At 48.5% G+C, this 286,442-nt stretch overlaps 3 protein-coding genes and 1 pseudogene across 10 annotated transcripts; all 4 read left to right on the top strand.

The window, feature by feature from the left end:
* The first annotated feature begins 52,274 nt into the window (after positions 1-52,274).
* On the top strand, positions 52,275-254,067 carry PCSK6 (proprotein convertase subtilisin/kexin type 6). Of its 8 annotated transcripts, XR_008621210.3 has the most exons (23): positions 52,322-52,653; positions 99,677-99,781; positions 111,295-111,405; positions 111,933-112,076; positions 113,333-113,409; positions 115,417-115,505; positions 145,505-145,677; positions 150,662-150,874; positions 154,528-154,628; positions 159,665-159,768; positions 161,882-161,999; positions 173,982-174,170; positions 178,187-178,323; positions 214,214-214,393; positions 214,557-214,595; positions 219,745-219,847; positions 221,178-221,374; positions 223,612-223,699; positions 227,817-227,920; positions 232,723-232,852; positions 246,204-246,316; positions 248,176-251,903; positions 252,849-254,067. XR_008621210.3 is itself a non-coding variant. In XM_034939521.4 (22 exons), exons 1-22 carry the CDS (start codon positions 52,360-52,362, stop codon positions 248,271-248,273), a joined length of 2,907 nt encoding a protein of 968 aa, XP_034795412.3. In that variant the 5' UTR covers positions 52,322-52,359; the 3' UTR covers positions 248,274-254,067. The 8 variants fall into 8 exon arrangements, 7 of the variants coding, with proteins under 7 accessions (XP_057155913.2, XP_057155914.2, XP_034795411.3 ...); XM_034939521.4 differs by having other exon boundaries at positions 248,176-254,067; XM_034939522.3 differs by having other exon boundaries at positions 52,345-52,653; positions 159,668-159,768; positions 248,176-254,067.
* On the top strand, positions 241,740-246,194 carry LOC117976127 (uncharacterized; annotated as a pseudogene).
* A 4,403-nt stretch (positions 254,068-258,470) lies between the features above and the next one.
* On the top strand, positions 258,471-272,683 carry SNRPA1 (small nuclear ribonucleoprotein polypeptide A'). Its single transcript, XM_003828436.5, has 9 exons — positions 258,471-258,660; positions 260,970-261,117; positions 262,094-262,172; positions 266,443-266,489; positions 267,135-267,237; positions 267,852-267,931; positions 268,344-268,419; positions 269,085-269,178; positions 272,411-272,683. The coding sequence occupies exons 1-9, from the start codon at positions 258,579-258,581 to the stop codon at positions 272,467-272,469; spliced, it is 768 nt and encodes a 255-aa protein (XP_003828484.1). The 5' UTR covers positions 258,471-258,578; the 3' UTR covers positions 272,470-272,683.
* A 3,978-nt stretch (positions 272,684-276,661) lies between these two features.
* On the top strand, positions 276,662-283,170 carry SELENOS (selenoprotein S). The gene is made up of 7 exons (XM_014341605.5): positions 276,662-276,849; positions 277,516-277,650; positions 278,845-278,951; positions 279,525-279,614; positions 279,711-279,786; positions 281,346-281,438; positions 282,557-283,170. The coding sequence occupies exons 1-6, from the start codon at positions 276,774-276,776 to the stop codon at positions 281,423-281,425; spliced, it is 564 nt and encodes a 187-aa protein (XP_014197091.3). The 5' UTR covers positions 276,662-276,773; the 3' UTR covers positions 281,426-281,438; positions 282,557-283,170.
* Positions 283,171-286,442: the final 3,272 nt, after the last annotated feature.

Here is a 286,442-nt window from a genome sequence, read left to right as displayed (position 1 = left end):
TGTCCTCCTAGTTGGAGAGCCATGACCCTGGGCACGCTGCACTGTTATCCTCTGGGGGCCCCTGGTGAACAGCACTCATAGCATCTGGCTGGAGGTGGACTTGCTGATGGGCTGTCCCCAGCACCCCCACATCATTGCCTGCAATCTACCTTGGGAACCCCGGGTGGACACCCACTTTTTAAATAGGCCAGGCATGGTGGCTCATGTCTAATCCCAGCATTTGGGGAGGCCAAGGCAGGAGGATCACTTGAGGACAGTATAAGACCAGCCTGGGCAACATAGTGAGACCCTCATCTCTACAAAACAAAAACAAAAGAACCCAGGTACTTGGAAACCAAAGTATGGTGATTCTCCCAGGCTCCCTGCCTCACACCAAGTGCTTAGGTCAAGAAGCAAACCCACCTTGTTTGGTCCAGGTTGTTTGGAAATTCCAACCTGGGTAAATGATGGAGTGCAAAGGAGGATGGAAAGACAAGGAGGCTTCAGGTTCCTCTGTTCCTACTAAAGTGTGGATCCTAAGCAGAGGCTTCTCGGTTCATAAGCTCTCCGCGGCTATTCCACCTTTGAACAGTGCAGAGGGTGGGATGCTAGAGGGAGCTTTAGGAAGCGGGAGGCAGGGACAGGGATGATAAAGCGTCCGTACGAGACACCACCCTGGCTTCAGGAATCAGTGGCCAGGGCCCGTTGCTTCTCCAGATACTGCAAGGCAGCCCCTGGACCTGACTGTTATTATTTCATGGCCAGGGGCATGTTGAACACACTGTATTTTGTGTTGAAGTCTCTTTGAATCATCACCCGGTGATTTGCATTCCTAAAACTCAAGATGTGGGCATTTATATGAATATTTTAATACTGTTCTTAGAGGTAGCGTTCGAGGCTACCCCTTAATTAATTTGATTTTTGGAATCTGGAGAGAAAAAGTTTTGCCAGGAATGCATTATTGGCCTACCAGGGGCCCCCTTCCACCTCTGCAGACACAGACACACGCACCCGAACCCCCTCCACAAAGGCTGCTTGCTGTTCAACAAACACAGGTGCAAAAGTCACTCCAGCTGGAAGCAGGGTTGCAGCAGCGTCCTCTCGGCCAGAGCTCACTCTGTCCTTCTCAACACTTCCATGGACTTGTCCCAGCGCCCGGAGGGCAGCAGGGCACAGGCTGACCTGGCACAGTATGCTTGAATCCCCGCCGCGGTCCTGTTTCCATTTGAGAAGTTTATTCACGTTGTTTAAGTTTTATTTTTATTACATGAATAGTACCAGCTTATTGGAGAAACATTAGAGAATAGGCGAAAACAAATGAACAGCAACTCCAATTCCTCTGTCCAGATATTCAGAAATTTTCCTGTGTGTGGGCATAAGCATGCACGTACATGTGCACACACTTCCAGTTACAATAGCTGTGTAACAAACTATCCCCAAAACAGAGTGGCATAAAACAACCATCTATTATCCTATGAGAGGAACTTGGATGTGTGCAATGGGGATGGTTCTTCTCTGCCCAGTAACGTCTGGGGTCTCAGCAGAGACACTAGGAGGGTCAGTATCATCTGAAGCCTCGTTCAGGCCAGTGCTGGGTGTTGGTGGCCAGTTGGTGCTGTTGGCCTCTTCAAGCGGCCAGGGCTTCCTCACAACATGGTGGCTGGGTTCCGAGGGCAAGTGTCCCAAGAGATAGAGAGAGCCAGGCAAAAGCAGCTTTTCTGACCTAACTTCAGGAGTAATGGGCGTCTCCTTTACCACCTCATTTTAGCTGAAAGTTGCAGAGACCTGCCAGGCTCAAGGGGAGGGAAGAGACACTCCGCCTTCGGACAGAGAGTGGCAGAGTTCTGGAAATGCATTCAGGACCAGAAATACTGCTATGGCCATTTTTGGAAAACACAATCTGCCACGTTAAAATTTCATAATATTTTCATGCTACACTTACAGCTTCCCTTTTATTGAGGTATAACATTCCCACAATGCAGGGCTCAAATCTTAAGTATACAGCTCAATGATTTGATAAGTCTATAATCCTTTGTATCCCCCCACCCATCAAGACAGAGAACATTTCTGGCATCTGGAGGGTTCCCTATGCCCCTTGCTAGTCAATACCCACCCTTTTCCCCACCCTTGCACACTCTCTGACTTTTATCACTAAAGATGTGTTTTCTAGCCTGTGTTTTTCCCAAATGCATTATTAATGGTTAACCATGCCCGTACTCACTTTGAATAGCTGTATGGTTCACACACGTATGGAAATATCATCGTTTATTTAACCAATAACTTGTGGTTGGAACTCTAAGGGTTTTACAACATCCATGAGGGAAAATCAAATGATTGTAGACCGTGGCTCTGCCCAAGGGCCCTATTGCCACAGCCCACCTCGTGAGAACTGTTGGCTGCCTTCACCCCCAACCTGGGGTTTTCTGGGGACAGTAATGGGGACAGCTGCTGGCCAGACAGCACTGGTCACAAGGGAAGATGGGCCCTCCACAAGGCATATATATGGCTTGATCCTCCTGGGGTTGGCCTGAATGACTTGGAAAGGAGATTTATTTATCTGCCACCATTTTAACCATCTGTCCAGTAAGAAGACCATGTCCCAGAGGTTGAACATACGTGGTGGCATGGTGGCCTGCCTTTCATACTGCTCTCCTGTATCTCTGCTTTCTCTGAGTGGATAGCATTTCTCATCTGTCTGTGTCCCTTCAGAATGCCTGGGCTGAAATGTGCTTTGCAATTAAGTGGCACGGGCTTGCTTTATAGACTTTCCTTGTCTGTTAGTTCTAAGTCTTTCCTATAAGGGTGTCATCATATTTGCCCACAACCAAACAAGAAGATGAAAGGGAGGAAAGGGTAGAGGCATGAGGAAGAGAGGGGGAAGGAGAGGGGAAGGACTGGCTGGAGGAAGAGAGGAGCCACTGTTCTAATTTTGCTAGGGGGGAAGTCAGGGTTTGTGGGGTCATATATCATCATGTTGAGTTTACAAATAAAGACACCAGAGGCCACTGGTGCTCAAACACAGGATGCAGACGCTCTGTCTGCAAGGCATTTTTTTCCTAAGGAAAATTAAATTCCAAAAATATTTGCACTGACTTGAAAAAAAAAAAAGCTTCTCCTCACGTCTCCCAGTTTCAGCTGCATTCCTCATTTGTATGTTGAGTATGAATCCCTTTTTAAAAAGTTTAAATAAGAACAGAAGCTATCCAAGATTGGAGAACACATTGTGTAAATGGAAAGAACACGCTAAATGGGAAGCAAGAAAAAGTGGAGAGAAAGCCCCTTCCTTCCCCATTAAATGGCATGGAAAGGCAGCCCTCAGAAGCTCCCTCCTGATCATCCAGCCATCGGATGGCAAGGGAGAGGGCCGTGTAAGGAGTGCTGTGTTTGGGGCACAGGTGGGGCCAGCATGAGAGGGGAGCCCGGGCAGTAACTCCAGGATGGGATGAGAGTGCCGTCCCCAGAGGCAGAAGGCAAAGCCTGCAGAGCTTCACTGTGGCCCCTGCAGATTTGTCAGAACAGCATCCGCAGGCAGCACATTTTAGGAACACAAGTGATCGACTGACCCCGGCGGCCTTCCTCAGCTGGGAATAACAGCAGAAGGGAATGTCTTAGGATCCAGAGATGGGACCAGCTAGCTTGCCAAGTGCTTCTCGGCGCCCGCCATGGAGCCATCGTCCCTCCCGGGTGCCTGCAAACCTTAGGGCAGTGCTGGGTGGTCACTGCGCTCCTCTCCTCTGCCAAACCCTGAAGAGCTGCCTCCCGGGAGGGACACCTCGCCGTGAGCACACCCTCTGCTGCATCCTTGGCTCCGCACAGGAAAGATCAGCTCGCGAGGCCCCCTGGGCCTTATGCCCCGTTACGGCTCTAGGAGGGTTCCCTGTGGGCAGCAGCAGATGGGGCGGGGACAGGCCTCCAAGACTAAGAGCCCCGGGTGTGGCCGCGAGTCACCATTTCTGCTCTGTTAGGTGAGGAACTTGGAGAAACTGATTCACGTCAGGGAGATGAGAAATGACAGGCATTCCACTCCCGTTAGCTCGTAGAACTGTTCGCCACTGCCCTGCGAGGAAGACCCAGACAATGAAGCTGGGGCCCGGAGGCCGAATCACTGGCCCCAGGACAGCGCTGAGCTGGGGACCACCCACCACCCGACTGGGGTTCTTTCTCTGCCACCTTCCCCGGGTCTGTCCCCACGCTGCTCCCACAGCTCTGGGCTGGCCTTGGGCCCACCTAGCAGGAGGCTGTTCCGTGGGACCTTCCAGTGCCAGGGGAGGCTGTGGACTCCAGGCCACCCCTTCTCCAGGGTCACCGTGAGGCCCCTCCGCTGACTTCCACCCACCATGTCTGCTCTAGGGTCCACCTAGGACACCTTCTTGTGAAAAGAGAGCATGGCGGTGGCGACACATCCCACAGAGTGAGCAAGCCGCTTGGGGTTCCGGCCGTGTCCCCTCCTGCCTCCTCCTCTCTCTCTGCTGACGAGCCTTCCCCTCTCTGCCCTGGGAAAGCAGAGGCCATGGGAGAAGTCCCCACACCCCCAGTGCTGCCTGTGGGCCCCGAGGCTCTGCCCTTCCCTCCGTGTCTGGGTTGCGCCGTCCATCCCCGCCCCCCACCCCACCAGACCAGCGGCTCCTCCTGGCCCCAGATCCTGCTTCTGGAGGACACCCCTCCACAGGCCCAGCAACTCCTGACCTTCCCCTGGGCCAGGGCCATCGGCTAGAAACACATGGTTATTTCTCTCTTTTCATGTCTTAAAAGACAAACATCAAACAAGAAATCCTCCCTTGAGTCACTCCCTACCAACCCCCCCAGTTACTGCCCTATCTCTCTCTTTCCCTTTCCGGAAAATTCCATGATAGGCTGTCTATCCTGCTGTCTCCAAGTCCTCTTCTTCCTTTCTCTGTAAAAAGCGGCCTGGCTTTCACCCCCACACCTCCCAGCGGCTCTGGCAAGGCCAGCACTCGCCCCCAGGCTGCCCCACCCAGCACCGGTCTGGTCCTCATCCTTGTCTCTGCCTGCCTTGGGCTCCACTGGCTGCTGGTCTCTCCCTCCTCCTCTCCCCGTTGACCACCGGGGACTCCATGGGAGCCACTTCCCATATAATCAACACTCCCCCTACCCATGTGCCGAGAATTCTCCTGGCCTGAAAGACCATCTGTGCAAACAACCCCACACGTGTTTCCCACTGGCCTGTCCTGCACACCTGGGCCTTTCGGGTCTCCGGCCCCTGCTCCACCTTGTCTCGCCCGCCCCGGAGAATGGCAGTTCCGTCGCACGCACCATGCATTTGAGTCTTCTTGACTCCCCTCCTTCCACACCATTACTTTAGGACACGGAAGTGCGCCCTCCATGGGGCCACTATTGCCCCCATGATTGCCACCACCCTGGGCCCTGTGGTCACCATCTCCCGCCTGGAACATTGCAAGCGCCTGGCCTCACCTCCCTGCATGCACACGTGCCCCTGCAGTCTTGCCTCAACACGCGGAAAGGGTGGCTCTTTCACGTAAAAGCCACACGCCCCTTTGCTGTTTGAAGGCCCTACCCTCCGCCAACTCCCTGTCCCATACGAGACAAAGCCAAAGTGTTGAGGCTGTGGCAAGGCTGCGAGATCCGGCCCTGTCACCCCAGTGCCCCCGCCTTCGGCTCCTCTGCTCCCAGCTTCGGCTCTTCCTCCCCTCACCCCGAGTCCAGGGCCCGGTTCTTCCCTCGGGGTCCCCCTTCCTGGGTTTCTTCAATGTTTACTCGGATTTCTCCATCTTGCAGATGTCTTCTCTGGCCCAACTATGTAAATTGCAACCCCTCAGCCCACCCCGGGCACTTCCTATACTCTTTACCTGCTTTGTTTCCCTTCTTATCTGTGTGTGTGCGTCCCTCTGTTCAAATGTAACAGAATGTCCTCTCCATGGAAACGGGGGGCTGTGGCTGTCTTGTCTACTGCTACCTCCCCGGGGCCCTGATCAGAGCGGACACAAAGCCGGCTCAGTGAGGAAGTAAACGACCTATACAGTCAGTCCCGCTCCAGCATCTCCAGCCTCTCGCCCTGCCCGTCACTCAGCATCAGAGCTGATCTATAGTAGACGACTCCCGGATCTCATGCATGGAAGAACACAGTGTAACCTGGGTGAATCCATTGAAAAGCAAAGCGCAGGGTGGGCAGAGCTGCTGGGGTCACACACGAAAAGCAAGTCCAGGAGGCAGGTCAGTTACAGCCAAAGAGGAGAGAAGTGAGAAAGATGACGCCTGGCCCCGTGCGCACTTTCGAAGGGAGCAGCTTCCAAGACGGCGTCAGAGAGGGCCTGGGGAAAAGCCACGAGGCCTTCAGGGTTTTGTGAGATGACCCTATTCATGATCGGATGCCAAAGTCAGAAACTTAAAGGACACAGCAGAGCCCAGGGGGGTACGCGCTCAGACCCCAGCCCTCCTAACACTGGCTGCGTGACCTGGTAATGCACAGAAGCTCTCTGTGCTTCAGCTTTGTCACCTGTGAAATGGAGACGGAAATGGGATCTGTCTCGGTGAGTGCTGTGAGCATTAGATGAGTGTAGATACACATCCATGGTGCCTGGCACACAGGAAGTGGTGTTAAGTATTTGCTATTAATTTTGCAAGCGCATATACAATTATGCCAAAAAAACTAATTAATAATAGCTTCCTTTCCTCTTTCATTCTAAAAATTGGCTCAGGGTTGCATATCAAGTAATTTGTTTAAATACAATTTTTCACAATATATTGATATATAATATATAAATTTTCACAAATGTGCTTCATTTTTTACGTAGGTTCCAGTCAAACCCTGTGTTTTGTGTTTTTTTTCACTATTGACTGTGAAATTTGCTCTCCATTTAAGCAGACTCATGTTAGGGGACTTTACCCAGGTCCAGCTGTCCTTTGCCTGGCCAGGTAGGTGGGAACTGATGGAGGAAATTAGTTTTCAGAAGAGGACAGAGCCGAGAATGAGGGGATGAAGAGGCCCAGTGTAGGGAAGGCCCTCCCAGGAGTGCTAAAGGTAGACTCAGTGGGGAGTCCTTGCTTCCTTCCTTCTTTCCTTCCTTCCACCAACATTTGGACGAACAGAAAATACAGGTAGTCCACAGGGATCCCATCAGGATCCACCATGGGCTTGAAATCGGGTCAGACTCCGTGGAGGTACCGGAAGAGCCTCGGGCTTCAGTGAGAGCATGGGCTGCACCCCTGCCCGTCTTGACCCTGGAGACACCTTGGGGAGAGGGAGCATGAAACCACAGAGCCCCGGGGAAGCCTGAGGCCACTGGGACCCGTGAGGGGTGTGGGTGGGAGCAGCCCCAGGGCCAGGGCAGGGAGCAGTGGTGGGGAGAGCTTGGAAGTCCTGCTCCGGTGTCCACCCCACTTTATTCCATTCCTCTGGGATAGCAGCAATCCCAGCCTAGCATCCTTGTGTTGGTGAGGGTCCAGTCCCAGGCTTGCATGGGTAGAGGCTGGGTACATTCCTATCAGCCTTCCTCGGGCACCCCTCCTGGCTGCCCCCTCTGCTCCCCAGGGCTGGTAGGCTGCAACCTGAAAAACCCACCTCTTCTCAGGGCCACCTACAACTGTGAGTTAGGGAAAGTGCTGGCAACAGAAGCAACCTCATGGTCTCAGGGCTCATCTCCCATCTCATAACCCCCTTCATGGGGGCCACAGACACCCCGGGCCTGAGCTTCAGCACCTTCCCCATTACCTGTCCCCAGGAGGACATGCACCTAAGATCAAGGCAAATGCAGGCCCCGGGGCACTTCTCTCTCCCAGGGAGAAAACACACTGAGCCACAGTCACCCATCGGAGTCTAAACTAAGTGTCATAAGTATTGTCAGCTAAGGGGCAGTATTAATAATGGAAAGCAGACAGAGGAACCGTAACAGAGCCAAACGGAAGCAAGAAGGGTGGGAAATATTAAATGCGGAAACACAGATAATGATAAACGAGGCCTGCACACTGAGGCTTGCGGCAGGAGCGTCCCAGGCTGGGGGCCTGTGTCACGGGTAAGAGGGGAAGTCAGGTGCAGAGGACGCCCGGGACGCCAGGCCCCCATTAGAAGCAACGGCCCAGATGTGCACAGAGACAGGAAACTACTATGAGGTTCTGGTGCTGAGTGAACATAGAAACCCATTGAGGCCAAGAGTGAAATAGTCCTTATGTAGGTCAAGAGTACCAAACAGTACTGAGTGGCAAGGAATAAGTGGATAAGCAAAACGTGGTCTATGCAGGCAAGGGAAGATGATTCCGCCTCGAAAAGGAAGGAGATTCTCACAGGTGCTACAACAGGGACAGACCTTGAGGACCTTATGCTGAGTGAAATAAGCCAGGCTCAAAAGGACAAATACTCTGTGATTCCATGTATGTGAGGTGCCTGGAGTTGTCAAAATTATTGGGACAGAAAGTAGAATGGTGGGGGCCGGGCACGGTGGCTCACCCCTGTAATCCCAGCACTTCGGGAGGCCAAGGCCAGGGGATCACCTGAGGTCAGGAGTTCGAGACCAGCCTGACCAACATGGTGAAACCCCGTCTCTACTAAAAAGAATACAAAAATTAGCTGGGCATGGGGGTGGGTGCCTGTAATCCCAGCTACTTGGGAGGCTGAGGCAGGAGAATTGCTTGAAGCTAGGAGGTGGAGGTTGCAGTGAGCTGAGACCGCGCCATTGCACTCCAGCCTGGGCAACAAGAGCGAAACTCCGTCTCAAAAAAAAAAAGGAAAGAAAGAAAGAGAAAGGAAGGAAGGAAGGAAGGAAAAGGAAGGAAGGAAGGAAGGTGGCTTTCAGGGGTTGAGCAGAGGTGGGATGAGGAGTTAGTGTTTAATGGCAACAAAGTTTCAGACTGAGAAGATGAAAAAGCTCTGAAGGCGGATAGCAGTGACGGTTGTACAACAGTGTGAATATACTTAATGCTACTGAACTGTACGTATGAAAATATTTAAAATGGTAAATTTTATGTTACATATATTTTACCACAATAAAAATAAAATTAAAAAGGTTCAATCTAGTAAAGAAATAATTTTAGAAACCAAAATAGAATAGTGTGTCTTATACTGGGACACAAGCAAATAAAAGGACACACATTAAAATACTAGAACACTGAGGGGGGAACGAGCACAAAAGAAAATTAAACTGGCGAAGGGGCCACGGACCGCAGCATGTGACAGGCAGTGCCCTCTGCCCACAGCCAGAATGCGTGATCAGGAGTGAGCAGCAGGCAGTGGGGTGACAGATGATCTCAGGGTAGCTTCCCAAGGCTGCAGGAGAGTCACCTTCCCACAGCCTAGCCGGTGCCCCAGCACACCCAACAGCCCTTCCAAACCCCCGGCTCCCAAGAATGCCCTGACAGCTGTCTGGGCTTCCCCTTCCCCTGTGTGGCCTCGTGGAGTAGAGTCCAAATCCCAGCTGCCCTGGACACGCGTCCCAGCCTGGCTGGCCCGTGGCCCACCGACACTGGGCTCATGCACACGGTAGGTGCTCTGAGAGGTTCTGTTGAGTGAGAATAAGTGACGGGAATTGAGAATGGGGAGACCTCTCCTAGCCAGGAGAAATGACACAATGCCCCTTTAGGGAAGCCCAGTGGATGATCCTTCAGATCCCCGGGGGGATAAACCTCACTTCCAATCTCAGGAGCATAGAAGTGGCCCTTTCTCTATTTTCAGTAACTGAACTCAGTTTTAATTTTAAGTGTCAATACCATCAGGTAACAAGGATTTAATCTCCACCTGGGCAGGGGCTCAAGCTTGCAGGCCAACCAGACCCTCTCTAAGCCGCCTTCTTCTCTGACCAATTCTCTGTGGCACGAGGCTCAGCCGGGGACACGGTGGCCCTGCAGTAACTGTGAGTATGCCTAGTCACCTGGCCAAGCACGAGGACCACTGCCGCAGGGAGCAGAGTGGGCCCTGCTGTGGCCTTCAGGACAGGCAAGGTGGAAAAGCCGTTTGTATACTGTGGCTAAACCCTGAGTGTGCAATACCCCTTCCAGGCTTGTAATCCACATTCCAGCCCACGGTGATTGACAGCTGGCACACAGCAGCACTCCGGGCGCCACTCACCCTCCATGAGTGTGCTGCTGGTTTAATTGATGTGTGCAATTTTGGGGACCACTGACTGAGTCCATCAGAATGCCAAGGAGGAAGGGGGTGGGAGGGACAGCAGGGCAGGGTGTGCCTTGCATGGGCAAAGAGGTCAGAAGTGAGCATTACATCAAGCAGGCCCGCTTTGAAGAGCACTGTCAGGGCAGGAGACAGTCCTCAAGCAGCAGCACAGGGCAGACCCTGACTGTGCGCACCAGGCTTCCCGCCTGCAAAGCGCTTCTGGTTAATCATCAGAAAGGGAATATTGTAAAAGGGTATCAAGTGGCTCACAGACAACTCCCTGCTGAATCACTGTTGGGAAGGGTCAGGAACCTGGAGGTGCCAAGTGGCCACAGCTATAGCCCCAAGACATGTGGCTAGGACACTGCTGGTGCTGAGCATGCACTAGCCATTGCTCTTCGCACCCAGGACACTGGGGCACTGCTCTGCCACCTGGGAATGGGGGGATGGACCCTGAAGTCTCCGTGCCTCCTGGGCATGTGGCTGCACAGCCCTGCTCCCCCGACCGGTGTCAGGGAGTGCACGTTCTCGGCCTTTTAGGCTTCTGTAGAGGGAAGCAGGGTTTTGCCTCCCACCAAGACGGTTCACTTCTCAAATGTTAAAAGGCTGTCCTGATGCTGCATAACCACAAAATAAAAAGCATCCACAAGGCCAGGCGTAGTGGCTCACGCCTGTAATCCCAGCACTTTGGGAGGCCGAGGCGGGTGGATCACTTGAGGTCAGGAGTTCGTGACCAGCCTCGCCAACATAGTGAAACCCCATCTCCACTAAACATACAAAAATTAACCAGGCGTGGTGGCTAATGCCTGTAATCCCAGCTACTTGGGAGGCTGAAGTGGGAGACTCACTTGAACCTGGGAGGCAGGGGTTGCAGTGAGCCGAGATCACGCCACTGCACTCCAGCCTGGGTGGCAGAGCAAGACTCCATTTCAAAAAAAGCATCCACAAGAATGACCAAGTGACTGCTCAATGGCCATGGATGTTTCTGGACCCTGAGGGCCCCTGTTTTGCTGAGATGGAAATCATTGCTGACTCCTTTAATGTTGTTTAATTTTTTAAAAACCTCTTCAAGCATTCCTCTAGATTTCTAGTATTCAGAACTATGCTGTGAACACAGAAAGATTAAGGGCTGTTCTTCTAATGCCTTAGCCTGTGCCAATTGGTCTCAGAGTAGAGAAAAATATATTTATGCTGTGAAACCTAAATACCCAAACTAAATTCATTTTAGCAAAGATTAATACACAGAGCCCCAATTCTTGTACAGATTCCTCAGAGCAGCACGTGCTGTTCGGCGCTTCTTCCTTTATAATAAATGGTCAGGTGTGCAAACAACTGTTTGAAGAGCCATTAGGAGTCAGTCAGCTGTGGTGTGGGCAGAGTGGGCAGTGGTATGCCAGGAAGTGCCCAGGGTTGCAGGTCTAGGGCATTGTGGAGACAGCAGCAGCATTCCTTGGTCCTGAGCTGGGATTCCGCATCCAGCTGGGCCCAAGCGTGATCTGTGTGTGTAGTTCCATGAGGCCTGGGTGGAGGGTGTTGGGAGTGATCGAATGTTTGGAAGGAAGTACAGGGGAGTGAGGCCTGATTCACCCAGGCTATGGGGCTGGGTGAAAATGGCCAGGCTCTTCAAGGTTTGGCACATAGAGGAGAAAACTGTCATGAACAAGACTCACAGCCCCTGAAAACAGGCAGCTTGTCTTCTCTGCGAGACGGCCTGGCTGGTGTCCCTGCAAGCCCAAGTGTGAGCTGGGGGATTTGCAGGCAGGCTGGTGACACTTTCCATCAGTGGGAACCCCTCTACTTTCGAGCACCTGCCCCCGACTTCATGCAGGGAGTGCACGAGGAGTCTGCCTGGGACTGTGGATGGGCCTGAAGGACAGCCCAGCCTGGGACTGTGGGACGCAGCTGTCCAGCGAGGTGCTGGATGGCCGGCCAGCAGCCACCACCCAGGCGCAGCTGCAGGGCTGGGTTTCCTGCAAACCGTGATTCTGGAGCAGGGTAGGTGACCCCGAACTGCCTGTTTACAGTTTTCATGCACCCTGGGGACACCGTGAGCCTCCCCAGCCCTGTGACCTTGATCTGCTGTAATCTAGAAATACCGGCAGCTGCCCGTCCCCTGAAGCCTCCCCACAGCTTTGAGCAATGATGAATATTGGTTAATCTCTCCTGTAAACAGTTGTTTTCCCAGCAACTGCCCAGCTCGTGTTAAATATTAACAAAGAGCCGCCTCCACAGCCGCTCACAGGGTGTCTGCTTTAAATATTTAAGAAATTGCTGTTCCTGTCCCTGAGTGACTCTTTGGCTCAAACTGTTCTGTAAGTGTTCCTGCCTCCCTGGTGACTACGTCGTGTGAAATGTCCGACATCCCTGCTTGCTTGCTTTTTCTTCACCCATTGCTCTCTTTGTCTCTGTCCTTCCCTGTCTCTATCACTGTCTCTCTGTCTCTCTCTCTCTGAGTGAATAGCACTAAAAAATGTAAACGCTGAGGGATGCACTCAGTCCTGGGTGCTCAGCCAGGCTGCCTGGAGATGCCCCAGGCAGGCTCCTGCTCCATCTAGATGCTGCAGAAAGCAAGTGGCCTTTAAGTGTTGCTGCCTCACACGCTCATGGTTAGGTGTGAATAGCTGGGGCACCCCACCCCTCGCCCCCATCTGGGGGTGTGTCTGCACACGTGTACTCGGGTGCCCAGAGGGTTGTGGAAATGCCGTGACTGTGTGTAAATCCTTTACATCTAAGTCCTTCTCACTGTTGGCACTTCCCATTCCCTTCAGGGTTTGTGGAAGACACGCCTGTTTTCTTCCCTGGGCTAACTGTGAAGCTCAGAAGAGGAAGAAGGGCCCCGATGGCAGATGAACCGCACAGGGCTGTGTGGCCTCAGCCCCGCAGCTGGGGAGCTCAGTGGCCTCCTGGAGGAGAAGCTGACTTTGGAGGACCTGGAACACCATGGCTGCTGGGAGTTGGGGCTGTGTGGGAGGCTTCTGTCTCTGTGTGGCATTTGGTCATAACCACTGGACTTTGGAACATCCTGCTTAAAACCACAGCTTTGGCTGGGCACGGTGGCTCATGCCTGTAATCCCAGCACTTTGTGAGGCTGAGGTGGGCGGATTGCTTGTGCTCAGGAGTTCAAGGCCAGCCTGGGCAACATGGCAAAACCCTGTCTCTACTAAAAATACAAAAATTAGCTGGGCATGGTGGCTCACACCACTTGGGTGGCTGAGGCAGGAGAATCACTCGAACCCAGGAGTTGGAGTCTGCAGTGAGCCAAGATCACGCAACTGCACTCCAGCCTGGGCGACAGACTGAGACCCTGTCTCAAAGAAACAAAACAAAACAAAACAACAGCAAAAACCCCCACAACTTTACCTAGACTCATCTGTGAAAACTTCAGTGAATCCGGCCTCAAACTGTCGCTATGGGGGAGCCACTGGCAGCTGAGTTTGTTTAGATTCCTCCTTCCTGGGTGAGACCTGGGGTTGGAAACACCATTGAAATTCCCTCTAGTAATAGGCTCTGTCGTCCAGAGGAAGGGGCAAGACTCCCCCACCCCCACTTCTCACCCCTTGCCCGGGGTCTCTTCTCCCTTCCTCACCAGGAGCCTAAGGAAGGCCTCAGGTAGAAATAGAGAAGCATCTTCCTCCCTCTGGGGCCAGAGATTTCCAGCCGAGTTTTGTGAGACTCCAAGACTGCTGTGCATATCCTCAGAGCTACTGCGATCACCTCAAAACAAAGCCCGTTTAAAGTCATTTTCATTTATTTCAAGAGCTACTGTGAACCTCTCAGGATAAAATGAAAATGAACTTCAATTCACTTTAATTTTTAAAAGATATGTTCTTTTAATATCCTTTTTAAAATAAAAACAGGGAAAAAGAGGTAGTGGTTTCAAGTTTGCAATTCCCATCCGGCCCAGGTGAGGCCACAGGGCCACCTCCTGTGAGAAGAACATGGCCTCAGGAGGGCAGGTGGCACGGTGCATGAACCTGCGGCGAGTCTCGGGCTCCGCCTGGGGTCGGGGGAGGGGCTCTCTGCATCTCAGTCTCCCCAGTTCTAAACGGAGAAAGTAGTAGTACCTGCCTTAGGGTGTTGGTAGAGAACTGACTTAGATCTTGCCGGTAAAACTCAGGGCCTGCAGGCGTGACCTTACAGCAGGTGGGCTACAGGCACAGTCCTGGCTACAAGCCGGGCAGCTGTCTTGTCCCAGGAGACCAGGAAAGCCTCCAAGACACCATGGGCCTATCGGTAGGGGACAAGTGGGCTTCCCTGCCGGGTGGCCTGGTGACAGGGTCATTAGCAGTGGAAAATTTTGAGAAAATGATTCTGCGAGCTGGAGGGCAATTGGATGGGTGAGGATGGAGGAGAAAGCCAAAATCCGCAACTCAGATCACTGTCAGGGCGAGGCTGGGAGTGGGGGAGCGGGGGATCCCTCCCCAGAGGAGCACAGGCTGCAAGCTGGTGGCCTGGAGGCCTGGGGGAGAGGAGCGCAGCCAGGGCAGGACTGTTGCTGGAAGTCTGTGGAGGAAGCTGCCTTGTCAGCCAGCCTCCCCACCCCAGGCACACAGCAATTACAACCTCACGCCAAAAAACAGAAACAAAAACAAGGCTCTTTTGAAAAGAAATTGAACAAACTACCAGACTGGGCCCCATCCTTAGACCTCATTTAATTTTTTTTTTTTTTTGAGACGGAGTCTCACTCTGTCACCCAGGCTGCAGTGCAGTGGCGTGATCTTGGCTCACTGCAACCTCGGCCTCCTGGGTTCAAGCGATTCTCCTGCCTTAGCCTCCCGAGTAGCTGGGATTACAGGCATGTGCCAGCATGACTGGCTAATTTTAGTATTTTTAGTAGAAACGGGGTTTCGCCATGTTGGCCAGGCTGGTCTCAGACCCCTGACCTCAGGTGATCCTTCTGCGTCGGCCTCATAAAGTGCTAGGATTACAGGCATGAGCCACCACATCCAGCCTCGTTTAACTTTAATTACCTTTAAGGGCCTTGTCTCCAAATACAGTTGCATTGGGGGGCAGGGCTTTGACATAAAAATCTGGAAGGACGCAAACATTCATTCCATAGCACTCAGAGAGCAGCAGCTACAGGAGGTCACTGACCCCCTATAGAACCGGAGAATGAAATGGAAAGTGAAGCTATGAGAGCTCATGAGCACGATTGCCCCTCATCCAGAAACCAGGAGTCACCCTCTGGCCGCTGCTACGGAGCCTAAACATCAACAGCTCCGCCACTATTGAGACACCCACCACCAATCTGCAGATTGCAGTCACTCTCAGCTGCCAGCTGCTCCCGGAGCTGGAGAAGGGGACATACTTTCTCCCATGATCCAGGCTTCCAGCCTCCAGTGCCTCTCATTGGCCGGAAACTTGCATCAAGAGAAGCTGGGAATATAGTTCATAGGCTTCCAGCCCTGGCAGTTACAAATGGGAGTATGGAGTGACAAGTTAGAAGCTATGTCCACAGATAAATAAACAGCACAGATTGCAAGACAGAGAAGCGCAATCAAGAGGCAGTTATTCTTCGTCCATGAGAAAAATGAAAGGTAAATCAAACATGGGGGGGATATCAAAAAGTTGTCTGTGAAAGCCACAGTCTAATCATGAAAAAACTAAAAATATGTTATGGTTTTCTGTTTTGAGACGGAGTCTCGCTCTGTCACCCAGGCTGGAGTGCAGTGGCATGATCTTGGCTCACTGCAACCTCCACCTCCCAGGTTCAAGCAATTCTCCTGCCTCAGCCTCCTGAGTAGCTGGAACTACAGGCACCTGCCACCACGCCCGGCTAATTTTTTGTGTTTTTAGTAGAGATGGGGTTTCACCTTGTTAGCCGGGATAGTCTCCATCTCCTGACCTCATGATCCGCCCGCCTCGGCCTCCCAAAGTGCTGGGATTACAGGCGTGAGCCCCCGCGCCCGGCCACGTTATGGTTTTGAGCAAGAAGAAAGTTTATGACAGACAGAATGCATTCAGCCTTGACGCTGAAGTCATTCTCTCCTGTGGCCCCGGGAAAGCCACCAACCACAGAGAAGGAAGCCACTTGGCTGCTATGAATGGTACTTACAAACTTGTAAAAATGCGAATGCCATTGACTTGTTCTCAACACAGATAAAACTTAACAAAGAACAGAAAACTTAATTATGCTCATCAAACAGAATATGATGCCATCCTTGGCGCTGCAAAAGAAAAACCCACGGGATGGAGGAAGAGAAGGGGAAGAGGGGAGGGGAGACAGAGGACGGGACGGGGCTTCAGGGGCCTCCACGGTGTGCTGAAGATTCAGCAGTCTCAGCTGGATGGAAAAGCAGTAAATGCTCACGTCTATATTGACAGGTGCGAATCTAACGAATGTGAAAACTAACAATCGTGACTGAGAGGAGGTGGGGGAGGGTAAATGAGGGAAATTCTCATTTTTTAATAGTGCAGAATCAGTAGATACTGTTGAAGGATGACAAATGAAGAGGTGACGGAATAAGCATATTGACTAAAGTTATGACGGTGGATAGATTGATTTTTTTTCTTTTGAGACGGAATCTCGCTCTCTGTTGCACACAGTGGAGCTCTTAGAGGTGTTAACAGAGTCTAATCACATCCCTTTGACCTGCGAAGCTCTGAGGAGGGAGGGTTCCAACAGCCACCTGTGACCAGTGTCCCTGTCTCAGCACCCTGCAGGGCAGGTGACCTTATGGCCAATGAGACACAGGGAACATTGGCTGTTCCCTCCCTGATGAGCAGGGAGGAGCAGTTTGAGGCCATGATGCACAGAACGAGGTGGCTGTGTTGTGACTGTCAGGGAGGGAGGAGCCACCAGCAGCTGATGGGACAGAGGAAAAGGATAAAGGAGAGGCTCTGGTGACAGTACTGGGCACCGTGCATGGCGGGGGACTGCCTGCCTCCCAAGTTCTTGTTGTGTTGACAGAGATGACAAAAATGTCATCATTGTTTCAGCCGCAGCTCACTGGGTGCTTGGCAGCCCACTCCCCCAGCGGGCCCAGGAGCCTGGCGGTACTGTGGCTCCTCCTAGTGCAGGCGCTCGGCTCAGTCTTCCTCATGGAAGGGCTCCAGCAGGCCCCGGTCTCACAGGGTGGCCCAGCTGGCTGTCAGGCTTGCTCCTGGGGACACCTCAGGCAAGACAGGAGAGGTGCTCTGTGCCCTCAAGGTTTCATTCATGCACTGGTTCTGTCGGCGAATGTGTTGACACGTGCCACACCATGCTGTGTGGTGTGGACCCCATTACCTGTCATCTTCCTAACTTGACTGCAAACTTCATGTGGGGAGGACAGTGGCCTGTGTGACCCAGATCCTCAGTGGCCAGCCCTGGGAACGGCTCATGATCTAGGGGAGGAAACAGACTCTCATCAGATCCAAGCCCAGCTCCTAGGGGTGGTGATGGTGCTATCTAAGCAGGACCCTCTCACACACCCCACCCCACGCAGCTGCGTGGCTGAGCCCTGTGGCTGGTGGCACTTCACACACATCATTTGATGGCTGCCACTGGTATTTAGTGTCCCCTCGTCCTGCCTGGCCCCTCCAACAGGGTCTCCCTTCTTCCAGGGCCCTGACATCTCATGGAGACACTGCCTCCCACATCTCTCCATGTGAGCAGTTTCCCCAGTCCTGCCTTGCCCCTCTCTCTGCTCTGCTGCAGTGCCTTCTCCTAATACCGCGGGAGTGCTGAAAGAGGTCTCTGGGGAAGCGGCGCCTTGTCACCTGCAGGCCCAGCAGCCTCAACTCAAACACACTGGCACAAAGTTGCACTTCATTTACTCCACTTGATTTCTGGGATTCCAATTCCAGTCCGGGAAGACGTGTAAACAAGGACGTTCAGATGGTGGTTGCCCTGGAGGGTGGGCGTGGGGGCAGGTATTGATGGCAGCGGGGCACGGGGATGCCTCCTGGGAGCTGCTGATGTCTTCTGTCTTGGTCTGGGTGCGATTTACAGGGGTGGGCTCGGTTTGTCAAAATTCGTCGAACTGTACTCATATGATGCGTGAACTTTTTTTGCTGTATGTAATATGTCAATAGATGGAAAGGTTTCTGTGTGTGTGTGTGCTTTTTAAATTTTTGATTTAAAAATAAGGAACACTCAGAGTAGCATTTCACGTTAGTGAACAAAGGTAGCACAAGGCAGTGCTTCCCTGCAAGTTGAGTCCTTGCCCCTTTTCACAGGGGGCCCTGCCTCTGTCTGTGCCCTGGCTGGGGTTCCCACTCCGTGGTGGTAGCTAGAGGGAACCTGTGGGCACCCGTCTGTCTTTGCCGTCGTCCTTGCTTTTCTTCCCCTGGCTGCCTGCTGGGATTGTCGCTGGATCTGAAATTGGCCTGTTTACTGCTCTGGAGTTTCCGTGTTGATCATTCCGTGGGGTGGTTGCTGCAGGCCTGGGGCCGTTGGGCGTGGGTTTCACCAAATGCAGTAATGTTTATATCCTTCCATGCCTTTACAACATTTATATGAAGGGAATTAAAACCAAAGTATCTGCCACGATAAACGGCCATACCCTTGGTTCCTACCAGACCTTCCTGTAGAACTGGAGCCTGGCTCAGTTGCAAGAAGGATAAACTTAATATTAATGATAATAATACTTTGCACTTGGTCTAGTAAAAACATTTTGAATATAGCAGAGGCAAGGATGTGAATGTTTGCTTGGCGCTATTTATCAGGAAGTGCTTCTGCTTGTTTATTATCTTAGGGCTTTGTATACAGAAACTATTTTTTCCTCTCTTACCACCGAGGGCCATATTTCTCGTTGGTTGCTACATCCAAAGTTTAACAGGAAGTTGCTGTTCATATTTAAATGGTATGCTTTTAAAACATATCTGTAAATAGCTGAAGACGGAATGGCTGAAGGTGTGGAGTTGATATTCTCACTCACATTTTTGCACTTCAAATTACCTCTCAGTCGTTGTGAAACAGGAAATTTGAAAGCACCATGTTCAGAAGGTTGTGACACTTTAATGCTTATCTGTCCTTGAATCTGTGGAGGTTTAGAGATACTCAGAAAATAAGGAAGTTGTTTTGTTTAATTGCAGGGTGGATCTGAAGAATTACTTTGGTTATATCTGAACATATTTTACGAAAGCAGAAGAAATAACTTGGGAGAAGAAAAGTCAGTATCTATATTCTCTCCTAGTTGACATGGGAAAAAAAAAAGACCTTTTCTATGTAGCATGGTAGCTGTCTTCCCTGCAATAATTATTACAGAGTTCTCTTGCAGATCCCTCATTTCCTCCGGGGGCCACCTCCTCGGTGTGTAATGCATCACCTGTGGGGACTCTCTGGCATAATAAAACAGCAGCACTGGGATGATGGGATGGAGCTGCTCTCAGGCAGCAACAGGTCCCTTGGATGCGTATTGCAGCAATCTGTCTCCAGCACCAGGCCTTGGATAATGTATTATTTGCAGGATAGAATCACCCAAGGAGCAATATACTCAGGCTCTAACTCAGTTTAATTCCATGATGCAGCTTCGGGTTGCTTATTGGGTCCACACTGCAATAATTCAGCATGTGTAATCCTTTGGAGTCACGGATCTTGCTACAGCAAATTTGGCCTTAGATCCATCCCAGGTGACTATATTACTGCCATAAAGGAGTGGACATAGAGTCTGAGCATCACAGACCCATGGCACTGGCTGACTCAAGAACTTGGAAAGCCTGTTGACTCCTACTTAGATGTCTCTCTAGGTTAAGAAAAAAACAACTATGGGTTGATTCTGCAGGAGCTTAAGGGCTTGTAAAACTAGGGGTAAAAAGAGTTCTGGTTTAAGATGGTGGATTTTACACATGGATTTTTCTTTTTCCTTCCAAATCCCACTAAAGAAGTACACAATGAAATAACCTCCCAAAACAGGAAGGAGAGGTGAAGAAGGGGTTACATGCAAGCAAGGCACAGGCACAGGGAGGTGGAACGCAGAGGGTGCGGGTTACAGATGTGGCAGAGCCAAGGACAGGGTGCCAGGTCAGAGACACGAGCAGCGGGGGCACAGCAGTGGCCAATTCTCCCCACAGAGCTCGGAGAGGCTGCAGGCTAGAGCTGGCAGTAAGGGAAGGGATCACACAGAAAGTTCTAATAAAAGGTTGTCAACAAAACACTTGTGCCAGGCAATCCCTTCCCTAAACCCCTCCCTACTTCACAGAGAGACTGACAATCAGATCTTCACCCCCAGGCAAACAAAGCAACAAGCTAGAAGGCTCTCTCTAAAGACACACACCACGGAAATCCAAGGTTCTAGTGGAGGGGTTGGTGCACTCCTATTCTAATATCAAAGGATGCTCCCAAGACCATTAAAATCCTACAGAGTCTACTGGAGTGCAAGCGCCAACACCACACATGAGCTCCCATTCAAATGTTTTATTAGCTCAACGGTGAGGCCCGTGGAAGACACACAGCATGCCAGCTACCGTGAGTGTGATCCTTCATCCTCACATATGAACAAAGGACAAAGGACCACCAGGCACACGGGAAAAGTGAGCCATCCGATAGAAAAAGACCAAGAATATTAAACAGAATAGCTGACCCCATAGGAAAGAAAGGTAATCAAGGGAACATTTATACAAACAGATACAAATAGGAGAGAAAACATAAGAGACCCAAAGGATTACTCCAAGAGGGGGCAACACCCAACTAACAGTTTCAGAGACAGAAAATGGAGAGAAAGCTATTATCAAAGACAAAACAGAGATTTTTATAAAGAAATCTACCTTCTGGCTTAACATGGCAAAGACAACGCCCAATTTACTGCTCCCTCTAAAAACTTCAGCAAAATGACAATGAGAGGATAAACCTGTAATGACAATGCGAATGGGAGGACAGTCTGAAACCATCCACCTGGAAGCTGGGAGGCAGACGGATGAGTGGTGACTGTTAACGGGCCAGGAAAGCTGGAGCCCTCACTGGCTCTGAGGAAAATCCAAAAACGGAAGAGCCCTAAAAGTTGGAAGCGTTAGTTAACTGAAACTGAAGGGGTTGAGTGAGGCTCAAAAGAGGAAGATTGACTGAAAATCTGAACAAGAAATAGGTAGACCTCCCGGGATCTGCTACAATAAACCCATTAAAATACAAAGATACAAACAGGTTTAAAATAAGAGTTGAGAAAAGGCGTAAAATAGATTTAAAAATATATACTATTTGAGCACTCATTCAAAGAAAGCAGCAGGTGCTAACAGGTATGAAATTTCAGAGCAAATGATATTAGCAGAGGTAAATTGGGAAATTTCATAAAGATAAAAGAGGCAATTTACCAAGAACATATAAAACAAACCTAAACATTTATGCACATCATAGCAGAGTTTCAAAATACATGAAACAAGAGTGAATAGAACTATAAGGAGAAATGAGCAAGTCCAAACTGTAGTTAGAGATTTCAACATTTTATTCTCAATAATCTGTAGAACAAATAAATAGAAAAATCAGTGAAGATACAGAAGACTTACAAAATACTTTCAACCAACATGATCTAATTGATATTTATAGAACATCCTACCTAACAACATAAGAATATGTTCTTTTGCAGTGCATATGGAGCATTTACTAAGATAGACTATATTCTCAGCAGAAAAAAAAACCGTCTATAAATGTATAAGGATTTAAATCAAATAAAGTATGTTATCTGGAATAGTTTGTGGAGAATTGGTGTTAGTCCTTTTTTTCTTTTTCTTTTTCTTTTTTTTTTTTTTTTTTTTTTTTTGAGACAGAGTTTTGCTCTGTCACCAAGCCTGGAGTGCAATGGCACAATCTCAGCTCACTGCAACCTCTGCCTTCTGGGTTCAAGCGATTCTTCTGCCTCAGCCGCCTGAGTACTGGGACTACAGGTGTGTACCACCACGCCCAGCTAATTTTGGTATTTTTAGTAGAGACAGGGTTTCCCATGTTGGCCAGGCTGGTCTCGAACTCCTGACCTCAGGTGATCCACCCACCTTGGCATCCCAAAGTGCTGGGATTACAGGCTTGGCTAGTACTTTATTAAATGTTTGGTAGAATTCAGCAGTGATGCTATTAGGTCCTGGACTTTTCTTTGTTGAGAGACTTTTTATTACTGCTTTAATCTCCTCTCTCACTATCAGTCTGTTCAGATTTTCTATTTCTTTGTGATTCAGTCTTGGTAGGTTGTATATGTCTAGGAATTTATCCATTTATAAATTTCTTCTAGCTTATGTGACTTTTTGGCATATAATTATTCATAATAGTCACATGATCTTTTGTATTTCTGTGGTGTCAGTTATGATGTCTCTTCTTTTATTTCTGATTTTATTCATTTGAGTTTTTCTCTTTTTCTCTTGATTAGTCTGGCTAAAGATTTGTCAATTGTTTATCTTTTTTTAGAAAAAACAACTATTTCGTTGATCTTTGGTTTTGGTTTTCTAGTCTGTATTTTATGTACTTCTGCTCTAATCTCTATTATTTCTTTCTTCTAATCTTGGGCTTAGTTTGCTCTTTTTCTATTTGCTTGAAGGGTAACATTAAGTTTTTAATTTGCAAACATTTTTTCTTTTTTGGTGTAGGCATTTATTGCTAAAAACTTTCCTCTTAGAACTGCATATGCTGCATCGCATACGTTTTGGTATATTGTGTTTCCATTTTCATTTGCTTAAGATATTTCTAAATTTCCCTTTTAAGTTCTTCATTGACCCATTAGTTGTTCAGGACCATGTTGTCCAATTTTCATGTACCTGTGAAATTTCCAAAATCTATTTTGTTATTGATTTCTAGTCCAAAAAATTGAAAGAATACTTACAAATTCTTTTTATGGGGCCAGCATTACTTTGATACCAAACCAGAGAAGGACATCACAAGAAAGGAAAATTACAGGCCAATATCCTCAGTGAACATAGTTGCAAAAATCCTCAACAAAGTTGCAGCAAACAGAATTAAATAACACATTAAAAGGTTCATTTACCACAATCAAGTAGAATTTATTTCTGGAATGCAAGGATGGTTCAACATATGCAAATCAATAAATGTTATACACCATATTAACAAAATAAGGGATAAAAATCATATGATCATCTCACTAGATGCAGAAAAAGCATTCAAAAAAACTCAGTGTAATTTCATGATAAAAACTCTTAATAAATTAGGTATACACCTTTATGAGCTATTACCTCATACCTGTTAGAATGGCTATTATCAAAAAGACAAAAAAGGCTGGGCATGATGGCTCATACCTGCAATCCCAGCACTTTGGGAGGTCAAGGCAGGTGGATCACAAGGTCAGGAGATTGAGACCATCCCGGCTAACACAGTGAAACCCCACCTCCACTAAAAATACAAAAAATTAGCCGGACACGGTGGCACATGCCTGTAGTCCCAGCTACATGGGAGGCTGAGGCAGGAGAATCACTTGAATCCAGGAGGCAGAGGTTACAGTGAGCCAAGATCACGCCACTGCACTCCAGCCTAGGTGACAGAGCAAGACTCCATCTCAAAAAAAAAGACAAAAAAGTGTTGGCAGGGACATGGAGAAAAGGGAACCCTTGTACATGTTGGTGGGAATGTAAGTTATACAGTAATTATGTAAAACAGTTCAGAGGTGCCTCAAAAAACTAAAAATAGAATTAACATATGATTTAGCAATCCTATGTCTGGGTATTTACCTGAAAGATTTGAAACCAGTATGTTGAAGACATGTTTGCACTCCTATGCTCATTGCAGCACTATTCACAATAGCCAAGTTATGGAATGAACTTAAGTGTCCATCAAGAGGTGAATGGATTTTTTTAAATGTGGTAGAAACACACAATGGAATGCTATTCAACCTTTAAAAAGGAAGAAATTCTGTCATTTGAGATAACAGGGATAGAATCAGAAAACATTATGCTAAGTAAGCCAAACACAGAAAGACAAATGTCACATGTGCTTACTTATATGTGGAATTTAAAACAATTGAACTATAGAAGGTAGTAGGATGGTGGTTATCAGAGCCTGGGGTATGGGGGCAATAGGAAGATAATAGTCAAAGGGTACAAAGCCTCAGTTAGACAGGAAAAATACATTTGATTTGTGTGTATACAAACAATTGTACAGCATAGGAAACATAGCCCATAATTAAGTCCTGTACATTTTAATATCACAAAGAAAGTACATTTCTAATGTTTTTATCACAAAAACATCAAATATTTGAGTTGATGGATATGTTAACTATCTTAATTTAATCTTTTCACATTGTATTAAAAGATAATAACACCAATTTTTCTCCCATAAATATGTACAACTATAATCTATCAATTAAAAATTGAAATTAAAAAAGTGTTCTCTGACCACAGTGGAAGTAAATTAAAGGTTAGTATTGCAAAAGTATCTGGAATATCCCCCCAAATATTTGGAATTTAACTAATATATTTAAAAATAATTCATGGATCAGAAAGAAATCAAAAGAGAACTAAATCAAAAGAGAACTAAATCAAAATGAAAATTCAGCCTACCAAAATGCGTGGGATGCAGCTAAAGCAGTATGCAGAGGAAAATATATAGTCCTACAGGCTCATATTAGAAAAAAAGAAAGGTTTTATATGTGCAACTTCAGTTGCTAACATAAGAAAAAATAAGAGCAAATTAAACTATTAAAGCAGAAGAAAGGAAACAATAAAGGTAAGAGTATAAATAAATAAAATAGAAAACAGAAATACAATATAAAAATCAAGGAAACCAACTTTACTATTTGATAAAAATCATTAAAATTGATAAGCTTCTTGACAGGAAAATCAGAATAAAGAGAGAAGATACAAACTATCAACCAGAATGAGATGTGACATCATTACAGACTCTACAGATATGAAAAGGAAGATAAGAAAATATTATAGATAACATTATGCCAATAAATTCAACAACTTAGACAGATTTCTTGAATGACACAAGCTATCAAAGCTCATCCAAAAAGAAATCAAGAGCCATAAAAAGGAATAAAGTTTGGATACATGCCGCAACGTGGATAAACCTTGAAAACTTTATGCTAAGTAAGCCAGACACAAAAGGACAAATATTGTATGGTCCCAATTATATGAGGTACCTAGAATAGACAAATGTATACAGAGGAACAGAGGTCACTAGGGGCTGGGAGGAGGGAGATATTGTTTAATGAATACAGAATTTCTGTTTGGAATAATTTTTTTAAGTTCTGGCAATAGTGGTAATGGTTACAGAACATTGTGAATATACTTAATGTCACTGAATTATACACTTAAATGGTAATTTTATGTTAAGAATATCTTATCACAATAAAAAAATCTGAATAGGCCTATATCTATTAAAAAATAAAATTTGCAAGTAAAAACCTTTCCCGAAAGAAAACTCCAGCTCCACATGACTTTCCTAGTGAATTCTACCATACATTTTAGGGAATAAATAATACCAGCTCTACACAAACTCTTTCAGGAAATCAAAGAGGACAGAATACCAACTCATTCTATGGAGCCAGCATTACCCTGTTACCAAAATCAGAAAAAGACAAGAAAATTAAACCGCAAGCAAATATCTGTCATGAGCATAGATGCAAAATTTCTTAATGAAACTTAACAAGCTGAGTCTAACAAGAAATAGAGTGAAAATACTTCATTACCAAGTAGGGTTTAACCCAGAAATGCAAGATTGGTTTAACATTTGAAAATCAATTGATGTGGCCAGGGACAGTGGCTCAAGCTTGTAATGCCAGCACTTTGGGAGGCTGAGGTGGTAGGATCACTTGAGCCTAGGAGTTTGAGACCAGCCTTGGCAACATAGCGACACCTCGTCTCTACCAAAAATTAAAAAAAAAAAAAAATTGACTGGGTGTGGAGGCTTGTGCCTGTAGTCCCAGCTACTCAGGAGGCTGAGGTGAAATGATTGCTTGAACCTGGGAGGTCAAGGCTGCAGTGAGCCATGATCACAGCGCTGCACTCCAGTCTGGGAGACAGAGTGAGACCCTGTCTCAAAAAAAAAAAAAAAAAGAAAGAAAAAGAAAAAGAATTAATCATATTAGCAAACTACAAAAGAAAAATCACTTGACCATCTCCATAGACATAGGAAAAATATTTAACAAAATCCAATTTTAATTCCTGATAAAAACTCTCAGCAAACTAGAACATCATACTTCATAGCGAAAACAGACTGTTCGAAACAATAAGAAGATAGCACTGCACACCTAGAAGAGTGGTGCAGATCCAGGGCACTGACATCACCAAACACTGCCAAGGATGCAGAGCAAGAGGACCTCGCTCACTGCTGGTGGAAATGCAAAACGGTACAGCCATTTGGGAAGGTAATTTGGCAGTTTCTTACAAACTAACCACATTCTTACCATATAATTCAGCAATTTCACTTCTTGGTAGGTACTCAAATGAGATGAAAATACTTATGCTGATTCAAAAACCTGTGCACACGTTCATAGCGGCTTTATTCATAATTCCCAAGTTAGAAGCAACCAAGACGTCCCTCAGTAGGTGAATGGACAAATAAACTGTGGTACATTATACAATGGAATATTATTCAGCACTAAAAAAAATGAGTTACCAAGCTATGAGAACCTCTTTTTTTTTTTGACAGCGTCTCACTCTGTCACCCCACTGGAGGGCAGTGGTGCAATCATGGCATTTTGCAGCCTTGAATTCCTAAGCTCAAGCAGTCCTCCCACCTCGGCCTCCTGAGTAGTTGCAACTACAGACACGGGCCACCATGCCCAGCTAATCTTATTTATTTATTTATTTATTTATTTATTTATTTAGAAATGGAGTCTTGCTATGTTGCCTGGCCTGGTCTCAAACTCCTGGTCTCATGTGACTCTCCTGCCTCAACCTCCTGAGTAGCTGGGATGACAGATGCAAGCTACCACACCTGACCGAAGGAAACTTGGATGCATGTTACCAAGTGAAAGAAGACGATCTGGAAAAGCTGCACACTGTATGATTCTAAATATATGACATTCTGGAAAAAGCAAAACTATGGAGACCGTCAAAAAGATCAGTGGTTGCCAGCAGTTCGGGGAGAGAGGGACGAATATGAGAAAAGAGGATTTTTAGGATGGTGAAGCTACTCTGTATGATTTTATAATGATAGATACACATCATCATACACATGTCTAAGCCCACAGAATGTACAGGGGTGAATCCTAATGTAAACTATGGACTTTCGGTGATAATGATGTCTCAATGCAGGTTCACGGATTGTGACAAATGTACCACTCTGGTGGGGGCTGTTGATAATGGAGGAGACTGTGTGTGGTGTGGGGGCAGGTATATGGGTAGTCTCTATATTTTCTGCTCAATTTTGTCTGTGAACCAAAAACTTCCTAAAAAATAAGTCTATTTTTTTAAAAAAGGAAAAGCAGCCACCATGTTTCAGTACATTGTGTTGTATCAAATAAAGTCGCCACTCCCTCACAAGATTTCTTTTATGATTATGACTTTGTACCTCTAATAAAAATGATCTTTTGAATGAAAAAAAAACTTGAATGCTTTTCTTCTAAGATTAGAAGCACACTAGGATGTCTGCTTCTGTGCTTCTATTCAGCCTTGTCCTGAAAGTTCTAGACCATTAAATAAAGCAAGAAAAAGATAGATGGGAAAAAGGAAGAAAAGTTGTATCCAAATGGAAATAAAGAAGAAAAACTGTCTTCATTTGCAGACATGATCATCTATGTAGAAAATCCTGAGAGAATCTACAAAATAAACTACTAGAACTAAGAAGTAAGTACAACAAGTTTGTAAGATATAAGATTAGCACACAGCAGAAACTCAAATGCGTTTCTATACATTAGCAATTAATAATTAAAAATTGAAATTTTTAAAAATAATACCATTTACAATAGCATGAAAAATACAAAATGCTTAGGGGAAAATCTAACCAAAGGTGCATAAGACCTTTCCACTAGAAACAACAAAACATTGCAGAAAGAAATTAAAGAAGATCTAAATCAATGGAGAGACATGCCATGTTCATGAATCAGAAGACTCAATATTATTACGATGATACTTCTCCCCAAGCTGATGTATACATTTAGCATCAAAATAATCAAAATCCCAGCAGACTGTTTTGTAGAAATTGATAAGCTATTTCTGAAATTTATATGGAAGTGCAAAGGACCTAGTATAGCCAAACATATTTTGGAAGAAAAGAACAAATGTGAGGACTTTCCCTGCCCAATTTTAAAACTTACTATACAGCTCCAGTAATTAAGCAATTTGGTTCCTGGCGTGAAGACAAACAAGCAGATTAATGGCAGAGAGTAGAGTCCAGACATAAATTCATGCCTATAAGGGCAACTGATTTTTGACAAAGGTGCCAAGGTTATTCAAAGGGAAAAATTCAACAAACTTCATAGAAACAGTGGATATACACACGTGAAAAAATAATGAACCTTGATTGTTGGTTCATATTGGATCATAGATCTAAATATAAAACCACAAATCTTCTAGATGAAGAAAACAGAGAAAATTTTTGTAAGCTTGAGTCAGGCAAAGATTTCTCAGCTGTGGCATTGAAAGCAAAATTCAGACAAGAAAAAACCTGATAGTTTGCACTGCGTTAATGTTAAACTTTTAAACTTTTCTGGTTTTTTCTTTTTTTGAAGAAAAGTTCTTAACTTTTCTTCAAAAGATGTTGTTGAAAGAATATACAAGGCACAGACTTGGAGAAAGTATTTGCAAATTCATATCTGATAAAGGCTTGGATACAGAATATATAAAGCAGTTTCAAAATGTGATAATAATCAACCCACCCATTTTATTTATTTATTTATTTATTTATTTATTTATTTATTTATTTAAGACTGGGTCTTGCTTTGTCACTCAGGCTGTGATGCAGTAGTGCAATCTCAGCTCATTGCAGCCTCAATCTCTCAGGCTCAAGGGATCCTCCCACCTCAGCCCCTGGAATAGCTGGGACCACAGGCATGCACCATGACACCTGGCTAATTTTTTATTTTTAGTAGAGATGGGGTCTCACTCTGTTGCTCAGGCTGGGTCTCCAACTCCTGGGCCCAAACGATCCTCCCATCTTGACCTTCCAATGTGCTGGGATTACAGGCCTGAGCCACTGTGCCCAGCCCACCCATATATACATATATATATACATATACATATATATATATATGTGTGTGTGTGTGTATATATATATGTGTATATGTATATATATATATATATATATATATATATTTTTTTTTTTTTTTTTAATGGGCAAAGGCTTTAAACAGACCACCAAAGAAAATATTCAGGCCAGGCGCTATGGCTCACGCCTGTAATCCCAACACTTTCGGAAGCAGAGGTGGGCAGATCACTTGAGCCCAGGAGTTTGAGCCAGCCTGGCCAACATGGCAAAACCCCATCTCTACTACTAAAAATATAAAAATTAGCCAGGTGTTGTGGTGCGTGCCTGTAGTCTCAGCTACTCAGGGGGACTGAGGCATGAGAATTGCTTGAGTCCAGGAGGCAGAGGTTACAGAAAAAAAAAAAAGAAAAAGAAAAAGAAAGAAAGAAAACATACAGATAGAAAATAAGCACATAAAAATATGTTCAATATCATTTGTCATTAGGGAAATGCAAGCTAAAATCCCTATTAGATACCACTACACACTTTTTAGAATGATTAAAATTAAATAGTCTGATGACTCAAAATGTCAGTGAGGATAAGAGCAACTGGAAATCTGAAAAGCTTCTGGCGGGAGTGTAAATGATGCAACCACTTTGGGGAACTGTTGGCAGTGTGGGAGGTATCTTCTGACTTGACTCCCAGTGACCCCAGCGCCTGGTATTCATGGCTTTGTGTAACCCCTCTCCTTGAGTAACTTTCTCCTAACCAATGTAATACAACAACATTGAAGGGATGGCACTTCCATGTCTAGGTTACAAAAGATTGTGACTTCTGTCTTGTTAACAGACTCTCTCCTAGCTTTCACGAAGCAAGTCACCGTATTGGAGAGGCCTACATGGGAAGGAACTGAGGGATGTCTCCAGCCAACAGACAGAAAGAACTGGGGCTCTCAGCCCAGCAATCCTCAAGGAACTCAATCCTGCCAACAACCACATGAGTGACTTTGAAAGTAGATCTCTGCTCAGTTGAGTCTTCAGATCAAACCTCAGGGCTGCCTAATGCCTTAACGGTACTAAGCTAAACTATGCCTGGACTCCTGAACCACAGAAATTCTGAGATAATGCATGTGTGTTATTTTAAGCTGGGGAGTTTTGGGGATAATTCCTTATGTAGCATTAGATAATTAATATAGGCAATTTCTTAAAAAGTCAAACACACACCTATCATATGCTATAACCGTTGTACTCTTGGTATTTACCCAAGAGAAATGAAAACATATGTCCACACAAGCTCTTGTGAACAAATGTTCATGACAGCTTTATGTGTAATAGTCTAAAACTGGAAACAACTCAAATGCCAATCAACAAGTGAATGGATTAAACAAATCGTGGTATAGTCAATATACAATGAAATATCATGTAGGAATAAAAAGGAATGAAATGTTGATATGTAGAGCATGGATAATTTCAAACTTATTAGGCAGAGTGAAAGAAGTCAAATAACAAAGAGTACATAGTGTATGATTCCATTTATATAAAGTCTAGAAAATGCAAACTAATCTGCAATGAAAGAAAGAAAATCAGTGGTTATTTGAGGATAGGATGATGGGGGATGGGGTGGGGAAGAAGATGTGAGAGGGATTATGAACACATAAGAAAACTTTGGGGGATGATGAATATGCTTACACTGATTATAGGGATGTTTTATGGGAATATATAAATATACATATATATAATATGTCAAAACTTAGCAAAGTTTTGTGGGGAGTTAAATGTGGGGAGTAACATATTAGTATACATCAGTGAGGCTGAAAAGGGGAGTGTTGTTGTAGAAAGGGACATTTAGGAAACAAAAATGATTTTGGAATTTTAAAATCCAAAAGCAGAAAAGAAAAATTTAGTAGAAACATAGAAACTTGAGGAAATTTCCAAGTAATAAAAATGATTACAACAAAGAAATGGAAAATATAAGCTAAAAAGCAAGAAAATTAGACTAAACAGGAAATACATCTTAAATAATAGGGCTTTCAAACATAGAGAAAAAAAATGGAAGGGAGCAACTCACCAAAGAAACAATTCAAGAAAAAGTTCCTGGATCCCAAGGACATCAATTTCTAGGCTGAGAGGTTCACCAAGTGCTCAGCACAATGAATGAAAACAAAGCCACACAAAGCACATTCACACGAAGTTTCAAAACATTGGGAACAAAGAGAAGATACTAATGCTCTTTGAAAGAAAGAACAAGTCGCATACAAAGGTCTAGAATTAGTTCTGCGTTAGGCATCTCTACAGCAATGGTGAACACTAAATAATAGAGCAAGGCCTTCAACATTCTCATTGAAAATGATTTCCAAATTAGAATTCTATATCCTCAGCCAAAGTAGTAACGTGCTCTTGGGCTAGAATAAAGACTACTGGGCGTTTTCAGAATGCAATGTCTCAACTTTTAAAAATTGTTCCTGCTTTTTTTTTTCTCAGGAAGGAGACTTTTTTCTGTTGAGGAATTTGGAGATGGATTTGTGATAGGTACATAGTGAAACCAAACAAATGGGATAAAGGCTGACTCCAGTGAAAACAAAAACCGTATCAGAAAATAAAGGAAATTAGAATGCATATAGCTACAGCCTCAAATCGTATTTCCATGGGCCTAATAAAATAAATGCTAAATATGATTTGCCCTATAATTGTGCCATTCTATTAGAGGAATGGGATGGAAAAGAAATATATTTAAGGGTGTGGGAGTAGAGTAGAAAGCTAAACCCTTATTGTCCATTGCCTGAAGTAAATAAACTATATTTAAAACTAAAAATATTAATAAACAGGAATTTAAACCTGCTATTTAGAAATTCGGAGGCAAATACAACAAAACTAAAAGCATTGAAAGTCATGGCTTCCAGGGAGTGGGAGGAGAACTGCTAATATCACTTGCAGATTTATAGAACTGTTTAATTTTTTAAATTATATAAATGTACACTTTATTAAAATTAAAAGAATAGAGACATGGTAGAACAAAGTTTTCCAGAAATGAAGAAAGATAATTATCTCTAGACTAAAAGACGCTCCAAGTTCCAAGTAGAATAAAGAACAAAAGACTTATGCCCCGACACAGACTCAAGATATTTTAGAACGTTGAACATAAAGAGAAATTCCTAAAAGCTTCCAGGAAACAAGAAAAGTCATTTTCAAAAGACCAAAAATAATACTGACCTCAGACATCTTGTCAGGAACATTGAATACTAAGAAGAAAAAAAATTCTGGGAAATATGATTTAAAACCCAGAATTCCATACCTAGAAAATTGTTAAGCACATGAGCAAGAGTTTTACTTTTACAAGTACTCAGAGAATTTGCCTCCAAAGCACCCTTTCCTTTCTGTTACTGCAAAATATAGTCCAGCAAAAAGCTTCAAGAAACAGTATGATTAAGAGGTTTGGTAATTCTGAGGATCTGACAAAAACAAAAGTAGTGCAACTTAAAATCCCAAGAAAAACAAAAAGCTATTTAGGAGATTTATGTCTGTGTCTAAATATAAAGGAAATACAGATGTGACATGAATTTAATAATTAACCTTTCATGTCACTTATGGTTAATGATACTGGACCTAGAGAAAAATAAATAAAATCCTAACGTACTGATTGACTTTGAAGGAACAATATTTACAAAGTCATAATTATGTACACAGTGTTTATTTTTTTAATATATTTTTAGAATCAACTGGTGGACAAAGCATGAAAACCTTATGTTTATAAGACAGTATATAAAATGATCAACTCTGACAGTATAAAAGTTAAGGTATGGCTAAGAGAAACTGATCTATTATCTGAAAACAATAGAACAAGAAATGATAGACAAGAGATTGCAAGTTAGAAAGGCAAACAACAGAAAACTAAAAATAACAATGTAACTGTGAAAATTTAGGGGAGGGTGTAGTGTAAGTCAGCTAAAGCCTTGTGTTTCATGGCAAGGAGTCAATAGAGCCTGAGTTGAATATCAACATAGAGATGTGAGGATGCCATGTAGAATGATGATGCTAGCCACTAGGAAAACAAAACGCAGAAATGCTGAAAGGTGGTGGTCTCTGGGACTATTGGTAGGACAAGGGAATGGAGTGGATGATTTTTGCTTTAAATAATATGCCCTTCTCGACCATGCATACTCTGAGAAACATTTTTAATGCTTTAAATGAATAAACTAAAATGTTGAATTGTGAATACATTTATGTTCTGAAAACCAGATATGAAAACATGCTGATAGTGAAAAGCAATTTTTTAGGCAATCAAGACAGGAGGATATTCAGCATCTGTCATGCATTTGTCATCAGGTTCCAGAATGGTGGCTTGCCAGAGGGTGGGAACAGTCCCTTCCTCATTAGTACTTCCAGCCCCAAAATTCAGCCCCAAAATTAAAGATAAGCTTACAGTGGATATGAAGTATTAGTTTGATGGCAGTGTGTGTGTGTGTCTGTGTGTGTCGTATTAGTTTGATGGCAGTGTGCGTGTGTGTGTGTGAAGTATTAGTTTGATGGCAGTGTGTGTGTCTGTGTGTGTAGTATTAGTTTGATGGCAGTGTGCGTGTGTGTGTGTGAAGTATTAGTTTGATGGCTGTGTACGTGTGTGTGTGTGCAGGAAAATTACAAGAAAAATAAAGCATCTGAATTTTGAATCAAAATTGCCAAGTTGTTTTTGTAAAATGTGATTCAGAAGACCTAAAAAATATCAGGTATACGAGATGTTCCATTATTACGACCTTTAGCGATAGAGCCAGCTGGCAGGTGTGAGCCTCCATTCTGATGGAATTCTGCAGAAGCCTCTGGTCAAGAGAGGCCCTGGTGAGCTGTGCTGGGCTTATGAGAGAGTCGTGTGATGGGGCCCAGTTTCATTCAAGGACTTAGTATCCTTTTTGTTTCTCTTTTACATAACCAGTTCGCTACCGCTGGGTGCCAACAGACAGACCCTCTGTTGAGTTGTCCACCTGCTTTCCACCTGGCAGGTGCCAATAGCCTCTTGTTCTCCCAGTTCTCCCGGCCCTACCCTTGCGGGAGAAGGATACTATTTTGTATTACTTCTTATGAACATTGTGAGCAAAATGTTCCACGGACCACCCAAGCAGTGCAGACCACAGGCCGTGTCCCAGGGACCTGGAAGCAGCAAGGACGCAGGTGCAAACACCCAGGGTGAGCCTACCCCACGCCTTCACACCCAGGGTGAGCCTACCCCACGCCTTCACACCCAGGGTGAGCCTACCCCACGCCTTCACACCCCGGGTGAGCCTACCCCACGCCTTCACACCCGGGTGAGCCTACGCCATCCTTCACAACCAGGGTGAGCCTACCCCATCCTTCACATCCAGGGTGAGCCTACCCCATGCCTTCACACCCAGGGTGAGCCTACCCCATCCTTCACATCCAGGGTGAGCCTACCCCATCCTTCACACCCAGGGTGAGCCTACCCAACGCCTTCACACCCAGGGTGAACCTACCCCATCCTTCACACCCCGGGTGAGCCTAACCCGCGCCTTCACACCCAGGGTGAGCCTACCCCATCCTTCACATCCAGGGTGAGCCTACCCCATCCTTCACACCCAGGGTGAGCCTACCCCATCCTTCACATCCAGGGTGAGCCTACCCCACGCCTTCACACCCCGGGTGTGCCTACCCCATGCCTTCACACGCCGGGTGAGCCTACCCCATCCTCCACACCGGCTACCCTGGCAGCCATGTTGCAAGAACGATGAGGGCAGCCTGGGGAACCCCCCAAATTTCAGCATCAGTGAGTGCTCTGACCTCATTGATGACAAGATCCCACAGGTCACTTACACGTGTCACATAGAAAACGTTCTCCTGTGACCAAAAATGCAAGCCATCTGACAAACAGTTTCAGGCTATTTTCAGTATCATTATCTTCTCCGCCAACACTGACAAATTTACCATGGTTGTGGTTTTCTTCGTTTTAATGACTGTTTGGTTGTGTTTTCCTTTGGGGATGGGGGCTGGTGGCGCTGCTGGCATCCGTGGCAAGGCCCTGAGGGAAGTGGATTTCTGCGGTGGTCACTGTGCCTTGCTGCCTTGTTTAAAATGAGACTTCATGGGACACACACAGCAAAGATGAAAGAGCAGAACCGTGGCATGTGAGGGACGATTAGGGCCAGGCTGGGCCATTAAGGCCTGGTCTAAAAGGTGCCCAGACACCTGTTGACATGACGTGTCCTAACTGCTCCCCAGACACTAGGATTAATCCACTGTGTCAGTTTGCTTCGTGTCCCTAATGTCTGTCAGCAGGAGCCTCTTCGTGCCTGATGGAGCTGGGGGAAGGGAGTATGTCAAGGTGGATGCTCTGGGCTGGAAAAGCTCTCCAGTGATGGGCTGTAACGAAAGTTTGTGACATTTCGATAGCTCTTTGCCTTTTAATGTGCGCATCTGGGGACAGCCCGTTACCTGCTTTTCTGCCCTGATCCATCATTTTTCTCTGGACCAAATCACAAAATAATACAGAACAGAAAGAACTCTGGGTTCGAGATGGCAAGTGCAGCCTGCTCTCTGTTAACCTGACAAAGTGTTGATGAGTCAGAACTTCTGGGTAGCACACAACACTGCTGTGTATGGCTGACAAAAATGTCCAGCTTGTAAACAATTAGGAAACAGTTCAATAAAATATTCATGGGTAACATTTAACCCATGACTCAGGCAGACTCCTTACAATCTTGACATTGATAGTCTGAACATTGTCATTCTTCTATATATCTTCAGAATGGCTGGTAAATATTGAACTACAGTTAATAGGTTGTTGGATAAGCCAGCTTTGCAGGCCCTTAACCTCATGCTTTCTCCCTTTACCTCCATGACCTGATGTTTGAACCTAGAAGACAGGGTTGTCGACATCTTCTCCACCGTGCCGGAGCCCTCAGTGCAAAGAGAGGTGGGTGTCCCCGCGGCCTCCTGCCTGGGGTCTGAGCTGCCGCACGATCCATTTGTCACCTCTGAAGTGTATCTCACCGTGGGCACTGGGAGCAGCAAATGGTTGTTCTGTTCTTACCTGCTCGATCCACACAAAGCTGGGAAGGTTCATGGGTGCCTAATCTCACAGGACAGACATGACGACACTGTGAATTCACATTGGGTCTCATCAGGGATTTCACTGTTCTTCCAGAGAGAGCAAGTGTCTTACTGACCACCAGAAAACATTTTTCGGGGAGGGGGAAAATAACTAGAAAGTGGAGGAAAGGTAAAATAGAAAATTCAAGGACAAATAAGATGTTAAAGAAAATGATGAAGTAGAGTGAATGAGAATTGTTTGGAGGGGGTGCCTCTGGCTTGGATGGCTGTCCATTTTGCTGAGGTGTCTGGGGTTGACCATGGGAGGAGGGAAGAAAGCTGGGCGGGGAAGACCAGGCATACCTAACTAATGGTGTGGGTGATGTGATATTCCTGCTGGCCCTCATCGGTCCTGGGGCGTGGCTCCTTCTCGCCTTTGCTCTTCCTGTCTTGGAGCGGATTGAGGCTGGGACGAGGAGAGAGATGGGCCAGCAGAAGGGCTCTTCCCCCGTTCCCCCAAACCCTTCCTGAAATACCAGCTGGCAAAACTTCTCGAATGTGCAGTTTCGGAACTATCACAGCTTCCATGAATATCAGATGTTCCATTTAGTTCTTGATCTCTCTCCCCTCTGTCTCTTTTGTCACTTTTATTTATTTTGTTGTTTTAATCTTCCTGGAGGCCTAATGGGCTGTATTTGAGATCAGTAGGATACTTTTAATGGTTTAAGTTGCCATGATTCCAGGCCCCAAGAGAAAATGTTCTGTATTTTTTCAACCAAAACCTGTGCCTGCCACTTCTTTTTAAAATATTAAGGATGCATTTCCCTAGCCAGTCCCAGCTTGAGCATTTGACCCTCCTGCCCACCCAGAGTTGCCAGATTTAGCAAATAATAATACAGGACAGACACTCAGGTAAATCTGAATTTCAGATAAATAAAAAATAATTTTATGAGTGCAAGTGTATCCCAACTTTTGGTGAGGTATGCTTAAACCAAAAGTGTTTTCATTGTTTATCTGAAATTCAAATTTAACTGGGCATCTAGTATTTATTTGGCAATCATACCAGCTGATTCCTCAACCATTCTTTGGAAACATTTAATCCGAAGTTCTTACACAGCAGACACATTTAATCATACTTACTGCCTAGCGAGTAGCCGTACTTTTTTTTTTTTTTTTTTTTTTTTTGAGACGGAGTCTTGCTCTGTCACCCAGGCTGGAGTGCAGTGGCACGATCTCAGCTCACTGAGAACTGGGTGAGTCTCACTGGGAACTCCGCCTCCCAGGTTCACGCCATTCTCCTGCCTCAGCCTCCCGAGTAGCTGGGACTACAGGCGCCCACCACCACGCCCGGCTAATTTTTTTGTATTTTTAGTAGAGACGGGGTTTCACTGTGTTAGCCAGGATGGTCTCGATCTCCTGACCTCATGATCTGCCCGTCTCGGCCTCCCAAAGTGCTGTGATTACAGGCATGAGCCACCGTGCCCGGCCCGTATTCTTTGTTCATGATGTCTCTACCTGGATGCATGCAGGATGTCTCTGACAGTGAGCTCCAAAGGAAGTCCCTCTGAGTGGCTTAGAGAGCTGTACTCACAGTAAGGGCTGATGGCACAGATCGCTTTAGGAAGGTGGTGAGTGGGAGGTGGTGGTGGGGGAAACAAGACTTACCGGTTTACCAGAGGCAGGGATCAGGGTGGGATCGGGAGGGAATAGGATTTGGCGCTATTTTCACTGAATTCTGGAATTGTGGTCTGGCTCTGGGAATCACCTGGGAGGTCAGCCCCTGGAGGGGAAAGGCAGCCCCTCCTCAACGTCTGCGACAGGTGCCCTCCTACGCTTCCCAACCCCTCCCAGTGTGGGCAGTTCCCCAGCTCACAGGCAGCACACGCAGGTGGAAACAGCTCTACCTGTCGGCTCACCCTCTGGCGAAATTCTACTTTCAGACCAGGAAAGCAGCTGAGAGGGGTGGAGTGTGCCTCGCTGAAGTCACAGTGCTCGGGCCAGGCCTTCCCATGGCTCACCTTTCTCCACTGGACCCCGCTTGTTCTTTTCGGCCTGTGAGAAGGCCACAAACAGTTGTTACTTTTTCAAGTCAAAGAGGGTATGCGTCCCAAAGACATGATCAGAGATGTCATTAAGTGTGCGCGTGTATAGGGCGGAGTGAGGCCCAGGAGGTGGAGTGGTGCGGCTCTCAGGTCATGGACGTGGAATTCCTGACTCTGCCCGCTCCCGGCGGCCTGCTGGCCTATCAAGGGGAGAGCACAGTGAGTGACAGGAGGATTTATTTCCGCCAGCCAGAGAATGGCTCATAATTTACAGCCCGCTGAGCCAGCCTCTACGGCGGCATTAGAGCCTGCCTTTTGTAGACAGTAATAAATTGTCTTATCCCCAGTGCTGACATAACATGCTCCTTTTTAAGTGCGCCATAATTTTCATCTTTAAGGGAATATTCATATTGGATGGCAGAGCTCATGGGCATCTGAATACTTCTCTGGAGAGAAGCCTTTTTTTTTCTTTTTTAAAAGAAGATATAATTCAGCTCCTAAATGCCACTAGCAGGGATAGGCTTGACTTCTAAAGCGACATTAGGGGCAGAATTTGGGGACATTGTAGACCCTTCATAGACAGTGACTTGCCCCTCATCAGTAGGCATCAAAAGGATCAAGACCCTGCAGGATGCACGTCCTTTGACTGTCCGCCTTGCTGCCTTTGCACGATGGTGGCCAGGGAGCTGGGGCGGCCTCGGGCTTTTCCATCCCAAAGGACGGGCTTCCCTGCCACCAGGGGGGACTCACTCCCTTGAGCTCCCCCTGGCAGGAGGGGCCTGGGGGTGACAGGCAGACAGTAAAGGAGTCTGAAGCCTGCCCAGGGGTTCCCAGCTTGGGATCATGGGGCTGCCGAGTCCGGGCACCGTGTCTCTCTCCTTCTGCATCCTCCAGGGGGCAACAGTGCAGCCTGCTGATCCCCAGTGAGCTGTTCTCCCCGGGGCACAGTCCTGGAGGGGGATGCCACAGATGGTCCCTGGTCACCAGGGAGTCCTCGGGCCTGTCTCCTATTTCTACCGACCCGTGGGGATGGGCCAGCCGGGGTGTCCTTCTCCCCTCCCATCAAGGTTCTTGTGCCTGGGTCCTTATCTGAGGATGCCCTCACGGCGTGGCAGGAAGAGATGGGGCCGGGTGGCTGCCCAGCCTCCTCCTTCTGCCTTTGCCTTGTGCCTTCACAGCCACCCATTCCAGAACCCTAACTGTTCACCTGACAAGACCTTAGGCAAAGCCCTGGCTCCCTCGGAGGATCGGGGCTTTCTTGTTTGTAAAACAGGACACAGGGGCTTTAGGAGCTCAGACACGAATGCATGCAAAAGCCTTACAGAGGGTTCAGGAGAGGTGAGTTTTTGTCTCCTCCTCTGCTCCTTCTTCCTTCACTGCCTGTTTCCCTCCTTTCACCAGGCACGTACGGGAAGGAGCTGAGGTCCCCAGGCTGTGCAGTCCTTCTAGGTCTGGGCTGTGGAGGGAGAGGAGAGGCTGGCCTGGGGGTCTCTGCTGGGGGAGATACAAGTCCGGCCTGTGGGGTTGGCCAGCCTGGGGCATGTCTGTGTTAACTCAGACACACCCACACAGACACTTCCAGAACCAGGCATGTTTATAAGTAGCAATGAGGTATTGCTAAACCTCTGGCCTGATGAGAACAGCTCTCACATAATGCTGTCTGAGTGCCAGGCCCAGGTCCAGGCACTGTACACTAATTCATTTAAGGTGGACACAAATATGCCCATTTTATGCTCAGCTGGGAAAACTGAGGCCCAGAGAGGTCAATGGACTCATCTGAGGTCAGGCAGCTGGGAGGTGGCCGAGCTGGGATGAGAACCCAGGTGGTCAGGGCTGGAGCCTCTTCCCTAGCCACAGTGCCCCTCTGCCTCTTCTCCTCCTGCCTGAGCAATCCCACTTCACTTGGACCATCCCCTGCCTATTCCAGGAGACAGGACTTGAGTGTCACTTCCCCTCCTGCTGTCTTGTGGCCCTGCCATGCACTGTGGCAAGTCTTCTGTTATCTTCCACCTGAGAGGCCGTGACTAAGAAGGTTCCAGACTTCCCGTCTATCAAAGGTGAGGACTGAATTAGACTTTCTTCTTGACAGTGGTGATCACCTGTGACCTGTGACTGGTACATGCTCAGGAGGGAGTATACTGTTCCACTTTGCTGATTTCTAATGAAAGATTACTTTTACAGGATGGAGGGAGAAAGGGCTCCGAAGGAGAAGGAAAAAGAATAAGGGCATTGGCCCCAGTCCAGATGAAAAGACCCAGATGCAAAATTATTTGGGCCACATATGTGTTGTTTGCTTATCAAATTTTCAACCTTTGAAAAATCACAATATTGGATGGTGGGAATCAATAGCATTGCTGGAGTTCCTGTGGGTGGCAGGAGTTGGACATTGTGGCAGGTGACCCTGCAAAGGATAAACACAGAACCTGCAGAGGGTAAAGGATTTCCCAAGTCTCACTCCTGGAGGGAGGGGCACAGGCATGAGCAGCCTATTGGGCCCCATGTCATGCAGCTATGTTCTCTGCTGCTGGTGAGCTTGGCATCGAACGAAAACATAGCAGGAATGATTTTGCCTGGGTTGGGGATTTGGGGGAGTTTAGACTATAAATAGTGAGGAGGATATAAAAAGCCTTAAGAGGATTTTTGGAAGCCCTAAATCCACCACATAGACCAAAGCAAGTTAACAGGAACCACTTCTGTTTTAGTGAGGTCTAAATGTAACTCAGCATGGCGCCCTCCCCTCCACTGTTCCCTTCCAGCTGTCATGGTTCACGTGTCTGCTGTCACCACAACCCTTGCCGGCATCTGCCAAACCAAGGGCACGTGTGTCAGGAGGTCTGCTGCCAGCAAGCCAGCTGCCAGGTGCTGCCCAGCCTTGAATTACGGCCTGGCTCACTCCCTAAGGGAAGGCATCATTGGCAGCCTCTTCTGCAGCAGAGAAAACGGAAGCATAGGAGGGTAGGTGCCTGGTCCAGGGTCACACAGCCAGCAAGTAGTGGGCTGGATTCCACACTCAGCCGAGGCCCACTCTGCTGGTTCTAGCATAATTTCTTCAGGATCACCTTCTGAGTGGACCTCAGCTGCGTGTGGGAAGGAACCTGCTTGCCTCTGTGCCTTGCTTCTTGGACACCTGCGGTCCCAGCCTTCTCTTTTCTGTGGGCCCTTATTTCATTTAATACATGGACTCATCATAAAACCCCTTTGCACTCCTGTAGCCCCAGCTCAGGAAGCCTGAAGCCCACCCCGGTCACCAAGGTGCTCAGAATCGATGGAGATCCAGAGTTGAAACCTCCCTACCTTTGGTCCTGTGTCCCCAGGGTCTGCTGCCGGCTCCTAGATATCTACAAACAGGTCTTCTACTGTTGACTCTTTTAGGAACATCACTGTGGCCTAATAGTGAGGGAGTGACATTTAGGATGATGGCCGACCATCTCATTTATAGGAAAAACCCAGGGCTCTAACACATATTTTAAAAATCACTGCACTGCTGGCACAGCCCTGCCACCCAGCATTGTATTAGCCAACTCCTTCCCAAGGCTCTGGGAGAGGCTGCAGTGGGAACATTCCAGATCAGAGGTTCTGCCTTGTTTAAATAGGGGTGGAGCGAGATTGCCAGGTCTGAGGCTTCATCTTGCCAGTGAGAAATGGGGGTGCAGGGAGCTGTTTTAGATGGGGGTGCAGGGAACAGCTGCTGAGGCCTCACCGTGAGTCACACACAGGGCTGGCAGTGAGGCCACAAATCACAGTTGGGCCCCCAAACCTAAGGTCCTACAGCCAGGGAGAGCCATTCTGCCTGGAGACCGAGAAGAATCCAGTCAGGAAGAAATAGTGGAAGCTAAGGTGCCCAGGCCTGAAGGGCCAGTCCGTCTGGGAGCAGCAACTGGCCCTATGGTGGGACAGGAAGAGCAAGAAAAACAGTGCCAGCTTGCTAAAGGCCATGCCCCTGAGTTTGATCTCCACCCTGCTGGCTGAGAAGACTCACCGATGGTCTAAGTCGTCTCATGGGAGTGCCTGGGAACCAAGACTCTGGAGACGGCAGGGAGGGTGATGAGGGGCAACGGCTGGAGCTAGAGAGACCACCTGGGAAGTGAACACCACAGACAGTGCGACAGGGCCCTCGGCTAGGGTGGGAAGCCTGGGGACGGGTAAGGGAACTGGTGAGAGGTGGGAGTCAGGCCGAGCCCACACTGGGTCAGGACATGAAGGCCACAGCATGCCCTTGAGGCCAGGGTCTGGTCCGGGTGGGGGTGAGGAGGTTAGAACAGGCTGCTCTGGATTTCAGAGGCCACAGAGAGTGGAGATACTGAGTAAGGAGGTGAAGATGTGCGACCCAAGGTTCCTGGCCTCCTGAAGACAGCGTGGGGCTGCAGGTGCAGGTCAGAAGGCCTTGGAGGCCAGGTGGGTTGGAGCTGTGGGAGTGCCCCTCCTCCGCTTTCCACCCTTCCTGGGATGGAGTCCAAATTCTTGCCAAGGCTGATGAAGCTGTCACAGCCTGGCCTCTGGCCGTGCCTCTCGTCCCCTCTCCCACTACCCTCCTGTCACTGCCAATGCCCCTGCTGCCCTGCCTGCCCTCTAGCTCCTCCACCACACCAGGCTTCCTCCTGCACCAGGGCCTTTGCACGTGCTGATCTCAAGTAGGCCCTCTGCCTGGAGCTGGGGGAGAGAGGCCTGCACCCAGGGGTGGGAGAAACTGTGCTCCTTCATCCCTGAGTCACCAACTCCCTGCATTGCAAATCCTCAGTGTGATCTCTGTTTTCTTGCTTAGTCCTGACTGATGGTCCACCCGTCTGGCTATCTCCTGTTTATATCTTCAAATTTAGGTTAAAAGTCACTTCTTCCAGGAAGCCCTAACCATCTTGTTCAATGCTCTTCTCGTATCTGACAGCCTCCACTACGTACTTGGGGGAGGGTAGAGAAAAATCTTGGATTTTTCTCTGCATGAGGTTGGAAGCCATGGAGGAATTTAGAGCTGAGGAACGGCCTGATCTGACTTCTATTTTCACACATCCTCTGTGTTGAGGATTGATGGCAAGAGGCATGGCCGGAACAGGGAAGGCATTTAGAAGGCTGTTGAGTTTCACCAGGTGACAGGTGGGGGTGGCTCGGCCCAGGGACGTAGCAGGGGGCGTGGTGAGAAGTGGCCGGACTCTGAATGGATTTCAAAGTAGAAACAACCAGACTCACTGACAGTCTAGACACGGGTGTGCTGGGGTGAAGGGAGGGGTTAACCATGACCTCAGGCTTTAGCCTGAGCAGTGGAAATGTGGAGTTGGCATTTGCCGTAATGGAGAAAGCTGGGGACAGGGCAGGGCGGCGGGGGCGTTTTGTGGTGGGGACGGGGAGGACCAGGAGCTCAGCTTGTAAAGTGCTTTAGACATCCAAGGAAAGAAGCTGCCGGCCGCCTGGAGTTTAGGAGTCCAAGCCAGCGACGGGCTCCGAGAGTCACCCACACGTAATGTGCACCTAAAGTTAGAGAATGACTGAGAGCGTCGTGGAGTGAGGGTGGGTACAAAAAAGAAGCCACCCAAGAGTCGGGGCTCGGGGCACCCCGACGCTAAGAATGAACCAGCGATGGAGACTGAGGAGAGGCGGCCACACAGGTGAGAGGAGAACTAGGATAGCAGGGGCCGCTTGGCAGCCACAAGCGGAATGTGCTTCAAGGACAAGGGGTGTCAGCCGTGTCAAAGGTGCAGGAAGGCCTCCAACAGGAGGTCAGAGAACGGCCCCCTGGAGTTAGCAGCGGACAGGCTGCCGGGGATGGTGATGAGAGCGTGGGTGGGCTTGAGTGCAGGAGAGACTGAAACAGTGGGTGGCGAGACTTGCTTGAGGAGTTTTGTGTTGCTAAAAAGGGAAGAATGGGAGAGTAGCTGGCGAGAGTCCTGTGGGTTTTTAAAGATAGATGGTACAACCACATGCTTGTACGTGCATGGAGGTAACTCAGCAGGAGAAAGGGTGATACTGTGAAGCGGCGGCTCTGGGGAGCTGGGGTAGTTGGGATCCAGCAGGTGAGGGAGGGGAGGTCCTCAGTGGGCCCCACCACCTGCGGCAGTGCTGTGAGGCAGAGCCCGGCGCAGGTGCGGGTGGAGAAGGAAGATCTCCTCCGAGAAAGGAGGTAAGAAGGAAGCAAGGCTGTCAGCTGAGGGTGAGGACGGAGGACGCCAGTTGGACAGGAGGGGTGGGCGTTTGGAGAGACTGCCAGAGGTGTGTAATGATGGCTGCCAGGCGACAGCAGCCGGGGTGGCTGTGTTTCTTCTCCACCTGCATCCAGCTGAGTGGAGGGAGAGGGAGAGGACGGCACGGAGAGGCCCGTGAGTGAAGAGCGGCGTCATGTGACCTTTCCTGGAACCCCGGGGAAGTGAAGGCAGGAGGTCAGAGGTGACGTGAAGGGGCGGCAGGGGCAGGAAGGCCTAAGAAGCCTTCTCAGAGCCGGGTGGGGGAGCTCTGGCACACGTGCAACTAAGGGGAAGGATCTGGGGACAGGAAAAGACTAGAGGGTTAGGAGTTTGGGGAACTGCCAGAGCACGACCCTGCAGAGGGCAGGATTCCCTGGGGACCAGGGCACCAAGGGAGGGGCAGCTTTGGAGAGGGACAGGGCAGGGGGATGCAGAAGCAATGGTGTTTGTGCCTTCTGTGCTCTTGAGGAAAGAGAGCAGCTAAAGGGCGAGGACTACAGGAACTTGCAATTCCTCAGCCCCACCCAGCCCGGCCACTTCGTGTACACCACAGCCCAGCAGGTCCCCCGCAATGCCCATTTTCCCATGATGTATTTCTACACTCAGCTTCTCAAAACCAGACTTTTGTAGAAAGGGATAACCTGCCAGCTCTTCTCCTCTGCTTCTCACTGCGAGGACCCCACTCCCATCCCGTCTTCTGCTCTGCTCTCTTTGCCAGGACTAGGGAGGGAGCCCCAGCTCCCAATTCACTCTCACTCGGGAAGAACACTTAGGCCACAAACCCGAAACCCACCCTGGAGCCAAGGGGTGTCTTCACACAGGAAAAAGGCACACCCCGCTGCTGGGCTTGTGGACAGTGCAACGCCATCCTTGCGCTGCCGGGCGTGGGGACAGGGAAGGTGGCGAAAGTCAGAGTCACCGCTGCTTAGGCTGATTTGTGTTGTATTTAATTTATGGAACACATTAATTCTAAATAATACTTGAGCCTTCCTTCCCCTTCCCTCTTGTTCTTCCCCTCCTCCCTTCCCTTCCCCCCCTTTCCCTCCTTCCCTACCTCCCTTCCTTTCCACTTTTCGATAAATATTTGCTTGGAGTCTGCTGTGTGCCTGAGAAAATCTATATGAAGGTGATCCAACAGAAACAGAGAGCAAGAGGTAGACCCCCAAGGAACTCGCCCAGCAGCCTCCACAGTGCCGCCCCTCGCTAACAGCATCCTGGTTTTGCTCAATCTGGGGCAGCAATGTGCTCAGGGAGCGTTCCCCAGGAGAAGAGCTAAGACTGATCGAAAGCAACCTGAGCCGCCCTGCTCACCTTGTCTACGATCACCTGGCAGCAGAGGGTGGGCCTGTGACCCAGATCTGGTAGGTGGGGCCTGAGAGGAAGTGGACTGGAGGTTTAGGTGCCTCCTCCCCAGGGAGATGAAGACATTCAAGAGACGGAAAGTCGCTCCTGCGCTTCCTCCCTGGAGGCTGTCTGGAGAGGATATGATCCTCCCATCTGTGGCAGTCATACAAGAACAGGAGAAAGGCAGGTAAAGTATAGAAAAGCTACCTTGAGTCCCAGCATCGCTGAGCTGCTGAATTAGCAAGCCTGGGTCCACCTACTACCAGTTTCTTGTTTGCAAAATAATGAATTGTCCTTATTGTCTGCACTCATTTCAGTTGGGCACTCTCATATTTTGTAACCAAAGGCATCTTACCTATTGCAGCAAAGAAGAAATAAAGAACTACGATTTTTCTATCACATGTGGCTCTGAGCCTCCTGGATGCCGAGGTGAAAAGGGAAACGAGATAAATTGCCAAGCTCTCATTCTTGGTCAGGAAGAGCTTCTCAGGGAGTTTCAGCTTTTTTCTCCCTAAATTCCCTGTTTGACACTAAATTTCCACATGGGAGTTTAGGAAAGGAACACTGGGATACATAACTGCTAGACCCACGGTAATTGTTCCACAGGAGAAGCAGTTTTCAAGGGCTCTTTCTTAAGAAAGATCTAGATATAAAGAGAGTTTAAGCAGAGAGGAGAGTAGAGTGGGAGCTGCTCCATGCCCTCCCCACCCCAGATAGTCACATGTCCCCCCACCCCAGCAGGGAGTAGAGCTCAGTATGAATGAGCAGATACTGAAGAGACCGCTGAAAAACTGTGTACACCGAGCAGAAGGCAGAGCCCAGAAGGACGCAGAGCCTGGAGCTGCAGGGGAGCAAAGGCCCCTGACCCACCACTGCTATGGGCAGCAGCTGTGAGTGGGATTTGGAGTGAGTAAAAAGGAGAGAAAAGAAAAGCGTGAAAGGGAGAGAAGAGGACCTGGCTGGGGAAACCCCTGGTTTGTAGAAACCTGGGCTTGGGTAAAGGTTTGTTGGGGACGGTGGGAGGGGCTGGTGGGAGGCAGAGGTGTAGTCTGCCCCGGATTCTCCATGTCTCAGGCCCACTGACTGTGTGCGACCTGCATCACATCTCCTGTTCCTGGGGACCTTGGGTGTTTATTTGGGCTCAAGAAGCACTGTCAGGTCTAAGGAATGACTGTACATCCCATCAGTATCTCACCTCTGAGTGCTGTCTGGCCCAAAGTATCCGAGGGTTCTCCCAATAGAAATGTATTTGAAAATTCAACTGAGCCAGGCAATTACTTTGAAAAAGCCTTTACCTTGCTGAGGATTCACAACAGATTTTCATGAAAAAATGCTGTACTCTCTGTACCTTTTCTGTAGGATATCAATAGATGCCACACTCACACATACACAGACACAGCAAATATATTTGGAAGAATTCAACAAGTTTCTTTACTGCAATATGTCTTGAAGGCATTAATATCATATGTCATCAAATCTAAGATACACCCTCAATTGGAAGATGTGTCATTATTTAACATATTACTAAGAAAAAAAAAACATCCAAGATGGAAAGTCTCACAGGAGATGCCTCTCTAAAGATGGAACAATGAAAGGCTCACAGGAGATGCCTCTCTAAAGATGGAACAATGAAAGGCTCTACTGTTGGCTGGGCCTGGTGGCTCACGCCTGTAATCTCAGCACTTTGGGAGGCTGAGGCAGGTGGATCACCTGAGGTCAGGAGTTCGAGACCAGCCTGGCCATCATGGTGAAACCCCATCTCTACTAAAAATACAAAAATTATCCAGGCATGGTGGCTTGCACCTGTAATCCCAGCTACTCGGGAGGTTGAGACAAGAGAATCACTTGAACCTGGACGCCAGAGGTTGCAGTGAGCCGAGATTGCACCATTGCACTCCAGCCTGGGTGACAAGAGTGAAACTCCATCTCAGGAAAGAAGAAGAAAAAGAAAAAGAAAGAGAAAAGAAGGGAAGGGAAGGGAAGGGAAAGGAGAAAGAGAAAGAAAGAAAGAGAGAGAAAGAAAGGAAGGAAGGAAGAGAGAGAAGGAGGAGGAGGAGAGGAGGGGAGAGAGAGGGGAGGGGAGGGGAAGGGGGAGGGAAGGGGAGGGGAGGGGGAGGGGAGGGGAAGGGGGAGGGAAGGGGAGGGGAGGGGGAGGGGAGGGGAAGGGGGAGGGAAGGGGAGGGGAGGGGGAGGGGAGGGGAAGGGGGAGGGAAGGGGAGGGGAGGGGGAGGGGAGGGTGAGGGGGAGGGGAGGGGAGGGGAGGGAGAGGGGGAGGGGAGGGAGAGGGGGAGGGGAGGGGAGGGAGAGGGGGAGGGGAGGGGAGGGAGAGGGGGAGGGGAGGGAGAGGGGGAGGGGAGGGGAGGGAGAGGGGGAGGGGAGGGAGAGGGGGAGGGAAGGGGAGGGGAGGGAGAGGGGGAGGGAAGGGGAGGGGAGGGGGAGGGGGAGGGAAGGGGAGGGGAGGGGGAGGGAAGGGGAGGGGAGGGGGAGGGAAGGGGAGGGGAGGGGGAGGGAAGGGGAGGGGAGGGGGAGGGAAGGGGAGGGGAGGGGGAGGGGAGGGGAAGGGGGAGGGAAGGGGAGGGGAGGGGGAGGGGAGGGGAGGGGGAGGGGAGGGGAAGGGGGAGGGAAGGGGAGGGGAGGGGGAGGGGAGGGGGAGGGAGGGCGGGGGAGGGGGAGGGGAGGGAGGGGGAGGGGAGGGGGAGGGCGGGGGAGGGGAGGGGGAGGGAGGGGGAGGGGAGGGGGAGGGAGGGGGAGGGAGGGGGAGGGGAGGGGGAGGGAGGGGGAGGGGAGGGGGAGGGAGGGGGAGGGGAGGGGAGGGGAAGGGGGAGGGGAGGGGAGGGGAGGGGAAGGGGGAGGGGAAGGGGGAGGGGAGGGGAGGGGGAGGGGAGGGGAGGGGGGGAGGGGAGGGGAGGGGGAGGGAGGGGGAGGGAAGGGGAGGGGAGGGGGAGGGAAGGGGAGGGGGAGGGGGAGGGAAGGGGAGGGGGAGGGGGAGGGAAGGGGAGGGGGAGGGGGGAGGGAAGGGGAGGGGGAGGGGGGAGGGAGGGGGAGGGGGGAGGGAAGGGGAGGGGGGAGGGGAGGGGAGGGAAAATAAAGACTCTACTGTCAGTACAGGAGAAAATGAGAAATAAACCCACCATGGAGAGGAACAGCAAGGAATCGTCAGGTTTCTATCTTGGCCCTGGCGAGGGGAGGGAGAAATAGGGAGATGCCCTGCACTGATCATGAATGGTGTGACCCCAGAGTGAGAACCAGCTTATGGTTCTAATGATCAGAACCATAAGCTGGTTCTCACTCTGGGGTCACACCATTCAGCAGGTCCCCAAGGAGTTTCAGGAGCTGTGTCCCCAGATCACTGGCAGAAGCAAAAACAAACCCTCTCTGGAAGAACTCAATTTCAGTCCAGGCCAGTGGTGATTGCAAAACACCAACTGTGAGATGTTTCTTGATTTGGGGATGTTAGGATGTGAGAAAATGTGCACCCAGGCATAGATGAGGACAGTGAGCCCTCATCCAGAGAAGGTCAGCGTATTCAGCCCTAACTACTCTATCCCACTGGAGATCGCCTGGTCAGCAGTGCTCACTGTTGCCACTATTTATGGAGTGCTGACTTCACGCCAGGCTCTGGGTGCCAGGCTCTGCTCACATCAGCTCCTGTCATCCTCATAGCCCCTCTGTATGGGGACAGCAGCGTTACTATTATTTTCAGTAGGGCAAACTGAAGCAACTTTACTGAGGCTGCACACGAGTAAATGACAAAGCTGGGCTTTGAGTCCACGCTCATCTCCGGTATCCTGAAGGTGGTGTCCATCAGCTGTTTTTCAAGGGATGCTAGTCTGGCCTGCTGAACCTAGCATATTGCCAAAAATGTAATTGTTCAATAAAGTGTCTATTCCCTACACAGAGGCAATTTCTGCATCAAAGTCTGTCTTATCACATCCTAGAAGGCTGTGCAAAGGCTCTTGCTGTCCTGTGGTCTTGGCTGCGTGGGCATTCCCGGACCCTGGCTGGATAACCCCGTGCTTGCTGTAAAGGGATCAGTGGTGGGCATGAGAACACATCATTCAATGTCTTCTCCTCTTTTCTGATTTTAGAAGATGTCAGTATAAATATCACAAAACTTCCAAAATATGACCAGGCTCCAATCACCTTTCTGGTCCATGTCCTGTCCCTCCTGAGGCTCGAAGACCTCAATCTAGGAAAGCAGCACCCCCTCCCTCCCCACAGAGCTGTGTGGACCTCGGGGGCCATGTGGAGAGCCAGAGCCTGAGTAATAAATCCCCTCCCTGCAGGATGACTAGCCAAGTTTTATTACAGATCCTATCACAATGAAAAGGGCTGGTACTCCCGTGACTGAGCTAATCCCGTCACCGTGTGAATCAATAGGAAACCCACAGGAGGCGATTCGATTCAGGATGTTCATTTTGGGAAGCTGGTCTTCCTACAACATCGGAGTCAAGATATTGCCGGGCACTTCCATGACAAATGGAAAGTTCAGCCCAAAAGGACCAGACTTGTTAGTAAAATACATTCAGATCTCTCCAAATAAAAATTCAGATGCATTTTAGTCTCCCCTCAGTACAGCAGGCTGAATCCCTTAATCTACCACATTATTATGCAAACACCCTTATCTCTGCCTGTCAAAATCACTGCCGTCGCGGGGGCTCCGTCTTGGGAGGCACCAGCTGCTTTATAATCATTTAGCTGATGTGCAGTTACATTATCTTGAAGCAGGCCACATATTTGAAGAACGGCACCAGATCCAGGATGAATCTGAGGGACATCCGGCCAGCAGGGGAAGGGGAAGAGAGGTGACACATGTTGCACAGACATACTGCTGCTAGGTGACAATGCAATGCCTCCAACCCCGTCCCCTTGACTCAGGCCAATGTCCCTCTTCTGCAAGCCAGTTGGCTAGGCAGCCAGGGCCATGTCAGGCAGAGGCAGACTGAGAGTTCTGGGTACTGTTTCTGTCCAACAGGTATGGCTGGTTCTCCTCTAGGGCTGCCAGTTTGCATGAGGGCTTCATGTCTCTCCACTGGCAGGGGCTGGTGAGCATCCAGTCCATCTGTAGGAGGGACACACGGTGGCTGTCTTCTGCAGCATGGGCAGGCCTGGAGTGACGGCCCAAGCAGCTGACCCCACTTGCCAGGGGAACGCAGGGAGGTGAAGTTACGTCTAGTGTAGCAAAGCGAAGGCCGTGTGGGACGTTGATCTCCAGGTTCCAAGATGGGCCCTTGGCAGGAGCCCTTGTGAACATGGATGTGGCCTGTTGGGATGGGGCCTCCCACCACGCCTCCTGTTCTCCCACCTCCATTAGGGGTGACTCACACCTGCAGAAATGATGAATCATGTGGGTTACGAAACCAAAGGGCTCCTGAGAGCGAGGCTGGAAAGGACCTCGGAAACCATCTATGCAGATCCTGTCCTCAGCCCATCCCCTCTCGCCCCAGCCTCTCACCTCCAGCTGCCAAGCCACAGACTCCACGTGAATCCTGCACGCTCAACAAGAGACCGCTCCTGGAACTGACCATCAGAGAAGCAGCTTCCTTCCCACCTCAAGGCCTTCTCCACCTTTTTGTTTTACTTCCTATATTAAGCAGGTTGATGGCTGGCTCTCTGGAAGTGGGCCAGTAGGACCAATGGGTCCTGGGAGGGATGACGGAAGAGATCTAGCAGCGATCCTCACCCTTCATAATTCCTTGGTTATGGTGTGAACATTTCCATACATCTCCAGGGTGCTTCAAATCATTATCCACTGGATACCAGGCTGCTCCAGGCAGCAGGGGTGAGGATGATTCAGCTGACTTTCCTACTGCTGGTCCCAGCTCAGTGGGTGCTTTCAAGAGTGTACATCGTCTAGTGAACACCTACCACACGGCAGGCCCTGGGCTCATAAAAACGGACGTTTATGGACAGCTTATTGTACAGCAAAAGCTGACCTCATCCTCAAATCAGCCCGACGGGGTAGATACCACTGTTCCCCCCATTTTGCAGGTGGGGCGCCTGCCCTCAGCCACCACAGTCATTTACCCAAGATCACAGCGATGCTAAGCGGACGGCCTGGGGGTTCACCTGCACAGCCAGCCTCCTAGCATGGGCTGTGGCCTCCGCGATGGGCTCTGTGCGGTGGTTTCTCGGGGACACGCCCGTGAGCCCGGCTAATGCGCCACATGCCTTTGCCCCGTTCAACGTGTCCCTTCAGCCAGGCTTGGTCCGGGGCGATCCACTGTCTTCCCGGCAGCTTCTTCTCCCTGGGACCCCGCACACGGGCGAGCCCTCTGTCTAGGGAGGCGGGCGAGGCCGCCAGGCGTCTGAGGCCCCCGCCAGGTGAGTGCGGCCTCCGGGAGTGCGGCCGGTCTAGGGAACCGGGGACTCACCTGAGACGCCGGGGCCTCCCCGCTCCCAGCAGAACTCGCGGGGCCGAGGCCGCCTCTGGGGCGGTACCGCGTCCCGAGAGCCCCAGAAGTCGGCGCAGAAGTTCCCCCGGTGGGGGGCGTTTCGGGCCTCCCGGACGGTTCTCGGCCCCGGAGCCCGGCCTCAGGAGCGCGGGCCCGGGGGCGCCGCCGGGGGCCGCGCGGGCGGGAACGCGCCGCGGCCGCCTCCTCCTCCCTGGCTCCCGCCCGCGGCGGTGGCGGCGGCGGCGGCGGCGCTTCCCCGGCGCGGAGCGGCTTTAAAAGGCGGCACTCCACCCCCCGGCGCACTCGCAGCTCGGGCGCCGCGCGAGCCTGTCGCCGCTATGCCTCCGCGCGCGCCGCCTGCGCCCGGGCCCCGGGCCGCCGCCGCCACCAACACCGCCGCGGGCGCGGGGAGCGCGGGGGGCGCGGGGGGCGCGGGGGGCGCCGGCGGGCCCGGGTTCCGGCCGCTCGCGCCGCGTCCCTGGCGCTGGCTGCTGCTGCTGGCGCTGCCTGCCGCCTGCTCCGCGCCCCCGCCGCGCCCCGTCTACACCAACCACTGGGCGGTGCAAGTGCTGGGCGGCCCGGCCGAGGCGGACCGCGTGGCGGCGGCGCACGGCTACCTCAACTTGGGCCAGGTGAGTGCGGCCGGCCCCGCGCGCCGAAAACTTTCCCGGCGGCCTCCGGCGCGCGCGAGGGGGGCGCCTCCGCAGTCCTGTCCGCCCGGCCCCGCGCCGCGCGTGGAAAGGCTCCGGGACCGCTTGGGGGCGGCGGGCGGCCGGGGCGCCCTGCGAGGGGCGGGCGGGGGTCGCCCGGGAGGGCGCGCGCGGGACACTCGGCGGGGGGGGCGGGGGGGGCGGGGGGGGACGGGGGGGACTGGGGTCCCGCGTGGGCCCCCACGCAGGTCCGGCGCGCCGACCGCAAGTCCCCTGGCAGTGCCGCCCAGCCCCGCGCTCGGAAGTGTGGCCTCAGAAGCCGGGGCGGCGCGGACACCTGCCGGGCTCCGGGGGAGTCTGGGCTGCCTCAGGCGTCGCGCGCCGTCCGCCGCTGGGTCCTGGGCGCCCACCCAGCTCCCCCCCGCGGGGGAGCCGCCCCTCTGCCCTCGACGGGCGGCGCGAGCTCCGGACCCTGTGCGCGCGCCAAGGCGGCCGGCCGCTGCTTGGGTGACACGAGCGTGGCCCGGCGTCTCGGGGACTCGCGCTCCCTCGGTGTCCGCCGCTCCCGGGGGTAGATGGCCGGGAGCCTGCACCCTGGAGCCCGGCCACCGTCGGAGAGGCTTTGGGACAGCGCAGGGCCGGGGGTCCTGGGTTTAAAACCTCTCCAGGAGCGGAGGGAGGGCGCTTTGTGTGCGGGCTTCTGCCGCGGTTCTGATGGCGGAGCGGTGTGACCTTTGGCAAGTCGCTTCCCTGACAAGCTCCTTGGCAGTCAGTGGCAATGTCTACACTGTTGGGTTGTCGGAAAGATCTAATGCTGCGTTGCCACAGAGCCTGGACCGGGGCCTGACCCTCACCGGCCCCCACGGGGCCAGCGAGGAGCCCTCCCAGCCCCGCACCCCTTGGCTGTCACCTCTTCTGTCAGTGAGCAAGGAGGCCACGCCCTGGGCACGAAGGCGGCATTACCCTCAAAGGGCCTCCCGGTGGGTCCCTTTTTCCTCTCTCAACCAGCTACCGGGCTGAGGGGCGGTGAGTTGGGGTTGATCCATGTTTACGCCTCCTGGAGAGGCCATTATTTTGAGGTCACACCAGGGGACCTCTCAGTGCAGTTAACAAATCTACAAACTACACACTCAGAGGATTAAGTGAAGTGACAGGGAAGCACCGACTCATAACTCTAAACCTTAGTGCCACGCAGTGTTAAATTTAGTTTCATCGTTATCCGTGGCAGAAGCCAGCAAGGTGTCGTGGCGTCCCTGATAGAAATGACATTAGTTCTGCATCCCAAGCCCCACGTTGATGTACTATTAGGTGTGTGGCTGGAGGGGTGGATTCCACCATTCGAATGAAGGAATCTTCACAAGGCAGGTTCGAGTTTACTGAAAGAATGCTAGCACATCTTTGGAGACCTTTTAAATATATGCATATATATATATAAAATGTTACATATATACACATAAACACACATACATATACACACATGTATATCCATAGAGATATTTATTTTTTTAACCACTCAAGGCCCTCCAAACATCCTGTGATTTCAGATTTTGCCGTTGGGTAGCACTGACTTCGTTTGTCTCTGTAGCTCCTGACTCTCCCTGGCTGATTGTCCAGGCTGAAGAAGGTGTTCCTCATGTTTGCGTAGTGCCCCTGGCTCCTGCCACACTTCGCTGCTGTGCCCAGGTGGCCCAGCAATTTGTCTTCAGCTAAAAGTGACTCTTAAACTACGCGATAAATTACAAAGTGCCTGGGTTTTGGGATTCTAAAATTAAATGAGCAGAATGGAGCTGAAGTTGAGCTGTGAGCTCACACTGCAAGAGAGAGGCAGAGAGGCACAGGTAACTCTCCCCGGAAATTTCTATCTGTGGGAATAAAAATGCCTAACCCTTGGCCATGCCGCCCCTTTGAGACAACCTCTGTCAGACTCACTGAGTTCTTAGTGCAGTCTGCTCTCCTGGTTTTGCGGATGGGAGAGAAGATTCACCCCGATGCACACTCCGTACCCAGGATATTCTGGGGAGTTAATCGGGGTCTCCCCAGCTCTGTCTAGTGCAGCCAGCATGAATGCCACGCAGCCCGATCACTCAGGCATGGTGCTGGCAGTGGCACTGCGGTGACATTCACTAACAGAGAGATTAGCTGGTTGGGGATAGGAGCTGTCTCAGAGGCTTGTGTGTGATTACTCACGGAGGGCCTATTACTCTTTATTCCAAAACGAGCTTTTCTTTCCCCCCTCTAAGTGCACTGCTAATGTGGAAAAGGCCTGGAGCATTTGAGCCTCTACCCACTCAATAAGAACTCTTTAAAAACCTTATTTGTCTTTTTTTCAGCCAGGAGAATTTGTGACTCATAAATAAGATGTAGATATTATTAGCTTTGACTTACAGATGAGTAAATGGGGGTGAAGTAAGGGAAGGAAGCTGTTTGTGTTCACATGGTACGCATATGTCACCTCTGACAGTTCCATCCCTGCTCATTTTCTTCTGCCGTATTCTCTGTTCTGAGATCTCCTTTGTGAAACTCTTTCTCCAAGCCCTTAATGGGCAATTAGTGTTATGTTCTGTACTTGCCTGAATCACAGCCCTGGTTTTCTCCCAGATAGTCGCTGTGCTCAAGGTTCTTGCTTGTTTTACTTTCTTCCATACAACTAATAACTGGATTCAGTTTATTTCACATGGCCCAGAGGTAATTTAGACTGGTGGTTATTCACCTTTCTTGAGTCATGGCTCCCTTTCAGCATCTGATAAAGGCTGTGGATCCTCTCTGTTGTAAAATATGCATCACCAGGGAAAAGACAAGATAGCCTCTCTTTGTCCCTCTACTCATCATTCCAGGTAACACCACAGGATTTCAAAGGGAATAAAATTGTGGAAGTGTCCAATGTCATTATCGGCAGATGACATAACTACATGGATAATCCAAAAGAGCCTGGAGATTAACCCCCGGAGCTAATAAGGGAGTTGATCAGCAACAGCCACCTGCGTGGCAGCACATCTGAGAAGACAAAAGAAACCATTCTTCATTCTTGCATAAAAGCTGTGAGATACTTTGAAATAGGTCTTTTAAAAAGGTGAGACTTTTATAGAGGAACATAAAATATTTAGAAGAAGGACTGAGAAAAGAAAGTTTAGGCCGGGCATGGTGGCTCATGCCTGTAATACCAGCACTTTGGGAGGCTGAGGCAGGCGGATCACCTGAGGTCAGGAGTTCGAGACCAGCCAGACCAACATGGAGAAACCCTGTCTCTACTAAAAATACAAAAATTAGCTGGGCTTGGTGACACATGCCGGTAATCCCAGCTACTTGGGAGGTTGAGGCAGGAAAATAGCTTGAACCTGGGAGGCGGCGGTTGCAGTGAACCGAGACTGCACCATTGCACTCCAGCCTGGGCGACAAGAGTGAAACTCCGTCTCAAAAAAAAAAAAAAAAAAAAAAAGTTTAAATAAATGGAGAGATGCGTTGTGTTCATGCATGGGAGGGCTGGCTCTCATAGTTGCCCCAATTTAATCTGCAAATTCAATGTAATCTAGTTTAAGCCGTGACAAGATTTAATGTGGAATATGAAATCACACAAATGAATTATAAAATTCATATGGAAGAGTAAGGTCCAGGAATACCTCAGACAACTCTGGGAAAGAAGAGGAGGAGGGGAGCTGTGGTAATGACAGTCCAGCAGTAGAGTCAACTCAAACCCAAGCGTGTGTGGGAACTTGTACGTGTGAGCTGAAGAGTTACAAATAGATGGGGAAGGATGGGCTATTTACTAAATGGTGCTGGGAGAACAGGCTCTCCCCATGGAAAAACAATTAGATCCTCACATTACACAACAGTACATTCCAGATGGGATTAAAGACTGTATATAAAACTTTAGAAAGAGCTGCAGTGGAATACCTTTGTCACACCGGGAAAGGAGTCCCTACACAAGTTATGAAAATAAATTTCAAAATGAAGAGACTGATACATTAAGATAAAAATTCGATGTAAACAAAGGCATCCTAACAGAGTTAAAAAGCAAGAAATAGACTGGGAAAGTATTTACAATATATAACAAATAAATTAGTACACAGATTATTTTGAAAACTATAAATCACTAAGAAAAAATGATACACGCCAGGTAGAAAAATGGGGAAGTTTATGAATAGAGAAGTCAACGAAGAGAAATCCAAATGACTAGTAAACATAAGAAATGATGCCCAGCTTCACTCAAGCTCGCTGGGGGTTATTGGAGCACTGCAATTTGGACAACGATGAGATACCATTTCACACCTGTCGGATTTCCCGACACGGAAGAGTGTTAGCATCACGTGCTGGCAAGGATATAGAGCAGTGGGAACTTTCAGATGCTGCTGGTGGCGATTGGTATCGTTTGGAGAGCAATTTGGCGATACACGGTGAGGCTGGACTTGCTAGTCCACAGCCAGACATATCCTGGAAGAACTCTCCCACATGTGCACAAAGAGACTTGTGTAAGAATGTCCATGCAGGCGTTTTTTTAAATGAAGGAAAACCCACCTTCCTTGAAGTAGAATAGAGAACTAAATCAAAATAGTCACACCATGCAAGACTCTACAGTGGTTAGAAATGAATAAACCAGATCTATATCTACACAGATACATCTCTCAAATAGTGTTGAGAGAGAAAAAAGGCAAATTGTAGGTGTCCAATGTGATCATATTCATGTAAACGTTAAGAAACACACAAAGCAGGCCGGGCGTGGTGGCTCACGCCTGTAATCCCAGCACTTTGGGAGGCAGAGGCAGGTGGATCATCTGAGATCAGGAGTTCGAGACCAGCCTGGCCAACATGGTGAAACCCTGTCTCTACTAAAAAAATATGAAAATTAGCTGGGCGTGGTGGTGCACGCCTGTAATGCCAGCTACTCAGGAGGCTGAGGCAGGAGAATGGCTTGAACCTGGGAGGTGGAGGTTGCTGTGAGCTGAGATGACAGGACTGCACTCCAGTCTGGCCGACGAGTAGAGTGAAACTCTGTCTCAAAACAAAAACAAAAACAAGCAAAAACAAACCACAAAGCAATACTGTATTAATTATGGATGCTTATAGATGTAGTAAAAGTATAAAAGTGTGGGCTGTAAGGATCTGCATCAAATTCTAGTTAGCAATGGCCTCCAAGAAGGGAGGGAGGGGAGAGGAACTTCAAACTTTATCTGCAGTGTACTGCTTTACAACACACGCTTATGTGTGTGGGTGTGTGTATGTATAAACATACATGGATTATATACAAAATTGTGCCTAGACATTTTGTACTTTTTTTCTTTGTATCAGGGTATATTACATATGGTGATGTGTACAAGTGTGTATATATACACACCCATAATATATAAACACACATATATTGATGCATATACCTATATACATAGACATATACACAGATACACATAAAACATTGAAGAGAGAAAAAAGAAAAGGGAGATGCACATGGTACACCTACCGCATGGTGCTTCTGGACCATCTGAAGCCCACCGCTGGAGGCAGGTGCCTGCAGGCCCAGGTTAAGAAGTCCCTACTGTAGATGTCCAGACTGGGCCGATCCACTTGTCAAGGAAATGGTGACAGAGAAACAATGTCTGGCTGCAGGTCGCATGGCTGTTTGGACAGAGCTGGACACAGAGCCCAGGAACCCTTCCCTTCTCCCCTGCTTCTTTCTCCTTCCAGTCACCCTCACTCTAACCTGTGTGCATTGTCACCTTTGACATTGTGACTCAGAAAAGACAAGTTGCTTGTGTGGAGAGGATGGCAGCAAGGTATTCTCCACATACCAAATCACAACAGCTCAGCGTCTGCTGCTCTTGGAAATGATGTTTATCTTAAGGGTGGTTCTTGGATGCCATGCTTTCCCTTGGGTTTTTGCTTTGCCTGGGGTATTGAGCTAATTTGTTGCTTCTGAGTCTGAACATAAAAAGGCAGGCTGGCTGCCAGGGCCCTAAAAGATCTAAGAGCCTTAAATGATCTTGAACTTGCCTTAAATAGTTTTACTTAAAATAGCTACTGAGCAGGACATACCTGGCCCAGAATTTCAGGTGAGCCTGCACGATTCATTTGTCAGCAGAGGAAAATTGCCATGCTGCAGACAACTTGTTCTTGCAATGAAAAACAAGCCGAAGCCTTAACCAGGTGTTAAAATGATGGGCCAGAACTTGTTCCAGCCACAGCGTCAGGGGTTTGGTAGGGACAAGGGGAGACCTGGAAGAGCAGTCACCTGTGACCTAGTTCTCTGGGATTGGTTTTCGGTCTAAGGCTGTCTTGGTTTTATGCTCTGAGCCAAGCTGGACTGGCTGTGCGCGGCTGGCCTGCGAGAGGTTCTGGGTGTGAACTGAGGGACAGAGGCAAGATGAGGGTTGTGAAGCTCATTGTCTTAACCCTCCTATCTGATGTCTTCACCCGGATGGTAATGCCTTTAAGTGGGCAGGAGTTTAATTGACCAGACTGCCCTCCTGAGTCATTGGAGCTGGTGCAGGGAGTGGTGATCAAAGCCGAGCCAGCTGCCATCTCTGGAGCCAGAAAAGCTCCAGAAGGCAGCGTCCAGGGCAGACTCAGAATCAGGACTGAGCAGGTGCAGGGGCAGACTCAGAATCAGGACTGAGCAGGTGCAGGGGAGACTCAGAATCAGGACTGAGCAGGTGGCTCAGCTGACTGGACCATTAGAAAGGCTTGAGTTTCTCTGGGCGGAAACCAGGGAAGCAAATGAGAAACGCGGAGCTGTCGATGGGCTGGGGGAGGCTGGGACACCGCCTGATACTCCTGCCGGCTTTGAGCTTTGGGTGGCGACAGGGACACTCAGGGCTGTCCAGACCCTGTTCTCCAGTGTCCGCCAACTGCATGCCGGCTGGGGAATGTCCTGAGCTTTTTTGGATCTCTGAGCTTCTACACAGATTGTGGCATCTAGAAAGTAGTTCCTCTGATCTTCTGCAGCTCAGCCAGGCTGCCGACACCTCTCCTCCTCCTTTCACCCCGCCCTGGGAGGGCTTCCAGGTTGTACTTGCCCTGGGTGGCTGGCCTCCTCCTGGCTCCTGGGACTGGGTCTTGGCCTTGCCACCGACCAGAAGCCCTGGCCTTGCTCCCACCAGCTGATGTTTCTCCTGACTATTGCTCCGAAGGCCCTCACCAGCCCTGCAGGGAGGTGTCACCAGGCCTGTTTAATGGTGATGCGGCCTTAGAACCCGGTACCTTCTGACAAACCAGTGACTGACAGGCCAGGGCCGGACCCCACACCCTCTGACTCACCTTCTACTGCTGTCACTTCGTACCTGCTTCCCAGACAAAGGTAAATCATCAGACAGAAAGCCTTTCAGCTCTGCCAGAATGAACAGGCGAGAGGCATAGCAACCTCCTGAGACCCCACCAGCCGCCGTTTCTCCCTCTGTCCACCGGGTGCGTGCACATGCGTGTGCGTGAACGCGCACAGACTCAAAGGGCTGCACACCAGCATGGCTCTGTCTCGGGGAATCTGTACTGGCTCCTGCTCATCAGCATTGGAACCACTCACGCCTCTCTCTATTGGAGGGAAAAAGAAAAGCCCTCCAGTCCTTCTAGGAAGCCACTCAAACTACACATTTGAGTCACTCACATTTCAGTCACTCAAGCTGCACATTTATCAGCTGGACTAATCATCTTTTGCTGAAACCCTCTCCTCGTGTGGGTCCCTGTCTACAGGAAGAGACCCCTGTCTACCTTAGTGGCAGAGCTGGGGGCCTAGAGGCCACCATCGCCTCCTCCTGCTCCCGTGCTCCCCCAAGCCTGTCTCATTGTCTCCTGAATGGCTCTCAGGCTCCCTGCGTTGCCCCTGCCATCGCCCAGCACAGGCTGTGGCCTCTGTGGCCTCTACCTGCCTCAGGGCCTCCTCCTGCCCCACCCCACCGCCTTGAGCCCTGGCTGTAGCTGCAGCTCTGCCGAACCCCTGTCTTCATGCTTTTGCTTCCTTTCAGGCTTTGCTTCTGTTGTTCTTCCTGCCCAGAACGGCTTTACCTGTCACCAGGTTCGCCCCTCAGCCTTCCCACCCGTCACCAGGTTCGCCCCTCAGCCTTCCAAGTTCTGCTGCACTGTCAGTTCCATCAGCCAACTCACCCCGATTTCCCCAGCCCACCGGATGTACCCTTCGTCTGGGCCCCCAGGCCCCCTGCCACCTGGACGTTGCCTGCTGGCTTGCCTGTTTCTGACACTGGGCTCTGGGCTTCCTGGGTGAGTCAGCCCAAAGTTAGGCCTCTGGCTGCTCTCTAAGGTTAGTTCCGATTCTGCCACCTCTATGGTGGCCGGCAGACGTGCGTTCATTTATTCAGCGAGTATTGCTGTGTGCTCTCACTGGCCTGGGCACTTAGAGATAAGAAGATGTGGCCCCTGCCTTGCGAGAGTCTCAAGAGACTCTTGGTTATGAGTCTTTGTGAGGGACCAAGGCCAGGCACCTGCGCTTTGTTTAAGTGTCATTTATTGAACCGCCTCCACCATCGCTTTCTCATCCCAATCCTTTGCTTTTTGGAGTCACTCGATAGGCCCTGCCACGTACGTACTTGTACATGAGGACACCCTCTTTGTGATGCTGTAGTTTGCCTCTTGGCCAGGTCAGCTCCACACTGATCTGAGAGCCCTGTGTCCCCTGAAGGCCCCACTAGTGCCCTGGAGGCCCCACTGGTGCCCTGGAGCTCACTGTGGATGCTTCAGACCCTGCGGGTCCCATCATCCCATCAAGCTGTGGTTTTTCCTGATGTCCTTGTGCCTCTGCCCTTTGAGCATCTCCAGGACCCAGCAGCAGGCGCAAGGCCCCCTGTCTAGTCCTGCAAGGAAGGGGGATGAATAGCCATCAGCTGTCCGGAGCCTCACGCTCCATGGGATGGGATCAGCAGCCTAGGGTTCCCATGGCAACCAGCCCATCAATGCCCTCAGTGTCAAGACAGGGGCACCGCGGAAAGGAAGAAAGTCTCATTGTCTTGCCTTGGCTGCTTGGGCATAAACAAGCTGCGCTCCACAGGGCCCCGTAGCCACGCCCGACCTGTGGCTCTGCCCAGCCGCACACGGACCCATTTACTGAATTGGGCTGGGAAGAGGCCGTCACTGTTAGTTCTCTAATCTTCCTCGGGGGCTCTTGTATCTCTGCCACCGGCCAGCATCCATCACTTCTAGAGTCCTTGTTGGGAAAATCCATCTTCTCAGTGAGAGTGGGCAGAAACAGCCCAAATGGAGCAGACTACCGAAGCTCTGAGTGATCAGCCAGACCGCCCTGGGGGGAATCCATCAGTGGGTAATGGCATCACTCACGTTCCTGCAAGGAACCTGGACTTCCAGACTTTCCCGCTTTGGTTTCAAACACCCTGATGACAACTCTCAGACGTATCTCCTGTGATCATTTAAGCAGATCACCTTGAGATGACCACTGCTGGGCTTGCCACAGGCGGGCAGTCTAAGAAGGTCCTGTCCCCCTTCCTGGACTGTCCCCCTGGGAGGACCCCAGCAGTGGTCACTTACAAGAGCTTCCTTCTTGCCTTCAAAAGGCCCAAGTTCACCTCCCTGATCATTGCCGGACTCTTCCCTGGGTGGAGATCTGGGAAGGTGGTGGAGGGGAAGGGAGGGGCCGCCTCGTGTTGGATAAGGGCCCTCCCACCAGAGGTCAGGCCTGCTGTTCCCTGTCTAGTAGAAGGCTGCATGGGGGTGCTTCTGTGCCCCACACCGGTTCTGCTCACCTATCTTGTACCCTGTCCTCCAGATGGGAAACCAGATGTCTCTCTGGATTCCTCCCACCAGCATCTACATGCACCGACCACAGCCCTGTCCGACCAGCCTCTGGGTCTTTCTTCCCTGCCACCCAGCCCGTGGCCACAGCCCAGGCCGGGCCTGCTCACTCATACTCTCACTGGTGGTGAGTGTCCTGGTGACTGCCTCACTGGCTTCCCTGCCTCCCTTCCAGGCCATTTCCCACACTGCCATCCGTAGGATTCTTCAGAGCCCCACTGCTCTGTGCTCACCCAGAACCCTTCACTTTTACCACACTCATCTTCATGAAGTCCGGGCCTTTGACATTCAGGACTCTTTCCATATGCTTTTTCTTTCTTCTGCACCTATCTGTTGCTGTTGTTTTAACCTGGGGGCCCCTTCCATGTGTGGTCTACCCGGGCCCTGCCCTTCTTTGGCATTAGCCAAAGTGCTGCTTCCTGACCTGCCTGCAGCCCTGACCTCTCCGAGCTCCACGGAGGGGCTCGGCCATGGCGTGCGGGGTGTCTCTCTCCCCGCTAGACCCTCTGGACCACAGCATCTCATAGTCCGCGTCTTTACGTGACTCATTTTGCTTCCTGAGGCCCTAGTGCAGTTCCTGGCACTAAGAAGGTTTAGTGAATGAGAAATTGTTAGAATTTTTTATATCAGGACCTGTGATGTCCTGATTCCATTCACCAAAGGCAAATCATCCTTACAGCGTGAGTATGGAGAAAATGCTGACCTTGTTGTCTTCACTTCTGCTGAGCTCTAGCAGGTTTGTGAGCAGCAAATATTTGTGACGTTTCTGTGTAGTCAAATATCGCTTGTGCTTTCCACCCTTTGACATCTCTTCGTACCTTGCTTTTGGGTTCTTTGTTTCCTGGGACTGAGTCTTGCTGAGTGATTCCAGCGTCACCTGCAGGGACTCTGCTCTCAAGGCCAAGGCAGATGTTCAGTCATCTGTGCCACGTGGCTACTCCGAGGCAGAACCAGCAAGTCTGGACAAACCTAGCATCCTAGCCTGGTGTTCTCTGAAGCTCAGAACGAGCATCTTGCTCCTTGGTGAGCAGAAGAACAAGAGGAAAGGAAGCCAGAAAAAGAGGACTGGGGAAGCCACAGAAGAGGGAGGGAGGGAAAGTGGGAAGGAGGACTGAGGACAGGAGGCATGGGTGTGTCCTGCGGCCTTGGTGGAGCCTGTCCTGTGGAAGGTTTATTTTCTGTAAAGAAGCAGTCTGGCTCGTGCCTGTACTCAGCCTCTCTGTCCCCACACGTGACTGTCCTTAGAATGGCAACTGGGTCCTCGGATTCCAGTACCCCACCATGACTGCCGCCAGCCACTCCTATGTCAGTCTTGGCTGTCTGCCAGGCACTGCTGATGATTGCCCCCAGAACCCTACTATTAATCCCGTTACACAGATGAGCAAACTGAGACCCACAGAGGCTGAGTAACCTGCTATAGTAGTAAGGGTCAGAGCAAGGCTTTCAACCTGGGCAACTTGCATTCCAGGCCTTCCTCATAGACAGAGTCTGTGTCTATTAGGAAAGGCTACAAGGAGCAGGTGGCACGTGAGCCGCCACGGAGCTTGGCTTGGGGCTTTCTAAGTGGCTAGGGCAGAGGGGTGCAGTCCAGGCAGATGGAGGGTTGGGGCAGAAGGGACCTGTGAAGGAGTCCTCCTGTACTATGGGATCCTCCCCTCCTTATCAGGGCTCTGGCCTGGAGCTCAGTTCTAAGGCTTATCTATGCAGGAATGAAGGCAGCATTCTTGATGTGGAGTCTAAGAGTCTGAAGGTCAGGGAACCTTTCTTGGATACCCTCCTTTCTGCCTACCAGAACCCTGTGTTTCCTGCCTGCTGGGAGGCAAGTGGAACACAGTAGAACCAGATCCGAAAAGGAGAGAAGAGGCTGGAGGGGGACCCACAGTTGCATAGAGGGTAGCATGGCCTGGTTATAAGACTGTTTACACTACTTGACTCCTCTCAGTATAATACAGAAAGGATATGTGGATACAGAATATTTTTGCAATACAGAAAAGAACAAGAAAACTATAAAAATCACCCATAGTCCCACCACCCCAAAATAATCACTGTTGACACTTTGGGCCATGACTTTTTGTTTTGTGATTCTATGTCTGAGTGTGTGCGTGCACACTCATATGCAGGTTGAATATCCTGTATCTGAGATGCTTGGGAAAAGAAATGTTTTGGAGTTCCAATTATTTTAGATTTTGAAATATTTGTGTTATGTTCACTGGTTGAGCATCTCTAACCTGAAAATCTGAAATTGGAAATGCTTTGAGTGTCCTGTTGGATTTTGGAGTATTTTAGATTTTCAGGTTAGGGATATTCAAACTGTGTAGGTATGCATGCACAGACACACAGACACACACACACACACGCACACACATATATTCACCAATGTCTTATACAAATAGGATTGTCTACTTTTGCAACTTGTACCTCCCAAGTCAATAAGTCTTCTATGGCGTAACTTGTAATGGCTGCTCAGTGTACCTTGGCGTAGCTGGCCCATCATTTGTGTCATTCTTTCCTGACGTTTAGGTCAGTGAGTTCTTTATCACTGCGTGGGGAGGTGGATAGTGCTGCAGCTGCTGTGGAAGGTCAGGACCGTGCAGGGAGGTGGAAGAGGCTCTGCCACTGCGCTGCTTCCCCGCCCCACATGCCCTAGGTCCCTGGTTATGGCGTCTCATCCCACCTACCTGCATCTCCCGTCCGGCATCACCAGCCTTACAGAGGGTCACACTTGGTAACATCTGTTCAGTTCAACTCATTAGGATTTTATCGACCATTTTTATTTAAAAAATTATACATTACATATAAATTTATAAATTTAGAGTATTATATAAATGCTCCCCCATTGTAAAGAATTCAAACAGTGCAGGTGTACAAAGCAAAATCCAAAATCTCCTTCCTCCCCTCATCCGATCCCTGATTTACTCCTTCCCTGAGATGTCACCACTGTTCACACATTAGTATATGTGTCCTGTTTCTGTGCCTTAACAGACAGATACGTGCGCATATACACACAAAAAGAATTTTTGTTGTTTTTTTTTTTAATATAAATGGAATCACACTAAACATGTTTTTTTTGGACCTACCTAGGTTTTCTTCACTAACAGTGGGACGTCTTGGGAATCTTCCCGTGCTCGTACATAGAGACCTACCTCATTCTTTTTAAATAGTTTTATGGCATTTTAGAGATGCAACATGTTTTGTTATACCACACCTGTGAATGTTCCTTTGATTTGCCTCCAGTTTTTTTCTGTTATAAGCAGTGTTGCAGTGGTTATCCTTATTCATGACTGTGCACTTGTGAGAATTTCTGTAGGATCCATAAGAACAAAACAAATACTAGTTATAATAATAAATGGTGATTGCTGGCCCGTACTGTGTACCAAGTAACTTTTCACGTGCTTTCCTTGTATTGACTCATTTAATCTTAGAAACTCTATGGGGTAGGTGTTATTATTACCCCCATTTTACAGATGTGGAAACAAAAGCACAGAGAGGTTAAGTAACTTTTTCCCAGTTACACAACTTGTAGGTGCCAGAGCAAAGATTTGAACCCGAATAGTCTGACTCCAGAGAGGGGACCTGCTGAGTCAATGTATGTGTGCAAGTTACATTGTGTTAGATGTTGGCCATGGCTCTCCCAACAGATAGTGCCAGTTGACACTGCCCCCAGAAGTGTGTGTGGGCCCCACTGATTTTGCGTAGTGATGACCAATTGTCATGTTTGCCAGTTCTTATAGGTGACAAATGAGATCTGGTGGTTGTTTTAATATGCTTCTTTTCCCTCATTGCTATTCAAGTTAAATGTTGCTTGGCCAGCACAGTGGCTCACACTTGCAGTCCCAGCACTTTGGGAGGCTGAGGCTGGAGGATCACTTCAGCCCAGGAGTTCGAGACCAGCCTGGGCAAGATGGCAAGTTCCTGACTCTACGAAAAAAAAAAAAAAAAAAAAAAATAGCCAAGTGTGGTGGTGTACGCCTGTGGTCTCAGCTACTGGGGAGGATGAGGTGGGAGAATTCCTTGAGCCCAGGAGGTTGAGGAGTCAGTGAGCCAAGACCACATCACCACAGTCCAGCCTGGACGACAGAGCGAGACCCTGTCTCAAAATAAATGAGTAAATAAAGTGAAGTGTCTCTTTATTTATTAGGCATTTTAATCCTTCTCTGAATTGCTTTTATATTCTTTGCCCATTTTTTCAGTGGGGCTGTTTGTCTTTTAACGATTGCTTTCTCTGTGTTGTAGATATTCATCCCTTGTTTTTAAGTACGTTGCTTTTCATTGAACACTGTTCAGAGTGTTTGTTGGCTTTGCCTGTTGTTGTTTGAAGTAAAATCTGCAGCACCATTTGTTTGCCAGGCTTTGGGCTCGTCACTCTGTGTAATTCAGAGATGAGTAAGACAAAGTCCCCACCTAAAATAGACAGCACGTAACTCTTGCGAGAGGAGTAGTGAATGGAATATAGGGGCGGAGTCCAAATGCTTTAGGATAACGGAGGAGAATGGGGCAGCGTCTCAACTGGGGATTCAGGGAAGCCTTTGTGACCAGTGGCGTTAGGGCCAGACCCGGAGGGGTCCATAGAATGTTCACAGAGGAATGGGAAGTGGGGGTGTGTTTGGGCAGATGGATCGTGAGTGCTTTAATCTGCGTCCCATCCGAAAACAACTCACCTTCAATGACCCGCTGGAAAAGAGTCTCATGAAGAGGCTACTTACAGGGTGTGCATGGGGACAAGGGAACCAACAGAGGGTGTTGAGGTACCCGGGGACTGGGTAGGCAGTGGTGGGGAGCTGCTGCAGGGATGGAGGCAAAACAGTGTTAGCAGATCCTGTGGGAGCTGGAGCTGAGTAGGGTGCAGCCTCCTTCTGGTGCCTCCATTGGCCTGGGCAGTATTGCCTGGAGGGCTTAGTCTTCTGCGGCACAGAGCAGGGCAGAGAATGGTGGAGAGTGGGTCAGAGGTGTCAGGGGAGGTGGAGGGAGAAAAACCAGCTCAGTAAGGATAAAAGCAGAGATAGAAGTTCCGGATGTGTGAAGGCCTCAGCAACCCTCGATGCCATTAGAGGGTAGGGGGGTTCATTTGCTGCTGGTTTTACTTAGCAAACATTTATTGGATGCTGGCTCAAAGCCTGGCCCCGGGCGAGGTGCTAAGTTATAAAGATGGGTCAGGCAGGCTGCGCACCCCAGTGATCACCGCCGTGGCGCCAGTTTTAGCTTTCCACGTGTCCTCTCCGAGGGTCACAGCAGAGGCCTGTGGTTTTATGTCTGTTAGACCCCATGTACCTGGATCTGTGCCTCCTTGTCCCAGTTGGAGTTTATTTAGGTGTGTCTGTCTGAGGACAGATTTTAACATGGAAAAATCAGTCCATTTTTGGCCGCCATTGAATTCAGTCTAACATACATCTTGATCTTCTGCTGTTTTTTCCCAACTTAAACAAACAAACAGAAATCCCAATTTGTGTTCCTCTTGATAAAGCCCAATTTCTATAGAAAGAAAAGAAACCTTATTGCTGTCCTATCAAAGTAACCATTTATGACTGAGCTCATTAACAGTCTTATACATGGTTCTGTTTCTCATTTGCAGGAATATGATGCCGTTAACCAAGAACAAGAAGTTAGATTTGTTTCAGAGGCTTAGACAACTTTATGTATCATGACTTTGATAATCTAAGACCCTCACAACCATTCATTCATTAATTCATTCATTATTTATTTATTTATTTACTTACTTACTTATTTGAGACAGAGTCTCACTCTGTCACTCAGGGTGGAGTGCAGTGGTGCAATCTCAGCTTACCGCAACCTCTGCCTCCCAGGTTCAAGGAATTCTGCCTCAGCCTCTCTATTAGCTAGGATTACAGGCGCACGCCACCACCTCCAGCTAATTTTTATATTTTTAATAGAGATGGGGTTTCACCATGTTGGCCAGGCTGGTCTTGAACTCCTGACCTCAGGTGATCCACCCACCTCGGCCTCCAACCATTCATTTTAGCACAAGATGCAAAAGCCTGTTTGTGGGAATAGATGCTTTCTCTTCCCCATGGAGTTCTGTGAACTCATTAGTACTTTCTAGGTTTTTTGTTTGCTTGCCTGCTTTTTCAAGGAACTTGCTATTCTACCTTGTTCTGATATTTGGTCAAATCAGAAAACGTTAGAAAACCAAACTGATTCTTTCTTACACTAAATAATCTTAAAATCCAAATGAAGGCTAGGCATGGTGGCTTATGCTTGTAATCCCAACACTTTGGGAGGCCGAGGTGGGAGGATCCTCTGAGCCCAGAAGTTCGAGGCTGTAGTGAGCTATGATCATGCCACTGCACTCCAGCCTGGATGACAGAGTGAGACACTGTCTCTACAAAAAATAAAAAAATTAGCCAGGCATGGTGGCATGTGCCTATAGTCCCAGCTACTCAGGAGGCTGAGGCCAGAGGATTGCTTGAGCCTGGGAGGTCAGGGCTATGCAGTGAGCTATGATCATGCCACTGCACTCCAGCCTGGGTGACAGAGCGAGACTCTGTCTCTAGAAAACAAAACAAAACAAAACAAAAACCAATCCAAATGAAACCTCAGAGGTAGGTATGGACACACTAGCTCTGGGAGACTGTCAATACAAGGCTCACATTGAGGGACCAGAACTAACAGATCCACACTATCACAAGCCAGGCCTTAACAGCCTTCCTTTTCCAACCAGGGAAGGGGAGCTCTCAAACCTAACCAGAGGATCTTTCCACTTTCTCTTTTGATTGTTACTCATAAAGACCCCTGGATGTATTTTCTATTTTCTTCTGTTAAAAGTTCAATGGCTACAGAGAACTATAGAAAATCCTGTCTTAACCCAATTTATTTTCTTATTCCAAGTTGGTTCTACTTTCCAGCAATTGGTTCCTTTCCTGGAGGTAGTTGCTTTGTGCTTGGTCTGTGCTGATGGCTGTGCCAGCCCGGGCATCTCATCGTGCCAGGGAGCTGCTCAGCCTCCTCCCTGGTCTCTCCTGAAAACTGACCTCCTCAGTGGAGTCTCAGTGACCAGGCGCCACCATTGAGAGATCCTTTTGTCTCTCCAAGGTTGAGGGAACCTGTTTGTGCACTTGCCACTGTCATTCTCCCCACAGCGTCAGTTTTGTTTGAATCGTGCTGTCAGGTTGCATGAATTAGATTGCAAGTCTCGAGCTTGGGCCATGTTTCTGCATGCACCGTGGGTGTGAAACTGATGCCTGGCAGATTGTCCCATCGTTAGAAACACTGGACAGAGCCGGAAGGGAGCAGCCATGCTGCCCAACCCGTTTTCAATGCCATGACTTTGTCCTGAGGCCTCTTCAGGGAGCTGTGTTAATGTTGAGCCCAGTTTGATTTCTGCGTCGGCCGCTTCATAGCAGAAGACGACCTGCTGACTGCTGTGGCCAGGCCACCTGGCCGTGGGGCTTTGAGGAGAGACTCAAGCCAACAAGTGCCGTCAGTCAGAGCATGTCTCTGGTCTGCCTGTCCCCTTGCTGGGTTCTCAGCAATCTGGGGCGATGCCTCCGTTCGATTTTTTTTTCCTCAGAGAATTATGGAGTTTTCTGGGTCATTTAGCTTTTTTTTATCACAATTTTGTGTTTCTTAGGTCCATCCATAGGAGAATGGAAAAACAAATGTGATACATTCATTCAGTGAGCACTCTTTTATTCAGCAATAGAAAGGAACAGACAACCAGCATGCATAACAACATGCATGCGTCTCATAGACAGGCCAAGTGAAAGAAACCTTACATGAGGGTGGCCTGACTCCATTCAGAGGAGGTTCTAGAATTGGCAAAACCAAATGTGGGGGCATGAAAGCTGGAGGTTGACTGGGAAGGCACATGCGAGACTTTCTGGAGTGATGGCTGTCTTCTGAATCTCAGTAGGGGTTTGAGTTATACAAGTGTGTACATTTATCCAAACTCAACAAATGTGTAATTTACATTTGCTTGTTTCATCATATCTAAATTTTATCTCAAAAGAAATCTATAAGCAAATAATGATATGTATGTTGAAGTCTTTAGGGAGATGTATGTTGTGTACTGATACTGCAGTTTACTTTGGAATGCACCAAAAATAAGATGTGTTGACAAATGGATAGAAGGGTGGATGGATGGAGAGAACTTTGATCAAGTGATTTTAGTGAATATGTTAATGGTAGAATCAAGGTAGTGGGCATATGGATGTCTGCCATACAATTCATTCAACATTGGTGCATGTTTGAAAAATTTCATAACAAGATGTTGGGAGAAAGGTATTTTTGTGGACATGGTAGAGACCAGGTGGACGTGGGAGAGACCCCATGTTGTCTTTGAAGACATAATCATAAATTTATGTTTAGAGATGAGGATTAGAAGCCTTTCTAGGGATTTAGTAGGGCAAATGATGTCATCAAAGAAATCTCCTGGAATCTGGGTTCAGGGGCATTTGCTTTTGTAGAGGATGTGCTGGGGCTACACTGGCATCTGAAAGGATTACTGTGGCTCTCTGAGCCACTAACTTGCTAGGCTTTCCCCAGGCAGAGTTTCAGCCCCAGGGAGAAGCTTCCCAGTAAATGTAAATGAGCAGAGTCCGTGGTTTAAGGACCTTCCTGCGGAGGAGAGATAAGCCTGCCGCAGACACCGCTGGCACGGCAAGGTAGGCTGGGTTGCTTGCCTGCTAATTATCTTCTCGGTCTTGCTCCGCAGTGTTTCTCTAGTTTCAGAATTTGAATTACTGACTTTGTGTAGAATTTTCAGCCTCTCGAGTTGTTGAATTGAAGGGCGGCACCGCAGCCATTCCCTACAGAGTCCTAATGGACAGGCGTCCTGTGTCGGAATCCTGATCCTCTGTAACCCTGGGGATGTACCAGGGCAAATGCAGCAAAGACACAGCAGTCAGACTCCTTGTGGGAGAACCCCGGCCTAGGAGGAGCTGCTGGTAAATTTAGGGCACGTTGGAGAAGTGGGGGTGGGGAGAGAAGACAAGAATGAAAGCATTATTCTAGGAGCTACTTTTATTTATAGATTCTCCTAATTCTATTAAAATGAATGCCGGAGGGATGTAAAACTTGGAACACGTAACACATAATAGAAATGAAAGGACATTAAACTAAAATAGGGAAAAATGGTAAAATGAGAAGAGAATCTTAGTACCAAGAGGAAGATGTGACATTTTTCTGAAATAAAATACTCTTACAGCACAGTGTATGGGGAAAGTGAATCAAATAAAGTAAGGACTTGGTTAGCAGAAAACTTGGAAGGAAACAAAATATTTCATAATGAAAAGGAGAAAGTGTTAAGCTGACTCAAGGGGAAAACACATACAGATATTACACTAATTACATTATAAAGACAGATAAATAAGATGTCATTGTTGTAAAAGGAAATAAAACTAATTAAATGTTTAATGTGCTTTAAGAGACATTGGTGAAATAAAATATATTAAATATGGTAAAATATGTGAATAGGCATAATTCGCCTGCCGTGTTCTGGCGGCCAGCACAGTACCTCACTCCTGTGTACAAAACAAGGGACTTTTGATCCCTGAGTTGACACGTTACTGGGACAAGATACAAAATAAATAGGCACTTACATTACAAAAGCTGGAATCAAACAAATGCTTTTAGGTGAATACATTGACAAATGAGTGAGGATTCTATAAAGTGAGGAGTTTAAAAACACTCACTCAAGGGAGAAAGGAATGAAACTACCTTCTAAGATTTAAAATCCAACGGAATTAAGCTATGAAAATGGTTCAGCTCTTTCTTCAAAAAAAATGGCAGTTAGAGGCACCTCCAACAACTGAATGTTTGCAATAATGCCAGTCCCGAAATGAGCACTCAGCGCGTGTTGTTGCCAGTCATATTGATATCATCACGGCGATTATCATTAGCACTGGATGAGAGAGAAATAGCACGTCCTTCCAGCGTCAGGCCTTGGAGTCAGACTAGGAAAGCACTATTTTTAAAGTAGGAATTTAAAGCTAGTAAAAAGTGTCACGGAGAAGATTTCAGATCCACTGTTTCTTTTACCTTTTGTGTTGGCCGATTTGAAAAGCTTAGGATGGAAAAGGCAGAAGTTAAGCCAAACTAGGAAACAAACTGCTGAGCCATGATTCAGCAGCTGGGACATTTCCAGCCTGCACACCGTCCTCACCGGCTCCCAGCGAGGCGCCCGGCTCTAGCCGCTCCATTCAGCAGCGTGTGGACACCCCTGCTCAGTCCTTCGCCTGCCCGGCATGTTCTTCGGGGCTCGTGCCCACCACCACTGACGCAAAAGAGGACCCTCTTGCCTGAAATTAATTAACTAAGGATTCTCTCTTAAAGTTGAAAGAAAATAAAACTTGGGGTTAAGATGACAGACGGAGGGTCTCTCGGCACTTCACCCATGTTGGCATCTTGGAGCCAGCGTAGAAGGTTAGGAAGGAATGGTTTCTCGCCTGCACACAGTCACACAGGGCATGTAGCAGCTCTCTACACACGTGCATTTGCCTGTAAACTACCAATGCTCACTGTCTTCATTCCCAAGAGACTGAAGTGCCTGGAGAGGCTGAATTATTATCCTTTCCGCCAGCTTTTCTTGCTCTGGGCATCACTTGGGATGGATTGTACAGAAAACTGACCATCTTAATTAAATGAGCAGGAGTTGTAAGGCTCCTCTAGAATGGGAGGGCAAAGGTGGGAGTGTTTTTTCTCCCTGTAATAGTCAAATTTCCCCAGAATGCCTAAAAAAACACGTGTTTCTCATAGCGCTATTTTGATCTAGTAGTTCTTGCAAAAAGAGCTAGTGACAAAATGAGAACTTTGAGATCAGAAGAGCTGGGTACGAATCCCAGCACTTTCGACGACACCTTGATCAACAGCTGGGGACCTCTGACATCCTTGAATGTCAAATCATTCACCTGTAAAATATGATTGCAACAATCATTGCCAAAATAGAATTCTATATCCAGCTGTCGTGAGGATTGCAGCATCAACTTAAACCTCCGTGAGACGAGCTGTCATCACTACTAGTGCAGATGTGAGGTCTGTCTCCTTGCCTGACGGGCACACTCCATGCTGATCCTAGAGAGAGCTGTGCCTTCCTGTGTGGACACCTAACAGCAGTCCATACTGTGACCACTGGCCCAGCATCGAGGACGTGGATGGCCACTCCCAGTTATTAGTACCAACTGCTGTCTCCTTCATGGACATTTTGCCTGGGATGGTTCCTTATTGGATTTTGGAGGAGCCATAGAATTCTGGGTGTTTGTGGAGTCCTGGAGTCATGGCCCACCTTCTGACACGAGAGCTGAAATTTGGAAGCATCAGATTTCTGTGATTTTATTTAACCAGTAATCTAAAAGCTCCTGCTGGAAATGGAGAGTTTGCATCCTGCTAAGGAATAATATGCTGGATGTCACCCAATTCCAGAGCATCATCAAATAGTAGCTAGGAATGTATTCAGATGCAAAAAGTAGATGATAGTGGCTTAAACAAAGTGGGGCTCACTGTTTTCACATAGTGAATATGAAGATGGACCATCCAGGGCTGGTGCTGTGACGATGATGGTGACAATGACAAGGATGACAAACTCTTACTGGGCAAGAAACTGCTCTGAGGGCTTGATCTCATTTACTACTTACTGCTAACCCACAAACTAGGTACTTTCCCTGTCTCCACATCACAGATGAGGAAACTGAGGCACAGAGCATTCAGATGACTTAACCCAATTAGAAATGGCAGACCCGGAGCTGACACCACACTTTTGTCTCCTTTGTTATTTTTAAAACATGTTTAACATTTAAAATCTATTATTTGACACATATAAAATATTTCCCACAATATATTTGTTAGTTATACAAAGTATAACAATAGAACCTGTGAAGCCACCACCCGTCCAATGACTAGGCTATTACCAGTATTACCTACGCATTCCTTGCACCCTACCACCTGCCAGACACCTCCAGCTCCCGCAGGAAGCCACTGTCCGCGTGGCTTGTGTATCTCCAGCGGAGATGTGCTTAGACAACGTGTTGCTTAGCTTTGGTTTTGAGCACTGTGGGAATGATGTACTGTGTGGGGTATTCTGAGACTTGCTTTTTTCCCCCCAGTTTAACATCGTGTTTCTAAGGTTTAGCCGCAGTGTGGCTATGGCCCCAGCTTAGCTGGGGTTCTCTTACTTTCACTGCAGTGAACACTACAGTGTTTTTTGGCCAGCAAATCTCAATGTATCTGCCCATTCTCCTGGCATGTTTGTAATTCTTTTTTAAGAATTGTTGTTGGCCAGTCGTGGTGGCTCATGCCTGTAATTCCAGCACTTTGGGAGGCTGAGGCGGGTGGATCACCTGAGGTCAGCAGATCGAGACCAGCCTGGCCAACATGGTGAAACCCTGTGTCTACTAAAAATACAAAAAATTAGCTGGGTGTGGTGGTGGGCGCTCGTAGTCCCAGCTACTCGGGAGGCTGAGGCAGGAGAATTGCTTGAACTGGGAGGCAGAGGTGGCAGTGAGCCGTGATCGTGCCATTGCACTCCAGCCTGGGCGACAGAGCGAGACTCTGTCTTGAAAAAAAAAAAAAAGAATTGTTGCTAAGAACAGCCTTGTACAAGACCGCTAGTACACAAATGCCAGAGTTTCTCTGGGGTGTGTGCCTAGAATTGGGATTACTGGGTGTACATATACGGCATATGAATCCTTTGTCAGTTAACAGGAGCGGGAAACCGTGTTTCCCAGTTTATGAATTTTTTTTTACCTGTATGGGGTGTCTTCTGATTAAACTGGAGAGTTAACTTTTACATAATTGTATATAAAAATTTATTCTCTTTTAATAACAATTCTGTTAAGTTATAATTCACATAGGATGCACCTATCTAGAGCATGCAGCTCAGTGGGTTTTGGTACATTCAGAGAGTTGTACAACTGTCCCTGCACCCAGTCTGATAACATTTTCATCACCCCAGAAAGAAATGCCATACCCGTCTTAGCAGTCACTCCCCATCTACCCCACTCCCTTAACCCTAAGCAGCCACTCATCTACTCTCCGTCTCTCTAGATTTGCCTATTCTGGACATTTCATATAATGGAATCATACAGTGATATAGGGTCTTTTTGTATCTGGCTTCTTTGATGTAGCGTGTTTTCAAGGTTCATCCATTTTATAAGATGTATTAATATGTCATGATTTTTATCACCAGATAACATTCCACTGTAATGAATTACCCACATTGTGTTTGCTCATTTGTCAACCGATGGACATTTAGGTTGTTCCCAGGTTTTTTGCTGTTGTGAATAACGCTGCTGTGGATATTCATGTGCAAGTTGTATGTGGGCGTATGTTTTTATCTTTCTAGGGAGCTTATCTAGCTGTGGAGTGGCTGAGTCATATGGCAGCTCTATGTTTACATTTCTGAGAAACTGCCAGAGAAACTGCCAGGCTGTGGCCCCACCCTTCACGGTCTCACCAGCCATGTCTGAGGGTTCCAGTGTCACCACATCCTCACCAACACTTGTGATGATGCATCTTTTTTCCTGCACCCTTCTCATAGATGGAGTGGTTTGCATTTCCCTTACGGCTAATGACGTTGAGTGTATGTTCCTGTGCTTTTTGGTCATTTGTGTCTCTTTTTTAGAGAACCGTCTGCTCAGAATTTTGTTCATGTTTAGTGGGTTTATGTGGCTTTTATTGTTGTATATTCTAGATACGAGTCCTTTATCAGATACGTGACTTGCAGTCATTGTCATCCTTCTGTGGGTTGTCTTTTCACTTTCTTGATGGTGTCCTTTGGAGCACGGACATTGTGTTTTTAATCCACTCTGACATTCTTGTCTTTTGATTGGTGTGTTGAGACCATTCACATTTAAAGTCCTTATTGGTGTTGTTGGATCAGTATCTACCGTGTTTGTAACTTTTCTGTTTGTTACTTTTCTGTTTGTTACATTTGTTCTTCGCACCCCTGCCCCTCCCCAACCCCACTCCTTTCTGCCTTCTCTGGTTTTCATTGAGCCTTTTAGATAATTCCATTTTGTCTCCTTGCTTAATGTGTCGATTATACTTCTCTTAAAATTTTTTTAGTGGTTTCCTTAAAGATTACAATACAGTTCATACTTAACTGATTTAAGTCCACCTTGAAGTAATACCGTGCGGCATCACGCGTAGTTCAGGTACCTTAGAGCATTACCAATGTCCCCCTCACGGCCCCATCTCTTAGGACACCATTGTCTTCCTTCAGTTAGTGCTTCCTCTGTTCTTGTTTAAGAAATCCTTCCTACCCCACGGTCAGAAAGATCTCCTCTAGTGCCAGTCAGTGTCTCAGAAGGCAACAGGTGGCCGCTCTGCCCTCTTCTGATGGCCCTCACCCCACCAGCTCAGAGCCAGAGTGGAGCCTCAGCCGTTCCTGGGTGTGTCCGCACACTCTGCTCTGGAGCTGGGGAATGACCTCAGGAGGGGCTGAGCTGCACTGGACGTACCATCAGATGGTCCTGTTTCCATGAGCAGAACAAGACATGCTGTTTCCACCCAGCTCAGGACCTCTGCGTCTCAGTAGCACATCAGGGCTGTAGAACCAGCGCGGGTTCAGGGCCTGTGTTTGGTAGCCAATGGGAGGTCAGCGTGTGTCCCTGTCCCCAGCACACGGCCGCCTGGCAACAGCCACCTGGCAGGTGGCCGTGCGGGTCTGGGGAACGTGTGAGGACAGGCTGAGGACAGGCTCGCCACACACGCTGATTGCCCCTCGCAGGGCCCTTTCTTAAAGGGCCCCAGCCTCCCCGTCATTGGTCCGGACACTGGATGATGTTGCAAATCCCCACTATGGTTCTGCTCAGCAGACCCAGTAGGTCCCAGCTTCTGTGTGTCAAGCGGCATCTGATCAGGCTTGCCCTCTTTTTCATCTTGGAGCCTCTCCCCAGGTCCTGCGAGTCAAGTACACTGAGTAGCCCTCCGTCCCCTTGCTTAGGTGATCACTCTGGTATGCCCGCCGCTGGCCTCTACTACCCAGGATCCCGCAGTTCCCGTGGAGAGTGGGAACCTGGTGCTGTGGGAGCATCCCTTGTCACCGGCGGGATAGAGCGGACAGCCTCCGTGGACTTCTTTAGGAGGACGCCGACCCTCCCCCAGGCCTTTTCCTAACCCCTTGGTGAGGAGACCAGCCTCCAGGCCTCCCCAGGGAGTATAGGTCAGGTGGCCTCACAGGTGTCACGCAGTAGATCGCTCCAGCCTCCCATTTCCCTGCATTCCCAGCAGACCAGCAGCAGCTACATTTGGGACCTTGTTAGAAATGAAAATCCTTGGACCCCACCACAGCCTGCTCGATCACAGACTCTGGGAGAGGGCCCAACAATCTGGCTTTAATAAACCGTCTGGGGCTGGAGAACCACAGCTCTGCAGGATGTCCGGGAGGTCCAGCATACTGACCTCATCGGCGATTGGTTTTTATTAATTCTAGACTTGGATTAGCCAATCTTGTAGACTATACACACCCCTCGATGTTCAAGGTTCACATTAAATGACCAAACTGTGAGGGAACCACCTTGTCCACACATGTGGGTACATATGACCTACTTGCATTTCGTCCCGCTTGGAGCCCACCTCCCAGGCTCCTGCCCCCACACAGTGGACATCTCCTTCTGACGCAGTTCCTGTGCCTTGGGGTCTGCCTTGTTTTATGGGCCCAGGTGGCGCAGGATGTGGGTGAGTCTGTGGAGAAAGGGCACCAGCTTGCAAGGCAGCAGCTCCAGGAGCAGCCTGGGAAGGCTTTGTGCAGAGGAGGGCTGTTTCCTCCTACGTGTTGGGAGAGTTGTCTCTGCAGATGGTGGGTGAGAGTTCGCTGCCAAAACCACTGTCTTCCCTGCCCTGCGGACGCTTCTTCCCCACCTTCCTAAAACTGTAAGAGACCTGGAGGCGTTGAGCATCAATGACTCTTTGACTCAGGAATCTTAAAAAATCACACCCTGGGGCTACCATGGGGGCCTTCTGGTTCTCCTTGTGTATTACTAGTTGAATGTTTATAGCTTTCAATTTCTTTTTCCCCTTATATATGCTCTCTAAGGACATAAGAAGAATCTACCTGACCTCACAACTTTGGTAGGCAGTGTTATTACCACACCCTCTTCTCCCAGTGGGCACCCCACACCCCAACTCCCCGGCACGTTGTTCAGTGGGACTGCCAGTATCATGTATAATCATGAATGCTGTGGATTATCCTTATTCACACACACAGACTCACACACTCACACCCAGATAGGCAACTATCCCAGTGCTCCCAGAATAGATGAACAACCTAATCCCAGAATCCCTTCGTGAGGATCTATTTGAAGACCACTTTCAGTAACAATTACTTTATCAGTGGAGGTCTCAGCAGGAAAGATACGGCACATAGTAGAGCACTTTGAGGAAGGTCACTAGACCGGTTCCCAAGACATGGGCGGAGTTCAGAGAAACCACCAGGAACTGGTAGCAGCAGAATTGTTTCAACCCTTGGCCCCAAAGGAAGAGGGGAGGGAATGTTGATGGCACCTGGAAGGAAAGGTTGTATTGACAAGTCTCCTTGGTAGAGCAGTGATATTCGGGGAGAAACACGGCCAGCCAGAAGTTACCCTGTAGAAGGGGGCAGAGGAGAAAACAAGCCAATTTGACCCTCCTCCCAACCTGCCTCTCTCGTCTCTCCCATTTTCTGTTTCCAAAACCAACCCACAGTCAGAGGGCAAAGGAGCCAACCAGAAGGCCCCTGTGTGTGATTTTTAAGATTCCTGAGTCAAAGAGTCATTGATGCTCAACGCCTCCAGGTCTTTTACAGTTTTAGGAAGGTGGGGAAGAAGCGTCCGCAGGGCAGGGAAGACAGTGGTTTTGGCAGCGAACTCTCACCCACCATCTGCAGAAACAACTCTCCCAACACGGAGGAGGAAACGGCCCTCCTCTGCAGAAAGCCTTCCCAGGCTGCTCCTGGGGCTGCTGCCTTGCAAGCTGGTGACCTTTCTCCACAGACTTGGGCCCCCATAGCCATGTGCCTGGGGCTGAAAGCACGGTAGAGGAAACCGGAAAGTGGATTCAGAGGGACAAACAGAAGGTACCCAACCCACTCTCAGACGTCCTTCTACAAGTTTTAGTTTTACTTCTCACACTTAAGTATTTAATCTAGCTCAAATTGGTTTTGTGTTTGATGTGAAGTAGGGATTTTATTTTATTTTTTTCTCATATGAATAACCACCTTTTCCCAGCATCATCAGTGGATTAGTTCCTCCTTTCAACCCTGATATTCTATCAGTAAATCAAGTTCTGTATTTGCACACAGATTGTCTCCCTTTTCTGTTCCACGAGTTAAACTTGTCTGTCTGTGACCCAGTGCCTCACAGACTTCAGTACTGTATCTTCATAATAAGGCTTGATACGTGGTGGGGCAAGTCTTATTCTTTTTCAGGAGTTTTAGGCTATTCTTGGCCCTTTGTTGTTTCATATTAACTTTGAATCAACTTCACAAGTTCCACAAAACAAAAGCTGTTGGGATTTTGACTGAAATTTTATTTAATATATACATCTATCTATCTAATGTATCTTTATGATATGGGACCTTCCTATCCATGAGCATGGTATCTCTTTATTTAGGTCTCCTTTAAGTATTAGTAAAGTTTGTAAATTCTTATATACACAACTTACACATCTCCGATAAAGATATAGGTACCTTAAGTGTCTAACAGTTGTTGCTAGTATATAGACGTGCAGTTGATTTTTTAGATTGGTCTCACATCTAGCCACCTTTCAATAAAATCCCTTATTTCTTCCAATAATTCGTCTATTTTTTATGTAAACCATAGGAAACCATAGATTTGATATGGTTTTCTATGTAGATATATCATCTGTGAATAATTGTAGTTTTGTCTCTCCCTAATCAATCTTTAAGCTAATTATTTATTTATCATGGCTGTTGTTGACTAGAACTTTCAGTATAATGATGAATAAAAGCATTGATTTTGGTCAGTCTTATCTTGTTCTTGATTTTAAAGGGAGTGCTTTCAGGGTTTCCACATTAAGATTGATATTTGCTGTTTGTTTTTTGTAAATGCCTTTTTAACAGGTTAAGAAGGCTTCCTTCTTGTTTTAATTTGCTAAGAGTTTTTAATCATATGGGTTTTGAATTTTATCTAATGCTTTTCCTGTATCTTCTTTATTCTGCTACTGTAAAAATTACACTTATTGACTTTCTAATGCTAAAATACCCTTGCATTTTTGCAATAAACTCACCATGGTCATGGCAGACTATCTTTCTTCCTCGTTGCTGAATTTGGCTTTCTAATATTTTAGTTAGGAGTTTTGCTTCTATATTCTGGGTAAAGTGGACCTAGAGTTTCCCTTTCTTATACTGTTCTTGTCTGTTTTTAGGATTAAAGTATTCTGACCTGATAAAATTTTTCTTTTTCTGTTCTCTGGAAGAGCTTGTTTAAGACTGGGATGATCTATACCTTGAAATTTTGGTAGAGCTTACCTGTAAAACCGTCTAGGCCTGTTCTGTGTGAGAGAGATGGGTGTTTAAGCACTGTTTCAGTTTCTTTAGTGGAAAGTTTGACAAGTCCTGTATTTGCTTTTTAGTTAGTGGTTTCATAAATTACAATTTTCTAGGAATTTTTTAATGTGGTCTGTGTTTTCAGAATTATGAGTGTAACGGCGTTGGTAGTGTTTCCTTATTGTTTTTAAACCTCTGCTTGATCTGCGGTTACATCCTTTTTCCACTTATCATGTTATTTATTCGTTTGCGCCTTAATTTTTTTCTTTATCAGTGGTGCCATGGGTTTGGCTATATTGCCAGATTTTTAAAGAACTGCATTTGGCCTTTTAAATTCTATTGTAAATTTGTTTTCTACTTTTACAGAGTTCTGGTCCTAATTGTATTACCTTCTTCTCATTTTTTTTTTCTTTTAACTTTTTAGTTTGATGCTTAATCCCATGAATTTTCAGCATTTCTCTTACCACGAACACCTCAGGTTACACACATCTTTCCCGGGGTCATGTCCACAGTGCCCATGAATTGTCCTAAATAGTATTTTCATTATCATTCCATTCTAAGTATTTTTTTATCCCAATTATGATGCTTTCTTTTACCATGAGTTATATAAACATGTGTTTGTGAATTTCCAAATGTGTGACATTTTTAGTCTTTCTTTGCCCTGTTGACCTCCAACTTAATTGCATTACAGCCAAAGACTATGCTTTCTTGGAAATCAGTTCTTTGACATTTGGGGGGTGTGCTTGAAGTCCTGGTACTGGGGTCAGTCTTTGAAAATGTTGTGTGTCTCTAGAGAGAAATGTTATTCTCTGTTTTTGGGCGTGGAGTTCTAAGTCTGCTGGATTACACCTCTTGACAGAGTGGCTCAGACCCTTTCCACTGCCATTGGCTTTTTGTCTGGGTGGCCCTCTGCTACCCCTGTCCCTTATGACCCCTGGAATCAGGGAGCTTATGTAGGAGGAGCAGGTGTTTGGGCTGGCCCTGGAGGGTGAGGAAGATTTGGCTTGATGGAGGTAGGCAGGGGGCCTGGGCAGAGGGGACAGCATAATACTGGCGAAGGAAGGCCAGGGAATGGTGTGGCATCTCGAAAGAGGGCCAGAGGGCAGGAAAAGGCTGGGGCAGGGACCAGAGGCCCTGGGAAAGACCCCTCTTTAGAAGAGGGGCAGGAGAGAGTCTTCTGAGGGGAGATGAGAGAGAGCCCACAGAGAGGAGGACACGGAGGGGTGGGGTTGGGTAGGCCCAGGCCATCGTGGGGGGTCTTCCTGGGCGGGAGAGGGACCTGTGTGACGGTTCATAGGGGCATAGTGGTGGCCATGTGGCTGTGTGGGGAGGAGCCCCTCAGCTCAGTGTGGGGCCTGGGATCGTGGGTGGCAAACATCAGATGGAATTTCACAGAACCTAACGCACATCTCTCTCCCTCGAGGTGAATTTTTCTTTACAGACCTGTGAATCTAAGAGATGATGTAACGCCTGAACTCATTTTATAACATCAGAAGTTTGCGACTTAAAAATGTTTCAGAAGGTGGGGGCGTGGGCTGTCTAGGGTTCTAAGGAGCACGTGGTTGAAACAGCTGCCTAAAGGGACTGAGGCTGTTGGAGCACCCGGTGGCAGGCGCATGGATGGAGGACTGGGAACCGCCGAGGTCACCGTGGGTGGGAGGCGTCAGGGTGAGGGAGGGGTGTTGGTGAGGGGCCCAGCTGGAGCTGTGTTCACAGTTGCTGGGATGGAGGGGACAGGGCAGGATTCAGGGTGTCAGCAGAGTCAGTTACCTGGGAGGCATGGCACAATGGTGATGGAGGAGGGGGAGCCCAATGATAGTGCAGTGAGGAATGGTGGGGGGACGGGAATGGTGGCAGCCGGCGGTGTGGACTTAGGGTGGGGGGACGGGAGTGGTGGCAGCAGGTGGTGTGGACTTAGGGTGGGGGGACGGGAATGGTGGCAGCGGGTGGTGTGGACTTAGGGTGGGGAGACGGGAATGGTGGCAGCGGGTGGTGTGGACTTAGGGTGGGGGGACGGGAATGGTGGCAGCCGGTGGTGTGGACTTAGGGTGGGGGGACGGGAATGGTGGCAGCGGGTGGTGTGGACTTAGGGTGGGGGGACGGGAATGGTGGCAGCGGGTGGTGTGGACTTAGGGTGGGGGGACGGGAATGGTGGCAGCGGGTGGTGTGGACTTAGGGTGGGGGGACGGGAATGGTGGCAGCGGGTGGTGTGGACTTAGGGTGGGGAGACGGGAATGGTGGCAGCGGGTGGTGTGGACTTAGGGTGGGGGGACGGGAGTGGTGGCAGCGGGTGGTGTGGACTTAGGGTGGGGGGACGGGAGTGGTGGCAGCGGGTGGTGTGGACTTAGGGTGGGGGGACGGGAGTGGTGGCAGCGCGTGGTGTGGACTTAGGGTGGGGGGACGGGAGTGGTGGCAGCGGGTGGTGTGGACTTAGGGTGGGGGGACGGGAGTGGTGGCAGCGGGTGGTGTGGACTTAGGGTGGGGGGACGGGAGTGGTGGCAGCGGGTGGTGTGGACTTAGGGTGGGGGGACGGGAGTGGTGGCAGCGGGTGGTGTGGACTTAGGGTGGGGGGACGGGAGTGGTGGCAGCGGGTGGTGTGGACTTAGGGTGGGGGGACGGGGATGGTGGCAGCGGGTGGTGTGGACTTAGGGTTGGGGGACAGGAATGGTGGCAGCGGGTGGTGTGGACTTAGGGTGGGGGGACGGGAATGGTGGCAGCGGGTGGCGTGGACTTAGGGTTGGGGGACGGGAATGGTGGCAGCGGGTGGTGTGGACTTAGGGTGGGGGGACGGGAATGGTGGCAGCGGGTGGTGTGGACTTAGGGTGGGGGGACGGGAATGGTGGCAGCGGGTGGTGTGGACTTAGGGTGGGGGGACGGGAATGGTGGCAGCGGGTGGTGTGGACTTAGGGTGGGGGGACGGGAATGGTGGCAGCAGGTGGTATGGACTTAGGGTGGGGGGACGGGAATGGTGGCAGCAGGTGGTATGGACTTAGGGTGGGGGGACGGGAATGGTGGCAGCAGGTGGTATGGACTTAGGGTGGGGGGACGGGAATGGTGGCAGAAGGTGTTGTGGACTTAGGGAGAGGAGACGCGGAGCAAGCCGGGAGAACTGGGTGGGCCTGGATTTGTCCTTTCCTGGTAGGATTGCTGTGGCCACAGAATTTATTGTGCAACCAGGATGTTTCTAGGAAGTAAAAGGGAGAGCCTGGACACTTACAGCTGGGCAACAGGATGGAGGAAGCCAGCACACATATGATTCCCTGTGCAGGCACGTAGGGGCTTTCAGCTAAGCCAAGGGTGTGTGAGGAAGCACCGAAGGTGCAGAGGAGTTTCTCCCTTGTTTGTGGCTTTAAAATATATGTTTGTGTATAATAGGGATTCCCAAGGGCTCAGTGGGCGGAGCTAGCAGTGAGGCTGGGAGAGGAGAGGTGGCCTGGAGAGGGTTTCTCTTCTGTCCGGGAGCCTTTCTCCCTTGGCTGAGAGAAGCTACACACACACCGCTTCTCTCTGAACACGTGGCTCGTGAACCACAGTCCTACAGCTGTCAGTAGTAAAATCCAGGCCCATCCAGCATGCTTGCGGGATGTCAGGGTCGTTAAATGAAATGGAAGGCAGTTTGTTTTTTTCCAAGTGAGATGGATGTGAAGGAATTAGGTAGAAGCTGACAGAGGTATACCCAAAACTGCTAAATTTAGCCTGGATTCAAGAGAGAGGTGGCATTGTGAGTAATTACACGCGTCGCAGAGAGCGTGAATGATTGACAGAGTTTGTGTCTGTGGTTGCCACTGGGGAGAAACAGAGCAGAGTGGGAGTCTTCGGAAGGAGCGAGGAGCCAATCTGCTGGGTATGTGGAGCCTTTGGGACTGTCAGTCGCGCTTCGGGTGCTGGGGTCTGTTTCCGCTGGAGAAGATACACATGGTGAAAGGGAGAGTGAGGCACAGTCCCTGGAGACAGACGATGGTCTGTAAATGGTGAGCAAACACCAGTCAGGAGCCTTGCTGGAGTCTGTACCAAGGGCCCTCCTGAGAAGCCGGGTCCTGTGGGGGTCCAGTGACTGTACAGCCCGGGGGTCCAGTGACTGTGTATAGCCCGGGCCACATTGCCCAGCTGGGGTCTCTACGGCATTTGGGTTTATGCCTCAGCTCAAAGCCTTGTGGAAACCCCTTTCAACATGTGTGCTGTCTGCTGCAGAGACTCAAACCCACTGGGGCAAAGCGACCACACAGCCCTGGAGTTGGGTTTCACGTCCCTATCACCACGACCTGTGCCCACCAACCCAGAAATAGTTGGGTGAACTTGCTGGTTGTTTGCTGAGATAGTGCACATGGCAGTCACGTAGGTCTTTACTGTGTCTTGCCTGATAGCCCAGCATGAGTAGAACAGCCATGGAGACCTCTGAGAGAGCAGGACGAATGTGTCTGACCACCTTGTTGCAAGCCACCTAAAACGTGGCTGGACCCAGCTCCACCTCTGGAGGGACGTACCACGGGCAACCATCTGTGAGGGTATTGGAGACACCAGATGTCAGCGCTGGTGGGGGGTAAGCAAACATCAGATGGAATGTGAGCATAAGAGATGACATAAGGCCAGAATGTGTTTTACAAAATCAGAAGTTTTGGACTTAAAAAATGTTTCAGTCTGGAATTGGACAGATAGTGCAGGCTCATTTTATGGATAAGAAATAAGTTAGTTTCAGGAAAATGGATTGCCAGACACGAGTGGTATTGCACACCCAGAGGGGTGGCCAGGGCTGCCTGTGTGTGGACTGTCCCCAGCACAGCTCCTCGGCTCCCCCCTGCCCTGTTCACCTTGGCCCTGTATGGTTCTGTCTAGGTGGGATTATCTTCCCCACAGGGGCCACCGATAAAGAAGCACTCTATATATTTTTAAGAATTGAAATCAGAGGGCAAATGGGATTTCTCTAACTTTGCAACTAGCTTTATTGCAATGCACTTCCCCCACAAAGGGAGCTGCATCCTTGTTCTTTTCTTTAAGAAATACTATGAAAAAACCCAGCTGACCAGCCTGCGCCCTGGGAGGCTGGGGCTGCTCTCTGTGTGCCAGGCCCTGAGCCGAGCATTCCATGTGCATCACGCCTCATTTATCCCCCCCCAGAAACCTTGGGCAAGGGAATGCTGCTAATCCCAGTGCATGCAAAGGGAAGCTGAAGAGAAATTTAGGAACTTGCTCAGAGATCCTTTTCACTTAAACAGAGGAGTTGGGATTCAGATCTGGGTAGTCCTTGGCTCCAAGGCCCAAGACCTCAACTGCTGAGTTGAGATTTTTATTTATTTATTTATTTATTTATTTATTTATTTATTTTTGAGATGGAATCTCACTCTGTTGCTCAGGCTGGAGTGCGGTGGCACGATCTTGGCTCACTGCAACCTCCGCCTCCTGGTTCAAGTGATTCTCCTGCCTCAGCCTCCCAAGTAGCTGGGATTACAGGTGTGCACCACCGCACCCAGCTAATTTTTTATATTTTTGGTAGAGACGGGGTTTCACCATGTTGGCCAGGCTAGTCTCGAAATCCTGACCCCAGGTGATCTGCTTGGCCTCCCATAGTGCTGGGGTTACAGGCATGAGCCACTGTGCCCAGCCCAAGCTGAGATCTTGATACTCCCTCTGGAGTGTCCTTGGTCATGCAAGGCAAGGCCTGGGGTCCCTTCGTTGCTACCTCCTTGCCTCCCTTTGACCCTCACCTTGTGTATTCCCCCTTTCTCTCCCCGGCTCCATCTTGCCTCAAAAGACGAGTAGAGAAGATGTTCCCTCCACTGCTAGGACTCCAGCCTCTAAGAATGTAGGTCCCTGTTTTTATCCAGGGGTGCATCTGGCAGATTGCCGTTCCTTGTTATGCCCTCTGAGAGCCCGGTAGGCAAAGCGGTTTCCTATGTGCCTCCTTCATCTTGCTGTGTCATGCTCGCTCCTGTCAGCCTCTCCCCTGGATCCAGGCCCTGGGCCCATGTGGGCCCTTCTGGGTCCCTCATGTCTAAGATACCTGGCTCGAGCAGCTGCCCAGATATTTGTTGAGGGAAGGAATGAGGGAATGGACAGACGCCTCTGGAGACCTGCAGTGGCTTGAGAAAACAAGGACAAGGGTTCCAGACAGAAGAGGAAGGAATGGTTGGAGCTGCCCAGGAGTCAGGGTGGGCGTCACTATTGATAAATGCACAGACGGTGACTGGACAGAGTCTCGTCACTGTGGGTGGGTCTTCACCAAGTCCCTGTTGATAAGCTGCTGTTACATGCAGTCTTAGTGAATCAGCCGTGGAGGGGACCATCCGTCCTTCCATCCCTGGAGTAGGATGATCTGTCTTCTCTTACCCTCCTTTCAAGCAATTACTTCTCATCTGTAAATTAGTGCTGCTGAAGTTTTACTTTGAGTATGAAAGTTCTGTTGAAATCATTTATTGGCAAATATTCCATAAGCCACAGATGTTAGTGCAAATGGGATGGAGAGAAAAGGCAATGTAGTGCCTCCCCGATAGAGTAGAAACTGTGGCCAGCAAGGGTGCAGAGATGGGCTGGGACCTGGTCCCCTGACTTCTTAGCATACAGCTTGCCGGAGAAATCCCAAATGCCATTTTTAAAGAGCCGTATGAAAATTGCACAGAGTCTATTTTTAGTTTACAAGCCAAGATATGCTTTGCAACCGGGAAAGGATGTCCCTCAGTTGTATTTTGGTGAAGTCATGACAGCTGCCTCATCAGTAGCTTCTTCATTTTTAATTACCAGCGTGGGGTTGAGTCACAGAAGCAGAATGACAGTGCATGTTTCTCTGCGCCTGGTTTTAATTGGTGTGATTGAGTTGGAGCATTGATGCAGCTGGATGAAAGCTTTCTGTATCCTCATGCACTGGGAGCTGCCGACCTCAGCAGGGCAAGCTGTCACAAGGCCAGCAGCATAGGAGCTTGGTCACTGTGCCACCTGGTCAGCAGGCCTTTGAAGCCATCATTTGGGATAGGCTCCAGGATAAAAGGAAGCTGAGCTTGCATGGTGTTTGGCTGACACTCTCACCACCCATGACTGTCAGTCCCGGTCAGGTGACTCTGGCCGTCCCTGAGATGATTGCCACCTCCTTCCTGTGTCCTTGTTCCCTTTAAGGGAAACCACACAGTAGAGAGGGGCCAAGGATGGGAAGCGCTTTCCGGAGCTAAGAGCTGTTAATAATCACAGCTGGGCAGCACTGCCGTGCTTGGCTGTGCCTTGGGGTCGGCTATGCCTTCTCCCTCTCAGGCCTCCAGATGCTGCTGGTACACTGGAGCCATAGTCCCAGCATCCTGAGTGACACAAGAGAGGTGGGAAAGGTGGGGACAGAATGCAGAGGAGAGTTTTTTGTTTGTTTGTTTGTTTGCTGTGGTCAAATACACATAATAGAAAATATATCATCTTACCTGTTTGTAAGTATGTAGTTTGGGGCATTTAGTATTTTCACGTTGTTATGCAACCATCACCACTGTCCATCTCCAGAACCTTTTTATTTTCTCAGACTGAAACTCTGTACCCTTTTATTTATTTATTTATTTATTCATTCATTCATTCATTTTTTGAGATGGAGTCTCGCTCTGTTGCCCAGGCTGGACTGCAGTGGTGTGATCTTGGCTCACTGCAACCTCCGCCTCCTGGGTTCGAGCGATTCTCCTGCCTCAGCCTCCCAAATAGCTGGGATTACAGGTGCACGCCACCATACCCGGCTAATTTTTGTATTTTTGGTAGAGGCGGGGTTTCACCCTGTTGGCCAGGCTGGTCTCTAACTCCTGACCTCATGTGATCTGTCCACCTGCCTCGGCCTCCCAAAGTGCTGGAATTACAGGCAGAAGCCGCTGTGCCTGGCCTGAAACTCTGTACCCTTTACACACCAACTCCCCACTCCTCCCTCCCCCACAGCCCCTGGCAACCACATTCTGTCTCTATGAATTTGGCCACTCCAGGTACCGCATACAGGGAGAATCGTTCAGTATTTGTCTTAGTGCCTGGCTCATTTCACTGAGCACAGTGTCCTCCAGGCTCATCTGTGTTGTAGCATGCATCAGAGTTTCCTCCCTTTTTCAGGCTGAGCCATATTCCATCGTGTGTCCCTGCCAGGTTTTGTTGATCCACTCAACCAGCCACAGACACCTGGGTTGCTCCCACCCCTTGGCTTTTGTGGAAAATGCTGCTGTGAACACGGGTATGCAGATATTTGTTCAGAACCCCGTTTTCACATCTTCGGGTACAGGAGGTATATATTTTCAAGTGAAAATTTGAAGATTAATTTTTCTAGAATTCCTTTTGATTTCCCTTGGGATAACTTGCTCTCAAGTGATGGTGTTTTAGGTAGTAAAATGTGAATTTCCAACATTTCTTTCATAAAGACAAAATCTTATTTTAAAAAACCTTGTAGCCTCCTCCAACATGACCTCCCTTGGTCCAGTAGCCATGAGCTGCAGCCCAGCACTGACCCTTGTTTCTGGGGAGCCCAGGAGGGGGACTGGCAGGAGCCAGACGGGCTCCCCCTGACTGCCTTTGGTGCTCAGTGCAGTTTGTTCTCTGATCCATGATGTAAGCAGCGTGCCCAGGTGTGCTGTGCACAGCCTTTGGTGCTCAAGGTCACAGACACAGTCCACTCTTCACGAGCAGAGCTGCCCTGTGCTGAGAGTAGACCTGGGCTCGTACCGGAGCCTCTCTCCCCTGGAAAATTCTCTAGATGAGACGAGACTTTCTTGAGGATAAGGCACCCCCTACTTCTCGCATACTCAGAAAGAAAAAAGTAAACAGTGGACCTCCTCAAGTTGGGAAAGTCTCAACCAAATGTCTCGATCCCCACCTTCCAGGACGACAGGCTGCCTGTAGCCTGCAGGCATGTGTTAGGCAGGCTACACGGTGGTGGTAACATGTACAATGAGTTGCCATTATTAAAAACTCGGGAGAGCGCATGTCGGATCCGAATGCTGGCTTCTCTGGAAGAGTTCGGGAGATCTCGCAGTTCTGGGTTCCTGGAGCCTCCGCAGGCTCACCTCCTCCCTGACATGGGGTCCCAGGCTGGGCCCTGTGGGCATCGGGGGTACCTCACCCAACTAGAGAGGCCAAACATGGCACAGGGAAGTTAGCGAGCAGCAGGGAGATGTGGCTCAAATCCATTCCCACTAACACATCAGCTGCACAGGGGCAGCCTGCGGGGAGCAGGGGCGTGTGCTCTGCCTGGGGGTGAGGTATGGGCTCTGGGCACATGGGGCAGGGCCAGGCCTCAAGCAGCCTCCCTACCCCAGAGGTCACCTGCCCTTGAAATACACCTCATTTTCTGTCTCTTTTACAAAATAATTCCTGGATCCCACGGGCCCTGCTTTGATGGGAGGAAGGAATGGGGCAGCTCTGAGAAGCAGTCTGTCGCTGCTTCTCAGCATGGGCTTAGAGAAAGAGTTTTGTCTTCAGTTTAGACCATACATTCTTTAAGCTTTATTTGGGAAAGGGGCTAAAAGGTCTGGTTACCTTGTTTTATTACAATTAAAAATTTCTTTTACAATTTTTTGAAACAATCACAAACTTATAGAAAAATTGAATGCACAGGGCAAAGCTCATCTGACCCAGTGCAGAGAACCTGGTGACCCCGGCCCTGCCAGCCCCAGTGCTCCAGTGTGTCCTTTGCATAAACAAGGGCTGTGTCTGCAGAACCGTGCAGTGCAGCCACGGACACCAGGGAATTACCACTGGTCTTTATCAATTGTAATGGCCCCTAATGTAGTAACATGTTCCATCTGTCCTCTGTGGGTAACCAATCTGCCATGTCCTCTGTCTTCACTTTCCCTGAGTGGGCACCCTGGTTATCTGCCTGGACTGACATCTGGAGTAGCCTGTTCTCACCCGTAGCCCCACGGGCTGCGATTCCACGTTCCCCCATGTGAGCGCCCTCCTCACCTTCTGAGTTGCAGCAATGCCTTGTTCTGCGCCACCCCAGATCTTCCCACCCCACACACACCATGTTCTTCCCCATATGATGACTTTAGACTGGAATTTTTCAGGAAAAAGAAGAGTTTTACAGCTTATCTTAAAATTAAAACAAAACAAAACAAAAATGAATACTCAAGAGGCATTGGATTTAGGAATCTGGTAAAACAACTAATTCCAGACAGCCATAAAGAAACCTGTAACCAGGAAATGATTTAAAATGGAGATCTTCAAAGTCAGGATTGTAGAGTTTTTTCAGGTAGCTTTTTGTAGACATTGAAAATATAGGCCGAGGCCACATGCAGAAATTAAACGTTCTCATCCGAAGCCAGACCATTTGGTTTGGCGACTTAAGGGAAGAGAAAAATGAAGTTTGCTAAGTAAGAATTAATGATTTCTCAGGAATTTTTAGGATGTTGAACAGCTTAATTGCATAGTTTGGGTGGATATGTGTTGAAGAAAGTAATTTTAGGAGACTGGGAAATTGTGCAATCATCTTAACTTGGGTCAGGATTGTAATTATTGCAATAACAGAATGTTGCTATGTGTATATGTGACTGAAATGGGAAGCAGTTTTTTAAAAATGCTTTAAGAAATAACAACAAAATGTCCCTTCTCTCTCTCTCTCTCTGGACTTCCTTAATTATAAATACCAGGTAATCCAGTGCTGGCTAAATATAGGTCCAGTGGTCATCTATATTTATAACGTTTTTTTCAGGCGGAAGTCACTAGAGCAATACAGAATTAATTTGGTGTGTAGGTTTTCATAGAGTCTAATTAGTTGTGTTTTTCTTAAGCAAACCAACCGGGATCAATAACATTATATAACTGAACTCAGACGACCATGACTTTTAGACATAGACTCTTCCCAGAAAGCCAAGGCCCTCGGCAGATGCCGGCCCTGAAGACAGACAAGCGGCTCCGGAAGCAGGCACGCTGCAGCTGCGGAGCGGACGGGGTTTGGAACATCTGTTTCCAGCCAAGGGCAGGCTTTGGGAGTGATAAAGTACAGTTTTTAAAGTCAGAAGCCTCATCTACAGTCCATTCATCACTGAGGCCTTGAATTGAGACATCCTGTGGCTGCTTATCAGCTGTTCCCGTGTGGAAGGGTTTGGCTGGGCTGGCCTGGGGAGGTGGGGTGGGGATTTTGCAGACTTACCAAAGTATGCACTTAGCCAACCCACCCCCACCAACAACGCAGCCTGCTCGAGGGCTACGAACTGCACCTGTGTCTGCAGTCACGTCCGTTGGAGAGCTGAGTGGGCGGGTGGACCTTTGGAACTATTTGATGTCATTTGGGGTAGATTCGGCGTGCTTCTCGGTGACTTTGCTGCCAATTAAACATGTAAAGTAGATTGGGCTTTCCTCCTCCATTCCTCAGGATCTTCAAAAAACATTTAGTCTTTTCTGGCAGAGTGAACCCGAGCTGGCAGCGCCCACTGAGATTTTGTTTGAAGCCAGCTACACTCACATTTAAAGAAACGACATGATGGGGGAGGCCCTTTCTGTAAACCCCAAGCCCGGCCTTTCCCCTCGTGACGGTTCCTACCCCTCCCTTGTGTGGCCCTGCAAGCCGCTTCTGCTGGTCCACACCTGCGCCCGAGAGTTCTTCTCATGGCTGGTGCGTGCCATGAATGAAGGGCACTGGCCAGTGGAAGGGAGTGCCCGGCCGGGCCTTGCCTGCCTCAAGTCCTCAGACCAGAGAGGCCAATGGGGGTCTTGCCCAGACCATATAGCCGGGAGGTGGTCTGCCTGGCTCCATAGCCTCCTCCCGACCTCACAGCTGTCCTGGGACAGGGACTGAGAGAGAGCTCAAAGACAGGACAGCAGAGCCCGGGCCAGAAGGCACTGGGGGCATGCTCACCCCGCCTCTGGATGCGGGGCCTCACTGGACAGCTGGACACAGATGGGATGGGGGGAGACCTGTGTATCCTCCCAATGTCATTTGGAGACAGAAGTCTGTTCATTTCATCAGGCAGATTTCAAGCTCCTCTGTGTTCCAGACACAGCCAGGCCCTGAGGATTGACAGACAACATAGCTCCTGCCCTTGAAGGCTTATGGTGGAGGGAGGGAGGACAAAGGGTGTCATAGCCATGTCTGGGCATACAGGCCCTGGGAGGCCTGAGAGGGCTTCCTGGAGTCAGTGACAGCCGAGGGGATGGTTAAAAGCAGAGTAGGAGTTGAGGGGACTTGAGCAAGCACAGGGGTGTGAAACGGTGAGTGAGGGCAGGGCCCCTTACACTGGATGACAGAGAGCAGTGTGGGCAGGGCCAGGCCTGTGGCTGGAGAGGGGTCCTGGCCGGTCGTGTACTCTCTGAGACAAGGAGGAGTCAGGGTGGGAGTGTCACTGCGGTGGTACGGGAGAGACAAAGAGGCCAGCGAGGGTCCAAGCAGAGGGGTGGGGCTGCCCGCACTAGGGCTGGTGCGATGAGGGGAGCGGGTTTGGGAGCCGTTAAGAGCCCCCTTTGGGAAGGTTTGGTGGTGGCTTTTACCAAGACAAGGAACGCCTCAGGAGGAAAGGTTTGGGGTGCAGGATGGCGAGGGTGCAGTGTTGTTGATGCTGCTCTGGCGTGGTGGAAGTTATGAGCTGACCTAGGGGTCCTGCCAGGAGCCGGTGGATAAAGATGGTGCAGATCCGGCCCAGCCCCTGGAGGACTCAGCCATTATGGGGCCATGTGCTTGGGACCCACTTAGGCGGGAGAGGCTCCCCAGAGGAGATGATGCTGAGCTGAGCCTGGAAGGACCCAGGATTGGTTGGCAGGAAATGAAGAAACAGCCTTCTGGGCCTGTCTTCTCGGTATCTCATGCAGTTCCTGGATACAGCTCAGCTTCTCCCGCAGAGGATTTCAGAACCCACCTCCCCAGTGGCTGTTCAGACCTCTGGAACCAGAACGTCCATCTGGGGCCAAGCCCCCACCCACATGGGGTTGCTCAAGCTACTCAGGTGAAGCTGACATGTACGAAGGTGGCGAGCCATAGATCTGGAGTTCTGAGCTAGGGCAACCCAGCAGTGGCCCCAGGAGGCTCACTCGGATGTGAGAACTGTGGGAAAACCAAGGACCTACCTGGTATGTTTCAGAGTCATTTGTTTATGAACCTTACATAAACACACACACCTGGATATGTATATACACGTGTATATGCACAGATACACACACACACCTGAATACATATGCAGTTGGCTGTCTTTATCCACGGGTTCCACATCTACACATTCAACCAACCTCAGGTCAAAAACATGAAAAAAAAAATGTATGGTGGATGTAGAAACTATTTTCTTGTCATTTTTCCTTAAACAATATAGTATAACAACTATTTCCACAGCATTTACATTGTATTAGGTATTATAAGTAGTCTAAAGATGATTTAAAGTATTGGAGGATGTGTGTAGGTTGTATGCAAATATGATGCCATTTTATATCAGGGACTTGAGCATCTGTGGATTTTGGCATCTGCAGGGTGGCCTGGAACCAGCCCCCCACGGATGCCAAGGCATGACTGTATACATATATATACATCTGTATACAAACACTTGCACATCCATATACATATGCACACACACACACCGGCATACGTATACACGTGTGTACTACAATCACACATTCTATACATCCACACATATGCACACACACTCGTATACAGACATAATGGAATAATATGTACATGAAACATAATATAGGCCTCCCACGATTTCCTTATTGAAATGAAGGAAAGTGCACACATGCTGAGGGTACTGGTTCTCTGGGAAAGAACCTGCCGCAAAGGAAAAGGACCAAGGTGCCTGAAATTCCCCATGGTAACTAACAGTCTTAACCATGCCGAGAGGCAGAAGGTTCAACGGTGAAGAATCCTGACTGTTCATTGACTAAATGAATCTTGAACAGTTTCACTGCTCTGTGCCTCAGTTTCCCCATCAGTCAGATGAGGATGGTCATAACATCTACCCCCTACAGTTGTTATGAAAATCAAGCTTATTAATTCATCTGAACTCCAAGCTTGCTGCCTGGAATGGGGCATGTGCCCAGCAAGCGTCAGCTGTTGTCATGAGCCAGGGGCACTCGGTAATAGTGAGGATCCCTGGCTGGGGGACAGGTGAAGGAGGGGGAATTGCTGTTCCCCACTAACTCTGTACCCTTTTGTACCTTCCATGTTTTGTATCATGTGCACATATTACCTATATTTTTTTAAATGTCAGAGCATCTTGTTAAAGAGGATTACACTACATTAAACTCTCTTCACTGTGAGTTCTTTGATCTCATTCCTTCCAGTGTTCTGGTCAAGAACATTTAGCAAGGTTTGTAATGATGTTCTAATGATGTTATCAGTTTGATCAAGTAATGCATATAATCGCCTATCAATGTTGAGTAAAGAAACATGAGCACCCTGTATTCAGCAAATTGTTTATTTTCTTGAATGGTGCATGAGACGGGCTCTAATTAATTCATTGTGAAGATACCACGGGCACGAAAGAGAACAAGAACGTATTTAAATTTCATGTTATGACATTACAAAGACAATGCCTTGTGGACTAGCAGTCAGATTCATTGATGAAGAGCAGATGGAGGTCAGGGGAGGACATGGGGCTGAGCAGGACTGGGACGCAGCCTGGGATGGTGGAGGCAGCGCCTCCCTTCTATAATCGAGGGAAGGAGGAGGAGGCTGCCGGGGCCCTCCGACAGCGGCAGTCCGTGGAAGCCACCGCTCCTGATTCTAAAGGCGGGCTGCTCAGGCACCGGCTGAGAAGCGGTGTGTAGTCGATGAGCTGTGAGCACGGGAGCAGAGCCAGCGCCTGGTGTGGACACCGTCCGAGGCCACAGCCAAGCAGCAGCCACCCAGGACATCCAGGCTGCTGAGCAGGGAGGGACACGTGCCATCAGGGCACATGCCACATAAAGAAAGAACCTCACTTTCCCTGGAAGATGATTTAGAATTTTGTCTTTAGGCTGCCCCCTTCCTGAGTCCACCCCTGTCCATTTGACCCTGAAGAGGCCCTAAAAGTGTGGCAGTCTCTTAAACCCTACTCGTGTATCTATATGTCATTTAGTATCAAATTTTGTCACCTGCTTGTCTGTGAGCAGAATGGGGAGGCTGCTGGTTTAGGAACTGGGAGCCCCACAGTGTGACATAGTCTTAACCTCTCTGGGCCTCAGTATACTCATCTGTGAAATGGGGACATCTCTGTGGGTCCTTGTCACACCCTAATCTGTGAGTCAGGGCCAGAGGGCAGCCAGGTGTCCTTCATGTTGAACCAGGCCAGTGGCCACATCCCCACAGGTGACCCTGCGTGAGCCTGGGGGCCTCACAGCCTGGCATCCTGTCCCCCTTCCCCATGAAGGCACCCAGAGATGTGAAGGAACAGCCTCCCTCACTGGGGAGGGGCAGGACCTCCTTGTACCTGGGGTGGACCCTGCTGTGGTAGGTCAGATGAGAAGCCTAGAAGGGCTTAGGTGGGTGGGGAGGACGAGAGACAGCAATGGCTGTATCAAACACAGCATCATCCGGGCCGACGAGACTTTCAATGGGCCTGTGTTCCTGGGCAGCTGCTCCTGCCTCCTGCTGTGTCACCTTTGATTCTCTCACTGGTTTTGCTCGTGATGAAAACCTCACACTCCTGACCTGGTGCCTGATGTTGCAAAGGGAGGGCAGAGGGCAGGACCACATGAGTCAGACAGAAGAACGGGGCCTCTTGGAGCATCTGACAAGGAGGTTTATGGAAAAAGCACGTCTCAGAGACTCAATGAGATGCTGAAGGTCTAGGCTTGCAGCCGCACCTGTGTTTGAGTCACTCCGTGTATGGACCGCCACTTCCCAGCCCTAGAGAACCCTTGCTTGACATCAGAGACTTTGGTGAACTCCCCAGATACTCTCAGCAGCAAATGCTGTACATCACAGGCTGGCAGCCTTTTCTGTTTCAAAGTTCACATATGAACTCTTTGATCCTCGTGGGCTCTAGGGTCTCTGTTGCAACTACTCAGCTCTGCTATTGTAGTAGGAAGGCAGCCATGAACAGTAGGGAAAGGGTGGGTGTGGCTATGTTCCAAGAAAATTTATCAAAAAACGGTAGGTGGATATATACCCAAAAGAATTGAAAGCAGGGACACGAACAGATATTTGTACACAGCAGCATTATTCCCAGCAGCCAAGAAATGGGAGTAATCCACGTGTCCATAAATAGATGAATGAATAAACAAAATGTGAGGTGTGCAGATAACGGAAGATTAGTCAGCCTTAAAAAGGAAGGAAATTCTGACACATGGTCCAACACTGATGAAACATGAGCACATTATGCTGAATGACATAAGCCAGTCACAGAGGACAAATGTGTGATTCCAGCTTCTTCTGCAGCTGGCTTTGCAAGGGCAGCCTTGGCTGGTGTCCCCTTCTCCCCTGCAGTGGGAGCGTCCCTCCCCGGCCCCCCAGCTCTCATGCTAGGCAGGACATAAGTGTCCAAACAGATGGAGTTCTGGCCGCTGCTGCCTCCAGAGGTGGTTGGCCTGGTCAGCATTCTGGGGACTGTCTGTGCCTTTCCTGGATCGTTCGTGGAGAACAGTTCACATCAGCCCCGACCCAGGGGCCTTTGCAAAGGACAGTCATGGTGGCCCCGGGGCAGGGGGCTGGATGGCTTTGGGACTGGCCTTTGAGGGGAAAGGTGGCTTCCCCAAGCCTGGCTTAGCTGGTCAAAGGCCAGGTGCTGCCCTGAATGGCTTCCAGGGCCCCCCTGACATGGGCCTACTAAGGGTCAGCACTGCTGCAATTAGTCTCTTTGCCAGCAAGTTTTATTCAACTCTTAGTTCCTCCACGTCCCTGACTGGGAATTGACTCGAATGCCCAGAGTTAAAAGACCAAAAGTTATGTAACGTCTCCCAGGGATGATGGCAGCTTATGAGCAAACATGTTGATTAAACACTGCAGCAAGTTGAGACTCCGTGATTGCCTCCGTAGCTAAATAACAGCTCTAGTGTGGGTGAGGAGGAGCCTTTTGACACGTGTGGCAGTTAACTTTGTTGAAGAAGTGAGCAAGGTGACTTATCTGTAGGAAGAAAAAGTGCTTGTGAGCAAAATGGGGCAGAAATAATGAGGTTTATGATGGCAGAAAAATGTGAGAATCAGAATTGCGGAAAACCGTGTATCGAGCACGTACTGCCTCCCTGCTGGGTCTCTGCTGGCTCTTTCACACGTAAATATCGCGTTCAAATTTCAGAGCAACCCTTCAGGGTGGTGGTTATTAGTCTCATAAGGAAACTGAGAGAGGGTAAGCCCAGGTCACCCAGAGGGAGGGGTCACATTAGATGCAGACCTGGATTTGGGCAAAAGCTAAAGCATCCCAGACCCAGAGAAGGGAGTGGAGGAGCCCGAGAGAGAGTCCCAGCTCCCAGGACCACCAGCATTTGCTGAATGCCCACTAGGTTCTAGACACTCAGCTAGGCTCTATATAGGTGATTCCTATTGATTCCTCATGACTGTCTTCGTATTTGATGTTCTGTGGTTGTAAGCAACAGAAACACACTGGAGCAAGCTGAAGTAGAAAAGGGAACTCTTTATTTCGAGGACAAAGTGGTGTCTCCTAAACCCACGAACAGGAGACAGCAAAGCTGCCAGGGTTGCCGGAAAGGAGAACTGAAGGGAAGTAAAGGGGCTGGGAGGCTCTCTCTTGCACTCCTGCCTTATCTTCTTGTGTAAAGATATGAAAACGGCCACTCACAGCATCCAAGTCCCTCCAGGTCTCCACCTGGGCCAGTCAACTCTGTTGAGGTCAGACTATAGCAGACTAAATGGCTCTGAATGAGGTGGAGGCAGCCAAGGAGGTGTGAGTCGGGTAGGCTTTAGTCCTACTTAACTTTTAAAGGTAAGTACCTTTATCCCCATTTTACACATAAGGAATTGAGATTCCCATGAGTCAAATGTCCTTGTCCAAGGTCACATGGCTAATCTTGGTGGAGGGGTAGGAAGGGTTTGGACCAAATCGATCTGACTCAAAACCCATATTTGTAATCATCATATAGAACTGCTGTAGAGGACCATTAGTCTTAAATTTACCCTTTAATCAAGCTAGAAAAGAAACCAGGATGGTTTAGCCTGAGAAGATCAACTTGAGGGTCTGTATGATATCCAGTCCATCTTGATTTTAAAATCCTTTTTGGAGGATGGTGATCAACTAGCCCTTCTCTACAGCCAAGAAGCAGGCCTCCGATAACAATGTCCCCATGCTCGAGCCCGGACAGACGTGAGGACAAGCTGGTGCTACAGCGAGGGCCAGCCCTTCTTGAAAGTCAGGGGCTGGGGCACAGGGCTGCTGTTGGTTCCATCCGGTCCTCAAGCTGAAATCTGTCCTGACAAACTGCCCCTGGCAGAAAATTGGGACACCTCGGGGGTTTAGATGTTCTCATCTGACCCTTTCACAATCCCCAAACAGATGGATCCATGTGTTTTCTTTGGCTGTCCTGTTGCACTGGAGAGTGAGTGTTCATTCTTCGATATTTCAGTTTACCCATGGGGTGGAGAGGATAGGATTTGTTTATAAATGAATGTTTCGGTGTAGACCTGACTTGACACCAACTTAGCTACTTCAGGGATTCTTGGCCCTAAACGAACATTCATTTCTGTCTAAAAAACTTGGCCATGATAGTCCAAACTTTAAATGATGTTAATTTACCGTGAGATGTGATGGAGTGTGTGCTCCATGGGAAATATGACTTAGTGTTATTTATCTAAAAATGAGTGTCTGAATCCACCTTCACGTTTATAAACACTGCACACATGCCAGAGATATGAGGAGCAGAGTGGTGGAGGGTATGTTTCCTCTGGGAGAATGAGCCCCTCAGATAAGGGGGAGATTCTTGTGGGGTGGAAGATTTTGGAAGCTGTTCGTGAGACTATTAATTGATGGCATTCTGCTTCTTGTCTTGCAGATTGGAAACCTGGAAGATTACTACCATTTTTATCACAGCAAAACCTTTAAAAGATCAACCTTGAGTAGCAGAGGCCCTCACACCTTCCTCAGAATGGACCCCCAGGTACAGAGTGTCCGGATGCTTTCCTAAGGGCTGGAGGGTTTGGGTCTGTGGTCTTAAATATGGCGGAGTCTGGATTTTAATGTGATTCTGGATAGACATGAGTTTTCCACATTCACTTTAAATACAGCAAGACAGGTGTAGCTACATATCAGACCATCTGAACTAAATCATGTGAGTGAGGATCTCTCAGCATTTTAAAATCAACAAAATACAATACTCACAGGAGACACCTATATGAATCTTACCCATGAAACAAAAACTCTAAGCAATTCAAGCAAGTATTTTAATAATGAAATTAGAGATCAGGCAGGTGGATGCATTTGTGGTTGTCATAACATGTATGTTAATGGTTACTATGAATTTGAAAACTGAAGCAGTAAGTATGACTTTTTTTCCTCAAAGATTCACATGATCTTCAGGATTAAAACAAATGTGATTTGAAAGGAGGCTAACATTTTAAATTTTAACATAACCCGTATTTATTGGGTGGTTAATTATACTTCCTTTCTGCATAGATTTGAAATTAATATTTGAGAAAGATCAATCAACAGTTATGTGTCAAGATTAAAAATTTAAGATGGCCAAGTGAGCCTCCAGTGAGTTCATTCATTTGGCAGGTATTTTTGGAATACCTTCCATGTGGCTGGCTCTGTCCATAGCAGGGCCCGTGGAGCTGGCGGTGGGGCTGACAGAAAACGAAGCAGGAAATAGAAAAATATGTGATATGTCACAGGGCGATGAGTGCTGAGAAGGAAAATGAAGTTCACGTGAGAAGCAGTAGCAGCCCCAGCAAGGAACGGAGGTCATTGGTAAATCATAGTTTTAGGTCACAGAAATCATCTTCTCTTAAAAGTTAACGTATGTACTAGATGTTTGTTTGGGCCCCCTGGCTGGTGCACAATATTATTTCAGCTATTTCCAGAGAATACTTAGAGTAAAGTTTTTATGGAAAAATGGGTTCTTGGTGTTGCCCCAACCCACCTGCTTCAGTGACAATCAGGGCTCTTTTTGTATTGACTGAGCAGGGATCTGTTGGAGAGACGCGTTATCTCTGGGCTCTGTACCTGAATTATCCTTCTCTGGGGCATCGCATGGTGAGGGTTTTGATTTGAAGCACGTGAGGAAGTGGTCCCCATGGAGCTCACCCATGGACCTGGGCTGTGAAAAGCCAGACTTGTCTTGAATATATTTCTGGATTGGTTTTATAGGTGGATGGATGGATGGATGAATGGATGGATAGATAGATACGGATAAGTCGAACGAGATAGATATGAAACATTGTGCTAATTCCATTATTCCTTCATAGCAAGGGAAGGAGTTAAGTGTTTACTAAGGGATGACTGTGCTTGGGCACTTTACATGCACCGTCTCACCCCATCACATGGGGGTGAGATTACGTCTACTTGTGCTTACACCATGGAACATGAAGGAATGTTTTTCAAAGGGGCCAGTATATTTAATCCTCTAGGAAAAAAGCCAGATTGTAGTTGCTCATTCCCAAAGAGTGGGGCACTTGGGGAAGTGTGGATCAGTAGAAAACTGAGCAGCAGGGGGCCTCTGTACAGGGGGCAAAGGCTGATCCCGGAGGAGGCGTGAGTTCTGTGCGGTTGAGAGACCGTCATCTGTCATCTTGGAGGAAATTCTAAGCTAGGAAAGAGGTCGACGCAGCATCCCTCCACACTTTCACTTTAAGCAAGCACTTGATCTGCCGTGTGAAGAAACATCCTCATTCTTCAACTGAAGTCTTTTGAGTTGTTGAATTGCCACCATGCGGATAGTTACAATGAAGGCAAGCTGTTTGCATGCAGGAAGCCCCTCTCATAAGCATGCTCTGAGAAGAGACGGGGACCGTGGATTTCTTGGTCTTCTTTCCATGAGGCCTTCCAAGAATTAATAAAGCAGATTCTTAATGGTTAGAACTAAGGCAGAGTCGAAATGGGAGACTTAATCTGTGTTTTGACTACATCCTCTGTTGGTGACTATATTTTAACACTTTTAAAGGTACTCAGGTCGACTGCTCATCCCTTCCTTCCAAAAATATTAATGGTGCACCTGCTGAGTGCAGGACCCTGTGCCTGAGTAATGCAGAGCTGCCCAGCAGGTCTCTGTGTTGCTGAGTTCTCGGTGAAGATGGGGATGGGAGACCCGTGCATGAGCAAGGCAGGCTGAGGCAGCAGAGACAGACTCTGGGGGGGGCTTGAGGGCCACCATACCCTGGACCTGCCTCCTCTCTGTAGCACCTGAGCTGCTTGATTGACCCATTTTAGGTGTGTTAAAAGTCCTATATTCAGTTTGGGTCTGAGGGCAGAGCATTCCCAGGCATTAGTTGTCTCCTCGAAGTCAGCACAAGGAAGGATAGAGACTTCCTAGGCAAAGGCTAACATAGCAGTTAAATTTTTTCAAATAAAAATCTCCTTTTCACAGAGCTTCTTAATAAGCTCCTGGCAAGGCTGCTATCAATGCATCCTGCCAGTAAAGAAGAAAGGAAGAAAGGTAAACAGCCTGGGCATCCCAGGTCTTCCTGGAACTTTCATAGGATTGGCTGATTGTTTCTCACAGTTCTAATTAAATTGTTAGCCCCAGGGAAAGCACACAGACATCTGAACCGATTATGAATTCAGAATCGCAACTGAAATACCTCTGTTTAAATTTGTCTAGCTTTAATGCAAACCAAATCAATTAGCTGTCAGTCTGACTAATATTTACTCCTCCCAGTCATTACAATTAAACACTTGGTGAAATTAGCTGTTTTATGTAAGTATTTAGTGCTATCTTTTATTGCAGTGCATCGGAACGTTTCCCTACGTTGGCAAAGCATTTTTATGATACCTTCACATCTGGAGAGTTGTGTAATTAATATTATTAGCAAAAGGAAAAGATGATTTAATATTATTCAGAGACTTCGGAATGCGAGGCTGCCATTGTGTTCAAATGACCAAACTGGAAATGAATGTTATGAGGCTTAGGATAAAGTTCCATCAAATGCAGACGGTATCTTATTTTAATTAGTTCCAGTCCCTATTGTATAAAAGTGCTTTGATAAGTGATGGAATGTACAGTCCACCCCATGTCACATAAAAGCAGATAGAATGTACATTTGTGAAAGCAAAACAAAACTCAAGGGGGGGTCAGCAGCAGGACTCTGTTAAGCACGTGTGTGCATGCACACTTATTAGGCACCTTCTTCGCACTGATCCTGTACCGGAATGGTACAGTCATTTTCCTTGCATTCTTAATTACCTTTACTTGATGTTTTTCTTACCGTCTTTGAAAAGGGCCATTTTGCTCAGATTGCTTTGTTACTCAGCCCTGTCCTTGGAGGAACAGCCCAAGTGTTCGCAGTGTGCAGTTATCGGTCGCTGGGTTTTTCCAAGGCTTGTCATTTAAGCAAACTGAAAGCATTTGTTTTTAACTTGTTCTTTTGCCAAAAGTCTGGAGAAGGGTGGATATTACAGAAGCGTCGACCAATCACTGAAAGGGCTCACAAATTTTTTTAAAATTACTTGTTCTGATTATGTTCCAAGCTGGCTTATAGTTAGTCGTTGCTGCCTGTGTCTTCCAGACCTTACATTTTAGCGTGATGACTTGGGTTCGGCTCTTTTCCTTCCCTACAGATCTCAGCCAGATTGGTGATGGAAATGGAAGGATAAAGATGTTCAGAGGGAGCCTTGGTGGCTCCTTCTAGGGCCGTAGGAGGCTTGGGTTCAATGCTTCATTTCAGTGCTTTAAAGCTTAGAAGTTGCAAAATGATTGCAAGGACCAGAGGAGGCATTCTGTTTCGTAGGATGGGACTTTGCCCCCGGAGTTTAATCAAAGCTCGTGTTTCCTTCCAGCAGTGATGCAATGTTGAAGCAGATCTTTCCATTAACCACAGATGGAATTTTATCTAACAGTTTTGTGTGCTAGAGCAATTCAAAGTGCAAACAAACAGAAAGTTCCTTACGAGAGCACATAGACAGTAAGTGACCACATTGGTCTCAGGGGTTGATGAACTGTGTCACGGGGCTGAGGGCAGGGCCAGGCAGCTGCCCAGGGCCCAGAGGATTTGCCCACGCGGGGACAGTGGACTGCTCCCCCATGAGGGTGATCGGATGACAGTGACAAGTTGGCTGTTCACATTTTCAGCACCACCCAGCTGGTTCTAGTGGCATGGCTGCTAGGAATTGGTAAAAAGTTTGAATGTGTACATTTACCTTAAAAGACAGCATTTTATTCTTTCACGACATGCTCTGCCCTTCCGCTTAGATATCTCAAAGACAATCCAAAGTCAGTATGTCCCAAACCCAGCTCACTGTCTCTGACCCTAGTCTGTCTCAGAGGGAAGCGCTCATCCGCATTCCACTGCAGTGCCAGCGGCCTCTCCTTCACCCCTACACTTGTTCCACCTCCGTACAACCCGGCCCTGCCATGTCCTGTGTCTCCTGCCCTAGGCCCAGCTCCTGTCATCTCTTGCCTGCACCACTGCACTGCCCTCCTTGCTGGCCTCATGTGGGCATCCTTGCCCCGGCCAGTCACCTCCCATGCTCCTGAGGGATCCTCTGAAATACATGCCTGATGGTGCCACAAAGCTGTATCTACACCTCCCAAACCCTGCTTTTTCTGGCCTCCTGTGGCCCCCTGAGTCCCGGCCACCACTGGCCTTTAAGGTCCTCCTCGGATGACTTTCGCTCTTTTTCCCTCTGCAGAGCTTTTGCACAGACGGCTCCCCACCTTCCCCTGCTGTCGCTCTCTTCCCCACCTTCCCCTCTGGGCTCCAATATCCCTGCCACCAGGAAGCCTGCTCAGAGGCTGCGGACTTGGCCTGCTCTTCTAGCAGTCGTATGTTTGTATTCTAGATCTGGCCCTAGAGTAGGAGCACACAGCAGTGTTTGTTGGGAGCGATGACTAGTTCAGTTTGTTTGGGATCTGTCAGGGACAGACAGAGTCGGCAGGGGAGCTGCAGGTGGTTCCTGGGGGACCTGGATCGTCAGGCTTGGGAGGGCGTTCAGTGTTCCAGAACCAGAGGAGAGGCGATGGGAAGGCGGACTGACGCTGCTGTGCGGATGCCTCAGGAGAGAGGAACTTGGAGTTCAAAGCATGCAGGCCCATCTCTTGCCAATGCAATAGGAGGTTATCGAGGGTCAAGGCCACGTATCATTTGCTTTTACTCCCTTACAAGTCCAGCAGCGACCCACAGAACAGTAGACAATGCTTCCTGAAGCATATCTCAAGTTCCAGAGATGTGGTTCCTATAAGCAAGTTGTGTGTAACATAAGCAACTTCTTTCTATGTAAATACTTTAGAAGTAAATTCTGACCCACCTTGGCTAAATTATGGAAAAATCCTAAATATAGTTTTCAATTGACAAAGCTGTATCCTGTATTGCTGGAGCTAAAATAACAGAGGTACTGACAGTGACTACGTGTCAGACACGTTGAGCAGTGTTGGACCTCATAGTTTGTTAGTCTGCGGGGGCAGTTGTAACAAAGTCCCACAGGATGCGGGGACTTCAACCACAGAACGGTATTGTCTCACACTTAGGAAGGTTGGAAGACTGAGATTACGGCGTTGGCAGGGTTGGTTTCTTCTGAGGTCTCTTGATCCTCACGTGGTTGTCCCTCTCTGCGAGTGGCTCTGTCCTAATCTCTTCTCATGGGACACTGGCCAGACTGGATTAGGGTCCCCCACATCATGACCTCATATTAACGTAATTACCTCTTTAAGGCCCTTATCTCCCATTACAGTCACGTTCTGAGCTACCCGGGGTTAAGATTTCAACATAAGAATTTAGGGGTTCACAGGTCAGCCCCTAACAATAGGTGAAGCTGGGCTCCAGCTGCCTCTTCTGTTGTCAGTGAGTGGAGGTGGGTGGCGGGCGGTGGGGAGAGGGGCACCTTCTGTCCCCTTTCAGCAAAATAAGAACTAACTTACAAATGAGTAGCTTTACTTTCCCAAAGAGCTTTCACACACACTGTCCCATTTCCGTCATCGGCAGAGCGAGGACTTCCCTCTCATGACTGTTAAGCAGGGGTCTTCTGGCACCTGTAGTTTAACTTCAATGGAAAGAATTCAAGAAATGGTCTCTACGCTGTTGCAGTTATGGCTGCAGGGGAGGCAGTGGGGAGGGAGCTGGGCTCGCAGCTGCCTGGATGACACGGGAGGTGGTGGTGGGGGTTGCTTTCTGTCCTTTATTTTCTGGTTCCTCCTCCCCCTCCTCTACTGCCCAGGCTTACTCACTGGGTTCCCGCTGTGTGGTTGCCATGGCAGCCTGGGGTTTCCCGGCCCCACCCCAAGTTGAGCCAGTGCTGCGCCAGAGGTGGGCCTGGGCATCTCGCCGTGATGGGCTCTCACGATACCATGTAATCGTCTCTCACTTGTCGCGATGGTCCTCTTGCCCTGCTGGAAGATGACAGCCGCAGGACCAATCCCTCACTCAGGGAGAACTTGGATCTGCTTTCTGCCTCTGTCTAGCTTGGTTCAGTGGTTCTTAGCCATTTGGGGGAATCACAGGCCCCTTTGAAAAGCTGATGGAAGTTGTGGAGCCTCTCGCTCTCCAGAGGAAAAAAGACATCATGCTCATGCCGGCACCATTTTGCATACAGTTCTGGGGTTTCTGGGACTCGAGCCTGTCCTTCCACTCCTTGAGGGACTGTGGGATCCAGGGCAAGATGGCTCCAGTGTGCTGCATGAATCGTCGCCTGTCAGTGAGAGAAGGGCCACGTTGCACATTATGCAGTGACGGGCACTTGTCAGGGAGCGGGATTTTTCTTTCTTTAAATTCACCTGTGAGCCTTCTCACTGAGCTCTTTAGCTGGTTGGATGTTGGCCCAGCGAGGTGCTCAGAGCAGTCAAGGTTGATGGGAATCAAGATCTAAGCGCCACAGACTGTTGAGTGCACAAGCTCTGAGAGAGGGACCGGTCCCAGCCCCTGCTTTACAGTGTGGAGGGAGAGGCCCAGGCAGGGTGCCCACCTCCCACACAGAGAGAATAACAGGCTTATTTTCTACGGTGCCCTGATTGTTCTCTCCCGGAGGAGGCTTTGGAGCTTGGTGGCTCCTGGGTGCTGAGGTATGGCCTCCGACTCCCTCCCTTGATATGCCCTGGTGGACAGTCAGGTCTGGCTTGCAGTCCCCTTGTTCTTTCACAGTTACAGAATAAAGTAACCTTCACTTTGATGAAACCAGGGAGAAAAGAGAAAAGAAAGAGCTGGCCGAGCTGTCTCCCTTGCTTTGGCTACAACTGTGCAGAACCTGTGTGAACCTTGTGTCCGCAGCCCTGCCGGTGCGTACTTCAAAGAACCTCAGCAGCTTGACTCCCTTGATGCTGTGTGGGACCCCTGGACCGCTGGGGGAGGGTGCCTGTGTATGCCCTTCGTGGCCTTCACTCCATCTCAGAGCAAAGACTGAAGCCCCTCTCCTTTTAGGACTCTTCAGCTCCCAAGAACTTCTAGGGGCCTTCCTGAGCCACAGCAGGGCCCCTCAGAATAGGCACGGGCTTGAAGTTAGGGCAGAAGGACGTGGTGGCTTTGGGTGGACGTGCAAGTGGGAGGGATTTCGTGCTGTCTTTGGTGACACTGGCTCATGAGTGAAAGTTTCAAAACACCCGCCCCTGTCGCTTGTCACACCTGGGAATGATATGTCAGCAAGCTTCTGGCCCACCTGTGGCCCACAGGGAAGAAGACAGGGCCAAGGCTGCCCATGGCTGCTCGCTGAAAGGACGCTTGGACAAGGATCACAACTCGGTGGCATGGACAGCCTGCAGCATGGCAAGCCATTTACTGGAACGCGGGCAGGGCCCCCTCCTGGGTCTCTGCTTGTTTATGTTACCCTTTAGGAACATCCTTAGATTTTACCTCGTCTTATCAACAGAGGGACAGTCAACGGATGCCTCATTTTAACTTGGCTTCTCGAGAAGGAAGCTGGAGGAAGCACACACTACAAAAGAAAGTGTTGCTGCGCACCTGTCTTGAGAAGACAATGAAGCCTTCTTCATGATTAGAACTCCCTGCCCCGGAGCGTAGCTTATCTATAACTGTGCTGCATGTTTAGCAGGAAACATACATTTGGAAAATAGAGAAAAGGATAAAAAGGTCAGAGTGAAGTTCTATCTTCAAAGTATGACGTTAAAGAAATCCTGGCACTTTCTACAGATTTGCAGAGAAAGATGGTTTGTGTTTGGGCTAGAAGTGGCATTTGGCAAACCTTGCCTTTGCCCCAAATCACTTATAGTTGATCTTCCACAAAAAAAGTCAACAGATGTCATCTAGCAGTCATTAAGACCTAATCACATTTTCTTTCTTTCTTTCTTTCTTTTTTTTTTTTTTTTTGAGACAGAGTCTCACTCTGTCGCCCAGGCTGGAGTGCAATGGTGCAATCTCTGCTCACTGCAACCTGTGAGGGTTGCTTCCATTCGATGGGAGAGCTGGAGTTTTAGTCGCTTGGTTTGGGGCTGGTGACACACCTCTGACCTCCACAGAGTGTCCAGGTGACTCCTGGTTTCACCCCAAGGGGGCACTGAAGGCAGAGCTTTGCATCCCAGCTGGGGATGGGAGGGGGAGGCACTTTGGTCCTGGCCGGGAACCAGGTATGTTCATGCTGATCTTCCCAGAACCTGGCGCAGACACACAGGAAGACTCAGTGCATTTTTGTTGAGTGGGCCACAGAATAAGTGACCCCAGGATGCCTGCTCTCCGGAGACACTGGGGAAGGTGAACCTGGAAAATGGCTTTCTCTTTGTCATGGGTAGGAGGTGGGATCCGGGATCCCCTTGTGCTGTCCTGGAGCTGGGTGAGAAGCAAGGGAGTGACTGGAACCCAGAGGAAGGGACACAGTGGGTGCTGGGAGAATCAGCCTCTGCCACCGCGCTGTCTGCCTGCATCCCATCTCCACGGAGAAGCTCCCGCGCCTGGTCAGTCATCTGTTGTACAGTGTTCGGTTCCATTGGCCTGACAGCACCTCACTTGCCGTCAGAGACTTACAATGAGCAGGTGTGTTAGCAGAGAGAGGGCTGCCCCTGCGACCACGACAGAGAGAGAGCCCCAAACTGTGCTGCGGGCCCCAGGCTATCACAGTCCCCCTCAGAACTGTGTGCCAGTGTTGTGGGGTTTTGCCCAGAGCCCAGCAAGGGCCAAGGGCCGGGATGCCCAGGCTCTTTCATCCTGCTGAGGAACCCTCTTATGACTTCTGACTCTACGCTTTCCCACATCTCCCAGCTGATTAGTGGGGTGTCACCCACTTGGGCTTGGAGGGGCAGAGTGTGCCTCCTCCTCTGACTGGAAGTGTGGTCTGGTGGGCACAGCAATTGGAAGGGGCTGGATGTTGTTAGAACGGAGAGTTCAGGGCCGCTTAGCACAAACAGGGCTCAGCCTGGCAGGAGGGCGGAACATCCTTGGGAGCTTTGGGCTGTGCGGGATCTACATACCACTGTATTTTGTAATAGCGTGCTGAACAGATTATGAAATATTGTTTGCGGCATCTTAGACCAGGTAAAAAGCTTTCTAGTTCAGGCAGTAATATATGGGGACATTGCAAAATGCCATCAGCCGGTGTTAGGAACAAAATATCTCATTTTATAGTTTTATTTTCTGTGGAAGTATCTGTCAGCGGCCATTATAAATTATCTAGGACTTGGTGCTGAGGGTTTTTTAAGTGTGTGACGTGAAACTGATTTTGAGCCCTTTGCAGTGTTTCTAAGCCGTCTGGTCTGCTGGTGTTTTATAGACGAATTACATCGGGGTGGGACAGGCTGGGATGCCTCTCTTCCGGCATTTTGCCCTGTACACAAAGGATGTCTTGGAGGCCATCCCCAGCCCTAAATTTGAGCTGTGTATGCAGGTGCTCAGCTCTCCTTGCTCAGGGTGATGTGGGGAGGCCAAGGCTCAGGGAGGAGGAAGAGAAATCTTGTCCCTTTGCTCTTGGGGACCGTTACTCCCTGCCCACTCAGCCTCAGGTAACTCTGTTCTAGCTTCCAGCACGACCCGGGGTCGCCAGCCTTGGGTCACCTTGGGGCCCCGCCCCCTTCTCTTGTTCCTCCCCTGCCTCTAGCTGCCTCCTCCAGGCAGCCTGCCCTGTTTGGAACTCACATCATCCTCTGATTGGTGGGATCCCCTGAATGTAGTGCAGACTCCTCGAGAGCACGGCCCTGGTGCCCATCCTTATCCCACTCATGTCAGGCCCCAGAGCCAGGCTGAACCCCAGCTTTGAGCATTATTCAATCAGGTGGAGCTGCCGTGGTAAGACCAAAGAAAACATTCCCACTCAGCGTCCAAGAAGTCTTTACCCCAAGATCCTTTTAAAATGAAAAAGTTTTTCCAGCTTGAAAAGAATGTGTACACAGGATGATAAGAGCAGGTGTGCTCCAGGCACTGGTCTGAGGGCTTTATATGTGTTGTTTCTTATATTAACCCTGTGGCAACCCATGACTGTCCCCACTGTGTGGGTGGACACCACCCTGAGGCCATGGATGTCCACTGTCAGCTCCAAGTCACACAGCTGGTGAGCACGGGGCTGGGTTTTATTGCAGGTGGCCTGGTGCCTTGATCCTTGGTCTTAAATATCAGTGATACAGCCTTGTGAAATTTTTTCCTTGATCGTGAAAACAAATCATGCTGACTGAAAGACGTTTATGACATCCTGAAAGTAATTGTAAAATTTTAAATTAGCAATAATGTCACCACCCAGGAACTGATGCTACTGCTATTTTGCTGTATTCCTTTCTAGATTTTTCTCTGTGCATGTTTTGGTACCATATTGCTGGTGGCTGCCAAATATTCCAATATATGGCTTATCGTATTTACTTATGTCCTTACTGTAAAGCAAATTCCAATACCAGTTAACCAAACACTTTCTTCATTCACTGCTTTCCCATGTGTGTATTTCCTTTTTCTTCAGGACAAGGATCACCAGATAATTTATTGGCCATTTCACAAGGCTGGCTTCCTTCCTTCTCTCCCTCTCTCCCTCCCTTCCTTCTTGTCTTTCTGTCTCTCTCTCTCTCTGTCTTTTTTTTTTGACAGGGTCGTGTTGTGTCGCCCAGACTGGAGGGCAGTGGCACCATCACGGCTCACTGCAGCCTTGACTTCCCAGGCTCAAGCAATCCTTTCACCTCAGTCTCCTGAGGAGCTGGGACTACAGGCATGCGCCATCATGCCCAGCTAGATTTTTTTTTTTTTTTTTTGGAGAGGTGGGGTTTCACCATGTTGCCCAGGCTGGTCTCAAACTCCTGGGCTCAGGCGATCTTCCTGCCTTGGCCTCCCAACGTGCTGGGACAACAGGCGTGAGCACTTTCTTTCTTTTAGTACAGCGACTTCAAAATCTATCAGAGTGGTGTTATTTCTTCCTCTGTATACACAAACAACTTCTCATCTTTCAAATGTAGTCACTTCGAAGTGAAAATGTCCCCAGGAACTTACCATCTAAAATATCTACTATGACACAGATATTCATGCACAAGGAAGGCTGTAGCACCTGCAAAGAGGCTACATAAAATCAAGAAATCGTTTCTAATATAAACAGTAATTGCATTTCTTCTGGTAGGTGAAATGGCTCCAGCAACAGGAAGTGAAACGAAGGGTGAAGAGACAGGTGCGAAGTGACCCACAGGCCCTTTATTTCAACGACCCCATTTGGTCCAACATGTGGTACCTGGTGAGTAGGACAGGACCTCTGTCTGCCCCAGGACACTTGCACTGCCAGGTCTCTGAAATGGGTTAATTTCCCTCAACAAAGCTAAATTCAAACAACATCTCCAGACAGACACACTTCACCTTGAGGGTGTAAAACCCCTACCGCAAGGCTGTGCAGTACCAGCTTTCTTGTGGATTTTTTCTGAAACTTTGTGCAGCACACCCTGGGCTGGGGGCTCTTTAAGAAGGGAAGTGATTTGATGCAGGCTGTATGACTAAATGGCAAAGCCCGGCCCATGGACAGAGCTCCTGCTGGGAGGTGATGCCCTGGGAAAATGATAGATTGCAGGTGCAGAAAAAGCAAGGGAGCCGTCTGCATGATTGTCGATCCGAGTGGGAAAGAGGAGCTCTGCTATGTAAGGCAGGGATAGGTGTTCCCTCCTTATTTACTCGCAAGCCTAAGCGCCTCCCTGTGGGGTGTGCACCGAGTGTCAATTCTGCATCTGGAATGTCCATGTCGGGGGGACTTTGTGTCTTTTGTGCTTACAGCATTGTGGCGACAAGAACAGTCGCTGCCGGTCGGAAATGAATGTCCAGGCAGCATGGAAGAGGGGCTACACAGGAAAAAACGTGGTAGTCACCATCCTCGATGATGGCATAGAGAGAAATCACCCTGACCTGGCCCCAAATTATGTAAGTCAATCCTCGGAACTGACATGCAAATATATTCAACTGTGCTGGTCATTAAGTAGATGCAAGTTTAAAAACAGTAAGGTCCCGATCTCCCCCAAGCCCCCATTAAGTTAGGCAGTAAAGAAAACTATGCTGGAGAGAATTAGGAAAATGAATATTCTGCTACTTGCTACTGTCAGGGGCAAGGGTTTTGCAGAGGGATTCATCCACATGCTTGCACAGTCACATACACTTTTAGGAATGGAGCCTAAAGAACTAAGAAATGCATGGAGGGGGATCATCAGTGTACAGATAGTAGCAACACGAACAGTGACAGGGTGACAGTGTGAAAACACGGGCTCCAGGCCCAGAGTGCCTGGATTCCTATCCTGGGTCTGCAAATGATTAGCTCTGAGATCTTGAGTAAGTTACTTAACTTCTCTGTGCCTCATCTGTAAACATTTTACCGTCTGTAAAATGGTTCATAAGAGAACGACTCTCTCACGGAGTTATTGTAAGGACTAAATTAGTTAAATGTAAGGACGCAAGCTTGGCATATCGTAAATATCATAGATGCAAGAAATACTCTAAGGGACTTGGGCACCTACCGGTGATTAAGTAAACCATATCGTATCCGTCTGACAGATCGTTATGCAGCCCTTAGAAATGAATTTTGCAGACTACGTCAACAACACTGGAAAGCTTTTATCATATATTTTAAAAGGAGAATGTAAAATCATGTGAATACTGCTGTTACAGTCATATAAACAAAAGCATACCTATTGAAAATATAAAATGAAGGAAATCCTGACCCACGTGGAAACGTGGATAAACCTTGGACGTTGTGCAAAGTGAAATAAGCCAGTCACAAAAGGACAAATACTGCCTGATTCCACTTACACGAGTGACTCAGAGTAGCCAAAATCTTAGACAAAAAGGTGGAGTGGGGGTTGCCAGGGCCTGGGAGAGAGGAGTGGGGAGTTAGTGTTGAGTGGGCGTGGGGTTTTGCAGGTTGAAGGAGTTCTGGAGATGGGTAGCAGCGATGGCCGTACAGCGCTGTGAATTAATGCCACTGAGCCGCACACCCGAGAATGGTTAAGGTCGTGTATTTCCCGTCACGTATATTTTACCACGATAAAAACGTATATGAGATTATAGCTACAGTAAGAGAGGAACCCCGCGTGTGGTTTCTCTATTTGCCAACGGAACGTAAAATCCATTTAAAACAGAGCTGTCATATGCCATGTCTCCTCACTCACCACGATTCCATTTCTTAGGATTCCTACGCCAGCTACGATGTGAACGGCAATGATTATGACCCATCTCCGCGATATGATGCCAGCAATGAAAATAAGTACGTCACCTCGCCTCATCTCCCCGGCTTCTCTTCCCCTCCCTGCAGCGTCGCTGTTGAATGTGTGTGCGAGGGAGCTGGAGAGGCGGTGGCTGCCGGCGTATCTTCCCTGCCCGGGCGCAAGGCAGGCTTCTCCAGGAGTCACAGGCCATGCCAGGCACGGCCCTTCAGGCACGGCCAGCTTCTGTGGAGTCAGCCTGTTCCTCTGGGGTGTCACCGCTGCCGGGCAGCTAGAAATGGGTGTTTGACAGACATCATTCCTGTTTCCAACTTTCTTGAAATATTTTAAAAGAGAAACCCTTAAGTCTAACGGTCTCCATGACCTGCTGTGTGAAGACAGCAGTTTGGTCTGTTTGAGCACACAGATCATATGCCCGAGCTTTTGTGTCTCTGTGACCTTAGGAATGAGGTGGAAGGGGCATGAGTAATGCCGGATAGACCCAGGTTCAGATCGCAGCTCTCCCACTTACCGGCTGCGTGCATGCTGGGTGAGCTGCTTGAAACTTCATGTCTTAGTGTCTTAGAGGCTCTTCCGGGCCAGTGATGTCCCCTACCTCACAGGGTCACGGGAGGGGTCAGTGAGATGATGCATGAGGAATGCACCCAGCAGATTCTCCCGAAATGGTGGGCGTTTTTGTGTCACTGTCATTTTGCAAGTGGAGGCAGTGGGGTCCGGAGAGCCCAGGTGACTTTGCAGTGTAAACGGCAGCCCTGGGGTCAGTCCTGGGAATTCATTTGCTGTCTCTTTCCTTCCTCATCAGCATGCCCCATACCCTGAGCTCTTATCATTCCTCTAAAAATATTCAGAGGGAAATAATAAAAGCTTTTTCTTCCTCCCCACTGTTGACAAGATTCTTGCTGAGGGGCGTCTCCCGATTATAGTCTTTTAGTTTGTGGTCGCTTTGATTCTGAGATTCACAAACGGGTGCACAGGCAATGCTGTGCAGGAAGCCTCGGCCGCTGGAGTTCCACACAGCAGGCTGCAGAGCTCCCGCGAGCCTGCAGCAGCCCAGCCTCATGCACGTCCCAAGGTGCCCTTCCTGCTGCCAGTGAGGATGCCTGGGGCAAAGGAGCAATGACCCACATACCACACAGTGACCCTTGAGGGGCAGGATTCAATCCCATCCCGAGCCATCCATCGAGCTCTGCGACCCCGGGAACAGCCCTGGCCTTGAAGCTGTGTGGCTTCCAGGGAAGGACAGATGACTCTCTTCCAGAGGGCTGCTGCCTGGGGCGATTTTTAAAGGCAGCTTTAAATTTGAATCAATGATTCCCATCCTCTGTGGACCCTTCTCAAAGATGTGCTATTTCAAGTTGCTCCTATTTTGGCCCCCGCTGGAGGAACTGACCCTACGTGGCACATCAGAGAATGGGGTCATTACTGAGGAAAACGCAATTTGTTTTTCTGGTCATTTCTTCATAGTCCACCAGCTGCTGAGTGTTTAATTTAGAGCATTCTTCCTCAGCTCCAGCTTAAATGGCCTTAGAAGCACAGGAAGGGCTGCCTCAGGGTGAGCATGGTGTTGTAGGTGCATAGGGGATGAGGCAGGTGACATCAGCACCAGACAGTTCCTTCTTTCATCCTGCCAGGCAGCAGGTGTCCATGCTGCCAGCCACAGGAGACACCAGGCCGAGGTGGCGCAGCACCCACCCTACACAGCAGTGGCCATGTGCCAACTACACGCGCTGGGAGGAGGAAGGTATAGGGCCACGGGCACTGGGGCAGGCACCTTCCTCCCACGTGGGGGTCAGGGGAGGCATCCTGGAAGAGGTGACCATGCGTGAGCGCTTGCCACGTTCAGGATGCCAGGAAGGGCTGTACCCAGGCTGACTTGGTGCCTTCTCCCAGAGTGGGGTTGGTGATGAGAGGGGATGCAGGAAATGGGCTTTAATGACATCTCTGGGCTTCAGACAACTGACTCTCTTGTTGCATTGAACCGAGCCAGGCACTGAATTCACTGAAACTTGCTGGGCTGCGTCCTCACTTGGTTTTTTCCTTTGTTTCAGACACGGCACTCGTTGTGCGGGAGAAGTTGCTGCTTCAGCAAACAATTCCTACTGCATCGTGGGCATAGCGTACAATGCCAAAATAGGAGGTAAGGCCGGGCGTGGCAACCTGCGAGCCGAGGGGCCTGGGGCAGGGGCAGCTGGGAGCTCCCTGTCCGCTGGTCTCAGCAGCCTCCTGTTTTTTGGCTTTGGCCATGTCAGCAGACCCCTGGGCCAGACGCAGCAGTGCCGTCTGTATCATGGCCCAGGCAGCTGACCCACAGGGATTGGGGCCTCAAGACAGAGGAACTGCTTACTGTTTTGCCTGCAAAGCCATTGCAGTTCCCATCAGAAAGGTACCCTCTCTCCTCTGGTCCTGCTGGCCTGGCTGCTGACTCCTAGAAGGCTGCGTTGATTCCCCGCTGCCCATAGCCTTCAGTGGCTCCGTCACTTCCCAGACAGAATGACAGCTTTTACCCGGGACCAGAGCTTTCCGTGGGTTCCGACTCCCACTCAAGCCTGCGGGCCCACTTCTCCTGCCCCTGCTCTGGCCTTAGAGGACATTTGTCATAGTGTCCCTTAGACACATCTGGTCTTCCCGATTGATGCCTGGGCTTGAATCATTCCCATCCCCGCCTCCCCCCGTCTTTCCGCTTGGCTCTGTCCACCTGTGCCTTATGGCAGCTCATGCCTGCTCTGTTCTGTGAAGTGCTCCCTGGATCCAGCTGTCCCCCGTCTCATTCACCAGGGACTCAGCTCTTCTTGGTCCCTGCTCCCTGGATCCAGCTGTCCCCCGTCTCATTCACCAGGGACTCAGCTCTTCTTGGTCCCTGCTCCCTGGATCCAGCTGTCCCCCGTCTCATTCACCAGGGACTCAGCTCTTCTTGGTCCCTGCTCCCTGGATCCAGCTGTCCCCCGTCTCATTCACCAGGGACTCAGCTCTTCTTGGTCCCTGCTCCCTGGATCCAGCTGTCCCCCGTCTCATTCACCAGGGACTCAGCTCTTCTTGGTCCCTGCTCCCTGGATCCAGCTGTCCCCCGTCTCATTCACCAGGGACTCAGCTCTTCTTGGTCCCTGCTCCCTGGATCCAGCTGTCCCCCGTCTCATTCACCAGGGAATCAGCTCTTCTTGGTCCCTGCTCCCTGGATCCAGCTGTCCCCCGTCTCATTCACCAGGGACTCAGCTCTTCTTGGTCCCTGCTCCCTGGATCCAGCTGTCCCCCGTCTCATTCACCAGGGACTCAGCTCTTCTTGGTCCCTGCTCCCTGGATCCAGCTGTCCCCCGTCTCATTCACCAGGGAGTCAGCTCTTGTTGGTCCCTGCTCCCTGGATCCAGCTGTCCCCCGTCTCATTCACCAGGGAGTCAGCTCTTCTTGGTCCCTTTACGGAGCAGCAGCCGCCCCCGCCCCTGCGTGCATCTGGTCTTGCCATTTAGCTTCTCACACTGCTCAGTCAAGCTGCCCTTGCTAGTATGAGGCTTTGGAGTAGTGTTGAATGTCTTCCTATTCCCCAGGGGAGCCCGGCAGTGTGACAGCTCAGTCACCCAAGTGCTCTGAAGGCCCCTATAGGTGCATGTCACTGACCCGGGAACTGAGCAAGTGGGGGCAGCAGAGAGGAGTGCCAGAGGGCCTCCAGGGATGCGGCCTCACCCAGGAGGCCTGTCTGCCTCTCAGTCCGAAGGTGCGCCTGCTCACTCAGGTGGCTGCAGTGGGAAACCACCTTCCCGGGGGGGCACTGCCATCCTGCCACTGAGCCTTGGTGAGGGTGGCTGCAGCCGCTTTCTGCCGTTCTGCCACCGAGCCTTGGTGAGGGTGGCTGCAGCCACTTTCTGCCGTTCTGCCACCGAGCCTTGGTGAGGGTGGCTGCAGCCACTTTCTGCCGTTCTGCCACTGAGCCTTGGTGAGGGTGGCTGCAGCCGCTTTGGCTCCACTTATGAGCAGTACCAGGCAGGGAGGTTGGGCCACAGTTCCCTGGATCACCAGTCCTTGGGGGAATTTCTTGTGTTTCAAAAAGAGGGTCCTTAGCTTTTACTTAATTAGGACTCTGCCTGCCTTTTCCCATGGAAATCTTGAAAGTGGCTTGGATTTTCATTTTATAGCAGAATTAACCCCCAAGGGCACGTTCTGCAGAACAAATCAGGAGACTCTGTCAACTGGCCTGGCTCCTTTGTGGATAGTTCTTGCAAACTGAGATATATAAGTTCTCCCTGGAGCCTTTGATGATGGGTGCAGAGCCCTGAGACGTCTCTCCAGGATCTGTAGAATCGGGCCAACCTGGGTGCCAGTTCCATTCCCACCACTCACTGTCTGTGTGTCCTTGAACAACTTACATAACCTCTCTGAGCCAAGGTTTCTTTACCTGTGGGGTGAAATGACCACCAGGCAGCTGCCTCCCCAGTTTTGTTATGAGGATGAAGTCAGGTACCATGTGTGAAACCATCGGCTTGGGCTAAGTCTGCAGGGGATAGCTGAGCTCCTCCTTCCCTCTTGCTGAGACTCTCAGTGGGAGAATAAAAACCATTTGTGTTGCTTTGAGTGAGGGGTGAACCCCACCTTTGGAGCTGCTTGAGCCTTGCTCCCCCAAGTCCCTAGACTTTGAGCATGGCATCCTCTGGGAGCCATTAGAAATGCAGAATCCCCACCCCAGGCCTACGGAGTCAGGGTCTGCATTATAACAAGATCGCAGGGGATTTGTCTCCAAGTGACAATGTGAGAAGCACTGGTTTAGAGGGCTCCCTGGGGTCTCACAGGTGGGTAACACCTGCATCATGGATTGCGGGGAGGAGTCAGTGGAAGTAACATGCATAAAGATCCTCCCAGATGAGGTGCACAGTAAACACAGCGTTACCGTTAGATAGCTCTACACTCATCGCCAAACTCTTTCCCTACGTTTCCCGAGTCCTGCAAGTGAAGGTGCTCCCTCCAGATCTGGAAAATGTAGGGATAGAATTTGGCATGTGTTTAAAACAAGAATAATAGCAATGCACTGTGGGTTTATAACGTATGAAACTATATATATATATATATGTATATAAACAACAGCAGGAATGGTAACAGTCATGGTGAATGGAAATGCTCTATCTTAGATTTATACATTATACAGAAAATAGTATACTATTAATTCCAGATAGACTGGGATAAGTTAGGATATGCATTATAGTCTCTTGAGTGACAACTAACAATAAAGACATGAAAAGGAAGAGCTCTATGGTCAGCTCCAGGGACATCCCAGGGAAATTCCCTGTTGTGTGCCAGCACACTCAGAGAGGGAGCTGTGTTAGAGCACCCACCCAGAGGTGGGCTTGGAGGGAGAACCAGGAGGAAGCGGGTTGGCTGCCTGTGTGGAGAGGCTAAAGCTGTTTGCAGCAGCTTTGGAGCCAGTGGCTATCACCGGATCCTTGGGTCAAGGCCAGCCTCAACCCCACACCTACCTTCCAGAGAGGTGTGAGCTCCACCTCATGTCCTCGATCTTTATGTGGCCTGCTCACCCCAGCCCCACGCCGCAGACGTAATTGTCTCCTCAGCACTCTCACGGGTAGTCAAGTCCTGCCGTGTCAAGCTCAGCCACACCCTCATGCCCTGCTCTCATGGGGTGCCTGCTCTGCCACCCCTGGGGCTCCTACCTGCCCCTTTAACTTCAATAGGTGGTCCTGTGCCGTCTTCCTTGTTGGTTCCCTCCAAAGACATGCTGAGCTCCTAGAGGCCCAGAACTGTGACCCTCATCTCTTTCGTCTCTCTGTCAGTGGCATATCCAGTATTATACATGCAGCATGTGCTCAACCATATTCAATGCGTTAATTAAAAAATATCCCTGTTATCATGCATATCCTAGCTTATCCCAGTCTATCTGGAATTAATAGTGTGCTTTCTATATAATGTGTAAATCTAAGATTGTTTCCATTCACCATCACTGTCATTGTTTGTGCTGTTGTTTTTATAGATTTTACTTCACATGTTATAAACCCACAGTGCATTTCTTGTTTTAAACATGTAGTTGACCGCAAACTACTTATGAAAAGAAATACACTTACCTGCATGTGTACCATTCCACTGACTGGTCTTCCTTAGTTTTTCTAGCTTCAGATTTCCATCTTTCCATTTATCTTCAGCCTGTCTCCAGGCTCTTTGGCATTTATTGAGGTTCTCTCTCACCTCTTTTGGTATTTGTTGAGGTTCAGGTATGCTAGTGAAAAATTCTCTCCAATTTTATCTGAAAGTGGCTTCTCTTCATTTTTCTTAAAAGAAATTATGCTGAACATGACCTTCTAACTTTTTTTTTGTCTTTCAACACTTTAAAGATGTTATTCTGTTGTCTTCTGGTATCCGTTGTTTTGGATGATGAGTCGATCGTTAATTGCCATCCTTATTGTTGTTCCCTTTTAAGAAATGTGATTTGTTCCTATGGCTCCTTTTTTTTTTTTTTTTTTGAAGAGATGGGGTCTTGCTCTGTCACCCAGGTCGGAGTGCAGTGGCATAATCATAGCTCACTGCAGACTTAAACTCCTGGCCTCAAGTGATCCTTCCACCCGAGCCTCCCAAGTATCTGGGACTGCAGGTGAACACAACCTTTCCCAGCTAATTAAAAAAAACACACACCTTTTTCCTTGTAGGATGAGATACTGCTGTGTTGCCCAGGCTGGACTCAAACTCCTGGCCTCAAGTGATCCTCCCACCCGAGCCTCCCAAAGTGCTGGGATTACAGGCATGAGCCACCATGGCCCTTCCGTGTAGCCGCTTTCATAGTGTTATTTTTAAAAATATCTGTGCTTTGCCTGTGGCTCTAACATTCTTTCGTGTAGTTTTCTTCGTATTAATTCCATCTTGGGTTTTCTGTGCTTCTTAGTGGGTTATTCTTTTTAAAGAAAATTTGGAAAAAAAATTGTCAATATTTCTTCAAATTTTTTTAAGTTCCATTTTCTTTCTACTCTCTGTGGGCACAGTTATAGTTGTTAGATTGCTTAATACGCCTCACAGTTTACTGAGGCACTGTTCATTTTTTTTAACCCTTTTTTCTCTGCTTCGAATGGGATGATTTTTATTGAACTTCAAGTTCACTAATCCTTCATTTTGTTGTGTTCAGTCTGGTCTTTAAAAAAAATTTCAGGGCGGGGCATGGTGGCTCACACCTGTAATCTCAGCAGTTTGGGTGGCTGAGGTGGGTGGATCACCTGAGATCAGGAGTTCAAGACCAGCCTGGCCAACATGCTAAAACCCCGTCTCTACTAAAAATACAAAAAAATCAGCCAGGTGTGGTGGCACATGCCTGTAATCCCAGCTACTCGGGAGGCTGAGGCAGGAGAATTGGCTTAGACCTGGGAGGCGGAGGTTGCAGTGAGCTGAGATCATACCACTGCATTCCAGCCTGGGTGACAGAGCAAGACTCCATCTCAACAACAACAACAACAAAATTCAGATGTTTACTTTTCTGTCTTATGATTTCCATTTGACTCTTTTTTTTTACTGTTTCCGAATCCCTCCTGTGTCTCCATCTCTTCAGTCATGATATCTGTCTTTTATTCTAGACTCCTTAACATGTTTGTAAGAAATACTTTAAAGTCTTTTGCACTTAATTCCAACATCTAGGCCATTTTAGGAGTATGTTTACAATGACTGATTTTTCTCTTTACAGTGGGTCATGTATTTCTCTTTCTTTGCATATGTCTAGTAATTTTTTATTGTATGGTAGATATTGTTACATTGTAGAGACCCTGGATTCTGTTGTCTTTGAATATCATTAAGTTTCGTTCTTGGCCGGGCACGGTGGCTCACGCCTGTAATCCCAGCACTTTGGGAGGCTGAGGCGGGTGGATCCCGAGGTCAGGAGATCGAGACCATCCTGGCTAACACAGTGAAACCCCGTCTCTACTAAAAATGCAAAAAATTAGCCGGGCGCGGTGGCGGGCGCCTGCAGTCCCAGCTACTTGGGAGGCTGAGGCAGGAGAATGGCGTGAACCCAGGAGGCGGAGCTTGCAGTGAGCTGAGATCATGCCAACTGCACTCCAGCCTGGGCGACAGAGCGAGACTCTGTCTCAAAAAAAAAAAAAAAATTTCGTTCTAGCAGTTGGTGAAATGTGAGCTTGTGGAGACCTGATTATTCTTTTTTTTAATGTTTGCTATCTTTCTGATTTGCACGTAGCCTTAGGGAAAATCCGTTAGCCCTAGCATATGGTCTTTACGCCGAGACCATGACCCTTTTGGTATTTCAGTGGAAAGCCTGAAATGTTTAAACCCAGACCTCCAGCTTAGCAAGTCTCAAACTCCAGATGGACTGCCCTGTAGTGGGCAGCAGCTGAAATACCTGCTCAGCTCCTCCAGCCTCTCAGCTGCTGTTTTCCTACTGGACTTCTTAGTAGGTTGCCCATGTATACTTCAGGGTTCAGCCAAGTGGTTGTGAGGAGTTTATATGTTCTCTTCTGTAGATCTCTCCTTTCTGAAATTTCTCCTCTCAATTTCCAGCAGCTCTGTGACAGTCCCAAACTCTATCCCCTGACTCCTCTGGAGAATAAGATGACATTTTACTGTACTTCAGTATTTGAGTTCTAGCCTCTCTGCACCAAAAGAAATGGAAAGTTCCCTCAAGAGGAAAAGTCATGTCAACTTGGATCATACCCAGTATGGTTTGTCAAGAATTGAACCCCCTGCCTACCTCTGCCTTTTTCTGGTTGTTCTTCAGTGGTCTTAAAAAGTTAATTTTTTCTAAGTAAATATTTTTTCAGAGTTTATAATTTTTATCTTTAATAAGAAGAGTTAGTCTGATATAAGCAACTCTGTCATTGTTGAACTTAAAACTTGTGGTTTATAGTTATCAATTAGATTGTGTATTAGTTATCTATTGCTGAGTGGCAGTCATTCTAAAAATGTAGCTGCTTAAAACAACAAACACTTGTTTTCCAGCACAGATAGTGGCTTTGCTGAATATTTCTGGTTCGGGGTCACTGGTGAAGTTCCAGTCAAGCTGTTGGCTGTGATTGTAGTCTGAAGACTCGACTGAGTCTGGAGGATTCACTTCCAAGATGGGTTACTTACGGGGCTGTTGGCTGGAGTCCCTGATTCCTCACCTTGTGTACCTTTCCAGAGGGTTGCTTGAGTGTCCCCATAACATGGTAGCTGGCTTTCTTTATAACAAGTGATTCAAGAGAAAAAGCAAAACCAAACCAGCAATGTCTTTTATGACCTCGTCTCAGAAGTCACGCACCATCTCTTCAGCCATACTCTGTGCATTAGAAATGGATCACTAAGTTTAACAATACACTCAAGGGGAGAGAAATTTGGTAGCACCTTTTGAATAGAAAGGTGTCAAAAAACCTGTGGACATAGTTTAACCAATTTTCCTTGTAAAACTGCACATTCCTTATAAATGTTGTCACATAAAAATAATTAGATCAAATGAAAGAAACAGAGGAACTGTCCAAATTATATCTTAAGAAATAGCCAGGCGTGGTGGCTCATGCCTGTAATCCCAGCACTTTGAGAGGCAGAGGTGGGCAGATCACCTGAGGTCAGGAGTTCCCGAACAGCCTGCCAACATGGTGAAACCCTGTCTCTACTGAAAATACAAAAATCAGCTGGATGTGGTGGTAGGGACCTGTAGTCCCAGCTACTTGGGAGGCTGAGGCAGGAGAATTGCTTGAACCTGTAAGGTGGAGGTTTCAGTGAGCCAAGATCGTGCCACTGCACTCCAGCCTGGGCAACAGAGCAAGACTCCATCTCAAAAATAAAAAAATAAAAAAGAAATAAAACTCCTTCAACCCCCAGTTTCCCTAGGTGTGTTGCCTTCAGGTGCATTAGCATCTACCCTGGGGAGAAATTTTACACTGTCAGGAATCCACAGAGGCATGTGCCATCTTCATTGTTTCCAGAGAGGAGAGTGGGGTACCCCTGTGTGGTCACTGGTCCCTGATGTCTTTCATTTTAGAGAGACTTTAATTTTATATTAAGTTGTCACGCTGTACATTGATGATTTGTGCCCCCTTTTCATATATAATTTTTTAATAAAAATCTGTTTAAAGTTTTTATGGGCTGGGCATAGTGGTTCACACTTGTAATCCCAGCACTTTGGGGGTTGAGGCAGGAAGACCTTTTGAGCCCAGAAATTTGAGACCAACCTGGTCAACATAGTGATACCCTGTCTCTACAAAAAATTTTGAAAAATTTAGCCGGGCATGGTGGCACGTGCTTGTAGTCCCAGCTACTTGGGAGGCTGAGGTGAGAGGACCACGTAAGCCTAGGAGGTCGAGGCCACAGTGAGCCATGATTGCATCATTATACTCCAGCTGGGTGGCAGAGTGAGACCCTGTCTCAAAAAAACAAAGTAAAGTTTTTATGATGTCAAATTTGTTCATCTTCCTTCATGACTCTTGAGTTTGGGATCTTGCCCAAGATAGTAAACCTGTTTTGTATTTCCTCTAAAAACTTGGTTTTAGGACAATAATTGGTCTTAAAATTTTTATGGTTTTCTCTTTTCTGTTTAGCTTTTTTTTTTTTTTTTGAGACAGAATCTCACTCTGTCACCCAGGCTGGCGTGCAGTAGCATGATCTCAGCTCACTGCAACCTCCACCTCCTGGGTTCAAGCAATTCTCCTGCCTCAGCCTCCCGAGTACGTGGGATTACAGGTGCCCACCACCATGCCTGGCTAATTTTTTTGTATTGTTTATGTAAAGACGGTGTTTCACTATGTTGGCCAGGCTGATCTCGGACTCCTGACCTCAGGTGATCCACCTGCCTCAGCTGCCCAAAGTACTGGGATTACAGGTGTGAGCCACTACAACCAGCCTTTCTGTTCAGCTTTTTGATCCATATGGAATTTATTTCTGTGAGTAGTGTGAAAGAGAGATCCCCCCAAATCAATATTTGGTGATTGCCACACGTGGCCCTCATCACATCCTAGATCCCCATATGGACACTGGGTCCGCCCTTACGTTTCCTTAGTCAGTTCCTTCATAAGCCCTAACAATACCACGCTTTGAATTATTACAGTTTAGGAGAGTTTTGGGGTTTTGTTTTTGTTTTTTTGGTAACTGATAGGGCAAATTTTCTCTTATGGTTCCTTTTCGAAAATTACTTGGCTATTCTTGCACATTTTCTCTTTCAGATGAACTTGAGAATCTGCTTGTCAAGTTCCATTAAAAAAAAAAAAATCCCTGTTGGGATTTTGATTGGGATTGCTTGGAAATTATAGATTAATTGGGGGAGAATGACATCTTTACAATATTGAGTCTTCCCACCCAGGAGCATGGTATGTTTTTATTTATTCAGGTCTTCTTTTACATCGTTTTTTAAAGTTTTATCACTTTCTCCATATCGATTTTACACATTTCTTATTAGATATATATCTAGATTTTTAAAAAGTTTATATTTCTAATTGGTCATTATTGAAACGGATATAGGAAAGCTATTGATTTTCGTATGTTGGGTTTTGTTTCTGGTCACCTTATTGATCTCTGTGGGTGCTGTTGTTTTTCCCTTGGATTCTCTTGGCTTTTCTGGAGAGATGTTAAATAATAGCTATCTGTAAATATAATGGTGGTTTTATCTCTTTAATATTAATAACTCTCTTTTTCTTGCCTTATTTGAATATGTAGCAGTTCCTGATGAATATTGAATAGTGGTGGTTTATAGGTTCTGTTTGATTTCTGACTTATACAGGAATACTTCTAATTTTATGCCATTTGTAAATGTCTTCCCTGTAGTTACCCTTTATCAAGTTGAGAAAATTCTATTATATTCCTAGATTTCTAAGAGATTTAATCAGGAATGGATGTTGAATATTTAAAAGTATCTATTGAGATTATTATATTGTTTTTCAACTTTATTGTTTAATCTGTGTAGTGTAATAAGTTACATTAATAGATTTCCTAAACTGGGCTAGGCACAGTGGCTCACGCCTGTAATCCCAGCACTTTGGGAGGTCAAAGTGGGTGGATCACCTGATGTCGGGAGCTTGAGACCGGCCTGGCCAAAATGTTGAAACCCTATTTGTACTAAAAATACAAAAATTAGCCAGGCATGGTGGCAGGCACCTGTAATCCCAGCTACTCGGGAGGCTGAGGCAGGAGAATCGCTTGAACCTGGGAGACAAAGGCTGCAGTGAGTCGAGATGACACCACTGCCCTCCAGCCCTGTAAGACTTTGCCTCAAAAAAAAAAAATTCCTAAATTGGAAACTTTTTCTTTCATTTTTGAAATAAGTTCCATTTGCTCATGAGTATTGTTCTTTTGATACCTCTGCATTCAACTGCTGATGTCTTCTTATGGTTTTACAACTTCATTTATAAAATGGATAGAATCACAGTTTCTGTGTTTTGTGATGTTTCTCTCTAACTCGTTTATCAGACTCAGGCCAGTCTCGTAGAAAGAGTTAGGAAACTTTCTTTTCCTGTGCTCTGAAATAGTTAATATATTGTGGATAGTGCCTGATTTCTGAAGTGTTGGTAGAGCTGATTAACTAGTCTGATTGGATATGGTGACTTTCAAAAGGACTAGACCTGTTCAGGTTTTCTGTTTCTTCTTGAGGAGATTTTTGTAATTAAATCTTCCTAGAAAATCATCAATTTTTCAAGATTTTCAAATATATGACATAAATTCAATATCATATGCTCGTAATTTAAAAGTAAATCCTCCATGTTTATAGTTATAATTGTTTCTAATCTTATTTGTGACATCTCCTTTTTCCCTTGATTGATGAAAAATTTCTATTTTTAATAAAATAGGTTTTTTCACCTCAGTGTCATACAATATACCCATGTAATAAATTTGCACATATACCCCCTGAATCTAAAGTAAAAGTTAAAATTATAAAAAATAGTGTAAGTAAAAATAAAAAAAAAACAGGCTTTTGCAGAGAACTAGGTTTTTTTTAATTGAGTTCCTTTATTTTCTACGTCATAAATTTCTGCTTTTACTTATTTATTAATTCCTTCAGCTTTTAAATTTGTTGTTGCTGTGTTCTAATTCCTTGAATGGAATGTGTATTTAGTTCTTTATTTTCAGGATTTTATGTGTTCTAATAAATAAATAAATAAATAATCATACATTCTCCTTCCATCACCTCTTACTAGTTTAATTATATGGTGCTTTTCTTGCTATATATTTCTGAATAATTGTACGTTTCAGCTTAGATTTTTCTCTTTAACCCAGGAGTTGTTTAGAAGAGATTTATAAAATTTTTCAACTGCGTAGATTTTCTGATGCTCCTTTTGTTGTTAATTTTTAAGTTTATTATATTGGGTTCACAGAATGTTCTGTATATTTTCTGCCTTTTGGAATTTCTGGAGAATATCTTTGTGTCCTAATACACGTTCAGTTTTTGTAAATATGCCAATGGGTGTTTGCATTAGTCCATTTTCACACTGCTGATAAAGACATACCCAAGACTGGGAACAAAAAGAGATTTAATTGAACTTATAGTTCCACATGGCTGGGGAGGCCTCAGAATCATGGTGGGAGGTGAAAGGCACTTCTTATCATGGCGGCGGCAAGAGAAAAATGAGGAGGAAGCAAAAGCAGAAACCCCTGATAAATCCATCAGATCTCATAAGACTTATTCACTATCATGAGAATAGCACAGGATATAATATAATATAGTAGCTTTTCCAGGCACATGGTACAAGCTGCCAGTGGATCTACTATTCTGGGGTCTGGAGGACAGTGGCCTTCTTCTCACAGCTCCACTAGGCAGTACCCCAGTAGGGACTCTTTGTGGGGGTTCTGACCCCACAATTCCCTTCTGCACTGCCCTAGCAGAGGTTCTTCATGAGGGCCCCACCCCTGCAGCAAAGTTCTGCCTGGGCATCCAGGTGTTTCCCTACAGCTTCTGAAATCTAGGTGGAGGTTCCCAAACCTCAGTTCTTGACTTCTGTGCACCTGCGGGCTCAACACACAAGTGGAAGTTGCCAAAGCTTGGGGCTCCCACCCTCTGAAGCCACAGCCCAAGCTGTATGTTGGCTCCTTTCAGCCACGACTGACGTGGCTAGGACACAGCGCACCAAGTCCTTAGGCTGCATACAGTACGAGGACCCTGGGCGTGGCCCATGAAACCACTTTTTCCTCCTGGGCCTCTGGGCCTCTGATGGGAGGGGCTACTGTGAAGGTCTCTGACATGGCCTGGAGACATTTTCCCGTGGTCTTGGGGATTAATGTTAGGTTCCTTGTTACTTATGCAGATTTCTGCAGCCGGCTTGAATTTCTCCTCAGAAAATGGGTTTTTCTTTTCTACTGCATCATCAGGCTGCAAATTTTCTGAACTTTTATGCTCTGCTTCCCTTTTAAAACAGAGTGCCTTTAACAGCATCCAAGTCACCTTTTAAATGCTTTGCTACTTAGAAATTTCTTCTGCCAGATACTCTAAATCATCTTTCTCAAGTTCAAAGTTCCACAGATCTCTGGGGCAGGGGCAAAACTCTGCCAGTCTCTTTGCTAAAACATAACAAGAGTCACCTTTGCTCCAGTTCCAATGAGTTCCTTATCTCCATCTGAGACCACCTGACCATGGACCTTACTGTTCATATCACTATCAGCATTTTTGTCAAAGCCATTCAACAAATCTCTAGGAGGTTCCAAACTTTCCCACATTTTCCTGTCTTCTTCTGAGCCCTCCAAACTGTTCCAGCCTCTGCCTGTTACCCAGTTCCAAAGCTGCTTCCACATTTTGGGGTATCTTTTCAGCAATGCCCACTCTATGGGCACCAATTTACTGTATTAGTCCATTTTCATGCTGCTGATGAAGACATTCCCGAGACTGGGAAGAAAAAGAGATTTAATTGGACTTACAGTTCCACATGGCTGGGAAGGCCTCAGAATCATGGTGGTAGGCGAAAGCCACTTCTTACATGGTGGTGGCAAGAGAAAAATGAGGAGGAAGCAAAAGGAGAAACCCGTGATAAACCTGTCAGATCTCATGAGACTTATTCTCTATCACAAAAATAGCACAGGAAAGACTGGCACCCATGATTCAATTACCTCCCCCTGAGTCCCTCCCACAACGTGGGAATTCTGGGAGATTCAATTCTAGTTGAGATTTGGGTGGGGACACAGCCAAACCATATCAGTGTTTGAAGAGTATTTTTATTCTATGCTCCTTGAGTAAAAAAAAATCTGTATCAGATTAGGGATTGCAACTGGTAGCCCATAAGCTGCCTTTGGCCTGCAGACATGTTTTGTTTGACTCACACAAGTGTATTTTTGAAAACTTGAGTAAACATTTACAAATCACAGTATTTTATGTAAAAATATGGATTTGGGGCTTTCTATGAAAGCTTAGAAGCTCTGGCTGTGCTGGGCCCTCATTCCTTAATGGCAACAGTCGGCTACGATTGCTCCTAACTCAAAGGGCAGTCTACCCGTCCCCGGGTGGCCTTCACAGACCTGGCTGCTTCAGCCATTTACCCTGCCTGCCTGATACCTTTATCTGCCTCTATCACCTGTGTGTTCTATCAAGTTCATTCAGAAGTTCTGGAGTCTTTCTTACTTTTTGTAAGAAAGATCTGTTTCTGATCTGTTTCTGAGAAGGAATGCTGGTTTCCATGATGATTATGGATGTGTCAGTTTCTTTCCGTTTTCGCTGTACACATTTTATAACTATTTACAAGGTACATTACAAGGTATAATGAATCTTCATCAATATAAAATCCTATCTCATTTTTGCCCTTTAATTGTACTTTGGCTGATATAACACCTATACTTTGATTGATAAAAGTAGCACATTTGCGAAATTATTTATCATCCTTCTTCTCATATATTCTTTATTTCTAATGTTGGTTTTATAAGCAGCATGTATCTGGATTTATATTTTAACACAATTGAAGAGTCTCTTTAAAGAAGGACTTTGTTATATTCATACATGTGCTGATTTCAGATATCTTTGGATTTATTTCTATTGTATTTGTTTTTATCTATTCATCCATCCATCCATCCATCCATCCATCTATCTGTCCGTCCATCTGTCTACCAATCTGTCTTTACCTTCCTTTTGCTGGTTAGATGTAGTTTCTTCTCTTTTCTTTCATTCTAATGGGTTGAAATTTTTACATTCTAAATCTGTTTTTCTGTTACTCTTTAAACACAGTTATTGGGATTTATGTTTCTCTACAGTGTTTAGTGCTAATCAGTACTTAACTCTTTCACCTGAGCAACATAAGAAACTTACCATAGCTCCACTCCTCTGCCATCTTCTGTCTGTCGTCACCTCCTTGAATTGGGATAATTCAAAAATTTAACTCCATATTATTTTTAACAAGTTTACATCATGCATCAACAATTGTGTGAGCTTAAGTATAAAGTCTAATTAATTTGTTTGGTCACTATTGTTTCTTTTTTATTACATCTTTGTATGTGATTTTTTTATTTTACTAGATTTTCTCATCTATTAAATTATTCATTCTCTTAAAAGATATTTTGAGTGCTTGCTATAGGTATGAATGGTTATATAGATAGTAAATTTTCTGAGTCCTTGAAGTCTAAAAATGTCATTATTTTCTCCCTACAAATTTGGCTAGGTTTTGACTTTAAGTTCAAGATAATTTTCACTCATAATTTAAAAGGTATTACCTCATGGTCTTTGGTATTCAGTGTTGCTGACAAGGGGCGTCTCTTTGTCTCAGGTGAATTTTTTTGCTCTGAAGTCTACTTTATCTGATATTAATATAGCTACTTCTACTTTCCTTTGATTAATGGTTGTACAGTATATGTTTTTCCATCCTTTTACTTTCAACTTGCCTATATTGTTATATTTGAATTGAGTCTCCTGTAGATAGCATATATTTGGGCCATTTTTTTAAATTTATTTTTTTTTTATAAAAATTTTTATTAATTTAAAGAGTACAATATAGTAGAAATTGCCTCTTTTTTCTTTTATTGATAAACAACATTTTACATATTTATGAGGTACATGTGAATGTTTTCTACATGCATGGAATGTAGAATGATCAAGTCAAGGCATTTGGGGTATCCATCATCTTGGGTATTTATCATGTCTATGTGTTGGTAACATTTCAAGTCCTCTCTTCTACACTGAAATATTTAACATATTGTTGCTAACTGTAGCCCCCCGGTCTGCTGTCAAACGTGGGCCATGTTTTTAGATTCACTTGCCAATCTCTTTTAGTTACTATATTTAGATGGTTAATATTTAATGTAATTATTGATACATTAGGGGTTAAGTCTGCCATTTTAACTTCTCTATTCTTTTTTCTCTGTATTTAGTTTCTCTGTTTTTTTTTTCCCTGCCTTCCTGTGGGTTACTTGAACACTTTTTAAGATCTCACTTGGTTTATAATGTTTTTGAGTATGTCTTCTTGTATAGCTTTTTTAGTGGCTACCTTTGGTATTACATTATGCACATGTAACTTCTCACAATCAATTTTATGGGTGTTGTCACTTTACCAGCGTGAGGTACAGAAATCTTACCTTCCTTTATATCCCATTATTCTCTCCCATTTATATTTGGAATATACATACATATTAAACATACATTCATTTAGAACCACATCAGACAGTGTTGTAATTTTTGCTTCAACCATCAAATGTAATTTAGAAAACTTGAAAGTAAACTTGGTGAATCTGTAGGTTTATATCTCTTGCCAAATTTGGAGAGCGTTTAGCCATTATTTCTTCGAGAACTTTTCCAGCCCCCACTACTTTTTTTCCTCCTCCTCCTCCTCCTCCTCCTCACTCCTCCTCCATTATTAGAGACAGGGTCTCGCTGTGTCACTCAGGCTGGAGTGCAGTGGGGCAGTCATAGCTCACTGTAACCTCAAACTGCTGGGCACAAGCAATCCTCCCGCCTTGGCCTCCCAAAGTGCTGGGATTACAGGTGTGAGCCACCACGCCTGGCCCTTTTTCCTCTCCTCCTGTCCACTCTAGTGACATGAAGTTTAGGTCTTTGTTATAGTCTCACAAGTCCCTAATGCTCTGTTCATATTTTTAACTTTTTTTCTTTATATTGTTCAGATTGGGTAATTATATATATATATATATATATATAATATATATAAATATATAAAAATATATATATATATATAATTTTCCAGTTCACTCTTTCTTCTGTCCTGTGGGTTCTATTATTGAGCCCATCACTGAGCTTTTTGATTATTGTATTTCCAGTTCTAATAATTCTACTTGGTTCCTCTTTATATCATGTATTTCTTTGCTGAGACTTTCAGTTTCTTTATTGAAACTTTCTATTTTTTCATTTGTTTTAGGCATATTTGTAATTGCTCACCTAGGTGTTTTTATCATGGCCTCTTTAAAATCTTTATTAATATACAACTAATATATCCTTAAAAATTAAAAATCGTTTTAAAAGGTAAACCTAAGAAGAGGAAGAAAATTAATAAAATGTCTGTCAGATGGTTCCAGCATCCCTGTTTCCTCCATGTTGGCATCGGTGATTGTCTGTCTTTATGCATTTGAGATCTTCCTATTCGTTCTTGGAATGACATGTGATATTCCTTTGAAACCTGTACATTTTCGCATTATGTTATGAGGCTATACCTGACTTCAGCCTTCTGTTTCAGCTGGCTTCTCTGGCCCTGTTGCTGCAGAGGACAAGGGGTACCATTTCATTATTGTCAGGGGTAGGTTGTCCAGGGCCCCCATTCAGCCTCTGCTGATACCCAAGCGTGGGAAGTCTCCTTATCAGTGCTGAGTAGGGGCAGGGGTTCCCACTCCCTGTGTGCCTCCCATGACCCCACAGTGCAGGTCCCCTCATTACTGTGAGCAGCAGTGAGGCTCCTGACTCTCCACCAGGCATCGTGACACAACTCCAGGGGAGGGAGGGGACACGTTGTTACTGCTGGGTGTGGTTGGAAGACCAGGCTCATGGCATGGTATCTGCTGGCACCATGCAAGTGGGCCCCTTTTGAGGTTGCTGGAGGTAAAAGCGCTGCTTCCTACCTGCTGTTTCCTGACATGCCCCAGCAGTGAGGTCGGGCACCTCATTTCGTCCTCACATGGGCGGAGGTCTAGGCTCCCCAGTCAGGCTGTGCTGCCGTAGGTGGGGCTGGTACCACGGTTCCTTGCTGTGGTGTTTGGCCTACTTATTGTGTATGGTTTTTTCCATTTGTTCTATTGGCCCTGTCTCGTCGGGTCCCTCTGGTCTTGTTCATGTTGCTTTTTAATTGGGTGCCCCTCTTTCTTGGGATGGGTTTTCCTCAAACATGGGCTGCTTCTTGGTCGTCCACCCCTGCGTGTGCTCACAGATCCCCATGTGGCTGTAGGTGGTTGTCTGGTCTGACGGCAGGGGCCTTTCTGTGATGTGGAGTGGAGGGAGCTGTTGCTTGATAGCATTTCTTCTGAGAGGGTGCGAGGCGGACTCCCCGCTCCCAGGCCATCGTCCTGGTGCTCTGGCCTTAGGACCCTGTCTCACTGCACCAGCCTCAAGGTGACTCTGCTGCTGTCCCCACTCAGCCTGGAGGCTGAGACCTGCCACCCTAGCTCCTTACTCCGAGGCCTGTTTGGGGCTCCTCCTGTCCTTGCACGCCCAGCCTGGCACCTTCCTCAGCTCTGGAATTGTTCCCCACTCAGAAGTCCTCGCGCCAGGACCCCGCCTCCTGCTGCTACCTGATGCCCTCCGCTTCCCGTCTTTCCTCAGTGCCTCAAGACAGCTCGTCTGTGCTGATCTTGTTTCCCAGGGCTGGTTCAGATTTGTTCGTTTTAAGTTTTATTCCTAGGGATCCAGGCCCTGGGGAGAGGTAGGCTGCGTGCTCTTCCTCCTGGGTCGGGTCTCTTGAGTCTTTTCACTGGGGTGCAGATGGTGACACCTCTTGCCGATTGCTGTTGGTTGCCAAGCACTTGTAGTCATCTTTGCATCCAGTTCTTAGTGTGCCTCTGTGCGCTGGACATGATCATGGCCGTTTCCCACCAGGGGAGACTAACAGAGAGATGAATTGCCACATCTGGGTTCACACAGCTGCCAAGAGGCAGCGCAGAGGCTTGAGCTCAGGCCTGTTGCCCTGAAGCCTGGATTCCACCTTTGCAATCGTAGCCTTCTGATGCTAGGACATAGCGGTGACCAGATGAGAACAGCTGCCACCAAGCCCAGCGGCCAGAAGCAGAAGGGGAAGCCTTCGCAGTGTATAACTGTCCAGTGGCCAGAAACAGAAGCAGAAGGGGAAGCCTTCGCAGTGTATAACTGTGTACTTCTTGACTGAGTTCTGATTCCTTCCAAGCATATTTTGGCCTTGCCTCTTCCTCCTGCCTAAAAAGGTATGATAATGGGAACAGCACAGGAGGGAGCGAGAGAGGGCAGCAGGCATTTCCTAGCCCCTCTTCTTATTCATCCTTGCTTTGCTCTCTTGCTCTGTTCACCTTTTTGTCTTTTTAATTTTGACCTGGCACATAGTTCTCCTTCTCTCTCTCTCTAATGCTCCTTCCCTCCCAGCCCATCTGCTTCAGGGTGGCATTGGTGGTGGGGGGCTCCAGACTTGGCTGCCTCCACTGCCATCAGCTCACCTCCAAGGTGAGTGCAGGCTGAGCTTCATGGCAAGCCCTCCCTGCTGGGGCCTGCAGAATTCTAAAGGCCCTGGCCAAGGACAGTGGCTCACACAAAATCCCTGCAGTTTGGGAGGCCAAGGCAGGAGGATCACTTGAGGCCAGGAGTTTGAAACCAGCCTCAACAACATACTGAGACCCTTGTCTACAAAAAATTTAAAAATTAGCCAGGCATGGTGGCTCATGCCTGTAATCCCAGCCACTCAGGAGGCTGAGGCAGGAAGATCTGTTAAGCGTAGATGTTTGAAGCTGCAGTGAGCCATGATTGTGGCACTGCACTCCAGCCTGGGCAACAGAGCAAGACTCAAACTCAAAAAAACAAACAAACAAAAAAGTGTGAAGGCCCCTCCCAGAAAGCAGGCTGAGGATGTGATCCCATCCACTGCACCAGGTCCTCCTGGCTTCGTGCCTCATGCGGCATCCTTTGAGAAAAGCTTGCTGGGGAGCCAGGTGTGCTGGCTTGGCCGGAGTGGAACCTGCTCTCTCAGGGAGGCTTGCAATATGCAGGGGAGGTGAGTGGAGCCCTCACCCCTTTAACTTTACCAGGCTTCTACCCTTTAGCAAGTTCCTCATGTGTGCTGATACTTAACCAGATTCAGACACTTTCCTAAGGCAGGAGGGGTGTCATGAGGGACACTGCATTATGGGACACTTTCCCTGCATTTTTTTTTTTTTTTGAGACGGAGTCTTGCTCTGTCGCCCAAGCTGGAGTGCAGTGGCGCGATCTCGGCTCACTACAGGCTCCGCCTCCCGGGTTCACGCCATTCTCCTGCCTCAGCCTCCCGAGTAGCTGGGACTACAGGCGCCAGCCACCACGCCCGGCTAATTTTTTGCCTGTTTAGTAGAGACGGGGTTTCACTGTGTTAGCCAGGATGGTCTCGATCTCCTGACCTCGTGATCCGCCCGCCTCGGCCGCCCAAAGTGCTGGGATTACAGGCATGAGCCCCCGCGCTCAGCCTCCCTGCTTTTCAGAAGCATCGCCAGTCCACAGGGCAGGATCCCTGAGGCTGGTCTGGAGTAGGCTGCATTTGGGGCCTGCAGCAAGGGCAGCTGGAGACCGCGGGGAGCCCTCCCACCTGACAAACAGAAAAGCTCCCCTGCTCAGGCCCCCGGATATAGGCGCATCTTTTCAGACCATGTTTGCCCTGTTTCTGGGAAGGAAAAGTAAACAGCAGCGACCAGATTCCTGTTGGTGTTTTTGCTCCATATTTTGATTGGGGAACTGAATCATGTTTTTCCTTTCATAAACACGAAAATGTTAAGTACATAACAGCTAAATTAATCCATGCCCATAAATCGGTTAATTATGTTAATTCTGAGTCACAGAATTCAGTCTCATTAGTGTTTCCATTAAGCAGTTTAGGCCTGTGAGCATTTTAAGAGAGCAGTTTAAGCTGTAGATTAATCTTCAAAGGTTCCCAGCGCATTTTCAACTGCAAGAGGATTTTAAATGCACTGAGGGGCTTGGGGGGATTTGGTGAATGTTAGGAGCTGCTGCTGTCAGGGAGCGGGTGTTCCCCACTTCCTCATCCCTCACCTCCCCCAACACATCCAAGGCCCCTGCCTGCTAGATCTGAGCATCGCCAGGCTAAGCAGGAGCCATAGGAAGGAGGAGATGGGCAAGAACTGGCATAGCCCCTTCTGCCCTGTGTCTCCCTGGTGGCCATGCCCTCCTCAGGCCGCCCTGCTGCAGACACCCGCAGAGAATGGGTGAGGCTGGCTCTCGAATGCTGTGGGCTGCATAGCTCTGGGTTCCTGAGATGGCTGCTGAGGGGCTTTCTTCCTGGGTGTACATAAGAAAGAAGCAGAGAGACAGGAAGAGAGCACGCTGAGTTGTAGAAACAAGCTCCTGGGTGGCCTTTGTTCATGGCGGCATGAACGTCTCCTTTTCGCCGTCCGTGTCCCCTTCAGAGGTCCGTTCAGGATATGGGTTTGCTTTCTTGGCACGTGCACCTCCTCTAGGGTTCCTTGCCGTACTTGCGTGTGGTGCAGATGTACGGGTGCTCCATCTGGCTCAGAAGCCTGCTGTCCTGTCCTGCATCCCAAGCTGCCGGCTCTCACTGGCTTCCTGTGAGTGCCTGGGCCATGCACTTCTGTTCTCCAGCCCTCATTCCCTAGCGGGGAGACCGTGAAAGGGTCAGCCTCGATGTCAAACCTCTAGACCATGGCTAAGGCTTTTCCAGGTTTTGTATTGTTCTTTGAAGAATCAACAGGACCCGATTATCAAAGAGAGACCTGTTTAAATATGTACAATCATTTTCGGTATTATTTAGGTTTGGCAAGGCCGGCAGATGAGGAGACCGCTGCCATGCATTGAAAAGGTGGTTTGTTCCAGTTCCCAAGAGGATGCGTCCCAGTACCATATGTGGGGCCACACAGAGAAGCAGCGGGGTCTGTCAGGAGGCAGGAGAGAGGGGAAGACATGGGCCAGAGGCCTTGTGGTGGTTTCTGTGGGAAGGAGTAGGTGAGGCAGAGAAGGCAAGTTCAGAATCAGCTAGGCTGAATAATTTCAGCAGACTCAGGGGAATAGGGGCTGTCCCTAGCTGCCTGACACCTGGCCTTGGGTGGTTAGGTTAAGGGAGTAGTGACCTGGTGTGTGAGAGCCCATGATGGAGGTGGCTGGGGTGTAGACTCTGGATTGGTTGGCTTGCATGTGAAAAGCACACTCCTGATGGGTAGTTTACTATCCCGAGACCCTGGGTAGCGCCTGAAGGAACAGTCTCCCCAGGGTCAGCAAGCCCCCGATGGGTAGTTTACTATCCCGAGACCCTGGGTAGCGCCTGAAGGAACAGTCTCCCCAGGGTCAGCAAGCCCCAGATGTCAAAGCATCAGATACTGAAAATACAAGAGGAAGGGGAGAAGATGGATGATACCAAAGTTATCCCAGACGCAGTACCAGGGCCAGGGCCTCAACTGAGCTTTTCATTAATCTTCTCAACTGCCTTGGCAGATAAATATTGTAGAAAACATGATTTAGAGAGGCTGAGACTATGGCCCAAGGTCATGCAGAGCCGACATTCCGCTCCAGGACTCTCTGACCCCAGCTGTCTTCCCCCTACCATGAGCTGCTCTGTATCTTGCCCGGGGCCATACCCTTGCCACACCACACTGCCAGCCTCCCACGCTGGTCACGGCCCTTCTCTTGGAGGTTGCTGGCTGAGAGAGCTGCGCACCTGTGTCCGTGACACAGCTGTGGAGATGGGACGCCAGACACATGGACCACAGACGGGGGAACCAGTCTCACGGGGCCCGACCTGGGACAGACCTCCTCTCCTGGAGCCAGGGCTGCATGCAGGACACGCCCATAAGGAGCGTCGCTGGCTGCAGCTGTGTTTCCACTCTAGAAGGAGGTGGAGTGGCTCCATCAGGGCATCAGGAACAGAACAGGAAGCAGGAAGAGATTTGGCTTGGTCATCCGCCGCGCGTCCCCACACACTTCATGTCACGGTGGCGAATGTAGGTCTGCCTTGACAACTCGGCAGACCACAGCTCCCTGGAGTTCCTAGAACAAGGCTGTCCCGTGGGGGCATAGTTAGCAATTTGAGAGCCGTGTCTGTTGTCTTAGGTGATAATGAGGGTTGACAGAAACCTTTTAGGATTGTAGCATTTCTAAGTAACTGTTGAAACCTTACTTGGCCCGGAATGGCTGCTCATAGAACAGAATGTGCTATAGTTTTACTGAAAAAAACAAAACAAAAACAAAACATAATTCTCTGTGGACTTACTAAAATAAACCCAGGGCTAATGAGCAAAATGTGTTGGGGAGGCCTATTTGTCACACTCAGGAAGCGACAGTCTAATTTTATTTGCTCCTGTTCATTGCTTCTGCATTGCCATTCGTTTGCTGAAGGCAAAATACATTACTTCTCAATAAACAAAAGTGGGCCCGGCGTGTCCCGCTCCCTGCCTTCCTCCAGCCGTTAACCCCCCAGGCAGGAGGGCTGACTTGTATTGATGTGCATGTGTGTGTGCGTGTGTGTGTGGGTGTGTGGGCGTGTGGGTGTGTTCTTCCCATTGCTCTTAGTGTTGAGCTTCCTAGAAAGTTTTCAGGGGAAATGCTGTGTCTCGTGCTGACTGGGGCCGGCTGCATGTTGATAGGTTCACCTTGCCTTATACAAACCTGCTATTTGGAAAGTCGAGATATAAATTAGAAGCAGGGGCCGGGTACGGTGGTTCATACCTGTAATCCCAGCACTTTGGGAGGCCGAGGTGGGCAGATCACTTGAGGTCAGGAGTTTGAGACCAGCCTGGCCAGCATGGCGAAGCCCCATCTCTACTAAAAATATAAAAATTAGCCAGGCGTGGTGGTGTGTGCCTGTAATCCCAGCTACTCCAGTGGCTGAGGCAGGAGAATCGCTCGAACCTGGGAGGCGAGGTTGCAGTGAGCTGAGATCGCGCCACTGCACTCCAGCCTGGGCGACAGAGGGAGACTCTGTCTGAAAAAAAAAATTAGAAGCAGGGGAAATGGAGGAAAGACAGGTCACTACAGAAAAAAAGTGGCTTTTTTTTTTTTTTTTTTAGCTTCACTAAGTGAGTTGTAAAATCATTCATTTCATCAAGTTCTCCCAGGGCATTTAAAATATTATTGGGTTTATGGGTTTAGGAGATTTTGTAGGAATGCACGTATTATTTAAAGCAAGGCAAACTGGTGTGATTCTTTCCTGGATGGAGCTTCTGTGGGCAGCTGCAATTGTCAGTGGGGGGATTGGTTCCCATAGCACCCCGAGTTCTTCCCTCAAACACAAAGGCACCAGGTTCTCCAAAGCAACCATCTTCCTTGCACTCAACACTCCTCCCGCCTCACACCCACAGACTCGTCCTTAGAGTGGACTGGGCAGGCGGGTTCATTGTGCCACGCTGTGCTCTGAACCCAGCATGCCCAAAAGCAGTCCGTTAGCAAGCTGACCATGGGGAGTTCATTGCCATCAATGCCATCAAAACAATTTGCCCAAATCAAATTTATACCTGACATTTTATAGTAAATGGGCCTTTCTTTTCTCATTAGAGAAATCATTACTGTTTTTCTTCTCCTTGGCATTTCCAGAGAGCCATTCACATTTAAAGCTCATGTTGGAACAGCAGGCTTCTACTGAAAATATTTACCTTTTCTTTGTTGGCAACTTGTCAGTGTTGGGGAAAATAGATGCTTCATTAAGATCTAAGCGCGTGATGCTTGCTTTCCCACACATCAGTCAGTCTTTTTCCAAGATGAAAAGCATGGTGAGAGGTGTTGGGAAATCATTCTGGTCATATGTTTTTATGTATTTTTGGATGTCTTCTGGCATCCCGTTCTTCTTGTTCAAAAATAGGCATTTCAACACCTATAACTTGTAGACAGAATCCTGGAATAGGATCAGCTTCACCATTAGAGCATCAGAATTGGTCTTGACCCCCTGGGTGGCCAGTGAGGTCTCCTGCCCTGGAGATCCATGGCTGAAAGTAAGGGCAAAAAGAACCCTGCTGCCATTTATCCAGCAGTTCCGGGGCCAGGGCCTCAACTTAGCTTTTCGTTAATCTTCTTAACTGCCCCGGTAGATAAATATTGTAAGAAACATGATTTAGAGAGGTTGAGATCATGGCCCAAGGTCATGTGGAAGCGAGATTACACCCCAGGACTCTCTGACCCCACTCTCTTCCCCTACCGTGAGCTGCTCTGTATCTTGCCAGGGGCCACGCCCTTGCCAGCCTCTTGCACTGGGCCTGGCCCTGGCCCTTCTCTTGGAGGTTCCTGGCTGAGAGAGCTGGACACTTGGGCCCAGCGTCCCTGACACAGCCATGGAGATGGGATGGCAGGCACATGGGCCACAGATTTGGGAAAGACCCCACTTCATGTCCACCCGACCCCTCCTCTCCACCCAGAAAGGACGAAATACAGTGAGCTGATGCCACAGCCCATGTGAGCTGGGCCTAGAGGTGGCTCTGCCCTGCCTATAAAAGGGGGAAAGGAACTTACAATAGATGCCAGCAAACCCAGAGAAGGTTGGCCCCTGTTACGACTCCTTTGATCTTCACAGGGAGGTGAGCTCTTGCTCTATTAAAATTAAGAACCTCTGTTTGTCAAGAGCTACCATAAACACAGTGAGAAGACCAGGCATACACTGGGAGAAGACTTTTATAACCTGCATTACCAACAAAGGATTAATTCTCAGTACAAGCAAAGTTAAACAATGTATCACTTAAGCATATATACAATTGTATTAAACTAGTAGTATTTAAAAAGCAATGGTCTGCGAGGTGGGCGGATCACCTGAAGTCAGGAGTTCAAGACCAGCCTGGCCAACGTGGTGAAACCCCGTTTCTACTAAAAAACACAAAAATTAGCCGTGTGTGGTGGCGGGCGCCTGTAATCCCAGCTACTTGGTTGCCTGAGGCAGGAGAATCACTTGAACCCGGGAGGTGGAGGTTGCAGTGAGCCGAAATGGTGCCACTGTCCTCCAACCTGGGCAACAGAGCGAGACGCCGTCTCAAAATAAATAAATAAATAAATAAATAAATAAAGGCAATGGCATGAATAATCCAAAAATTCTGATCATTTTCCTCTGAGAAGCTGGGGGTGACAGGGAGGACACAGAAGTAGAGGCCCCCAGTGGGTCACGTTCTTCTTCTTGCATTGGGCTGCAGGGTTCACGGGTATCCGTTTTTTTATTAGGCTTTATAACTAATGTGTATGTGACATACAATCTTTTGTGCTTATCAAGTCATGTGTTTTTAGAAAACAAAAAGAAAAACCAATCAGTTAATGTTACTACCTCCATTTTTTTTTCTCTTTTTTTTTTAATTATTATTATACTTTTTTAGGGTACATGTGCACAATGTGCTGGTTAGTTACATATGTATACATGTGCCATGTTGGTGTGCTGCACCCATTAACTTGTCATTTAGCATTAGGTATATCTCCTAACGCTATCCCTCCCCCCTCCCCCCACCCCACAACAGTCCCCAGAGTGTGATATTCCCCTTCCTGTGTCCATGTGATCTCATTGTTCAATTCCCATCTATGAGTGAGAACATGCGGTGTTTGGTTTTTTGTCCTTGTGATCGTTTACTGAGAATGACGTTTTCCAATTTCATCCATGTCCCTACAAAGGACATGAACTCATCATTTTTTATGGCTGCATAGTATTCCATGGCGTATATGTGCCACATTTTCTTAATCCAGTCTATCATTGTTGGACATTTGGGTTGGTTCCAAGTCTTTGCTATTGTGAATAGTGCCACAATAAACATACGTGTGCATGTGTCTTTATAGCACCATGATTTATAGTCCTTTGGGTATATACCCAGTAATGGGATGGCTGGGTCAAATGGTATTTCTAGTTCTAGATCCCTGAGGAATCGCCACACTGACTCCCACAATGGTTGAACTAGTTTACAGTCCCACCAACAGTGTAAAAGTGTTCCTATTTCTCCACATCCTCTCCAGCACCTGTTGTTTCCTGACTTTTTAATGATTGCCATTCTAACTGGTGTGAGATGGTATCTCATTGTGGTTTTGATTTGCATTTCTCTGATGGCCAGTGATGGTGAGCATTTTTTCATGTGTCTTTTGGCTGCATAAATGTCTTCTTTTGAGAAGTGTCTGTTCATATCCTTTGCCCACTTTTTGATGGGGTTGTTTGTTTTTTTCTTGTAAATTTGTTTGAGTTCATTGTAGATTCTGGATACTAGCCCTTTGTCAGATGAGTAGGTTGTGAAAATTTTCTCCTGTTTTGTAGGCTGCCTGTTCACTCTGATGGTAGTTTCTTTTGCTGTGCAGAAGCTCTTTAGTTTAATTAGATCCCATTTGTCAATTTTGGCTTTTGGTGCCATTGCTTTTGGTGTTTTAGACGTGAAGTCCTTGCCCATGCCTATGTCCTGAATGGTAATGCCTAGGTTTTCTTCTAGGGTTTTTATGGTTTTAGGTCTAACATTTAAGTCTTTAATCCATCTTGAATTAACTTTTGTTCAAGGTGTAAGGAAGGGATCCAGTTTCAGCTTTCTACATATGGCTAGCCAGTTTTCCCAGCACCATTTATTAAATAGGGAATCCTTTCCCCATTGCTTGTTTTTCTCAGGTTTGTCAAAGATCAGATAGTTGTAGATACGTGGTGTTATTTCTGAGGGCTCTGTTCTGTTCCATTGATCTATATCTCTGTTTTGGTACCAGTACCATGCTGTTTTGGTTACTGTAGCCTTGTAGTATAGTTTGAAGTCAGGTAGCGTGATGCCTCCAGCTTTGTTCTTTTGGCTTAGGATTGACTTGGCGATGCGGGCTCTTTTTTGGTTCCATATGAACTTTAAAGTAGTTTTTTCCGATTCTGTGAAGAAAGTCATTGGTAGCTTGATGGGGATGGCATTGAATCTACAAATTACCTTGGGCAGTATGGCCATTTTCACGATATTGAGACTACCTCCATTTTTACAGATGGGGAAACTGAGGCTTGGTGGGGTCAAACTAGCAGCAAACACACACGTTGAATGCTTACTGTGTGCCAGACCCTTTACACGGATCATCCGATATCATTTGTTTGACATCCCTCTACATATGATAACTGTCATCATTGCAGTGTGCAGAAGACTGAGGCTCAGCAAGACGGGAGAACTCCAGAGTCACTACCTGGTCACAGTTGATGGTGAAGGCAAGGTCTTCACCTGTGGCATGCCCCATGTCCCTCCTGCAGGCTCCAAGGCTCACTGTGAGTGACAGCTCCACTCTGTGGACCTCCCCTTGGGAGCAGGCGTCGAGGCTTCTAAGTCCAGTTGCCTTGTGCCATCTCAGTGCCTGGACACTGGTGGCTACCCTGGGCCGTCCTGCAGCCAGCTCGCTGAGGTAGGAAAGAGAGGAAGGGAAATAGGTGGAGCCAGAAGAGAAGATAGATAACACCGAAGTTACATTTATTCCTACTGCTCATAGTAGGCTTTCCAGCTATGAAGAGATGGCTCTTCCCGTGACTTCAGCCCCATCCTCCATCACTGCCCATGCCCACGTGGCTGACACTGCCGAATGTCTCTAGCACTGTTGTTGAACTTCTGATGTCTCCTATGCCTCAACCTTGCTATTGCCTTGGTGTAAATTTCTCTGACATTGATTTTGAATACAGTTCCAGGCTTTTGAAGCAGAAGTTTCCAGTTAAGCTTGGTGTCCCACCTAAGTGTTAAGGTCAACATGCTGAGCCCTAGAGTGGTCCTCCCTCTCCCACCACCAACTATCCTACCTGGCCTCCCAAGAACTGTCTGTGGTGACTTTTGTATTCTCTGTCTTGGTTCATGCCTGGGAAATTTCAGGGCATATATTAAGGGGAAAACCTTAGGGAAACCTGAACCTTCAAAACTGGGTAGAATGAATGGATGGAATGGAAGAATTTACTGCAGCGAAATCATCTTCAAATTCCTTTTAGGTTGGAAGCTTCTTACCCTGGCAAGTGAAGAAGTACATTTGGTTATATGTTTATAATCCATGTGCTACTGGGTGAAAGATGATAGGACAAGAACATTTGAAATGTATGTGTTAGGGATCTCTGCCCAGCAGTTTCCATCAAAAGAGCACACCCATGATTATCGTACAAATGGATGGGACAGCAGGATTCTACTCACGTAAAATGTTTGTCCCTGAGCGCCTAGGGAGGGTGTCACCTCCAGGGTCTCCTTCCTGTTGCTCTTCTGCATGAGTCCTGCACCACCTCTTTTAACCTCAGGGAAAACTTCACTATTTTGTTTTTTAAAGTCAGTCATATTTAAAGTTGCTGCTTTTGAGTATGCACTACGTGTTGATGTAGATTCTGGAATGTAGAACAAACAGGCGCAGACTAGTATGGGTAAGATGGGGAACCCCTACTTCAGAAGGTGAACCCCAGAAGGAAGCTGCCTGGGCCAGGGGTATGTGCATGATGGCAGGGAGCTGCAGCCACTAAGCCTTGGAAGAGTCTTTAATGGCACAGGGAGATGCCCTGTATAAAGCTCAGTGGGGGAAAAAAAGGATTTAGAAAGAAAGTATATGCTAGAGGCAAAGAAAAAGACTAGAAGAAAATAACCAGCCAGGTGCAGTGGTGTGCACCTGTGATCCTAGCTACTTGGGAGGCTGAGGTGGGATGATTGCTTGAGCCCAGGTGTTTGAGGCTGCAGTGAGCTATGATCTGTGTCACTGCATTCCAGCCTGGGTGACAGAGTGAGACCCCATCTGTAAAGCAAAAAAAGAAAAGAAAATAGCCAAAATATTATTGGTTATTTCTCTATTTCCCAAAGTTTGGGCAAGAGCATACACTATTCTTACAATCAGAAGAAGAGTCCTCTTTTCCATTACGTCTTAAATAGCTCTAAGATTTAGAATTCGTCTTGATGAAGGCATGGTCATCGCACACACAGAGCTGGGCCCCATGGGTGAGGGGCTCCCGGGGGCCTCTGAGTGGGGAGCTGTGGGTGTCAAGTGGCCATGAAGACAGTTGACCCAGGGTCGGGTGGCAAGATTCTCTGAGCCCCAGAGAAGTCGACTTTCTGTATCTACTAGAATCCAGGAAGAGTGTGTCCATGGCCGTCATTACCCCCTGCTTCCCCATTTCATGCCAGGTTTTTCTCAGATGCCTTCTCTGGGGGAGGCACTGTTGTTGGGGCAACTTTCTGGCTGCAGAGGGCACCCAGTAATAAAGGCAAATGCCAAGTATGGGGCAAGAAGGGAGGCCCCTGGCTGGGATGGCAGGCATTGGGAGAGGCTTATGGGAGCCCCTCACCCCTCTCTTTTTGGGGTGCTCTTGAGGAAGCTGGACTCTCCACCTCTAAAGACCCCTCCAGGGAACATAGATCCCAAACCCAAATGGAGATGAGCTGGCCAGCGAAGTCCAAGACCCCAGTCCCCTCCATTGCAACCTGGGGTGCAGGCTTCTGTCTTCCAGGTTGAAAGCTCATCATTTGGTTCATCATAAGTTATACGTCGGAGTGGAATTATAAAGGAGAGAGAAACAGATGTGAACTCTCAACAGCTGGGAGAGGTGGAAGGCCTCTGGAGTTCCATTATAGAAATTTGCCTTTTGGCCAGGAGTGGTGGCTCACGCCTGTAAGCCCAGCACTTTGGGAGGCTGGGGCAGGTGGATCACTTGAGGTCAGGAGTTCGAGAACAGCCTGGCCAACATGGCCAAACCCTGTCTCTATTAAAAATAAAAGTTAGCCAGGCATGGTGGTATGTGCCTGTAGTCCCAGCTACTCGGGAGGCTGAGGCAGGAGAATCACTTGAACCCAGGAGGCGGAGCTTGCAGTGAGCCGAGATTGCACCACTGCCCTCCAGCCTGGGTGACAGAGTGAGACTCTGTCTCAAAATAATGATAATAAATAATAATAATAATAATAATAGGTCTTGTTTTTTAAAATAAAAAACAGAAATATGCATTTTTAGATACCAGCAGGACATCATAGCACTGAGGAAGCTGAACCCTCTCTTTGGGACGTAGCTTGCTTTCTTTTGTTGCCCCGGCCTGAGTTCTTTCACATCAGCCAGCGTGGAGAAGAGGAGCCAGTTTTGCAGAATGACTGGGAACAGCCCCTGCTGGGGAGGGACTCTGTGATGCGGTGTCCTCGTCCGAGCCTCCTGGGCCCGGGTTCCCGTCGCTGTGTGCCCGGAGCCTGGGCGCCGACACCGAGCCTCCTCTGTGCTTTCAGGCATCCGCATGCTGGACGGCGATGTCACAGATGTGGTCGAGGCAAAGTCGCTGGGCATCAGACCCAACTACATCGACATTTACAGTGCCAGCTGGGGGCCGGACGACGATGGCAAGACGGTGGACGGGCCCGGCCGACTGGCTAAGCAGGCTTTCGAGTATGGCATTAAAAAGGTGTGAGTAACCAGGGCTACAGGGGAGCGCTCTGGGACAAGGGTGACAGTAAACATTTTAACAATTAAGTATCAGAGTGACACTGGCCACAGCCCTGAAACAAGACAGGGAAGACTCTGCTGTGACAGGTGCCAGGGCCAGTGTGGAGGAGTCACTCGGGGAGTCTGAGAAGTGGCTCTTGACCAGCGAGAGCAGAAGTGTTTTTGCCTCATTCCAGAACAGCTGTTCCAGTGACAGCCAGGTGGCCGCTGCTAGCACGCCCCTCTCTGCCTTGGAGTTTGCTTATCCCTGGCTGAAGGGGGTACACAGGTGGGTGACAGGGGTCCAAGGCAGCTCACCTGGCCTGTTACTTGGACTCTGCAGGGGCCTCGGCCCACCTGCCCTTAGAAACACCCAGCCGTGGAACTTTCTGCATTCATCACGGGGTATGTGCTCACCCAGGCCCCGCTGCAGCAGGAAGCAGTGGTCGGGGTGTCCCCCACCAGCGCACAGCCCAGCCCACTTTGAACTTCTCCAGGAGAACCTCACAAGGGGATAAGCAGGACAAAGATGCTTCTCTGCCGATGGGCCAAGGGGAGGCTGGCAGGCTCCTGCGAGGCCACCCGCCAGCCACTCTGTGGTCTTTGGTTCTGGATCCTTGTGTGTCAGGAAGGCTGAGGAAGGGGGAGGAGGTGGCTGCAGATGAGCCAGTTCTTACAAACAGGGTGGCAAGGCAGATTTCTGGGTGAGGACAGCTTCTTGGAGCAGGCAGACAGAGCTGTGGTCAGCGTCCAGGAGGCCCTGGGTGGCCGAACAGGCCCCAGCCCAACGTACAATGTGTGGTGAGTGACTGCTGTAGGGAGTGGGGACCGGGGCAGTTCCATCAGGAAGTCCAGGCTTCTCTGACTCCTCCTGTGGGGGATGGGAGAATGGGGAGGGGGTGGCAGGAGTCAAGCCCATTAAATTTATATCGTTTAAAATATTTTTAAAGTTCTCATCGTGTTATAACCCATGCATAGTGATTGCAGTGTGGCTAATAAAGAGCTAGTAAGTCAATCGGATAGTAGGAAGAGATTATACTGCAAACAGCCTTTCTCTGTCTCTGTCTGCCCACCCCCGAGTCCTGCCCCACAGAGGAGGAATCTGCTTTCAAACCGTGTTCATGATTTCCTTTCTCTAAGTAATATCATTTGATGGCTTTCCTGGGTGCGTTGAGTTTGGTCACCATCTGTTAATTTCCTCTTATCAGAATGAGCGTTTTTCTCTTGGGAGACCCCCAGCCCTGCTGCCCTGCTGAAACCCTGGAGTTTCCTCCGCTTCTTACCTTTCCCGGGCGTCAGGCCTACACTGCATCCTCTGCCTCCTGCCAGCTGCACCTGCCTGCACCTCCTCCGAAGGACTTGGTGTCACTCTGCAAGTGTGAGGCGGAAGCTTCCTCCTCTACTGCCCCCACCCCCCGACCACTCAGGTCTTGAATGCCTGAGAAACCAATAACCAAATGCAGGGTGTCTACCCGCCTGTCCCTCCGAGTTTAGTACTCACCCAGACACTAAATGTGAGAAGGAAAATTAAGGAAGAGGGGCAGTGTAGACACACACACGCACGCACACAGCATGGGATCTTGCGGGCATCCTTGGGACACTGGACAGCTTCCTTTATCTCCATTCCCCCAAGAAAACACCAAGGCAGCTTCGATCAGGCTGCTGAGCACCCAAGCCCGGCCCAAGGCTGGGCTGAGTGAGTGCTGGCAGACTCAGGTATGACCAAGTCAGCTGCTGCCCACCAAGAACTACCGAATACATAAATCACCCTTCCATTACTTAGCTCCCAGCTCCAACCCACTAGATCGCTTGGATCTCAGTCTTGATGACAAGCGAGACATCCTAAAAATCAAGCTGTATTTAAGCTTCGGAGAGGGTGGGTAAGCTGGAGGGCGGGTTTCCTACATAGAACATATTGCTTTGGATGGTGTTCCTGCTGAGCGTCTGTCATTTCTACGGGATGATTTCCAAAGATTGAGCTCCTAGGATGAGGCACCCTCCGTCCAGGAGGGGTCCTGGTTGTTTGGCAGTGATCGTTCGGGCTCTCTGGTTCACTGAGCCTATGGGAGGCTTGGGGAGGTTGGAGCTGTAGAGAGGGATCTTTGCATTCTGAATTCTGAGCAGTGTTGGTTTCATCCAGCTGTCAGGGGAGTGGGGAAGTTGCAGAAGGGACCACGTGGTTTCCCCTCATTCTTGTCACAGTTTTGTGAAATACTGAGGTCATTTGATTTTTTTTTCGTCATTTGGAAGTAAAATATGTCATACAGAGAACCTTAAATCGCAACTGTCTTGATCTGTCACTGAAAATCCTCCTAGAAATTTGATGATCTCAAACCAAACCACATTCCCCCATCTGTTTTTCCTCCTTGTGGCCCTGTTTGTCACCTACAGTCTTCTTCTGTGAAATCTGACTTTATCTTTGGTAGATGATGTGGTCCGGCGGTGAGAGACTGTGGAAGCTGTAACTTGGCACAAAGATCTGTTTAACGTTGGTCCTTAGGAAGCCTGGCTCCTCTCACACCTGGTTATTCAGAAGGGACGATTAGACATTGCTGTGGCTAAAGACACTGGCCGCGTCCAGGTGGCCACTGTTTGCTGGCCCTGAGTCGCTTCTGAGCTCATGAAATGAACTCTCCCTCCCCAGGGAAGACACCGAAATACGATTTGATTGGGTTGAAGTTGTGAGTTTACTGAAAAGAAGTGCAAGTTCGTGGCTAGGGTTGAAATGTCCCCTACAGCTTCTGTCCCATGGCTTCCATGAAGCCACTGGAAGATCTGGGAAATGAAAATAAAGTCGTCAGTGACAGTTAAAACATCTCTACACTCCTCAGACCTGGCTGTTTCCTTGCCTCATTTCCATGTCTCCTTCCCAGAAACCGTTTTAAGGAGGGGAAAGGTTGTTGGTACCTTGATGCCTATGAGGATGGGTTGGTCTCATAGTAAATGCATGGTGCATGCTGTGAATGCAAACCTTGAGCATTTCAGGCTCTTGGTATCCAAAGTGGGGTTCAGAGCCAGCAGCACTGGCATCCCCTGGGAGCTCATTAGGGATGCCCACTCTCAGGCCCACCCTGGACTTTGGGGCAAGTCTGCATGGTAACAGGTTCCCAGGTGACTCCAGGGTGTGCACATTCAAGTTTGGGGAGCGCTGTTTTTGGCCATTCTCTGCTCCTGGAGCAGTAAGGTTGCATGCTCCACCTTGCAAAAGGACAACATTTTATGAGTCATCTCAAGTGGGGTGGGGAGTTACGAGTGGCAGTGTCTAGGACTAATTCTCACCTGGAATAAGGACAGGCTCTGATGGGTTAAATACCTTTTGATTTGCATTGTAGTTGCTTTAAACCGGCTTCAGCTGAATCTCTTCCTGCAGGTAATCACATGCACACACACACCACCTTCCTGAGCTCTTTGTGCCTTTCTCTCAGAAGGTTAGCTTTTCTGGGAGGGACCTTTCTGTTGAGCTCTTGTCCACCCCGACAGGTTCACCTTGCAGATGCAGAAAGCAGAGTGGACGCGGCAGCCTTAAGCAGCGGGGCTGCGTGAGCTCCAAGAACGTTCCTGTGGGCTTTCTTGGGAGCCTCAAGTTGGAGCTGGAGTCTCCTTGGTTTACAAACCCCCGTGGTGTGAGCGTACAGAGCAGGCGGGTCCACTCATTGTGCTCTCAAAAGTGAGTGTGACATGTTTGGTCAGCAGCAGGCTTCAGTTTGGCTCTACGGGGATTGCAGAATTGGTGTGCAAGTTATCTTTAAATTGGCCGATTGTTGAGCATAAGTATAAATTTCCTCTGTTTGTTTGGGAAGGACGGTCCTTAGTAAGGACGTGGTGGCCAGCCAGTGGCTCCAGTTTCCCGTGGAGGTGGACATTGGCCCTTCTCTCGGGCCAGCTGTGCACCACCAGCCCATCCAGCCATCTGGACTATATCCGTCAGTTCAGTCTTCCACTCGCTAATCTTTAGCTGGTATTTGTGGCTGGAATGATTCTCAGTGTGGTCAGAAATCATCCATCCTGTGGGTATGGGATAGAGCGGAGCTTCAGGAATCCGCCCTGACTGGCTGCTGTCTTTCAAAGACTTGCTTTCATGTGTACGTTCTTAACAATGAACACCGGTGCACAGCTGGGCATGGCGGCACACTTCTGTAGGCACAGCTACTCTGAAGGCTAAGGCAGGAGGATCACCTGAGCCCGGGAGTTCCAGACCAGCCTGGGTAACGTAGCAAGACCCCTGTCTCAAAAAAAAAAAAAAAAAAAAAAAAAAAAAACGGAAAGAAAACCTACACACAAATGAGGCCCTGGCCTTGGCTAGTGATGTAAATCAGACCACCCTGATACTTACCCATTGCAGAGACCACAGGGAGTTCTGACAGGACACCCGCAAGCTGCTACCAGCTTCCTGGACGTAACCCTTTCCACCTATTCTGTCTTCACCCAGAGTTCATGGTCCTATCCCTCTTTGCAAATTTAGCTCGCTCTGCAAGAAGGGTACCTCTTCAAGTGTGTTTTCCAGAAAAATCATTCTTTTCCCCACCAGACCAGCTCTTTCAACCCAGAAAAATTAAAGTTGTAAATTCTGCCATCATCTGTAATCTCAGTGTCATTTGCAGCACTGCTAGCTCTCTTTGATCCTAGGCCATTGCGATGGAAATGACAGGCATGGCTCTGGAATAGAGCAGCTTGTGTTGGGACCCTTGATTTTCCTGTGAAGAACAGAGGAGTCTTTCTGGCCCCTTTCCCTCGTATGATCCTGTGATTCTGCAATTTTAAGGCTGCTGCCACAGGCAAAGGCACACCATTAAAATCCAAACAGAGCCCCCAAAACCATGCTCTCAGCAGCATCCAGATGGTCTGAATGCAACCTTCTTATCCCTTTGAAGGAACATTTGGGAGATGGGACTCTAGGTTCAGGGGGAGACCCACCCTACGAGGTTCTGCTGCGGGGCTAAGCCTTGTTCCTCTTGTCCCTCCAGGGCCGGCAGGGCCTGGGCTCCATTTTCGTCTGGGCATCTGGGAATGGCGGGAGAGAGGGGGACTACTGCTCGTGCGATGGCTACACCAACAGCATCTACACCATCTCCGTCAGCAGCGCCACCGAGAATGGCTACAAGCCCTGGTACCTGGAAGAGTGTGCCTCCACCCTGGCCACCACCTACAGCAGTGGGGCCTTTTATGAGCGAAAAATCGTAAGTTCTCTTGGCAAGTTGGAGTGCTTACAGTGAGTGCCTCAGCCCTCTGGGAATGAGCTTCTTCTCCCTTTCTCAGAAAGATGGGTTAGATTGAGGCCAGATTGTTCCGGATCCCAGGGTCCCAGCCTCACCCATCGGCGAACAATTTGAGCCTCGAGGTAAACCCCAGTCCCTTGGCAGCCTTCCTCGGACACTGGCTTTCTAATCTTTGCACAGAAATAGCAGTTAAACCCCTCTCTGGCTTTAGAGATCTAAAAATATTATTTAAGAACGAGGTTCCTTCTCATGATGTCTTGTTTTAACTCTGAAATTCTGTGGTCACATGTCTTGGAATCCAATGAACCCATCCAGTTCCAGCGTGTACAACAGAGTAAGAGAAAGACTTGGTTTTATACTGAGACATTCTAGAAATCCAGGAGTTCTTCTAGGCATTCTGTTGCTACAGAAGCACTTTTTCTGGACACTTTAAGTCGAGCAGTGGTTTCTGTCTGTTCCGCTTACTTAAGTGAACATAAGCATGATTTGTCTTTTAAAAGGTAACTGTTTTAGTACTCAGGTAGAATTTGTGCTTTTCCTTCCCTACATACTTTCCTACTTAAAAAAAAAAAAAAAAGAGGAAGGGAGGGTTTCCAGTTCAAATTAATGCAGAATTGAAGTGCAAAGTCATTACGTTGACTTGTAGACATTTTAAAAATGAGACTGTGGAGCTGGCCAGACATGGTTAAATTTTAAAGCTCACTAGCATCTTTTCATTTCTGCGGCTGCTCAGCCACATCTTTAGAAGTTATTTGCAAATTTATTTTTACACTTTTCTGCGGGAGCATACAGGCTTCCTGTTCTCAGCTTTGCTCCGCACCAGTGAAAGGTCAGCTGCCATCGTTCTGTCGCCAGCCTGGTAGCGGCTCAGGCTGGTTAACTAAGGTATTAATTTGTTATTTTCCTTTTCTGCCGGAGTACACACCCCTGGGACGGGCAGCTGAGATGCTGAATGGTGTCCTGTTTATGTAGAAATCCAGCTCATTTGAGCATGGATCTGCTAGGGTCTTATTAGACAGACAGTTGGCCAAAACCCAACATAGTCTTGCTGGCCGAATGGATGCAAGTTCGAATTTGCTAAGTTATGGGACAGTTTATAACATGGACTGCGTGCAGGCAGGATGGTGTCTCTCAACCCTGGAAGCAGGACTTGCAGCTTTATTTGCATTACGAATCACGTCAGCATGTGATCCGTATGCCATGCATGTGTGCGTGCCTTTGCTATAAAATGCTTTTTCTTTCTTTTTTTAAAATTCTCTTCCCTGAGCAATAATATGTGGGTAAGAAGGGTATAGTTTGGAGAACGGTAAAAGAGAAAATATACTTTGTCTTGGTCACTGCCCGGGAAGTCTGCTCTGACAGTAGGAGGGGTGTTATTTTCAGCTCTACTAGAGCCCAGCTTTTGTTCTGAGTCCTCTTAGATATCCTCCAGGGAGACGAGTGCTGCTCAGGACAGTTGACATATCACAGTCCCAGCATTCAGGCAGGCCTGTGATGGCAATCACAACCCTGTCCACCTGCATTCTCTGTCCCTCTGAGTCTGAGGAATGTGAGCAGGTGTCCACCTGGAGCGAGGGATGTCCCGTGGTGAGACATGACTCTTTATAGAGGAGTAAAACCTAAAGAAAGCATCTCTCACCAGAACAAGAGGGTATGTTCGTTCACTGAACACGAGCTGTGTCCCAGGCGTGGCACTAGGACTCAGGAGGGGCTGTCCACCTTGATTCAGCCATCCCTCCCAGGGTAGGCCCCTCTGCTCGCTCCCCAGGACCCCCTTCTCTGAAGCTGGAGAACCAGCTGTGAGCCTCACATGCTCTTGGGAGCGTGGCCTCCTGCCCAGCCACCCCTAGTTTCTCCTCCTGGCCACCATTTACCAAGCCCAAGTACGTTCAGGTGCCTGGCTGTGATCTGCTGAGAACCCCTGAAATCTATATCATGGTGTCCATTTGCATATGAAGATGCTGGAGTCAGAGAGGGAGCATTTTTGTCCCTTTTCCCATGCCCTCAGCTGCCCTCCCCATGTTGAGATACCCCAGCCCCACTGAAACGAACAAGGAGGGAACTGGTCTCTGTTGGCCTTCCCGTCACATCTTCCTGTGTGTGACACAGGCCAGACCCCCACCTTCCCTAGACAGTTGGCCCAGCTAAAACGTGTGCAAGGAAGGTGCTGAGTTCGGAAGAGGATCTGGATTGCTCTCACTGTGAAATTGATTCTCAAAGGTTAGGCAAATCGGCTACTGGAGCCCTGTGGTGGGTAGGTGGGTGTGACTTTCCTATTCCTGCCATAACAAATTATCACAAACTTAGCAGCTTAAAACAGCACAAATTGATATCTCATGGTCCTGTAGGCCAGAAGTCCAGGAGCCTCAGCCGAGTCTCTGCTTTGAGTCTCACAAGGCCAAGACCAAGGTGCTGGCAGGGCCGTGGTTCCTTCCGGAGGCTCCCGGGAGAATCTGTTTCCTTGCCCACTCGGGCTGTTGGCAAAACTCAGGTCCCTGTGGTTCTGGGACTGAGTTTCCCACTTCCTTGTGGGCTGTCAGCTGGGGCCCGTTCTCAGCCTCTGGAGGCCACCCACATTCATTGGCTTACTCCTCAGCTCCCTCTTCAATGCCAGCAGCGGTGGGTCCAGTCCTTCTAATGCTTCCTCTCTCCAACAGCCTTGCTGCCTTCCTCTTCCAAGGTGGAGGGCTGTGTGGTGGCACCAGGTCTACTCAGATAATCCAGGATAATCTCCCTGCTTTAAGGTCGGCTGGCTACCAACCTTAACTCCATCTGCAAAGCTCATCGGAATAACGCCAGGGGACAAAGATGATGGGGGCCACAAGCCCACCTAGCACACCTGAACCCACACAGGCTGAACCCCCAGCACCCGCTTTCCGTTTGAGTCCAAAGGGAGATACACATCAGCCTGAGTGGTAGTGAGGTCCAGAATCCATCCCACACCCAGCCTGGGCCAGTGCCTCCGAGGAGGGCAGGCAGAGCCCCCAGCTAGCGGTACCTGCCTTGTTGCCCTGTGCAGCAGGCCTTGGGAGGTCAAGAACATGCCAGGTTGATCTGCTTCTTCAGGAGGATGTCCTGGTGGAGAACCCAGCTTATGACCTACTGGCTAAAGGCAGAAACTCTCTCTGAGCCACGTGGGTACCTCTAGCTGCTCTGAAGTCAGGGGGTGACTTACGGGTAGCTGGTGTGGACTCTGATGGTTTTGCCGTGGGTACTCTCGGCTGTTGGTGACAGGCCACAAAGTCCAGCAGACCCGGGGAGGAGGGCTTGTGGGGTGCGTCTTGGTTTCTTGTTGTTTTACCGTTTTTTCCACATGCGCTTCCGCAGTAGGGAGGGAACCAGCTGATCTATTATTATCAAAGCGTACGGTCTGTACTCCCGGCTGGCCTTCTTGCCCCTGCCTGTCTCCTACAGAGTGATTTAGCAGGGAGCAGCAGTTGTTGTGGAAACCTGTGGTTGCCGAGATGCATTTGCCTAACACCTTATTTGTTCCCGAGACCCAGGACCCAGGGCCACGCTTGCCGGTTAGTGGCAGCTGAAGCAGCCCAGCCTTCTCCAGAGAGTGAGTTAGCCTGTCTGCCGTCACCGCCTCACTGTGCTTCTCTCTCCCCCAGGTCACCACGGATCTGCGTCAGCGCTGTACCGATGGCCACACTGGGACCTCAGTCTCTGCCCCCATGGTGGCGGGCATCATCGCCTTGGCTCTAGAAGCAAAGTAAGTTCCCACTTACCTTTTTCTAAAAAAAAAAATGTTTACATTGTGGCAAAATACACATGACACTGGCCATTTTCACCCTATTGAAGTGGACAGCTCAGCGGCATTAAGCACATTCAGTGAGTCGTGCACCTGCACCACCATCCCTCTCCCAGAGCTTCGTCTTCTTCCCAGGCTGGAACCCTCTGCCCATTAAACAGCAGCTGCCCAGGTTAGTCAGCTCAGGCTGCCGTAACAGAGTCCCACGGACTGGGCAGCTCAAACAACAGAAATTTAGTTTCTCAAAGTTCTGGAGCCTGGAATTCCTGGATCAAGGTGTCAGCAGGGTTGGTGTCTTCTTGGCTTGCAGAAAGCTGACTTCTCCCCTTCTGCTGTGTCCTCTTTTTATAAGGACACTGGTCATATTGGATTAGGGCCCACCCTAATAATCTCATTTTATGTTAATTACCTTTTTAAAGGCCTTATCTCCAAATATCATATTCTGAGGTACTGGGGCCTAAGACTTCGATGAATACATTTTGGAGGGGACATAGTTCAGCCTATAACACTCCCCATTGACCCCCCGCCCTAGCCTCTGGCAACCACCATTCTACTTTCTGTCTCTATGAATTTCATTACTTTAGGTGCCTCATGTAAGTGGAATCACACAGGATTTGTCCTTTTGTGCCTGGCTTATTTCACTTCACATAATGTCTTTAAGGTTCACCCGTTTGTAGAACGTATCAAAATTTCCTTCCTTTTTTTAGGCCATCCCGATGGGCGTGAAGTGGTTTCTTCCTTTCTTAAAGCCCAAGTCTCCTGCCCTTTGTAGGACACGGGGGCTGGCTGGGCCAGAGTCCAAGGCCTGCCTCTGATTCTGCACCTCACACCAAATCCACACTTTAGGTTGCGCTGGCTTCCTTTTAGGAACTTTCATTTATAAATTAACAGTCAAGAAAAACTCTTGAGTTGTGTATGTGTTGTTGGTTCAGAAAGAAAAGCAAGTTAACCGCACATGGAGTCATAGAGTCAAATCCGAATTGTACTTTAGTCACCAAAACTGGCAGAGAACAAACCAGCCCTCTGCAGTAGTCATCTGCTGTAGATGAGTTTTCAAATAACTCAAAAAGAATGGTTGGGATGCCTCAATGCTTGTAATTACGTATGTTTGCATGTGGATTTGCACAAGACAAACTGAGCGTAACACTCAAATGCTACCAATGTAACAAAGGAACAGTTTGATATTTTTAATTTCCAGGCCAAAATGTTAGCTTCTGTGTCCTGAGGCTCTTTTTAAAAATTCTTCATAATGAGTTGCTTGTGTGGAAACTCACATTCGCATACTTTACCCTTCCTTGCGCTGTATTTTCCTCCATTCCTTATTGGAAACATGCAAAGAGCTAAATGGAAAACAAACCCTGCTCCGGGGCGCGTTGTCCCCGTAAACTTGGTCAGTGGGCACGTGAAAGCTCAGACGGTCATCTTCCTCATCATTTTAGCTCCTCCTCAGACACATACAGGGGACGGATCAGGCAAACGTCATTTGGAACAATGTCAGTCTAGAGCACTCGACACTTATAGGATTGGTCAAGGAAGGAACGGTTGATGTCTGGGAATTTGAAAACCTGTGTTGAGCAGACCTGCAGCCTGGGATAGCTCTCGCCTGTGCAGGTTGGCCCCAGGCCGCCTTCTCTCTCTGTTCACTACTGCTGTGGAAGGAACTGGGGCAAAGCCAGATGGTTCTGGGTGGAGATGCTCCCTGAGAGTCTGGGGAGGGCCCCCAGACAGCGTGGGGCCAGAATGAAGGAAGACCCATATGTGTTGGAATTCTCTAAAGGGAGTCCCATGGTTTTGGGACAGTCTTGGTACTTTTCAAACATCCGTTCTTCATCAAAAAACATTTTCAACATCCTCTCTTAGACATATTTTCCATGCGGTTATATTTGTGATTTTATTGCTAGAGTCAAAAATAAAATAGATTTTTTCATAAGAAAATGGTTCCTAACTTTCTCACTGCCTGGGCCCATTCTGTCCTCCACTCCAAAGGTCATCCCGGCACCTAAATTCAAGATTTCCAGGAGGGCTGGCTATAGCCGTCTTCGAGTACGCCCTGCTGACACACAGCAGTAACTTGCCAGGTTGCACGGGCAGCATGGGGTATGGCCATGTCAGCACTTGTCTAAACTCCAAAGCCTGCACCTGTGACCTCTCTACCAGGGTGCACGGCCATGGGCTACTCGAGGCCTCAGAATCTCCCCTAACAGTGAGGTTGGCGTGTGGGCCGCAGGAAGGCCAGTGGATGCAGGAGGAGAACAGGTGTGCCTGGCAGGGAAAGGCCTGGAGACTGAGCCACTGGACACGGACGGGGAGAGACGGTGAGGAAGCCAGTGACCAGCCAGGAGCAGCAAGAACACATTGGAGAAGTCAGGGGAGGCCAGGGCTGGAGCCTGGAGAGTGTGAGCCCAGGGAAGGAGTATACCCAAGACTTAACGCCATGGGTGAGCTTCTCGTAGGAAAACAGGCAAAGAGGGGGCCGAGGGTGGGAGTGTGCGGAGCAGCCGCCATACGAAACAGTATAGCGCGTCCTTGAAAAAATTAAACAGACTCCCCAGACGATCAGCAATCCCACTTGTGGGTGATATCCAGGATTGAAAGCAGGGACTCGGGTAGATACCGGCCCAGCCATGTTCACGGCAGCATGGTTCACAACAGCTGAACGGCGGGAGCGACCCGAGTGTCCGTGATGGACAAAGAGATCAGCGAAGTGTGCTCTGTACACACGTGGAACATTCAGCCTTGAAAGGAAGGAGATTCGGGTACAGATTATGATGAGGTCCCTCAAGGACGTTGTGCTAAGGGAAATAAGACAGATCCTGTGTGGTTCCACTTACACGGAGACCTGGGGCCATCAAACTCATAGAGACGGAAAGTAGCATGGTGGCTGCCAGGGGCTGCAGAAGGAGTGATGGGGGCTGAGTGTCCCGTAGGACAGAGTTTCAGTCTGGGGGTGGTGAAAAGTTCTGGAGGTGGGTGTGGCGGTACCAGAGCAATGTGAATGTCCTTAATGCTACTGAGCTGTACCTTTACAAATGGTTGAAATGGGAAAGTTTGTGTTCCGTACGTCTTCGCACACCCACACACAGAGTGGGCCACTGGAGAGACGCCTGTGACATCCCAGCAGGCGCCACTGGGGAGGGCGGGGCCGCTGGGTACTTCAGCTCTCTCTCTTCTGCGTCCCCAGGCCCCCTCAGCTGCAGCAGCTCCCCCGATTTTACTTACTCCATGTTCCTAGGGTCACATTCCCTGAGGCAGCACCTGTGGCGTGGCGTGCGTTCCTGGTAAACGTGCACCGAGAGCGCGGCGTGCGTTCCTGGTAAACGTGCACCGAGACAAGCCTGGGGCGTGTGCTTCTGGTCACCTGCATCCCAACGAGCCCTGGGAAGATGGTCTGGAAGGAAAGAGTATGTGTTTGTGATATTAGGGAGTGAGAGTCTTGGACTCCAGAGATGTTCGTTTATTCTTGGTTAATTTTCTGATTGAATAGAAAGTCCTAGGTCAGCATCAATTTAACCGACTAAAAAAGGAATAAAAGATCTATAAATATTTATCTGTCAAATGGCGGCCGGAACCACGAGCCCATACATCTTTCTTTTCACTCAGCTGTTTGATAGGGCAAAAATATATTCCTTTCATTACTGATTCACATGTAGCTGTTATCTTTACCATGCTTTAAAGCAGCCTTGCGGAAAGCTTCTATGTTCAAATATCCAGGTTGCATAGCATTTAATACTGATTAGAAGAAAGGAACAATGCTCTTATTTTATACTATTCTCTGTGTACAGATAGTATGAAAAATACTATATTTCATCGAATCCAAGATGCCATAAAGTTGTAAGATGCACCTTTTTATGTACCACAGAAACCAGAAGTGCTGCCATTATACAATACATCCATATCTCTTAGAATTTTTGTAACTATTGAAGAGTTCTTTTAGGCTGAGAGTTATTTAGACCTGGAAATGACACGGTGAATAGACAGGACCAAGTTCAGCACCTCCAGGCAATGTAACCTGTTCCTGGTTGCTGTGGGCAGAGGGGCTTATAAGAGGTAGCAGATCATAAGATGGATCTGGATTTCAGAGGTGTTAAAAAAAAAAAAAAAAGGTGGGCCAGGTGTGGTGGCTCACACCTGTAATCCTGACACTTTGGGAAGCCAATGCAGGAGGATTGCTTGAACCCAGGAATTCAAGACCAGCCCGGGCAATATAGCAAGACCTCGTCTCCACAAAAAATGTAAAAATTAGCCGGGTGTGGTGGTGCACACCTGCAGTCTTAGCCACTTGGGAGGCTGAGGTAGGAAGACTGCTTCAGCCCAGGAGGTCGGGGTTGCAGTGAGCCAAGATCACACCACCGCACTCCAGCCTGGGCAACAGGGCGAGACCCTGTCTTACACACAGAAAGCAGAGGTGAGCAAATGTGTCTTAGAAATTTAAAAAAATCATCTGTGTATTTAGTTACATTAGTGGCATGTTGTATTCTTTTGATGAAATGTTTCTACTTCCCCAAAAAGAATATTTTGCAAATTTAGAATCATATATAAAATCTTGAATTATAATCTACAGTCAGTGGGTCCACACAGGATGGAATCTCGGCCAATGGTGGTTTGAACTTATTCTTACGCACTGTTGTATTTGCTTAGGATGAAGAATAACCCCAAGTATTTAATAAACATTTACTATTATGTTAAGTGTCTTGTATTTTCAGAATTTCCCATATGGCTCTGGGCAAACTCAGGCAGAGCTTGGCAGCAAGGCTAGGCTTTAATGCTTATGAATTTTGGGTCACCCATTGAACCTTTTTTTCCCTCAGGATTTAGTTGCCGGAAACTTGTTTACAAAGAGGTGGTGAAATAAACCCTTGCCAAGGAATGCAGTCCTTAGCCTGAGGGGCTTGCTCGAGTTCAGACGTGGGTTGGCTGCCGACCCCCTGCCTCTGAGTGGCCTGTGTGGCTGCCGTTGTTGAGCTGTGTGGACTCTAGAGTGTGTTGTGTCATTGCAGCAGCCAGTTAACCTGGAGGGACGTCCAGCACCTGCTAGTGAAGACATCCCGGCCGGCCCACCTGAAAGCGAGCGACTGGAAAGTGAACGGCGCGGGTCATAAAGGTGCGGCAGTGGCGTTCTGGTGGACCATTGGGTGGCCCTGGAATGTGTAGGAAGGGGTGTCATGAATTCCTTAAAAGGACTCTCCAAATAGCATTTGTTGTTATTATTAATTGTGTATCACAAGAATTTAAAACGCATGTGCAGCTATTTAAGAAAAGTATCCCGGAAGCTCACAGTGACGTTACGGAAGAACCCTCAGGTCACAAGAGTCTGGGGTCTCCTATACTCTATAACTTTGGCCACACTGAGACACCACCTATACCAATATTTACTCATAGTTCTCTTTAAGCCAGGAGCAATGACGTGTGCCTATAGTCGCAGCTACTAGGGAAGTTGAGGCAGGAGGATTGCTTGAGCCCAGGAATTTGAGTCTAGCCTGGACAACACAGCAGGACTCCATCTCTTAAAAAAAAAATTACTGCCCCCACTACTTTTTTTTGACATAAAAAAATGTATTTTAAAAGGAAACTGTACTACATCTAGTTAATCATAGGTTTGATATGTAGTTATGTATTTTTTCTAATGTGCATTAAAACAAATCCATAATTATTAAAATAAATGTTGTTTGTGTGCCACCTGAGGGCAGCTTGCATCCTTAGCCCTGAGTAGCTCTGTGATTTTGAAACTTGCCTTCAGTTTCCTCATCTGTACAATGAGGACATTGAGATAGTTTTGTAAGTTACTTTCTAACTGTAAAACTTCTTTTGGCCAGTCCCTGTGTTATAAAAGTAAATCATAGGACAGTGGGGCCTCTACCCTCAGCCCAGCCTGGTACAGACCTAGGTACCATGAAATCAACCCATGGTCAGGGCTTCGTTAAGCTGGCTGTCTGCAGCCTTTGAAGCAGGTAATTTTAGGACAGTGCTACTGGCTTTGTTTGCCTGACTTCTTTTTTTTTTTTTTTTTTTTTTTTGAGACAGAGTCTCGTCTTGTTGCCCAAGCTGGAGTGCAATGGCACGATCTCGGCTCACTGCAACCTTTGCCTCCTGCGTTCAAACGATTTTCCTTCAAATAATCCCTCCCGAGTAGCTGGGATTACAGGTGCCTGCTACCACGCCCAGCTAATTTTTGTATTTTTAGTGGAGACGGGGTTTCACCATGTTGCCCAGGCTGGTCTCGAACTCCTGACCTTGTGATCCACCTGCCTTGGCCTCCCAAAGTGCTGGGATTACAGGTGTGAGCCACTGTGCCCGACCTGTTTGCCTGACTTCCTATCAGGTACACTGAAAAATATTTCATTTGGCCGTAGTATTTATGTTAGGGAGGAATTTTTTTTTAACCTTTTCTGAAGCTCAGGTCTAACTAATTTGACACTAAGTCTGATACTACTGTCTGTAAAATATAGGTCAAGCATAGTTACCCTAAGTGCCAAGGGACATTCCTTTTAATAAGGAGGCCATCGATTGGGCTAGTTCATCTTTGTTTTGCAGGAATGTCGGTGGTAGTGGTGTGCTGTAACAAGAGCTGACCCACATTTTAATTCTGGCCTAATTAAATAGAAGAATAGATTGTATGTAGTTCTTGACCTTGCCTCTTAAATTAAACTTTGAAAGTCTCCTGCCCTGGCCAAATTAAATACTGGACCGGGCCAGTTCGCAAGCCTGTCTCTGTGCTGTGCTGTTTTCCCGGAATGCTCTGGGAACTCAGCAGGGAAAGAAAATGGCAAAAAAGATGAGTCCAGCCTTGTGTTATTGCATTTCGGGCACGTGGTAATTGTGTGAACCAAGAGGTCTCAGATTTTCTTTCTCTTGTCTGGTCTTAGATTCAGGGAGCATAGATGCTGACAAGCCCTTTTAATGTAAAGGAACCTGTCTTTGTCTCAAAAAAAGAAACTTCTAGACCTTCTCAGCACTTCTACTCTGTACCAAAGTGGGACGTGTTTCCTGACCCACACTCCTAAATTTAGCAGAAGGAGTTGGGTTCAGAGAGAGAGAGGCAGCTGGGACCTTTGAGCAGCCCTCAGGGGGACCCGTCCTGCAGCCCAGGGCCCCCAGGAGACCTCGAGTCTTACGGTCCATCTGTCCTCCATGGGGCCCAGCAGATGCAAGAGCCAGCCTTGCTCCCTTCCTGGGAGAGGCAGGAGATCCTGGCTCTGAAGGGCCTGTCTTTTCAGTTAGCCATTTCTATGGATTTGGTTTGGTGGACGCAGAAGCTCTCGTTGTGGAGGCAAAGAAGTGGACAGCAGTGCCATCGCAGCACATGTGTGTGGCCGCCTCGGACAAGAGACCCAGGTAAGGCTCTGCTGTGGCATCAGTGACTTCTCAGGCACGTGGGTTTGGAGCTGACTCTGTTGTAAGGTGTGGCTGGGGGAGGTGTTCACACACGCATTCTGTGCACACGTGCGTGTGCACGATGCATGCTTGCACATGTCTGCGTTTTCTCTTGTGGATTGTACAGCTGGGAAAGGAATCACTTCTCAAGCCACCACTGTTTTGAGGCCTCTTCCGCTTTTGTAGCAGATTGCTCCATGATAGGGGATCAGTTCCTCAGCCTGAACCGCTCAGCCTGGTATTGGAAATTCTTACCCATGTTTAGCATGTCAGCCCAAGTCAGGAATCTGCTCCATGGTAGGGGATCAGTTCCTCAGCCTGAACCGCTCAGCCTAGTATTGGAAATTCTTACGCATGTTTAGCATGTCAGCGCAAGTCAGGAATCTGCTCCATGGTAAGGGATCAGTTCCTCAGCCTGAACCGCTCAGCCTAGTATTGGAAATTCTTACCCATGTTTAGCATGTCAGCCCAAGTCAGGAATCTGCTCCATGGTAGGGGATCAGTTCCTCAGCCTGAACCGCTCAGCCTAGTATTGGAAATTCTTACGCATGTTTAGCATGTCAGCGCAAGTCAGGAATCTGCTCCATGATAGGGGATCAGTTCCTCAGCCTGAACCGCTCAGCCTAGTATTGGAAATTCTTACGCATGTTTAGCATGTCAGCCCAAGTCAGGAATCTGCTCCTCCCAGAAGGTGAACTGAGGAGTAGCTGCAGCTGTCCTTTCTGTCACCACCTGCTAGAGATTGGAGCTGTAGCCCCAGCCCAGCCTAACCGGCCCTGGGAGGCTGCAGTGTGAATCCACCAGGCCTGAGCAGGAGCAGCTGGGTCAGCCCCTTCTCTGTTGCAGGTTGTGGGGTACTGCTTATTATTCACAGAGCATAGCAGCTTTGTGTGGCTTTTATCTGGCCCCGTACAACCTTCTTCAGGCTTAAGCACTGGGATTTTTTTAATAAGGCTTACGCAGAAGGGCCCTGGCTTCATCTCTCTCCCATGAGCAGGGCACACCCAGAACTGCTCTTTGCAGTAAGTTTTTCTAAATCTGTTATATTTGTTCATTGATTGATTGATTGATTGATTGAGACCGAGTTTTGCTCTTGTTGCCCAGGCTGGAGTGCAGTGGCATGATCCCGGCTCACTGCAACCTCTGCCTCCTGGGTTCAAGCCATCCTCCTGCCTCGGCCTCCCGAGTAGCTGGGATTACAGGCACCCACCACCATGCCCAGGTAATTTTTTTGTATTTTTAGTAGAGACAGGGTTTCACCATGTTGGCCAGGCTGGTCTCAAACTCTTGACCTCAGGTGATCCACCCGCCTTGGCCTCCCAAAGTGCTGGGATTACAGACGTGAGCCACCGTGCCTGGCCAAAATTTTTATTTAAAAAAAAAAAATCAGCCATAAAATAAATCAGAAAGCAAGAACCCTAGCCCACTAGGAGAGGAAATCAGATTATTCCAATGCTGCCATCGCAGCTGTTTTTAAGGAGAACGGTGTTTCTCTGGGCCTTGTATCTGATACAGAACGGAGTGTGTTTTTCCCGTAACTACCTGTTCCCTTTGGAAAACGTGTTTGAAAAAGAAACAGTGTGATGACTGAAAGTGATATATTTCTTTATCAACAAATACAGGTCACTCTCTTTAGATGGTCTTCCTTGAATATGCCTCTACTCTTGTAATACACTCTTTTGCCACAAATAGTTGAGAAAAATGTGTCTGGTGGAGGGCTCGCATATGGTAGGAATGCAGAGAGTGTGTGTTGGCTGAGCAGCTGGATGAATAGCCACAGAAGGATCGTTTGAAAAATTACCTTTTTCTCCCGTGGCTAATTGCACACTGACCGCTGAGTGGTCACTCCAGGCCCCGGCAGGTCGGCCGGACACCTGACAAGCCTCAGTCTTGACTTCTTAAGGCGTCAGTTTCTCTGAGGAGCCTTAGACTGTCAAATTTGAAACAACGTGGGAGAGTCTCTGAGATAAAGGAGGTTTTGCCTTCTCTGTCTTTGCTGGAAAACGCCTGCAGCCTGGACCCTCAGAGGCTAGGTGAGGGAGGTGGGCTCCTGGGTCTGGTTCCTGACCTGGGGGCTGCCCTCTGCCCCGGCGCCTCCGCTCGTGTCCCCGTCAGGGCGGCTCCTGAATGAAGCATTCTTCTCCTGCCAGAAATCGTTTTAAGATGGCAGAGTGGTGCCTAGGTGGCGAGTGGTTGTTTTTATTTTTATTTTATTTTGTTTTTTAAGTGAAAGCACACGGAGTCTAGACAGCACAGGTTGAGGGAACCCGCCGTCACATACAGTGTAACATTGTTCCTGTCCTTTGAGGAAAGTAAGGACCCTCCAAACTCCAAGAGGAGAAGAATCAGACTTCTGTTTCTAAAGAAAAGTCATCTTTACCTTTAGCGGTTTCAGACTCTTTCTGGGATATTCAGCCAGTCTACCGTCTCACACTACTTGCTTATCAAACCACTTGCTTAACTCTGTAACATGGTTGTTGCAGAGGACATAAGGGCCTCCAGAGAGAGTGGTGTTACCAAGCAGAGTTCCATGCCTCACGTCCACCTGTGGGTCTCCCCTCCTGGCAGGGAGCTCCAGCTAGCTCTGCCACTGAGCCTGCCTGCCTGTCGGGGTCATCTGCAGCTGAGCTGCGAGTATCCCCACAGCTATGCGAGTTTTCCCCATCGGGGTTCCCAGCTGCTAGGATCACGTGGCCGAAAATGAAAAGGAAGTGTTCCCACACAGCCATTTTCCCGTCTTCTTCTAACTGCCCCCTCTCCGTGCACATTTCTGGGTCCAGCTGTCTACTCTCTTGGCCTCATTCTGATTTCTCCCTCTCATGGTGGAATCCTAGCACTTCCTGAATGTCCTGAACCTGCCCTCAGCTGCTTCCCATGGTGAAGAGCAGAGCAAGGGGGAAGACAGAGTGTGTGTATGCCTCTTTATACACCCATCTCGTGTGCATCCGTGTGCACTGCGTGGGATATGGTGACTGTCTTTTCTCTTGAACAGGAGAGGATGCTACCCTGGTGTGACCAAAGGTCAGACAGCTGTGTTCACTGGATGTTAAGCACGGGAGTCCTCTAGCTGGGCATGTGTCCACACCTGTCAGGTCTATGGTGACGTCACACATGGTCCTGAGGGAGAGGGGCTGGGGTGTTCATACATCCACCCCTCTGGTCACGGGCAGGGGCAGGAAACCTCTGTCTACCCCCAGCCCTGGGCTGGGATATGGTCATGGTTCAGGGAGACTGTCCTCATGGCAGTGACTGACAGGAAGAGTCAAATGGGCCACCCCTTCTGCACGTCCCTCCTATGCACCCAGCCTGTGCTCCCAAACTAGCATTGCATCCAGTGCCCCGAATGACTGCACAGAGCTTGTGCCCCGTCACCCATGGTGTCCCCCTGCGGAGCTGCTGTCTCCAACGCTGCCCCAGTGGCTGGCATCACAGCCCCTGCCTGCCCGAGTCATGCTCAGGCCCAAAGGCGCAGAAAGGCCAACAGCACAGCACAATGCGGGCTGCAGAGGAAGGAGCTGGGGCGGTGATGCCAGACCCACCAGACGCAGTCCCCTTCAGGAGGCAGCTCCGTCACTTGAAAAAAGGCCATCCATGGTGTGAAAAGGACTAGCCCAGAGGGGACCCCAAGTGATACGTTGGCATTTCTCACCTGGACACTGCACATCTGGGGACTGGGGGGTTTGAGCCTGTCTGTGTATGGATCCACCCAAAAGATAAGAAGAAGTCCCTGGAAGGGTAGAGAACATCAGGGAAGAGGGGACCTCAGGTAGGGCTGGGCCTGGGTGAGAATCAAGGAGCCAGGCCCCCTGCTCCAAGGCACCACAGGATCGTGCTGGGCAGTCTCTTTACTGCCTGGTGTTTACCCTGCCCTAGAGCAGTCTGAGCCCCAGAACTGAGGTAGTGATGTCTGAGCCACCTCTCCAGGAGCCCACACGGGGTAGGGCCCATCATAGGCGGCTTTCAGGAAATGCTAAAGCTAAATGCAGAGGCGAGAGGAAATCACTTAAACTGAATGGCAGCTACTGTTAGCAAAAGAGAGTGACTTGCTAGAGTCCTCCAGGATAGTCCTGGATGAAAGTGCCAGCTGTGCCTGGGCCTCTGTTGTGATCGTCAGACCATAGACCAGAGGCACGTTGACCTACTCCTGGGCACAAATGGTTTCCATCTGTTTAGAACCTTTGTCAATTAAACGAAGGTACATGGGATCATGACCGGGGGCATCTGCGTGTGCAAAATGATTTTAAAACCTGTGTGTATTAAATAGAAAGATAAAGTTGATATTTTTATATCTTTTCTTCAAATGAAAAAGAAAATTAAGCTTAGTATTGTTCCAACGAATGAAATAGAGGCCCAGCTATTAAATATTCTATTTGACTCTTGATTTTTCTAGCCAGTGCTTCTGTCGCTGCTTTGAAAATCCAGGCTTCTGGGAAACAGTTTATGATATGCATGACTCCCACCTCAGTGCTGGGAACACCCACAACAACAGGGTCTTTTAAACCAACACAAAAAAATAACTTACCTGCACGTCTTTAGTTTCTGCTGGTTTGGAAGGTTACTGTCCAGACAGAGCTTACAGTTTAGCTTGACCTGTCTTTTAATGAACTCTTCACACACACACACCCACACAAGACACTTCAGACCCAAAAGCCAGTGTGTTGCTTTGACTATCAAGGCTTATCTGTAGAGCAGATAATCTTTTTATAGATGTTCAGGAATTAACTCTGGATTAGCCGCATATCACCTGCTTTTCTGGAATTTCGTGAAACTAGACTGCGTATGGCGGTCATTTTAAAACAACTCTATTTATGAAGACATATGGCTGTGGATGAGAGATAATGGATTGTGATTATAAAGGCACTTACTGTGTGCCAGGCATTGCTCCAAGCACTTTATATAAAAATCCCCAATAAACATGTGAGGTTGGAGTTCTATCTTTATCCCCATTTTGTGGAGGAAGAAATGGAGGCACAAAGGAGTTAGGAACTTAGGCCCAGAGGTGGGGTGCTGCGGGGTTGAGCTGCTCCCGCAGGCGGCTTGTCTCCAGAGTCCACCTTGCCCCGCTAGGTAGGAGCTCAGGCGGTGCTGAGCCAATGAGAGCGACCTGCCCACCCGTTGAAAGACCTCGCCTCTGTGACCTCTGTGCCGGGAGCTAGCTGGGCGCACCACCTCCGGGGATGATAAAGTACCTGACCCTGGCTGCCCAGAGCGTCCTCCGGCCTTGGCCAGGTGCCAGTGCCTAAGAGCACAGCTGCTGGCGTCTCATCTGCGGCAGGTCAGCTGGGCAAGCAGGTGAGGCCGGGAGCCCAGCGGCCTGGTGGAGTGCCGTGCGGATCAGACGCGGGTCAACCCAGCTCCCTACTGTGCTCAAGCGCACAGCCTGATGCGACGTCTTTTTAGGAAGCCAAGAGCCCTCGTTTTCTTTGGGCTGTCTCAGAACTATGCAGGTGTCTGCCACCCTCCCATCCCCTCCTCACCTTACCCAGCCTCTCCCTCCAGGGCATCTGACCTCTGTGTATACCTGGGTACCACGGGAGGCCCTTACTTCTGCTTTCTCCTCTTGGGCTGTTGTTATATACAGCGTGCCTGGGTGTCCTCAGAAGATCTGTGGGGTGCTGTGCAGTCCCGCCCCGGGGGTAACCACAGTGGACCCACAACACTTTTCCTGCCTGCTGCTACCCCTTGTAGCTGCGAGCAAACTTAACCAGCTGGTTATGTTCTTGCAGCCCTTTCCCTTCCTGGCTTAGTTTTGAAGCAAACTTGTTTTCCCCAAATTGTAAAGGCTACTTATTTCTAAAATTAGGATTTGGAATTTGAATACAGTTGATTCTCCCTATTCGTGGTACTGTTCCACAAAGTCACCACGAACACTGAAGCGTTATTCCTGGGAGAGATACAGGGTTAAGTTCCTGTGAGCCTCCGGTCACATTTTTGCCAGCCTGTCCATATAGACCGAGCTTTATGTGTATGGGTTTAAAGACAGCTTATTTAACATAGATCATTGATTCATTCACTTTAGACTCACAGCGGACAGCACTAGTGCTCGTTGCTGGAACCAAGCTTGTCTTACACGTGTGTTTTCTCCTTAAGGCAGGTCTCTGCTTTCTCATGCTATTTGACCCTAGACAGTGTTTCAGCACTGCACTTGGGGCCATTTCAAACAGTGAATTCACCAACAGAAAAGCACAGAGCCAGGCACGGTGGTTTGCACCTGCAGTCCTAGCTACTCGGGAGGCTGAGGTGGGAGAATCGCTTGAGCCCAGGAGGTCAAGGCTCCAGTGAGCTAGGATTGCACCACTGCACTCCAGCCTGGGTGACACAGTGAGACCCTGTCTCTAAAAAACAAAAAACAGCACAAAAATGTGAAAAATGTGGCACTAAATACACTGTGAAACAGACACTTGTTTTTATTTGAGATGGAGTCTCACTCTGTTACCCAGGCTGGAGTGCAGTGGCGCGATCTCGGCTCACTGCAACCTCCGCCTCCCAGGTTCAAGCAATGGTCTTGCCTCAGCCTCCTGAGTAGCTGGGATGATAGGCACCTGCCACCACACCTGGCTAATTTTGTATTTTTAGTAGAGACGGGCTTTCACCATGTTGGCCAGGCTGGTCTCGAACTCCTGACCTCAAGTGATCTGCCCACCTCAGCCTCTCAAAGTGCTGGGATTGCAGCCGTGAGCCACCACGCCTGGCCAGAAATGGACACTTATTTATGGCATGAGAGCTGCACCAACAGGCGGTGTTGCCTTGTTTGACCTCAGCTGGGAGTGTGCTCGTTGGGGGACTCATTATGTTACCACCACTCTGCACACATCTACACATGACACCAAAGTGCCGCAGGTGTTAGTTTGGGGGATACAAATAAATGTCAGCCATGAGGTGAATATGCAGATACAGCATATGTGAATAATGAGGATTGACTGTATATTTTATTTTCTCTTTTACTCCCCTTCAGGTTGAATTGTAGACTGTTAGAATTGGAAGGCATCTTTAAAGCCAGCTAATTCAGTCCCCTCATTTAACGTAGAGGAAAAAGTGTGCTATAAATTTAAGCATTACATATTAAAGCACCTTCTGACCCAATTAACTGTGGACGGCATTGTGTAAGTTAATGTACTGGATTAGCTTTTTTTTTTAAGTTAAATTTTATTTCTCACCTAAGTGATGTGCTATGATTTGATCATCAAAAGTAATTTTGGCCGGGCGCGGTGGCTCACGCCTGTAATCTCAACAGTTTGGGAGGCCGAGGCGGGTGGATCACCTGAGGTCAGGAGTTTGAGACCAGTGTGGCCAATGTGGGGAAACCCCATCTCTACTAAAAATACAAACATTGGCCGGGCGTGGTGGCGCGTGCCTGTAGTCCCAGCTACTCAGGAGTCTGAGGCGGGAGAATTGCTTGAACCCGGGAGGCAGAGGTTACCGTAAGCTGAGATAGCGCCACTGCACTCCAGCCTGGGGACAGAGTGAGACTCCATCTCAAAAAAAAAAAAAAAGTAATTTCATGTGAGGAAAATTCTCAGTCTGAACTCATATGAATAAGGAAGCCCACAGACGAATGAAGCAGCTTACCTCAGAGCCTAACGACGGTCTTGTTGAGAGCGTGCATCCTGGAACACAGGTCTGAGAAGTGACCTAGAAGCCTCTTGCCACCTTCACACGGGCACTGTGTGCCCTCCGACAGACCTGCTGTCTTAATTTAGCAAGTCTGTCCCAATTAACTCTTGCCACCCCACTCACTCCCGTTAGCGGGTCTGTGAAAGGGTTTCCTGGATGACCTTCTGCTGTAATGGGCCTCAGTTCTTTAGCCTCTCCTCCCCAAGCCAGGTGCCAACACAGCAGCTGGCAGGATGCTGCTGGCTCCTGATTCTGGAGGGTCTGTCAACATGGCCCTAGAACAGTCATGGGCCCAGTGAGGAACAAAGCAAGTGCTTTGTGCAAGGATCCAGGTTGGTCCAGGAAGCCAACCTGGGGAGAGGGCTTCAAGGAGGGAGTGAGAAATACTGACACGGAGTAGCTTCCCAGGTAGAACAGGAAAAGTGGAGAGCTTGAGGCGGAGGGTTTCAGCCTGTGGCCCGCCTTCCTGCTTCCCCTGGCACTCGGTTACTTGAAAATATTTATTTTTGCTATTAGATAGTATTATGCATTGGAAAAAAAAATAGGAGGAGGCCAACATATCTGTGGTCTGGAGTTCCTAGGGAGTCAGCAGGTGGCTACTGTTGGTGGGCCTTCGCCTCCTCAGGAGAAGGGAGCGGGTGGAGAGCATTTGGGACGAATGGAGAACATCTGAAGTACCAGAGTAATTAACGTTGAAGTGTGGCTGCGTGGCACGTGGCATTTGCTGTCATTAGAGATCTTTTCCAAGTCTGGCCGTCTCCCTGGCTTCAACAACGCTGGGTCTCCAGGCAGGTTTTGCAGGATCATTTAACTCCGTGGAATCCCTTAGGGTCCTCGGAAGATGGCTTTATGTACGTAGACCACAATTTCAGAAGTTAATAGCAGAAGACACTTTTCAGTTACTTTGGGGGCTTTAAGATCTTTCTAAATCAGTTTTCATCATTAAAGTACAATGTAGGTGTATTCACGTGACAGTGATAATCTCTGCACATTGTTTAACTTGAAAGATAAATTACTTGGCAGTCGACTTGCATTTTCAGTGTTACCTTAGAAATAACTGTAGGGTGGAGAACCACGTCTGTTTTTTTCATTGACTGTTCTACTTTCTGTCTTGGAGTTAATTTTTTAAAGTGATGACTTTTGATAGGTGGCTTCCTTATTTTCTTCCTGGAGTTTCTATCTGAAATACAGAAAAATTTGAGCACAACGATCATGAAACATTTTGAAGCCTCCTCTTTTATTTCTCTTCTTAATAAAAGCACTGTAATTGGGGATGTTAGGTTAATGGTTTCAATAGCAATCACAGAAATAAAATGTGTGGGGAGCTAACTGCATGTCAGGAAGGTGGCAGCGTGCCCTCCTATAGTAGCTATCCTGGGCTCCCGCGCTGCCCCAGAACTTACAGGAATGAGGAGTCCTGGTGGCCTGTAACTGAGTGATTTAGCAGTTAAGAGATTTCACATAAAAACTAATTGTTACGGTTAGCCTTGTTCCAGGAGGCTGCTGGGCTCCTAGCCCCCAGGCGAAGGTAAGGGCTTGGCTTTGAAAACCAAACGAAGTGAGGCCATTAACTCCTGCAGGAGCTGGGTGCTCCCGCCCCGAGCCAGCCTCCCTGCAGGCAGCAGCAGCGGGGCTGGCGGAGGATCACACCCAACCCAGCCTTCTTTATGCAGCGGCTGGAGTCCCTTAGAAGGAATAAAAAAGTCAGATGCAAGAGACTTTCATACTCTGAAATGATTTTTTTTTCTAGGTGTTCGCTCTGTGGGTGGGGCTCAGAGTGGCGGGGCAGGTGAGGGGTAGGGCTTGGTTGTCTTTCACTTGTAATTACCCTGCTCCCGTTCTCTCATCCCTGTGCCTTATCAATGGGATTAAAGCTTCTTCACAAGGATTCCAGGTCTATTTCTAGAGCAGATTGATCACTTCCCCTACTGATGAGCAATTGGTTGGAGTGTGGGGACCGTGTCTTCAAGTGGGTTAAGGCTTTTGTGTCTGTTTCCCCTTGATCTTGCTATTCAGCACTGGAAAGGTGTTGAAGTGTGAGAGTGTAGGGTTATTCCTGGTTTTTGGGGTTGACTGGGAGCTACATTTTGAAGCCCCAGGGGAGCACTGAGTAAGTCTGCCGGCATAGATGTTTCTCCATCTCCACACCTTGCTTCTCCCTAACGTACCCACCTTGCATTCTTAGTGTGGGGTGAAGGTGGGGGATGGGGGACACTCACCTGGAGAGACACATGGGCCCTGCAGGACCTGGAACTCCCCAGAACCTTCTGTTGTGTTCGGCATCTACCGCAGCGGGGGCTGCTGGCCAGTCAACACTAGCAGTAAAGCTTGGGAGAAGGCAATGAAGGAAGTCAGCATCTCTAGATCAATTTATGGTGCATGCAAAGCGTGTTTTCAAATATTTACAGAGTCTCCGAGGGAATTACATCACCGTTTATAACTGTTTTGATTGTTTTTTATGACTCAGGGCCCAGTAGAGCCAAGCAATGTAACTCCTGAGAGGCTCTGAGCAGAACGCCTCACGCCTCCCGGGAGGAGAGTCCAGGCATAATGGGAAAAGCGCTCCCCATAATAAGCCAAGCACCGGTCGTGTGGTGGGGAGTTATGAATGTGCTGCTGGGCCGCGGTGGGTCCGTACTGAAGAATGCCCTGTTTCTTCAGCTGCAGATCACTGGGGTGCGTCGGGGCTGAGTTCAAAGAGGCATGAACCCTAGTGGCCTGGAATTGGCAGGATGGTCCAGCCTGGAATTGGCAGGATGGTCCGGCCTGGAATTGGCAGGATGGTCCGGCCTGGAATTGGCAGGGTGGTCCAGCATGGACACAGGAACGGCCTTGGGGTACAGATTTTGTATCTGCTTGGTCTGGGGAGTGTGTCAGAAAATTCTAGCAGGAAGGAGTCGTGAACGATTGAGGCTTTGTTTTTACCCTCAGACTCCATCCCATATGGTAAAGCTGGCCTGAGTTTGTAAAGGGAACCGTCGTCCGTTTCCATCACAGGGCAGGAGAGTGAGGGGACCCTGCTTTCTGCAGGAGATTTGGGAGCACACAAGCTTGGCACCCTCGATCAGCATGAGAGGGCAGCCTCCCAACTCCGAGCTGTGTCCTTGACCGTGGGTCCACGCGAACTTCCATTCGAGGCAGCGAGGCCTGGAGGCGGAGGCGTGGGCTCTGGGGCCGCAAATCCCAGCTGCTCCCCCCATTAGCTACACCTTGGGTGCAGTCCTTAATTTCCCTCTGGATTAAATGGGTTAATCCTTGGAAATTCTCAGGCCAGTGCCTTATGCTCAGTGCACAGTCAGCTTGGGAAATGTTTGCCGATTGCTGTGATTTAGCATTGTGATTTCTATTTTCAATGCTAGTCTTCGGAACAAAGTAGTGGGATTTTTTATTTGTTTGTTTGTTAAAACATTTAATTATTTTTATATATTTAGGGGGTCCAAGGACAGGTTTCTTACATGCACATATTGCAGTGTGGTGAGGTCTGGCCTTTTAGTGTACCTGTCACCATGGAGTTCGTACTAGGGCAACGGAGAAACGAGCTGGCCAAATGCCACCGAGGAGAAGCCGCCTTCTGGTCACCAAAGGGAGCCCATCCCTGGGGACATTCACCCATGTCTGCCCAAGAACCCATCTTTTATTTTATTTTATTTTTGAGTTGGAGTCTTGCTCTGTCTCCCAGGCTGGAGTGCAGTGGTGCGATCTCGGCTTGCTGCAACCTCTGCCTCCTGGGTTCAAGAGATTCTCCTGCCTCAGGCTCCCGAGTAGCTGGGATTACAGGCGGCTGCCACCATGCCCAGCTAATTTTTGTATTCTTAGTAGACAGGGTTTCACCGTATTGGCCAGGCTGGTCTCAAGCTCCTGACCTTGTGATCTGCCCTCCCCCTACTTTGTATAAGACAAAGTAATTGACTCAGCAGCAATGCAAGGCAGACAGGGCCATCGTCCAGAGGAATGGGGCCTGTGCTGTGCACCCCACAGCACTGCCCAGCAGCCTGGTCTCTCCACTGTAGGCAAGTTGGAGCGGTGGCAGCAGGCGGTGCCTCGGCCTCCCAAAGAGCTGGGATCAGAGGCGTGAGCCATGGTGCCCAGCCGAACCGTCTTTTAAATCTCTGTAAGCAAATTCCAGAGGCATAAACGTCTTCAGGACAGGTGATAAAGTTCACAGTGGAGCATCCGCGTGAGGCAGTCAGAAGCTGCTGCGGCTCCCCGGGGCCCCCAGGGCCCTGAGGCTGCAGTGGGGATAGAGTGGACGGGCGCTGGAGCTCCTGGCTATGTGGGTGAGACTTCATGCTTCTGGTGCCAAGTGCTGAGCCCTCCCTTCTCCCCCAGGAGCATCCCCTTAGTGCAGGTGCTGCGGACTACGGCCCTGACCAGCGCCTGCGCGGAGCACTCAGACCAGCGGGTGGTCTACTTGGAGCACGTGGTGGTTCGTACCTCCATCTCACACCCACGCCGAGGAGACCTCCAGATCTACCTGGTTTCTCCCTCGGGAACCAAGTCTCAACTTCTGGCAAAGAGGTAAGGCGAGGCAGGCGTGGGGATGGGGGCTGGGGCTCACTGAGATTGACCCTGCACAAGAGCTTCTGTCCAGTCTTGGGCCCACAGTGTCTCTGCAAGGCCCCCTGGCATTGGGGGCTCCCACTGGTTCTGCTGGCAGCTTCCTTTCTCTTGGAGACCCTTGCATGTAGGCCCCAAAAACCTTAAAAGTTGCTCCCTGAAACCTTGCCTTCCAAAAGGTCCTGGAAAACTTTCCTTTTCAGAGAGAAGTGACAAAAGAGTTGTTGTTTCGTTTTTTGTTGTTTAGCGGAGGGATTTGTGGAATTCTGGCTATGCCTTCTTTGCTTAGAAGTGCATTAAAGGTCATTTAATCCTAATCAATTGGCTTTTGAATCGAGTATGTGTACCACAGGGAGCACTGTTTGTCCCCCCACCAGCTGTCCCACCCAGTCGTGGGCTGCCCTGCAGAACCTGCACCAGCAGGGGCCTGTCCCGGGAATACAGACAGGCTCGGGTGGTATGTGGGGAAGGTGCTCCCAGGCTGCTCTCTGCCAACTTCTCTTGCACTCAGGGGCTGGGAATTCCAAAGCTTCGCACATGTTTTTTGGGAGGCTATGGAGTCATTTCTTTAACAAACTTAGAAACAAGGGGAAATACATTGATGCAAATATATGACTTACAGGTAATTAGAATGAAGGTGTTTATGGGAACTTAAGAGGGGCCAAGGTATTCTGGTACCTTCTGTCTCTAGCTAAGAGGTAGAGAGAGAAAAGAGATTTCATGGACAAATCAGCATTTCCAGCTTCTCTCAAAAACCAGGACTGGCACTGTGCCCACATCATCTGCAGGAAGCCCCCCAGGACCAGGCCTGCTCTGTCTTCTGGGGCGTGGTCCCCTTGCCCACTCTGGGCCCACTTGACTCCTTTGGTGACCTGCCTGAGGCTGTGGCCCTTGTGTGGGCTATAGGGAGCTGCAGAGATTCAGAAACAGGGGCTAGCGAAGGCTCTCAGATGGAACCAGGCAGAAATTGGGGGTTGCCCTTTGCTTAACCCTTCCCCTCCCCCACGCTTTGTATGAGACAGGGTAATTGACTCAGCAGCAATGCAAGGCAGACAGGGCCATTGTCCAGAGGGTTGGGGCCTGTGCTGTGCCCCCCACAGCACTGCCCAGCAGCCTGGTCTCTCTGCAGCAGGCAAGCTGGAGCGGTGGCAGCAGGTGGCGGGCCCGGCACCAGCTTTGTCCTCGGTGCACTGGAATCAACCCTGAGGCAGACCCTGGCACCAAGCTCAGCCCATCCCACATTCTTCTTTCATAGCACGAGTGTCACAGGGGCACCTCTCCCTCCTGCCGGGAGGCCCGGCCGTGCTGTGCCTCTGCCTGTGGGAGGTCACATGGGCATGAGCAGTTCGGTGTCAGCGGACGAGCTGCAGCTTTTGATGCTATGTTGCTCCCCGTGGTGTTTTTTATTTTATTTTTTTAACCTTAAAGATTTTAAAAGTCCTCGTTTCTGGCATTTCTTGGAAAGTTGGAAGCTGTCTGACACCAGCCCCGTGTTCCTGCGTGCACTGGGCCGGAGCTGAGCAGGTGGGCGAGTGTGTGTCCATGTGCTCCATGTTTTCCGTGCTGGCAGCCCTGAGGCCAGCAACGGGCTCTCCGTTCACTCCAGCCGCACACCTAGTGGCACCCAGATTTGTGACCCCTGACTCAGAGCCAGAGCTGGGTGCAGGCCCAGGTGATGGCCCAGGTTGACGGAGCGCCTGTGGTGAGGCTTTGAGGCTGGGGCAGCAGGTGGCAGGCAGGCGGGTGGCACTGACCCTGCAGAGTCGGCCCACACCCTGCTCTTCCACTCCTGGCTGGGCTCCCAGGAGCCAGTCCCTTTGCCTCTCTTTATTCCTCATCTCTGAAAATGCCACTTCACTTATCCGTAAACATTAGGACTGTTGTAAGACTTGAGTGTGATAATATATGTAGATAAAAATGTTTGGCATCATCCCTGGCACAGGGGCCTGGTTGCCGTACGTGTCCTGCTTACGTCCGGCTACCTGACCCACAAGAACCTTCCGCTGCCCCAGCCTCCCCTCTCCCGCTCCCCTAGGGCCCTGTTTCCCTTCCCTGGAAACTTTCCTCCTCCTGCTACTGCCCAGTGTTGCGCCCTTGGGATAATAGAGGGCAGGTCCTGCCAGGCCTATTGGGAGCCACCCCTTGGCCGGGTAGTGCTGTCCTTGTGCCATCAGGCATTTTTAAAAACTACCCCAGCCCAGGAAGGGTGGCTCACACCTGTAGTCCCAGCACTCTGAGGGGCCAAGGTGGGTGGATCACCTGAGGTCAGGAGTTTGAGACCAGCCTGGCCAACTCTTGTCTCTACTAAAAATACAAAAATTAGCTGGGCGTGGTGGCATGCACCTGTGATCCCAGCTACTTGGGAGGCTGAGGCAAGAGAATCACTTGAACCCAGGAGGCGGAGGTTGCAGTGAGCTGAGGTCACGCCTCTGCACTCCAGCCTGGGTGACAGAAAGAGAGTCTGTCTCAAAAACAAAAAACAAAAACAAAAAAACTACCCTGAGGCTACTCCAGCTGTCATCTGAGTCTTGGGACTTTGGTTTTTTTCCAAGGCAGATTTTGTGATTGTATCAAGAATTTGTGTTTTAGGATCAATGACCTCCTATCCTACTGCACATCTTACTTAATTTAGCAGCTTTATCAGGTTGCCAGTTTCTTCACTAAGAAGCCATTGATGTGCCTCAGCACCTCAGCCCTTAAAAGACAGTTTGTCCTTGTTCTGTCCCCAGTGTGTTGGGTTCAGCTTGGCATTGAGTGTGAAAATCAGCCTTGGCGTTTGCCATTTCTTAGAAGAAAGCACAGGATGCTTCCCCCTCACTCTTCTCCATTGCAAAGAATGTTCCCTAGATAAACATTTTCCTACATTGAGTGTTCAGAGAACCCCCGGATTGGAAATTGAGTCTTACATCATTCAAAACTTATGTATTTCAATTTCTGATGAACAATAAAGATGCCTATGTTAAAAAAAATGTTTATTCCAAAATCGAGATAGAAAATTAGACTGTGAAGAAAGAGTAAGAGGAAAAAACCTGGAATTGATTCCAATACAGAAAGAGTCACTTCTGAGGATGGCACTGGGTGCAGGAAGAGATTGGATGTTGATTAGTTGCTTCCTGTTTCTGCCTGAACCAAGTGTGAGGCAGAAGGCCCAGGGGCTCAAGGGTACAGTTGGGAAAGGCCTTCGAGTTGGGAAGGGTAAAGGGAGGCTCATCAGGACTTGCAAGGAGGGTACTGCTGGGGGTGGGGGAGCTGTCTCCTCCCCCCGGCTCTCCACGGGCCCCTGCCATTCCCACTGAAAAGCAACCAACCCTGCCATCGTCATCTCCCCCAAATGCCCCTGTTGAGACTGGATCAGCCCTGGAGGTGAAGGGACAGAACTTTCCCCACAAGCTTGAGTAGCTGCTCCTCTTTCCTTATTTGTGTCTCCCAGAGAACAGTGCACACAGCTGGCTTGAAGTCAACCATGGAAGTTTCATTCTTCCACAAACAAGCACTTTCAAAGGCATCCTTAGTGAGCACTCTCTGGGCTTCGGTGAAGGTACCCCAGGGGGACCCCCGCCCCTGTCTGCTTTCGTGCATCCGGGCACTGGAGTTATGGTCTCTGTAAGATTGTTGCTGGGTGGGAAGGAGCCAGCCACCTTCTGCAGGAAATTGTCGGGACTGGGGGCTTCTGTTAGTGAGCTTGTAAACATCTTTCACTGGGTTATATGAAACCTGCCTGCCTGCCGGCCTTCCTCTCAGAATGTTAGGGAGGTTCAAGGAGGTGATGGAGGAGATAGTCTGTGTAAGAGCTTAAAGACGGTCACATTTCACTGTGCCCTTTGCCCTCGGATTGGCTGGGGCCAGACCCCCGCTACCCTGGGGGTACGGTCCAGCCAGATCATACAGTCCCCCGAGAGCCCTGCTTGTGCCAGCCCCTCCGCCCAGCCACTCAGTACCAGCACCTTCATTTCCTGACACCACATCTCCAATTGCAGGTTGCTGGATCTTTCCAATGAAGGGTTTACAAACTGGGAATTCATGACTGTCCACTGCTGGGGAGAAAAGGCTGAAGGGCAGTGGACCTTGGAAATCCAAGATCTGCCATCCCAGGTCCGCAACCCGGAGAAGCAAGGTCAGTGGCTCTTGGGAATCTCATGACAGCTTTTGTATCTCAAGCCTCTTTTTACCTCTGGGCCTTATGTAACTACGGAGTCTCTGATAATTCTTTGTTTTGTGTTTTAGAGGTAGAATTCCCATAACAGAAAATTCACCATTTTAATTATTTTTAAGTGGACAGTTCAGTGGCTTTTAGTACATCCACGATGTCGTGTAACCGTCACCACTATCTAATTCCAGAATGTTTTCATCCCCACAAAAAGAAACCCCATACCCATGAAGCAGCCGCTCCCCATTCCCTCCTCCCCTCCCAGCTCCTGGCAACCTCTAATCCACTTACCGTTTCTTTGGATTTGCCTCTCCTGGACATTTCATACAGATGAAATAATACAACACCTGGCCTTTTGTGTCTGGCTTCTTTCACTTAGCATGATGTTTTCAAAGTTTTTCCATATTGTCGTATGCATCAAAACGTCATTACTCGTATGGCTGAACGATATTCCATTGTACGGATTGATCACATTTTGTTTATTCATTCACCTGTGATGGATGTTTGGGTTGTTTCTGCCTTTTAGCTGTTACAAATAGTACAGCTATGAGGATTCATGGACAAGTTTTTATGTGGACCTATGGTTTTGTTTCCCGTGGGTGTATACCTAAGATTGGAATTGTCAGGTCATATGGTAACTCTATGTTGAACGTTTTGAGGAACAGCCAAACTGTCTTCCACATTGGCTGCACCCTTTTACATTCCGGCCAGCAATATATGAGAGGTCCAGCTCCTTCACATTCTCGTTAACACTTAATATTCTCTGCTTTTTAAAAAATTATAAGCGTTCTAGTAGGTGTGAAGTGGTATCTGTGGTTCTTCAATTGCCTGATGGTGCACCTTGATGCACAAAAGTTTTAAATTCTGTTGAAATTCAGTTTATTTTTTCTTCTGTTGCTTGTGCTGTTGGTGTCATACCTGAGAAACCATTGCCTAACCCAAAGTCACAGAGATTTACTCCTGTGTTTCCTTTTAAGAGTGTTATAGCTCTTACATGTAGGTCTTTGATCCATTTTGAATTATTTTTGTATATGGTGTGAAGTAGGGGTCCAAACTCATTCTTTTTTACCCACTTGTTCCAGCACCACTTGCTGAAAAATACATTCTTTACCCATTAGGTGATCTTGAGACTCCTGTTGCAAATCAACTGACCACAGAAGAGAGGTTCGTTTCCACACTCTCGATTCTGTTCCATTGGTCTGTATATCTATCTTGGAGTCAGTACCATATTGTTTTGATCACTGTAGGTTTGTAGTAAGTTTCAAAATCAGAAAGTGCGAGTCCTCCAACTTAGTGGTTCTTTCTCAAGATTGTTTTGGCTATTTTGGGTCCCATGTAATTCCATGTGAATTTGAAGATAAGCTTGTACATTTCTTTTTTAAAAGGTAGTTGGAATTCTGGTCGAGATTGGATCATTTTGGGGAATATTTCCACATTAACAATATTAAGTCTTCCAGTCCATAAACGTGGGATAGTTTTCTGTTTATTTAGCTCTTCTTTAATTTTGTTTAGCAGTGTTTTTTGTAGTGTTGAGTATATAAGTCTTTCGCCTCCTTGGTGAAAGTTGTTCCTAAGTATTTTATTATTTTTATGCTATTGCAAATGGAATGGTTTTCTTAATTTTTCTTTTGGATTGTTTATTTCTCTGGTAATTCTTGTACCTTTTTAATCCCTTTTACTTAATGATCAATCATTTATTTAACCAGTCTTTATTAAGTACCAAACTCTGATCTAGGTAATGGGGTTACAACCAGGAAAGAAAACTGGAATAATCAGCACATCTTATTTTGTAGTTACCCACAAAGGTCTATAAACGCCTGTCTTTGTTCTCTGGGTCGAATGCATAGTAACATTTACAGAATGTGCTGGGATCTTGCTTTTCTATGGGCGAGTTTCCTCAAGGTTTGCTTTCACTGTTCCGTCATTCGCTGTGCCCTTTTCTGTGAAGATGCAGTCTGCTTCTTGGTCACCCTGGGAGTGCGTGAGAACCTTCCCCTGCCCTGGTTCTTTTCCAGTTCTCCATAAACAACCCAAAAGCAAAATTAAAAAAAACCATTCCATTTGGAATAGCACAGTTTTAGGAGAAAAGAAGAGTGTTGACTTGCCTTACGTGAAAAATTGACTTTAAGTCATCAAGTCATCTACAGGGATCTGGAATCTCCCCCAGTTTTATTCTTTCTGGTTTTAAAATAGTAAATAACTATTTTAAGAAAGCGTTGGCTGGGCGTGGTGGCTCATGCCTGTAATCCCAGCACTTTGGGAGGCCGAGGCGGGTGGATCACGAGGTCAGGAGATCGAGACCATCCTGGCTAACACGGTGAAACCCCATCTCTACTAAAAATCCAAAAAAAAAAAAAATTAGCCAGGCAAGGTGGCAGGCACCTGTAGTCCCAGCTCTTAGGGAGGCTGAGGCAGGAGAATGGCTTGAACCTGGGAGGCGGAGCTTACAGTGAGCCGAGATCGCACCACTGCACTCCAGCCTGGGTGACAGAGCGAGACTCCGTCTCAAAAAAAAACAAGTGTTATAACAAATCCTAAAAATACAAAAATGTAAAATTTTAAATGACCTGAAATTTACACATTTTAATAGTGGACTCCTAAATTCTTTCTTTTAAAAGCCCCAAAGTGTATTGGCCAAGTATTAAAAGTCAAGGTTGACTCCTCATGCCAGCTGCATCCTCAAGCATTCACTGCTTTGTGGGCACAAGGCAGAGTTCTCATGCCAGCCTGCATGGCCTGCTTGCCTGGGAGGCTGGTGCTGTATGCAGGAGAGCACGTGGAGGCTGGGGCTACTGCTCTTGTGTCCTCATGGCATAGCCCTGGAAACTGGGCACACCATTCACCACTCTAGACCTGTGATCTTTACTCTGTATCATGAGCCGAATACAACAAGCCCTACCCATGTCCCAGGGCAGCTTCGAGGGGACAGTCAATCCCCCATGGAACTGTGCTGCTGCAGGCAGCCTTTCTCATGCATCTCACGCATTCTTCTCTTTCCCCTTCCTATTAGGCCAACATGCGTGCACTGATGCCTCTCCCCTGAGTCCACATCCCCTCCAGCCACCACCCACTTCTCTGCTCCCCTTTATGGCAAAGCCGGCAGAACAAGCTGCCTGCCATGGCCATCACTGGCTCACTCCCAGCCCACTCCCATCCACTGCACAAAAAACCGGGGCTCGTCAGGGTCCCCCACCGTTTCCACACTGCCCAAGCCTATGGTCCCATCTCTGTCCTCCCCAGGTTGTTAAAGCCAGGGTCTATGGTTCTAACAAACTAAGCACCCTCTCTGGGGACCACAGGGTGCAGTGGTTAAGACTGGGGGCTCAGGAGCCCTTCTACCTGGGGGTAGATGCTGGCTCTAACTCTTACAAATACCTGTGACCTTGGCAAGTCACTTAGCCTTTCTAGGCCTTGGTCTTCTTATCTAGAAAATGGGGATAGTACGCAAGTTGCTGGGTTGCGGTGGGATGAAATCAGGTAAGACAGGCTGGATACAGAGAGCAGGGCCCGGCACACAGCGACGTTGGCAGCTCACCCCCTCTAGAAGTGCCCTCTTGCACAGCTGCAGTGATGCCACATCTGGGGGCCCTCTCCACCTCACTGGCTGCCCCTTGTGCATCTCGTTGGCTGATCCTCTCGCACATACCCCTGCACACGCTCCTGGGTCCTCTGCTCTTTGTTCCCATCCAGGGATCTCATCCAGCCCCGTGACACTGAGCACCTTGTACCTGCTGGTGGTGCCCAAAGCTGCCTCTCCCTGCCCTCGTGCACCCAGACCTGCTCTGCAGCAGCCTCCTGCTTCTGGGCATGGGTCTAACTGGCTCTGAGCTTGTGCACCTTAGACAAACTCCCAAACTGCCTCTTTCTTGCTTTCCACATTAATGTAAATAGCTTTGGGCTGGGCGTGGTGGCTCATGCCTGTAATTCCAGCACTTTGGGAGGCCGAGGCGGGTGAATCACAAGGTCAGGAGATCAAGACCATCCTGGCTAACACGGTGAAACCCCATCTCTACTAACAATACAAAAAGTTAACCAGGCATGGTGGCGGGTGCCTGTAGTCCCAGCTACTCGGGAGGCTGAGGGAGGAGAATGGTGTGAACCTGGGAGGTGGAGCTTGCAGTGAGCTGAGATTGCGCCACTACACTCCAGCCTGGGTGACAGAGCGAGACTCCGTCTCAAAAAAAAAAAAAAAAAAATAGCTTCACCTTGCACTCCATTGCTTGGCCAAATCCCAGGAGTGAACCTTTAATTCTTCTTTGTCTCCTTCACCATCTGCTTCCAGAATATATCTCAGTCTGCCCACTGCCTCAGTTCAGTCCCCTGTCGTCTCTTACCTCCTCATTCCACTGGCCCCCCTGCCTCAACCCCTACTGGCTAGAGCCACTCTCCACCCAGCATCCAATGATCCTTTTAAAATATAATTGAGATAATGATGCGCCCCTGCTAACTTTCATGACCTCCCAAAGCTCTTAGAGCAAAACCCAAATCTCTTAGCCTGACCTGCACATCCTGCTAGCACCTCTCCCCCGTGAATCATTTCCTGCGCCTCATCATTGACCTCTGTTCTGTTCCCCTAACATGCCTGGTCTTACCTCCATGGGGCCTTTGCACGTGCTGCTCCCTCCTTGGGGACAGCTGTCCCTAGGGCTTCCCATGGCCGCAGCTCAGACCTGGCCTCATGGAGGGGTCTTATCTGAATGCCTGTGGTGGATGTCCTACCCACTCTCCCACCTTATACTCCTACAGAAACATAAAGGCAGGGGATGAGAATGGGGAGGAATAAAAATTTACTGAGATTCTCATTCCACATTTAGTGGGAGGGGTGATGGATTATGTCTTACTCTTAGCACTGATAGAGACATATAAACTCAAATATCTTCTTATAATAGAGAGATAACCAAGATTTAAAACAGGATGCCAACCTTCCAGATCACTAGAGGGAAATAAGAGTGAAGAGAAATTGATCAATATGCCAAAAAAAAAGAGAGAGAGAAAGAACTATAGGCAAATTTGAATAGGGATACGGAAGTCTTAAATAAAACATTAGGAAGTGGAATTCATCAGTTTATTCAAAGAATACTCCCCTCCAAGAACACAGCCTTCACTCAACAGATACTTATTGAGCATTTACCAAGTTCTAAGCACTGGGGATGCACCGGTGAACAAAACAGATGCTAAGCTTATATTCTAGAAGGCAGAGGAGGCCGTGAAACAAGATTACCAGGCAGGAAGCTGTTGTCCATTAGATGATGAGAAGCTCTAAGGAGAAAAATGAAGCAGGGCAGGGTGACAAGGGCATTTCAGGGTGTACCGGGAAGGCCTCAGGGAAGGGACATTTGAGTAAAGCTCAAAGAAGATGAGGGGGTGAGCTCTGCAGACATCTGGGAAAAGGGCATTCCAAGCAAAGCGTTCAGGGGATGCTGAGGCCCCCGGGCAGGAGTGTGCCTGGTGTGTTCCAGGGGATGCTAAGGCCCCTGGGCAGGAGTGTGCCTGGTGTGTTCCAGGGGATGCTAAGGCCCCCGGGCAGGAGTGTGTCTGGTGTGTTCCAGGCACAGCAGAGAGGCCCCCGAGGCTGCAGGGGGCAGTGGGAAGAGGAGCAGAATAGGACAGGGCCAGGCATTGAGAGCATAGGGACCAGATCACACTGGGCTTCGTCAGCCCTCACAGGGACTTGGTTGGAAGCCACTGAGGGATTTTAGGCAGAGGACAGAGGTGATCTGAACTTCTGTGTTAATAGGCTGACAGCTGGTCAGAATAGACGGAAGTGAGGGTGGGAGAGGAACAAAGGCGGGGAAGCCAGTTAGAAGGTCATTGCAATATCAGGTGAAGGTGACTCCGACGGGTCGGCATCAGTGGAGTGTATGAAGCAGTCAGATTCTGAAAGCAGGGTCGAGAGATGTGTAGATGGATCAGATGTGGGCTGTGAGAGAGAGGGGGCATGGATGACTTCAGAGTTTTTGTCCTGCACAGTAGAAGAATGGAGTCCCAGTTTCCTAGATCTGGAACATTGCAGGGGGGGAAGATGCTGGAGAGAAGTTCAGGAGCTTGGATTTGGGTGGGTTAAATCAAAGATACTTACACAAGTCCAGGCGGAGATATGTACCTGGAGGTCAGAGGGAAGACTGAGCTAGAAATCCAAATTCGGATTAGGTATATTAAGTATTGTCAGCCTTTCAAGCTGTATGAGCAATGGAAGGAGATCTGTTTATATAACAATGATTCACACATTTGGAGCCTGTTGCGTGTGGGTGCTGAGCGAGCTTTAGGCTTGCAGTGGTGCACAGCACGGAACCGCATGCCCTGCACACCTGTGCACCTGCCGCACTGCTTCCTGCCCAGCCAGATGCTGCCGTATCAGCTCCCTGCTTGCTGCCTGCATGGCACTCAGCAGCTCTGGCCTTGGCCTTAGCACTGATGGCTTGCCATCTGCAGCCTTCCTTCCTTCCGGTCCTGCTGCGCCCCGAGAGCCCCCTGTTGCGCCCCGAGAGCCCCCTGGTGCGCCCCGAGAGCCCCCTGCTGTACCCCAAGAGCCCCCTGTTGCGCCCTGAGAGCCCCCTGCTGTGCCCCGAGAGCCCCCTGTTGCGCCCCGAGAGCCCACTGCTGCGCCCCGAGAGCCCCCTGCTGCATGGTGTATGATGGATGCAGAATAGTGTTGGTGGATTAATTAGTCCAGCTGGAACCCTCTGTAACCACCACATGACCAGATGCTCTGTGTGCTTCAGAGGACACAGGATTAGTGGATACAAGAATACTTCCTGAGGGTAGCCCCAAATGAAGTCTTGACACAGGTCGATCTCCACCCCTCAGCGTGGGTAGAAACTGGATCTTTGCTTTCAGAAGGTTGAGACGGGTGCAGAATAAACACCTTGTGGTACCTTCCAGCTCTGACCTTCTGTGGCCTACTGGAATTTGGGGGGCGGGGACACATTCTCCAGTGTCATCACAGAGAGTATGCACATTCCTGCAAGGGCGTCTGGAGTCAGTTCATTCCATGCAAGCTTTACCCTGTAGAGAGCTGCCACTCCTGAATGTGGTCTTTGCCAGAAACAGCAAGTACAGGCATGCGTCCTGCCACAGCTGACGCACGGCAAGCCCTCCCTGCTGTGTGTGGGGAGGACAGGCGCCTTGCTGTCACCCACAGGCTCTGTGCATCCTCCCCAAGCACAGTGAGAGCTAGCCTGGGAGCCTGGGTCCCACCAGCATCTCTCCACAGTGGAAATCCATGTGGCCCTCACATGGGACACTGCAGTTGCAACTGAGTCTCCCCAACCTGCCCTGCTCACTTCATTCCAGGGCCAGCCTCTGAGCTTGTTGTTCAGCATGGCGGCTGGATCCTCCCAGGGTGAGGGAAGGGAGTGATGGAGTGAGGCCAGAAGGGGTCAGAGGGGCTCACACAAAGGCCAAGCGGCCCTTTCCAGGTTGGCGTATGGGCCCAGTGCTTTTGAGGTTGATCCAGGATAAGCCCTCTTCAGCCTCCATATGAATGGTACCTCTTCCGGCTGTTCCTGAAACGTCAAAATGGGGAGGTCTGCGTATCCTAACAGACATGTCTCCGATGCATTTTGCAGAGGTCCTGCCATGTGCCAGATGCTATGCCAGTGCTCGGGCACAGAGAGGCTCCAAGACACAGTTCCTGCCCCTGAGGAGCCCACAGGCTAGTTGGGAACATTTCGGATTTCAGGAACCAATAGTACCATGCACAAGGACCCAAGGGCCACCAGTGACCCAGAGGAGTACCCCAAGTTCAGTGGAGCAAACAGGGATTTCCGGCTGAAAGAAACAAGGAAGGGCTTGTGAGGAAGGGTCTGCCTAAGGCCAGATTCTCAGGAGTTCCCCAGTGTCACTTTGTTTTTTTATCTTAGTAGCACAGAAAATACAGGCCATTAGGAGATGGCGACTGCCCCAAGGGTACGGCTGTCCTTTTGTTTTGTAGAATGAAGTGCCAGGCAGTGCCCACATATGACCTGCCTTACTCCGCCTACCCCCAGGGGTGAGACTTCTCAGGGCTGGCCTTGCTCCCCAGGCCCTGGGAGGGACCACAGAGGGGCTCAGCAGCGACAAGCCAGGCTTCCCCACCCGATCCACTGGGCAAGCGACGGGGATGTCAGGCCGAGACAGTCCTCAGCGATGACCTGCCCTAACTCCCCTCCCTCCAGGGGCAGGTCTGGGCCCTTCCATGAGTGCAGAGCAGAGGTGGGAGCTTCCTGGCTGGGCCAACATGAAGAAAGGGCCTGCTGCTTCTGGGAGGATGCTCTGATGTCCACAGAGGGCGTCAGTGTGGATGGGGGCCTGCAGTGGACGGGCATTGAGGTGTGGAGGAGAGTCTGAGAAGATCTCTATCAACCACCAGAGAGCCAGGAAGCACCCCCTAGGAGGAAGGGTGAAAGGATGCAGTAAGAACAGAGAACCGTGTCTACCCAGAGCTCACCAAGGCACTGGTTATGCTGTGCCCATAGACCCGGGACCCAACGTAGGCATTGTTCGCAATAAGACCTACCCCCAGAGCATGCCTGTGAGGCCACGCCAGGTGGGCAGGACGGCCGCTGGCCGGGGCTTCTCATCAGTGCATGGGTGGAGAGGGAAGCCCAGCCTGCCTGCACGCTATGACGCTATTGTGTACGCAGGGAGGCAGGACCAGCCCCAGCACTGAATGTTCAGGTCAAGCCGATAGTGCCTGTTGGGGACCTCAGCCTGGGAAGGTGACAGAGATGACCTAGGTTGCCCTCAAGCTCCAGGATTCAGAGCTCTAGAGGCTGGGAAAATGCAGGGCTGGTCAGCATCGGTGGAGTCAGCTGCCTGTCGGCCTCGTCGATGCCGAGGTATGAAGTGATCCCAAATGGGCAGGATCTTCCACTCCCTGGTTGTCTGGTGAGGGTGGCCTGTGAGTGCACAGTCACCACCAGCCTCAGTGCCAGGCACAGTGCAGCACACACACACGCGTAGACCAGAAAAGCAGGCAGTCCTCACTTCTCTACAGGCATTCCAAAAACCTGTGCTTGGGGCAGGGTGCTTCGTTTCTGTGGTGTTCATTTCAATCTCCTGCAAATCTCTGCAAGTTAATTGCTTTAAAAAAAAAATGAAAAGAAAAAAACTGCTCCAATGGTGTGCTGTGTAAAAGTGCTTTAAAATCTATGCTAAGACCCAGGGTTTATGAAGTAATTAAGTGATCTGACTGATGCGCTAGCTCGAATAATACTCACCTCCTGTCAGATTGAACGTGGCTTATGTAATTAGGTTTAAAACTATTTTTAAAAGTTGAGTAGCAGATCAGTCATCCGTTTTCCTCTTCAGTTCCCAGGCCAAGGATCTGGGTCCTCCCAGGATCACTCTCTTCCAGGAGGCAATTTAGGAATGGAATCGAGTGCGAATCCTGCTTTGCAGTCTTGCAGCATTTGCAGATACTAACAGCTCTTCATTTATTCCTGCACACCTATTTTATTTATTTATTTATTTATTTATTTATTTATTTATTTATTTATTTATTTATTTATTTTGAGACAGTCTCGCTCTGTTGCCCAGGCTGGAGTGCAACGGCGCAATCTCGGCTCACTGCAACCTCTGCCTCCCAGGTTTAAGTGATTCTTCTGCCTCAGCCTCCCAAGTAGCTGGGATTACAGGCATCTGCCACCACATCTGGCTAATTTTTTTTTTTTTTTTTTTTTTGTATTTTTAGTACAGACAGGGTTTTGCCACGTTGGCCAGGCTGGTCTTGAACTCCTGACCTCAGGTGATCTGCCCGCCTCAGCCTCCGAAAGTGCTGCAATTACAGGGTGAGCCACCGCGTCCAGCCCAGCACACCTTTATTGAATTCTACTTAGCTCCAGATTTGGGAACACTAGGACCTTGCCCCTGCAGTGCACAGTGTGGGTGTGGAAGAGGGGGCAGCTTCCACTGTGGGTGAGCTTGCTACGCCAGCCGTTACGCACAGAGCCTGCAAGGCTACGAATGGAGCTGGCAACGGTGCAGGCAGAGCTGGGGCGATGGCTCGTCCTGCAGAACATCTGTTGGAGAAGTTTGCTGCATTTTAGAGAGTTGCCATCCAAAATGCCCGAGATTTTAAGTTTGGACCCAGAATGCAGAAAGTGTCTATTCTCTCAGAAACATGTATGCTTCATTCTCCCACGTCAGACATCAGACAGGCCTGGGGTCGGATCCTCCTGCCTCCGCTTTTCCTGTCTTTCTGGCCTCTGCGCTGGGTCTCCTCTCCTGTAAGATAGGGCTGTGCAGAAGTGAGACCCAGACCAAGTCACTGAAGAGAGGAGCCTTTCCAGCCCACCCTTCTTACCTCGGAGCCTACATTGGTGGTTGCACCTGAACGACAAGGCAGAGCCTGTGCACTTGCCAAGGTCGGGCCAGCCTCCCCACCCAGGGCCACATCCCGCTCAGCACCCTCAGGCGCAGGAAGGTCCCTGCACCTCCTCATGACCTGGGGCCCCCATGGGCACGCCGGATGCATGCAAAGTGCTCTGCAGGAATCGAGCTTGGCTTTGTCAGCACTAAGGGGCATCTGCATGGTGTTCTCCTGTTCATGCAGCACACACTTACCTTGTCTGCACACCTGCCCCGTGCCGGGTCTGCTGGGTAGGCATGGGGGTGAGGGGTGCTTCCTTGTTCTTCACTTTTTCCACCTCAAGAGCCCAGCTGAGTGTGCCCTGCAGGCAGTTTGACCAGGGCTATATACAGGGCCCAAACTTTACTGAGTTGGCCTAGCCCTCCCTTTGTAACCAGGAGCCTACCTAAGGTGCTGGGGCACCTCCCACGGTCTTCCCCTGCCAGGGAGAATTGTGAGACATCAATGTCTAAATAGAAAAAATAATCAGGCATGCTTTCCAATCTTCTCTGTGTAATTGACACCACGTATCTTATTTCACGGTTCCAAAGGGTTTTATGTACTTGGTATTCACATAGTAATAAATAGACTGTCTGAGGCAATTGATGGCACTTTAAAAAATCCTGTGTCACTCTTGAACTCTGAGAATTCACTTTCTCCCTGATTAAAATTTCTTTTTTCTCTGATCTTTCATCTCTTTCCAAAAGAGCAGCAACCCACATGTGCTGTGTTTTTCCAGATTATTTCAACAGCATTATTTCCAGATTCCCACCAATCTAGGAAAGAAGTCCAATTTATCAAAAGAACAAGAGAGGAATATGATGATGATTAGCACCTACATGTTCTCCAGTAGGCACTGGGTGCTATTTTATCTCACTGTTACAAATCAGTATAGAATCAAGGTAGATGATAATAAGGAATTAAAGTTTCAGGAAAAGTTATTCTTGCTAGTGATGCATATCATGGTATTTACAAATGAAGACATGACCACGATGCCTATGATTTATGCTTTAAACTATTCCAGAGGGTGGGGGTGGGGAGTGGGAGAGTAGGAAGAGGGTGGACGAAACCAGATTGAGAAAAGGTTGGGGATTCTTGGGACTGTGTGATGGGGCACGGGGACTCATTGTACTGTTTTCTCCATTTTATGTTTATTTGAGAATTTCCATTACGTGAAGAGTTTTTAAAAGCACATGTATGGGAAACATTTCTTCCGAAGAGGTCAGAATGCAAGACCGTCTAAGAGATTTACGTGGCACAAGTAAATATAACGATGTAAAGATTTCATTGCTTTACAGCAAATACACTTCAGTTCTTCACTTGTGAGGAGTAAATGCTCAATGTGCCATGGGACACATAGAGACAGGGATTTTACACTTTGTTTAAAGTGTAAAAAGACACGTAGTTTCTTTTACGTTTGACTGAAGGTGCTCTAGACAGTTACTGGACGTGTGTATGGGAGTGTGTGCTTGGGTGTATATATGTGTGCATGTGTGGGGGAGAGTATTGTGTGTAAGTATGTGTGTGTGTATGTGGGCTTGTATGTATCTGTGTGTCCATGTGCGTGTCCATGTGCATATGGATGTGTGTATATGTGGGCATTAGGTATATGTGTATACGTGTACATGTATCTGTGTGTGTGTGCATGTGGATACGTGGGTGTGTGTATGTGTGTGGTGCATATTGGCTTATGCTTCCTTTTCGAGACCCAGTGTAGCACAAGGCTGAGCTCTAGAGCGGCCTGCTTCTCAGATTCATCTTCCACCACTGGTCATTGCGGACCTCGGCAGGCCATTTCCATGCTCCGAGCCTCCAACCCGTCCTCTGCCCAGGGATGGTGGGAGGATTAAACGAAACAGCGCCCGAGAAGTGCTGAGCCTTACCAGGATGAACGTGATTCTCTTATTGTGAGTGTTTATAGCGCCCGAGAAGTGCTGAGCCTTACCAGGATGAACGTGATTCTCTTATTGTGAGGGTTTATAGCGCCCGAGAAGTGCTGAGCCTTACCAGGATGAACGTGATTCTCTTATTGTGAGTGTTTATAGCGCCCGAGAAGTGCTGAGCCTTACCAGGATGAACGTGATTCTCTTATTGTGAGTGTTTGTAGCGCCCGAGAAGTGCTGAGCCTTACCAGGATGAACGTGATTCTCTTATTGTGAGTGTTTATAGCGCCCGAGAAGTGCTGAGCCTTACCAGGATGAACGTGATTCTCTTATTGTGAGTGTTTGTAGCGCCCGAGAAGTGCTGAGCCTTACCAGGATGAACGTGATTCTCTTATTGTGAGTGTTTATAGCGCCCGAGAAGTGCTGAGCCTTACCAGGATGAACGTGATTCTCTTATTGTGAGTGTTTATAGCGCCCGAGAAGTGCTGAGCCTTACCAGGATGAACGTGATTCTCTTATTGTGAGTGTTTATAGCGCCCGAGAAGTGCTGAGCCTTACCAGGATGAACGTGATTCTCTTATTGTGAGTGTTTGTAGCGCCCGAGAAGTGCTGAGCCTTACCAGGATGAACGTGATTCTCTTATTGTGAGTGTTTGTAGCGCCCGAGAAGTGCTGAGCCTTACCAGGATGAACGTGATTCTCTTATTGTGAGTGTTTGTAGCACCCGAGAAGTGCTGAGCCTTACCAGGATGAACGTGATTCTCTTATTGTGAGTGTTTATAGCGCCCGAGAAGTGCTGAGCCTTACCAGGATGAACGTGATTCTCTTATTGTGAGTGTTTGTAGCGCCCGAGAAGTGCTGAGCCTTACCAGGATGAACGTGATTCTCTTATTGTGAGTGTTTGTAGCACCCGAGAAGTGCTGAGCCTTACCAGGATGAACGTGATTCTCTTATTGTGAGTGTTTATAGCGCCCGAGAAGTGCTGAGCCTTACCAGGATGAACGTGATTCTCTTATTGTGAGTGTTTATAGCGCCCGAGAAGTGCTGAGCCTTACCAGGATGAACGTGATTCTCTTATTGTGAGTGTTTATAGCGCCCGAGAAGTGCTGAGCCTTACCAGGATGAACGTGATTCTCTTATTGTGAGTGTTTGTAGCGCCCGAGAAGTGCTGAGCCTTACCAGCATGAACGTGATTGTCTTATTGTGAGTGTTTATAGCGCCCGAGAAGTGCTGAGCCTTACCAGGATGAACTTGATTCTCTAATTGTTGGTGTTTATAGCGCCCGAGAAGTGCTGAGCCTTACCAGGATGAACGTGATTCTCTAATTGTGAGTGTTTATAGCGCCCGAGAAGTGCTGAGCCTTACCAGGATGAACATGATTCTCTTATTGTGAGTGTTTATAGCACCCGAGAAGTGCTGAGCCTTACCAGGATGAACGTGATTCTCTTATTGTGAGTGTTTAGATTCTCCTTTTGTGGAAGAGGAAGCTGAGTCCAAGCTCCTCCACCCAGAGCCTGACTGAGCTCACCTGCCTGGAAGGGTCAGAGCCTGGCGTCAGGGCCGTCTTCCAAGCTCAGGGCCACCCTCACCTCAACCCAACCTGGTGAGGTCTCCAAGCCTCTCCAAGGCAGTACAGGCAGCCCATAGTTGATCTGATCTCTTTAGCTCTGGGGCCAGTGGTTTTCATGTGTCTGGCTTCAGGATATTTCTGGTTGGATTTTTTTGTTTAAAGTGTTGGAATTAGAAAGTAAAAATTAAATGAAATATTAAAAGCTGGGAGCCTCTGCTGGGTGCCAGCTAGGGACAGGGTGTTGAGGAATGTTGCTGCTGAGAGGCTGCCTCACTTGTCTGAAATCCAAGAGAGCAGCAGGCCTTCTGAGAACTTGCTTTGACCAGTCCACAAGAGCAGGGGTCCCCATCCCACCTACCGGTCCGTGGTCCATGGACTGTTAGGGACTAGACTACACAGCGGGAGGTGAGTGGCCAGCAAGCACTTCATGTGTGTTTACAGCTGCTCCCTGTCACTCCCACTTCTGCCGGAACTCTACCTCCTGTCACATCGGCAGAGGCACTAGATTCTCATAGGAGTGCGAACCCCATTGTGAACTGCACGTGCCAGGGATCTAGGTTGCACGCTCCTTATGAGAATCTAATGCCTGATGATCTGTTACTGTCTCCCATCACCCCCAGACGGGACCGTCTAGTTGCAGGGAAAGAAGCTCAGGGCTCCCACTGATTCTACATTATGATGAGTTGTATAGTTATTTCCTTATGTTTTACAATGTAATAATGATAGAAATAAAGTACACAATGATTGTCATGTGCTTGAATCACCCCGAAACCATCCCCACTGCTCCCCACCGGATCCCCAGCTGTGGAAGAATTGTCTTCCAATAAACTGATTCCTTGTGCCGAAAAGGTTGGGAACCACTGCAGTAGAACATTTGAAATGCAATAGGTACTTGGAATAGATGCTTGGTTTTAAGGGTTTTTCCTACAGACTATGTTCCTGAATGGGAGGATTCAGTATCACTGAGGTATCTCTTCTTCACAAAGAAGGGTTAGCTGTCACTTTAACACAGTCCTCATCAACATCGCAACAAAATTAAAGGAATGCAAGGAAAACCTATTCTGAAAGAATGGGCACAGATAATAGCTAGAGGAATTCTGAAAAAATGAATGCAGGTGTTTAACTGTGTTTTTTAACTATAATAAAATGATCTGGCACTGGTGCTGGAATAGACCGATCAAGGGAACAGTACAGATAGTCCATTAGTAAAGCCACAGAGATATGCTAAGGATAGCGTTTTAAACTGGTGGGAAAAGACTGAAGTGTTGAATAAGAGTTATTGATAATTGGCCAACCATTTGGAAAGAAAATAATTATCTTGATGCATACACATAAAATTAGAAATTTCTGTCTGGCAGAAAACATCATAAAATTGGAAAAATATTCCTGTAATCCCAGCACTTTGGGAGGCCAAGGCAGGTGGATCACGAGGTCAGGAGATCCAAGACCATCCTGGCTAACATGGTGAAACCCCGTCTCTACTAAAAATATAAAAAATTAGCCGGGCGCGGTGGCGGCCGCCTGTAGTCCCAGCTACTCAGGAGGCTGAGGCAGGAGAATGGCGTGAACCCAGGAGGCAGAGCTTGCAGTGAGCTGAGATCGCACCACTGCACTCCAGCCTGGGCGACAGAGTGAGACCCCGTCTGTTAAAAAAAAAAAAAAAAAAAAAAAAAAAAATTAGAAAAATATTTATAAAATATTTTGGACAAACTCAAGTGATTCACAAATGGCCTTTTCACTTCTCTCTAGCCCATGGGTTGGAAAACTTTTTCTGTAAAGGGTCAGATAGTAAATGTTTGAGGTTTTCTGGTCTCTGAGACAACTACTCAACTCTCCCATTATAGTGTAAAACAGCCATGGAAATTATGTAAATGAGAGGCCGTGCTGTGTTCTGACCTCACTTTATAAAATAGGCGGTAGGTCCTGGCCTTAGTTTGCTGTCCCCACTCTGCCCTGTTTACATGTTCAGTTGAATTGAGTCTTCTGTTTCATGGTAGTTAAGAGGGCTGTTTATTTGGCTGTTATATGAGGCATCCCATCCTGTCCCCATTTTCCCACCACCCATGAAGTTATATTGTCCTGCTTGCTGGTAAATATTTAACAACTAGTGCTCTGGGGGAAATTATATATAGATATTGACATATCACATAAGTTCATTATAAATTTTACTGATATAAAGGATGTTAGCCAACAATTTACAAATAATAAAATATACACTGCTTGTATTATAAATTCCATTTAGCCAATTGATTCTCAGAGACTGCTTTCATTGATTTTTGCCAGATTCTGGTTCCGTAACCAGCCGATGGCTGCGATGCGTGAACAGTTGTCTTTCCAGCGTGAATATTGGGTAATATTTTTACCGCAGAAACAACAAAGACATATGTCAGAGCTTCATTCACTCACCAGGGATGGGAACAACTTCCTTGCTAAATTGGAAAATAATTTTCAAATACTGAAAGAATATCTCTTCAGTTTTGTATGCTGTTCACAGTGTAATACCTACAGACACGAAACACTTTTAAGTTATACCTGCAGTATTAATGCTTTCTCCATCACTTTCTTAAGTCCAGAAAATCAGCAGTAAACCCAGCCCTTGTTGGTAGCATTTGTCGATTTCCGTATGGGAATATCCCGCCATGGCCGATTTCAAGCTGCTCACGTGACGTCGCTGAAGACGGGTTGGTGAAAGGGGGGTCCAGTAGCCACCGTGAGAGAGTGCTTCCCCTGTGTAGATAGGACAGATGCGAGTAACCCCGAAGCACAGATAATGACAAAATATAGTGAGATCATGAGGAAGGGGCAATTTGTGAATATTCACTACCTTTGTTTTTAGTATAATTTATTCAATTGTAAGCTTCTATAATTTAATGTTTAATAAAGACTGTGTTTAACAACCAGCTCACAAAGATTCTGAAAATGTTCACAATCAGTTCCGTTAAGCCAGTGTTGGTCGGCTGCAGCGCACCACTGCATATTGGGAATTGAACGGGTAGAGGGCTGCCTTTCTCTTGGGACGAGCGCACTTTAAGGGGAGCGTATTCATTGCAGGACCAAGGCTCAAAGTGCACTGCTCCCCACCCGTCCCAGTTCCTCTTTATGCTTGTGGGGCCAGCCCCTCTCCAGTCCTCCCCAGGACTATACGTTGCAACCAGGCGTTCTTTTTTCACTGGCCTCATTCTTCCCAGGGCCGGCTCAGAGGCCCCCAGGTCTACTTGCCATTGGTTTAACTGCTGTTTAATAAATCAAACTATTTTTCTGACTAAATCTTGCTTATCAGTAAATAGTGATCATCTGAATTCTCCATATGCTAAAAAGTCATTTTTCCAAGGGGTAAAATTAAAGTAATATTTGGCATAAAAAATTCTAATACACAGGCAGACACCTTTATGTCTAATATCTCAACTGTAGAGGTTAGATAATCACAGAGTGCTATACTGTGTTATAGCCTTAATATGTAGAGTGCTTACAGATCACTAAGAAATATTTAAATAATATCACTAAATCGGCCAAAATCCTGAAAAGCAATTCGTAAAGAAAACATACAAATAACCAGTAAACACAAGATATTCAACATTTGTAGTATCCAAATAAAATATAAACTAAAGGCCAGGTGCGTTGTCTCACGCCTATAATCCCAGCACTTTGAGAGGCCGAGGCAGGTGGATCACGAGGTCAGGAGTTGGAGACCAGTCTGGCCAACGTGGTGAAACCCTATCTCTATAAAAATACAAAAATTAGCCGGGCATGGTGGCGTGCACCTGTAATCTCATCTACTCGGGAGGCTGAGGCAGGAGAATTGCTTGAACCAGGGAGGTGGAGATTGCAGTGAGCCGAGATTGTGCCACTGCACTCCAGCCTGGGCAACAGAGACTCCGTCTCAGAAAAAATAAAAATAAAAAAAATAAACGAAAACACAAGAAGGCAAAATCATGATAGAAAGCCAACAAGCAGCAGTTGCAGAGATGGTAGAACAAATGTGTGAAACGAATCTGTATGGCACTCTGCACTCGGGGCCACGGAGTGATGTGATTTAAAGAGCGGGAATGCAGGGGCAGAGGAGCCCGGGTCCCACGCTGGCTGCACCGGTGATGGGCTGGGAGACCTGGGACTGATGACTCCCTCATCAGCGTCTTACCAGCACCTGGTGGACATGAAATTTCTCACGCAGCCTGTGTAGGTTGTCACAGAAGCCCAGGCTCCTCTCCCCTCTCCCTACCTGCCGCTGCAAGTGTGTGTTTTACCACAGCCTTTAGGAATTGGTCCATTTGCTCTCTGGGAAAATTCCAGCCTGGAGAAGCTGGTAGAGACCTGCCTCCGTGCCTTTGAGGAAAATCAAATTGGCTGTGACCTCTGCAGAACCCAGGAATTTGGAATTCACTGAATCCAGGGTTGCTGCGCTGGAGGCAAAGCTGGGTTGGCTGGCCCTAAGGGAAAACTCTTCTGACTTTTGAACTCAGCAGGTACATTTCTATTCTTCCTTTCTTCTTCTTAAGCAACACTTTTCCCAAGAAAAACAAACAAAACTTTGCTAACCAAAAGCTTTGTGTTGAAACTGCCAGGAGGAGATGATAAGCCAAGCATTGCCTTGGCTCCTCAGGACTTTTGCAGGCCCCCGGGGCAGAGCCATTCAGGAAGTTCCCACAGGGCTTGGCTTTCTTTGGAGCTCAGCCCAGTGCACCTGACTCTACCCTGTGCTTCTGTGGAATCCCAGCTTTGGTTCTGTCCTTCCCAGAAACCTGAAAGTTGAAGCCAAGACAGGATCAAGGAAGGTCTAGTCAGAACTGTGGTGCTTTTGCCAAAACTTGCAGAATAAGCTATCGGGGCACAGATCAGTTACGAAAACCAAATCTGACCCGCTATCCAGGCGACTTGAGTGAGAGGAGCAGGAGGGTGGCGGGAGGAGACCAGGCTGCCGCAGACACTGGAGCCCCTGAACGGGATTTGGACCTCAGGGTGGTGTTTAGGGAGAGCCCAGAGCAGAGCAGCTGGCAGGTGTGGTCTGAGTTCAGCTGGCCGCTTCCTGGCCTGGTCACGGAACCTCTCAGTCTCTGTTTCTGCACGTGTGTGATGGGAATAATAGTGTCTACTTCAACGGGCCTGGGGAGATTCAAATGGAGGAAGGTTTCATATGAGCAAATCCTTTATGAGGAGTTTCAAAGGTTTCAGGATTACGATCTTTGTCCATAGTGCCTATAACATCAGAAACACCAAGAAGTGTTTCTTGATATTGAGCTTCCTTGAAGCCAATTACACATGTCAGTTACATATCGAATTCTGTAGTTCTGCCCTTGTGCTGTGACGGTGTCTCACGAAGGTGCTGCTATACCTTTGGAAGACTCCAGAAAGCCCAGGGAAGCAGGTTCTTTTCAAACATGATAGTTCACACTTTATACCTCGAAGCATGTATTTTGATGACGTTTTACTCCGCAAATGTCACACTGGCCCCACTGCGTGTCTCCCCACACTGGCCCAGCCCTGCTGTCGTCAGGCCTTGCCTCTTGCCCAGTAAAGAGATCTAGCCCTCACTTCCTTGCCTCGGCTCCCCCAGCCTCCCCCACCGTGAAGCCTGGGCGTTGGAATGGCTGCTGACGTTCCCACCGGGGAGGAGCGGCGGAGGCGTAGGGGTCCGGTCCGACCCAGCAGGACCCCGGGGGGGGCGGGGGTTGTGGCTTTTCTCTCCACTTCCAGGTGAGGCTTGGCATCAGGCCTCCCCAGCATCTGGCTGCCTGGAGGGGGCAGGTAACACAACCCAGAAGGAAGGTTTACCCAATGAAAGACAGGACATAAAGTGTATGCCCTTCCTGTCTGAGGGCACATTGGTCTCACAAGGCCTGTTTGGAAGACTTCCCCTGGCTAAGCAACCACCCCGTTTCTTTGTGGAGCTGCAGCCAGCTTGAAACACAGCTCCTTCCATTTGTCAACCCCGGGCCCTTCCTCCTGCTGCCCTCCACTCCTGTTGCCCTGGGATTGCACCTCCCAGTAAAGCTTCAGCCCATGGGCTTCGCTTCAGTCCCTTGTTTTCCAGGGAACCTGGACTGAAACACGTGTTCAGGTGGCAGATTGAACAAGAGCTTTGGTAATCTCTGTGAAATACTGCAGAGGGACAGATAACCACAGCCACCACATTTAGAACTTTGGCTGCCTTTGGAAGTCCAGAGCTGGATCTCTCAGCTCCCGCCCCCAGAGGCTCAGCACTTTGGACGTGGCTCACAAGCAGTTGTTGATCGACTGCATGAATGCGTGTGCGTGCAAGCATGAACCTTGTTTAAATCAAGAGCTTACATAATTTTAACCAGTTCTGTCTTCAGCTGTACATACTCAGTAAAATGTTTAATGAAGGGGAAGAAATTAGTCTCTTCTGTGTGACCATGTTTTCCCTTTATTCATCCTAAAAAGTTCCATGAATTCTTGATTTCCTTTCAGTGGCCCTTTCAACAATGTCTTTTTTCCCAAGAGCATAACTGTTCTCATTTTATTGCTAGCCGTCCTGATCTGTGTTTTATTGACATCTGTTTTGAGCTAATCTTCATTTCTAAGATAAGAGTTGAGATTTTGCAATCTGTGTTCGATGGCTCAATCTATCTTGTGCTTGATGCTAGAAGGGAAGACAGATTTAAAGCACATGCCTTCTGTGCCGGCTTTCAAGTTTGTCACTAAACTCTCATTTCTGGAAAGTGCAATTATAGAGTATCACTCCCACTTCCTTGGAAACAGAGCTGAAGAACTTGGCACACTCTCCAAACAGTCACCATACACACTGTTGTCAAAAAGTTCCATTTTTAACCCCATTTGCATTAATATTGCAGTCAATCTCTTTACCTCCTTTTCTCTTTCACGGGGCCGTGACAGTGACGCCTTTCCCCAAAACTCTCCTCGTTTGAGAAAAAAAGAAGTATGTATCCCCACTTATCTCGGGGAGAAATGCAACCAACTGCTGCTGTGCACATTTATGAATCACAGTATTGTTTAGTCGGTTCTGTATCTCCAGTAGAAAGCATAACAAAAAGATGACCTTTGTCTCACCTCATAGCTAATTTTTGCATATAAAATACTAAACATTGATGAAAATGAAAATGACAGATCTGAGGAAGAGGGAGAGCTCTCTTGAAACCCCTTTCCCAGATTTGCCCTCAGTTTTAGGAATGAGGTACGCTTGGGCATTCCTGCTGCCTGCATGGTTCGGCATTCTGGCAGCCAGGTTCGCCCCAGAATAGATAAGTGTGTTTGATTTTCGAACATTTGACTTTATTACTTATTTCCAGAAACACTTCATGTTCAAACTGTGTCTCTACAGGCATTTCTACTTGGTCTTTTTCTCCCCTGACATTTCACAGAGTCCTAACTGTGCTGCATGTATAACTTGGTCTTTCTTTTTGTTACTTGCATAGCAAGCATGTTTCTATGTCATTAAATATCCTTTGTAAGCAGCATTTTATAGATTTTTATAATACTTCACCAACAGAAGCACCATCATTTATTTAAGCATCTCTCTATTGTTGGACATGTAGATTGATTTCCATTTTTTCCTATTATGAGCAGACAGCTTGGTACAAAAAGCCTTCTCCTGAATTTAAAATTATTTCTTTGGGATTATTCACCAGAAGTAAAATTACTGGGATAAATAAGAGGTGGAAACCACAAATATGCCTGCCTTTGATACATATTGCCAATTTGCTTTTCGAAATAGTTGAACTGATTTGTAGTCTTACCAGGAGTGGGCAGTTCTGGAGGAGGTAGATGATACCCTTCCTTAACTTACATTGTGATCATTACTAACAAAGGTGAACCTTTTTTCAAATGTTTGTGCACTGTGTTTTTTCTTTTGAAAATTGCCCTTTCTGGCGTGGTGGCTCACGCTTGTAATCCCAGCACTTTGGGAGGCTGAGGCAGGCGGATCACCTGAGGTCAGGAGTTTGAGACCAGCCTGGCCAACAGGGTGAAACCCCGCCTCTACCAAAAATACAAAAATTAGCCGGTCATGGTGGTGGGTGCCTATAATCCCAGCTACTCAGGAGGCTGAGGCAGGAGAATCACTTGAACCCGGGAGGCGGAGGTTGCAGTGAGCCGAGATTTTGCCACTTCACTCCAGCCTAGATGACAGAATGAGACTCCGTCTCAAAAAAAAAGAAAAAAGAAAATTCCCTTTTCTGTCTTTCGCGAGAGCGCTCAGTGTTGCTATCAAGCTGATAAGTATGTAGTCTATGTAAAATATTGGTAAAATATTGGTGTAATAACCCTGGGTGTGTCATAGTTCATATAAAATTTTTTTCTGGCCTGCTGTTTCACTTTTGACTTTTTAAAAATAATTTTAAATTTCCCCTCCAGAGTTTTGATAATTATTTCCTTTTTTAAAAAAGTCCCAATTTGTTTGATTTTATTTTCTTCATAATCTGTTTGCCTTTTTTTCAGTCTAAATATGAATGTCTCTAAAAAATAAATAAAAGATATATAAAACTTTTTCTAAGTTGCTAACAAATTACTCCAAAACAAAGTCAAGATCAAAATGTTAAAAGATGTCGTGGACTTTTATTTCCGACAACAGAGAAGACAAGTGTCTTGAAATCTCCCTCCCACAGAAAAGAATTTTAAATGTTGGTTGAAATGTTCACAGCCAAAGAGGTGAACAGAATCGTGGTCCGGCTTTTGCTTGAAGGCATCTGCTTCATCTCTGGAGCTCACCTAGCAGACCACATAACACTGGGACCTCAGGGGCACCCAAGGAAAGGAGACACAGACAAAGCTGTGTAACTAGAACCCACAAAACAAGTGCTTACAAACAAGTCCAATAACGTCAGTAGTTTCACTAAAGGCGTACAGACTCATTGCTCCCCTTGAGAGACAAAAATTGTCATATTGGATTTTTTTTTAAATGTATTTAAAAATGTATTTGGGAGGCCGAGGTGGGCGGATCACTTGAAGTCAGGCGTTCAAGAGCAGCCTGGCCTACATGGTGAAACCTCGTCTCTACTAAAAATACAAAAATTAGCCGCATGTGGTGGTGTGTGCCTAATAGTAGTCCCAGCTACTCAGGAGGCCGAGGCAGGAGGATCACTGGAACCTAGAAGGCAGAGGTTGGAATGAGCCAAGATCATGCCAGTGCCCTCCAGCCTGGGCGACAGTGAGACTCCATCTCAAAAAATACAAATTAAAAAAAAAGTATTTTCTGTAGTGCCAGGTATATTTCATTTACCCACCAGATCCATTCTCCACTCCTCCACCCCGCAGACTCCCTTGCCTGTGGCTTATAGTTGAGTTCAGCCAAGGGGAAACTCCAGCAGGAGAGGAGGGAGGGAGGGGATATTTATTTATGAGTTAGTGATTCTCCAGTCCTTCATCAGCCGGCACTCCTCACAGTCATAGCTCACCCTTACCTGTGGAGCACTAGTCCCAGGGATCTGCACCGTCCCTTCTGGCTTTGCTACCCTCTGCTCGCACGCACCTTTGTAAACAGTCTGCTTATGAAAGCCTCTTTGGATCATCCTGTTTTAATTATGCTGTCTGCTTCCTGCTGGAACTGACTCTTATAACTATACACAGGCAGGATATCTAAAACTTAAGAAATCAGAAGAATTAAAAATAAAGTAGATGGGAAAAGATATAGTAGGCAAATAATAACCAAAAGAAAGCTAGTGTAGTTATGTTAACATTAGGCAAACAGAAATGTTATGGCAAAAAGCGTTATTGGAGCTTGGTATGTGGCTCTGTGTATCTATCAATATGTAGAGGGTCTATACATATTGCTAAAAGGTTTAGTTCCGTTCTAAACGTTCCACCTCTAATCTTTTATGCAGTTTATAACACAGCCTTAAAATACATATAGAGCAAAAACTTGTTAAAACTACAGAGAGAAAATGGCAAACTCACACAGGAGGGAGAGATTTAGCATACCTCGGATATATTTGATAGATAAAACAGCAAAAATTCATAATAATAGAAGATGCAAATATCTCAATTGACAATTTAGGTCAAATGGACATATTGGAACACTGTGCCAAACAACAGAATAATACACCAACTTTTTTTTTTTTTTTTTTTTTTTGAGACAGAATCTTGTTCTGTCGCACAGGCTGGAGTGCAGTGATGCAATCTCGGCTCACTCCAACCTCCGCCTCCCACATACAAGTGATTCTCCTGCCTCAGCCTCCTGAGTAGCTGGGACTACAGGTGTGTGCCTGTATTTTGTATTTTTAGTAGAGACAGGGTTTCACCGTGTTGGCCAGGCTGGTCTCGAACTCCTGATCCGTGATCTGCCCGCCTTGGCCTCCCAAAGTGCTGGGATTACAGGCATGAACCACCGCACCCGGCCAATACACCCACTTTTCAAACACGAATGGAAGATTTATGAAAATTGGCCACATGTCGAGCCATTTGGCAAGCTTCAATGGATTTCCAAGGATTGGTAGCATATAAACCCTATTCTCTGACATTACACTTAGTTAGAAATCAAAATCAAAAAGATAATTAGAAAGTTTCCATACATTTGAAAATTGAAAAATACTTCTAAATAATTTATGTGTTAAAAGAAAAAAACATAATTTATATTAGAAAATACTTAAAACTGGATGATAATAAAAATACTACATATTCAGATAAGGAAGATACAGCTAAAGCTGTAGTTAGACAACTTTATGGCTGTAATTGCATATATCAGAAAAGAGAAAATCCTGAAAATTAACGTGCTAAGCATCCAACTTAAGATGATAGAAAAAAACCAACAACATAAAGAATGAAGAAAGAAGGAATTTTTAAAATAGCAGAAATTAACAAAATAGAAAACAAACATATGTAGAGAAAATTAAAATGCCATAAGCCAGTTCTTGAAAGAAACTAATAAAATTGATAAACTTGTAAGTAGACCAAGGAAAAAGCTGAAACTATATGATTTCAGGAATGAAAAGCGCATGATTATAGATCCTATATACATTAAAATTATGTGACAAAGGAATTCTAAGTGAAATGAACAAATTCCAAGAAAAAATACAACTTAACAAAATTGACACGTTTACATAAAATTAAAATTGTCCTATTAAAGAAATTGATTCTATAATTTAAAAGAAAACTCAAGGCCAGAGCAATTTACCAGCAAATTCTGCCAAACATTTAAATGGAAGAAATAATGTCAGTGTTCTGTAAATTCTTCTAGATGGTAGAAAAATAGGGAAACAGTCCCCACTTTGTTGAATGAAGCCAGAGTTTTTTATTTATTTATTTTTTTTTGAGACGGAGCCTCACTCTGTTGCCCAGGCTGGAGTGCAGTGGTGCAATCTCAGCCCACTGCAACTTCTGCCTCCCAGATTCAAACGATTCTCCTGCCTCAGTCTCCCAAGTAGCTGGGATTACAGGCATGCGCCACCACACCCAGCTAATTTTTGTACTTTTAGTAGAGACAGGGTTTTGCCATGTTGGCCAGGCTGGTCTCCAACTCCCAACCTCAGATGATCTACCCGCCTCAGCCTCCCAAAGTGCTGGGATTACAGGCGTGAGCCACCGTGCCCAGCTGAAGCCAGTGTATTCTTGATACCAAATCCCAAGAGCACATATGAGAATGGAGAATTTTCAGCCAATCTCACTCAAGAACATAAATACAAAAATTCTAAGCCCAATATCAAGAAAACTAAATCCAACAGTATTAAAAAGATGAAATACTCTGTTCCTCTTTTCCTGCCTTGTTTTAGATTAATCAAATATTTGTCAGCTTTCCACTTTATCTCCTCTATTTGCTTTTTAGCTGTACTTTGGTGCTCTAGGGATTACAATATGCATCCTTAATTTATTACACTTTACTTAGAATTAATATTGAACAGCTTTACACTTCTCAAATAAAAGGATCTAACAGTGTAATTCCATCCCCCTCCACTTCCTCATTTGTGCTGTAATGGTGTTGTATATTTTGCTTCTGTATTTGTTACAAACTCCTTCTTAAAACAGTGATATTATTTTTTGCTTTAAGCAATCTTCTTTTTTTTTTTTTTTTTTTTTTTTTTTTTTTTTTGAGACAGGGTCTTACTCTGTTTCCCAGGCTGGAGTACAGTGGCACAATGTCAGCTCACTGCAACCTCCACCTCCCAGGTTCAAGCAATTCTCCTGCCTCAGCCTCCCAAGTAGCTGGGATTACAGGCATGCACCACCGTGCCTGGCTAATTTTTGTATTTTCAGTAGAGACAGGTTTTCGCCATGTTGGCCGGACTGGTCTTGAACTCCTGACCTCAAGTGACCCATACACCTTGGCCTCCCAAAATGCTGGGATTATAAGGGTGTTGTCTTTTAAATAAATTAAGGGAAACAGCTGCTCTTCAGTGTGTTTACTGACATGTTTACCATTTCTAGTGCTCTTTATTCTTTCCTGTAGATCTGAATTTTCATCTGCTATCATTTCCCTTAGCCTGAAACACATCCTTTACCATTTCTTATCAAGCTGGGCTTCTGGCAAGGACTTTGCTCAGCTTTGTTTTCTTTGAAAATGTCTTTACTTCAACCCATTTTTGAATGGTATTTTCACTGGATATAGAATTCTGGGTTGGGAGTATTTATTCCAGCACTTTAAAAATACCAAATTTTTAGGCCGGGCATGGGGACTCATGCCTGTAATCCCAGCACTTTGGGAGGCCAAGGTGGGCAGATCACCTGAGGTGAGGAGTTCAAGACCAGTGTGGCCAACATGGTAAAACCTCATCTCTACTAAAAATACAAAAATTAGCCAGGCGTGGTGGCAGGCGCCTGTAATCCCAACTACTAATCCTAACTACTTGGGAGGCTGAGGCAGGAGGATTGCTTGAACCCAGGAGGCAGAGGTTGCAGTGAGCCGAGATCGCGCCACTGCACTCCAGCCTGGATAACAGAGCAAGACTTTGTCAAGAAAAAAAAAAAAAAAAACCCACACTTTTGGCCAGGCGCGGTGCGGCTCACACTTGTAATCCTAGCACTTTGGGAGGCTGAGACAGGTGGATCACCTGAGGTTCGGAGTTCAAGACCAGCCTGGCCAACATGGTGAAACCCTGTCTCTACTAAAAATACAAAATTTAGCTGGGTGTGGTGGTGGCACCTGTAATCCCAGCTACTCGGGAGGCTGAGGCAGGAGAATCGCTTGATCCTGGGAGGCGGAGGTTGCAGTGAGCTGAGATTGCACCACTACACTCCAGCCTGGGTGACTCTGTCTCAAAAAAAAAAAAAATTTTGGGAGAAGCACATAAATGCCTTAAAATTAAAAATATAAGTCAAAAATTCAAAATTCAATAGATATGTTAGAAGATAAACTTGAGGAAATCTCCCAGAAAATGAAAGGGTGGTGGGGGAAAGACAATAAATATTGGACCCAGTAAGAAATTTTGTTAGAACATTGGGAGGTGGGGGCGGGAGAGGGAGCATGTGAGTATGTGGAAGATAGTGTAAGAGAACTGAATTCTCAGCTTCCTAGGTGAGACATCACTGGACAATGTCTAACATCAAGAAACCAGGACATAGCATATGAGTATTTTTGTCTAGCAATGTAAGGGTAAATGCCAGAAAAATAACTCCAAGTGTTAAAAAGAGGTGGGGAGTCAGGGGGACTCCAAGAGGTAGAATGGAGTGAAGGAGGACTGCTTTCTTTGTTATAAACCTTGTAAGAGTTTTTGACTTTCCAGACATTTAATTTATTACTTTGGAAAAGCTGGAGCATCTTAAAAGATAGAATGACCTTATAGATGCCATTAAGAAAAGTGCTGTGTTGTCCATTGCACACACAGGCGAGCATTCTTTCCTGAATGGATATTTGTTTAGGATTCTTCGATCCTTTTCCTGGCATTTAAAATACCATCTTTCAGGGTTTTTGTGGCTATAGGAGCACAGGGAAGCCTTGTATCTCCCCTTTCCTAGCCTGGGTCTGAGAGTTCATGTGTGTATGTGTGTGTGCTCAGGTAAGTACGTGAGTGTGGGTGTGCATGTTACGGGTGCCTTGTGCACACATGTCCATGTGCATCCATGGACGTGTGTGTACATGGGGAGCACACATATATGTACTCTTTTTCTTATCCTCCTTTCCAAGCCATTCCTAAATTCCTTTTTACCTTTCTCTTACTGGCCATAATGTGAACTTAAAGTGTATTTTAATAATGTGTTCAATCTACTGAGTAAAGGTTGATATTTCTGTTTGTGTGTGTATACGTATACGTACAATATACACAAAAAATTACTGTGTGTATGTGTAATTATTATATATATATATATATTTATTTATTTATTGAGAAAGGGTCTTGCTCTGTCACCCAGGCTGGAATGTAGTGTGCAATCATGGCTCACTGCAGCCTCCAACTCTTGGGCTCTAGCAATCCTCCCAACTCAGCCTCCTGAATGGATAGGACTACAAGGACACACCACCACGCCTGGCTAATTTTTCTATTTTATTTTTTGTAGAAATGGAGTCTCACTATGTTGCCAGGCTGGTCTCGAACTCCTGGCCTCAAGAGATCCTCCCACATCAGCCTCCCAAAGCTCTGCGATCACAAGCGTGAGCTACTGTGCCTGGCCCCTACACGGTATTTTTAATAATAGCTTTATTGAGATATAATTCACATACTGTGAAATTCACCCCTTTTAAGGAGTAAATTATAGGAGTATTCAGTATGTGAATTATAGGGGTGTTTCTGTATATTTTTATAAATGGATGGAAGTAAGCTTTTTTATTCCTTCCACCCAAACCTCTGCATTAACCTTTGTAACTTGAACATAGCCATGGGTGGCTGGTTCACCGAATCTCAGAAGGAAAAAACTTCCACTGGTGTTTTAAACTGAAACATATTTACGTGATTTTTCTAGGGCTCTCTTACTTCACTGTGTTTCAATTAAGGAATTTCTTCCTGCATATTTTAAGTATGGGGACATAGGGGGAGAATTAATTAAACTCTATATTGTTAATAACTTCTCTTACAGCCAAGAAAACCCAGGAATCCAAAAGTATTAGCTCAGAGTCCTTAGTCTAATAGAACTTTCCCCCACCCCTACTTGCTTTGTCTCCAATTGTAAATTTCCTTCACAGGGATTTTAATGCTTAACTCAAAATGCCAGGCATAGGAAAGCTTCATTATTGCTGGTACTTTCCTGTTGGCAAATTCAACCATAGTCTCCCCTTAATTCTGGTTCTTTCTTTGCATAATGGGAATAATCCTGTTTGTTCATTATGAATTTAATTCATTGAGGGGAAATACTGCATTGAAGATAGTGAGTGATAATAAATCCATTCGTTGGTAGCCTCAGTTGGCATTGAAGATAGTGAATGATGATAAATCCATTCGTTGGCAGCCTCGGTTGGCATTACCTGCGGATTATCCTCTGCCTCTCACAGTGACATTCCCTGGCCTTCGTTGTTGACATCTGGAGGCAGCCTGCTGGCAGTGCTGGCCCAAGTGTTTAAACAGGTGGATTTGTGATTCTTCTACAGGCTCAGGAATCTGATGGCAAAAAATTTGATGGGGCATCTTTTAAGACCCCCTCCTTTTAGAAACTAAGGAACTCATGGTGCTAGTTGGGTTTGTACAACAGTAAACTTGAACAGGCTTGTAGAGTATCTTGAATAGTAAATAACACATTCTTGCTAAGTGGTTTGCCGAAAGCAGGGTCAACATTCTAAAATCTGACTGCCTCTGGGTGGCAGTTCTGTTGAGTGTAGACCCTGCTCTGGCCTGGGGTGTCCCTGGACACATCTGCCTGTTCTTCCTCCTTGCTTCTCCTGCACCCATGTGGCTTACCTTCCCAAAGAGAATGTGGCCTCTTGGGGGTGACTGAGTGTGGAGGGGCCGGCCTGGGGAGCCTGTCCTGGCACAAGTGCTGCTGCTGTGGGGGGCCGACACTGTGGACGCTGGACGCAATGAGAAGAGGTGGATGCCTCCTGAAAACTAAAGCCTCCGAGAAGCTCATTCCTGTGTGTCTCTGCCTTAGTCTGTTATCCTAAGTCACCCGTAAGCATCTGACTCTCCTGCCTCAGTTAAGCTTGGGCTGTGGTTTGGAGAAGGGACTGTGTAGAGGGGGTGATTCTTATCAAGGAACTGATTTGCCCAGGTGGCCTGTGGTCCCTCGCCTGGGTATTTTGCAGTCAAGCCTCATGGGACACCAAACACTGTGGTGGGATCATGTGGCATTGCCGTTCATGATAGACGTAAGTTTACAGTTCAAGATAAGACATTAACAGTGTGGTATCACCTGACCCAGTGGTTCCACTTTGGGGACTCTATTGGGAAAAAGTAATCCAGACTGCATCAAGTAATATTTCTGTCAGATTTATGTATTTCAAAAAAGGGAACTGGACTAAATGTTCTGTCATAACCTGTCATAAGAGGTTGTTAAACAAATGGTCACGTTCACAGGGTGAAGTATTTTGCTGTCAAAAAAAAATGTTTTAACAGATTCATTCATTCAGCAAACATTTATTGAGTACCTACTGTGTGCCCAAAAGTTGCTACACACTGAAGCTAATGCACCAAACAAGAGAGACATGTTCCCTGCCCCGTGATGCCTCTAGGCTGAAGGGAGAGAAAACAGTGAACAAGAAAAAAAGTAACGTCGAATGCGATTAACATGATATAATGCTAAGTGGAAAAAGAAAGAGAAAACAGGGTGCTGTGTGTTTTCAACTATGCAAGAAATACACTTGCATAGGAAAGAGCCCAGGAGGAAATATGCCAAAAGAGTTATAGGTGATTTATTTTTATTTTTCTTTAAATATCTCAACATTTAATAATTTTTATTCTAACTAGGGAAAAAGTAATTTTAAAAAAGAATCACACTTCAAATTTATGCCATACACTTTATGCCATAGGTATGGAATTCTCATTTTTACGTCTTCCAAAGGCAGGAAAACCAAAGTGACTCCCTTGGTTGAGAAAGTGAAAAAAGCATTTAAGTACTAGAAAGGGGAGATAGGCCAGGTGCAGTGGCTCATGCCTGTAATCCCAGCACTTTGGGAGGCACGCGCATCACAAGGTCAAGAGACCAAGACCATCCTGGCAAACATTCTGAAACCCCATCTCTACTAAAAATACAAAAATTAGCCGGGCATGGTGGCGGGCGCCTGTAGTCCCAGCTACTCAGGAGGCTGAGGCAGGAGAATGGCGTGAACCCAGGAGGCGGAGCTTGCAGTGAGCCGAGATGGTGCCACTGCACTCCAGCTGGGCGACAGAGTGAGACTCCGTCTAAAAAAAGAAAAAGAGAGAGATAAATGTCTCCAAAATTACCATTGTCTAAACCTTAACCTTAGGTCAAGTGTCACAAATCGCACCTGTTAGAAAAGGAAAGGTCTCTTTTGGAGGCACATGCAGGAAGGGGTTGCTTTGGTCCCACTGCTTCTTCCCTGCTGGCGTTTTTGGAGCTCCCAGCTCTCAGCTCCGCAGGTTGTTAGCTCAGTGCCTGGCCCCTCATAGGCTGTCATGAGTATCTTGCAGATCGAGAGAAAGAACAAAAATACAAACCATGTGTGAGCAAAACACCATTTCATTCCACTGGCCCTTGTTACAAATGCAGCTAAGATCTGCTTCTATGCATCTTAGACGTCTCATCCCTTGTTCCTAGCAAATATCTTTGGTAAATTTACAAGTTTATAAATTGCTTTTAATTTTATCAAATCAGAAATTTGTCTTGCTCTTAATTATATGAAAAGGATGCTCAGTTTCTCATATAATGAGAGAAATGCGACGTTAACCTTTCTGAGTTATCGGATTGGCAATGTAAGCCATAGCTGCAGGCTGCAAGGGAGCCCGTTCCTTTTGACGTGTGACATGTGACGTGTGACGAGTTTTACGTCTAGTAATGTAGCCTACAGGTACACATGCACACAGCTGAAATGACGTGTGCAGTAGGTTTCCCTTAATGGACAGCTCCTATGTGCCAGTCTCTAAGTGCTTTACCATCATGAAGTCATTTAATCTCCAAAGCAACCCTGTGAGGTAGACATTTGGAGACGTTATTATTATCCCCACGTTACAAATGAGGAAACTAAAGAACAGAGATGAAGTAATTGGCTAGCAGGGGCAAAGCCAGGTTCCAGACCCTGTTGTTCCAGGGCCCTTGCTCTGCTCACCTCAAGTAGTTGCTCCTTATGTGACCAAGGATAGAGCACTATTTGTGTAGTCGTGTGCTGCAAAATGACATTTCCATCGGTGGCAGACCCCATATTCAATAGCCATTGCATAAGATTCTAATGTTGTATTTTGACTGTACCCTTTTTATGTTTAGGTATGTTTAGGTACACAAACACTTATCATTGTGTTACAGTTGCCTACGGTATTCCATACGGCACCATCCTGCACAGGTTTGTGGCCTGGGAGCCGCAGGCTGTACCCTATAGCCTAGGTGTGGAGTACGGGTACCATCTAGGTTTGTGTAAGCACACTCTATGGTATTCACACAACAACAAAATCACCTGCATTTCTCAGGAGGTATCCCCATAGTTAAGCTACACATGACTATAATTGCCAAAGTCTGTAAACAACCTAAACGTCCATGAGTAGGGGATTGTTTAAGTAAACAACACTACATCTCTCCTGTGCAGCCATGGAAGGATCATAAGGATACACTGTTAATGGAAAACTCAAGGAGCAGAAAGTGCTAGCAGGTGTGTTACCAAAAAGGATGGGGAAACATATGTTCATATTTGCTTGAATAGGAATAAAATGCTTCAGAAATGATAAACAAGAAATGGGGAACCAACATTGCCCATGGGGAGGGAGACTTCGTCATATGCACTTTTATACTTTTGCATTTCTGAGCCATCCTTGTATATTACTTATTCAGAAACAAAAATCAAAACCCCGAGTACTGCTGCTTTTTAATGGGGTTTTTTGACCATACAACCACTTTATTCATAGATTTTAAACACTAAACTTTTAAAAAGTTTTAATGTTTATATATGAACAGGTAATATATGTTGTGGTTTTAACAAAAAGTCAAACAGGCTGAGTGTGTGGCTCAAACCAGTAAATCCTACACTTTGGGAGGCCAATGTGGGAGGATTGCTTGAGCTCAGGAGTTTGAGACCAGCCTGAGAAACATAGTGAAACTCCGTCTCTACCAAAAATACAAAAAGTAGCCGGGCGTGGTGGTGCACACCTGTAGTCCTAGCCACTTGGGATGCTGAGGTGGGAGGATGGCTTGAGCCTGGGAAGTTGGGGCTGCAGTGAGCCATGATCGTACCACTGTACTCCAGCCTAGGCAACAGAGTGAGACCCTGTCTAAATACACACATACACACACACACACACATAAAGTCAAACAGAGAGTGTAATAAAAATGAAGTCTCTCTTCCATTCCAGTCCAGCCTCCTCCCATGAGGCTGCCTGTCTGCTGGGTCCCTGGGAATTCTTCCTGCTCTCTTTTTCCACACAGTGCACACCACTGACCCTGAGTGTGGAGCAGCCCCTCTTGTTTGTCCCACAAAAACTATATCTGAAAATAAAAATCCAGTTTTGGTGACCAGGCCTTTTGTGGGTGTTTTTGGAGACATCCTCTATAATTGAAATAAACTTCAACTCAAATTATAGCCTCTAGAGCCCTTGGTCCCTGTCCTACCGTCATCACAACCCCAGCGTAATCTCAGTGCACCACTTGGTGGTTAAAGTGCTCAGATTCCTTTGTGGTTGGAATGTGGCTGTAATTGGACCCTAAGGAGCTGAGGAGAGTCAGAGGTTCCTCACCAGGCTTGTTTTCTGCACCTGCAGTGGTGAGAACAACTTCCTGTGTCACTGCTGCAGCGTTGAGAACAACTTCCTGTGTCACTGCTGCAGCGGTGAGAACAACTTCCTGTGTCACTGCTGCAGCGGTGAGAACAACTTCCTGTGTCACTGCTGCAGCGGTGAGAACAACTTCCTGTGTCACTGCTGCAGCGGTGAGAACAACTTCCTGTGTCACTGCTGCAGCGGTGAGAACAACTTCCTGTGTCACTGCTGCAGCGGTGAGAACAACTTCCTGTGTCGCTGTCACCACACACGTAGGCTGGGTTAGGAACTGTGTCAGGGAGGGGAGCTGCCGTGGGGCTTAATGAACCGAGCCCTGTGGAAGACCGTGTGCTAGAAATGCTATGCTGGGGATGCTGTTTCATGTAGGAGGGCCTTGCTTACCTCTTCCGGCCCTGGCCAGGCTAAGGGAGGCTTGGGCAGTACAGAATCTGACTTGGGACAGTGTGGAGGCTGCAGCCTTTTGCAACCTAGTACTTAGCCAGATGAGGCTGTGGTTAAAATGAAACAGGGCTGCCCCATGCCACATTGTGTAAATGGGTCAGTGTCAGATGCCATTTCAAATCGTACCAGTGGGGCCAGTCCCGCCTGTCTTTCACCTGCCCGCCCACCCACCCAGGGTGTGTGGATTACAACCTATGGGCTTATGGTATGAGGATGAGCAGGAGCTCCTGTTCTGGAATTTAGAAACGCTAAGAGATTTCCAGAATTGGAACAAAAAGTAAAGTTGTACTGGCAGAGGGGCCTGCATTGCAGAAACAGTGCATAGGCAGGTATGTAAAGACAGACAGGCTGCCATTTAGAGCCAGCGGGTAGAGTAGCGAGCATGGGCAGAGGTAAGTGTTGAGAAAACACAGTCAACAGCAAAGAATCAGAGCAGTATTCTTCCTCCCCGAAACCATTCTGATTGCCAAGAAACCCCGTGGCAGGAAAGGAAGAGGAAGCAGGGATTTTTCAGCCAATAGAGACATTGAGCCAGCAATGGCCCTGTCCCCAGCTTGGGTCGCAGGAGACAGTCATGAGGGCCCACTAAGGGGGTTCACAGCTGAACATGTGTGTGCATGTGTTTCCTATTGAGCCAATCCAGTTAGAAACAAACACTGAAAGGCTGGGGCGTCCGGGAGCCCCGTCAGCATGAGCAGCTGTCCTTGGGCAGGTCACACTGGCCCCTGGCCCCCTCAACTATGTGGGGTGATGACCTTCTAAACAGTTACCCTGCTCTGAATTCTGGGGATGCCGTGGTTAAAAAAAAGAAGAAGAAGAAGCTTAAACCAGTGGCCAGCAGCAGAGCCGGCCTGCAGACACGCGTTAATTAATTGCATAGATGCTCTTTGACTTATAAATTGCAAGTTGACTTATTTCGATGATATTTTCAACTTATGGTGGATTCATCCCAACATAGCCCCATCATTAAGTCTAGGAGTGTACTGAATGCATCTGGCTTCCACACCATTGTAAAGTCAAAAAATTGTAAGTCAAACTGTCATAAATTGGGGACTGTTTATAATGTGTTTTATAACATCAGGAATTCACCTGGAAATTGCTACCAGGATTTTCACTTTGCTTGATACCTGAGAACAGACAGTTGCATGGGCCATCGCTCCCTGTGGAGCTGTCGGTGGGGCGGGACCCCAGCTGCCCCCATGTTGGCTGGGAGCTCTCCCATCAGCACTGTCTTTCCTGTGTCTGTCTGTCTCTGATGTCCCCCATGGAGCCTGGTGTCTGTCTACTCATCCCCCTGCTTTCAAAGATGTTCTCCCTCCACCCAGCTTCTGCAGACATTTGGGTTTTTACCAGCACTGCTATCCCCCAGAACATCCCTCACTGTCCTGGGCTAGCTATGGAGGAGAGAGCCCAAGACTGAGTCTTCCAATGATCTAGGATCAAGGATCCAAACAGCAGGACTCCTCCATGCAACCCAGTTATCACACTTGGATGCTGTAGGGCAAGACTCACAGCCAGGCCTGGCACCAGATTTACCCACCGGATATCCCAAGACGGGAAGGTGGCTGCTGCTAGGCATCGGGGAGGCAGCATCGAGGGAGGCTGCAGTGAGATCAGCAGGGCAGAGGACAGCCTCCAGGACAGTGGAGAGTCCAGCCCGGCTGACCTCCATCCCAGCAGGGACAGGAAGCAGAGGGCAGCTCGATAGAACAGGAATAAAAGGGCACTGGCTTGCAGGAATGAGACACTGGGGGAAAGCAGCATGTGGCCTGGGCAATAGGTGCACAGCTGGCCAGCAGGTAACCAGGAAGTGAAGGTAGCAGGCCAGAGCCCAGCTATCAGGGGAGGAGCCAGGCAGCATCTGGCTTATTTCTGTGAGTGACAGAGGTCTTGGCACAGGCAGGTAACTCTGTGGGTTTGGTGCCTTCCAGGGAAGTTGAAAGAATGGAGCCTCATACTGTATGGCACAGTGGAGCACCCATACCACACCTTCAGTGCCCATCAGTCCCGCTCGCGGATGCTGGAGCTCTCGGCCCCAGAGCTGGAGCCACCCAAGGCTGCCCTGTCACCCTCCCAGGTGGAAGTTCCTGAAGATGAGGAAGATTACACAGGTAATGAGCCTGAAGTAAGAGGAGACGGCCAGCTTCCACGAGCTTTGATTGTCCAGAGTAGCTCTTAAAATGTAGGGCTGCTCCTGGCAAAGGTGGGGCTGATGGTTGTGTGTCTTCTCTTGCCTGGGAGTCATAATAATCATGGCAATTTGCACTCACACAGCTCAATCCACCCCAGGCTCTGCTAATATTTTACAGACCAGTAAGTATGCTTCAAACCAGTAAGTATTTTCCAACTTTCCCAGCTGGGAGAGCAGGGTCTATATGCCCAACCAGAATGGGGTCTTGCCCCCTGGTAAATTAGCCACTTCCAGGAGCACCCCCTTTCCAAAGGCCCCCATCTCACAGCTCAGCCTCCTGACTCCCTCAAGTACATCCACTTTCAGTCCTTGAGGTCAGGATGTGGGAAGGACACAGTTACTCCCAAGGATCCAGGAAGGTTGGGTTCAAGGAGCACAGCTGGGAAAGGACTTCGTGGCAGAGATCCTGACCAGCCTGGAGGCCTAGGGTTAAAGACCCAGAGAGGATCTCAAGAGATGATGTCAGCAGATACTGATGCTTCACAGACGCCTTGAAAATCTTACAGCATCTAAAAAGGCCCTGCATGAATCGTTTTTCTCCAATCATCCCATTGCCAAGGTGGGCCCTGGTTTGGGGCCACCAGTTCACTCCACAAGGCGGCCAAAACCACAGCTGCCCAGAGAAGCTCCAGCCACTGAGCTGGACGCGGCTTTTATTCGTGTGTTAGACTAGAAGCTGTTCTTCTCCCTCTGAGCCCTCCTGTAGCAATTTGTGCGAGAAGAGGTATTTCTGGTTGGACATATTTTCCTTAGCTAAATACTACGGCTAAATGATAAATGATGGGTGATATCTAAGAACACTGATGCTTTAAGTTATCTAATATCTTCTGTGAAAAACAAATAACAAATGGAAAATTCCACCAACACATATCAAGTATAAATTACGGTCAATTCCATTTTAAATTTCTTCTACTATTCCTTTAAAATAGAGCATTGAATTATGTATGGACTAATCTGCTCTGTTTCCCCCTGTGATTTATAAACTGTGGCAAGATTCAGTAATTATTAATAAAGAACTGATTTTTTTCTTAAAATCTGCTACTGACTTCAGCCTTGCACAATGGAACCTCACTGTGATACCATTCTGCAGTCCAGCAGTCTACTGAGCAGGGATTAGGTGGAGAGAGGGGGTCTCCATGAGAAGGAGATGCATTCCTGGCCCTCAGAGAAGCCCCCTCAAGTCTCAGGGGTGAGTGGGATGGGCAGACCAGAGACAGCAGGAGAGCCTATTCAGAGACCAGGACAGAGTGACAGAGGAGGTGAGAACCAGACGGTGCCAGAGTGTGGAAGCCAAAGGAGGAGGACGAGCCACATTAGAGTCCAGTGCGAGGTCAGGTGGATATGAGACGGGGTGTGCCGAGCCGGCCATGGGCATGGTGCATCGGGAGTGACGGGCCCAGGCCAGTGGAGGCTGCACCTGGACCCTTTGGGCAAGAGAGCAGTTGCCAAGAAATAGAGGAGGTGAGCGAGGGGGACGAGGGAAGCCTAGGGAGTACTTGCAAATGGCCAGGGTCCCAGGACAGCAGCAGGCAAGATGGTCCCTGGAGAGGAAGGTTGAGGACCGGAGCATCTGGCTGGGAGAAAGGGCAGCAGCTGCAGTGGGCAGCGTGGGGCACAAGGAAGATGTCAGTGCTGTGGTTCTGAAGGTGGACAACTTTGTGGTGACAGCCAACCTGCTAGGCCAGAGCCGTCTGGTGGCCAAAGTGCAGGTGGAGGCCACCCCAGGGACTCCGCAGGGTGCTGAGTTGAGAGCAGACCCTGGGCTGTCCCCCCCGCCCAGAGACTGGGATTCAGCAGGTGTGGGACGCCTGGGGGTCTGCACCTGTAGCAACCACTCTTAGGTGCCTGCAGGCACCGTGGGCTTAGGGAGCTGGCAGATAATGAAACCAGCGAGGATGGGGGCAGGAGGCAGGGAAGAGCTTGGGTTCCTGCAAGAGAGTGGCTGGGAGGCCAGGACATTGCTGGCACGGAAACACAGGGAAGCCTGGGCCTCAGGAAAGAAGCCATGGTTGAGCAAAGGAAGCTGAGTGGGCTTAGATCAGCTCAGGACACTGTGGTCATCCACACAGGACTGCAAGGGAAGCCAAGAACCCACGTGGCATCGTCTGGAAGACGGAGTTCCAGGGCAGCTCCACCGGTACAGGAGCCAGCTCACAGGATAAGGGTGATGTCTGGAGCAGGACCACGTGTGCTCACAGGCTCAGCACATCCGTGCTTACTCGACAGGCTCAAGCAGAGGCCCAGAAGCCTCAGGTCGCTTGCTCAGGGCACAGCAGTCAGGAAGGAAACCAGACTTGTGCTCAGTGTGCTCTTATTCTCGTGGGCACCTCTTGTCTGCAATTGGCCCAAGTCTTGCATGCCTCTCGGGTCTGATACTGCTCCAGTGAGGTTCCGGTGTGCTGTTCTTGGATGGCGTGAACGGTGGAGAAGATGGTGATACCAAACTCTCCTGTCCATCGGCAGTTGGTCTGAGCACGCAACGGCAAAGCACATGGAGAACTCCCAAGTTGCTTCTAACATTTATTTGTTTGCGTATTTTTTTAAATCCTGGATTTCCTCCACAAAGGATTGAAGGTGGAGTTTTCAAATAAACCCGTGTCAGTCTAAGCCCATCTAGAGAGGCATCAGCCGCTAGCCAGGCTGTTCAGCACGTGAACGGAGCCCCCCTTGTATGAAGAGACCCCTGCTAGGAGTTACGGGAAGTGACACAAGAAGGCAGTGGGGCTTAGAGGAACTTTCACGCTAATTGAGGCAAAGGGAAAAGCAGATATAAGTACAAATTGCAACACGAACATCATGGTCGCCCAGAGAATGAGCTACAGCTGGACCAGAACACGCTCAGGCGGTGGAGTGATTGGGACCACGTGGACAGCCAGGTGGATTTAATTTAAGAACGCTTCATGGGAGAGACAAACCTGGATATTTGGCTTTTAAACACAATTCAAGTCGACAGCCATACTGGGGAGGTTTGTTTACAGATATTCATCTAGGCATCTCCACCCTTGGATGTGCATCGTCTTAACCTGACCGGTGGGTGACCTCAGTGCAGTGTGGGGGCCCTGCAGCTCTGTTGAATAGCCCCCAACCTTGCACTGGGCTCCTTGCAAAATTATGAATAAGCTTTCCACTGCAGAGAGACCCAGGAACAGGGGTGGGGGGTGTGAAGTCCATACACCTGGACCAGCAGCTGGGAGCACTGCTTCAGGACCCTCCCCAAGGCTGTCCTCCTCCGAGGACATCCTAGAACATTCTATCTGGAGATGGTGAGGACATCTGCACTTTCCCTGTTCCTAGCCACCCTCCTCTCATCCGCTCAGCAAATAGTGATTGAGCACCTGCTCTGTGCCTAATGCCAGGAATCTAGCAGTGAACACACCGAACCAAGCCCTGCCCGCCCGTCTCCCATTCCCTGTGTCTAGAAAGAGTGAAAAGATTGGTCTGCCGCCTCCCTGTCGCACTCCTGCCCTCATCTTCTTAAGATGAAGGAAATTGTTCACTTTATCAAGCAAGACAGACCTGCTGCCGCCTCAGGGAGAAGACGCTGCAGGAAAAGGCAGGAGAGAAGTCCTTAAGTCACCACGACAGCCCCGCGTTCGCTGGGCCAGCTGCGAGGGTGGGAAGGCGAGAGCCCAGTGGCTGAGCTGGAGTTTTGGGCTCATGGGTTATTTAAAGCAATGGTGCCAGAAATGAGGATTTTGGAGGCTGTCCTCATAGATGACCCAGGATGAGGTGGGCAAAGAATCCAATCAGATGGGAATTGATCCAAAATATTATAGTAAACCCTCTGGAGCTAGGGGGAGGAGTTTAGCAATGAGTTTTAGAAATGGTGGGTGGCATCTGGAACCCAGGATACCAGCACCGCCCAGGAACAGCATCTAGAGTGTCCTTGTGGATACACACAGCTCTGAAAGGGGTTCACAGTGGGAACCGGGACAGGCGAAGCCCCCCCAGTGAAAACTAGGGAAATAACACCAGAGAGCCTTCGGGGAGGGAAGCCAGCCTCACTGGGTCTAACACTGGCAAGGTCTGGAGACTTCGAGTGAAGAGGGCTTTGCGTGCCCCAGCAAAACCCCATTGTGGGCAGCAGAGAATGAGGATTTTTGTCTTTTCCTCAAGTCCCCACCAAATGAAGGTGGCCAGCAACTCACTAGTCTTTACTCTTGAGCTCACTCCCCATCCCCTCTCATAACTCACACCTCGGAGGAGGAGGTTTTTCTTCCTGTAACTCAAAAGCCTTCACATGCCCCACTTAGTCCCTGTGTGTCAGAGCTGTCGGGGTCCCCTGGGCCGTTTCCCAGCGTAGGAGGGACGGGTGGGCAGTAGGCAGGAGTCCACCCCAGCTCTAGCTTCAGGCGTCACTCCTGCCGACCAGCGTGGGGAGGACCCCTGCAGCGTGCCCCGCCCCCGCCTGAGGGGTAGACCTTTAACACTGGCTTCATCTCTGGGATACCTGGGAAGGACCTAGAGGGTGAGGTTTGCTGGCATCTACTCAGCTCGCCTGCAGTTCTCAGTTGTTTTTCCAACAACACACCAGCCTCCGGAGTGAGAAGCTGGGGACCCCTGGGAACTTGAGGGAAGACACAGCTGCCGTCCCACCAAGGGCTCCAAGGAAAGCCTAAAGGGGATGTTCTGAAAGGGGCTCAGCCCTCAGCACAGAAAACAGCAGCCCCCCAACCCTAGGACAGCACTGTCTAGCTGTGTCCCTGCCCAGCCACAGCCCCACCAGGCAGTCCTGAGCATGCGGAGATCCATCCCCATTCCCACCACTGCAAGTTGCAGGGGGGCTACCTAATTCCTCCTGGCTCATCAGCTTGCCAGCAGCTCCCCCGACACTCAGCACCCCCTCTCGTGTTGCTCTGTCCTCCACGTGGAAGTCAAAGGTGCTGGCTGGTCCCAGCATGATGACTGGTGCAAGTGAGTGAATGAAACATCTGTTCCAGCCTCTCCCTCCCCGCTACCCCTCCAGGCTCTCACAAGTCCCATCTCCTCCCTGCTCCGGGTGGCGTACCCACCCTGGATGTTTCACTCCTTCTCATGCCATCCCTGTCTAGAGTGCTCAGACTGACACTGGAGCCCAGCGAGGCTCAGCTGTGCCTGTTAACCCGCAGGGACGGCTGCTCCCGCCTTGTCGTCTGGCCGTCCAGCCCCAGCGGGGCCTGGGAGCGTCTCCCAACCCTGCCAAGCTGCGATATCCTGACACAGGGATCCGCGGGACTGCAGTAGATGGAGAAGGCGTCTCTCTGGATGAAAGGCAATGCTTGTTTCTTTAAGGTGTGTGCCATCCGGAGTGTGGCGACAAAGGCTGTGATGGCCCCAATGCAGACCAGTGCTTGAACTGCGTCCACTTCAGCCTGGGGAGTGTCAAGACCAGCAGGTAATGCATGTCCCGCAGCCCTGTGGCTCACCACTCAGTGACTTTCCAGTTGTATCCTTAGCCCCTCCATGTCCTGATGCCCCAGTTAGGAAGTAACGTAGCACCCCCAAACAATCATCACACTGAAGTTAACTGCTTTGGAGTTTTTAAATTTTTAGTAACTTGGCATTCCTATCATGCAAGTCATACATGTCCATTACGGAGAAATTAGAAGCTGTTGCACGTTGGCATCCGTGCTTATAAAGCCTTTTCTATCCACGTTGTTAAAGAGAAGTGGGTCATGTTGGGCGTGCCAAGGCTGCCCCAGAGGGCCTGGAGACGGATGCGATTCAAGGCCCTGGTGCTGTCCTCACAGGCCAGCTCGGGGGACATGGCTCTTGGACAGGCTGAAGCCTGTTGATGGTCTTTCTTTCAGTGTCTCTGGACTCTGGTTGGGTGTGGGGCTTTCACAGAAGCTCTCCTGGCACCTCCCCAGAGAGCCCATGAGGCTGAGTTTACCCCGAGTGAGGATATCGGGAGCTCTGACCTGGGACCCCAGGTATATGGCCAGTTGCCCGGTTCAGGCTGACCCTTCTGTGATGAGTGTGCCCTCCTGTGTGGCCTCTGCAGTCAGGCCCTGGGCTCTGTCCACGGAGCTCCTCCAGCTCCTGGCATCACCACTTTCTCAGATTCTCTTCCCTGCCAGTCCTGCAGCTGCCCTGTTGTCCATTCTCATTTCACAAACTTCCTTGAGCACCCATTATGCCCTGCACGTGCCAGGCCTCAGAGGCCACGATGACAGGACACTGCTAGGCTCCCCAAAGGCCTGGGTGACAGATGCACCCACCAACCACTGGTGCACACCCATGAGGGCTCAGGCACGGGTGCGGCCGTGCAAGGTCGAGCCGGGTGCCCATGTGGCTCTCGTCGCTTCCTCGAGCTCCCAGCCACAGCGCACTCACTGGCCAAAGTGCAAAGGCTGTCACCCTGCTGGCCTCACTCACTGCCCACAAGACTCACTCCCTGAGGGCGCCCGAGAGAGGGTTTTGCCAGAGCCGACAGTTCCAAAAGTCAAATACCAACCTCACGATGCCCTTGGGAAACCATGCGCACCCTCAGGACCTTCCAGCGGGGCCAGCTTTGAAAAGAAAGGATTCCCAGGTTCTATGCAAGGTCTCCAGCCTCTCCACCTGTGTACGTAGGAACCTCAGAACTGCACTCACCAAGACAAAGGGTATCATGTTTGACATTCACTCCTGAAGCCTTCGTTTCCTCAGAGGAAACAAAGGGGCAGGCGTGGGGCTGGGGCTGGGTTGGCAAGGCCCTCACCCTCCTGCCTTTGCTCCTACAGGAAGTGCGTGAGCGTGTGCCCCTTGGGCTACTTTGGGGACACAGCAGCAAGACGCTGTCGCCGGTGCCACAAGGGGTGTGAGACCTGCTCCGGCAGAGCTGCGACGCAGTGCCTGTCTTGCCGCCGCGGGTTCTATCACCACCAGGAGATGAACACCTGTGTGACCCTCTGTCCTGCAGGATTTTATGCTGATGAAAGTAAGTGGCTTGTTTGTGGGCACAAGAACTGATGAGCCAGCCCCAACTTTCTGGGCCTGTGTCCTCTCTCCGGGGAGAATTTCCCAGCCTTCTGCTTCCGTGTATTTTGTTGTTCTGAGTAAGGACTTTGAACAGGGAAGGAGGCAGAGATGATGAAATCAAAGCACCCAGACCTGTTAGTTAATAGCACTTCACCCACAGACCTGGCCAGGAGAAGTTCCAAGTGATGCTGAGAGACATCCTGGCTGTCCAGGGAATTTCACCCACCTGCACCAGAGTCAACGTCCACTACTGAGCAAGGGCAGAGAGGTGGCTAGGGCCAGCCGCTCTTGAACTCAGTCTGATTTCAGGTACCAGAAGAGGTCCTGCTGTCTGTGCTGTAATTTCTCCTCCAGGAAAGACTGTGCCATCGGCTTCTCTGTAACACAGGATGTGTGTGCTGGGCGTGGGTCAGGGCACATGGGATTGGTGGTCAGAGCTGGGGGAGAGCCCTCCTCGGCAGAGCTGCTGAGATGGAATTGGGATTCAGGTGTGGGTGGAAGGTTTGCAGACCTCCAGACATGAAAAGGAGCTGCTGACCAACGTCAGTTGGGCTCGGAAGGGATGGGTTTGTCTTTGCGGGGCATTTCACAGGTGTCAACCACACCCCTGAACAGTAGACAGGCAGTGTTTTCCTCGTCCTACAGATGAGGAATCAAAGCTGAGCAAGGGCAAAGGCCACAACTAGTCATGATGGAGGTGGGACTCGGACTCAGAGCCGCAAGGCCAGGTGTCTTGCTGTCCCAGGAGGGTGGGGGCTGGACAGGAGTTGTAGGCCCAAGACGCCATGCCATGTTTTCGTAATTCGCCTCGCCCTGGGAGACACAAAAGCAGGGCTTGAGTTAAATTGACGGGATAGTTCTCAAACACATTAAAGAAGCTACCGTTTGGCACTCGTGGCCTTCCAGGTAGCAGGCCTCCCCACTGGGCCTCCCCTCCTCTCTGGGCCCTTGCTGCTCAGGATGGGTCATTGATCCGGCCTGTCATGGCACTGCTGTTACCCCTGTGGACAAGACCCAGGAAATCTTTAAAGACATATAAAGCCATCAAATAACAAGACTCCCCCTTTTTTTTTTCGAGATGGAGTCACTGTCTCCCAGGCTGGAGTGCAGTGGCATGATCTCAGCTCACTGCAACCTCTGCCTCTTGGGTTCAAGGAATTTTCCTACCACAGCCTCCTGAGTAGCTGGGCTTATAGGCATGCGCCATCACGCCCGGCTAATTTTTTTGTATTTTTAGTAGAGATGGGGTTTCACCATGTTGGTCAGGCTGGTCTGAAACTCCTGACCTCAAATGATCCATCTGCCTTGGTCTCCCAAAGTGCTGGGATTACAGGTGTGAGCCACCTCACCCGTCCCAGACTCCCTTTAGCGGGGAAACAAAAAGTCATGCAAGACACATTTCACAGCCTTTGCAAACGCTTGCCCTGGGCTGCCAACCAGACCTTTGCAAAGGACGGAGGCGCCTCCATCCCCACCCCCTTCCCAAGGGCACAATTGGCCGCCCTTCTTCACCCCGACATCCTCACTCAGCACCTGCTTTATGGCGTATGATGCCACCTGTGGGGGCCCTGAGGGGGACACGCACAGGTGTGGCAAGCAGCTGTTAGCTCCCAGGCCCAGAGCACCCCAGCCACTTAGGAGTGGTGCATGGTGGTGTTTCATGAGGCGCCAACACAGATAATAAGTTATGACATTGCAGGTGGGAGTTGGGGTGACCCAGAACGTCCCCAAGAGGCACGATGACTCGCCGTAGGTTCCTGTCTCACCATCTAGAGCAGCCAGATCTTCATACGTAGGTTTCCCTGAGAAAGCACCGTGGGGGACAAGCGGCAGCCTCAGGCTCTCCACCCCCCACCTGCCCACACCCGGCCACGTTTATGAAGATTTCCACCTCGTTAAACTCGACTCAGCCCACCAGGAATTGGCCTCCATCCCTGTTGAAATAAGCAGAACCACCTCAGAGGCCTGGTGGTTGTCTGAGGACCTTTTTTACCTCAGAAAGGGGAGGTGAGAATTCTGTGACCCCACACCAGGCACAAGCGGCCTCTGGCTGCTTTATTTCCACCCATTCCGGAGGTGGACTCAGGGAACAGCCCACTTGCACCCCCACTTTGAAATGCCGGGGGCCTGCTTGCCCAGATTTCATTCCTGTCAGTGCCGTCCCTTCTCTTTTCTTATCTTGCTATTTTTCTCCAGGTCAGAAAAATTGCCTTAAATGCCACCCAAGCTGTAAAAAGTGCGTGGATGAACCTGAGAAATGTACTGTCTGTAAAGAAGGATTCAGGTAAAACCCCCTTGAAACCTGAGTAATGCCAGGGCGGTGGCGCTGCTTGGAGTGTGTTATGGATTTACCACGTTGGTGCATTTCTCCTAAAAGCTGAACTGTCAGAGGCCCAAAGCCATTGAGGGTAAAGATTCCGAGTCCTGGAAATCGTGTGTCCGCTTAGGATGGAAAGGGAGAGGATGGGCGGAATCTCTACGTTTTACACAACATGGGCGAATTGGGCAAAGCAGCACTTGATCACATCACGTACAGCACAGGGCTGTGCCCAGATCCGCCTCCTTTCGCTCCAGCACCTCCACCTGCTCCAGTTCCCCTCGCTGTCTGGGCCGGGGGTGGGCTGTAGCGGCTCACCCACCCTCTCTCCTCTGCATCCCTCGGTCTTCTCTTTTTCTCCCAGCTCCTGACATCTTCACGGCTTCCTGAGGGTGCTCTTTATGTTCCTAGTTCTCCCTGTTCATCAGGCTCAGCCCCATAAAGCTCAGCATGCATTTTCTTTAAAATCATTCTACTGGGTTAATGATTGTTCTTGGAATATTTTGAAATGTTTCTTCAGCCCATTTAATGCAACCAAACTGCATTTAATGCAATCAAATATACATTACCTGTTCCTCTGAATTGCTGTCTAAAATCTTAGAACATTCTGTTCAAAATTTTTTGGGGGACACTCCCATAGTAGGGAGACTAGCACCATGGTCCGCACTGGAAGGATCACCTCATGTGCAGATGCAGGTTCTGATGCAGCGGGTCTGGGCAGAGCCCACGACTCTGCATTTCTGCAGGCTGGCAGTGGTGAGGATGCTGCGGTCCAGGCAGGGAGCTGCTTTTGCAGGGTGAGGCGGTGGAGGGCTGCAACAGACCCCCAGCCCCGTCTCCCTTCTCAAATGCTGTGAGGACTGGAATTCTCCATAGAAGAAGTTTCTTTTTTGGAGTAAAGAACAAAGGAAGAAAACCTACTGCACATATCTTCTCTTATTCCAGGGGCTTGCACCAGTGTTGCCTCATGTAATCTTTGCAGCAACCTGTGAAATAGACATAATTCTTACTCGCATTTTACAAACAGGGGAGATGAAGTTTCCCCAGGAGGCACTATGCTCCTGCCTTCATTTCCTTCAGCCTGCCCCTCTCTTCCAGATCAGAGTACTGGGGAGAAGAGGACCCCAAGCAGCTAGGAGTCCAGGAGAGGGAAGGCAAAGCAAGGCTCCCAAAGTCATGCATCACATCTGCTGTCATTTAAACCTGTTGGCTGGACAAGGCAGGATTAGGAGTGAAAGGATGAACTGGCCCAGGAAAGGGATCCCCCAAAGATAAAAGAGTTGGAAGAGGAAGGAGGCATTCCGCTGGCGGCCTGGGAGAGGCCAGCTTTGATGTCCCAGGCTCTGCAGGTCAGGCAGCCCAGGAGTGGATCCTCAACCCAGGCTGGTAGCTGGGGGCATCAGGAAGAGGAGGCTCTGTGTTCCCAGCTCCCTGGAACCTGCCTGTTTCCCAGCAGAGAAGTGCTGAGGGATCCCCGGGAATGCATTTATGCATCCTGTCCCATCCTGTAGGAGAGGGAAATCGGATACTCAATTTAGGAATGGTGTGCTAAAGAGAAAACGCCTCCCGTCAGTAGCCCCGCCACATAGAAGCAGTGCTTCCGTCACTGACGAGCTTTCAGAGAGGCGTGCAAACTCCAGACGCATCGCCAGCCATCAGCCACAGAGAGCTTCCGTTTATTGCCCAACATCCTCTTAAGCTGTGACTTCTAATCACTGCAGTCATGTTAAAGCAGCAAGAGAGCAGCCGAGCCGCCGCCTCTGGCCCTCCATCTCTTCAGGGGGATCAACACAGGAAAGGTTTGCAGGGGAGTGTCAGTTATAAAGACATGATTTAACTGCCATTCGCAGTGGGCATGGCACCATGAAGAGGAAGGGCGCCAGGTGGGTGTCGGCTATCTATGCAGAGGAGCTTGCCAACATACAGACGTCTTCCTGCTAAATGCAGGTGTAAGAGATAGGAAAAGCCAGTGTTTTCTCCTACTCTCACACACAAAATACAACACACTTCACCTCTGGTAGCCAAAACGTGTGGGTTTTTCCCCACACACCAAGCAGTTCTCCAGTGAACCGTAAGATATACGTAATAAATATATAGCTCAGGCTGAACGCAGTGGTTCACGCCTGTAATCCCAGCACTTTGGGAGGCCGAGGCAGGCAGATCACTTGAGGCTAGGAGTTGGAAACCAGCCTGGCCAACATGGCGAAACCCTGTCTCTACTAAAAATAAAAAAATTAGCCTGACATGGTGGTGCACGCCTGTAATCTCAGCTACTCGGGAGGCTGAGGCAGGAGAATCGCTTGAACCTGGGAGGCGGAGGTTGCAGTGAGCTGAGATCGTGCCACTGCACTCCCGCCTGCATGACAGAATGAGATCCTGTCTCAAAAATTAATAAATAATAAATAAATAAATAAATAAATAGCTCAATTCTGACACTACTAGATAGTGTCAGATCCTACAAATTGAGGGCTCAGCCCAAGACTGCCCCACTTTGATGTCAATCACGAGTCCCACATGGCCTGTGCTTCTGAGTGACCAGCCGTAAATCGGACTTGCCTTGACCCCTCCTTGGGTTCGATAATTGGCTAAAGCAGCTCACAGGGAAAGACTTTACTTACATGTGCCCATTTATTACAAAGGATATGGCACACAGCCAGGTGAAGAGATGCGGAGGGTGAGGTTTGGAAGGGTTGAGTGCTGGACCTTCCATCCCTATGGGGCTGGGCTGGGCTACCCTCCCAGGATGTGGTTGTGTTCTTGTTCACCATCCCAGAGCTCTCCAAACCCTGACCTTTTGGGTTTTTTATGGAGGTTTTGTTACATAGCCATGATTGATTACATCATCGGCCATTGGTGATCAATTCAGCCTTCAGCCCCTCTCACCTCCCAGGAGGGAAGTCAGAGTAGTAGGGCTAAAAATTCCAAAGCTCTGATCAATGGTTGGTTCCCTGGCAGCCAGCCCCTGTCTAGAGGCTGCCCAGGACCCCCCAGCTATCAGTTATTAAAGACATTTAGCACTTTGGTAATTCCAAGGGTTTTAGGAGCTGTGTGTCAGGACAAAGACCGAACATATATTTCCTTTTTTTTTTCTTTTTCTTTTCATATATTTCTTATTATAAATCCCAGTGTCATAGCAGGAGTCTCCGGGTCTGACAGATGCACCCCAGAGCCCTTGCTCAGTATGTTTAGTGGCAAATCCATCTAGAACATGTACGTCACAGACTGTACACAGTATAATCTCAGGAACTAAAGAGATAATAGTAGGTGATATTTATTCACACTGCTGTGTGCCAGACACTGAAATGTTTATGGGTATTAGCTCATTGAGTCCTCCAAGGAACTTTATGATGTAGAAACCAATTAACAGGAAGGGAAACAGAGATGTAGAGGGGCTGGCTGGCTTGCTTGGGGTCGAACACTGGGAAGGTGGCAGAAGCCATCCACGTGGGTGGTCTAGCTCAGCATCTGTGTCTCCGTCCAGCACTCGGCTGGCTGGAGTGAAGTGAGGGCACAAATGGGGCGAAAGAGGAAGGTAGGGGCTGCATCTGACAGGCCTGCTGGGGCTCCAGAGGGCGTCTTATTTCAAGTTCATTGCGAAGCTGCAGAAGGTTTCAAGGTTTCAAGCAAGAGAGGCAAGAGCGGGTTGGGGTTCAGGGCCAGCCTTGTAGCCGACAGCCCCGTCACACGCCATAAATGCCAACACTTCAAGAGGGACTTGACACTGAGACTGAGCTAGCATGCCACCAGTGATGACCCACACAGCTCCACTTCTCTTCGTGGGGTTTGGATTCGAGTTGGGGAAATGACAGTAAGGAAAAGCTATCACTGGGTCAAGGACGGAGCCTGGCGCCTGCTGCCTGGTGATGGGAGCTTTGCTTCCCAGGCCCTTGTGCCCGTTCCTGCTGGGCCCCCAGCGGACTGCGGGATGGCTTTCCCAACTTTCCTTAGCTGAGAACTTTCGGTGACACAGAGAACTGTGCCTCAGCCACTTACATCTCCTCTTGGGAAAGGTGTTAGGGGGCAAGTCATAATTTAATTAGACTTTTGGAATGGATGTGGAAATCTGCCTCTTTCTTTTCAACAGCCTTGCACGGGGCAGCTGCATTCCTGACTGCGAGCCAGGCACCTACTTTGACTCAGAGCTGATCAGATGTGGGGAATGCCATCACACCTGCGGAACCTGCGTGGGTGAGTTCACCGCCTGCGGAGGCCTCGGGCCAGCGTCACCCAAGCGTAGGCTAGCTGCCTTGAGCCCGAGAAAGCCCTAGGACTTCGTGGGCTTCTGCATTTATTGCAGCATTAAAATGCAAAGGCAAAACAAGGTACAAAGGCGCTACCAGGGACTGGGGGCCGGGAGAGTGGGCATTTAATGTTTAATGGTTACAGAGTCTCAGCTTGAGAAATGACAATTGTTCTAAGGATAGATGCTGGCGATGGTTACATAACAGTGTGAATGTACTTAATGCTGCTGAACTGTGTACTTAAAAATGGCTGAGATGGTAGATTTTATGTACATTGCAGTGGCTCACGCCTATAACCCCAGCACTTAGAGAGGCAGAGGTGGGAGGACAGCTCGAGCCCAGGAGCTCAGGACCAGCCTGGGCAGCAAAGCTGTGAGACCCCGTTCTCCACAAAAGGAAAACGTTTTGTTGGAAATTTTTTTTTAAACCATGTTTTTAAATTTGAAACAAAATCCCACTTTGAACACGCAGCCTGAGGTTCTCATTAGAAACCCAGCCAGGCAGTGGCTTATTTCAGATGGGGAAAGGGATAAGAGATGCTCACCACTCATAAGCCATCTTGTCTCAGAGCTCAGCTCTTGCTGCGGAACGGCGCGGACAGAAACGCAACACCATAAACATTGAGAGGGCTTTGGGAGAGGCGGGAATGGATCCAGGTGGGGATGGGGATGTTTTCAAACATAGCCTTAGTTCTTTGTGCCTATCTTCACTTATTTTGAACATTTTGTTCAAAGAGGAAAAGAATTCTATAAACAATTTTACATGTATTACAATTGCCCACAAAGATGATGGCACAGATGTCTCCCAGGCACAGTTTTTATGCAGAATAGCGGAGAATTCATCCATTTTATTGGATTTTGTTTTGCAGAGCTATTTGCACAGTAAGTTGAAGTGCACCATCAGTCTGTGAGCTCGGATATGTTTTGGGTTAAGTTTTCTCCTCTCTCCTTCCTGTCCTTGGTACTTTGGTCCTTTCTAAGAAACTCACATCATGTGAGCTTTTTCTGCAGTAATACTTTAAGAATTAAGTCTCTACTGGCCGGGCACAGTGGTTCATGCCTGTAATCCCGGCACTTTGGGAGGCCAAGGCGGGTGGATCACCTGAGGTCAGGAGTTCAAGACCAGCCTGGCCAACATGGTGAAACCCCATCTCTACTAAAAATACAAAAATTAGCCAGGTGTGGTGGCGGGCGCCTGTAATCCCAGCTACGGGGGAGGTTGAGACATGAAAATTGCTTGAAACCGGGAGGTGGAGGTTGCAAGGAGCTGAGATCACACCCCTACATACTTCAGCCTGGGCGAAAGAGTAAGACTCTGTAAAAAAAAAAAAAAAAAAAAAAAAAAACAGAATTAAGTCTCTGCTAAATCAGTTTCCATGATACTACTGTGCCTCAGAAATGCTGCAGAGTGGGCACACCCCTCCCCACGTGGCCGGCCATGAGCACCCCATGCAGCTCCCTGCCGTATGTCCTGGAATAGACAGGCCTGATGAACAAGGCTGTGGCCAAGGCCAGTGTCCTCCTATGATTGCCAGGCTGACCTCAGACCACCCAGGGGAGACGTGTCCTCCTCAGTTCCCTCCTGGGGCAGCCCTCAAGGCCACAGTGCTCAGCATCTGGATGGGTTCCACCCGCTGGCAGCTCAGCAGATTTCCCCAGCAGTTTGCCTGTCGCCTTTTTGTCTATTATTTTTATTATTTCTTTGACTTATTTAGCCCAGATGGATTAGGAAGCATCACTGATGTTGCTTATTTAAATTTCATAGTCACTTGAATCCATAACATTCAGGCATACAGTTTTGCAACTCTTTGATTTCAATAATTCACTTTTCTTTCTTTGAGTCCCCAGATTGCCTGATGGCAAAAAGCTTTATAGAGTCCCTTGGAATTCTCATCTCAAACCAGTGACTTCTCCATCACTTCAGCTATTAAATTCATTGGTGAGCAGGTCCACAGCTCCGGGGGTCTCCCCTGCGCCCCATGCCCTCTGGCCTGGGGTTCTTTCTAAGCTCCTGGGAACGTGTACATCTATCCCCTGGCAGCCTCTTGGGAGAGAGACCTCATTTTCCTCCTCTGAGTCACTGGAGGCTTCTTGTTCCATGTCAGGTGTGGACCTCATTGGAGGCAGCTGTTCTCAGCTGCCCACTTCCTGTGCCCTGGAGACCCAGGCCCACCTGGCATTCCCCTCCCTGTTCCCATTCAGTGTCCACTGCTGTCCACCACCCACCCAGGGGCCTGGGCACAGTCGTGGGGAGGGTCGGAGTCAGGCATGAGTGCTTGGGGTAGGGCATGGCGGAATCTGTCCCCACCCTTGGCTCACAGTGCCCCAGTGCGCTTGGCAGGCAACTTGATCGAGATGAGCCTCTCATTCTCCTGAGTCCAGGTGCCCCGTGTGTCCTGGCATGGAGGTTGTAATCCTTCGGGGCTGCTGGCACAGCTGGGTTAATGCAGTGGCCCCGTGGGACGCGACTTACCCACCTGGGGCATGGCATGTGGATTAGCAGCTGACAGCCTGCAGGGCACACACATACCAAGTTGCGGGGCAGTGCCCCAAGCACCTGTGACGGTCAGCCCTCAAGCGTGAACGTCCTGTGCCTGAGACGGCACTACTTGAAACAGCAAATGAGAAACACTACAACAGACCAAGAGAGATTCAAAAGAAAGGAAAACGCTTTCTGTTTTCGTCCCTGTCATGGCACATTCTTCCAGCTCTCTGAACAAAGGCTCCATGTTTTCACCTTATACTGGGCCCCGCAAGTGACATAGCAGGTCCTGTATAAGCACAGCCCGTTCTGCTCTTATTGCTCTGATTGTGGGTGCTTTTAAAGTGTTCAAAGTCTATAGAGGCTTGCGACTTAATGGAATCCTTAAAAGACTTTCACTGAGTTATGAAATTCATATTTTTTAGTAGTTGAGAAAATAGGTCGCTTAGAAAATCAACCCACTTTAACAGCTTTTTTATTGTGGTAAAATACACATCACATAAAATTTACCATCTTGACTATTTTTAGGCATACAGTTCAGTGGCATTAAGTGAATTTACATTTGTGTGCCACCATCGCCACCACCTCCAAATAAATGTGTTTTAACAACTTTGAAGCTTAATACATTGAGCATGAAACTAAGTACAAACAAGAACGAGCTTTCTTTCCCACTTGGGAGGCTCCACAGGTGTTAAGGACCCTGGTGCTGGAGGAAGGATAGTGGGGAAGACGGGTCCAGCAGGTGAGGCGTGAGAGGTACAGCAGCAGGCCCTGAACAGCTCCCAAACCCCACTCAGAGTGGCACCCCGCCTGGTGTACGAGACCCACCCACCCGATGCTCCCAGAGACCAGCGATGGGGAGGGGCGGCATCGGCCAAGGCATACGAGCAGCCTCTGCTCCAGAACAACATAAACCAGACAGAGTCCCGCCCCCGGGGCACAGCTCTTCCCCCGGACCTCAGGAAGAGAGGGAGACACCCGCCATGAAGACGGTGGTCCTCAAGAGGCCCCTTGAGGTCCCTACATCTGCCTCCTGCTCAAAACCCTGTGGCCTTCTCGGCTTCACTCTTCCTGACTCTCAAAGCAGGAGCTTCTCCTGCATGAGCTCAGAATTCCCTCCCAGGCTTACGGCTGTGGTTCCGAGGTGTGGAACCAGCCCCAGAGCCCAGGGCCTTGTGCTTGAGCCCTCCAGGCTCCGGAACCTCTGCAAAGGGGTTTTCCCTTGACGCAGCGAGAGGCCCCATCTGAGTCCAGAGCAGACTGCACGGCCTCGATCTGCAACCACAATCGAACTGAAGCAGCTGTGGGGAGGTTTACTTGGGCATTGTGATTATCATAGAGCCCCTGAGATAATCTCCTCCCTGCCTGTAACCCTCTCCGCTGTCAGTCAGTGGCCACCTCACTGCCCCTCTCTGACGTCCCATCAGTTGCTCCCTGGAGACACCTGGCCCAGAGGAGGTGCTATCTAGTCAACTAGTCCAACATCTGACCCAGGTCGACAGGTCCTCCTCGGACCCTGAGCCAACCTGAAGGTTTTCCTCCATGACTCGTGGCCCTTTGCTCAGAACTGTTGTGTCTTCGAGTCTCTCATCCCTGCCCCATAAACCCTTAGTCTTAGGCATTTGTTTCTCTATTGTTGAAAATGCCCTGGCTGTACACACCAAACACCTGTCAACACCATTCCCAAAGATCTCTTCTTTCATCTTCCCCCGTCGTCTTCTACAGCGTTCTGTGCAATGGAAGGGCCACAGACGCAAGCCACGGATGCAATTTGAAGTTGCCTAGTAACCATATCTTAAACAGTCAAATGAAACAGGCAAAAATAATTTTAGTAACATGTCCTGTTCAACCTAATGTGTCTAAAATATTGCCATTTCAACATGTATCCGTACAAAAACTAAATGAGCTGTTTTATATTTTTTATATGAAGACTTTGGCACTGTATTTCCAGGTGTTCAGGGAGCAGAGGTGGGCCTAGGCCTGTTGGAAACAGGGCCCATCATCGTGGCATGGCCAGTGGGCAGGTGTGCTCCCTCTGAGATCATCTCATGCCTCGATGTCCCCGTCTGTGAAATGGGGATGGTGATGCCCACCTCCTGGGAGTGGGTGAGGACGGCCCAGCTCACAGAACCTGGGAAATGGCAGCTGTGGTGGTGGCCTGGGGGCTCCTGAATGGTACCCCTGATCTCACAAGGCCCTGAGGCAGGCCTGGGGCATGGTGTTCTGCCAGCCATCCCTGATACCTGCTTCTTTTCCTGTGTCTCTCAGGGCCAGGCAGAGAAGAGTGCATTCACTGTGCGAAAAACTTCCACTTCCACGACTGGAAGTGTGTGCCAGCCTGTGGTGAGGGGTTCTACCCAGAGGAGATGCCGGGCTTGCCCCACAAAGTGTGTCGAAGGTACGGTCCTCCTGGCGGGGAACGGCAGGCAGCTGTGTCCAGCAAAGGAGTGCCTGGAGGGCAGAGTCTGGCAGCTTCCCCAGGGGCCGGGGAGGGCATGTTGCATCACCCCACTGTGGACAGGAGCCCATTTACAGAGCTGCTGAGGGGCCTTCGTCCCTTTGTTCACTGGATGCATATTTGTTGGGTCCCTGCTGTGGGCAGACACCGTGCAGCAACGGGATAAGATGGGAAGCAGAATAGCAAGGTGCTCACACCCCATTGGTGGACTACGCGGGACGTCCCTGCCCATGTCGCGCTCAGCATGCATCCTTTGCACTGTCGATAATCAGAGAAACCATGTTTTGGGTTAAAAAAAAATTTTTTTTGGAGACACACTCTCACTCTGTCGCCCAGGCTGGAGTGCACTGGTGTGACCTCAGCTCACTGCAACCTCTGCCTCTGGGATTCAAGCAATTCTCATGCCTCAGCCTCCCGAGTAGCTGGGACTACAGGCATGCACCACAATGCCCAGCTAATTTTTGTTTTTGTTTTCGTTTTTTTTGAGATGGAGTCTCGCTCTGTCACCCAGGCCGGAGTTCAGTGGGGCGATCTCGGCTCATTGCAAGCTCCGCCTCCTGGATTGACACCATTCTCCTCCCTCAACCTCCCGAGTAGCTGGGACTACAGGCACCCGCCACCACTCCCCACTAATTGTTTGTATTTTTAATAGAGACCGGGTTTCACCATGTTGGCCAGGCTGGTCTCGAACTCCTAGCCTCAAGTGATCCACCCACCTCAGCCTCCCAAAGTGCTGGGATTACGGGTGTGAGCCACCACGCCTGGCCTAAAATATTTTCTTTAGTTAGATACTTTAGAGAAATTAAAAAGATCCTGACAATTTCCTCAATCTAAAGCTGTTTTCTGCACAGTCCATGCACATCTATTTTACCCTTCCTGTCCTGCTTTTGTGCTTCCTCCCATGTGTCCGTCCACAGAGTCACCATTCTTATTTGATGGCCCTGGACCCTTCTGTTGTTGGACATGAGCTGTTAAAGGAGGAGCTGTTTGCTCTGGTCTCTTCTTTTCTGGCTGAATATTGCCCTATGTTGGGAGATCATGAACTCAGGACCCAGAACAGGGCAGGGCAACCTGTCTTATTCAGGGTGGGAGCAACATTGAGGAGTTTGAAGGGACCTGTGAGGGTGTGATGATGGGGTGAGCTGTGAGGGTGTGACGATGGGGTGAGCTGTGAGAGTGTGATGATGGGGTGGGCTGTGAGGGGTGATGATGGGGGTGGACTGTGAGGGTGTGATGATGGGGTGGACTGTGAGGGTGTGACGATGGGGTGAGCTGTGAGGGTGTGATGATGGGGTGAGCTGTGAGGGTGTGATGATGGGGTGGGCTGTGAGGGTGTGATGATGGGGGTGAGCTGTGAGGGTGTGATGATGGGGTGGGCTGTGAGGGTGTGATGATGGGGTGGACTGTGAGGGGTGATGATGGGGTGAGCTGTGAGGGTGTGATGATGGGGTGGACTGTGAGGGGTGATGATGGGGTGAGCTGTGAGGGTGTGATGATGGGGTGGACTGTGAGGGTGTGATGATGGGGTGAGCTGTGAGGGTTTGATGATGGGGGTGAGCTGTGAGGGTGTGATGATGGGGTGGGCTGTGAGGGGTGATGATGGGGTGAGCTGTGAGGGTGTGATGATGGGGTGAGCTGTGAGGGTGTGATGATGGGGTGGGCTGTGAGGGTGTGATGATGGGGTGGGCTGTGAGGGTGTGATGATGGGGTGGGCTGTGAGGGTGTGATGATGGGGTGGACTGTGAGGGGTGATGATGGGGTGAGCTGTGAGGGTGTGATGATGGGGTGGACTGTGAGGGGTGATGATGGGGTGAGCTGTGAGGGTGTGATGATGGGGTGGACTGTGAGGGGTGATGATGGGGTGAGCTGTGAGGGTGTGATGATGGGGTGGGCTGTGAGGGTGTGATGATGGGGGTGAGCTGTGAGGGTGTGATGATGGGGTGGGCTGTGAGGGTGTGATGATGGGGTGGACTGTGAGGGGTGATGATGGGGTGAGCTGTGAGGGTGTGATGATGGGGTGGACTGTGAGGGTGTGATGATGGGGTGAGCTGTGAGGGTGTGATGATGGGGTGGGCTGTGAGGGTGTGATGATGGGGTGGGCTGTGAGGGTGTGATGATGGGGTGGACTGTGAGGGTGTGATGATGGGGTGAGCTGTGAGGGTGTGATGATGGGGTGGACTGTGAGGGGTGATGATGGGGTGAGCTGTGAGGGTGTGATGATGGGGTGGACTGTGAGGGGTGATGATGGGGTGAGCTGTGAGGGGTGATGATGGGGTGAGCTGTGAGAGTGTGATGATGGGGTGAGCTGTGAGGGTGTGATGATGGGGTGGGCTGTGAGGGTGTGATGATGGGGTGGGCTGTGAGGGTGTGATGATGGGGTGGGCTGTGAGGGTGTGATGATGGGGTGGACTGTGAGGGGTGATGATGGGGTGGACTGTGAGGGGTGATGATGGGGTGGACTGTGAGGGGTGATGATGGGGTGGACTGTGAGGGGTGATGATGGGGTGGACTGTGAGGGGTGATGATGGGGTGGGCTGTGAGGGTGTGACGATGGGGTGAGCTGTGAGGAGTGATGATGGGGTGAGCTGTGAGGAGTGAGGATGGGGTGGACTGTGAGGGTGTGACGATGGGGTGAGCTGTGAGGGTGTGACGATGGGGTGGGCTGTGAGGGTGTGACGATGGGGTGGGCTGTGAGGGTGTGACGATGGGGTAGGCTGATAGGGGTGATGATGGGGTGAGCTGTGAGGGTGTGATGATGGGGTGGGCTGTGAGGGGTGATGATGGGGTGGGCTGTGAGGGGTGATGATGGGGTGAGCTGTGAGGGTGTGACGATGGGGTGAGCTGTGAGGGTGTGACGATGGGGTGAGTTGTGAGGGTGTGACGATGGGGTGGACTGTGAGGGTGTGACGATGGGGTGGACTGTGAGGGTGTGATGATGGGGGTGAGCTGTGAGGGGTGATGATGGGGTGGGCTGTGAGGGTGTGATGATGGGGTGGGCTGTGAGGGTGTGACGATGGGGTGAGCTGTGAGGGTGTGACGATGGGGTGAGCTGTGAGGGTGTGACGATGGGGTGAGCTGTGAGGGTGTGACGATGGGGTAGGCTGATAGGGGTGACGATGGGGTGAGCTGTGAGGGTGTGACGATGGGGTGGGCTGTGAGGGTGTGACGATGGGGTGAGTTGTGAGGGTGTGACGATGGGGTGGACTGTGAGGGTGTGACGATGGGGTAGGCTGATAGGGGTGATGATGGGGTGAGCTGTGAGGGTGTGATGATGGGGTGAGTTGTGAGGGTGTGATGATGGGGTGGACTGTGAGGGTGTGATGATGGGGTGGACTGTGAGGGTGTGACAATGGGGTAGGCTGATAGGGGTGATGATGGGGTGAGCTGTGAGGGTGTGATGATGGGGTGAGCTGTGAGGAGTGAGGATAGGGTGGACTGTGAGGGTGTGACGATGGGGTGAGCTGTGAGGGTGTGATGATGGGGTAGGCTGATAGGGGTGATGATGGGGTGAGCTGTGAGGGTGTGATGATGGGGTGAGCTGTGAGGGGTGATGATGGGGTGGGCTGTGAGGGTGTGACGATGGGGTAGGCTGATAGGGGTGATGATGGGGTGAGCTGTGAGGTGTGATGATGGGGTGAGCTGTGAGGGGTGATGATGGGGTGAGCTGTGAGGGTTTGATGATCGGGTGAGCTGTGAGGGTGTGACGATGGGTGAGCTGTGAGGGTGTGATGATGGGGTGGACTGTGAGGGGTGATGATGGGGGTGAGCTGTGAGGGTGTGATGATGGGGTGAGCTGTGAGGGTGTGATGATGGGGGTGAGCTGTGAGGGTGTGACGATGGGGTGAGCTGTGAGGGTGTGATGATGGGGTGGACTGTGAGGGGTGATGATGGGGTGAGCTGTGAGGGTGTGATGATGAGGTGAGCTGTGAGGGTGTGATGATGGGGGTGAGCTGTGAGGGTGTGATGATGGGGTGAGCTGTGAGGGTGTGACAATGGGGTGAGCTGTGAGGGTGTGATGATGGAGTGGGCTGTGAGGGTGTGATGATGGGGTGGACTGTGAGGGTGTGATGATGGGGTGGGCTGTGAGGGTGTGATGATGGGGTGAGCTGTGAGGGTCTGATGATGGGGTGGGCTGTGAGGGGTGATGATGGGGTGGGCTGTGAGGGTGTGATGATGGGGTGAGCTGTGAGGGTCTGATGATGGGGTGAGCTGTGAGGAGTGAGGATGGGGTGGACTGTGAGGGTGTGATGATGGGGTGAGCTGTGAGGGTGTGACGATGGGGTGGGCTGTGAGGGTGTGATGATGGGGTGGGCTGTGAGGGTGTGATGATGGGGTGGGCTGTGAGGGTATGATGATGGGGTGGGCTGTGAGGGGTGATGATGGGGTGAGCTGTGAGGGTGTGATGATGGGGTGAGCTGTGAGGGTGTGATGATGGGGTGGGCTGTGAGGGTGTGATGATGGGGTGCGCTGTGAGGGGTGATGATGGGGTGGGCTGTGAGGGTCTGATGATGGGGTGAGCTGTGAGGTTCTGATGATGGGGTGAGCTGTGAGGGTGTGATGATGGGGTAGGCTGATAGTGGTGATGATGGGGTGAGCTGTGAGGGGTGATGATGGGGTGAGCTGTGAGGGTGTGACGATGGGGTGAGCTGTGAGGGTCTGATGATGGGGTGAGCTGTGAGGAGTGAGATTGGGGTGGACTGTGAGGGTGTGACGATGGGGTGAGCTGTGAGGGTGTGACGATGGGGTGAGCTGTGAGGGTGTGATGATGGGGTGGGCTGTGAGGGTGTGATGATGGGGGTGAGCTGTGAGGGTGTGATGATGGGGTGGGCTGTGAGGGTGTGATGATGGGGTGGACTGTGAGGGGTGATGATGGGGTGAGCTGTGAGGGTGTGATGATGGGGTGGACTGTGAGGGGTGATGATGGGGTGAGCTGTGAGGGTGTGATGATGGGGTGGACTGTGAGGGTGTGATGATGGGGTGAGCTGTGAGGGTTTGATGATGGGGGTGAGCTGTGAGGGTGTGATGATGGGGTGGGCTGTGAGGGGTGATGATGGGGTGAGCTGTGAGGGTGTGATGATGGGGTGAGCTGTGAGGGTGTGATGATGGGGTGGGCTGTGAGGGTGTGATGATGGGGTGGGCTGTGAGGGTGTGATGATGGGGTGGGCTGTGAGGGTGTGATGATGGGGTGGACTGTGAGGGGTGATGATGGGGTGAGCTGTGAGGGTGTGATGATGGGGTGGACTGTGAGGGGTGATGATGGGGTGAGCTGTGAGGGTGTGATGATGGGGTGGACTGTGAGGGGTGATGATGGGGTGAGCTGTGAGGGTGTGATGATGGGGTGGGCTGTGAGGGTGTGATGATGGGGGTGAGCTGTGAGGGTGTGATGATGGGGTGGGCTGTGAGGGTGTGATGATGGGGTGGACTGTGAGGGGTGATGATGGGGTGAGCTGTGAGGGTGTGATGATGGGGTGGACTGTGAGGGGTGATGATGGGGTGAGCTGTGAGGGTGTGATGATGGGGTGGACTGTGAGGGTGTGATGATGGGGTGAGCTGTGAGGGTGTGATGATGGGGTGGACTGTGAGGGGTGATGATGGGGTGAGCTGTGAGGGTGTGATGATGGGGTGGACTGTGAGGGGTGATGATGGGGTGAGCTGTGAGGGGTGATGATGGGGTGTGCTGTGAGAGTGTGATGATGGGGTGAGCTGTGAGGGTGTGATGATGGGGTGGGCTGTGAGGGTGTGATGATGGGGTGGGCTGTGAGGGTGTGATGATGGGGTGGACTGTGAGGGGTGATGATGGGGTGGACTGTGAGGGGTGATGATGGGGTGGACTGTGAGGGGTGATGATGGGGTGGACTGTGAGGGGTGATGATGGGGTGGACTGTGAGGGGTGATGATGGGGTGGGCTGTGAGGGTGTGACGATGGGGTGAGCTGTGAGGAGTGATGATGGGGTGAGCTGTGAGGAGTGAGGATGGGGTGGACTGTGAGGGTGTGACGATGGGGTGAGCTGTGAGGGTGTGACGATGGGGTGGGCTGTGAGGGTGTGACGATGGGGTGGGCTGTGAGGGTGTGACGATGGGGTAGGCTGATAGGGGTGATGATGGGGTGAGCTGTGAGGGTGTGATGATGGGGTGGGCTGTGAGGGGTGATGATGGGGTGGGCTGTGAGGGGTGATGATGGGGTGAGCTGTGAGGGTGTGACGATGGGGTGAGCTGTGAGGGTGTGACGATGGGGTGAGTTGTGAGGGTGTGACGATGGGGTGGACTGTGAGGGTGTGACGATGGGGTGGACTGTGAGGGTGTGACGATGGGGTGGGCTGTGAGGGTGTGACGATGGGGTGAGCTGTGAGGGTGTGACGATGGGGTGAGCTGTGAGGGTGTGACGATGGGGTGAGCTGTGAGGGTGTGACGATGGGGTAGGCTGATAGGGGTGACGATGGGGTGAGCTGTGAGGGTGTGACGATGGGGTGGGCTGTGAGGGTGTGACGATGGGGTGAGTTGTGAGGGTGTGACGATGGGGTGGACTGTGAGGGTGTGACGATGGGGTAGGCTGATAGGGGTGATGATGGGGTGAGCTGTGAGGGTGTGATGATGGGGTGAGTTGTGAGGGTGTGATGATGGGGTGGACTGTGAGGGTGTGATGATGGGGTGGACTGTGAGGGTGTGACAATGGGGTAGGCTGATAGGGGTGATGATGGGGTGAGCTGTGAGGGTGTGATGATGGGGTGAGCTGTGAGGAGTGAGGATAGGGTGGACTGTGAGGGTGTGACGATGGGGTGAGCTGTGAGGGTGTGATGATGGGGTAGGCTGATAGGGGTGATGATGGGGTGAGCTGTGAGGGTGTGATGATGGGGTGAGCTGTGAGGGGTGATGATGGGGTGGGCTGTGAGGGTGTGACGATGGGGTAGGCTGATAGGGGTGATGATGGGGTGAGCTGTGAGGTGTGATGATGGGGTGAGCTCTGAGGGGTGATGATGGGGTGAGCTGTGAGGGTTTGATGATCGGGTGAGCTGTGAGGGTGTGACGATGGGTGAGCTGTGAGGGTGTGATGATGGGGTGGACTGTGAGGGGTGATGATGGGGGTGAGCTGTGAGGGTGTGATGATGGGGTGAGCTGTGAGGGTGTGATGATGGGGGTGAGCTGTGAGGGTGTGACGATGGGGTGAGCTGTGAGGGTGTGATGATGGGGTGGACTGTGAGGGGTGATGATGGGGTGAGCTGTGAGGGTGTGATGATGAGGTGAGCTGTGAGGGTGTGATGATGGGGGTGAGCTGTGAGGGTGTGATGATGGGGTGAGCTGTGAGGGTGTGACAATGGGGTGAGCTGTGAGGGTGTGATGATGGAGTGGGCTTTGAGGGTGTGATGATGGGGTGGACTGTGAGGGTGTGATGATGGGGTGGGCTGTGAGGGTGTGATGATGGGGTGAGCTGTGAGGGTCTGATGATGGGGTGGGCTGTGAGGGGTGATGATGGGGTGGGCTGTGAGGGTGTGATGATGGGGTGAGCTGTGAGGGTCTGATGATGGGGTGAGCTGTGAGGAGTGAGGATGGGGTGGACTGTGAGGGTGTGATGATGGGGTGAGCTGTGAGGGTGTGACGATGGGGTGGGCTGTGAGGGTGTGATGATGGGGTGGGCTGTGAGGGTGTGATGATGGGGTGGGCTGTGAGGGTATGATGATGGGGTGGGCTGTGAGGGGTGATGATGGGGTGAGCTGTGAGGGTGTGATGATGGGGTGAGCTGTGAGGGTGTGATGATGGGGTGGGCTGTGAGGGTGTGATGATGGGGTGCGCTGTGAGGGGTGATGATGGGGTGGGCTGTGAGGGTCTGATGATGGGGTGAGCTGTGAGGTTCTGATGATGGGGTGAGCTGTGAGGGTGTGATGATGGGGTAGGCTGATAGTGGTGATGATGGGGTGAGCTGTGAGGGGTGATGATGGGGTGAGCTGTGAGGGTGTGACGATGGGGTGAGCTGTGAGGGTCTGATGATGGGGTGAGCTGTGAGGAGTGAGATTGGGGTGGACTGTGAGGGTGTGACGATGGGGTGAGCTGTGAGGGTGTGACGATGGGGTGAGCTGTGAGGGTGTGACGATGGGGTAGGCTGATAGGGGTGATGATGGGGTGAGCTGTGAGGGTGTGATGATGGGGTGGGCTGTGAGGGTGTGACGATGGGGTAGGCTGATAGGGGTGATGATGGGGTGAGCTGTGAGGGTGTGATGATGGGGTGGGCTTTGAGGGTGTGACGATGGGGTAGGCTGATAGGGGTGATGATGGGGTGAGCTGTGAGGGTGTGATGATGGCGTGAGCTGTGAGGGTGTGATGATGGGGTGGGCTGTGAGGGTGTGACGATGGGATGGACTGTGAGGGTGTGATGATGGGGTGAGCTGTGAGGGTGTGACGATGGGGTGGACTGTGAGGGGTGATGATGGAGGTGCGCTGTGAGGGTGTGATGATGGGGTGAGCTGTGAGGGTGTGATGATGGGGTGAGCTGTGAGGGATGATGATGGGGTGGACTGTGAGGGTGTAATGATGGGGTGAGCTGTGAGGGTGTGATGATGGCGTGAGCTGTGAGGGTGTGATGATGGGGTGGGCTGTGAGGGTGTGATGATGGGTTGGGCTGTGAGGGTGTGATGATGGGGGTGAGCTGTGAGGGTGTGATGATGGGGTGAGCTGTGAGGGTGTGATGATGGGGTGGACTGTGAGGGGTGATGATGGGGGTGCGCTGTGAGGGTGTGATGATGGGGTGAGCTGTGAGGGTGTGATGATGGGGTGAGCTGTGAGGGGTGATGATGGGGTGGACTGTGAGGGTGTAATGATGGGGTGAGCTGTGAGGGTGTGATGATGGGGTGAGCTGTGAGGGTGTGATGATGGGGTGGACTGTGAGGGTGTGATGATGGGGTGAGCTGTGCGGGTGTGATGATGGGGTGGGCTGTGAGGGAAGTACCAGGTGTTAGCCTGCTTTCACAGTGCTAAAAAGAAATACCTGAGGTTGGGTGATTTATAAAGAAAAGAGGTTGAATTGGCTCACAGTTCTGTAGGCTTCATAGGAAACGTGGTGCCTGCATCTGCCCGGCGTCTTCACTCCTGATGGAAGGTGAAGCAAGGGCAGCACATCACATGGCAATAGCAGGAGCAAGAGACGGAAGGAGGCCGGGCACGGTGGCTCACGCCTGTAATCCCAGCACTTTGGGAGGCCAAGGTGGGCGGATCACCTGAGGCCAGGAGTTCAAGACCTGCCTGGCCAACATGGCAATACCCCGTCTTTACTAAAAAAAAAAAAAAAAAAAAAATGCAAAAATTAGTTGGACGTGGTAGTGTGTGCCTGTAATCCCAGTCTTACAGGAGGCTGAGGCAGGAGAATTGCTTGAACCAAGGAGACAGAGGTTGCAGTGAGCCATGATCGCGCCGTGCACTCCAGCATGAGCGACAGAGTTAGACTCCATCTCAAAAGAAAAAAAAAAGTCAGGAGTTGCCACACACCTTTAAAGAAGCAGCTCTCACATGAACTCACTCATCAGCAAGGGGATGGTGTGAGGCCATGTATGAGAGATCCACCCCGTGATCCAAACACCTCCCACCAGGCCCCACCTCCAACACTGGGGATCACATCTCAACATGACACTTGGAGGGGACAAATGTTCAAACCATATCGGGGGGCTTCCGTCTGAAAAAGACTGAAAATGAGGGAGCCCTCAAAGGCTTGTGTCAGAGCAGGGGAGGGGTGCCCGTGGCTGGCTGCCAGCTGGGTACCGATTCACCACACAGTGGGGTCTGCCTCCCAGGCTGTGTGTAAGAACCACTGTGGGTTGTAACCTATTCCCCTAGAAACAAAGCCCTACAGTGAGCCCATGAGGGACCACCGAGCCCTTGCACTTGTCTGACCCACAGCAGAGGGACCTGGTGGCAGTTACGTATCTCTGCAAGCATCAGCCCCTTCTGCTGAGTTGCTGTAATGGAGGAAACTTGCCACCTGCTTGCAAGGTGCAGCCTTGCTGAGTCACGCACAGGGCCCTGGGCACAGTTGTCTGAAGTTAAACCCTTCATGGTAACCAGTCAGCTGGTTCTCAGATAATTAAATATAGCAATCCAGGGAGAACTTCGAATTAAACAGTGATAATCACTTTCATTTGTCAAATGCCCTGGATTTCAGGGCATGCTGATCATGCCCACAGCTGTGCAACTGGACCCCCTGCAGGCAGCCCCACCGCAAACCTCTCTTTGGGCAGTGGAGGCAGCAGGCGGGCAGCCACACCGCAAACCTCTCTTTGGGCAGTGGAGGACAGGAGTTTCCTGGGTACTTGTTCCCAGGTGAGGGGCAGCTTTCGGCCCTGCAGAGGCTGACAGTGCTGAGGCTGACACACCGGGTCTTGGAGAAGCACCCCCGAGGAAGAGCGTCAATGTGGACGCCTCCCAAAGGAAGCAAGGCCTTGATCCGATTGGTTCTGCGGGGTCTCTCCCCACTTGGACAGCCTGAGCTGAGAACCACAGGCATCCTCCAGGCCCCAGAATGCTGGTGGACGCCACGGCCATCCGCTGCTGCTGTGCCAGGCAGCTCCGAGGGAGCATGTGGCCAGACGGGCTGCATTGGAACATGCAGGTCAGGACGCAGGCCTGCTGGGTTGGCAACTGCAGGTGGAAGCCGAGGCCCGACGCTGAGAACAATGCACGATAAGTTCCCTAAGAGAGGGGCCGGGGCCCGACGCTGAGAACAATGCACGATAAGTTCCCTAAGAGAGGGGCCGGGGCCCGACGCTGAGAACAACGCACGATAAGTTCCCTAAGAGAGGGGCCGGACACCCTCAAGACATAGTGAGAGGACCCAGGAAGAGCCAGCCTGGACAACTTGGAAGAAAAAGAGGCCTCTGTGGAGTGCTTGCCAGCGGGGGAGACAAACTCCTCATGTCCTGGCCCTGCCTCCACTTGCCCCCAGGCTCAGCGGGGGCAGAGACTCCCAGGGGCGCAGCTTGAAGGGGCACGCCTTCTGCCAATGCGCATGCTGCATCCAGGCTGGAGCATGAAAGCATCAGTCTTCTGCATCCCACTCCTGAACAGGCAGGAGGCTGATGGGAGTGGCCTCTGCAAGGGAGCAGGGACAGAGAGCTGCATCCGGCATTCCTGTCCTTCCAGAATGTGGCAGGGCAAAGCGGCCATGGTGTTTGGGGGAAAAGTAGGTACCATAGATGGTTGCAGAACCAGAAGCATCTTAAAAGCCACTCTGCCCAAAGCTGGTGCTGCCCACGAGGACCCGCTGCTGGGCACGGTAATCCTGACGGAAAGCAGGAGCTACACAGGGTCTCCCAGGGAGAGCCGTCTGCACTGGCCTAACGGGGACGGGAGCATCACCCATCTCCCTGAGCAGCATGGTGATGGATTATTTCCCCAGACCTCCAGAGGAGAGCCCAGCCTGGCCACCACCTTGCCCTGAACCTCGTGAGACCCTAGGTGGAGAGCCCAGCTGCACCTGCCTGGACTTCTGCCCGCATAACGGGGAGCCGCTGAGTGGGTGTTATTTTAAGCTGCTGAGTGTGTGGCAACCTGGTTAGAGCAATGGAAAACCGAGGCCCCTGCCATCCTGCTGAGCTCGGTGAGGTTGTATTTGAAGAAGCAAGCAAGCCGTAACCTCCTGGCTGTCCACCGCAGCCCACTCCTTACCACAGTTCTTCATTGATGAAGCAGCCCTCAGCCATGGCCTGGGGGCACTGGGCCCCTGGGTCCTCCAGACCACTGACATCTCTTTAAATGACTCAGCTCGGCCCTGGTTCTCGTCTCACCAGTGGCATTGTCTGTAAGAGAAATCAGAGGGTCTGTGGGGAAAGTCATAACCTGTACTGGGGCATCAGGGTTTGGTGGCTGGGCCACCAGAATGTGCAAGGGCAGGTGTGGGGAGGGGGCAGCATGATGGGGGCAGACCCATGGGGCTTCCCACAAGTGCACAACCCCCTCTGGCAAGTCCTGTAACCCCGTCCTTTCCTCTGGGGCGGCCTGGATGGGAATATTAGAAAGGCTCGTGGGTTCAAGTTTGCCTGTGGGGTTTACACATTTACAATCACAGACCAAGGGCTTGAGCTCTAGGCTCAGCATCCTCAGACACACTAGGAATAAAACCCACCTCCCACCCAGGCTGAAGCGATGCTGCACCTGGGGCTCCAGAGCAGCGGAGTCCGTGGTGAGACCAGACCCCATCAGAGGGCTGCTCTGCAAAGAGCCCCATGAGGAGGCCTGGTGTCTGAGCATGGGAGGCTTCACACAGCAGGGAGGGGACATCTATATAAAGCAAAGAACTGCCCCCCAGGGAGGCCCAGGCATGAGCACAACAAAGCTCCAAGCCCTGCCTATGGGGCCTGTTCCACCCTTAACTGGCAACAATGGGGAGGTGGGCAGCTGATGCGAGCACTGTGGAGACCGAGTCACCGGGCTCTGGACTCAGGACAGGCAGCAGCATAGCCGGGGTGCACTCACGGCCCCAGGATGGGAAACGTGCTGCTTCAAGCACTCGGCCCGCATCGGCAAGTGCTTTCTGTAGAGGGCATAATGGTCAGTCGTTCAGGCTTTTGGGGCCACACTGCCTCTGTCACAGCTACTCAGCTCAGCCACTGCTACACAAAAGATTGTCAATGAATGAGTGACTGTGGTCCCGGATAAATGCTGGATGTGGCCCTTGGGCTGTAGTGCACCAACCGTCCCCTGAGGTCACGTTTACCCTGCGTTAGAAATAGCCCTGGCCGGGGTCCCTCTCTGCGCAGGCTGGGCCAGGACCGTCCGAGAGGGGCAGGAATTGTGGGGCATCTCTCCCACTCCCCGAGGGTAAGCAGGCATGGCCACATATAGGTGACAGCAGCCTTCTGGTCAGCTCGAGTCAGGTGTGTCACATCCCTGGGTGGAGTCTGGCCTGGACCCCAAGCCTACAGCCATCGCAGCCCGGCAGCCGCTGGAGAGAGAAGACTGACACAGCTCTGGGAGCCGTGTTGTGGGGTGGGGGCTGGGTGCCAGGGCCCAGGAGGGTGTCCAGGTGAGCTGCAGGAAGCCTCGGAGGCCTGGCCCCTGATCCTGGACTTGCTCCTGCCAACTGGCCATGGCTGTCTCTGCCCTCCCAGGGCAATAGTGAGGTCAGACAGGAGAAAAGACATGCAGACACTCAGCCCCTGTGTCAGGGAATGGTGGGCGACACAGCCTCTCCACAGAGGACCGAGGCTGAGGGGGTGGGAAGGAGGTGCAGGGAGGTGAGGGTTCTGGGAAGGGAGCCCGGAGTGGTGGAGCCTCTTCCCCAGACTTCAGCAGGAACGGTATCTTCCCACAGGTGTGACGAGAACTGCTTGAGCTGTGCAGGCTCCAGCAGGAACTGTAGCAGGTGTAAGACGGGCTTCACACAGCTGGGGACCTCCTGCATCACCAACCACACGTGCAGCAACGGTGAGCAGCAGCAGGGTTACCCTGGGGCTGCCTGTGGAGGAGCTCAGCTGGCCAGCTCGTGCTCCAAAGAGAAAAGCAAAGCCACACAGGCATGGCGGCTCCACAGACAGGCGTTCGTGCCCCTGATCCGATTGACTGTCTGGGATTCCTCTAGCTGATATGGAAGACAGCTGCCCTGTCTCCCAACTTCCCTCTAGGCCTCTCACACATCGATCAGAGAGGCATCCCAGCCACTGCTGATCTGTTTATTGAGTGACTCCTAAAAATGATTTTGTCCTTGTGCTGGTCCCACTGCCATGCCATAGGCCGCCGGTGGCCCGGATGTGACGACATACCATAAAAGAAGCCTGACCTGGGGGGTCAAAGGCAGGAAGCCTGGAGGGTCTCTGCCTCAGGACGAGGGGAACAGAGCCCAGAGTAGAGCACACGCTCAGCAGCAGCAATCCCAGCTCCGCAGGGATCCAGCATGGACCTGCATCTGTGCTGCAGGAGAGCCCTGGCTCTGCAGTGGGATGGGGGACAAGGACAAGTTGTAAAAACAGAAACTTAAAAGGGCACCAAAGCTAAGTGCCCAGTTTGGGAATTCCAGGCACCAAGGAGGGTTGGCAGGACTCGAGCCTGGAGGTGCAGTGCAGGAGCTATTATAGACACACGGGCAGGGAAGGGGGCTCTGGCCCAGCAAGCAGCAGGGTGGAGCCACATTCTGACAGCCAGGAGAGGAAGGCTGTCTGCTCCAGTGTCCAGGGTCAGGGCAGGTGGTCCTTGGGTATGAAGCTGGCACTGGCCCTGTCCTGGCAGAGCATGGAGCTTGTGGAGGGCCCTGGGATGCCTCCTTGCCTTGTTACTGGTTATTGTTTTTGGGGGGTGGCAGGAGGGTTGTCTAATTATGTCCCTTCAAAGGCCCAGAAACTCCTTTAGGAAGTCACCTGCCCAGGTTATGTATCTAGCCCAAAAAAGTGTGGTTGCCACTGGAGGGCCTCCCAGGTCCACGGATGATGCATCCTCAAAGGCCTCTTCCCCTTGTCGCAGCGGCGTCCTCAGCAAGTCCTGTCCACGGCGGCTCCCTTCCCCACATCCCCACTCCTCCCCGTCCGCCCCCTCCACCCTGGAAGCAGCTTCCATTCCCTCCTGCCTCCAGGCCTGTCCTCCGGCCTCCCCTACAGTCTTCCTCCTAAGCTCCACTGCCAGTAGTTGTCCAGAAAGACAGGTGCACATGTGCCCCACAGGCCCAGGCTGGGTGTTCTCCCGAGATCCCTCCCACACCACCCCCACATCCCGCTCATGAATCCCCTTGTCACTGAGACTCAGCAAGAGCCCCATATACCAGTGCCCTCCCGCCACACAGGGCTCCCAGAGTCAAGTGCATTGCAGGAGAGGGGCTTCAAGGGCTGCCATCCTGCTGCCCACCTCTGTCTGTGTCCCTCTTGCCCAGGGCACCACTGATGCCCAGCATATGTGGAATGATTGAAACAATATTTTTTTATTTTTATTTATTTATTTATTTTTGAGACAGAGTTTTGTTCTTCTTGCCCAGGCTGGAGTGCAGTGGCATGATCTCAGCTCACTGCAACCTCCGCCTCCCGGGTTCAGGTGGTTCTCCTGCTTTAGCCTCCCGAGTAGCTTGGATTACAGGCGCCCACCACCATGCCCAGCTAATTTTTATATTATTAGTGGAGACGGGGTTTCATCATGTTGGTTAGACTGGTCTCAAGCTCCTGACCTCAGGTGATCCACCCGCCTCAGCCTCCCAAAGTGCTGGGATTACAGGCATGAGGCACCGCGCCCGGCCTTGAAACAATCTTTACAGGCACCGAAGACTGACCTTTCCCTCTTTTGCCTTTCCTGATGCGGGGCCCCAGCTGACGAGACATTCTGCGAGATGGTGAAGTCCAACCGGCTGTGCGAACGGAAGCTCTTCATTCAGTTCTGCTGCCGCACGTGCCTCCTGGCCGGGTAAGGGTGTCTAGCTGCCCACAGAGGGCAGGCACTCCCATCCATCCATCCGTCCACCTTCCTCCAGACTGTCGGCCAGAGTCTGTTTCAGGAGCGGCGCCCTGCACCTGACAGCTTTCTCTCGCCAGGAGCAGCATCTCTGGGCACCCAAGCCAGGTGGGTGGTGGCTCTTAAGGAGGTGTTCCTACAATGGTGACATCCTCTCAAATGCTGCTTGTTGGCTCCAGTCTTCTGACAAACTGTAACAGGAACAAAATGAATTCTGGGAATCCACAGCTCTGGCTTTGGAGCAGCTTCTGGGACCATAAGTTTACTGAATCTTCAAGACCAAAGCAGAAAAGAAAGGCGCTTGGCATCACACATCACTCTTCTCCCCGTGCTCTTCTGCGGCTGTGTAGTAAATCTCCCCGGCCCAGCTGGCAAACCCTGGGCCATCCTCACATGTGACAAAGGGCCAGCAGTCTACCTGCTCATTGCCTGCCACTGAGCAGTCTGGGCACGGTTTGGTCAGACTATAAATAAGATAGGTTTGAGGGCATAAAATGTATGACCACTGGGGCCGGAGTATCTATTTCTACATAGTCAGCTACTTCTGAAACTGCAGCAGTGGCTTAGAAAGTCCAATTCCAAAGCCAGACCAGAAGATTCTATCCCCGCAGCATTCTCCTTTGAGCAAGCCGAGCTCTCCTTGTTACCGTGTTCTGTCTGTGTCTTCAGGAGTCTCATGGCCTGAACGACCACCTCGACCTGATGCAGAGCCTTCTGAGGAGGGGCAACAGGAGGCATTCTGTGGCCAGCCAAAAGGTACCCCGATGGCCAAGCAATTCCTCTGAACAAAATGTAAAGCCAGCCATGCATTGTTAATCATCCATCACTTCCCATTTTATGGAATTGCTTTTAAAATACATTTGGCCTCTGCCCTTCAGAAGACTCGTTTTTAAGGTGGAAGCTCCTGTGTCTGTGTATATTACGAGCCTACATGACACAGTTGGATTTATTCTGCCAAACCTGTGTAGGCATTTTATAAGCTACATGTTCTAATTTTTACTGATGTTAATTATTTTGACAAATATTTCATATATTTTCATTGAAATGCACAGATCTGCTTGATCAATTCCCTTGAATAGGGAAGTAACATTTGCCTTAAATTTTTTCGACCTCATCTTTCTCCATATTGTCCCGCTCCCCTGTTTGACGACAGTGCATTTGCCTTGTCACCTGTGAGCTGGAGAGAACCCAGATGTTGTTTATTGAATCTACAACTCTGAAAGAGAAATCAATGAAGCAAGTACAATGTTAACCCTAAATTAATAAAAGAGTTAACATCCCATGGCACAGGAGCCTGTATTTCTTTCCACGGCACACAAAATGAAACATGAGTGCTGACCAAGTGTTAAGTGGACGTTACTTTAACTGTGGTTTCAGATCTGTTTGATGTCATTACGTGGAAGGTCTTCTTTTGAGCTTTAGCAAATGTTGATGTAAGGAAGCAATGGAGGAAATCCCAGATCCCAACCCCAGAATGTCATTGGGCAAAGAGACCCTCTTCAGACCACGTTAGCCTCACTGGGAGGAGGTTCTAGAGCCTCTCCAGATGTAGGGGCCCCTTCCATCTGTCACGGGGGAGCTCCCCACAGCCCAGACTGCCAGCCTCTTCACCGGTTGCTGCCAAGTGTGAGTGAATTAGGTTACAGCTCGTCTTCTACGCAGTGGCTGAAATCCCTGAACCCATGGCTTATGCACTCCTTGGGATGTTTACCATGGCCTCTCTGTGAGGTCAGAAGCTTGTACTTGCTAGGAATCCTTTGGCTGCAAGTAAAGGAAACGCACCAACTAGAAATGACTTAGGTGAAAACACGAGTGGGTGAGGGGCGTTGTTCTGAGAATCCAGAGTGGATTCAGAATTTCAGGGGCGGGTGCAGCAGAGCCTTGGGAAAGCTGGAGCCGGCGTTAAATGTCACCTGGACCCTCTCTGTGCGGCAGCACTGCCCTTCTCTCCATGGCCGCCTTCTCCAGTTGATGGGACAAATGACAAGACCTCCAGCATCTTCCAGGTAAAACTGGTACAAATCCAACCCCTCAAGCCAACTTTCTGGGTCTGTTTCTTGGCTCTTCTTTTCCCAGGGACAGGACTTGGTCAGCCTGCCTTACATGGGTACTCTCCCTGTGTCATCAGCTGTGGCTACAAGGACAGGCTTGTGCAGCAGAATGTGGCTGCAGGGAGCTCTGAGCAGAGGAGGGGAGCAGTGTGCAGCTCTCAGAAGGCAGGGCAGGCCACACAGCCCAACAGCTGGCCACCACAAGCACCAATTGACCAGCTCTGAGCAGAGGAGGGGAGCAGTGTGCAGCTCTCAGAAGGCAGGGCAGGCCACACAGCCCAACAGCTGGCCACCACAAGCACCAATTGACCAGCTCTGAGCAGAGGAGGGGAGCAGTGTGCAGCTCTCAGAAGGCAGGGCAGGCCACACAGCCCAACAGCTGGCCACCACAAGCACCAATTGACCAGAGTTGTGCGTGTGAGGCAGTGAAGGAATAAGTGTGTTTGGGATGAACATTCAACCCCTTGCCCCGCCCATGAGACCGACATTGAATTAAAACCAGCAACTTGTTAAGTACTGCTGGTGCAAGGCAGCTTTTTAGACCCTAGAGCCCGGATATCAGTAAATCCGAGCTCTTTGCCCACTCAGAGCTTACAGTCTACCATGTTTGCAGCTGAATCAGAAATAAACTCCTGGCCAGGCATGGTGGCTCACACCTGTAATCCCAACATTTTGGGAGGCCGAGGCAGGCGGATCACCTGAGGTCAGGAGTTCGAGACCAGCCTGGCCAACACAGTGAAACCCCATCTCTACTAAAAATACAAAAATTAGCCATGCGTGGTGGTGACACCTGTAATCCCAGCTACTCGGGAGGCTGAGGCAGGAGAATCGCTTGAACCCAGGAGGCGAAGCTGCAGTGAGCCAAGATTGCACCACTGTACTCCAGCCTGGGCAACAAGAGCGAAGCTGCGTCTCAAAAAAAAAAAAAAAAAAGGGAAGAAACTCCCTTTGTCTCCCAAAGGGAGATACAACTACAGGAAAGCCAACCAGGCAGCCTCGTCGAGTGGCTAAGCCAGGCAAGCCCAGCTTGGGGCTGACAAGTCGGGTGGGGAGTTGAGAAGTTGTTCACAAAGTCCTAATGACTAAACTCCACCTTGTTGAAAGAGACCAACTACATATAATGTCTGCTCACAAATGTTCCGACCTTGAGGTTAAAATTGTCTGGACTCTGGCAGGATATGTGTATGGATTTTAAGTGACAGGATCATGGATCACCTCCTCTAAACCTGTCATTTCCCAGACAAGGACACTGAGGCCCACAGAAGTGAGTGCCTTGCCTTGGGCTGCACATTGGCAAAGTTGCTCCCCACCGGGCCCAGGGAAGGAGGCTGGCTGGCTGCAGGAGGGGCGTCGTTCTGCAGCTGCCCAAATGCAGCCATGATGCATTTGTTTTAAACTAGCTTTATTTTCAGGGGGTGATGTTTACCTGACCTTATCCCCAAATTCTTTGGCACCTCACAGTGGACCCCATGTGTACATCCCCATCCCTCCCAGGCCACTACTGACTTCGTATCCTGTGACTCTTCAAAGGACTGGTGAGAATTGCACTTTGTACAGAAGACACACCTGAAATGGGAGGGGGGTGGACAGAACTTAAAAAAGTAAAAGGGCCAGCCACAGTGGCTCACACCTGTAATCCTAGCATTCTGAGAGGTTAGAAGCAAGAGGATGGCTTGAGCCCAGGCATTTGCAGCCAGCCTGAGAAATATAGCGAGACCCTGTCTCAATCAATCAATCAAAAATGACAGAGATAGATAGATAGATAGATGATAGATTGATAGATGATAGATAGATAGATAGATAAATAGATAGCAACATGGTCTAAATGAGTCCAGGAGTGGAGTGTCCTTGAACTTGGGGAGACCACCCTCCACTGCATTTGCATTATTGATACTATGGCTGGAGAGGGCCTTTTGCCTAAAAGCTTGGAGTATGTTGGGGCCCCCGAGAGCAGGTGAGGGCCAGAGGTTCAGATCAGAGGATGGAAAGAGGAGGTGGAGAATAGGAAAGAAAAACATTTTAATAAGAACAAGCAGGGGTGATGGAAAGTATACACCAAGGCCATTCTCTAGCATCTTAAGGTTCTGCCCAGCCAGCTGGGAGGCCACTGGGCACTGGCTGCTGGGGGGAAAGGAAGAATCTGCTCCCCTACCCCAGCCTTCACTGTTGCTTTCCTCGCACGAACCCCAGACTCTATCCTTCCTGGTTGGCTGTTTAAGTCCTTTCCTGACACCCCAGGCTTTGTGGCTTATCTGAGCACAGAACAGCATCCTTAGATGGTACAGCACTGAGCACCCACCTTAGATCCTAGGATTCAGTCGCACCATCCAAAGCCCCTCACCACTACAGACCAGCCACACTAAGGGTGACCAGATATCTTAGCCTCCCTTTTGAAACAACAGGAACCAAAGTGCCCAGGGCAGAGAACATCCTGTTGCCAAAATAGTGGTTCTCAACCAGGGATGACTTTTGTCTTCCAGGGGACATTTGGCAACGTCTGGAGACATTTTGGGTTGTCACAACTGGAAGGATGTACTCACATCCAGTGGGTGGAGGCCAGGAATACTGCTAAGCACCCTGCAATGCACAGCAGCCCCCATGACAAAGAACTGTCCAGACCAAAATGTCAATAGTGCCGAGGTTGAGAAATTCTGGCCAAAAGAAATGGAATCAAAAAAGAAAATTGTTTGCAACTTCATAGAGATACCCTCAATGAATAAAACCACATATGGTTTGACTTCTGTCCCTGTTCCTATGCTGAAGGGAAACTTGTACAACTTTCCCTTTTTAAAGTAAAGAGATACCACCCCACTCTTTTTTTTTTTTAAACACAGCAACAGAAGGGCCCCAAGTTAAAACCAGCTCTCCAGCCTAAGGACTCCACCTGGTGGTCCTCTCTGGAATTAAATGAAGTTTAGGTTTTCTTTTGTTTAATTTTTTCATTATTTAGTTATTTTGTTTAACATTTTTAGTTATTTTGTTTAAATTTTTAGTCATTTTGTTTAACTTTTAAGTTATTTTATTTCTTAGTTATTTTAACTTGTTATTTTAATTTTTTTAGTTATTTTAACTTTTTAAAGTTATTTTAATTCTTTAGTTATTTTGTTTAACTTTTTTAGTTTTTTTAGTTAAACAAAAGTTGCAGTGACCGGGGCAGGTGTGATGGCTCAGGCCTGTAATCCCAGCACTTTGGGAGGCCGAGGCAGGGACAGGGGGCAGGGGAAATCACTTCTTAGGTCAGGAGCTCAAGACCAGCCTGGCAAACATGACAAAACCCCGTCTCTACTAAAAATATGAAAATCAGCCAGGCATGGTGGCGAGCGCCTGTAATCCCAGCTACTTGAGAGGCTGAGGCACGAGAATCACTTGAACCTCATGTTATTCCTCATGAGGCGGAGGTTGCAGTGAGCTGAGATTCCGCCACTGTACTCCAGCCTGGGCAACAGAGCGAGACTCCATCTCAGAAAACAAAAAAGTTCCAAGTACAATACAAAGAAATTCCCTCCCAATTTGAGAGTAAGTTGCTGATATACCCTATGACCCCCCCGCCAATACTTCAGTGGGTATTTCCTATGAACAACGACATTCTCCGGCACAGCCATCAGACTCAGGAAATTAACATCGGTATGTTATTACCATCAACCCTCTGACTGAATTCTAGTTCTGCCAGTTGTCCCAATAAAGTTCTTAGCAAAATGGTCTGGTTTAGAAACACACTTTTCACTTAGTCATCATGTCTCTTTAATGTTCTTCCATCTGGAACAGTTCCTCAGTCTCCTTGCCTCATGATCTGGAAGCTTTTAAAGACTATAGGCCAGTTATTTGTAGGCTGTCCTTCGCTGTGCACTTGTCTGAGGGTTCCTCACGTTTTGAGTCAAGTCATGCATCTTTGACAGGAATCTCACAGGCTGATTCTGTGTTCTGTCTGCATTCTAGCAGGGAGTACACGATCTGTTCCATTATTGGTGATGTTAACGATCATTGGTTAGAGTTTCTTTCTGGGCTATGAACTGATGCCTGCCAAAGCATATCCACTACCACCGCTGTTCAACATTGTGCTAAAGATCCCAGCCAGTGTAACAGGGCAAAAAATACAGAACCAGTATAATAATTGGAAAGGAGGAAATAAAACTATCTTTTTTTTTTTTTTTTTTTTGAGACCGAGTCTCACTCTGTTGCCCAGGCTGGAGTGCAATGGCATGATCTTCACTCACTGCAACCTCCGCCTCCCTGATTCAAGTGATTCTCGTGCCTCAGCCTCCCAAGTAGCTGGGATTACAGGTACGTGCCACCACACCCGGCTAATTTTTGTATTTTTAGTAGAGGCGGGGTTTCACCATGTTGGCCAGGCTGGTCTCAAACTCCTGACCTCAGGTGACCCACCCACCTCAGCCTCCCATAGTGCTGGGATGACAGGCATGAGCCACCACGCCCAGCCAACTATCATTATTCTCAAATAGCATGGTTATGTATGTAGAAAATTCACAAGAATGGTTACAGATAAACTTATAATAAGTAAATTTCACAAGATCGCTGGATGTAACGCCAATATACAAAAATGTGCTGTATTTAAATATATCAAACTAATGATTAGAAAATGGAGTTTTTAAACAAAAGGTACTATTTACAGTAGCATCAAAAACTATCAAATATCTAGACAATCTATCAAATATCTAGACAATCTAGTAAAGGATATACAAGGCCTCGACACAAAATCTGCAAGATGCTACTGAAATTAAAGAGTACCTCAATAAATGTAGGGTTATAATATGCCCATTGATTGGAATACTTAATATTGTAAAGATATTAATTCTCTCCAAATTCATCTACAGATCCAACACAATACAAATCAAATCATGGGTGCTTTTTCACATATAAGATATATCTATAATTTATGTTCACATGCAAAGGATTAGAATAATCAGATAACTACTAGATAATCTGAGAAAAAAATGGGAGCTTTTTTTGAGGGACAAATACCAAGTCTTTTTCTAAAGCTTGTATTCTGCAAGGATAGCTGAGTAAACCCATGGAAAAGAACAGCTAGTTCAGAAGCAGAGGCCCTCACATATTTGGACGCTTGATTTTTGAAAAGAGCTGCTCTGCAGAGCAGTGGGGGAGAAGATGGCCTTTTCAATAAATGGTGCTGGGTCCACCAAATATCCATATGGGGAAAAATATCTCTTCTTCCCTACCTTAGACTATGCACAAAAATCTAGGCCAGAGAGACTGCAGATCTACATGGACAAGGTGGAAGAAGAAAGCTTTTAGAAGAAAATATAATTTTGGAGTAGGCAAAAGTTTCTCACAGCATACTCGAAAACTATTAGCTGTATAGGGAAAGGTTCATAAATCAGACTGTATTAAAATGAAGAACCTCTGTTCATCAAAAGATACCATGAAGACAGTGAAAACCCAAGCTACAGGGGGAAGATACTCACTACAGACATAGCTCACAAGGTTCCTATTGAAAAAATATAAAGAGCTCCTACAAATCAGTTTAAAAATAAAGCCCAATAGAAAAATGGGCAAAACACCTGAGCAGACACTTCATTAAAGAGGTTATCCAAACAAACATAAATATATTTTTTAAAGTTCTCAATTGTGTTAGTAATTAGGGAAATACAGTTAAAACCACAATTTCATACCATTACCTATCTACCAGAATGGCTAAGATTAAAAAGACAATACTAAACGTTAGCAAGGAGTTTAAGTTGGCAACCACTTTGGAAAACTATGTCCTACCTAAGCTGAACATAAGTAAGCCCTATGACCCAGTAATTCCATCCCCGGGTGTATATCAGTATATGTGTTCACATAAAGATATATACTATTGAGTTTGTAGGTACACTATTTATAATATAAAAGCACTATTTATAATATAAAAGAGTGAAAATTACCCAAATGTTCATCAAGAGCAGAATGGATAAGTAAATTGTAAAACATCCACAATGAAATACTATATTACAGTGAGAATAGATTAACTACATCTACACACAAACATAATGTTTAGCAAAAAATATGTAAGGTACTTCATTTGCATAAATACAAAACTAGGTAAAGCAAATCTATACAAGATGGCAGGATAATGGTTACCCTTGGGGCAAGGGTGGTGACTAGATGAAGACAGGAGGAGGGCTTCTGGAATGTGGCAATGTCCTGTTCTTACGAGGATGCTAGTTGGTTGGGTGTGTTCAGTTTGCATTCTTCTATATGTATATCATACTTCAATAAAAGTTCAAGGAGAATCATCTCCGGGTGGATTGTAGAACTAAATGTGAAAAGCAAAACAATCGTCTAGTAGACCACATAGGAAAATACGATGGGGGTAAGGGAAGATTTCCTAAGGCACATGCACATGCACACACCCCCAATCCACTAACCTAAAGAAAATAATTGAACTACATAAAACTTGGAAACTTCTCAGCCAGGCGAGGTGGCTCACGCCTGTAATCCCAGCACTGTGGGAGTCCGAGGCAGGTGGATCACTTGAGCTCAGGAGTTGGAGACCAGCCTGGGCCACATGTCAAAACCTTGTCTCTACAAAAAATACAAAAGTTAGCCAGGCCTGTTGACCTGTGCCTATAGTCCCGGCTATTTGGGAGGCTGAGGTGGGAGGATCTCTTGAGCCTGAGAGGTCAAGGCTGCAGTGAGTCCTGATGGCACCACTGCACTCCAGCCTAGGTGACAGAGTGAGACTCTGTCTAAAAAAAAAAAAAAAAAAAAAAAAAAAATCTAATCATCAACACCATTAAGAGTGAAAAGGCAAGCCACAGAGTGTGTTCATATCCCTAATATATAAAGAAATTCCACAAATCAATAAGAAAAAAGGCAGACAACTCCATAAGGAAAAAAAAATGAGCCAGGGACTCGAAAGAACACTTAACAAAGGAAGCTATCAGAATGGGCACCATACACATGAGAAGTTTCTCAGCTTCATTAGTTATTAGAGAAAAGCAAAGCAAAGCAGTAGTGCAATACCACCACACACCCATCAGAATAGCTGAAGTTACAGAGTTAAAAATGCCAACAAGGCTGAAGCTGGAAGCCATGAAAACCCTTACACACCGCTGGAGTGTGTATATTATTTCAGCCTCTTAGCATAACTGTTGGGCATTACTTATTGATGATAGATATCATACCCTATGTCCCAGCAGTTCCAGTCCAGGAGAAACTCATGCAAATGTGCATCAGATCCACGTACCAGAAAATTCATAGCAGCATTACTCAGAATAGCCCTAACTGAAAACAACTTTGATGTCTATCAACAGGAGAATAAGTAATTTATGGTGTAATACCTACAATGGAATTCTCTTCAGCAGCGAAAGCAAACAAACCATCTCTGTATGCAACCTGGATGGACTCCAGACATAATATAGACTCCATGAAACTAGGCCAAAAAAAGCATACTGCATGATTCTATTTATAGCAAAAGCAAGCAAACCGAATTTGTAGTGTTGAGTTCGCGGTTGCCTTTTGGGAAAGAGGGAGGCTTTCAGAATAGTGGTGTTTTGGATCCCGGTGTCGGCTACGCAGCTGTGTTCACTCTAGTCATTAATCACTCTGTAAATTCCTGATATGCACACTTTTATGTGTATCACATTTCATACATATGAATATTCAGAAGTCTAAAGGTCACAAGCTTAACCGCAAACCCTACCGTGCCCGAGGCCGGGCTGGACTTGCGGGGCGGTGGGGTTGTCCCGGCGACCTGCCCCAGGCGGGCCACCTAGCCCGGGATCTCACAGTGTAGCCCGGAGCCAAGGCCCAGGCCCGGGACGGGCACCTGAACTCCTGGACCCTTCACTGAACCCCACGGGTTCCCGCGACGGCTGGTGGAGGGAGGACAGTCACAGCTTCCCCTCCCACCTCGAGGTGCGCTAATGCATGAGAAAGTTCCCCTCGGGTGTTTCCACATTCGCCTTAACTTTTAAACACCAACGTCTGGAATCAGGGGTCCTCCAGACTCCGAACACACCCTAGGAAACAACCCAGAACTAGACACATCCCCTGTGCGCGCGCCACGACTTCCGGCAAGAACGCCCCCGGAGGCGTGGCTCTTCGATTGCTTCGGCCTGGCGGTCGAGCTGCGCGCGCACTCGGCGGCTGCGATTGGTGCTGCCTGGCGGCGGGGCGCGGGGCACGCTGGGACGTCTCGCTGGCGGGAGGCCACGGACTTTCCACAGCGCGGGGGAACGGGAGGCTGCAGGATGGTCAAGCTGACGGCGGAGCTGATCGAGCAGGCGGCGCAGTACACCAACGCGGTGCGCGACCGGGAGCTGGACCTCCGGGGTGAGTCCGGGGGCGTGGGCGGCCAGTCCCCAGGCGGCACCGAGCCGCCTTATTTTCCGCGCTTTGCCGCGTGCACCGAAGGCCGGAGCTTGGCCCGCGGGCCGGTTGTCTGGGCCCCGACCGGGCTGCGCAGGGAACGCCGGGCCTGATTCTTGCCGTTGTTGCCAAATGAGCGTCCCGTTAAGCTCTTGGGAGCCTTGTGTTAGCGCCGTGCCTCTTGACAGGCACGGGTGACTTCATTACTTCCTGGTGCATACTCGTGGGGCCCTGTTAGGCCTTGCTTGGCTGTCTCGCCGCTGGCTCTGGGGGCCCGGAAGAGCGGCTCATTAATGGTTGTAACGCAAGTGCAGGGCGAGGGATTGGTTCTTAATACTTGCCGCCAGATGATATTTTGAGCGTAGATAGGATATGTGTTCATTATTCCTAATGTGAGGGAGGAAACTAAGTCCCCGAACAACCGCGATTGTTTCCTCCAGTATTTTCTACTTAGTAGCTTTAATTGTCTGGCGTTTCCCCTATATGAAGACGTTTTAAAAATGGAACTGTGTCACCCAGGCTTGCACCGCCGGGTGCTGTGTGTAAGTTGTGGAAGCGCTCGCAATCATTCAGATTCCTGTACTATTTCAACCTTAGCAAGACTTGGTAAGTTACTGGGAGGGCAGCTAGCTAGTTGGCATTTCAGGAGATGGCTTTAAAAAGGACGTGATAGAGCAACTTCTCTGAGGATAAGACCATGCTGTCGTAGCCTGAGATTTGTTCCCATGGGGACCTATGGCCTCGGAGCAGCATCGCTGCGGGATCTGCTCAGATTTCTTGCTGACCTTTGGGAAATCCCAGTGTTTTGTGTTGTGTTGTGTTGAGATGGAGTCTCGCTCTTTCGCCCCAGCTGGAGCGCAGTGGCGTGATCTCGGCTCACTGCAACCGCCGCCTCCCCGGTTCAGGTGATTCCTGTGTCTCAAGCCTCCCGAGTAGTTGGGATTACAGGCGTGAGCCACCGCGCCTGACTGATTTTTGTATTTTTAGTAGAGACGGGGTTTCGCCATGTTGGTCAGGCTGGTCTCGAATTCCTGACCTCAAGTGATCCGCCTCCGCTGGCCTCCCAAAGTGCTGGGATTACAGACGTGAACCACCGCGCCCGGCCCCCAGTATTTTTATTTTGTTGAAATAAAGTTTCTTAGAGAAAGGTTCAGTTAAAGAGCAACTCACCACTGTTTTTTGTTTTTGTTTTTGTTTTTTTTTGAGACGGAGTTTCGCTCTTGTTGCCCAGGTTGGAGTGCAATGGCGCAATGTCGGCTCACTGCAACCTCCGCCTCCCGGGTCCAAGCGATTCTCCTGCCTCAACCTCCCGAGTAGCTGGGATTACAGGCATGCGCCACCACGTCCGGCTAATTTTTTGTATTTTTAGTAAAGACATGGTTTCTCCATGTTGGTCAGGCTGGTCTCGAACTCCCGACCTCAGGTGATCCGCCCGCCTTGGTCTCCCGAAGTGCTGGGATTACAGGCTTGAGCCACTGCGCCCGGCCCAACTCACCACTTTTGATGATCTCTGCCATTTCTCTTTATGGAGCATGTGCAGTGTTGAGAATACGTATTTTGATGCAGTACGTGTAGTACAGCTCTGAATTGTGTCCTTTAACTTTGGGTAAGTTCTTTTTTTAGTAGACCTTGCTTCTTCGGAATATTTCTTTTCTTATAGTGCCTAACACAATAATTATGCCCAAATTAGACAAATTAACATTTGAGTGTTCACAGATTTATTTCTGTATGTAAACCATCGATCTTCAATTCTGAATTGGATCTGGGGGAGGGGAGGGAGAACTGTCGTGATATGTTGAGGCTGCTCTGATGGGTGCTAAGAATCTGGCCTGTGGAGATGCAAGAGTGGAGAACTGTCGTCCACAGTGTTTGAACGCCGTTTGGGCACTGAGACTAAGCAGCTCCAAGTGTAAACTCCTGTTGTGCCGATTCCGCTTAACTAGCCCAAACGACTTAGAACAGCGTGAGGCACCTTGTAAATGTTCTTATAAATGTTAGCTGCCTGTATCAGCCGTTGTTATTGTCCTTGTCCTTGTTGTCATCAGATTGTAAGCTTCATGGCACTGGGGACTTGAGACTCGTTCAGCGTTTTCTCTCTAGTATCTTAAACAGCGGCAAGTCATGCGTGACCTGACATAGGTGCTAGGTAATACTTCCTGAATAAATCAAAGCCTGGAGTCAGATACTATGAAATACAGCTAATGCTTTAAGGGGCAACTGTTTAGTTATATTAATACCTCTTGTGTTTTTTTTTTTTTTTCTCCGTTTTATAGGGTATAAAATTCCCGTCATTGAAAATCTAGGTGCTACGTTAGACCAGTTTGATGCTATTGATTTTTCTGACAATGAGATCAGGAAACTGGATGGTTTTCCTTTGTTGAGAAGACTGAAAACGTTGTTAGTGAACAACAACAGAATATGGTACGTGTCTGTAGGGGAAAGTAATTTTTTCCCCTAGAGTAAATGTTGCAGTGTTTCCTGAAGAAGTTGTAGCACGTGCTACCGGTTAAACCTACATGTTTCTTTTTCTTTTTTTTTTTTTTATATTTTGAAAAAATATTTTTTCCATAATGGAAGCCACATTCAATACATGTTTTTTCTTAAAATGAGAAATGAACTTCACTTTTCCTATAGAGATCCAGAGATTAACCTGGCATTAGTCTAGTCTTACTTGTATCTGTTCAGAAATCATGTATTTTTATTTTCATGGTAAGTTTCTAATTAAAAACATGTTGCTTTGTATACATTTTGGCTTCTAAAACAATTATCAAAGGGGTCATAGTAAAAGGATATATAAAGATAACAATTATACTTTTGACTGAGCGTCTCTGCTTTTTTTTTTTTTTTAACTGCAGCTAATTTCTAGACTGTTACTTATTGAAATTGAGATCTTTTTTGACCCTGCCTTCATCAGCTCTGTGTAAACTTTATTGGAAAAAAAGCACTTGGTGTATAGATAATGTCTTTAAAGGTACTGGGTGGTGAGTGGGATTTCCTTCAGATAGAAATATTTCTCATAGGTTAACCATTCCCCTATAGTATAGTTGTTGTGTCTTGTACCTGAGCTGGGAATCCAGAATTATTTGTATTTCTGTGCTGCCTGCACAAAAAATCATGAAGTGAGTTAAGTAGTTTGTGCCACCCAAGAGTTGCACCTTTTCTCAGGTTCCACTAGATGGTATGACAGTAGAATTAGCCCCAGGCAGTGTCTAAAATCCCACTTCTGTTGCTGACCCTGTGGCCTCAGAAAAGGGTTCTTTTTGCTTTGTTTCCTCTTTGTCAGGGTGTTGGAAGAAGGATCTCTAAGTGTCTCTCTGTGATCCTCTGAGCAAGGAGGTAGATAAAATTGTTAGCTTATTTAATTTTCACTTTTACTAAGACTCTATTTTTATTTTAGCCGTATAGGTGAGGGACTTGATCAGGCTCTGCCCTGTCTGACAGAACTCATTCTCACCAATAATAGTCTCGTGGAACTGGTAAGTTGCACAGAAGGAAAATGTATTTGGTGGGTGGGGTTAAAGGTACTATGTGCTTCCTACAGAAAATTTACAAAATCTAGAAAATGATCTCAGTATCCTCTTTCTTGTCTTTTTCTTAATTCAGAATCTGGGCCTTTTGGGTTCTGCAGCCGTATGTTGCCAATATTTTCCTACTTTTACTTGACTTTTGACTTAGGATGTCTTGTTAGAGAAGTTCCTAATTTAGGTGCAGTCCAATGAATCAATCTTCTTCTTTATTGTAGCCCTTTTGATGTTTAAATTTCCCCTATTCCAGGGTTATAAACTCCTATGTTGTTTTCTACAATTGCAGTGTTCAATATAGTATCAGTAACTACAGGTGGCTACTTATAATTGAGATGTGCTAGAACTATAAAATAGACACTGGATTTCAAAGACTTAAGTGCAAAAAAAAAAAGTAAACTATCTCAGTAATTTTTTTATATCGATGTTGAAATGATAACGTTTTGGATAATAGGTTAAGCGGCATATTATTAAAATTAGTTTCACCTATTTTAACATGGCTACTAGAAAATTTTAGATTACGTATCTGATATGCATTAAATCTTGCTGAACAGTTCCAGTCTAGAAACCTTGTTTTACTCTTCACCTTAGATGAGCAATCCACTTGGAACTGTTTTCATGCTTTTTAAATTTCTGTTCTGTGTATCCAATTTTTAACATGATTGAGATACTGTGTATTGTTTTGTAACCTAAATTCTTCACTTAAACACTGGATGCTTAAATTTATATTGTAGGCCAGGTGCCATAGCTCATGCCTGTAATCCAAGCACTTTGGGAAGCCAAGGTGGGAGGATCACTTGAGCCCAGGAGTTCTAGACCAGCCTGGGCAACATAGTGAGACCTTGTCTCTCTCTATAAGTAATTTTTTTAGAAAAGCCGGGTGCAGTGGCTCATGCCTGTAATCCCAACACTTTGGGAGGCCGAGGCGGGTGGATCACGAGGTCAGGAGTTCAAGACCAGCCTGGGCAATATGGTGAAACCCCGTCTCTACTAAAAATACAAAAATTAGCCGGGCGTGGTGGTGGGTGCCTGTAATCCCAGCTTCTTGGGAGGCTGAGACAGGAGGATTGCTTGAACCCAGGAGGCAGAGGTTGCAATGAGCTGAGATCATGCCACTGCACTCCAGCCTGGGCAAAGAAAGAGACTCCGTCTCAAAAAAAAAAAAAAAAAAAAAAAAAGCCAAAAGTGGTAGCGTGCATCTGTGGTCCCAGGTATTCCAGTGGTTGAAGTGGGAGGATCGCTTGAGCCCTAGCCATCAATCGAGGCTGCAGTGAGACATGATCATGTCTCTGTACTCCAGTCTGGGCAATAGTGCAAGACCTCATCTCAAAAAAAAAAAAAAAAAAAAAAAAATCGTATAACTTAATTTTGTGACTTAACCTTCCTCCCGTATTTTCCTGATTGTTGAGAATGAACTGTGTTCCTTTCCTTGTGGACAAGGTCCATAGCATCCTTCAGATTCTCAAGGATATGCTTGACTACAAACATAAGAAAGCACTGGTCCATGGCCATGTCCTTTCTGAAGTGTGTGATGTATTCAACCCGAAATACATATTTATAGGCAATGTGTCTCATGATAGGTGCTGTTAGAGAAATTATAGTTGTATTTAAAGCTCTTTGCAAAAATGAAGACTACTGGGCTTATCAGTTATTGAGAGAGGTATGTTAGAATCTCACAGCATGATAGTGGATTTGACTATCCCTGAAGTTCTGTCGATTTTAGTTTTGTATATTTTGAAGTTGCCTTATTTGATACATACAAATTTTAAATTATTCATATCTTTCTGGTGAACGGAAACTTTTTATTATGTTGTGACCCTCAATCTCTATTAATGCTGTTTACCTTGAGGTTTCTTTTACCTCGAAACAATCTTTGTTTTGGTTAGTTATATACATGATAAATCGTTTTCCATCCAAAATTTACTTTCAGCTTGTCTGTACCTCTTGTAGTTTAGATTTCTCTCTTAAAAATTGTATGGTTGGAATTTTTTTTTTTTTTTTTTTTTTTTTTGAGATGGAGTGGCTGGAGTGCAGTGGCGAGATCTCGGCTCACTGCAACCTCTGCCTCCTGGGTTCAAGTGATTCTCCTGCTGCCTCAGCCTCCCGAGTAGCTGGGATTACAGGTGGGCGCCATCACATCTGGCTAATTTTTGTATTTTTTTTTTTTAGTAGAGGCGAAGTTTCACCATGTTGGTCAGGCTGGTCTCGAACTCCTGACCTTGTGATCCACCCGCCTCGGCCTCCCAAAGTGCTGGGATTATAGGCGTGAGTCACCGCGCCCAGCTCTGGTTGGAATTTTTTACAATCCAGTCTGAAAGCTCTTTTAAGTGAATTATTTATATTTAGTCTGTTTACATTTAATGTAATTACTGGTGTGTTCCAGTTTGTCTTCTCTCTGTTCTGGGGCTTCCTGTCTGTCCCACCCGTTCTTCAATCCTTTTTCTCTCCTTTATTGTAGATGCTCTCCTTCTGTCATTCCATTTTTTCTTCTGATGGTTTAGAAATTACTCTCTTTCAATCTTGAGTTAGCATCGTAGGAATTAAAACACATATATTTATAAAAGTTTAAAATTAAATGTTAAGATCACTGTACCATGACCTTCAACATTTAATTTTAAACTTTGACACCTTTACCCTCCTAATTAATACAGTACAGTGACCTTCAACATTTCAGCAGCCTTCGGGTTGTTACATATTTATTCTTTTTTGAAGCCCATCACTACATCGCCATTATGTGTTACACTGTGTATGTAACAAATGTTACCACTTTGTTCTTTATTCCTTTTTGGATCATCTTCAGTGGGGGTAAAACAGTATCAAGCTCTAGAGCTCCCTCTGGTGGTTTTTGTGACATATTTGAAGATGGCAGCTTGCTTTTTGAGAATTTCTGGCTCTGCGCTCCCTGTTTTTATCAGTACTTTTTTTTCTCATTGTGCCTCTTGCACACACACACCCCTTCCCCACCATCTACCCAATTTGCGCCTGTTCCAGCAGTTTCTCTTCAGGGCAGGGCCGTGTTGGGACATGATTTCTATTAAGAGTGAGGGCCCAAATTGCTCTTGCCCCTGCAGCCCTTATCACAGACCCCTGTAGTCATTATTGGAACATGCTGGTCTTGGGCCTGCTTTTCTCAGTCACTGGAGTTCTCCAGTTTGTAAGATGGCTCCTCGCCTCCCCTCTGCTTCTTCCTGTACAAAGGCCGTCACCCTGCAAGCCTTGTTGCTCTCAACATGGGTTGTCTCTACTTGTTCCTATTTTAGAGTTACTGCAGAATGTCTTGCCATCTAGCTTGGTTGTAGCTGGTAACCATAGGTTTTTGTTTTTTTGCTATCCTTATTGCACTATGTTTTATGGAACAATTGGAGAAGATTAAAAATTCACCCTGCCCACCGGGCGTGGTGGCTCACGCCTGTAATCCCAGCTCTTTGGGAGGCCGAGGCAGGCAGATCACGAGGTCAGGAGATCGAGACCATCGTGGCTAATACAGTGAAACCCCGTCTCTACTAAAAATACAAAAAAAATTAGCCGGGCATGGTGGGCACCTGTAGTCCCAGCTACTTGGGAGGCTGAGGCAGGAGAATGGCATGAATCCGGGAGGCGGAGCTTGCAGTGAGCCAAGATCACGCCACTGCACTCCAGCCTGGGCAACGGAGCAAGGCTCCGTCTCAAAAAAAAAAAAAAAATCACCCTGCCTTCTTTCCATTAATTCGATCATTTTTAAACTATACTATTCCTTGTCCCTGCAAATTTTATTTAAAGAGATTTGCAGGGGCAGCTAGGATAAATGTACCTTCTTTCAAAAGACACTATGCCTTTGTTGTTCTTAGATGCTGAAGCTGGCGCTAGCAGGAAAGCCCACTTACACCAAGATTCTGGCTTGCAGTTCCCAGTGTGAATAGGTTGCTCCAGAGTCCCATCAGCTTTGCCATTGTTTTCTTTTCCAAATCATGGCTCAGCAGCCACTTTGAGATTCCTGTAGGAAAGCAATTTTTTATCTCCTGCTATTGAGACAGAAGCTGTTAATGCCAAGATTTTAAGAAGCTCAAATGTATTCATCAGTAGAAATTATTTAAACATTTGTGATGTGCTAGTATTGGGCTTGTTGCTAGAGAGTAAAAATTAAGTAAATAATTAAAAGACAACTTGCTTCAAAAGCACTCTCCATTTCAGAATCTCAAAATAGCATGTGGTATTCGCGTTCTTACCTGTGGCTATTGCTTGACAGGGTGATCTGGACCCTCTGGCATCTCTCAAATCGCTGACTTACCTAAGGTATGGGAATTACATATTGTGACAAAATGAAGCCCTTTAAAATAACTTTACTTTTACCAGCCTTGACCTTAATGTAATCAGATAATTTAAAAATGTGGCACATATGCACCATGGAATACTATGCAGCCATAAAAAAGGATGAGTTCATGTCCTCTGTAGGGACGTGGATGAAGCTGGAAACCATCATTCTCAGCAAACTATCACAAGGACAAAAAACCAAACACCCCATGTTCTCACTCATAGGTGAGAATTGAACAATGAGAACACTTGGACACAGGAAGGGGAACATCACACACCGGGGCCTGTTGTGGGGTGGGGAAAGGGGGGAGGGAAAGCATTAGGAGATATACCTAATGTAAATGACAAGTTAATGGGTGCAGCCCACCAACATGGCACATGTATACATATATAACAAACCTGCAAGTTGTGCACATGTCCCCTAGAACTTAAAAGTATAATTTTAAAAAAAAGTGCCTTTTACAAAGAAAGATTGAATATATTTCCTTAATGTTAAATTGTTACAGTGTTGCAATGTGAAGAATGTGAATGTTCCCTTGATTTATAGGTTCCTTAGACTATTCAAACAGACCTCTTGAGTGCTGTGCCATGAACAAGTTTGCCATTGTGTTATTCCTTTTCTTGTAGTATCCTAAGAAATCCGGTAACCAATAAGAAGCATTACAGATTGTATGTGATTTATAAAGTTCCGCAAGTCAGAGTACTGGATTTCCAGAAAGTGAAACTAAAAGTAAGTAGTAATCTGTTGCTTGTGAGTCATTATAGAGTTGTGTGTTTTTCTTTATATTTTTATTACTGATTATTAAAATTGTCTAAATGAGTAAATTTTACCATTAGTTTGTAATAAAAGTGGGAGGGAAAATGTTACATCACATTTTTTTCTAATAGCAGAGTTTATGATAGAACTTTTAAGTTGGAGCTCTTTTATGTAATGCTGGCTATTCCGAAGTTCGCAAAGTGCTGAGGCCACAGTGAGCAGTCTTAGCAGTGGATTGTCTGCCTAGATACGCTCCCAGCGGAGAACTTAATGTAACCCACTTTCGTGCAGCTCCGTGTGTTAGAATGATTTTTCCCTTTATTAGGAATTCATTACTTTATTATTCATTTAATTGCCTTCTTAGTTCCCTGGGATCCCCTCCTTGGAGCTAGGAGAATGAACTTTCTTCAGGGAGCTTTACCAAAGAAAGAAGACTACTGTGTCTTCTCTTAATTTGAAATTGCTTTTTGGTATTTTCACCAGCCCGGAGTACTGTAGGAGAGTTCGCTTCCATGTCTTCTGAGGAATGCATCTAAATGCATGTGGTATTCCTATTTCCATTAACTCTGTGTGTGGTGTCGCTGTAGGAGCGTCAGGAAGCAGAGAAAATGTTCAAGGGCAAACGGGGTGCACAGCTTGCAAAGGATATTGCCAGGAGAAGCAAAACGTAAGACACGGATATCCAACTTAACTCTACTTCACCTTCAGAAACATGATCTGATCTGTCTGGCAGTTCGTCTCCTACAAAATTAACCAAAAACTCTGACATATTAATGTGGTATTAAATTTGAGTGCTTATAGTCCATGTACATCAATGGTCCATACATCACAAGAAATTTCTACCAGCTTAGCAGAGCAAATATTTCAGTAGTCAGTCTTCATGTGACACCATGTACATCCTATTTTCTATATAGGAAGATGAACTGGATGGTGTTTCTGAAGGAGAGAGTTCTTGTATCAGTTTGTTAACAAAGATAAGATACTACACTGGTTGAATTACTTTCAAAAGCTTTTGAAAGTAAAAGAGAAGCAACTTCTGTTGGTCTAGGTTTAACAGTTATGTTCTTCCCCCTCTTAAGTTTTAATCCAGGTGCTGGTTTGCCAACTGACAAAAAGAAAGGTGGGCCATCTCCAGGGGATGTAGAAGCAATCAAGGTAATCATGTGTTAGGATTCTTGGACTGGAATGAGCTAAGATGGGTTCAGAACACAAAGCTGGATAATAAACATGTTCCGAACATTGCAGATTTCATTTTCCCACAGTTATTAGCATACAGCAATATTTCTGTTTAAGGAAAAACTAGCATAAAGTTATCATTTGATCAGACTTGAAATTACACAAGCTAATTAATGTGGAGGCAGCTTTGTCTTTCTCATTTTCCAAGGTGCATTTATCACTTCGAACAGTTACTTACCTTGGTATGCTGTCTCAGTGTTTGCCTTAATTTTTACTTTCGAAGATTTGCTGTCTGGCAAATCCTTTTGACTGATCAGTAGGGACCCTCGTTTTATAATATTGCCTCCTTAAATTATTCAGTAACATAATTGCAAATAGTTACTTCACTTAGCTACGATTTTAGAACATGTGGAGTGATTATTTATAAGAAGGCCTGCATCTCTTCACCAATTTTAGAAATTTGTGGTTTGGCTTCTAGTTTTATTTTTGTGGGCCAATAACATTCTTCCCCCTACACCAAAGTGTTTAATGTTCCTGATGGAGAAGTTGCTGTGAATTTCTGTAGGTGATTGACACTTAGTTTTCTGGGTAGCTGATACTTGGTTGAAGTTAATCATCCATCTCCATTGCCCTCTGTCCTCCAGAATGCCATAGCAAATGCTTCAACTCTGGCTGAAGTGGAGAGGCTGAAGGGGTTGCTGCAGTCTGGTCAGATCCCTGGCAGAGAACGCAGATCGGGTGAGCAAATGGTGTTCTTTGTATGTTCAAATTAATGTTACACTCAGAGTGTAACTCACAACCATTTAGATGCCGTGACTCTGGAATGCCAGAGTAGTGCCTCCTTACATCAAATCTATGAAATCTCTTTAAATGCTCTTTGAAAGTAAAGTATTTGATGGGCTGGGTGCAGTGGCTCACGCCTGCAATCCCAGCACTTTGGGAGGCTGAGGCGGGCGGATCACCTGAGGTCAGGAGTTCGAGACCAGCCTGACCAACATGGAGAAACCCCATCTCTACTAAAAATACAAAATTAGCCGGGGGTGGTGGTGCATGCCTGTAATCCCAGCTACTCAGGAGGCTGAGGCAGGAGAATAGCTTGAACCCGGGAGGTGGTGGTTGTGGTGAGTCGAGATCGCACTATTGCACTCCAGCCTGGGCAACGAGCGAAACTGCAGCTCAAAAAAAAAAATTTTTTTTAAAGTATTTCATGAAGAAAGTTAAGTTACAGCACTGTGGGGGGTTTTATGTAAAAGTTGAAGCTAGCATTACTTCAGCCATGGAGTGCACTGAACACTAGCGATAGCCATGTGGACTTTTACCTATATATATTTGCGTGTGTGCATAATACCTCAGTAGTTAGGAACACAGGCTCTAGAACCAAGCAGTCCGAGGCCCAAATCTCAGCTTCACCAGCTCTGCCTTTGGACAAGTTTCTTCAAGTCTTTCCTCGTCTTTAAATCTGAGATAACAATAGTACCAAACCTCAAAAGGTTGCCGAGAGGCTAAGAGACTGAACATAGCACAAGGCTCAACATTAGCAAGTTTTTGATAAGTGGTAACTGTTCTAACATTTGAATGCCTACTTTATGCTAGGCAGCATGTGGGGCACTAGGAATATAAAATAAAAAAAATACTGAAATACATCTTACAAGTTTTGATATGAATGTAACTGGGGACAGCCACTTAGACTGCTGTCTTGGGGAAGTTTCCTAGGGAAATAATGTTTGAGCTGGGAGCTAAAAATTAAAAAGACATTTTTTTTTCTTTTTGAGTCGGAGTTTTGCTCTTTTTGCCCAGGCTGGAGTGCAGTGGCGCGATCTCAGCTCACGCCAACCTCCGTCTCCCGGGTTCAAGCGATTCTCCTGCCCCAGCCTCCCAAGTAGCTGGGATTACAGGCACCTGTTACCGTGCCCGGCTAATTAATTTTTAGTAGAGACAGGGTTTCACCATGTTGGCCAGGATGGTCTCAATCTCTTGACCCCGTGATCCACCTGCCTCGTCTTCCCAAAGTGCTGGGATTACAGGCGTGAGCCCCGTGCCCAGCCAAAAAGAAATTTTTTAAGACCAGTAATTCTCTACTGTATGGTTTGTGGGCCTCTGGGAGTCTGTAAGGTGAAGACTGGTTTTGTTGTTGTTGTTCTTGTTGTTGTTGTTGTTGTTGTTGTTGTTGTTTTGAGACGGAGTCTCGCTCTGTAGCCCAGGCTGTAGGGCAGTGGTGCAATCTCACCTCACTGCAAGCTCCGCCTCCTGGGTTCATGCCATTCTTCTGCCCCAGCCTCCCGGGTAGCTGAGACTATAGGCGCCCGCCACCACGCATGGCTAACTTTTTGTATTTTTTTTTTTTTTTTTTTTTTTTTTAGTAGAGACAGGGTTTCTACTAAAAACACATGTTAGCCAGGATGGTCTTGATCTCCTGACCTCATGATCCACCTGCCTTGGCCTCCCAAAGTGCTGGGATTACAGGCGTGAGCCACCGCGCCTGGCCGAAGACTGTTTTCATCTAATAACACCAAGGTGTTACTTGCTTTAGTATGAACATTTGCACTGATGGAGCAATAGTGGGTAGAACTGCGGGTACCTCAGTAGGAGTCAAGGCAGCAGCCTAAATAATAGCTGTTACATTCTTCCCTGCTCTGCACTCCCAGTAGCGTGCATACCAGTTTCACTTAAGAGTGTCCTGGATGCAGCAGTAAAGATAATTAAATATCACTCCTCGGGCACACGTCTCTTTGATATTCTGGGTGACAGAAAGGGGGTGCACATGTCTGCATTCTTGAGTTAGGTGGTTATCTCCATGCACTGGTGCAGTTGTTTCAGTTGAGAGGCAGCTACCTGTCTTCTCAAACATGATGAAGTGAGCCTGTCACTTCAGGGAAAACAATTGAAAATTCAAAGTTTGAAGCAAAAATTAAAATTTAGAAAACTTGTATCCACTGCCGTAACCTGCCAGCTTCCCAGTACTTTAAGACTTTTCTGGGGAACTCAATAGTAATGTTATGTGCATGTGAATTAATGGGTGTGACATTTTTGATGTTGTGTAATTACATGGCTCAACGTTTGGAAGATCTGCAAAGTCGGTGAACCACAGTTTTCCAAATGATACGAAATCATGTACGGTTAAAAGATTTGTTCAAAGTACAAGATAAACCAAGTAAGAGTATGAAAAGTTCATTGATAAGGTTTCAGACTTTTACACTGCCATCTAACCTTGAGGAAGCTACCATTTGTCAAGTTTTAGCGTAGTATCTAAAAAGAGCATCCACCATCATCTGCACAGGCTGTTAAAATCTTCCTCCCTTTTCTAACTGTGTGCCTGTGTGGCCAGATTTTCTTCATGCCCGTCAATCAAAATGCCGATTGCACAGGATGGAATGATGAAACCAATACAATAATTCAGCTGACTGATGTTAAGTCAGACATTAAGTCAACAGTAACAATTGTTTCCCAAACAATTGAAGGAGTGACAACTTTTTTTTCCCCCTGGAATACATTGAGCAAAATACCTGCCATAAATTGTTGAACAAATGTAACATTTTTTGGTAGTTGTTGGCATATTTCCCTAATTTAGAGACAATAAAGTCATTGAACTGTTGCCAGTATCTGGCATGTAGTAGGTGCCCAGATGTTTTTGAGTATTTCTGGTTTCTTTGCCTACGGTAGTGCCATGAAAAGCACATGAGTATAGGCTTTACCTTCACCAAAAATGAATTATTATCAACTACAATGGGAGGCAACAATTTTGAAATCTTTGTGACCCTTTTCCTTTGAAATTGAGCATCCCTTCCAGTACCTGCCAAAGACAGACTAGACCATCCCTGGACGATAAGCTCCTCAAAGGCAGGTGCTGCTTTTGATCTTTTTGTACCTACTTCAGTGTGTAACAAACAGTGGCCACAGAACAAACACTTGCATGCTAAGGGAATGGATTCTCTAAAATTGATACTACTTTTGCTTTGGTGGTTTTCTTTAGGGCCCACTGATGATGGTGAAGAAGAGATGGAAGAAGACACAGTCACAAACGGGTCCTGAGCAGTGAGGCAGATGTATAATAATAGGCCCTCTTGGAACAAGTCTTGCTTTTCGAACATGGTATAATAGCCTTGTTTGTGTTAGCAAAGTGGAATCTATCAGCATTGTTGAAATGCTTAAGACTGCTGCTGATAATTTTGTAATATAAGTTTTGAAATCTAAATGTCAATTTTCTACAAATTATAAAAATAAACTCCACCCACTGTGCTACCAAGTTGTGTGTCATCATGGTGCATTTGCAGTGAGGTCTAAGGACACGTTGAAATTGCAAATGCAGGAGGGCAGCGTTTTCTCGGTAGGCTTCCTGGGCTGGATTAGCGTCTGGCTCCTGCAGTGTCGTGACACATGCCAGGAAGGCCGCCTTTTCCACTCCCACATAGCCCTTCTGTTAGTGCAGACTTACCTGTCGCTCCGGCTTCTGATAGCACAACTGAAATGATTCCATTTTTGAAATTGATTGGTGTGTCCCACCAAACCTGGCTATGTTTTTTGTTTTTTTCTCCCCCCCCAGGCTGGTCTCCAACTCTGGCTTCAAGTGATCCTCCCGCCTTGGCCTCCCAAGGGAGTACAGGCCTGAGCCACCATACCCAGCCTTTAGTTTTATATATGTACATAGTTAACATAAAGGTCATATGGAGAGTCTACAAGAACATTTGTTGAAAGGGGCGTAAGTTACTCATATTTGAAGAACACTACTGTTTCATTGCCATCTATCTGATCCCCCTTAGCCACGACAGTCTTAATCCCATCTTGTTGCATATACTTTTGTGAAAAGCTTGGCACTTTATCAGTTAGCTCTTGCTGCAATAATGCTGTATAACAATCCACCCGAAAACTCAGGGTTTTGTTTGTTGTTTTTTTTTTTTGAGACAGAGTCTTGCTCTGTCCCCCAGGCTGGAGTGCAGTGGCGTGATCTCGGCTCACTGCAAGCTCCGCCTCCTGGGTTCACAGCATTCTCCTGCCTCAGCCTCCCGAGTAGCTGGGACTACAGGCGCCCGCCACCACACCCGGCTAATTTTTTGTATTTTTAGTAGAGATGGGGTTTCACCGTGTTAGCCGGGATGGTCTCTATCTCCTGACCTCGTGATCCGCCCGCCTCGGCCTCCCAAAGTGCTGGGATTACAGGCGTGAGCCACCGCGCCCGGCCAAACTCAGGGGTTTTAATCAACAACACTATTATGTAGTTGGCTCTGCTTATCACTGTAGGTCTGGATTAACTGGGGTGGCTTGGTTTCTTTACAGGTCTCAGATAAGCCAGCTCACCTGGCAAAGGCACAAGAAGTAAACACTAGGAGCTTCTTAAGGCCTACCTACACTCAAAACTGACACACTTATTTCTGCCCACTTGATATTAACCAAAGCAAGCCACCTCGCCAAGTACAAAGTCAAAGGATGATGGGGAAATATACTCCTTTGACCTTGCCATAGCAAGGATATGGCTGTGAGAAGGAGTGACGAATTAGGGCCACTCGTTCAGCCTCGGCCAATCATTTAGCCTACAACAGTCAGTGACAGGTGGCAGCCCTGGTTACTGTCCACCTTTGTCCTCTTTTTGCAAATCATACCTGAGCAATTACATTGAGCAAAGTGTTTGTTGAAATACCTTTCCAGTTCTAGACAAGCCAAGCCAGGTGAGGTTATAACACCTGATTTAAGGGACAAAGGTAACAAATTCCTGGCTAGGATGAGTAACTTCTATCAATAGGACCATAAGATCAATGTGCTAGGAACTGAAAAGCCATCATCCATGCATTCAAATAATATCTATTAGATTTTAGTGGAATATATGCATTATATGTATATACGTATACAATAGTTCACAATAGTGTACAAGGATACTTTGGTTTTCTATATGCTTAGAATGTGTATTATTTTCATGAGTTAATACTGGTTTCCATTTTATATCGCAAAGTCCTGAGTGAAAAGGATTGTTGCCTTTTTTTAATGATAGAACCTAAAATGTTACAATTTATTCCATCTTTGTGATTACAGACATTACAGGATAAGGTAGCTAAACAAGGCAAATAAAGCAAACGTTCCCTTCATTTAATCAGATGCAACATTTTGGCATTTTTATACTGTGCACGTTGACTTGAATTCATTGACATGGATTGAAAGCCGGCAACAACAAATCTTTGCAATTTAGGATCTTCTTCCATAACTAAGTTTTGTGTTTTTTTTTTTTTTTCTTTTCTTTCTTTTTTAGACAGTCTTGCTCTGTCATCCAGGCTGTGGAGTGCAGTGGTACAATCTTAGCTCACTGCAACCTCTGCCTCCCAGGTTCAAGCGATTCTCCTGCCTCAGCCTCCCTAGTAGCTGGGATTACAGGCGCCCGCCATCACACCTGGCTAATTTTTGTATTTTTAGTAGAGACAGGGTTTCACCATGTTAGCCAGGCTGGTCTTGAACTCCTGACCTCAGGTGATCCATGCACCTCGGCCTCCCAAAGTGCTGGGATTACAGGCGTGAGCCACCGTGCCTGGCCAAATTTTTTTGTAGAGATGGGATCTCGCTGTGTTGCCCAGGCTGGTCTTGAACTCCTGGCCTCAAGTGATCCTCCTGCCTCAGCCTCCTAAAGTGCAATAGGATTACAGGCAAGAGCCACCACTCCTGGCCCACTGCAACATTCTTGAAGCTCTCAAGTCTTCATCTGACACCTTGTCAAGATGGGGAACTCTTGTGTTAAACCATCCTGTTAAGTTACTATATAAACATAAAACTGCTCCCAAGCATTGATTGAAACTGTTTTGGTATGAGTTTCCTGAGAGAAAAGTGAGGCCCTAACCATTTTTTTCCATGAACTGTGACCCCAGTACGGTATACCTAATGTCCTTCACAGCCTAACAAAATAGTTGAGGCAACCCTGCTCATCCTGTCTAGTTTATCAGTATTTAGATGTAAGGCAGATTTAAAGCTAATCTGGGACTGAGAATTGCAACTAATTCCATAGAAGTCATTCAATTTAGCACATAAATGTTCCTGCAAGATGCCAGAGCAAGTGAGAAATCATCTGTAGCAAAGCAAAGAGTGGTGATGGCTCATCACCTTTTACAACAGAAAGGCAAACATGAAGAAGGAAATTCTCCCTCCTAAAATTCCTCATTAAATCGATAAGCTATCTTCACAGCCTTTATGGATAACATCCAGAGTCCTCGGTTCATTTGAGGAGTCCATTTTCAAGGTGGCCAACAGGGAAGAAGAGCTTTCAGGCTTCTCTTTGCTATGGCTCATGAATGCCAGGTCCCCTTTATTGCTTTCTGAACACACCGCTGGGAAAGCTTGATGAGGTCAGTGCTCAAATCCCTGCAGCTGTCCCCCTTGAGGAACTTCTTGGCAAACCTGCATTGAAGAAACACTGATTGCGTTCACGCTTCATGTCATGGTTTGCCTTCCCCACACTGCTCCTGGCGACAGTGGTGACGCAGCACTCGGATGTTGTCACCTGTTCATTATTTTTTCAGTTCTATTCCCAATTCCCAACCCTCCTTTTGAAACACAGCTAGGTATGTGCACTTCAAATGCTCCAGAAAAACCCAAGGTCACATTTCAAATAGGATGGTTATGGTCACCATAAAGGTGGTGACGTTTGAGTGGTGGAAGAGGGTGCGGGACGGCGTTGCAGGCAGAGGAACACAGCCAGGACACTATTATAAGTAACTGTGATCGTGTCTTGTGGTGATACAGTATAATTCAAACACAGGTTAGAGCAGTTACTATGATCGTTCTTTCCTAAAAGGCTTTGATTTTGGAGAAAGAACCTTGAGGATCGGTGGGGACTTTCTTGGCCTGAAAGGTATCACCAGCAGCAGGAGCAGGAGGCTGCTCACATTTCGTGTCTTCACTTGGGGTGGACTTTGGCTGCAACCCTCAAATGCTGGGAGTCGTCAACCAACTGAGCCCTGTTGTCCAATGTGCCCCGGGCAAGGATGTGGGTGCAAATCCTGCTTCCGGGCGACCACTGACTTCCTTGGCTTCAGTGTCCAATTAGCAAAAAAAAGAAAGAAAGTAGAAATTCGGTAAGAAATCCGTGAAAGAGGTCCGTCCTCCACCCCCGACTCAAGCCAAGAGATAGCACAGAACGTTCCCACACGCGCTGTCCCGGCCCCAGCGAGCGTAGCCGGGATTTCTCCCCCGCCACGCCCCTCGGCCACGCCCCCCTGCGTTTGGCCCAGCGACGGGGCGGGGTCGGCCTGCGATTGGCCGGGACCACGAACGCGTCCGGGCGCGCCACGTGTGCGTAGGAGCGCACCGGAAGCGCCCGGCTGGAGGCGCGGCGGCCGGGCTGGGCGGCGGCGGCGGCGGTCATGGAACGCCAAGAGGAGTCCCTGTCCGCGCGGCCGGCCCTGGAGACCGAGGGGCTGCGCTTCCTGCACACCACGGGTGAGTCGTTGCGGGGCAGCAGGGCGCGCGCCGCCACTTTTGCGACGCGCAGCCATGATCGGTGGGTCGTCCTCCGCTGCACCGGGCGCCGGAGCCTGGGAGGCCTGGGAACGGTCGGGCGTTGGCGCTTACGCGGACCTTGGGCAGCAGGCCCGGACCTTGCGCGGAGGCTTCTCGGGAGCCGCACTTCCCTGGGCGGCTCGGCTGTCCCTTGTTTGCGCAAGTCTTTTTTGCGAACCAAGCCCTTCCTGTGGTAGTTACTGGGGTCACTCGGGCCTTGGCGTTTGCCTTTGGGACCCGTCCCACACAGCCCCATACACGCTCCTGACTCCCCGCGCTGTCACCCCTTTATATGTGGCTCTGAAAGGCCTTTGCCTTCCTGATTCAGATTAGTTGCTCTTCATTCTTCAAAACCCAGTTGCTGTGCCCTCCACACTCTAACTGCCCCCGACTCCCCAGATGGTTGGGAAGTCTCACTTCTCAGTGATCCCTGAATTGTCGCATTCTTGAGTTCGTGTTTTAACGATCTACTTAGGAGGCTTTTTCCTCAGCCTAGACCATGAAGGCTTTGAGGGCAGGAGTTAACACTTTGTGTTTGTTGAGTCTTATGGAAAGGTCAACTAGTAGTGTCATTTTTAGTTTTTTGAAAACTGTTTTTCTTTTCAGTGGGCTCCCTGCTGGCCACCTATGGCTGGTACATCGTCTTCAGCTGCATCCTGCTCTACGTGGTCTTTCAGAAGCTTTCCGCCCGGCTAAGAGCCTTGAGGCAGAGGCAGCTGGACCGAGCTGCGGCTGCTGTGGGTTAGTGCCTGATAACCGAAATGAAAGCGGTGGTTTTGCACCTCCTTTATATTAAGAGTTAGTCTCTTAGTAAAAGTAAGAGGGGCCACACAGGAAGACTCTGTCTCTATTTAAAAAAAAAAAAAAAAAAAAATAGCCGGGAGTGGCGGCAGGCACCTGTAGTCCCAGCTGCTCAGGAGGCTGAGGCGGGATAATCACTTGAGTCCAGGGAGTCAAAGCTGCAGTGGGCTATGCTCGGGCCACACTACACTCCAGCCTGGGCAATTGATTGAGACCTTGTCTTTAAAAAAAAAAAAAAAAAAAAAAAAAAAAAGTAGGAAGTATATGGTTCTCGGCGGGGCGCGGTGGCTCACACCTGTAATCCCAGCACTTTGGGAAGCCGAGGCAGGCGGATGACTTGAGGTCAGGGGTTCGAGAACAGCCTGGCCAACATGGTGAAACCCTGTCTCTACTAAAAATACAAATATTAGTGGGGCGTGGTGACGGGCACCTGTAATCCCAGCTATTAGGGAGGCTGAGGCAGGAGAAATCGCTTGAACCTGGGAGGTGGAGATTGCAATGAGCTGAGATTGTGCCACTGCACTCCAGCCTGGGCAACAGAGTGAGACTGTCTTTTCTTTCTTTTTGTTTTTTTTTTCTATGAGATGGAGTCTAGCCTTGTCGCAAAGAGCGAGACTCTATGAGTAGACATTATGAATAGAAATGAGTTCATTTCTATTCATAATGCTATTTGGAAGGATTTTTCTTTTCTGTAGAAACAAATACTTAAGAATCTTCTGCGCTAATTAAGGGATGGATAATGATTTAGAAAACTTTATATTTCCTTGGTAGTCTTCCAGGATTCTAGTCAACCTAGAGACTGTGGGTGTCACTGAGGTATCCAAGATGTGCTCTGTGTGGCCACTATCCCAGGCTTTATGAATCGGAATTGCTCAGGGGAGCTCAGAAATTGGCATTTCTAACAGATTTCTGGTGATGTAGATATTTGGGGCTAAAATCCGTGGCTCAGCAACAGACCCCTGCCCCCTGAAGCAGTAAAATGTATGCAGAGGGATTAGGAGTATTTATGTAAAAATATGTTGTTTCATTGTCTGATATCCATACCTCTTTATACTTTTAATAATATGGACACTCAAAAGTTTCTATTTTATATTGTACACAGTGCTTTATCTCCATTTTTTTCTGACATTTTAGAACCTGATGTTGTTGTTAAACGACAAGAAGCTGTAGCAGCTGCTCGACTGAAAATGCAAGAAGAACTAAATGCGCAAGTTGAAAAGCATAAGGAAAAACTGAAACAGGTGTGAACTGGTTTCAGTTTGAATGTGTGCACAGAAATTGTCTGAGGTTTAGCGGCTAACGATGCCTGTGTGTGTGTTGTCTATAAGCTTCTAGGACCAGGTCCTATCCCATTAGATTCAATAAGCATTTCAGTTCCCACCATGTAAGTATTGGTGATATCAAGAAGAATACACGATTGTTAGGGAACACTAGATGTGTGAATATGTTACCATGAAAGGTCCAGAGCACAAAGGGAGGGACAGGCTGGAGCAGGGAGCATGTGAGTGTGTGTGTGCATGTGCCTGTGTCTTCCCCATTACCAAAAATGTCCTGACAGGAGTGAGTTTCAGAAGAATGGAGTCAGTAATCTTTTTCATGAAACATTTTGCTTTCTTTAATAGTGTACAAAAACCAAAGCTGCTCTATGTGAGTTAAACTCACACTACCAGATCACAACAGTTTTATTAACTAAAGAAAACGAAGGTGAAGTTTGTCCTGAAAGACATTTAAATTAAGAATTATCAGAGTTAGCTTTGTCTTTGAGAGAAATGGCAGCTTCTGAATTCTTTCTGTAAAATGTGATTGTTTCTCAGCTTGAAGAAGAAAAAAGGAGACAGAAGATTGAAATGTGGGACAGCATGCAAGAGGGAAAAAGTTGCAAAGGAAATGCAAAGAAGCCCCAGGTGACTGGAGACCTTGGCCGGCTGGCATGCGGTAGATGAAGATTGCCAAGTAGAATGTTTTAATTGCTTCTTACACTACTGTGTGTGTTCAAACAGGAGGAAGACAGTCCTGGGCCTTCCACTTCATCTGTCCTGAAACGGAAATCGGACAGAAAGCCTTTGCGGGGAGGAGGTAAGCACCACTGATGTCAAATGTTAACAGATTTTCATCACTTACAGGATATAGTTACCTTTTAGGAACAAGATTGTTTGTTTCTTTGTCCATAAATTAAGACTAATTCCTTAGGATTGTGAAGATTCAATAAAGGAAACAGATGCAAATCACCTCCTAGGTCCTCACTAAGTACTTAGAAGGATTGTACTTATAGTATTCTAACTTGATCCTTCTGCAGCCCTGTAGAGGGAGAGCTAAGTAGGGTGAGGAATTGTCTGCTAATCTTCAGATGAGTGTCAAGGAGCTGGAACACAGTGGTTTTGGTCTTTCTAGCCGGGACCACCTTGTTTCTTGCAAATAACAAGGAGTAGCAGACAGATGCTCATCCAAAGCTTTTTCTTGTGTGCAGCACTGCCCCGGGGACTCTGGATGATGCCACAGCAGTCTGTCTTCATCCCATCCCTGAGAATTTCAAATCTGGGAAGATGGGACTCACAAACGAAAATAAGCAATCCTTGGTGATTCTGGCTAAGAGTTGCAAGTTACTGCTGAGGAAGGAAAGAACAAACACACTAGAACACTGTAGGAACCAAGGCGGAAGATTTTGTATCCTCCCTAGGAGGAGAGGGGCACCGCAGAGGCCCTGATGGTGTCTTTGAGGACTGAGGAAAGACTGGGGCATGGGCTCCAAGGCAGCAGGGCCACAGACTTGGCTGACCTTAAACGCTGAGCTGTAATCCCCTTTGTGTCAGAAGACTAAACCTGGCTTGCTGTAGAGAAGGTGATGCATCTGGAAAGAAAATGCTATTTTTAAATGGTCCTGCCGGAAGCTTATTTTTAGACACATAGAGGTGATATTTAGGAGAGGAATGGAAATCGTAGAAGATGGAATGCGGGGTGTGCTTGCCTGCACGGCCTCTTTCAGCGTCCCCAGCATTTCTGAGCTGGGACTTTGACTAGCCTGGCTTTACAAATAAGGAAACTGAGGCACAGGGTTTAATTGCCCAAAGATTCCACTGTAAGGAGTAAAAGTAACATTTAAGTTCTGGCTGGCCCTAGAACCTTAGCACTCAACCAGGTTACCAGTTGTGCACTGACTTTGGGAAGCTCACGAGGGAGTGGGGTGGTGGGGGGTAGGGAAGGATACAGATGACCCCGTTCTGACTGGTAGAAGTGACAAGTTTGACTCTTTTGATTTTTTTTAATCTGTTTTCTGTAGCTTGAACAGCCCTTATTTGAATGTATGAGTTTTAATAAGCACTGTGATAGGAGGATTCATATACTTAAATCAGGCCCTCTTGAGAGAGTTTTTTGGTGACCCTTTTGCATGTGTTTCGAAGGTTGGGACAAAGAAGCTGAATGACTTTTTTCCCCACCAGAAAATCAGTTCAAATGGCAATCACAATATAAAGGTTTTTTTTTTTTCACATAGCTAAAAGGTTTTTTTAAATGTCCCTTCGGATCTGTATCTTTGCAGTGCTTTGTGTGTCACTCTCATAATTTTATTGTGGATATACAGTGTTCCCAGATTTTCAGATTTTTGTCAATGCTGTTGTGCTTCTTTTCTGTCCTCCCAGGTTATAACCCGTTGTCTGGTGAAGGAGGCGGAGCTTGCTCCTGGAGACCTGGACGCAGAGGCCCGTCATCTGGCGGATGAGGCTAAGAATCTTGTTAGTGTCACTTTTGACATTAGCAAGATGAACCCTTAACCCTCGATTCAATTGCCTTACGCACGCTTTTCACAGTGACTAGCCAAGGGGAGGTGGGGTTGATTTCCGTTCCTAACTACACCTGCATATGTCAGGGCTCCAGTCAGCAAAAGGTATAGATGTTGCCTCTAGGCATGAGGTCATTGGTCACATTCTACTTGGAGACAGTGATTGCATTCATTGATTTCATGGTTAATTGCTAGTTGGTAGGTAAAGGCCTCTAGATGATTAGCAATCTTGATAAAAGAGGCCTAGTAATGTTCTTTTGAGGTTAGAAATCCTTGCTGCTAGGACAGTCTCTGTGACAGGTTGCGTTGAATGATGTCTTCCTTATCAATGGTGAGCCCACCAGTGAGGATTACTGATGTGGTCAGTTGATGGGGTTTGTTTCTGTATATTTATTTTTATGTACAGAACTTTGTAAAAACGAAGCTATTTAAAAAACGAGAATAACATTTTTAGCATCTTTATTCAAGGAGATTTATGGACTTCAATTTGTCTATCAAACATTAAATAGCTTTTTATTACAACCTCCAACTATTACTTATTTCTCTATTTATTATTACTCACCCAAAATAAGTCTGGCAAGTGGCAGACAGCTGCCGTGATTTTGAAAGTTGACAGACTCCTTGGGGTTCATCCACAAAATTGGGTGCTTGGAGTCGAGTTGCCGAATTACTGGGATAAAGAAACATCGCGCCTCAAGGTTCCTCATAGGCTGACCAGGTTTCTACGTGACCTCTCAGTTATTCCCTTACGCCATGACTCATCTTTTACGCTCTTGTCCAGAGGCACTATCAGCAGTTTTGGATAAAGAGCCAAACAGTAAATATTTTAGACTTTACAGGCCACATATGATCTCTGTCACATAGTCTTAGGTTTTTATATTTTTAAAGGATTGTTTTTAAAAAAGATTCTCTGCTCATGGGCTGGTTTTGGGCTGAATGCTGTAGTGTGTGGACCCCGTCTAGATCATCAGAAGGAAAAACATTAACCTTCAGAATAGGGGGTAATTAGCTACAAAAGTACTATAGAATGGTCTCATACATAAATTAGTCAACATTTGTTATCTCCTGCAGGTAGAATATTCCGTGGTTGCTTCTTGACCAAGGGAAATACAGTCTGGCTGTGCGAGACTTAAAATCTCTTGAGGAGCGCACTGGAGAATGGCTGAAGGAGAGGAAACAGGAGCCTTGAGCAGTGTAATTACAAACAAATAGGTTGGCATAGTCTTAAGTCTTTGAGTCTAGAGAGATTTGAGTTTTGTTTTGCCTGTGGAGGAAATTGGGGGTTTCAGGTCAAAGAGAGGGTCAGTGGAAACAAGGGTGGGCCTTGTGAGGTGTGGGGAAGCCCTGGGACCCTCACTCCCCTTCCGGTGTGTAACTGGATTGCTCCCACCAGCACAGAAGATCTACGACGTGGGAAATGGTATACTTGGATTAAAATATTTCATCCAGATTTGTTTACATCTAGAGAGAACCCCTTGTAGGTTATAAGGAAACTTTTTAACATTCTTCCTTGAATATATTTTCTGTAGCTGAAAATGTTTGTGAAGTGGCTGTCAACTACACATTGCATAAGGAGAGGGGCTCTGGGTCGGGGTTTCATATGCAGCAGAGCAGCTCCCTTGCTGCCGTCCATCAAGAGCCCTCAACACGAGTTTGTTATAAATAGAAATAAACGACAAAAAGTAGAGGGGTATGTTTAAGTTCACTATTAGATGTGACTGACTACCTTGAAACCTGATTTTTTTTCGTGGGAAGAAACAGTGCTTGAATTCTGCATGCCCCCTTGCATCTAGCACCTTTTGGTGGGGGTGGAAGGAGGGTGTCAGGGAGAATGATTAGGAGATAATGGAGGGGAGGGGAAACTTGCATTGTGTAATAGCATTGAAGAGCACTTACCACGTGGCAGGAGTGTCCATTTCTATTTGATCCCCCTAGAATCCTATGAAATGGGTATGTTACTAACCTTGGTTTTTGGAAACTGAAGCTTAGATGGGCTTAGTAACTGGTCCACAACCCTACTCGCTGTAGTCTTCTTCATCCTTGTGTTCATATTAGCCAAAGGCCTTAAGTCATCAAGGTGTGGGAAGCTTCTTGCAGCTAATGAAACAGTTATGTGGCCAGGCACAGTGGCTCACGCCTGTAATCCCACCAGCCAAGATGGGTGGATCACCTGAGGTCAGGAGTTCGAGACCAGCCTGACTAATATGGTGAAACCCTGTCTCTACTAAAAATACAAAAAATTAGCTGGGCATGATGGCATATGCCTGTAATCCCAGCTCCTTGGGAGGCTGAGGCAGGAGAATTGCTTGAATGTGGGAGGTGGAGGTGGAGGTTGTGATGAGCCAAGATCGTGCCATTGCACTCCAGCCTGGGCAACAAGAGCAAAACTCCATCTCCAAAAAAAAAAAAAAAAAGTTATATGAAGTAATAATACAGTGAAAATCACATTACAGATCTAGGGCATTAAGCATTTCAGAAAGGTGGACTGAGCTTGCCAGGGAAAGCAGGTCTTGGACCTTTCTTGAAAAAATGAGAAATTGGGGGCAGAGGTGCAAATGCCAAAAGCTGAGGCCCCTGGGGAAGAAGGGACGTCCAGAGCCATAAAAACCATGCTTCAAACCTAGGCCGTGTGCTCACCTTGTCCACCAGCAGAGGCTGCTGTCGGGCTCGCGGTGTGTCCTGGCAGTTCGCAGGAGTTTGGGACAGACACTGGGAGCTGTGAAGTTTTAGATAATGTGTGACGCACCCTATCCCAATCATGGAGCAACATGAGTAAATTGCGGGGCAGAACACACAAGAGTCTTCAGTTGGAATGCTTAGGAGATAGAGTTGTGCCCTTGGCCAAATGTTTGAGGAGAAAAGACTTGAACGACCACGTTTGGATCCCATCACCGCCTGGATCCCATCCTCTCCTCAGGGACTCCACTCTGCGCCCCTTTCCTCTCCTCTCCTTCATGCCGTCTCCACTGGCTGCTGCTCATCAGATAGGTAACATGCCAAGTCTGTCTCTTCTTGGAAAGAGCAAGGCCCCGTCCAATGCGCAGCCCTGGGTGCCTCTGGGTGGGCGTTTCTCACCCTACTCCTTAGGGATGTGGAAGGTGCTCTTACTGAGTTCATCCCATTTCACGTGCCAGTGGAATTTTGGTCTCGCTGTATTTGACTTGACAGCACATTTCCTACATGCCCCTCCTCGCAGCCCTCCCTTCTTCTGGAACACTCTACACACTGGATCTTAGCCCCCGTGACAGTCCACACCTCTCTCCTTTGCCAGTTGTGCCATGGTCTCTAGTCTTGAAAAAGTGTTCTGTGTTCCCTAATTTCTCTTCCTGCATTTGCTGTTAAATCCATTCTGCTGAAGCTGCTCTTCAGGTCACCTGTGGCAGGGGGTGATGGGTCGCCTCGGTCCTCGCCTGAAGTTAGCATCCTTTGCGGTCCTTGAGAACTCCTGAAGAAACACCTCCCTTGGCTTCCAAAACACCGAGTTGGCCTGGTTTTTTCCTGTGTTTCTGGCCACTCCTCGTTCTCTTTTGCTGCTTTTTCTCACCTTCCTGAAACCCCTGGGGTGCCCAGAGCTGTCTTTAGACCTGTTCTCTTGGCCACATTTGACACAGTGTGTCTCCCCCTTTCTCCCCTGACTAAGGGGAAGAAGTCAGGTTGCAGTGAATGCTGTGTGTGCTCGGAGCATCCAGTCTTCCTCTGGCACAACTGTCACATTTCGTTGTAATTGTGTCTTTTCCTCACTCCAAGACAAAAGGAGTTGTCTCTTTGGTGTGTGGGTGCATCCCTGGCAACTAGAACAAGCCCTGACATGAGCGCCCACCTCATGGAGTTAGAAAAGGCAAGAAGGAAACCATCACTAATGTCACGTGGCGAAAGTGGCATTGTGGATACCACATATGTGCAAACGCATCTTCTAGTGATTCTGTAGACGGGTAATCGTGGCCTGTGATAAAATATCAGTGTCTCATACCCCAATTCAAATGCTCTGTTTCGAAGAACTCACAGAAAATTATGGGCTCTGGGGAACTAAAGGCTCAGAATGGGCCTGGGGGTGCCGAGGATGCTGTGGACAGTGTAAGCACAGGCCCCGCCCTGAGGGCCTTGACATCTGTGGGGGAAGACGAGCACTGCATGGCCACAGAAGTAGCTGACGATAGCTGATGAAGGCCCGTAGATGGGAAATACACATTCCAGTGAGAAATGATCTGACTTACGAAGACCTAACTTAGGTTTATTCTGTAGCTACAGATTCCACTTCTGTGGAAGTAGGGGTTGGAAGTTGTAGGAAATAGTTTAGAGATGAAACAACCTTTTCCTCTGTCTTAGCTGCTGTAATAGTACCACAGATTGGGTGGTTTATAAACAACAGGCATTTGCTTCTGGAGCCTGGAAGTCCAGGATCAGGGTGCAGGCATGGCCGGGTTCTGGTGAGGCCTTCTTCCAGGCTGCAGATGGCCAACTTTTCGTTGTGTCTTCACGTGGTGGAGAGAGCTCTGGGGCCCCCATTATAGGTGTACTAATTCCATCATGACCTAGTTAACTTCCGAAGGCATCCCCCCAATACCATCACCTTGGGGGTGAGGATTTCAAATGCTAATTTGTTGGGGGACACATACATTCAATCCATAACAACCACAAACCAGGAAACTCTAGTGTTCAGTATTAGTACAGCTCCTAACATTCCTGAGTAGCTATGTCCGTCTTGGGGTCTATGTGGTCCTTTGCAGGTTCTGAGGAACCTTCACTGGCCCCTTGCTGCCTTCAGCATCCTGTGAGGGGGTCATACAGTGCCACCAGACCAGCTTCAGGAGAGCACGTCTGCAGATGTTGATGCAGGTTAAGCCCCCTTCTCTTCAAAGTAGCTATTCCAAGCCTCCACTCAGCTCACTTCAGGCTTCTCTTCATCATCACCCAAACAATGGCAAACCCTGTAATAAAAAGGGCTCGTCATGAAAAA

Source organism: Pan paniscus, chromosome 16 (genome assembly GCF_029289425.2).
Source record: "Pan paniscus chromosome 16, NHGRI_mPanPan1-v2.0_pri, whole genome shotgun sequence".
Classification (NCBI taxonomy): domain Eukaryota; kingdom Metazoa; phylum Chordata; class Mammalia; order Primates; family Hominidae; genus Pan; species Pan paniscus.
This window is presented reverse-complemented; position numbering and strand designations above follow the sequence as displayed.

Coding starts and splice junctions, on each gene's coding strand:
- SELENOS (XM_014341605.5), top strand. CDS start 276,774: ATGGAACGCCAAGAGGAGTCCCTGTCCGCGCGGCCGGCCCTGGAGACC. Junction 277,651..278,844: donor CCGAGCTGCGGCTGCTGTGG/GTTAGTGCCTGA, acceptor CTGACATTTTAG/AACCTGATGTTGTTGTTAAA. Junction 278,952..279,524: donor ATAAGGAAAAACTGAAACAG/GTGTGAACTGGT, acceptor ATTGTTTCTCAG/CTTGAAGAAGAAAAAAGGAG.
- PCSK6 (XM_034939520.4), top strand. CDS start 52,360: ATGCCTCCGCGCGCGCCGCCTGCGCCCGGGCCCCGGGCCGCCGCCGCC. Junction 112,077..113,332: donor CTGACCTGGCCCCAAATTAT/GTAAGTCAATCC, acceptor TCCATTTCTTAG/GATTCCTACGCCAGCTACGA. Junction 178,324..214,213: donor CCGCAACCCGGAGAAGCAAG/GTCAGTGGCTCT, acceptor GGTGCCTTCCAG/GGAAGTTGAAAGAATGGAGC.
- SNRPA1 (XM_003828436.5), top strand. CDS start 258,579: ATGGTCAAGCTGACGGCGGAGCTGATCGAGCAGGCGGCGCAGTACACC. Junction 261,118..262,093: donor GTGAACAACAACAGAATATG/GTACGTGTCTGT, acceptor TTTTTATTTTAG/CCGTATAGGTGAGGGACTTG. Junction 269,179..272,410: donor TGGCAGAGAACGCAGATCGG/GTGAGCAAATGG, acceptor GGTTTTCTTTAG/GGCCCACTGATGATGGTGAA.